Here is a 254,497-nt window from a genome sequence, read left to right as displayed (position 1 = left end):
CACCCAATAAAACTGATTCAGGACAGACCAAAAAAAAGTGCTTTACACAACAGATAATGAAGGTATGGAATTTGCTACAAGATGTGGCAATCGCTCCTAGCAGTGGGGGCTGGTGGCTCTGATGTCAATGGGGCAGTAAATCCGCTTCAGGTTTCAATCAGAAGACTTCGTGCCTTGGATAGCTCCGAGTTCTGACTGAAACCCAGAGCAGATTCACCACCCCACTGACATTGGAGCCTCCACTGGCCATTAGCTGAAGATTGCTTTTAAAGCAGCTAAGACAAACCCTCGGATCTTTACATGGCTCCTGGTCATGATGGGAATATGGAATCTCCAGGCTCAGAGTCAGAATGCCACTGAATTGCTGGGAAACCACAATGGGAGAGGGCTTTTGCTTTCAGGACCTGCTTCTGGGCTTCCAGAGGCAGCATCTGGTTGGCCACTGTGGGAAACATGCTATTGGATTATATGGACCTTTGGTATGATCCAGCAAGGCTAGTCTCATGTTCTAAGCCATCAGAGAATAGAAACAGCCGCAAGAGCAACAAAAAGTTAAGATTGAGCTTCCATGCAAAATGCTTTGCTATACAGCAGGGATGGGGAACGTGTGGCCCTCCAGATGCTGTTGGACTGCAACTGCCATCATTGCTGTCCATTAGCTATACTGATGGGGATTGTAGTCCACCATCTGGGAGGGCTATACTTCTCCCCCCCCCCACTGCCCCAAGCTATATAGAGTAGCATGGGAAATCATCATTGTGAAAAAGCTCGGAAGCTGGAAAGAGAAACTGGAGAAGGGATACCATGTCAATCTTTCAAAGGAATGAAGCAGAAAACTGTTCAAAGGGTTGGACGACAGGAAAAAGTGCTTCAGGGAAACTTGCAACAAGTGGAGTGTTCCAACTTGTTCCCTATTCCCTTTTATCAATTCAGGAAAGTAAAAGAATAAAGTGTTAAGAGCACGGCTGATCTTGCCATCTGTTTTAAGCTTTGTTTCCATTGCCAATTTACTCAAGAAGTGAGAAATGCACATCACCTTAATTAAGGTGATAATTATTTTTAATTTAGATTTTACTAACAAAAGCTTGCAATGCATTCTTTTTATTGAAAATGCAGTGTTCAACATTAATTTTCCTTATGCTTGCTCTACTCTCACTAAAATGAGCAAGTTTCCCTTAAGAGTGCACAGTATGTTCTTTTTCCAGTTCTAATTACAGATCATCCCATTAAGAGGACAAAAGAATTATTTCTCTTTGCACAGAAGGATTCCTCCTTGTGTAATATTAAAGCATGTACCATCTTCTGTTCATGTTACCCGGTAAAATGGAAGGATTGCACAAGAATATTGTAAGCTGTGGTCTACAGTTTGATTTGATGCCATGATGCTGAACATGAACAATGTCATGCTGACTTCGTAATGGGCTACACTTTCAGCATCTTTGCCACTGGACTAAAGATGATCCAAATTGGACCAACAAGTAATTGACACCCAACTCCTGGAGTTCTGTAAAAGCCAGGAAAATAACTGTGTGAAATACAAGTAGGAAAATCAAGTAAACTAAAGATTATTTGCTTGTTAAAGAACTTAAGGTAACTCGAGGAAGCACCATCTTCCAAACCTCTGAAATACTTTTATTGATGTCCAGATCCTCTAGAATCTTTTCTTCGCACATTCTTGTCCCAATGTGAATTAATATTTTGATCTGTTCAGTGAGCTGGAACCTCAAATCCATGTGCTGAACTGAGTAATTAGTGGCCCATGGCCTATGTGTAATGATTTTGCACAGCATGAAAACAGAGGTAGCAGTTTTGATGGTAGCAGAGGTTAGAGACAGATGAGAGCAAGCTTGGTGCAAGGATGTGGTACTTTACATTTTGATTTACCATACACATAGGGACACACAATGGGCTGCGTTGGGAATGTAGCAATATACTAGCTTTACTTGCATAATGCTCATCACAGTCCCCTATCATTACTGTGTAATAAAGAGAGAAGCCCCAGAATACACTTGAATACTTTAGACCACAGGAATAGACTTTGCTCTTTGATTCAATTTAACACACACACCCCTTCCACAAATGACATACGAGAACTGGGGGTCATCCCATGAAACTGACTGGAGGGACATTCAGAAGATAAAAGGAAGTACTTTGTCACACAGAGTTAAACTACGGAATTTGCTACCACAAGATGTAGTGATGGGCACCGATTTTTTGGTGGCTTTTAAAGGGGGTTAGACAAATTCATGGAGGATAAGACTACCAATGGCTATTGGCTACTAGTCCTGATGGCTAAATGCTTCCTCACCAGTTGCTGGAGAACATGAGCAGGAGGGTGCTATTGCATTCATGTCCTGCTTGTGAGTTTCCCACAGGCAGCTGGTTGGCTACCGTGTGAACAGAATGCTGGATTAGATGGACCCATGCTCTGATTGAGCATGGCTCTTCTGATATTCTTATAGTCCTTGAGAGTCTATTTATATTTAACCCCTCACAATGATAATAGCTCTATTAACACAAGATAATCCTTTTTTAAAACCAGGATTTCTGTCTTCGGTATATGTATCTAATACACAGGTCCTTTTTTTTAAACATACAAAACCAGTAAGCCGGCCAGAAGTTTAAATGCCTGAATAATATATCACATCTCTCAAGCACCACGGGAGGAGGTGATTTTGCTAACACACAAACCCCATCTCAATTCCTCCTTCAAATGACATCCACAAAAATGTGCCACCATTGTATTCAGAAAACATATCAGTTCTAAAAATGATTGAGCTTCAAGTTTTTAGGCAAACTTAACAAGAATATCCAGCATATCTGACATTGAGCTAAGGTGAGTCATGGAATAGCAATTAATCCCACAGTGATTTAAAAAGGAGTTTAATTTTTCTTTTTAAAAAGGTGGAGGGAAGGGAATATAGGAACAACTGCTCAACATTTCAGGGCAGGAAATCAACCATCTCAAGAGAAATCCTATTCCTACTACAAAAGGTCCCTTCTATCCTAACTTAACTCATATTTAAAATTGGCTTTTTGGATCATTTTCTCATCTTATTTTATTTAATATACCTCCTCTGTCTTCAGAATTTTAACTCACTGCATTGTAAATGGAAATGAGTTTAATTTTATTGGTTGGAGATAACTTGAATCAGGTTTCATCTGTTCTCAAAGAAAAAGAATTTACATATTAATACCATTCCAGTCTGACTCATGCAGATTAAGTTGTCATGAGTACTGAGACTACTGCTTTTCGAAGGCAGTTAACTGTAAGTCACAGAGAGCATGTTGAGCCACCCAAGAGGAGGATAAGGTGCCACTATTTTACTAAGGCTGCTTGTACAGCAGTACATTTCTGGCTTACAATAGTACAACTACTACTTTTGGGATCCAAGAGGTTGCACTGAATGACATACCTATAAATGATTTTCCACATATCATTGGGGAGGACAAAGGACCTATGCAGGAGCTTTTTCCTTACCACTGGACATCCTGCTCAGCATCACTCTGGTTTCAGATTTCTTGAAATATTAGCACATACTTTGCAAAGTCTATATGCTAGATCCAAAGGTACCCTTCTGCTCATGGAAGGATGGTTTTACACCTCACAGAACAGTACTGCACAATCAGAAATATTGTTCTGATTGTGCATCCTCTCACGCAAACAGAAGCAGGAAGACTGCTACAGAACCTACATACAGTACTCATCTTAAGCGTGTACAAGATACCTGTATCAGCTATTTTCCTTACGCTCAAGGTTCTTTGGGCCAAATTCTGCCTTTAAAAAATGAAAACTGAAACTTTCAGAGTGAACAGGGAATCCCTCATACTATCCATGAGTAGCATGAACATAAAATACACCCAACCCGATACTAGGCGACCTTGAAATATTTTTGTAAAATGAACTGAAGCAATGCTTTACAAAAAGCAGACTATGGGTCTTACAAAAACAAACTCTTATAGACTTCCGCTTCTTCAAGATAATTTGTTTCCATTAGGCTTAATGGAGATGTTATAGTATGGAACACAAATGTTCAGAAACATTCTAAAAATATGAAACATTGAGGCGCCAAAGATGCGGTGGAGCCTTGGCAAACCAATAAGGAATCCTTTTGGGAGAGGAAGTGGCTATTTGTTTCATAGAATAATTAAGAAGAAATTATTTAGCCTTTTCTATTGTGGGTACGAGCATACTGCAGCTTTTGGGTTGTCAGGAACAGCCCTAACAATATATTTGTCAGGTAGACTGAATAAGTGATGCTAGAGATGAACTAGCTAAGAAAAGCATAGAAGGCCCACTTCTGCTGTGGCAGATGCAGGTCAGAATGGTTCCATGAAGAATTCTAGTAAATACCATTTGGCATGCTAGAACCAATCACTTGCAGAATGCAGATTTTTCCCCATTTTCAGCTATGTGCTCTGTAAGCATTTAATTCATATGGTAACTCATTATGAATTAATAGTGCTGAAATAAATAACACCTAAAATTATATAGGAAACACAAGAAAACACTTCCTTGCATCTATTTTATGCAAGATCTACAAGATAACATTCACAGAAGTCATTAACCCTTTTGTCAAATACATCGAATATATAAACATCTCTAAAAATATTAACCAAGTCACAGGAAAAAATGGCCCAGAGAACCTCTGAAAGCAGCAGATATTGGTTTGGATCCAAAGAAGTGCCAGTGGCAGGTGATTTTCCCAGCCCTTCTGCCCCTACCCACCCCACCTCTCCCAATGGCATAAGGGTGGAAAGAACATTGCCAAAAATGGGGCAGAAGCATCTCCTGTGGGCAATCTGTAGTGCACTCTGGAAAGTTCTGCACACTTGAAATGATCCTAAGTCTCTTTGAAGAAAGAATGAAATGGAGGGAAAAAAGATTTACCAAAGGTAACCAAGACAAGACAAAGAATTCAGCTGATGCTAGTTAACAGATACAAGCAAATCAAGTGAATGCAAATTGAAAGAAGCATATGCCTCCCTAGCAACTTTCCCCATCTCATATGTATGAGAATCAGGCCCAGTTCAGATATTCACTCAGCTGACGCTGGGCTCACTGTGTAGAGGAACACATTGTGGAATGTGCCGTGAGTACTGCTTAGGAAGGCCTGCATGCACAAAAGCACCATATATGAGATTCTGACCCCTCATTACATCAGGTTTCGCATACAGGCATGGAGCACTTGCATGACATGTCAAGTTTGTACATGGCCAGGGCTAAGGTGGCTACCTACCTACGTCACCTGAAGTACCACCCAATTTTTGTGATTCCCCCTTTCCTTTTCAGAAACTCACACCACAGCCCTTCCTATTTAGGAGGGCCTCAGGAGAGGCTTTACAGACGATGTGGGAAAAGTCACCTTCACCCCCACCCCTTTGCTGGTGCTTCTCTGAATCCAAGCCATTAGCTGCTCTTCTAATTATAAGCAGGTCTGGGGCTGGACAGTGCCTGGTTACAAGAGCACCTGAAAGTTCCATGTGCATGTTTCGAGTCTCTTAAGGAAAGGATGGGATACAAAAGGAACAAGCAAAATCTAACTACAAGCATTTTTTATGCACACTGGCAAAACTTATAATGAATCTGAACAGTTTCTCTCGACACACAACTGGTCTATTTACACTCCAGCAAGCAAAATGAATTAAAGATGTAACAGCATACAGAAGAAGGTATTTTCTGCTTTTAAAGGCTGGGATCAAGGGTCTGAACATGTCCGAGTGACATTTTTTCTTTGATCAGTAGAGCCCTCACCCCCATCACAATCAGCTTTTGAAAGTTCTCTCAGTTTCAAAAGTAGTTTGCCACGTCACATAGGTGGGCTGCTGTTCGGGAGACACAAACCCAAAGCACCCTTAGACAGCATAGCTCTTTAGAACTCAAAGTATCCCAGACACTTACAGATGAATGCTGATAAACCTAGAAGTGAATTTTCAAAATGTAACTTGGAAACAACCTGTTCTGCAACCAAATATGGCTCATCTAGTTTAAAAGTTATATATATCCTCCTACAGAGTTGAACAATTTAAATTTGACAGCATTTGCGGAACCATAGCCTAAGCTATATGGCCATTTACGAGATGGAAGTCTGGAACAGAAGATTAAAACAGCTTGGCTTATTTACATTATGCTTTCATTTTAAAATCTTAAGATGAACTGAAACAGTCTAGATACTTCCTTTATCAAGATATGACGAGCCATCTACAATGCTATGAAATTAGCTTTTGGTAAAATTACTTGAGTGTTACTGTAGCTAAATACAAGTCAAACAAAAGGCATTTATGCATAGGAAACAGAAAATAAGCTAAAACTGACTCCATGCTGCCTTCTCTTAGATCACATTCTGCTATAAAACTACCACACCACAGCATGGACTAAAAATGGAAATTCAATTTCATGCTTGAAATTCCTAGACACAGTGTCTGGGAAAAGTTATTTTTTAAGAATCATCTTGTTACATTTCTTTATAAAAGAATATATTACAACATATTCATACATCTGGAAGAGGAAAAAAGATAGCCAAGATAGACAAACGCAAGGTAAGGACAAACTGGGATAAATCAAAGGCCATTTCCATTACACAGGCAATACACTTTTATTGTGTTTTTCCATCAATTGCAGCAAAAAAAATGTTGTTATAAACCAAATGAATAATAAAAGGAACTTAATTGTCAACAATTCTTCAAGAGTGATTATGTTCTAAGTTTCACCCGGGAGAGATGAAAACAAAAAACAAATATACAGTGGGATAAAGTCTCTTTCTATGACCAATTCAATGCCTCCCTAAAGCATTAAGGCTACTGAGGCAACCTACTGCAGGTTATGTATCATCTCCTCTTTGGCAATGAGGTGTGTAGTTTTGTTAACTAGAGCCATCAGTGAATTGAGCTTGTGAGACCAGTCATTGAGTAAGTTATTTGGGTCCTTGGGTCTCTGAAAGTTGATAATTCCTGCCAGCCTATCAACTTTTGCAAAGATGGTCTTATTCACCACTAAGTTGGACAAAAACTCCTCAGATTCCTGTAAAGTAAACAAATAACACTGAATTAGATAATTAAACTGAAAAAACTGCTTTGAGTAATAATACTTCAAAGACATCTAAACTCTGAAGATCAAACTTGCCTGTACAAAGTTGATTTATTTCCACTGAAATAAATTGGACTTAAGAATGGATTCAGAGATTTCAGCTTGGCTGGTTTGTTTATCAATTTGGTTGTTCTGTTTATCTGTCTGAGATAACGTCAGTTAGAATTTCTTAAAATTTGCGTTTCCCAAACTGAAACTATATTGGTGTTATCAAACACATTTGCTGAGCAATGTGTCAAGATAATCTTGTATGATGCAAGCCAAACTCATATCTGAAGACCAGCTATCTCTTTGCAACACAATTATGAAAACAGTTGCAGAACATGTAATCCCACATAACATCTTCTGTGACCATTATGAAAGGAATAAATATGCATAGCAGGTCAGGGCACTTCAGGGCAAACACAATAGAACCTTCCTACACTTTACTTCCCACATTTCTGGATGCATATGGGAACAAGGGCAGGAATAGGTCAGTGAGTAATAGAAACTAGGTATACATACAGTTCGATGAGGATTACAAAGAGTGCAAGCAGGAAATGTGGGGGCTTGGCCAGAAGTAGTATATGACAGATTGTAGAGGATAAAGCTCCCCAAGCTGAAAGAGTGTGTAATCTATTAAAAGGCTTCAACAATTCTGCTGCCCGTAGCAATCGTGATGAGTGGCAGCCTTCCACCCAACTTTGAAGCTGCAGAAACTGGCATGGATTGTCCCAGCACTTGTGTGGCAATCCCACCATCTTCCCAGGTCCACACTTGGGAAAAAGCTGGGTATTTGGCTGCTGCGTGGCCAAGAACTTTGGCCGCACAGGGCCAAAATGGCAACCTGCAGCAGAAATGACAGGGTGGAGGGCACTGGATGCTGCTGCTGCCTCAAGGTATTAGGGGCATCTTCAAGTAGCAGCACCCAGCTGGGCACCCTCCCAATTGCTCAGGGGTAGGGAACCTCTTTCAGTTCAAATCCCATTTCAAGGAAGTTCTTCGGAGCTGCATTACAGTGCCCAAGGGGAAAAGGGGTGGGGCCGACATACAGAAAATATCCACATTTTCTAGAATGAAGCTCTTACTGCCAGTAACTAAGCCTTAGGCATTTCAACCTTTTAGAATGGGAAAAAGAACTGTTCAAAGCTGGGAAACCACCAAGCAATTCCTGGTTGGGGGCCAGATTTGGCCCCTGGGTTTGAGGTCCCCCACCCCTGCTATAGCTCTTTTCTCAGGAAAGGCAGAGAGAGAGAGAGAGAGAGAGAGAGAGAGAGAGAGATGTTGCTGCTTAAAGATGCCCAGGTCACCTCCAAGCAGTAGTGCTCAAGCTGGCACACTCTCCTTATCCTTTGAGAAAGGCTGGCTAAGAGGGAGGGGGTTGCCCAGAATGGAGGGGGGTATTGAGCTGGCAACTAGAATTAGTTATTCTTAGCTCTTGAAGTTCCACTGGTAAAGGCTAAGAGACCATGGCTGCAACTAAGTGTTGACTTACTAAAATGGCTCCTGTTCAGCATAATTTTGGGGATTCTATATCTACACTATAGCAATTGCCTTGGAACACTGCCTATGTAAGTTTTCTTCCAGACTAACATTTACCCATAGGTAACTCATAGCACAATCCTAAGCATGCCTTAGTTACTATGCATGTCCACCCAGAAATAGGTCTCACTGAGTTCAAATGGTACTCCCAGGTAAGTATTTATAGGATTGTAGCCTCAACCAGATGTATTTGTTCACTGGCACAGCCAGTGGTGAAGGATGCTAAGAGTTGCAGTCCAACAGCATCTGGAGGGTGACACATTCACCCTGTTCTATATGAAAGTAAGTGCCCCAGACCCAAAGTGAGAGTTTGCAATTGCCACATTATTCACTGTGATTGGGCCACAAAGATTCAAAAAGTACTACTCTGATTCATAATTTTTCAACTATGCCATAGTTTTTCTCTAATCCAAAATCACTGAGCATCACTTACATCAACTGATAAATCCAGAAGTTGTGCCATTCTCTTCATGGTAATTCTGGTATAATATTTTGCCATTATTCTAATATTCTAAAATAAAAAATCAGAATGAAAGGTTATTGTTGAAAAGTAACTGAAATGACCTCCACACATAAGAATCCTGTAGTAGAATGAAACATGCTTAGATTCCAAAGGCCTATCTAGTGTAAACCAAGCAATTATTTCATTTTGGCATTCCAAGTAATGTACAAGACATTATGATAAACCTCCTAATACACAGGAAACAGCTCACTGGAAAGGACTATTACTAAAATGTTTTACAGAAGGTAACAATTCTGCTTGAATCCTCAGCAGCATAAAGCTTTAAAAACTATTTAAGTATTTATATGGAAAGCTAGAGGAGTGATTACGACAAATTAAAATAGGTCTTACACTTTGCATGTGTTAACTACATTCTGACTTCAACAAAAGGTCATGTCATGTATAATTAATAAAAATCCCAAGGAACAGCTTAATCTGGGAATACAAACCCTGTATCCTTCCTATTTATAAAACACAGTTTTATAAATAGGATGAAAATGGCTACTAATAGCACTACTCACAGTCCTAATTAATAGCTAGAAAGCAATTATACTTACATGCTCCACTACTCTGTTTTTTAAATCTTTCCATCTTTTTTCACCTTCCTCTGTATAACCAAATACATCTGTTGCAGGACTTTCTAGAGATCCTTCCCTCAATTCTTTTCCATATTCATCAACTAGAGTAGTCCAACGCATTAGTTCCATAGTGGTAAATAGTTTTAAAAGATCTCTGTTAAAAAACACACACGCAAAAGCCTCTGTGAATGGTTGGTCGACAAAGTTATTCTCGTGCACCATAAGACAGTGGGCCAGTTGGCAAGTAACAGAAAATTGTGGGCTAATTAACCCACAATTTGCTGTGTATGAGTGGGAGCACTCCCTATAGTATGTTCCTCACTTCTGCTTTCACAGCGTGTAATTGGTTCATTTGTAGATTGTGAGTGTGCCATGAGAACCCGGAGCACTGGGTTGTTTAGGGGCCAAACAACCCAGCAGTTAACCCATAGTTTGTTTTAAGGTTAACCCTTGAGTTGTTTAGCTCATAAACAATCCAGCGGTCCAGGTTTGCACGTCATGCTCACAACCTAAGAATAGGTCAGTCATAGGTGGTTTACAGAAAGCAGAAGTGCGGAGCATGCTAAAGGCAGCATGTGTGCTTCCGCTCATGCACAGTAAATCGTGGGCTAACCCACAATTTACCATTACACTTGAACTTGGTCAGTAAGTTTGCCTTTTAAGAACTCTGCTGGAAACATTTGCCTTTTAAGAACTCTGCCAGAAATATCAATGTATTAATGAAGCAGGTGCTTTTAGAAAATAGACACAAGAACTAATTCAGAGAAAGGAATGCATTGACACGGCCTCCGGTATATAGAACATAGGTACATTCACTACAGAACATACATCAAGGATGCTAATTCTGTTTGGTCTGATATAAATAAATTTACACAAAATGTTAAGAATTAAAGTCCCCACTTGCACATGCAAAGGACTGGGTACAAACTCAAGCATAATTGTACATACTGTAAAGAGTGGTAACTCAAACGTCTTTACCTTTACAAGGCCATTACATTTTGAACATTATATCAAGTTCTACAAGACGTGTTCCCTAGTACATTAGCACGCAAACAAATACTACTATGTTCTCATATCAAAAAAATTACATACTTATACTTAGGAATGTCTTCTAGTTTTTTATCACTGCTTATTCTATGCACCAGGTCAGACTGTTCATTGTCATACGGTGATAGGATAACGTAAAGAACAACACTCTTCAGTGCCTGTTTCAGAGAAAGATAGAAGAAACTTCAGTTTGAAGAGATACAGAATACACAAATGTAATAAATGAAAGAAAGCTGCAATTGCCATTTGTAAGAGAGGGCTGAGCTTATTAATCTACGTTCTTGTAATGAATTAAATCCGCCTTATCACAGAATCACAGAAACAGAGAACTTGAAGGGGTCAAATTGGTCATAAAATCCAACCTTGTGTCAGAAGCAGGAATCTTAATCAAATGACAGTATATCCTCTGCATACCGACATCCTTGATTATACAGAGTGAAATCCAACATCGCACGAGTGAACTTCCACTCATGCAATGGGACTTCACCCTCTTTTCCTCTCCCATACAGCCCCATGCACTCAGACACAAACCCAAAATCTGCTCCAATTCTTCAGAGCAGATTTTGAGGGCGCACAGAGGACTGCAGGATGGGCAATCATCCCCTTCTCCATTCTGCCAGCAGAAGCAGTTCCACTGATGGAAGGGGCTAACTGGATACAGCCCATAAATGGAAATAACCTTAAAGTTCCTCCAGTCAATCATTTGCCACCTAAACAAATCCAGCCTCATACTTATCTAACCTAAAGACCTTAACCCCTAAGCAAGCTTGATCCACACTCACTCTTTCAGCTAGAACATTGATCTTCTCTAACTCAAACAGCCTATAAACCATTTTGACCATATTTTGCACTAATTTCTTGTCCCTTTTGTTCTAAAGACAGCACTTTGTGAATCTGAAAACGTGAGGTGGTCTTATCTTCTCCAAGAAAACAAATCCATATTCTTCCAGTAATTCCTTGGATACCATGCTTTTGTTACTGCTCTTTGGATTTAAGTTTTATTATGTCTATTTTTAAGGGATACAACCAGAACAAATAACCCAGCAAAGACCACACTACTGTAGAGTAGGAGAGGACTTCTTGTGCTGGCTCCATATTTGCTCTCCTAATGAAACCTAAGCATGCTATTCTTGGCAATGCCATGACACTGCTAACTGCTATTCCATTTGTCTTCAAACCTCTCTTTCTCCTCTCTATTACTAGCTATGCACTCATTCCACAAGCAGTATATCTATCTTTGGTAGCTAATATGAGAAATCAGGAGTTTACATGCAACACTAGCAACTTTGAGAATTGGGACCAGCTCAGATACTTACTGGGCTGACAGTGCAATGTGTGGTGGTAGAGTGGAGGCACAGATAATAGAATATGATATGAGCAATCCACAGGGAGGCTTACATGCATGAAGGTATCATCTCAGAGATTCTGCCCCCTCACTACATGATGCAGACACGGATTCACCGCATGAATCAGGCATCACATAAAGGCATGGAACACCTGCATCATAGGTTAAGCGCTATCTGGAGTTGCATCACAAACCTGTGAAGTGTCTGAATACAGGGGTTAGACCTAGAGGTCCCCGAGTTGAGCTCCACTCATGGAACATTCCCACTGGAGGAAGGGGGAGACAAGCTTTTTGCTGATTCCTTCTTCCCCCATACCTTCTAAAAATTGACTCCCGAGGGTTGGGGGACCCTACTGAACAGTGTGGGAGGTGACTGCAGGGGGAAATCAACAAAAATCACCCCTTCCTCTGGCAGGAGTCTCCACTGTCTCTCAGTCCATTCCACAAACTAAAGGAGCATTTCCATTTGCAGAAAGGAAAGCCTGTAACCCAGCATTTTCACAGTAGAATCTACACCAATACAACTTTAGTTACAACTTATTCAGTAGAGAAGAATGTCATGGCTATGACTGATTGATTTTGGGTCTGTTCTCACACAAAAAAAGACTAAGCAATAAGAAGAACTGAAAGTAGAATGTGAACCAATTGCATGACAGACAGCCCATGGTTCAATTATAGAGTACATGCCTTGCATACAAAAAGGTCCCATGTTTAATCCCAGCATCTCCAGGTAGAGCTTGGAAAGGCCTCTGTCCAACACGCTAGAGAGGTGCTGTAAGACAGAGGACACTGGGCTAAATGAATGGTCTAACCTAGTATAAGGCAGATTCCTATGTATGTCCCATGTACAAACACAAATTGTATTACTGAAATCTTGACCAGAGTGGGGAAGTGACAGCACTTGACTATAGGTCTGTTCTCAAAAGAACAGCCAAAGGAAATATCTGTGTGTCCCACACCCCCAAAGGGTAAGCTAGATCTATTTTCATACGGTATCTGATTGTACAGACAATTATTTTCATAGGTTACAGTATATTTAGTTTTCTTTAGTTTTCTTACCTGTTGCCACTTTTCACCTTCAGCCTGAATGCAGGGTGTATCATAAATAGCTCTGTAGTGCTTACAGATGGAAAGGTAGGAACCTTCATGTTGATCCAGCTGAATCATTAAGTTGTAGTATTTCAGTTTTAATTTCTGAAAAGTCAAATAATGTCAGGTTAACACAGACATGTTAAACTCAATAGTTTTTCCAATACTACTGAGAAATCTATTTAAACCCATGTGCATAACATCTCATAAGCCAGCATAGCACAAATCTTCTACCACCAGACTTACCTCTGTGTTTTCTTCCTGGAAAAATTTGGTGTTTATTTTTTTGCTAATAATTTGGGTTCGAATGTAGTCCTTGACAGCCAGACAAAGCCTCATCTGTTCCAAGATGAACTCCACACGTTCCTTCTTTTCCATTGATCCATAAGTTTCTACCTAAAATTCAGAACATATTAGAACATTATAGACACTGATATGCAAAATTTAAGGGCACCACACACTAATCCGGGGTAGGCGACCTGGTGCCCTCGAGACGTTTTAGACTACAACTCACATCAACACCAGCAAATGGTTAGGGAGTATGGCAGTACACCACATGGAGGGCATCAGGTTGCCTACCTCTGCACTACATCTTTGTAACAAAAGCAATTTAGTAATTAAATCCAATTTTTATTCACTTAAGTAAAATAGGTTTGGTCTCTGAGCATACTAGAAAATTATAGTAGTTGTACTGCAAGTCCAAAAGGCTAACATATATGGTAAGATTCAGTATGAGAATAGAATCATAGAATAGTAGGGTTGGAAGGGGCCTACAAGACCATCAAGTCCAACCCCCTGCTCAATGCAGGAATCCAAGTCAGAGCATCCCTGACAGATGGTTGTCCAGCCTCATCTTGAATGCCTCCAGTGTGGGAGAGCCCACTACCTCCCTAGGTAATTGGTTCCATTGTCGTATTGCTCTGACAGTCAGGAAGTTTCTCCTGATGTTCAGCCGGAATCTGGCTTCCTGTAACTTGAGCCCATTATTCCATGCCCTACATTATGGGATGATCAAGAAGAGATCCTGACCTTCCTCTCTGTGACAACCTTTCAAGTACTTGAAGAGCGCTATCATATCTCTATGATTATCTGTTTAAATATAGCCATACAACTCAGCTACAGAAGCCTTATCAGTTCCAGTTCTTGCCAGAATTCAGTTTGGGGCAACTGCTCAGTAAAATTTTAGAGGGTGCCATGAGAACTGACAACAACTTCTGGCAAATAATGCATCACATCATGTAGGCAATATATTTAAATACTGTACTGTTAAATACTACATTTAAATACTATACTGTCACTATACTTTTGGTAACTGAAAGATAGCTACAAAAAGCTTATGGAGTGCATAGTTCTCTGATTTCTATCATTATGTCAAATAGTCAAAACAATTGTTAAAAATCTTTAAAAAGGGTCAAAGTGACAGTACTTGGTGAGCTGTTATTCAGTTCAAGCTAAGTGCTTCTGCTCTATTACCTGAAGTTCTTGAAGAATTGAGGCAGCTTCTTTTACGTCTCCATTCTGTTCTTTTATTGTTGCAAGGGTATTTGTCAACCGAGCCCTCTCAATTTCAACGTAGATCTAAAAATAAACAAAGGCTTTTAACTTCATGTAAAATATTTGGCCCACAAACATTATATTGACACTGAAATCATAAAACATGATCCTTCCCTGCATAGACACAGTGCTTGTGTGGAGAAATCCCCATAGGCAGGGGTAGGTAACCTTTCTGGGCCTGTGGACACAACTGGCAATTTGATAAAACTGTCCTGGGTACCACCACAAAACGGCTGTATTGGTGGCATGGCTAGCGACCTGCCCACAAGACTGAGTACAAGGCGTAGGTGGGATCTGAGCCCCAACACACTAACCTCCCTTCTCCCATGCCAGCCAACACGTTCCCCCCATCCCTTTTTCTCTCTCTCTCATGCTGGCTCACCATAGACATTCTCTCTCTCACACACATACACAAACACCATGCAGCCCTAGCTATTCATCCTCTATTTATTCTCCCTCGCACGCACCCCATATATCCATCACGCATGCATGCACATATGCCCCTCCTTTCTCCTTACTGCAAGGACATGAAAAACTGCACATGTAAAATAAACCACGGTTCTTTGAGAAGGTTCTAAACTATGCCATCAGCAAATTTAAAGTTTCTACAAATTAATGGTAGCGTATACGTGGGCAAAATTCTTGGAAGATACAGTGCACTGTTGTTGGTACTGCTTGCTATATAAGGATCCTGCTGAGAGATTCCTTATGGGACTGCTTAGAAACTTCTTTTGAAAGACAGACTCAGTCAGGATGATTTGCTGGCTGACATTGATAAATATGCTACTTATTGAACAGTTTGTATACACTGACAGCTGAGGAAATTAGGAGACAAGTGCGTTAAATATATTGCTGTAGTTCTGGTTTAACGTCTAATTTCTATTATACAGTTTGAATTGTATAATCCACATCTGGGTTTTATTTTTCAGTGTTATTTTTTTCTTTTTGCCATGACCTTTGGTTTCAGCATATTTGTCTGGATACCATTTAGTTGTTTGCTGTGCCACTGGCTACAACCAGTGTTTTTGGAAGCATCTCGTGATATGCGTAGATTTGGATACCACTGAAATAATTACCACTAAAAAGTTTACATACATTCCAGAATATGACTTCAATGATATTTCACAGCAAATATTAAATACAAGAACCTAACAACCATCCTCATATTGGAAATCTCTTAGGTGAAGGTATCACAATAGATATTCACAAGGATGACTTTTTGTTCCAGGTTTAGCCATAGCAGATGAGTGTAAAGGTGAAAATAGGTCCTCACAAGACATTGGTTATCCACTATCTTTAGAAACAGCCTTTTTCCTACATTACTTTAAACTGTTTCTTTTGTAAACATACTAGCCTGGGGAAAGCCCAATGTAATACATTCCCTAGGAACATTCAGGGTACAGTCTTGTATCTATGTCGGGCTGCCTTTGTAGTGTTTGAAAAATTCAACTGGTTCAAAATATGGAGGCCAGAATGTTAGCTGGAGCTTGTCTATATTGTTTCATCAGCATTAACTACAAATGTGTTTTCAGATCCAACTGCTGGTATTCACCTTTGAAGCCCTAAATAGTCTAGGACCAGGATATCCTAAGGACTGCCTCTTCCCATATGTACCTATTCTAATCCTCAGGTTCAGAGGCCTCGCTCTGTGTCTCCCTGCCTTCTAGATTATGGTGGATGGATATTCATGGTACCTCAGTTGAAGAAAACCCTCCAGAAAACCGCCAGTTCTTTGTGTGATAGAAAAAAGGATTAAACATATTTTTAAAAACAGAAAGTTTTTGGTTTCTGCTGTCATTTCTTTCTTACTCTCATTCTAAAAACCTATAGGGAAGCAATCCAAAAATCTTTTAAAATGTTATAGAGTGTACACAGTCAGAAACATCTGAAAGGTCGACCATTTGCGTATTAGGAAAAAATACATCAGGCAGCTCCCCTACACGTGTGATAAGAAAACAGCTAGGAAGGCTGGAAGCTTCCAGGCAAGCCCTAGTTTCATAGAGTATTTCCTTGCTCAAATTAGTCCACAAGCACAAGGACCTTTGTAAATAATGTGGATTTTGAGGTAACTATTCTTGACAAACATTTTGATCATGTAGGGACTCATCTTTACAGTCCAAATGATTTTCTTCTTCCTTTACCCTGCTTACCTGGTACAATTAACACAGTCAAACAGTTGTATAAACCTTCTATAAACGACACTCTGGCAAACTCAACAAATAAGTGAGTAAAATAGGAGTTGCTATTTCTGGGGACAGGAGGTGAGGGATGAGCCTGTGTGTGTGTTTTTCTTAGAATAGCCTTGCTTCAGTTACCCATGCTCTGACACCTCCCGTTTGGATTAGTGCAATGCATTGTAAGCGGAGTTACCTTTGAAAATAGTCCAGAAAATTGAGCTAGATGAGAAAAGGGCAGCAAGACTTAACAGAGTCTGGATGATTTGATCATATTATGTCACTGCTTTATCATGTTACTGGCTTCCAGTCCATTTCTAGCCTAACTCAAAAGTGCTGGTTGTGATCTTATAGCACTGAGTAGCTTGGGATGAAGTTATCTGAAGAACTGCCTCCTCCCACATGTACCTTGAAATCATGTTTATGGGCCCTTCTCTGGCTGCCCTCATCAAGGGAGATGCAATGCGTGGCTACTGGGCCACGCATCATACCTCTCAGTGGTGGCACCCTGGTTACACTCTCCAGAGAGGCACACCTTTCATTCTCCAGAGAGGCTTCATTGTGGTCTTTTCAGCACCAGAAGAAGATTTTATTTTCTGAGGCTTTTAAACTGTGAACTTTAGATTTCACTGAATTATAGATCTATTGCATACTTTTAGCTACACTATATTTCCCTATTTGACTCCCAGCTGCTCATTTTTATATGCTGAATTTATTAATGTTGTTATTGTTCTGTGATTATTATTTCATTTGTAATGTTTTACTGTTCATAAGCCACCCATAAAACACAGTTATTGGATGGTATATAAGTGCATCAAATAAATAAATACATCTTACTATTCTTGAAAAGGAAAAATCTCTTACCTTTCCTTCCGTGACCATGCGCAATGTGTCAATTAAACGCAATTTGATTGGTAGATCTGTGATCTCTTCAACATAAGTACAGCACTGCTGGACCATTTTAGCAACTGCCTAATATGAATGAGAAAAGCTGTAAACAAGTGTCAACATAGACTTGCATAAACAGAATACCTATTTATCCAAATGTTCAGATAATGCTGCCCTTTACAAAATTTCATTTCAAAATTAGTATCTATCAAAACACAAAATCTTTGCAAATAAATAAAAATGGAAATTTTTGAAATAAAAAGTCACTGCTAAATAATTTATTTGCTTCTATTCTCAGATATAAATCATACTAAACAGGCAGACCTTAAAGATGTAGCTTAGATACTTCTTCCTAGTTCTTCTCACTTTAACAGCTGTGTTTAAGGATGTTAAAGACATTTCTCCAGCAACGCAAAGTGCTATGTGAAAGGACAGAATTTGCCTGTCTGCTAGAGACATCAATTAGAATATTTCTGAGAGCAGCATGAATAATACATTTAAGATTGCTCTTTGCATAATATACTAGTACTGCATATGGTTTTGCTGATTCTTTTAAAATGCTGTGAACTTTCACTACTCCTACCAACTTGAAGAGCCTTCCCATAGATTACCATTTTGGCACCCTACAAGTGCAGCTCACAGGCACAGGATAGTACCTATAATGTATCTGATTTTTCTTCCCTTTTCAGCATAATTTCCCCTGCAAATACCAGAGCAACTTTCCCCTAAATTGTCTCCAGAACCTTAGGCTCTACAACAACGCTACACTGATCTGACCTGGAGTGGGTGCTGACTCGTGTAATGTGCTACATCAATAACATTAAATATACAGCTTCAAAGAGCTTTTATTACTTCTTACACTAGCAGAATGTATTATATATGTGTGTGTGTGTGTGTGTGTGTGTGTGTACACGCAGATCAAAAGCCCTTGACAAATAAATATCTAATCCCCACTTCAAAAACATTGATGAAGGGGACTGCATTACCTCCCGGAGGGAGCAATCCTATGGCCGCTAGTCAGTGGCTAGACGGCCATAGGATATCTGGTTTTCCCGGAACCAACCTTGGAACCTGTGCTCCGAAGTCAGTTCCTGGAGAACCGACCTTCCTTGCAGGCAGCACAGAACAGCCCCATGCTCAGAAGAGGAGTACAGAGCCGCCAAAACAGGGTGGTTGGGGGGGGGGGGCGCCCTTCCAGGCCAGGGAACGCAGAAATGCTGGTATGACACATCCTATGTGTTTTCCGGCAGCCTCCTCCCCCACTCCACCTTCCCATGGCTAGACAGCCAAAATTGGCTGTCTAGCCACAAATGCAGGGTAGGAGAAGTGCAGAGGGAATGATCCCCTCCATGCTTCTCCTGCCCTGCATTGGATCGGTGGTCGCCTCTGAGTTCGGAGGCGGCCGCCTATCCCCATAGGATTACGCCCTTAGGCAACCTATCACAGTTCCATTGTTCATAGAGCAATGAGGTTTTATTCTACTGAACTTTGAAATCTAACCCATCTAGTCCTACTTTATCCAGCACGACATAGGAAAAATCCTACATGTTGGCCTTTAAATAAAGAAAGAAAAACTTCCAAGTTCTTTCATATGTATTTTTTTCTCAAAACTTATCCCATTCCTTTTCTAGCATTCTAAATCCTCTCTTTGCTGCTTTCTTTCTCTCCTAATATTGTTTATGATAACTGTAACAGGGGAAGACATAGGAAAGGCCATATTCTAACTGTTGACAGCGAACTATCCAACATGTGAAAGCAAACCTGGATGGTGGCGAAAGGAATGTCATGTGTCTTCTGTACGCTATTATTTCATCATTTATTCATTACTTATAAAATGTATTCCGCCAAAAAGACACCCAAAGTGATGTACAATCAATAGAAATAAGTAATCATGCAACTAGAACAAATCTTTAAAATGCAAAAGGCACAGTGCACTTCGCAATTAGTTTTAAACTGTCTAAGAAAACTAAGAGGTCTTTAAGTGTCTGAACCTGAGCAATAGGATGGGGCTTGGAAAAATTGCTTACAGATCAGTGCAACAGGTTGGATTATCTCTTTTTCTCTTTCAGACACACATCTAGCTTTTATGATTTTCAACATGTTTGCCATGTTTGTAAACTGTTGTATTACTGTACAGCGCCCAGAGTGGCCGGGTGACTGGCCAGATGGGTGATCAAGGAATTTAATAAATAAGTAAATGTTAATTCAACAGTAACAATTTCCCCCTGCCGATGTCCTAAATATGTGGACAGAGCACACATAAACAGTTTTCACACTAATTGTGATCTATATCCCTGCAGGATCTATATCCCTGCAGCGTGGCCCCCAGCACAGAGCCACTATGTATAGTTGAGGTGCAGAACCCTGGCCTTTGGAATTACTCTAGTTCATCAAAGTCCCCAAACCAACCTACAGAGCCTCCTGTGGTTCCTCAAGGGTTCCCCAAAGCCCTGCCCCCTGGAGAAATGCCCCTTGTTACTTCTCATCTGAGATTGGAGATCACAGTGGGGTCACAAAGGACTCAGTCAGCACCAGGAAGAATCACAGAATCATAGAATAGTAGGGTTGGAAGGGGCCTACAAGACCATTGAGTCCAACCCCCTGCTCAATGCAGGAATCCAAGTCAGAGCATCTCTGACAGATGGCTGTCCAGCCTCGTCTTGAATGCCTCCAGTGTGGGAGAGCCTACCACCTCCCTAGGTAATTGGTTCCATTGTCGTTTTGCTCTAGAACACCTACTCTTCTCAGTGGAGTCACTTTGCATGGTGCCCAGCAGACCCACAGGGGTGCTGACCTTGCCCAAAGCCCTGGTCAAGCCCCTTTCTCTACGCTGGGGATGCTTGGAACTCCATGCCTCTCCCAGCACACAGAAAGGCTGGAACAGGCAGGTCGATAACATCAGTGGCTGTGCCATGCTCACTGATGTCATCCAGCCCACAGAGGTCCCAGGGAGGGGGGATTTTGCCTCCCACCAACACTGTTGTCCACTCCTCACCTCTAGTTACTGAGAACTAGACTGCTGGCTAAAAGACTAGCTCTCCAGTATTTTAGCTAGACTGGTAGCCAAAAGACTACCTCTTCAGTATTTGAAGTAATCTAGTACACCACCACAACTAGAGCAGTGGATAGAAAATATTTTAGACTAGAATATTAAGGAATGAACAGTGTAATAGGCAAAGACATTTTGAGGAGGTATGGTATTACTTCCTTAGACTATAATGAGTAGGTAGACAGCAGGGTGGATAAAAATCAGTGATCTTTAAAAAAAATGATTTTTTAAAACTTTGAATTGATTTTTAAAACAATTGATTTTTTTTAAAGAAACCATAAATCTATTTCTCTCTCATGTAAAGATAAGTGTTGCAATTAAACATCATCATAAATATGCTAAACCTACATTTACAGTCTCATAAAAATGGAGTTACCTAACTGATCAAACACGGGCATTCGCTTCAGTTTTTCATCTCATGAAAATGACTCTCTTCAGGACACTAGCTCTTGCTTCTTAGACGTTCTGGGCTTTCAGTTTCTCTGACTAAAAAAACATGCTAGATAGTATTGTATTGTTTTGTTCTGTGCTTATATGGTGGTGGAGTTGGGCCAAGCAAGACAGAGGAATTAGTTAAGAGAACAATAGACCAGGGTTGTCAAAAACAGATGCTTTTAAAGAATCCCCAAATGGGATTTTTCAAAATTAAATGTTTTCTGCCCAGCTACTATCAAACTTCACTTTGACCTATCATACATGGGCACTTTGTTTTTGTTTTTGTTTGCTATTTTGTTTTTTGTGAGGGCAAGACATAGTGAAGCAAAAAGGAAAACAGTGGAAAGAAAAAAAAGACAAAATTGCCCACTGTGCGTCTCCCTGTATTCCCATACTAAGATTGCAAACCTATACCCACTTACCTGGGACTAAGCCCCTCTGAACTCAATGGAACTTATTTCTGAATAGACATGTATAGGATTGTGCTGCTAACCCCACTGTCATGGGTGCTGGCCATAACAAAGGAATATTTTAAAAACATTCCCTCAGTAGGTAAAAAACGAAAGTGCGCAATATATATACACAGTGAAAAGAGATGCAAAATCTGCTTGTAAGAGTGACACAGTGTAAATAATATGAAAACGTTTAAATGGGAAACTTGATTTAAATCAACTTTTAAAAATTGATTTAAATCATTATTTAAATCATCTTGACCTAATCAATCCACCCAAGTAGACAGCCATTTTGCTCCCTCTTTTTGGACTTTCACACATTGTTAACTTATTTCAAATTCCTATACTTCACTATATTTTACATTAAATATACTATGATAGTCCATCTACGTACGTATTGATTGAAACCTTGTCAGTAAACCTTACAATAAATATATGGTGAGTATTATAAAAAGCAACCTCTAGCAAGCTGGAAATACACAGTTCAACTATGCGTTTAAAGACAGCAAGTAGGAAACAGATAGGCCATTTAATTGAACAGAATAAATCCATCTCCCCCTCAAAACTAGCAGTAATTTCCCCAAGGGCGGGTTGCAGGGGACTAAACAAAAGAAAGATTGAAATGCTCTTGGCATTTTGCCACAACCATTGAATGAATACACTAGTCAATTGCACATCTTCTAACAAAGATGTAATGTGTACTTTACAATTTCAGGACATCTTTATTAAGTTGTCAGGATGCACTTAATTAGATGCCTGAATCAAACATTTTTAACTCATTTCAAACATGTATGGGTTCCTTAAGGAGGAAAAAAGGCAGGATATAAATGTAATAAAAAAAAAAATATATATATATAACAGATTTCTGATCAACATGGAAACTCCCTTAACATCTATCTCCAAAATACATATGGTATAATTAAGCCATTTGGGAAACTTATTTCCAGATTTCACTCTGTAAATCCTTGTTTCACTCTATAAATCACATACGCTGTGTCACAATTAGCAAGATGCTCTACAGACTCCTGAGTTAAATCAGCTGAAACCCAACCACTTTGGCTTAATTGGGCTGTGGATCAGATTTGATAACTAAGTAAACAAATGGTAGTTAATGTTAAATGAACAAACTTCGAAAACACTTGCTATGCAAAACTAAAACAAGATGCATCAGTATAAGATTAAGAATTAAATATGCAGCAATGTGAAAGTGTCATTAGGGCTGATCTCTCCTGGACAAGATGGAAAAGAAACAAAATCTGCAGTTTTTTGGTTGACCACTATGAAGCCTAAGAAAATATACAAGCTCTGGGAAGCATTCTGAAGGTGGTTTGTTCACAAGAGCACATCATTTGGGGGATATTTGTAACAGCAAGCAGCATAAAACTGTAATAGAACCACACTTATTTTCAGATCACCTGTTCTGCAAAGTATGAGAGTTAGGTAGGTAGATTCACTGCTTAAAGAAGTCCTGGTGCATGCTGAGCTTCATCTGCTTAACTATCCCCACCCCCAGGCGTAGCATGTCATGTTACCTGAACCCAGGCAGCATGGCTTGTTGGAGGGGGAAACAACCCTTAAATAACCCAACAACAGCCCATGGGTTATTTGAGGGTTGCTTCCACCTCCAACAAGCCATGCTGCCTGGGTTCAGACGACATAATAAACCGCACCTCAACAGGTAATTAGGCAACTGGCGCCTAGCACATGCCAGCACGCACAACAGCTTAAACATGGTGATTGTGTGAACCAGCCCAATGTGTTCTTTCCACACATTCTTTTAAAATATTCCATCAACAAAACAATCATGATTTTAAAATATGAGCATGTAAATTCAGACCAATATAGGAATAACACAGAAGTGCATTTAAGGCGCAATCCTATGGGGATAGTTGTCTGCCTCCGAACTCGGAGGCAGCCAACTATTCAATGCAGGGCAGGCGGAGCACCGAGGAGGTCCTCTCTTCTGTGCTCCAGCCGCTCTGCATTTGTGGCTAAACAACCGATTTCAGCTGTCTAACCAGGCCGCATTGGAGCAGGGAGGTCAGATGGTGCATAGCAAGCATCGTAACAGCGCTACCACCGTCTCCTCCTCTCCCCACCCCCAGGAGCGCCCATTTTTCACCTGCTCCACGCTGTTCTTACGAGCGCAGCGCTGGAGATGAATTGCACTGCCTACAAAGCAGTGGCGGAAGGGGAGTCAGGTTTCTGGGAACTGAGCTCAGAGCCCTGGCTCCAAGCTCAGTTCCCACAAACTGAAAAATCCTATAACCATCTAGACAGTGTCTAGTGGCCATAGGATTGCACCCTTAATCATGCATTCAAGTGGAAATAAAATACAAAATAGTGCATCTCTTCAGGCTGTGATTCTGGACCGGAATCACAAATATGGTTGACAGGATGTCCATGGCAACCAGAAGTTTAACTCTAATGACCAGTAGGAAAAGCTTCTAGGCACAGGAGCAGCAATTTTTAAAGAAGTCACTGGCAAAATAGGCAGACATGATGATCCTTTTTAAAAAGGCAAGGCTGCATCTTGTGCTGGGAAGCAGAATCACCATCACAGATGGGAGCAGCTGCTGGAAAAACAAATACATACCACCTGCTACTCCTGCCTTGTAAAACCCATCACCAGGAGCAGGTACAAAAAGGACACATTTATTTGGCAGAAAGGGAAAGTGTCCTCTATTGGTAGCTATTAAAAATAATGATTGACTAAACTAAAGTCTAGAGAAAACTTGTGGACATTGTTTTATCTGCCATCGCCCCACTTACTGTAATCTCACCTGTTTTAATTGACTTCTCCTCTTTGACAGAAGGATAATATTTTCATTAAGAGCATCCCAGTCTTTAGCGTCGTAACACATTTTTACTACAGTAACCAAAATGCGAGATGTGGATACCATATCAGAAGCCTAAAAAAGAAAAACATATTTGTTAACAATAAACCTAAGCACAGAGATACTGCTTCTAGAATGTACAATGTTTCCAAACAGTTCCAGTGGACTAGCACTAATACCTCTCCACACACACACGCACACACACAATGAAAAACAATGAGTTCCTGGCCTGGTGACACAACTTAACGTCCACAGTAGGAGAGCAATCAGGGCTGCATAAAGCCAAAGCCATGGATGTACTCACTGTTCTGCTACCCACATCAAGTTAATTTACCTCACAGAATCAGTGGCAGTATACTACAGAACAAGAGTGATGCCTTGCTTTCCTTACTCCCCACTCTTTTTTCTTGCAGTTTTGACCTCCACAAGAGCACCACTATAACACTACTTGCACACAAGTCCGGTACACTGTGTTAACCTAGAAGAACTCTTCCACCATCTGTTTCTGCAATAATAAGCATTAGAACAAATGAGAATGTCCATCACTCATAAGTATACATTGAAAGCTTGGGGGAAAATCTACCAATTATCACTTTGACCTCTACAACAAAGCCATTAGCCGCAGTTACACCAGAATTATTAGAAGGAATTAGGGGGCAACTAATTCACGTTAAGTAATCTTGTGAAAACAACTTAGGGCTAAAGAGCCACAGGCTAAAATTACTTTTTTAAAAAAGGACTGTGTATTGTACTTACAGTTCGAGTCTGTTTTTCCAACGACAGCAAGGTTTCAATTGCTTCCTGAAGTCTTCCATCCTAAAATACAAGATGTACCGTTCAAAATGATGGGGAAAAAGTACTTTTAAAAACGACAGAGAACTGCCAACATGACACATCCAACATGACATTTAACAAAGCTGAGGTAATACATGTTATTTTTATTGTAGATCAGAAAACTATAAGACAGAGATCCTGGTTCAGATATCATGCTAAACAAACCATGGACAGAGTCCCTGTCTTGTTTAGCCGCACCCACTAACAGGAGGAGTCAAGCAGGAGCAACTGAACAGCATGTGCAAGCATGCTTGCTCAAGGTAAGCCAGAATTCAAAAAAAAATCTGGCTTACCTTGATGTGCAAACTGTGTCACTGAAAACAATATTGCAACATCCCTATTGCTTTCAGTTGGACTTAGTCATGACCCATGACTGACTATAGCTGGATTGGGGGCAACAGGTTTTAAGTATGTCTTTTTCTTCTAGGTACCTGGACTCGCAGAAGATATGAAGCAGAGCCTCATATCTCAAATTACTTAAGTTACAGTTGCACAGTATTCTTTTTCAAGTTGCCAGAAGCAAAGATAGAAGAAAGTAGGCATCCATTTTTAAAAGTGGAAGCCAAATGATATGTTCAGATATCAACCAGAGATGTTCAGAGGCCTATTTAGGTTTCCCTGCTTTAGAATTTTGGACAGTAGGGCTTTGGACTTTTGTAGTCCAAAGCCCTGCAGGAAGGTGGGTGGGACAATGGAGAAACACCTTCCATTTCACCTTAAACCATTTTCAGCCAACTTATCTTGCTGTGGGTGGTGTCACGTCACGTGACAGAGAAGCTTGAAGATCCGTATCTCCCCTGTCCCCTCCCCTCATCCAGCCCCCTTTCCTCCTTCCCCGCCCTCTTCCAAGGTCACAACATCATCATCAGAAAAGAAGTCGCTGGAGGGGGGAATCAGCATCGTTCTATAGTCTCTGGGAAATCCTCCCAGGGACCATAGGATTGCTCTCTTAGGGTGCAATCCTATGAATGTTTAGACAGAAAGAAGTCCTCAAACTCCCAGCATGCCCCAACCAGCCATGTAGGACTTTTTTCTGTCTCAACATACCTAAGATTGCACCCTAAGGGTGCAATCCTATGGCTGTTAGACAGCGTCTAGATGGCCATGGGATTTTTTGGTTTCTGGGAACCAAACTTGGAGCAGGCGCCCCAAGCTCAGTTCCCAGAAATCCGACTCCCCGCCCCCTCATAGGAGGTGTGATTTGTCCCTGGCTCAGCGCTTGGAAGAGCAGCACAGAGCTGCTGAAAAGGGGGCATTCGTGGGAGTGGAGAGGGGGCTGCAGAAGAGCCGGTATGACACTTCCTGTGTGCCGTCCAGCCTCCCCCCCCCCCCCCGCAGCACCCTGGTTAGCCAGCTGAAATTAGCTGTCTAGCTGCAAATGCAGGGTGGCTGGAATGCGGAAGAGAGGATCCCCTCTGCGCTCCACCCGCCCTGCATGAGATAGCTACCTCTGACTTCGGAGGCAGTCCACTATCCCCACAGGATTACGCCCTAAGTGTACCTGAATACTTTGGGTGTAGTTCCAAATACTTCACAGTAACATTCTTCCCACAGCATTTCAAACTATTTAGGGAATTTTACCCATTAATTTAAAGCACTCTGTGAGTATACCTCACTGTATAAAACGTGCAAATGTAATTCAAAGAGGGGGTACTTCCTAAAGTAAACCTTCCAGTAGTTCCACTGTGAGAGGCAGCAGCAAGAGGATCTGACTCAGCAGTTACCTCTCTTGCCAACATTGCTGACTGTCTTTGCTTGCTGTAAAAGGCAACCCAGATACCCTTACATCCAAGTTATGTAGGCTGATTTTGCCTCACAGTAAAAGGGGAAGAAACTGCTGTGAAAGGGCCTAGTCACTGCCTGTTTCCCTTTTCCCTGTGTTCAACAGAAGTACTGTATGGGATCTAAATTAGCTATCGCTCAGCTGATATGCTTAGAAGGGCCTATCCTAACTTGTAAAGCAGCCAAAGTATAAGGGCAACAATCAGATCCCTCATCACCACTTGGTCTGGATAGCCGAAAGGCAGCATGCCATCCTTTCCCACCTCAGAGGAGCAGCAGTCCAATGGAATCTTAAAACAGCAGTTGCCTCTTCCAGGCAGGGAGGTAAGTGCAAGGAGAAGTCTCCAGCTGCATTTACTACATACTTTGTTTGCTAGGAGGAGACAACAAATTACCTTGGAATCAGCAGCCAAGACAAGCAACAGTGAGGACTAGTCCCTGCAATCTCCTGCAAGTCCCAGCTGCTATGGCAGAAACAGGTCAGGTACAAATACCGTGACACTACGAGGAGTAAACTATAGATGTACCATCAGGATACAGGTTTCTGAATTCATTATTATCACTCTAGGAAATAAACTTAGACTATTGCCACTAGAGCCCAACTCTTATGAATTAGGAAATGAACAAAAAGATAAAGTGACTTCCCTAAATAAATCAAAGGTGTATCCACTCCTTCATTAGTATGTGCAGTTGCTATAATCAATATAATGACAGCACAGACATAACAAAATAAAAGAACCCTTCTAAACAGTAGAGTTCTGAACTTTCAAAACTCCTGATAATCAATTTTATAAATCACTGAGAAGAACAGAAGTTTAAAATAGCTACAACTGTTAAATGGTATACTTAGGATATACTTTGTATTGCTTACAGTGTCTCTCAATCAAAACATACACTTAATATAAGTTACTATGTGCTGCTTCATGGCGTTCTTATCATGGTTTAATGCAAGATAAAGGAATTCATAGTGCACTAGAACTGATTTATATTACACAAGAAATGCATACATCAATATTGTACATTTGAGCTCTATATCAATCGAATTTCAAAAACTGCGCTGTAATCCAGTAGATTTCATTGCTTATGCAGTGCAATCCTACACATGCTTATTCAGAAGTTTTACTGAGTTCAGTGGTACTGACTCCCAGATAAACATGCAAAGGAATTGCAGCCTTGGTCTCCGATTCATTATTTGATGAGTAATTCTTACCCCTGAGCATTCGAAAGTTCCCTCCCTCTTTTCGTTCTTCCACACCAGCACTCCACTGAACACTTCTCTTTGGGTGCAAGTGGCCGTCCAGACGATGCCAAAGTATTAAAAGAAAGGCAACGCCTTCATGCCACTACCATAACAAGTACAGCCACTTAACTTCAGATTTGGAGACATCATTTCTCTACGAAACAGTCCAGAAGGAAAAGGTTCGTCCCGATTCAGACCACAGGCCACTCTCAAAGGGAACATTTTCCTCGGCCGGCACCTATTTATCATACTCGCTACCGCTCCAGTAAAAGGGCCTTCGCCTTCCCCGTTCCTCCCGGCCCTGCCGCCTAATACGAGGAGGAAGCGGGCCCGGGCCATACAGCCCATCCGAGCAACTGGGTCACTTCCCTTCCCGCCCCAGAATAAGGCAACTTCCACGATACGGACGAGCCTTTAATTGCCCCCCACGCCTTCGTCCACCTCTCAAGATATACTGCCCAGTCCGCCCTGGGCTACCGCGCTGACCCTCCCCCGTGCCGCAACTGCACGCTGAGGGAAAGGCCGATGCGGCCTAAGCCGCGCCGCGCCATGACTCAGCCCCTCGGCCGGGCCCGGTGCCTCACCCGGGCCATCTGCTCGCACTCGGGCAAGCGCTGGTCTACCGTGGCGCTGTAATCCACTTCCATTTTCACGATGCGGCCATCGGCCCGCTCCGCACCACCGTCCGCCATGGCTGGGTCACGTCCAGCCGGGAGTCCCCCACACAGCTTCACAAGCCCTCAGTCAGTCAGTCACACACTGACTCACCGGAACCGGAACCCAATCGGCAGAATCACCTAGGCACCCGCACGGACGCCCATCCAGAGAGGACCCCTTCTCCTTCCTTCTCAAGGCAGGCAGCAGGCACTGCGGTAGGCTCCTAGAGCGTGCACGGCGGCTCTTTCTATGAGAGTAGCGGGGTCCTTCCTGAGGGACTGAGGCGGAAGCTGAGAACTGGGCGGGAAGCGGGCCTGGAGCTGCCTAGTACTGCGTGAGGCGGGGGAAAGCTGGTGGACGCGGAGTTACGTAGGACGTGAAGCTCTCCCTCATTAGGGCGGAAGGTGGCTGATGGAGAGGGGAGACAGAAAGAGGTTCAGCTTGGCTTGGGTTTGTATGAGGGAGGCTGGTTGGCATCCTGCTCTCTTCTGGACGGGCATACATGCCGCACCCAGGCCCTTAAAATAACGCCACGGAAGTTTTCCTCACACGTTAGAGCTCAGTGGTAGAGCTTTGCACGCAAAGGATCCGAGGTCCAAGCCTTGCTTAGTATCTGGGTAGGGCTGGGAATGACTAGTCTACATAAGCTGGCTGTTTGTACATGACAGCAGCAAACCGTGGGTTAATTAGCTCGTTTGCTAGGCATGTGCCGCAGCCTTTTTGAATATCTAGCCTCTACTTGGGGGGTTGCTATGCAGTGCTGAACCTAGATGCAGTGGGCCAGTTTGTATGACATGGCAGCCCGTGGGTTTAATGAATGGACTGTCGGTGATGGAGAGAGTGTGGGTGCCTGCAGCACACCCACCGCTTCTACTTTTGCTCAGCAACCCATGATTGGCTCATTTGTGAGTTGCTGAGCACGGTATCCGAACCTAGACTGTTGGTTTGTTTAGGGGCTAAGCAACCCGGCGGTTAACCCAACAACAAATCATGGGTTAATTTGTTGGGTTGTTTAGCCCCTAAACAACCCAGTGGTCCAGGTTTGGATGACACGCTAAGCAACCTACGAAGGAGCTGATTATGGGTTGCTGAGTAAAAGCGGAAGTGAAGGATTCACTGCAGCCAGCACGTCCACCCTCTCCCATTCATCCCCAACAGCCCGTGGGTTGTTTAACCCATGGGCTGTCATGTCATGTGAACCAGGTAAGAGTGGGTTAACCCACAGAGAACCTACAATTACTAGATAGTTTTCTGTGGATTTAATGTATGATTAACCTATAGTGGCTGGGTTTGGGCATCATGTAGCAATGTTTGATTGGGGGACTGAATATTAAAAATGGCTGCAGAATGTACCCAGCACATGCCATGGCAAATCATGGGTTTGCCATTACATGACAACCGCTGCTGCCAAGCAGCATAGATAGCTGAGCTAGGCCAGTAGTCTAACTCACTATAAAGGAGCTCACTAATCTGTGGCACAGGCAGTGGGAACTTCATGGTATGTGTGGACAGGGGAAGGAGGACCCATTGGCTGTGGCACAGAGTCAAGACTTGCACTGTGTTGTTGCCTCTTGATCCTGACTCAGTAAATGAGGTAAAAAAAAACCTAGAACACCAGAAGTTGCATTGTGTACTGTAGCAAACACTAGAGAGATTTCAAATGTACACGTACAGTACTTTTGTGCTTACTTCCCTCCTGTTGGATTGCAGGTGTGCAAGAAGCCATTTTAAATGATGATGTATCAAGTGTTTTAATATATGGCCATACAGGAAGACAGATTTGCTATTGCATTTCATTGTACAGTCAGGGACAAAAATATTGGAACAAGGATAACTGTTTTGGCAGTTGGCCTCCGTACACCACCACATTGAAGTTGAAAGGAAACACACCCAGATGGGAGCAAAGTCAGGACTTTCAGCTGTAATTCAAGGGGTTTGACAAAAGTGGGGCACTAACCATTCAGGAAGGACAGCCAGTGGCATACACACACACACACACCAATTGTTGGTGGCTCATAAGTAATGGAACAAACCAACATCATTTCAAACTTAAGGATCGCCTTTAATACCTGGATGAAAGTCCTTTGCAGTCAATGATTGCCTGAAGTCTGGAACCCATGGACATGACCAAATGCTGAGTTTCTTCCCTCGAGATGCTTTGCCAGGCCTTTACTGCAGCTGCCTTCAGCTGCTGCTTGTTTCTGGGTCTTTCTGCCTTCAGTCTTGTTTTCAGTAAGTGAAAAGCATGCTCTATTGGGTTGAGATCAGGTGAGTGACTTAGCCATTGAAGAACATCCCACTTCTTTGCTTGGAGAAACTCTTGGGGAGCTTTTGCTGTATGTTTTGGGTCATTATCCATCTGCAATATCAAGCGGCGCCCTATCAGTCTGGCAGCATTTGGCTGAATCTGAGCAGAAAGTATAGCCCTATACACTTCAGAATTCATCCCGCTGCGTTTATCAGCAATCAGGTCATCAATAAACACCAGTGTCCCGGTTTCATTGGCAGCCATACATGCCCATGCCATAACACTGCCTCCACCATGTTTGACAGATGATGTGGCATGCTTTGGATCATGAGCTGTTTCTTTCTTTCTCCATACTTTTCTCTTCCCATCATTCTGGTACAAGTTAATCTTGGTTTCATCAGTCCAAAGAATCTTATTCCAGAACTGGGCAGGCTTTTTTAGGTGTTTGCTGACAAAGGCTAATCTGGCCTTTCTGTTCTTGAGCGTTCCCAGTGGTTTGCACCTTGTTGTGAAGCCTCTGTATTTATATTCATAAAGCCGTCTCTTGACTGTAGATGTTGACAATGACATGCCTACCTCCGCAAGAGCGTTCTTGACTGGGCTAGATGTGAAAGTGTTCCTCTTCACCATGAGCAGAAGTCTGTAGTCATCCACTATAGTTGTCTTCCATGGTCTTCCAGGCCTTTGGCTGTTGCTGAGCTTGCCAATTAATCCCTTCTTTTTCAGGATGTTCCAAACTGTTGTACTGGCCACCCCCACTGTTTTTGCTATCTCTCTGATGGGTTTATTTTGTTTCCTCAGCTTAACGATGGCCTCCTTCACTCACATGGACATCACTTTGGACCTCATGTTGGGAGTTCCAGTGAACAGCTACCAAATGCAAATGTAACACTCAGAACCACCTCCAGGCCTTTTATCTGCTTGGTTATTCATGGGGTACCCAGGAAACAGGCCACACCTGGCCATGCAGCTGCTTGTCAGCCATTCATTCCATTACTTATGAGCCACTAAGGATGGGTGTGTGTGTATGCCACTGGCTGTCCTTCCTGAATGGTTAGTACCCCACTTTTGTCAAACCCCTTGAATTACAGCTGAAAGTCCTGACTTTGTTCCCATCTGGGTGTGTTTCCTTTCAACTTCAATGTGGTGGTGTACAGAGGCCAACTGCCAAAACAGTTATCCTTGTTCCAATATTTCTTGCCCTGACTGTAGATTGGAAAAGGACATAGTAGTGGGAAGAGCAGCCAGGCATGTAAGTAATACAGAAAGAAGGGCTACATGATAATCAGATTGTCGCCCCCCATCATGATAACACATTGGACAATAAAGTAAGGCTTTACAGGCAGGCATTGGGGTAGGCAAGTTGGGATGTGTCTTTCTGTGCTAGCAGGAGGGAGTGTTGTGACACTTGATGCAGAAAAAGCATACTTGTGATGCACTTTAAGTAGTTTTATCTGCGAATATTAAACTCTGGAAATGCACATGTAATTTTAGCGCCAGAATGGTGCTATATCATACTTGGAAGTTGACTTGTGGCACACTTGCCAAAAAGGGAAGGCTGCTGCTGCTTTAGAACATCTTGATTACATTTAGAACATATTTTAAAGGTTATATTATGCTGACTGGGCACACATGCAAACACATACCCTTACTATTTTTTCAGCTGTATCCTTGGCAGGCTTACTCAAAAGTAATGTGCACAGAGTTTTGTGGGATTTACTCCCAAGAAAGTGTGCATAGTTTTTCAGACTTGAACAGATTACATTTAACCCAACCACAGTAGGCAACGCATATAAGCTGAGCGGAATTTTCTTAGTTCAGTGCTTGTTTGTGAGAGCTTTCTCCTCCCCCCCCCCCCCAGTCAAGCCTTGTATTTAAGCACTAGCATGGTCATTGGAGGGGACAACAAATTGCATGCAAGCAAATGAACAGGCTGGCAAAGGAAGGGTAGGTGCTCTGTGTCTCTTCTGCCACCCCCTAGCAGGCTAGTAACTTTTGTAGGATTATTTACAAGGCTGTTGGCCCACATTTTTAGTTTTAAATAGGAGTGTTCTTTTAGTTACTAATGCATTAAACTAGCCCCTCCATCCTTGAAAGCAGGAAGGAAGTAAATTTACCACTGTTATTGTTGTAACTGTCCTGTGTAAACGGGGGCATGAAGTGAGTTAAGGGGAACTATAGTCTTATGAATGCTATCCAAGACAGTAAACCAAGTTCCTGTGGTTCACTTTTGTTTCATTTTCCTGCTTTAAAAAACACTGAAGTCCTTGGATACCTTTTCTTTTCCCCCCCAAAGTATTTTAGTTTTGTTTTTGTGGCTGTTCTACTTTGTTATCTTGTCTTTGGTATTGGGGAACTTACTAATTTTCTTAGCTCCAAGGTCTAGCTTGATAACAATACTATTTCACCATGTACTTCGAAGGTTTGTTCCCCATCATAGCATAAACCTGTATAACTTGTCCAGTAAAGTCGCTGGAAGGTTAATAGCCTGATCTGTGCAGAGATAAGCATGCTTTAGCCCATTAATTTCTGTATAGGATCAGGCTGTAAATATGCTCCACTCTTCATATGCCACAGTGGTTAAAAATAAACATGTTTAAAATAATCTTTTTTTATTTAAATCAGATTTTTTTTCTGTTTTTTTAAAATGTGGTTTAAAATGATGCCATGATGTAATAGAAGCATAGTGAAGTCTACACTCATATAATCTCTTAAAATATGATTAATTATCCTCATTACCACATCCATTCCCACAGCAGTCACCTGAAAAGTCTCCTCCAATGGTTGGGGAATTTTGCTGAACAGGGTGGGCTATGGTGTGGGAAGGGGCAAGGGGTGGTCCCCATAAATTGGATGGAGGCAATTTTCATGAATTGGACATCTGCTCTGCCTGATTTTTGGGTGGCCTTGCATCATTCCAGTTGGTGAACATATTACTGCATTCATTGTAACATTGCAGAAATAGTTAAACTTTTAATATGAATTACCAATTCTGTTTCTTTGTAATGTGTGCTGGAAGTGTGGGATGAGAAAGTTAGTTGCCGGGGCGGGGGTAATTCTGAATGAGAGAGAACTGGGGTTTCAAAGGAGTGTTTTTGTGTTCTGAGGCTCAGATTCCAGCAAGTTACTTTTCTTTTAGTTTCAGCAGTTTAACTTCCTGTGAAATGGGTGTTTTGTGACTGGCCACACCCCTACAGCAACCGTTTTGTGAATGGGCACCCCCCCCCAATAGCAGCCACTTTCTCAAAATTCTAAATGTGTCCACTAATCTTAAAAAGTTGTTGGAGATCCCTGTTTTAAACCCCAAGAATGAAAATTGAGAAAACAATAGAGGAGAATGATGTTTAAATAATTATAATATCATAGAATGATATTTAAATAATTACCAGAATGGTTAGTTTGCATGTATATGTGTATTACCGTTTGATGATAAAATAAAAATCAAAATTATTTGTCTTTTTTGTTTTAAACGAAGTTCAGCAGTTACATGTCTTGCATGTATATTTGAAAACCTGCTTTCATTTCCTTTTGCTACATAGTGGACTACAGGACAAAAAAAGAAGGACATGTAAAAGTAGGAGGTGGAAACAGTAGGGGATGTTAACATACTGCTTGCTGATTTTCATAGATGTTACAGAAAAGGAGTTCACGCAGTTGGGTTCAAGCTGTAATATGTAATAAAGAGATCATTCCCATTAAGGAAACAAATGCTGAATTAGACAAGTGTATGTATGTCCATTTGTGGTAATTTCTTCTAGTTTGAGTTGGGTCATGTGTTGTAATAACTTCTAATGTTTCCTTACATAGAGCAATTTTTATTATCACAGAAGGGAGCCATGATCTCATGGAAGCCCATTCCTTTGATGTTGCACTCCTAAAGTATTATTAAGCACACCCCAACTCTCTTAGTAGGGAAACGGTTTAAGGCTGCTGAGTTTGGTTTCCTTGGAATGAGATCACAGAAAGCTTATGAGCATTTTGTAATATGTGTGTTTATTTATTGAGCACAGGTGGAGGTGCAGCATTCACACAGATATTTTGGAGTTTTTTTCCCCCTCATCAGTCTTCTTGGGAAACAGCAAATATCCCCAAGATGCTACCAGGGCTCCCTCAAAAACCTCAGGCCACAGACCCTTTCTTTTCTCAGTCTGAACCAAAACTGCCGGTCTAACTCTTTACACACGTGCACACACACACCTTGGTTACATCATTTTCCTCCAGGGAAGGAGGAAGGTGGGGGAAGAAAGATAGGTCCCCTTCTCCAAAATGGCTTTCCCATTCCAGAACAGTCTCTGGCTATTTCCTAGCTATTCTGGGCCTCTATTAATAGTGACCATCAGCTAATCTCTTTAACAACAAAAAAGGCACTGGGCCTCTTTGCCAGAATCTAATAAGTCCAAGGTTCTAACCAAGATCGGAAACTCAGTCACAAAAAACTTGGAAACAAAAACCGCTGAGTTGGAAGGGAGTCAGAGAGGCCATCCAGACCAATCCCCAATCATGAACTGCTTTTAAGAGCCTGAGCCTATGCTGTGCTGCACAAAGCATAGGATTGAGCTTGGAGCCCCTGGTGCTGGCACAAGCATACCTATTCTTGTTTTGACTTCAGGAGGTATTGCTGCTTTGGCATAAGAGGGAACAGCACAAGATTCATTTAAGGGGATTTGTCATGGCTCTTCCACCCCATCCTGCGGCTGGTGGTGCAGACATGTTGCAGCACCTAATTCTGATGCAGTCTTGTCCTAACTAGCAACTAAGGAAGATGATTTCACCTTGTTTACACATGTGAGGGGTATGGATAAAATGTATATACCCTCCCTGCCTCATACGATGCTGTGGTATGTACTGCTGTATAAGCCTTTGTGTCACAATTTTTACAGGAGCAAATAGTATCAAGATGCCCATTTAGTAAAATTTAGCCTGGCATATTGTGACAGTATGACATAAAACAGTAATTAGAGAGAAGACATTTGTATTTGTGTCCCGAGAACCAAACATATAGCCACATTAAAAAGAAAAATCTAAAAATGTACGGTGAGCCATCAAATACATTCTAGTTCAAGCTATTTCCTTTGCAGTGGTCTGTACATATTGCTTTCTAAGATGTTTCAAGCCACATTTTTTCAGGAGTTGGAATGTAGCTCCTAAGCATGTTTGTTCAGAAGTCCCATTGGGTTCATTGGGTCTTACTCCTAGCAAAGCAGGCATAGGATTGCAGAGTAAAGCGTGGTTTGTATTTTCACTAGATGGCAGCGTTTGTCTCTGGACTAAAGGTTACAGATCCAACGGTTGCATATAGGTAATTTCTTTGAAATTTGTGAATTTTAACTTTAATATTTGCATCTTGTGAATAAAGTTTTGGTAATTGTGGTTTCAAATGTCTTCTTGGCCAGCCTTCCCCAACATGGTGCCCTCCAGATGTTTGGACTATAACTCCCATAAGGCCCAGCCAACATGGCCAATGGTCAGGGATGATGGTAGTTTTTGTGAACTGCCCAGAGAGCTTTGGCTATTGGGCGGTATAGAAATTAAATAAATAAATAAAATAGTTGTAGTTTGACATATCTGGAGGGCGCCCGACTGGGGACGACTGCTCTAGGTGCTATCTTCAAATATTCCTTTTGGAGGAAAAAAAAGACAACTGGGATTTTAACAAGAGCCCAAATCTCTGAAATAAACAGCACTTCCTTTTTCTGCGTGTATTGTTGCCCCTTTTGATGGACTTTCATTACAAAAGTGTGAAAGAAATGCAAATAACTTTGTCTCACAAAATTTGAAATGTTTCTATTGATATCCTTTTGAGATCTTGTTTATAGCTGGGGAAATACATAGCAAATGACATGAGGCAGCATTCAGAGGCAACTTGAGAACAAGAGCTATGCATGTTAACTGATGAGCTTTAAATATTAACATTCAAATAGAATTAAAAGATAACGTCCTTTATCAGCTGCAAATTGCTCACTGCACAAGTAGAAAAGGAATGTCAGCTAAAAAAAAATGTAGTAATGGTAATGGATTTTCACTTACATTTCTAATTGATATGGGAAGCTGCTTTACAAAGATGAAGGTTGTAAATGCTGACCAAAAGGGAAATGTGTGAGGTTGTTGTATCCTGTTCTTGTATGTGCTGTTCTTTTACATGTATACAGGACTTAAATGTTTCTTCTGAAGCATTTGTTCTTAACATTGCAATCATGGTCTGACATTCCATAATTACACTAATTCTTACTGTCTGATAAAAATGGCTTTAAAATGCTGTATTGGATCAGAACAAAAATCTAGTTCAGGATCCTGACCTAGACTGGCCTATATGAACTGCCTGTGAGGATGTATGAAGAAATGGGACTTTATGATGTGATCCATCTTGCATCACTTAATTCTAGTTTCTTTCATTGCTTTAGAGAAAACTGCCTTGTTTCAACATGTCAGTGGGACATTTATTTTCAAAAAACACCTTTATTTTGTTTTTCTCAAAATGAGTTACAATAAATAATGGGCTGGATTCAGAGGTACCCATCTGTATGCAGAAGTCATCTTCTGCTCATGGGAAGTCTGTCTTATACATTGTGCTAGAATGTTGTGTAAAAGTGGAAACAAATCCAAAGATGCTATTCTGCTTGTTCAAGAGTTTGCCCAAGACAAGTTTGCCCAACTGAAGGCACAAGAACAACTGTAGCATCTACCTGTTATAGCACTGCTTCAATTCTTATACAAGCTTTTGCAGGCCAGCGCTAGTGGCTATTTTCTTTATGGTCATGGGTCTTTGGATCCAACCCAATGCAAGACAAGATTTTATATAAATCTTGCCATCTATGTACATGACACTTCACAAAGAACAGGTTTGACAGGTTCTGTCTCAAAGGACTTACAGTCTAAAAATAGATGCATAGGAAAAAAACAGAACAAGGGGAATAGAGGCAGGCATAAATAGCAGAAGGATATGCAATTATATCAATTACACTTGAACTTAGTTACAATAGGGCAGCCTTCCCCAACCTGGTGTTCTCCAGATGTTTTGGACTACAAGTCCCAACATTCCTGATCATTAGCCATGCTGGCTGGGGCTGATGGAAGTTGAAATCTAGAACATCTGGAAGGTATCAGGTTGGGATAGGCTGCAATTGGGTATTGGGACTATGGTTTTTCCAAAGGCGTCCTAAGGTGAATTTGAAGAGGGACTGAAGGGAGGTTGTGACATAAACTGGGGGTCCCTATAAGACCTTGGCCCCCAGAGCAGTGGTCTCCAAAGTGGGGTGCGTGCAACACGATCTGTTGGGGCACATGCGCCCCCTGATGATTGAGCAGTCTCCGACTAGCTGCCATTGTGTGCAATGATGGCAGTGACAGAGTCAGCAGGATGGGACAGGAGCCAAGAAGGAAACTCCATGGCATTTCTTTCTTGGCTCCAGTCCTATCCTGCCATGGCCACCAAGAGCAATTGCACCAGTCTCTGCCAGACACAACAGAGGAAGGCACAGTTGCTTGTTTGGCCATGGCACAGGAGCAGCTGCCATCCTGCCAAAGGAGAGCAAATTTGCTGACCTTTTCTGTGATGACAAGTGGCTGTCAGTCTGCTACCTAGCAGATATTTTTGAAAAAATAAACACACAATCTGTCCCTTCAAGTTAAAGGTGACGTTTTAACAATGAGTGAGCAAGTAACTGCTTTTCGAAAGAAACTTATGCTGTGGAGGGAGCATTTTGAAAATGGATGTTTGGAAATGTTTCCATTGGCATGTGATTTTGTTGCCAAAAACAATGTAAGGGTGCCACCTATAAAAACTCAGATCTTCACGCTTAAAAAACTTGGAAACAGAATTTTCTAATCTGTTTAAAAATGTTCCAAATGAAGCATTTCAGTGGGTTTTGAATCATTTGTTAAAAACATAAAAATGCAACACCTTCTGATAAGTTTGCAAGAACAACTGATTGACATCAGGGGAAATGGAAGTTTACTAGCTGAATTTCAACAAAAGCCTTTGCATAATTGGTGGATGGGATTGAAAAATGAGTATCATGATTTAGTAAGCACAGCCAGTGATGCACTTCTTCCACTTGGATCTACGTATCTTTTGTGAGGAGTCTTTTTCAGCTATGGCAGCCATTAGAACCAAGTATCAAAATAAACTGAGCTTAGAACCACACCTTTGAATCGCTGTATCACAAAGTGTTAAACCAAGATTTTCAAAAATAATGAAGCATCTTCAATCACACTGCCCTCACTAAAAAATATTAATATTTTTAAGTGAGAGCAAAAAGCAGTTTATACCATTAATAAATAAAAGTAATTATTTTAAAAATATGGTTTATTTCATCTTTATCTCATCCTTCGTTATTTCTATTTTTTCTGTATGTTTTATAATGTACATAATATATTAGTACAGTGGTACATGTATATCTTTTATAAATAAAAATACATATTGGGGTGCTGCTCAAAAATTTACTGATAGGGGTGCCCAATCAAAAAAAGTTTGGAGACCACTCCCCTAGAGATCACTGAGGCCGGACTTTTCCTAAGACTCTCCAAAATACCAGCTGCTACCACCTACTGATTTATAGAGAGCAGTAGGACTCTCCTCTTTATATCCTTAATATGTGGGGTGAGATATGCCAGTCTCCTAATCCACCCAGAGCAGAGAAGAGGTATTTAAAAGTATAAAAATATATTTATTTAACAGGTCAATGTTCAGAACAAACGATCACTGATAATAATGATGATGGTTGGAAAAATCCCACACCGCAGCTCTCCTTTCAATAGCTTCTCTCCCTCTTCTGATTCACAAGCTGCCTCTGATTCTTGTTGTTCAGCCGTTAAGTCGTGTCCGACTCTTCGTGACCCCATGGACCATAGCACGCCAGGCCTTCCTGTCCTGCGCTCTCTCCCAGAGCGTGCTCAAGTTCATATTCATTGCATCGGTGATGCTATCTAGCCATCTCATCCTCTGCCGTCCCCTTCTCCTTTTGCCTTCAGTCTTTCCCAGCATCAGGGTCTTTTCCAGGGAGTTTTCTCTTCGCATTAGGTGGCCAAAATATTTGAGCTTCAGCTTCAGTATCTGTCCTTCCAATGAGCAGTCAGGGTTGATTTCCTTTAGGATTGACTGATTTGACTTCTTTGCAGTCCAGGGGACTCGTAAGAGTCTTCTCCAGCACCACAGTTCGAAAGTATTGATTCTTCAGCGCTCAGCCTTCCTTATAGTCCAGCTCTCACAGCCATACATTGCTACTGGGAAAACCATAGCTTTGATTAGATGGACCTTTGTTGGCAAGGTGATGTCTCTGCTTCTTACTATGCTGTCTAGGTTTGCCATAGGTTTTCTCCCAAGGAGCAAGCGTCTTTTAATTTCATGGCTACAGTCACCGTCTGCGGTGATCTTGGAGCCCAAGAAAGTAAAATCTGTCACTGCTTCCATTTCTTCCCCTTCTATATGCCCGGAAGTGATGGGGCCAGATGCCATGATCTTCGTTTTTTTAATGTTAGTTTCAAACCAGCTTTTGCACTCTCCTCTTAAGGAGCAATCCTATGGCCCCTAGGAATAGACTGGGAGGCCATAGGATAGTTTGGATTCCTGGGTCCAAAGTCAGAGGCAGCACTCTGACCATGGATCCAGGAATCCATGCTCCCCATCCCTACCCCTCACAGCCCATGCGGAGAGAACTGCTGGCTGTAAAGGTGGTGTGCCGGTGGGTGGGGAGGGGACTGGGGAAACTCGGATATGACATATCTGGAGGCCTCCCCAGCCTCCTTCCCTCCTGCTCTGACATGCCAAAATGCAGAGCAGGAAGAGCTCAGAGGCGAAGATTGCCTCTGCCGTTCCTCCCGCTCTGCATAGGATGCCTGTTCAGAGGCTTATGGGCATCACCATAGGATTGCGCCATTAACTAACTTACTATGGCCCCTAATTCTCTCATTCTCTCTCTATTGTAACTCCACGCCCGGCTTCCCTCGCCCCTCTGACTCCCTGTCCTCCTCCTAACTGACTTTCCCCAACTGCCACTATCTCCACCCGCGATTCCATTCTGGTCTCAGCTGTCCATCATTCTCTTCACTCAGTCTTCTGTTACAGAGGTGGGTACATGGGGGCATTCCAAGAGGCAGTTCCAAGCAATAAAGGGCATCAGGGAAGAAAGGGTGGAGTCCTTTCAGAAAGCAAGAGACCTCCCAAAAGTCGAGATTGGTGGAACTGGACAAGGGAACCTATTTATTTACTATTACACCTCTGTTCTGCCTTTTTTCCTCTTGTAAGGAATCCAAGGCAGCTTCCATGGCCCTCCTCCTCCATTTTGATCCACAGGACACCCTGTGAGGTAGGTTACGCTGTGAGTCAGTGACTAGGTGAAAGTCATCCAGTGAGCTTCAGGGCTGAGCGGGGAGTAGAACCTGAGCCTTCTGAGTCCCGGTCCCACACTCTTAACCGCTACACACCACAGCAGCTGTATTGGGATACTAGAGTGGAGAGATACGTAGGTTGGGGAGCAAAGCCACGGAGGGTTTTTAAGGTAGTTTTTTCTGGTGAGAATTGATACTTTAAAACTGTAGTTCTTTTGCTGGTGCTTCATACATACTTTTAAAAGAATTTCTTCTGTCCGTGACTCATTTGCTTTTGCACAAGTGCTTCCAGAGAGTCAGACTGCAGTACTGCCAATTTTCTGAAAGGTCAGGAATTACAAAGGCCATGAGAAACCCTTTCACTGTTACTAAATACTCTAGAACAAGCGCAGCAAATACGAAGCATGGAGCCTACTCCAAAGGCTCCACGAAGGGCCAATGTGTGGAATTACCAGGGAATGGGGCACTAGGCTATGAGGCTGGAGTTCTGCTGGCTGGTTGGAAGGGTGGGTCAAGTCAGGACAGTAATATTTGGTTGCTTAAACAGAAGTCAAAAAATGCCAAGCATGAAAGACTTGCTGTTGCTGCCATTGCAGGGTTTTCCTTTGCTTTTTTCTAATGTTTATGTTGATTTCTAAATATAGCCACTAAAGAAGGTTACCCAGAACCCTGGGGATGCATTTCATCGCTTAGCGGCTCTCGCCCTTCATTTCTCATATATTTCAGTTTCCCCCATCTGCTCCTAGTCGCATCTTTCCGAACGGCCTGATGGCTCTGCCACGAACAACGAAAAGCCCTGATCTCTTCAGATTTCGCTGCTGCTGCTGCTGCTGCTGTCATCACCGTAGCTGGCCCGGTTCACTTGCAGCTTGCTCTCTGGCCCCGGAGCAGAGACATGCTGCCTTGTTTAAAACGCTCGCGTCCTCTGCTCTGCCATTTCCCGATTGGCCGGATGGGGCCATCCTTCCTGCTGTGGCTGCTGATGTCACACCCTTTCTAAGGCTGCTGCTGCAGAGACGCCTCGGCACGGCCAGATACGACCCGTACGTACGCACGGCCGAGGCGGGGGAAACCCAGCCCCCGCGGACGGCCGGAGGTGGGAGGAAAAGCCGAGGCACGTCCTGTCTCTCCCTCACGGTGCAGTAATGCTGGACGCATAACGGCGGCTCTGGCACGGTGAGGCGGCGAGGACCTTGTTTACCAGCCTGGGAAGGAAACGTTGTCAACCCTTTGTCTTGGACAGAAGCATCTCATCGCCGCCGCTGCTGGTGACATCAACGCTGTGGACTTGCTTCAGCTATTCATTTATTTTTTGACTTGTTTTTTCCCCCCTATGGCTCTAAGAATGTCTTGATATAACTGCAAAGAAATTTTTCAGTTCTACAGCGTTTCCAGCGGACGCCTTTGAATTCACAATGACAGCATTTGATGTTTGAGAAGCCTCTGGGTGTGTGTGTGTGTGTGTGTGTGTGTGTATCCGTGTGTGAAAATCACATGATCTCAGTTTGAAGCAGAAAAACTAGAAGAGAGAAGAAATTGTGCTTTTCTTTTTGCTGGGTCAGCTTTCTTGATGGTGGCAGTGGCAAATTCTACATACCTTGTCAAGCACATATACCACAGGGCGCTGAAGGTTTCGGTGATTTTAATTTTTTTAAAAAAATTTTGATACAGTCAGGGTGCACTGTGATCACATTTCTCCTAAATTGCCGATTTGCATTAAATGTGTAGGAATATGCTCATGAAGGAGTACCGGATCTGTATGCCTTTGACAGTTGAAGAGGTAAGTCCAATGTCTAATAATGCTTACTGCTTTGTATTAACTATTTCTTTCCTGAATGTGACTAGAGGGAAGTTGATACATCACCCTTTTATTTTATGGTAATTTTTATTATAAAATGTATTTTTCTTACTCTAGGTTAGGGAATCATATTTCTATTGCAATAGAAAGAACTTGCATGTAAGCGAAAGTAAATATACTAATTGACTGTGTCATCAGAGTCTTGATTGGCTGCTAAGCTTTTCTAAGAACACATAAAGCAAACATAAACATGCAAGCATAAACACGCACATACACTTTTGACAGGGCTGATTTGGGCTGAAATTAATTCAGCAAGAATTTATACGATATAATAAAACAATAGGGGGGAAAGCATTTGGTGAAGGTAGGTTCTATTAAAAAAAAAAAAAAAGCGCCTTCCATGCTCCAAGTATAATATGTGTATTTTTAAAAAATTTCCCTTATGTGAACAAGTATTTGTAAGTGGGGTTGCTCTCTTTCAGTGAGATTTTCAATGTGGCCATTCTGTTCATATGTTTAAATATGTGTGTGCAACACTACGTATCTAAATTGAAGCACATATATTGAGAGAAAGTGGCAAACAAACAGGCAAGAGATGATCATACAGCATTAAGTATATTGATCATGATGTTTTTACGTGCAGAATACAAGTTCCAGTATCATGTCAGCAATGGTTTTAATCAACTAGTTATTTCATTGGAATAAAGTTGGGATATTTCACACATAGTGAACCTCTGCCTGTGGAGAAGCTGCCTGTTCTCTAACTCTTGGATCTGAAAACATTTTAAGTTATGGTTGTTGTTTCAATAGTGATCCAATCTCTATCATGAAAGTTTTTCTGCTTTATCTTTTGGAAATGCGCAAATGTATCCTGTTTCTTTTCTCTTTTCCGAAAATGCACCGTAGTCCACAAGGGGGAGCTTTGGACATATTTTCCCGCAGAGCTTTGTTCCTTCCTCTCTCTTCGCTCTGTTCTTGATGCAGAAATATACGGAATGGTGCTAGGAATACCACTACTAGATTGTGTGCTGCAGGTATCTCAGTAAAAAGGTTGAATATGTCACGGCACGCTGTACATTTTGGAAGCCTGCTGGACGGCAAAGGTGTGTAATGTGTGTCCTGCTGCACTGGAAGGAGTAAAATCTACTGATAGTGCCACATTTTCACACATTTCTGCGTAATTTGTGCAAAATAATGGAACAGAAATGCTGATGGAAGCCTTCCAACGCAATCTGTTTCACGTCTGTATTTACTTATTGGCTACCCACAGATCAGTGCATCTGGAGATATTGTGACTCTCTGGGTTGTGCAAATTCCTACTGTATGTCCTGAATGTTGTATATGTGCAGTTGGATGATGTGTTAATTTTGCCTTCAGCAGCTCCTCAGGCTTTTCAACCTCCCCTTCCTGCCAGCCAAACCAATATTGAAGTGCTTAAAAGAGCTTTGCAAATAATTCCATAGAATTGACTAGTCCACAAAACAACATTAGCTCATCTGGTAGTGCACATCAGACATTTGTGGAAAGTTGTTAGCTTTAAAGGACCACCTCTCCCCCGTGCCTCACACTCTCCATTTTAAAAAGTTTCTCTACAATGTTACCTGGAAGCAATATTTGCCTGCCATAGGCGACCAGACAAATGGCTGTTTGCGAGCCTGGTTTAAAATACACTTTATAGTTCAGTGGGAGTAAAAATCAAAACATCTGATTATATGCACAAATCTGGAAACCTCTGATACTTGATTACGTTTCTAAATTAAGTATCTTTTAATCTTTCGTTCATTTTATGTCATGTTGTTTACCACTCTGGAATCTGTTTAGATGTGAAGCGGTATGCAAATGTTGTAAATAATAATAAAAAAGGGTTGCTGTGGCCCCATCAAAGTGTGTTGAATACAAAACCGTTTGTTACAAAGAGGTTTCCAGTTGTACATTGGTACAGTATATTGCTATGTAGATGCACACTTACTTGAACACAGTGGGGCTTACTTCTAACCAGACATGTATAGGACTGTACACATCCTGTACATAATAGGATTGTAAATATATATTTCATTCTTACACAGTAGCTGCAACGAACTCACAACCTCAAACAATTACAATGAATTAATAACAGTTTGCTATCTTCAGTAATGTATAGGAGTGAATCTGTGAGTGAAAGCCTTTCTGGAAATTCAAAATTCTTCACACAGACAAAAAGTGGAAGGATCCAATTCCGCTTGTCATATACTATGACGAACAATTAAAAATAGAGGGACAGTCTTTTGTCTGCTGGAATATTTGCTGAGTTACAAGGTTCACATGGTAGGTTGTCTTCCAGTGTTAAGTCAACCCTGTGTTCTTGTACAAGTTGGAGCTTAAGTCCATTAGTGGAATGAGATGTGATACGTTTTCCCCAGAAACTGAGAGAATGTAAGATAAGCAAACAATAATACTAATTCTGTAATGTTAATACACTGGGATGTGGCCTCAGTGAGTTTCATTTTAAGGTTGCAATCCTGTCGTCACTTAACCGTTGTCCCATTGAACTCAGTGGGATTTACTTCCAAGTAAATGTGCATACTATTTGCCTGCATGTTATCTTTAGAAAACTCCTCCTGGAGTATTTAATTTAATGTTACCACTTACTTATACATGAATTGCAAAGCATTGGAAAATACTAATACTTTCACATCCAAAGAGGATGCCTCCCAGTGTGGGGAAAGATCAGTGATTTTATACATAGATATAGTTAGTTTAAATCTGTTTCTTTGAAGTTTGTTATATTATTTCTCAAAAATAACCTAGCTTAAAATTTCCAGAGAGGTAGCAGTGTTCATTGGCAGCAAAAGCAGCAAAGTGTCTCATGGCACCTTAAATACTAACAAGTTTATTCTTGCTTACATTTTTGTGGGCACTATTCACTTCATCAGATGCTTAAAATGATTTCTGAATGTAATACAATGAACTTTTAAAATTATTTCTTATTTTTATATTGTATTATGTATTTTAGTGTATACCAATTACAGATTTTATTATATGAAGTGATATATAAGTATTATAAATAAAAACAAACAAAAACATTTATGCCTACATTATAACTTAAAATGGAATCCTTGACCCTCTATCAAACACACTGGGGTAGTTTGGCTGTACCATGAAACCAAGTCTGTGCACAAGTCTGGCTGGCCTCTTGGGTATGGCCATTCCCACCTCACCTTTCCTTGCATTCCTTGAACATGGCGCTTCTTGCCTCCTTTCCTGATTTGAGGCAAGCCACCGTTTGCCATTTTGTCTGAACTGGCAAACTATGGTTTGTGCTTTCCCTACGAAACAGGACTGGGAACTTGGCAAGCACAAATTAGTTTTCCAGTTGGGACAAAGTGACAAGCTGGTTTGTCTCAAACCAAGAACGGAGGCATGGAAGCACTGCGTCTGAGGGGTGGGGAGGGGAGTGCACACATCCAAGGCTCAATCTAGGCTTGTGCCTATAACACCAAGACATGGTTTGGTGCTACATCTGAACCAGTGCATTGAGACAAAGTCTACTTTTCTGTGTAAAAGAATGAACCAAGGGCAGCACTTCATGGCTTTCAGGTCAATCTTTATAAATGTAATCCAAAGGGATTGCATCTATTATTGGGCAAATTATGAGTAGTTAGACTATGTCAACAAAAAAGCATGGACATTTTCTTTCTGGAGAAACATTATTCTGCACAGTAATTATCAGCCCATGCTTCTGCAAGGTTCATGGGTTACTCAGGCTGCAATGTTACACACACTTACTATGGGATAACCCCCACTGAACTCAATAGGCTTACTTCTGACTAAATATGCTTAAGATTCTGCTCAAGTACATGAGTGTATGTAGTGCCCTTCCATGCATATATAGCAAGAGTCAATTGCTTATCTAAGCAAATATTATCTCTGTAGTACAAAAGACCTGGGGGCTGGATGATGAGAAATTCTGGATTATGCCTTTGGTAATACAGAGACTACTCAGTTGCAAACAATTTTGAGATAGCAACCAATTAATACGCTTGTTGGTTTGTTCAGTAAATATATGATAGAAAGCTGGAACTGTGATTTATCCGTTTACCCTGATGCTTGCTTCTTGAGGGCTCTGAAATATTTTCCCCTTCTGGGACTGTCACCTAATCTTGGTAATGTTCTGCAATCTTTTTAAATGTTGTCATTTTGTACAGAAAGCAAGGGTTAATGTACAAGTACATTGTGTGATTATGATGTTAGCAACTAACTGTTGCTTTCCTTGGATTCATTGCTGTTCTGTTGCTTTCCTTTAGTTTAAAATATCTTTATGCGCATATGACCTTTAAACATTTATCATCAAAAGGGACTTTTTCCTTGAGCAGCTCATACATTTTTTTAAAGTCTCATGTGACTTGAGTCATATTGGGGTAAAATGTCAGAATCCCAGCTTCAGGCTACCATAGTGGTTTTGTGGTAAAATTTTCATTTAACATCCCTCCCCCCCCCCCAATTCTAGTGCATGAAGTCTAATACTGTTAAATTAGTTTCTTATAAATCAGGAAAAAAGTTTATTTGGTCTGTTTATAGTGTCTTACCAAAAATGTGTTCTGGGGCTATTCTGCCACTCATAGATGCCTGGATGTTGACATGGTAGCCTGTTTAATGCTGAAGTCTCTCCAGCGTGAGGTTGATTCCTTGTACAAAAAATGCAAGTATAATGGGTATTATGCCTCTCTAACTGTAGAAAAGAAGTGTTAATGTTTGTTTACAGTATAAATGTGCCTTATGGCATAATTTAGTATTGATTGTTATGGAATTTACTGAAACATCCAACCATATACTTGCCCTAAGTCTTGGTTCCTGCTATTTGCAGAAGTGCATAAAATGTAGGAAAATACATGTTGCTTATTTCCCCTATCTTCAAGTATAACGTTTTCTTAATTTCATGATTGTTAAACATTTCTATCCATCACTTCCCATTTAAAATAACCTTCAAGGCAGCTAATAGTATTGATAAAACAGTTCAGTATAAACAAAACAATACCAAAAAACCCATCCAAAATTAAGAAATACCATCAAACAGTTCAGCAAAAGATAAACACTATAACAATAGTGAGCAAAACATTCCATTAGCCAAGCTGAAAGCCCAGCAAATAGAATCATTACCAGCAGATGGATCATTGCAAGAGAAGGGACCATCTTGGCTTCTCAGGGCAATAAGTTCCAAATTCTGGGCACTGTGTCTCTATACCATTCCCTACTCAAAGTGTGCGACTAGAATCCTAAATAAGGAATAATGTTAAATACAGAATAGGTTTAACAGGGAGCATTGGTATCACTGCCAAGAAGACTGTGTGGGGGTATGAGCTCCTCAAATCCACTCATGGAATTGTACTTAATTAGCTACTGTCACCAACCACCCATCCTCCAGATGCCAGGATCTGGCACTGAAGGATCCAATATGTTGGCTTTTAAGCCTAAGGGCTCAATCCTATGCAGGTTTAGACAGAAACAAGTCCTACAACTCCCAGCATGGCTGGCTGGAGCATGCTGAGAGTTGTAGGACTTTTTTCTATCTAAATTAGCATAGGATCATGCCCTAATTTGCTTAAAGATTTCTTAAAGCTGTGCAGAGTAGGCTTATTCCAGGCTAGACAACAATATGGCAGGTCCTGTTCCCATGAAAAAACTCTGATTTAGAGGTGGAGGGGGGATGTGAGCTGATAAACTTGGAGAAATTCTGCAACATATTAAAGCGTTTCAGCAGGAAATTGCATCCAAGGACAGTCGAAGTCTCACACCAGGTTGGTGAAGCTGAGAAAATGGCCAAGATAAAGGTTGCTACCATCTAATGGAGAGCATCTGAAAAGAGGATGTATGAGCACTGGTACAAAACTGTTGAGATCTGTTTTCACAGGAATAAGCTGCGGTACTAGGTGTGGAGGATTCAAGACCATAAATGATTTCTACAGGGATGGCTGGTATTTGCATGCCAATCTGGTATTTTGCATGCCAGAGCGGCCAGCTCTAACTGCAGATAGAATGTGCACAGTTTGTCTTTTACCTTCTAAGTAACAAGGTACAGGCTCTTACTGCCACATTCCTTTGTCCCAAGACCAGAGACTCTATTTTGAAAAACAGAGTCCTTCGTACTTGAGGATCAGGAATCTGAGATTGTACTTTTTCAGACTGGCCAGTCAAAACTTTGCACTGAAGATCCTCTTCAAGCCCAATTACTGAAAGGTTTTGAGAAGCAGGATTGAAACACAGCAGGGGCTTCCACATTTGCATATTTGTTATTCAAAAGCATAAGTCGTAGCAAGGTTTTACTTTTAAAGGAGTATAGCTTCTCAAAGATCTTTTGGATAGATACTGCCAACTTGCAGGCTTTCTCCAGAATGAAAAGAGAAGGCTGGCACCTACCTGGTCTACTGTGAGAAGGACAATGTAGAAGGTAGGATTTATTTCAGCAGCACACCTTTCCCAGCAGTGCCGTACAGATCTTCTTCTAGGTGAGCATCTCCATTCTGGACTGAGTGACACTATAGAAACTGCTCCAGTATGTGTGTGTCTTAGGTCTCTTCACTGTATTATGGCTGTGAAAATATTACTGCATGCAATGCCTTTTTATTGACTGAAATTGTTTAGCCTTATTAGTTACTTGTTTGTTGGAAGTATCTCAGCGTAATCTCTTATTGATGGTGTTTTACTGTACTTGGTAGTATCTATAGCAAGATTCCCAGGGGGCGAGGAGAAGGATAGGAATTACATGAAGCCCTATCTTCCCATTCACTTCACTCATTCTGAGCTATTACTTAACTTTTCCCTTCCTGTCTAGTCAAGGCTGCTTGGGTCAACCCCCTTCCCCATCTGGACCTGCTCTAAGAACTGGACTCTATGCTTGCATGTGATTCATCCACTAGTTTGTTTGCAAGACCTGTTTCCACCCAGGTTTGGGAAGGGATATGGCCCTGCAAGCTATTTAGGAAAGCAGCACCCCTCTTTTTAATTCAGGGAGGTGATGTGAGTGGGTTTTCCAAAAGGCTTGGTACGTCTCTGGTCTGTTGTCGAGCTAGAAATATTTGTATGGCTTACATGTTATATATGTTGGTCTATATTCATGTTGTATATCTGGTATAATCAGTGTTATGGACAGCATTCTATATTTTCGTTAGGATGTTGCAACTGTGGTTTTTACATTTTTACTTAAAGTATAGCTAAAATAAGCACTTCCTTCTCCAGTTAAATCTAAGCAGATAATTCAGGTTTTGATCAAGAAATAGCTCTTTCTCCAGTAAATTCATAAATCTGACCCAGCCCAAAATTATTAAATTCACCTTGATTCTGGGAACAATTTTTAGCAGGGGGAAAATGAAAGAATATGATAATGATAATTATTTTAGCAGCTAACTGCAATTTTCAAGAGTACAACATTTTGCTGGATCTTAATGGGCATATATTTTAACCAAATGTTTATTCTAGGTACATGCTCCTAACCTGAATTTTGAACAGCTAACCTAACTTGAACAGCTTCCCTCTGATCATTTTTTGTGAAGATGAATTAAGCTTACCAAAGGAGTATAACATAATGCTTCACAACTCTGTTAATAGGACCTCTTGTAACTGTTAATTAGGAAATACATTGTAGCAATGCCAGACTATGTCTCAACTGAGTTTACTAGTCTCTAAGGGATTACTCAACAGAAATGTTTGTGAATATACTCTCCATTCTATTACCCAAGAGTCTTAGCATCATACTGACTTACTTTGGATCTCAAATTCATTAACATTGCGACTAAGGGAGCAATCCTGTGCCCGCTAGTTAGCGCCTAGACGGCCATAGGATACATTGGTTTCCAGGAACCGACCTCCCCGCCGCTGCCTCGCAGGCAGCTTGGAACGGCCCCATGCTCCGCACTCAGAAGAGGAGTGTGGAGCGGCAAAAACGGGGCGGGGAAGGCAGAGATTCCGGTACGACACATCCTATGTGTCATCCGGCAGCTGCTTCCACCACTCCACCTTCCTATGGCTAGACAGCTGAAATCAGATGTCTAGCCACAAATGCAGGGTGGCTGAAGCGCGGAGGGGATGTTCCCCTCCGCGCTCCTCCTGCCCTGCATTGGATAGGTGGTCGCCTCCGAGTTCAGATGTGGCCGCCTATCCCAATAGGATTGCGCCCTCCATGGCTTGAATCCAATGTCAGGCCTACTCAAAGTAGACCCATTGAAATGAATGGGACTTAAGTTTCAATGTATATATTCTAAGTAGGACTGACATTTCATTTAACCTGATATCTCTATCTTACCTATTACCTAGTCAGATAATACACGGATCTTATTAGCTGTAATGCCTCAGAACCCAGGAATAGAAACCAGCAATATTTTAATGGAAATTAAAGAAAATTCTGTGTCAAAATACTTCATTAGTGTTACATATTAATGAAAATATATATCTTTCTTTCAAAGAAAATTCCACACCAAGCATGTTGTGATAGATCCTTTGGGATGCATTCAAATCAGTGGTTAGAATTTAGTTTCTTGCTTAGGCATCTAAAATGAAAAAAGAACAGGAAACCTTGAAGTGATTTGCTATGAGTCATTAATAAACTAGTGCAAAAGCACAAACATACAAGATCTCAGAGTTTATAGAAAAATTACCAAACTCTGGAAACAGTTAGAATTTTGGAAACCTCTGAAGTCCCCAAAGATCTTCTTTATATCAAGCAATGCTGTTTTGCATTTGATCTCTAATAGGATTTTGCAAGTAAAGAAGCCTTAAATTTTACAGTTTCTATAAGTGCCATTCCAACAAACATACAAACACACATTTCCTATGACCCCTCTGGCATATTATTTAAGCATATAAGCAGCACAATCCAATGCATATTTACTCAGAAGTAAATCCCATTGTTCGGTGGGGTTTATTCCCAGTTAAGTGTAAATGTGATTGCAACCTTAGAGACCCTGAGCAATATCCACCAGTACCAAATACATTGTACTAGCAAAAACAAACACTAGTGCAACAGGGAGCTGGCACAGCTGGAAACTAGCCCCAGTTAGCACTTCCTGAATGGGACAAGTAAGTGGGCCTCCCTGCAGTGAGCTCCGCTGACTTGGCCCATTCCAGAAGTGCTAATTGGGGCTAGTTTCCAGCTGTGCTAGCAAGTGCTTGCTCCCTGTTGCAGTATCATTCGTTTCCACTCGCACCATGGCAGCACTGGATACTCCCAATGGTCCCTTCTTTCCTTGTCAGATGAATACGGGTGGTTGATGTGTGGAAGTTTTGTTCCACTTCTTACATGTGTGATTGAGTGCCACAAGACAGATGACTGTGGCTAGCTTTGTAATCTGTGGTTACTCCATCCCTGGCTACTGACTAGTTCTATTGCTGTGGAGTGAGGATCTATCCCTACATGCATTGCTACAGTATTTTGTGGCTACTACCTTGTTCTTTGTTTAGGGAAGTAGGTGGTTATCGGTTTGTTCATACTGATAATGGTTTGTTTCAAAGAAGTTAGTAAACATATCCCCCTCTCTTTAGAATGTTTCTCTTTCTCTTAGGGGACATTTTAGGCTTTTGAAAAAGAATATTGCATCACTTTTGTGCCTTGGAAGTTCTCTGTTCCTTTGCTGTTATGCCTTTGAGCCCATCTATCGTCTATTATTTTAGATAATCCATGTTTGTTTTGTGTTTATTTTTTACATTGTGATTGCACATTTAAAAAAAATTAAGATAAAAATCCTAATACAATGTTCATTTTGGAAATCAAGACCAATTGCATAAAAATATACTCCAGTCAGACTGCTCCTTAAAAGATTCCAGGTGTGAGGCACTGTAGCTTCGCAAATTCCTTCCTCAATTGATGTCACCTTTCATGGATTACTAATAGACGTAATCAATGTATTAAGTGACTAATATGGGGAAATCTTACAACTTCATAAACCCTCCAACCTTTACCATACATTAGAATCAGTGGTAGGAAACAAAACAGGTAACTGTGCTTTAATCGAAACAAAGGACCAAGGAAATCTGTGGTGCAAAACCTTACCACTTGGTGAATTGGTCATCTGTAATGGGTCAAAGGCTTAGTAGGTAAGCAGATCATGGAGGAAGAAATGGACGATATAATTAAAGGGCTCAGGAATAATACAACTCTTGGAGCTGACAGCATCACCACAACATTTTCTTTAAACAAAACTGAGATATGTTAATCTCACATCTAGTGACCATTTAAAATCCAGTTTTGAGGGGGGGAAACTCTGGGCTGAAATGTATATTATAGTGAAGTCCGATAAGGATCCTTTCTTACAATAATCATGCAGACCTTTTTCTTTCATTAACCAGGACTCAAAATTGTTATATCTATACTGGCTCAGGAATGTAATACAATTCTTCATCAGTAAATACACCTGACCTAACTGGATTTATACCTTGATAGGGATTATCTGATACTAAAGGAAGAGTTCTTGACATAATCCATGCGGCCAAAAGTGGTCCTGTATAGCTACAGAGAGGGCCTTTGACCATGTAGAATGGTTATATTCAAACTATCGTTTTAAAATTAATTTTGGGCCTAGAAAAACAAACTTTCTTGGCTCCCCCCCCCCATCAAACATATTAAGTTGTCTACTCTATCCTCTTAATGCTTCCATGTGCCCACGTGATCCTCTCCTCTCCAGGTTCTCATCTCCCCTGCCATTATTTCTCTCCATCACATTATCAGCCTATTTTATCTTCTAGCTTTTTCTCTTCAGCATTCAAAACTGCCACCATTTCCTCTGTTCTCAAAAAGCTATCCTTGAACGTATCCTCTGCCTCCTGCTACTGCCCAGTTTCCCATCTCCTCTTTACCTCCAAACTCCTGGAGCAAGTTGCTGTGCTGTCTTGAAGTTCTCTCCTTCAACTCTGCTTTTGACCCCCTCCAAACTTTTGACCCCACCAAACAGACCCCCTGCTGCACTCCACTGAAAACTACCCTATGAAAATTACTGATGTCCTCCTCACTGCCAGTTCCAAAGATTTCAACTCAGTCCTCCTCCTCCATGACCTTCCTGTTGCTTTTAACACAACCAATTACTGTCCCACTAGGGTCCCTTACATCCTAGTACTCTGTGATTCTGTACTCAGCTCCCCTGCTCCAATACCTGTCTAATCAGCCTTTCAGTGTTTCCATACGGTGAAGTTCTTCCAGTGCTTTCCCTCATTCTGCTGGGGTCCCTCAGGGTGCTATACTTGGCTATCTGCTTTTCTCTATATAAACATTTTCCCTTAGTAACTTCATCATATACTGTGTATTTCAGTACTGTTTGCCTCTCTGCCCCAGAACTTTCTCTGTCCAATCCTGCATTTCTAGGTGCCTCTCTTGATATTTCTGCTGGGTTGCTTCCTCATTGTGTCAAACCCAGCATGTGTAAGATGGGACTTCTCATCTTCCCCCCAAACTCTCCTTGCCTTCTTCACTGTGCTTAGCCAGTGGCACTGTTACCATCCACCCTGTTGTTTAGACCCAAAGTCTTTTCTATTTGACTCTTCTCTCTCCTTTGCCTGCTCCCCATATTCAGTTGATCACCAAATCATGTCACTCTTCCTTTTTATTTTTAAAAATGGTCCTTCTTATCTGTCTCCTCAGTGAAAATTTTGGTCCATGTCCTAGTCATCTCTCACCTTGACTATTGCAGTCTTCTCTCTGGTCTTCCATTGCCTCACTTCCATCCACTCACATCTACTATGCTGTCAAAATTACTCACCTCTTGTCACTCTGGCCTTCTGATGTTCCTCCTTAAATCTCTACACTGTCTTCCTGTCCACTACTGAATCCTGCACAAGCATCTCATCCTTGCTTTGAAACCCTCCATTGTCTTGTCCCTCCTTACCTCTCCACTCATATCCTGATACATCCCACCCCCTGTGACCTTTATCGAGGTTCACCAACCTCAGCCATTGGAAGGACTCTTGCTCCTTAAATGACTCCATCCTTTCTTCCGTGATGCCCCTTAATGCTTGACATTGCCTCCCAGAATGCCTCTGTGCAACCATCTCCCTTACTTCCTTCAAGCCCCTCCTCAAAACGTATCTTTTCCTGGAAGCCTTTGGAACAGGCCCCAAGTCCCAGTATCCTATCATGATATTGTGAATGCTGAAGTACATACAACTAAATAACTGCATATGCTTCCCCTCTTGACCACCACCTTCATTTCCATCCCATCCCTAAAAATGGCGTTTAGGGGTGCAATCCTATGCAGATAGGTGGCTGTCTCCGAACTCGGAGGCGACCGCCCGGCCAATGCAGGGCAGGAGAAGCACGGAGGGAATTGTTCCCTCCACGCTACTCCTACCCTGCATTTTCAGCTAGATAGCCAATATCAGCTGTCTAGCCATGGGAGGGCGGAGCGGGGGAGGAGACTGCCGGTACGACACTGGTGTTTCCACCTGCCCCGCCCCAGAATGCCCCGTTTTCACCACTCCGTGTTCCTCTTGCGTGTGTGGAGCAAAGGGCTGTTCCGCACTGCCTGCAAGGCAGCGTGGAATGGGGGGAAAGGAGTGCCGGCTCCAAGGTCGGTTCCCAGAAAACTGGATATCCTATGGCCGTCTAGCCACTGATTAGCAGCCACAGGAGTGCTCCCTAAGTCCATTAAAGTTAGGTATTACAGTTAGTTAGCCCTTCAGATTCTACTTTTGTTAATATCCAAAACTCTCCAGTGCTTCACTTGCATAGTGGATCTTGTCAAGGGTTCTTACTTTTTGTTATAGTGGTAGAGCTCCTTGCAAAAGCTCTAGAAATAATTACAGAATCAGTAATGCATCCCCAAACATATCAGTTTGCTAATATAGTACTGTACATAAACTAATCCTGGTTCTCCTCTTCCTGAAGTGATTTCTGATTTAGCTGTCTCTGAGTATGCCAGTTCACTTATTTTTTGAAATATATACACCGCATTTTTTCACCAGGCAAACTCAAGGCAGCTTACAAAACACAGTGATATTATAACATGAAAATCATAAAATTACAAAGAACATACAAAACAAAACCATGAAGATATAGTAAATCAAAAGTAATAACTGTTTTTGCTCTTGTTACATTGAATTTTTAAATAATTTATTTTTGTTATATATATCTACAAGATCAGCAAACAAATATAGTCTAAATCTAATCTGCGGATACAATGTAAATATAAATAAATATCAAAAAACAATTTTATTCAATAACCCCTAAATGTCTACTTAAAGCCACCTCCCATTCTATGAATCTCTAAAACATCTAAACCATTGATCACAAGTATTAAAGAAGTAATAACTGTTAATCCCTCAAAAGACGTTCAAAAGGGTCTGAAGTCTACCGTTCTCTTGGCTAATCACGCCTTTGAAAAATGTACTTATTTATCTCCTGACCTTGGTTCTTTAAATAATATTAGTTATTCCCTTTTTGTGTTAGTTTGGACAGAGAAAATGTTGTCTTATTTCCTCATATTTAATGAGAAATTACTTTTCCATAATGTTCTTATTGTTGTTTCAGGTACTGCTTATTATAACTCTCCCTACACAGTTGTGCACTTGTGCAAATGGTAGCATATACTTAATTACTCTATTTGAGCTTGTAAAAAATATGAGAAAAATGTTTTGCAAAGACTACATGGAGCATTATTACATGCCTGATTAATTAAAATATTTGATGGCATGGTATAATCCCACTATTCATTGCCAATGGATACAAATTGGATCAAACACATTAGGTCATACACCTTCGGATGTATTGTTTTGCATTTTAAAGAAAGAGCAGCCCAGGATGATTTGGGACTCAGGGAGGAAAATAACTAATATCTGGTTTCTTGCCAATAGCACACCTAGAATTATATTAAGCATGGCAACTGGCCAGGGTAAATAAAGCCACTAGAATGGCATAACCTACAAGAACCGGTACAACTAACACAACCTCATCAATAGGCCGTCAAATCCAGACTGCCTCATCCCTTAATTCAATTTGAAAATTCCTAGCAAATTCATTATATGTTGTCGAGTTGAAAATGACTTGAAATTGGTGGTGTTGAATCTTCCACCCTTGAGAGCTCCTTGACAAAAGGATGGATGGATCCTTGAGCTCTTGATGAGTGGGCAAAGAGAAAGTTGGGACAGTTGGAGGTAGTATTAACTTGTATATCCCACAATTACAAGGAGGATGCCTGTCCATTCTTCTGGGAGCTGATCAAGAAATTATTTCAGTCTTTTTGATCAGGTGAGTGAAGTGTGTCTCCCATATTATCTAGAAACAAGCTGTGCCCAGGGTATTGAAGTTGAAGAATACTATGTTGTATTCTTACTGGATGAACTGGTCACCACTCAAGTCACTGACTTCTAGATAGTGGTACCTAATTTGGGTCTTTCCAACACTGATTCTTCTATGCTTGCACAAATAAACAGATTTTTCATAGAAGTTTCCTGAGTTACTCTTCCTTAACACATTACCTGAAGATCTAAATCCCACTTTAAACAGATCCTGACAGCACAGGAACCCTGGTAAACTGGATAAGCATGTTGCTGGCATTTCCCTTCAGGTGGAAGTACATTGGTTTGGGGAGTGTGATGGAAGGAGGAAAAATGCATTTCTGAGGATTGCTCCTGATTTTCTTAATACAGATGAGAAAATTAGCAATAAAGTTCTGTGCAGCTCATGAGATTTAAATCTTTACTTCATGTTAGGGTTCCAACTTCCAGCCAACTAACTTGCTGTAGTGGTAAAAATATGAACTGAAAGCTAATTGTTCTGTAGTTTTTTTGCCCCTGTTTTGAGTGTATTTACTTTCTCCACCTCCAAGAATGCAAGAATACTTGCTTGAACAAAGAGATCTGATCTCTCTTGAGCGCTCATATCTGCTTACATCACAAGGCCTTCATGAGTGCATGACCTCAAAGTGACCTTGAAGTTTACAAGCTAGTAGCTATATAACAGTCCAAGAATGAAAGGCTACTACTATACATGCTCATACAAAGATACAGAAATAAAGCATAGCTGTTTTGTTTATTGAAAGGTAGTTAGAATAATAGTTTGGAAGCTGGAACGTTGCTGTGCTTTAATGTGGAAGGAGAACACCTGGCTTATTTCTTCTTTAGATCTCTTTATGCCCGTTTCACTCAAGTCATGTGCAGAAGTGGGACTGGGGACTGGGCAGATCTCTAGAACAGATGTGATAATCTGAACTGAACTTCCTGGTGGTGCTGTGTAGTACTCTGGAACAAACACTCAACAGATTTGTAATTAGAAGATTCTATGCTTACCACTGGGGGGTCCGGACTACAGGTTGAGATTGTTGACTCCTACAGCTGATTTTTGGCGGGTCAGGGGGGTGGGAGAATCCCAAGCATTGGATTCAAACACACATTTAAAGTAATCTGTACTTTGACCCTTTGATGACAAAACATGCCTTTAGCTGTCACTGTTAACTGAAGCAGGTAAGTAGTTCTGGATCCAATAATTTAAAATAACCATACAATCTAAATCTATGGAGACATATCTATCTTTTTTCATATTGAGATTATAGGAGACACAGCAGTAAACTTTACTTCGCAGCCAAAATATTAAAAGTACAATTACCAACAGTATAAATCCATGTCCCGCTTGAGAACTACAGTCAGGGCCAGAAATATTGGAACAAGGATAACTATTTTGTCAGTTGGCCTCTGTATACCACCACATTGAAGTTGAAAGGAAACACACCCAGATGGGAGCGAAGTCAGGACTTCCAGCTGTAATTCAAGGGGTTTGACAAAAGTGGGGCACTAACCATTCAAGAAGTACAGCCAGTGGCATACACACACCCCCATCGTTGGGGGCTCATAAGTAATGGAACGAATGGCTGAGAAGCAGCTGCATGGCCAGGTGTGGCCTGTTTCCTGGGTACGTCATGACCAATCAAGCAGATAAAAGGCCTGGAGGTGGTTCTGAGTGTTACATTTGCATTTGGTAGCTGTTCACTGGAACTCCCCACATGAGGTCCAAAGAGGTGTCCATGCGAGTGAAGGAGGCCATCATTAGGCTGAGAAAACAAAATAAACCCATCAGAGAGATAGCAAAAACATTGGAGTGGACAACACAACAGTTTGGAACATCCTGAAAAAGAAGGAATTATCTGGCAAGCTCAGCAACAACAAAAGGCCTGGAAGATCATGGAAGACAACTATAGTGGATGACCGCAGAATTCTGCTCATGGAGAAGAGGAACCCTTTCACAACATCTAGCCAGGTCAAGAACGCTCTTGAGGTAGGCATGTCATTGTCAACATCTACAGTCAAGAGATGGCTTTATGACTGTAAATGCAGAGGCTTCATAACAAGGTGCAAACCACTGGTAACGCTCAACAACAGACAGGCCAGATTAGCCTTTGCCAGCAAATACCTAAAAAAGCCTGCCCAGTTCTGGAATAAGATTCTTTGGACTGATGAGACCAAGATTAACTTGTACCAGAATGATGGGAAGAGAAAAGTATGGAGAAGGAAAGGAACAGCTCATGATTCAAAGCATACCACATCATCTGTCAAACATGGCGGAGGCAGTGTTATGGCATGGGCATGTATGGCTGCCAATGGAACTGGGTCACTGGTGTTTATTGATGACCTGACTGCTGATAAAAGCAGCAGGATGAATTCTGAAGTGTATAGGGCTATACTTTCTGCTCAGATTCAGCCGAATGCTGCCAAACTGATAGAATGCCTCTTCATATTACAGATGGATAATGATCCAAAACATACAGCAAAAACTACCCAAGAGTTTCTCAAGGCAAAGAAGTGGTATGTTCTTCAATGGCCAAGTCACTCACCTGATCTCAGCCCAATAGAGCATGCTTTTCACTTACTGAAGACAAGGCTGAAGGCAGAAAGACCCATAAACAAGCAGCAGCTGAAGGCAGCTGCAGTAAGGGCCAGGCAAAACATCTCGAGGGAGGAAACTCAGCATTTGGTCATGTCCATGGGTTCCAGACTTCAGGCAGTCATTGACTGCAAAGGATTTTCATCCAGGTATTAAAGGCGATCCTTAGGTTTGAAATGATGTTGGTTTGTTCCATTACTTATGAGCCACCAACGATGGGTGTGTGTGAATGCCACTGGCTGTACTTCTTGAATAGTTAGTGCCCCACTTTTGCCAAACCCCTTGAATTACAGCTGAAAGTCCTGACTTCGCTCCCATCTGGGTGTGTTTCCTTTCAACTTCAATGTGGTGGTGTACAGAAGCCAACTGCCAAAACAGTTATCCTTGTTCCAATATTTCTGGCCCTGACTGTAGATAAAATTTCAGGTATTTTTGCAAAGCAGAGTTATGTGGCTCTAATGAGCATTCTGTTTTGAATGTCTGTATCTGTTCTTAAGACTGACTTAAGGCTCTGTTATTGCATCTTCAGTGTAGAAGAAACTAAATCCACTGGTCTGGATTAGTTGAGCGATCCACCTGCGAAGTTGGTGGTAGAAGCTGACTTTCCCTATTCCCCCCCTCCCCCAAAATCTCCCCAAAATGTTCCTCAAAGGGTCAGGGAACTCTGTTAATGGGATGGGCTGTGGCGCAGGGGGCTGAGAAGGAAGGAAAATGAGTGGAAAATCAGGCAGAGGGACTATCTGTCCCACTCATAGAAGAAGCTTCTGCCCAGTTTTCTACAGTGTCCTTCCCCCTCACCACAGCCACCCCATTCAGCAGGGTCCCTAACCCTTGGGGAAGCATTTTGGGGGCTTCTGGGGACTGGAAAGTCAGCTTTTGATCCACTCCCTCCCACGTGGGAATCCCTGGATCTAACCCAGTGTTTTCTTAACTTTATAATCAGGAAGAATTCTTGCTAGTGGGATTATTCCCAGGAGTAAAGCTAATCTTGTACGTTGATAGCAAATGCACAACTTAATTTGTAGATATTTTTGTATTCCTGAACATATAAGAACCTGACTATAATAACAGATTGCCTCTCCCCTCCCATCTGTGCCACACTCTCCTTCTTACTTCACCACCCCTCTATTTTCTTCACACTGTCCCACTCAAACATTCCACATTTCAGTGATCCTGAAATTAGGCAAAATAACTTCTAGTGGAAGTGTTATGTCATAAGAACAGGTGTCCTATAGGTTAGCTAGTTTTAGGATCTCATAGACTATATCTTACTATTTATAACGTCTTCATCTAGGCACCTCTGTTTATGTTACCATGGCATTGCATGTCACACTTGGGGATAAAGGCAAATGAAAATAGATACACTGGCACCAAAATAACGGCATAACAGGTGGTTACATATTTATGAAGCTGTAATTTAGCTTCCATGCAAATGAATTTGTCTAATACCTTTTGGCCTTGGTTTTGTTTTAAGGTAGTTTTCCAGTACACGTTGATTATTTGATAATGATTGCTTTATACTTTAGCTTCAAGAAGACTGAAATAATTTTCAAGTAGTGCAGGAGAACTGAGTGAGAATGAATATAGCTGCTGGAGCTGGATTTAGTGAGCTCACTTGTGGAAGGAAGAGCACCACTAATTGACATTAGCTCATTCCAGAGACTGAAAACTTTTCCTGTTATTTTCTTTAAGGGGCCCCTACATGTAAATGGAATGAAATACTGAGCTGATGCATACCCCACCATTTAATAGGTTGCCAGAGAGGCTTACAAAAAGTTAAAATTACAATAAAATAAATTAAGACCTTAAATGCCAGTTCTCAGTTTAACAGTAAAAGATGATTTAAGAAATAATCTCTTCAACCAGGTCGGTTGAATTCCAATAGGTAATATAATCTATAGTCCCCTTAAACAACACAGATCATCAGACAAAAGGTTTATTACTTTTTAGCCTAAAACTCTAGAAGGATGGAACACAAAATCTAGAACAGACCAATCCTACCTGTGGCAGAGGGGGGTTTTGAGGTTGAAGGGTCCAAAAATCCAAAGCACTACTGCACTCATGCTGGCAAGGCAGAAGTGAGGGAGGAGTGGTGTTTTCTTTGCCCTGCCCAGCCATTTTGTTTTTTTTATGAATTCCCTCCCACTGGTTTCACTGGGAGGGCATTAATCTGTGCCAACTCCAGAATTAGTGTAGAGATATGCAGCTGTTTTGAGATCGTGTCTGGGCACTGGGAAGGCTGTGGACTCACAGCCTCTCCCAGCACACCCCCTGGCATGCCTCTTTTCTCCCTTCCGATATCAGAGTTCCAGCATCAGAGAAGAACTGGGTAAATTTTAAGGGTTCACTATATTGTGTTGGAGCTAAAGACTTCACCATCAGACTGTTCTTGTTTTACTTTAATCTTCCTATTCAGTTTTGTTGTTCTTCAATAAACAGCTTGTGAACTGGGCCTTAAAAAGTGAGTACGCTTATACTGGGAAAACATCCCAGTAATAGGATCAGTAAGTGTCCCTGTAACGTGTAAAGGGCAATGGAAAACTTTAAAGGCCTTAGCGGTAAAGGGGGAAAGGCCAAACTTGTTTGGTCAAACATGTCTGAAAGAACTCAGATTAGATTGGGATGAAATATATACATTCAATGTTTGGAAAATACTAGGCCTCCATTACATTTTATAGGCCTATCCTGCAGTATTCCAAGGGAGTTAGGTATGTTGAAGGGAATGAAGGCCAGGATTTATATCCAGGAAGGCAGCACTTTAAAGCTAGAGAAGTTCCATGTGTCCTCCAAGAGAAAACTGAAACTGAACTGGGGAGACTGGAACAAGAATGCATCGTCTCCCCTGTACAGTTTTCTGAATGCGCAACACCCATAGTATTTGTGGCTAAGCCTGATGGAACCATCTGCATCTGTGGGGACAATAAAATCACGATCAATCAAACCTCAGTGTTAAACAACTGAGGAGCTGCTAGCAGAGCTGGGAGGAGGCTGATATTCTAACAAGTTGGACACGTCCCAGACTTAACAACAGATGGGACTCCAGGAAGACTATGTGAAATTCGCCATCATACATACCCACAAGAAATTATTCCAATATAACAGATTGGCATAAAAAATATGGAGTTTTATCAGCACTTGGCATATTCCAATGGGCCATGGGAAACCTCTTTAATGAGATTTCAGTAGTCATGGTGGGGACTGATTATATCATCACAGGGAAAAGTGTTCAGGAACACATCTCAGCACACAAGACAGTACTTCAAAGACTGGAAGCAGAGTCATGCTTGAAATAGCAATAAAAAGCTTTTCTGGGAGGTCTGAACAACAGTACTTAGGCTGTAAGATTTCCCAAGAGGGAGTTCACTTTGTGACTGATAATGTCTCAGCTATTGAAAAGGTACCATCCTCACAAAGCACATCAGTAGTTCGGGCATGTCCAGGGATGCTGAATCAGTTCCTTCCAAATTTTTCAGCTTTATTAGCACCTTTGCACAGCCTCCTTAGAAAAGGAAACTTGTGACACTGGGGAGACAGGCAGGAAAAAGTGTTCCAAGAATCTAAAAGGCTACTCAAATCTTCAGAATTTTTGTTTCATTTTGATCCCAGCAAAGAATTAATACTGTCCTGTAATGCTTCATCCTATGGAGTAGGGGCTGTGTTGTCCTAAAAAATGAACACTGATGAAGAACGGCCTATTAGATGTCCGTCCAGGACACTCAATAAGGCAGAATAGGGCTGTTCTCTGCTGGAAAAAGAGTCAAGCTATCCTATTTGGCCTAAAGAAGTTTCATTATTATCTATAATGGAAACCTTTCACCACTGTAACTAACCACAAACCTTTAGTATGACTATTTAAGGTAAATAAAGCAATACCCATGATGGCAGCAGCCCAAGTGCAGTGCTGGGCACTGACCCTAGCAATTTATGAGCATAAGATCATTTACAATGTGGGCTGTCAGCACAGCAATGCTGACTCTCTCAGCAGACTATTGTTCCCAGACTGAGCCCCTCCCAAAGCACGCCCTGAGGAAATAGCCTAGTTGTAGGAACATCTGGAAGAGTCTTCCCAGATAAGAATGTGGGCTAGTCAGAATCCTATCTTGTCTAGGGTAATGCATCACATCTTACAGGGCTGACCAGAACAGAATTCTGGAGAAGAGCGTTGCCAATTTTGAACCAGCCGTACTGAACTGAGCATATAGGATGGTTGTATTTTGTTGGGCCACGTGAGTGGTGGTTCCATCCCAAGGACAACAGAAAGTTCTGATGGAATTACATGAAGTCCATTCTGGAATTTCCAGGATGAAAGCTTTAGCTTGTAGTTATGTACGGTGGCCACAGCTGGACAAAGATTTGGAAAGGGCTGTCAAGCATTATCCTCAGTGTCAAGTACATGGTCAACAGTCCCTCCGCCCCCAGCGCAGACATCCTGGCATCCATGGGAATGGCCAGGCCAGCCTTGGTTTCATCTGCATTTAGACTATGCTGGCCCCTATTTATGAAAAAAAGTTTTTGATCCTAATAGATGCTCATTCAAAATGGTTGGAAGTACACCCAATGAACGTCACAACCTCAGAGGCAAACGATGACCAACTTCTACCCATTTTTCCCATGCAAGGTCTCCCTATAGTATTGGTCACTGATAATGAACTAAACGTCACAAGTCTTGTATTTAAAGAGTTCCTAAGCAAAGATGGAATTAAACACTTACAAATAGTGTCCTACTACCCAGATTCAATTGGCCTTAAAGAGAGCAGTGAAGACCTTCAGAGGGGATAAGGAAAATGAACATGGAAAGTTTAGGTATCAAATTGGCTCAATTCCTTTTGAAATACAGAACCACACCCCAAACTACCACAGGCATGAATCCCACCCAATTCTTGAAGGGAAGCAGGATAAGAACTCATCTGGATTTACTGTGTCCCAAACTGAAGGAAGAAGTGGGGGGAAAACAGACCTTTTAAAATCACAACTATGATTTGCATGCCAAAGAGAGAGTCTTGGGGGTCAGGGATCTTGGGTGCATCAAAAATTTCCATACTCACCGACCTGACTGGAACCCAGGCAGGATCCAAGAACAAACAGGACCTTAATCTTTTAAAGTTGGGATCAGTGATAGTGGAGTAGTCAGCTGACATCAGGTTGACATCTGCCTGCAAACTGACACACCTGGGATACCACAGTGGCTGTCTTGAGAGGAGTGAGATTCTGCTGGAACTGTATCCCCATAAAGAGAATTCTGAACCCAGTAATGGGGGACCATTCCCACAACACTCTGAATCTGGAGATCAGAGGTGCTAGTGATGGCCAGAAGAGAAGCCTGTTGTTGAAGAGAAGCATTATCCAGTGAGAGAGAAAAAGAGCTTCTAGGTATTGGAAAGATTATGTTCGCCTTGTGAATTAAGAGGGCTGGAATGTAATAATGGGTACATTTTAAGGGTTAACTTTTAAGTCTTCCTTATATTGGGTTGGAGCTAAAGTTTCCATCCTCAGACTGTTCTTGTGTTTTACTTTCATTTTCCTACTGAGTTCAGTTTGCTTGCTCTTCAATAAACAGCATATGATTTGGGCCTATGAAAGTGATTAGACTCAGACTTTTTTTAAAATGAGAAACTTGGGGCATGGCCTGGAGGCAAACAAAATGGATACATAGTGGGGCTGCTCTGATCAGGCAGGCAAATTAACAACAGATTTAGAGCTAAAGTACAAATAAATTAAAAATAACCCAACATGGCACCAGAAAAAAGGATAAAACGGGTTCCAGCACTGAGCCAAGAACAAAGGTTTCTATACTATTTTCAGCAGCAGGACTCGATGAGTACTCCACAGTGCTGTGAGAGTGAAGATGGTGCCGACTTGGTGGTGACTCAGAGTATCTCTACACCAGCCTAAAATCCCGCATTTAAAAGGGGGCTTTCTGCTTCTGTTTTAAAGGCAGGATCATGACGGACTCCCTTTACACACAGTAGTGTAGTGGCAAATGCAGAAGTGCGGGGTCCCTTAGTGACAGCCACAGCCACGCCCCCTCACAGCCACACCCCTTCTAAGATTGTACAACCTTGTAAGATATGCAGCCTTCAACTGGGATCCAAAAACAGTGCAGCTGAGAGTAAGGCGGGGGTTATTCCATTGGATGTCTGAGGAAAAAATGCAAGAGGGTGAATCTTTTTCACCCACTCACTTGCTCACTCAAACACAAACATTTTAGGTTTTCAAAATATGCTACCCTATGGAAGCGTCCTCCTCTTAACTCAGCCCTCATAGACAGATCCCTTCTCATTTAAACAGCCCCCTTGCACACTCCCTTAGCGCCCCAACATTACCCATTACCCTTTCCTAAGCTCCATTATCTCTCTCCCATCCCGCAACAGAAACGTACACACACCCAGCTGGATTGAACACGCCACACACACACACACACACCTTCTTTCTCCTCTTCCCCCAACTGATTTTTTTTGTTTCCCTTCCCTCTACCAGGGTTTGCCCAGATACATGCCGACCTTGTACCAAAAAGTGTAGCTGACAGAGCAGGTTGCATTTGGAAATTCTGGTTACTGTATAAATCATTGTTCAATAATTAACAGTGTAATCCAGTGGGTCTTTATTTCAAATTAAATTAACAGAGATCTTGGGAAGGCAGCTAAGGCTGCAGTCCTATGCACACTTACCTGGGAGAAAGCCCAATTGGCAATTGAACCTAGTGGGACTGACTTCTGAGTACACATGCATAGGATTGTACAATAAATCCTAAAAACTGGCACAAACCAGGCACCCGCCTTGCCCCATAAGTAAATGATGGTGGTAGCGCCCCCCCCCCGCCTCCTGCTGCTGCCATGGCCAGCAGCAGCAGCCCTGAACAGGTGGCCAGTGTTGCAGGAGACAAGGGCAGTGCCAGGCGCGCAGGCATGGAGCAAGGATGGGCAGAGAAGCCAAGAGCTGAGGAGGAGAATGGTGGGGCGAGAGGAGGCTGCAGAGCTCCCTCATGCACCCTCTCTCACTCGCTCCCCTCATCTGGCCGGCTCTGTGTAGTAGACAAGAGGCAGCCGCCCACACTCCCTCTGCTCCCTCCTCCGTCCCTAGCAGATTGTGACCCGGCTGGGGCTGGCTTCAAAAAAAGTGCCTGAGCGAAGCCCTGGTGTGACCCGCCACCACTACACCACTATTTAGGGGAGCTTCCTTTGCCCTGCATTTCTCCCTTATCAGAGTCTCCATATGTTTCATTACACAGCCACTAGATGGCGCAGTGGTCTAGCTCCTTGTATTGTGGCTTTTCCTTTTTCAACTCAAGCTGCAATTTGATAGCTCATTATCTCCAATCTTTTAAAAAATGGAATAAAGGTCATTTAGTGTGGGAGATGCCTTGGAGGTTCACGACGTCATCCAAAGGGCTGCAAACTTCCATGAGTAACCAATCTCAATAGCAGGATAAAAGCTCCGTGTGAAGAAGCCCTTGGTTAAAAACTTCTAAAGGCACCAAAATCGTAGGGTCCTCTAACTTAGAAAAGGAAATAATTTCACAATTCAAACGATTGAGAGTGGATCTGGTAAACAGCTTTATGGACTGCGCTACTTCCAATAAACACCTAATCCCTCAGAATTGATAGGGAAACTGTCAGACATAGAAGGCACTGCTTTGCTGCAGTGGAGCTTAGTTTAAAACAGGGAAAACTAGAGCAAGTGTCTACAACTACCAGGAAGCTGCAGATTAAAATGGCAGACATTGAGAATAGACACCACCATCTGAACATTGGAATTAGAGGTATGGAAGAACAGGAGGAAGGCTCAGACATGATTGGTGATGTAGTAACCTGGATTTTTAAAAAAGAACTAGGAACTAAACTGTGAAACTAAATCATATTAATACAAATCCTTCCCCAAATTGCTGGAGAGTTTGTCAGGTCAAAGGTACTTTATTCCATATGCAGTGGGCTTGGAAACACGTGGAAGTATTTTGGACAGCCATTTTCAATTATATTTCTCAGATAACAAACAGTTCATGAGACCCCATTATTCGCTCTTCTCTCAGTTTTTAATGATGCATAAAAACAGCTGTTATATGAAGACCTAGTTTTACTATTATTAGCAGTGGCTAGAATGGTTATAGCATGATACTGGAAAATGAAAATAGGATACACTGTGAATGGATGGTTCCTGAAAATCTGGGAGGTAGCTCTTGCTGAAAAATTAACACAACTTCTGATCAGAGAAATAATCAAGCAGGATTCATTCTTAGAAACATTGTTCCCCTTCATTGTGTACATCAATGCACAGTCTACAGACAGCATCGACCAAGTGCACTGTCCTATTTTTGGAAGGGTGTAATAACTAGCAAGGCTAATAACTGAAAAGTGATGCTGTAATAGAGCTTAAAGTACAAACAAGTGTATGTTCAGGGACAGCTATCCAAAAATATGTATAGAAACTGTGATGAATAATGTAAAACAGGCTGCGTGTGTTGATGTTTTTGTTGTTATATCATTGTTACCTTGTATTTCTAAAGTAAAATACTTGTTTCTTTAAAAGAAAAAAGTGAGAAATGTTAACAAACTGACCTTGAAGGTTTCTAAGATCAAAGGGAAGGGGGTTCTAAGGTCAGATCTCCCCCTCTGAGGGCAGATCTCTTTTTCTGCCCTCAGAGGGTCCAACATATCCTGTGACTCCAGGGATCATAGGATCGCAGGGGAAATTAATGGTTTTAATTTTCATGCATGAGAGTTTCCAGAAAAATGGACTTGGGAAAGCTGCCAATAAAGGATATGAAATCTTTCATAACTAAAAGGCAAAAGACAGTAGGCATACATACAGTTCACAACATTCATTAACTTTGTGTATTAAGAGTTACCTTATAACTGTCAAAAGCTAAGTAATAAACGACTGACAAGCTAAGCAGCAAGAAAAGGCGGGGGGTAATGTTTAATTCTCAGTCTATATATGTAGTTTATTTTGCAGTCATTTTTAGTAAACCATTAGCAAGCATGACCCGAAAAATGCATTAGGCCTCACTTGTCCTATTGGTGCTGTGATTGTTATTAATGTGAGGGGATGCAAAAGAGAAGTCAAATGTACTGTCTAGCCAATAGAGGTAATATAGACCAATTTAAGTATGAACTGTTTTTAGCTTCATTTGTGAAATTACCCTTTGCTTAGGGAGCTCCATCTTAATCAAAAAGCTCAGATAAAAGTGCATAAAGAGACAGAAGGGGTTATGTTCTTAAGAAGACTGGAAGCTCTGGTGAAAACCTGGAAGTTCTGGTATAATAACCTTATATGGTTTTGATGTGTTTTTGTTGATTTGAGCCCAGAAGAGAAGCTAGCCATGAACTTCTGGGAAAAATAATACTTCGGTCTTGTTACACTTCCGTGTACAAAGTCCTGCTGAAAAGTGATTTCTGGCATACAGCTAGGAGGTAACACAAAGTTGCTTTCTTCTGTTAGTAGAACATTTTTATTGAGCGTATTGCCAGAAATATCCTTTCAGATAAAATATTTAATGTGCGCTGTTTTCTTCTGTGTAACCCTTCTTTGTTTATGGATGCCTTCAACATCATTTTGGTGGAAAGCCAGGATATAAATGTAATAAATAAATAAATAGTGTCAGGTGTATTTTTCCTTTAACAATTGGGAGTTTGTTCATACCTTTAAAATGCATGGTCATTAAAAAAAAAAAAAAGATGGTTTCTTTCTCTAGTCCTCATAATGGGCTGGATCATCTTGGCAAAGAATGCAACATATAGCCAAGGATACACTGTGCACAAACTCATGCCTATCGAATCTTATTCTGTATTGTATCTGCAATTTCCTTTTTTTCATACCGTCTAACTACAAATGCACCCATGTCTACTGCTGCGAATGTAATTCTACATTTGTGAATGCCATAGCGCCCATATCATAGGTGTATGTAACTGTCATGCCCCCACTGGAAGACTCTGAGGAGGAGGAAGAGTTAGAGGCCCTGCAGAGGACAATGGCCAGACCCTGCCAGGACCCATGCTGTTAGAGGAGCATGAGCCCATGGAGGTCCCATCCCCTCAGGAAGAGGGGGACTCTGCCTCAGAGGTGGAGGCTGACTGCCCCCCAAGTCCCAGGAATGCCGGCCCTGAAGGAGGCAGGCCCAACTCAGAGGCCCTTGGTGAAGTACTAGGCTGCAGCAGAGGTCTACTTGTGAGAAAAGGGGCTCATGAGTAAAGGGCTCTCCTTAAGAAGAGAACTCTCTGTAATTGAAGTGAATGACTGCAGCTGGGGCTTGGGTGGGGCTTTATCGGCTAAAAAGCCCAGTAGAAATCTACAAAAACTGCTGGAAACAATGTCTGTGTTTGACTCTGGCTCCAGCCTGATGTTGTTATTTGCTACTTCAGATCTGACTAGGACTGTTTGCAGACTCTAGATCGGCTTGCTCCTTTGTTGTACCTTCAGCTACTGACTCACTGGACCTCGGCCCAACCTGAACATCCAGCAGGGAAATAGGACAATAATGTTCCCAAGTTGTACACATGCTAACCCATTCTTTCCATGATCTGCTGCTCTTGTTTCTGGAATTAACTTTGGTTGCTTACCCTTGTGTATATATCACCTTGTCTATTTTTCCCCATATGAGATTTGTGTATGCAAGTGATGGGATATGAAATTGAAATCACAACAGTGGGGTGTGTTGTTTTCCTCTGGGACAGATTATTTGAGGAGGAAGCATCTAGGTTGAGTTCTGTTAACTACAAAAGGAGCCACATTGATCCCTCTCAGATAAGTGAGGGAGGCATAACTTCGAAGAGAAGACATGTAGATGAGAAGACATAAATAGCAAGTATTTATTGTGCAAAACAAGTGACTGGAATTCCTTTTACCTCATCATACATGCCTTATGCTACATTGTAATTATGGACATTTACCACTGAGCCATGTAATCTTTTGTCCAAGGCTGCCACAACATTTTTCTCCCTCAGCTCTGAATCTCATTCCTTCTCTCTTCCACTAAAATTATCCTGAGTTTCATGTCTCCGTTTTCTTTCTTTGTGTCTTATCTGATGTTTAGTCTTATAAAATACTTTGCCCTTGACAATTTAGTGAGTTCGCATTTGGCCTGTAGAATCTATTTCTGGCAATTCTGTGTCAAAAAGTAATTTAGATCTTGCTTTTAAAAATAGGTTATTGAGATACATAAATCAAGATTTAGGGAGCAATCCTATGGCTAGATGGCCATAGGATACATCGGTTTCTGGGAACTGACCTTGGAGCCTGTGCTCTGAGGTCGGTTCCCGGAAAACTGACCTTCCCCACCTCCCGTGCTGCCTCATAGGCAGCTCAGAATGGCCCCGCGCTCTGAAGAGGAGTGCAGAGCGGTGAAAACGGGGCGTTCTGGGGCAGGGAAGGCAGAAATGTTGCTATGACACATCCTATGTGTCGTCCAGCAGCCGCTTCCCCCACTCCGCCTTCCCACGGCTAGACAGCTGAAATTGGCTGTCTGGCCACAAATGCAGGGTGGCTGAAGTACGGAGGGGATGATCCCTTCTGCGCTTCTCCTGCCCTGCATTGGATAGGCGGTTGCCTCTGAGTTCAGAGGTGGGCCATCTATCTCCATAGGATTGTGCCCTTAATTATGTTTTGGTGAATTTCTTCTCTTACATGAAGTTGTGTGCTTGATGTTTTGTTGAGCTGATCTGGCGAAAACCGGTGTGAAAATCTTCAACAAATCTGCAATAGTGTGTGATTTTAGGATGTAATTCTACTCATTTGTGCATTTAAGGTTGCTCTAAGAACTGGGCAGACATCTTGGTGTAGCAAATTTGTGACTCTGAAGAATCATTACTAATCTTACAATTATGAATTAATAATGAAAAACAACAAAGTCTTATTGAAACAATTGATGCAATTTTATTAAAGATTCACCTCAAAGCTATTTTTAAAAATACCAGTTTGATGGGGAAAGATGAGTAACTGGCAATTCTTAGAAACAACTGTTGTGCCAAAAGACACTCTGCCTTGCAATAATAAACAGCTTATGACATAGTCTGTTCTACTGCTTGCTGCTGCCGAGGTATATATATCTGAATCCTACATGCATCTAATCAGGACACTGGATAATATTTTAGAAATGAGAAGGGAGAAATCATGTCCTTTTATCCTAGGCAGCATTTAAGAGATGAAATGGCTTGCCACTCATTCTGCATCTGTGCTTGGCGGTGAGGGCCAAATGGCCTATATTCTATACATTCACCAAAGAGCTGATACTATTTGAACTGCTGGGAGCCAAGGTATGATGAGTGTCCATGATGTGAAAGATTTCTGAGACATAAAACAGTTTCACAACATCCTTCACTTCCTAGGGCTTTTCTACACAAGGCATTTATCATGCACTTGTCATTCCCTAGTCATGATTATTTACAGTTCTTTTGGAGAAGTTTGGCTTCTGTGTCTGACCAGCACTTTCAGCGCAGGGGGGAGGGGGGGTTACAGCAAGGAAAATGCAGTATTTAACTGTGAAAGCGAAAGAGGATGCCTTTTCCACTTGTGTATTTGTGCTATTCTGCTGTACCACAGTGCCACCCAGAGGTTATGAAGTGGAAAAGCAGGAAAGGAAATGGTCTTTGTGTAGTGCTCAGATCTTAATTCTGTGATTAAACCGAAAGTAGATACAGCAGATTAACAGCCTTGTGTAGAAAAGTTCCTTGTTCAATAGAGCTGTGGCAATTGAGCTGTTTCTAGGAATAATTAGGTCATTATAGCTAAAAGCAGAGTGAAAGAAATGTTTGAGGAAGCTTTAAAAAACTGCATGTGGGCTATATTTCCTCCTTCTTTTCCCAGTGAAATGCCTTGGTGCACCTAATTTAATTCAACCCAAATAATCAGCCTAGATTTAGACCATGATTCTAAGGCATTTTGTGGGATTAAACCCTAAACAATGTGTAACTTAAAAGAAACATTCACACAAGTGCTAGTTATGTATTAGCAAGCTTCTCTTAGGTTCACAAGAGATATCGTGTGTACATGGAACCTGTTCCTGCACATCTGATACATTTCTGCTTCCAACCCTCTGCTATTTTACAAGAAATGGTATGAGAGAATTATACCATAGCTGCTTTGGTGTTCGTCCCCCTCCATGTAAATTATCTGCTTTTCCTCCTTAAAATATGCTGGTTCTATTAATATTTTTCCTTTGCTACTTCTGTTAGGACATCAAAATCACTGAAGTCATTTTCAAGAGCAAAATTGTTAAGGCGTAACAGTTCAAATGTCAGCATTTTCTTAAAGCTGGAACACTCAGAGTAACCATTTTAGCAAGTAAGGAAAATGGTAATTTGCTGAGACAAGAGAGGAATTTGGCATTCACTCCGATTGAATGAAGCAAAAGAACATTGTCAGTTTTGTATGCTCAATTCTACTGATACTATTGCTAGTTCCATATATCAATCTCTAGCTTCGTCTGTATTTTAGTTACTTGAGATTTGTGTCTCAGGTTTCAGAGTCTTTACTCTACTTGAACTCTTGCCTTGGGCAAATATTCATTCTTTTGATTACTCTTTCCCAGAAGCTGTAAGATCTAGAATGTTGACAGACCTTTGTTTGAAAATGTGTGTATAAACTTCCTCCTCACTTTTGTTCCAGGAACTCACTCACATGAGCCAATTGGAGAGGAGCAGTTTAGCTATCTGAAGTACCCTAAATTGGATACTTTCCTGTGACATCTGTTTTCAAAGATAGCTAATGGGGGTGTGGTGTGTATCTATTAGGATAACCTGGGTCACCAGACAGAACTGAGGGAGAGCGTCCTCCTTCTAGCAGCTTCCCATTAAACTTTTTATTTAAGTTATTCATTACTAAATTAAGTCTCATTAATTTCAGTTGTTTTACTCTTGTGATTAAGTCCGGAACCAACCCAGAGTTCTGACATGTTAAAAGTTACAAAAAGTAATGTTAAAGTTGCACTTGTGTCTGTTGTGTAAGCTGGTTCAGATGTAACAGGAAGACATAGTTTCCTCTATGTGCATGAGCTTGCACAGGCCTTGGGTAGCGCCCCCCCCCCCGCCTGCTTGGCCCTGAGGTGATCCATACACTTCAAGAAAGTGGGCCAAATAACCATGTAAGTATCCCCAATTATCATAGTAATTGTCTTATTACCAATACATCTGTAAGGAAACACTGTTTATTTCCATTTTGCTCATGGTAATGTGTGTGACTGCTACAAGTCATATAAGATCTGGAAATCTTTATAATGGAATGGCAGGGGGAAGAGAATAGTTTTGAATTATCGATTGGCACTGATAAATCTAATAACAAAGCCTTGGAGTTCAGTACTTTTATTTAAACATGGACAAATTATTTGGGACAAGAGATCCCAATAAAGGAATGGGAACGGGTATGGAGGAATATATCAAATACATTAATATCAGTTGATTTGAAAGAGAACTTTAAAAATTCAGTATCAGTGGTATTTGATTCTGCATATGTTACGTTAGATTAATATTACAGCTCCCGTGGCAGTGGGATCATGCAAATGTTTGCATATATTTTGGAACTGATCAGTGTTAAAACCCTTTTTGACCAATATTTTGAATGTGGTTAATGAAATCTCTGGTTGCTCAATACCACAAAACCCTAAATAGTAACCCAGTAGTTTTATTTTTTTTTCTTTAAGATTTGGTTAATTAATGATACTGACCTTGAAGTTGATGTAAACCTGCTCATGACAACTAAAATGTGTATAGCAACAAATTGGAAGAAAGCTGCTCCTCCTTCGATATTTGAATGGTGCAGTAGAATGTGGAATATTGCGATCCTATCAAAATTAAGTTATTACAGAAGGTCAAGGAATGGACAACAGACAAATTTATTGAAAAATGATTTTATTTTCAGTGTTCCAGAACAGCTAATATCAGGATAATATTCAACCATATATTTTCTTCTCCTTATTGTAGAATATTTCTTGTTCCTTCTCTCTCTCTCTCTCCCTCCCTCTCTCTCTCTCCCTCTGTGTGTGTGTGTGTGTGTGTGTATGTATGTATATAAAGAAAAAAGATAAAAGATCTGGGAATTCAGTGTAGGTGTCTCAAGTCCAACTCTTCCATTCTCTCCACAATTCTTTAATTATATACATAGCAATCTCTAATAATAGCACTAATGCTAGTACCAAACATATCTCCACACCAGCAGCTGGGTGACTATTTATCAGATGACTAGTGTAGAGTTGCACAGGCTTTATCTTCATGGCAGTAGGTCATAATCTATATGGTATTGGATTGACTTTGAAACAGCAAGATAGTTGTTGCTCTTTAGTCATCAACAAACTGTTGAGTCTAAGTTAAGCACTGGGCTTTTTAAGCACTGGTTCATGTATATTGGGCGGGGGGGAATCAGCACCTCCGAGATTTGTCAAGAAGAAGAGTAACGCAGAAAAGGTGAAACAAGTCTCCAACTTATTTCTAGTTAACTATATGAGAGTGCCAGACTAGATAAGATGGCGTTTTATTGGGTCAGTGTCAATACGGCAGTGAAAACTTTCAAGCCTCATTTTTATGCACAGTAGCATGCTTTGGCTATGGCCATGTGATGGCATTTGTAGTTCTTATGGAAGCAACCTGACAATACAACATGAGTGATTATCAGAGACAGCAAGGCAGGCACTGAGCATCGGATAAGTAATCTGTCAAGCAAGTGAGAGGGTTGACAGAGAAACTGATACAGCAGTTTAATATTAGCTTGGTCTTTACGAAGTCAGACTGAGGAGTGAGGCCAGACTGTGAGGCTTCATAGAACCAGGTGAACTCCCATTGGCCCCTTATGTCACCTGGTTTGTAGTACATTCTGACTATTTGCATTAATGGTTCCCAAGTACAGTAGATAAGAGTCCAGTGGCGCACTTACGAGCTATGAGAGTAGCACAGAGATTAAGGCACTTCTGTTTAACTACCAGTTTGAGACTTATGGTATCATGCAGACAGCTCCTTTCCATTTCCTGAAAATATTTCACCACGAAGTTGCCACAAAGAGGTTAAATCTCTCGATCCCCTAAATGACTGTGCCCTAGAACAGTTGGTCACGGAACCAAGCAGAGGGGTGGCGACCCTGGATTTAATTCTAGGTGGTGTCGCCAAGGTCCTAGTATGAGATGGAAATGTTGTTGAACCAATTGGAAACAGTGATCACAGTGCTATCAGATTTAATATATATATTTAAGTGGAAAATTGCCCAGGAAGTCCAACACAGTCACATTTGACTTCAAAAGAGGAAACTTCTCTAAAATGAGGGAACTGGTGAAACAGAAGCTAAAAGGGGGAGTCAAGAGGATTAAATCCCTTCAAAATGCTTGGAGATTACTCAAAACCACAATAATAGAAGCCCAGCTAAAATGTATACCACAGGTTAGGAAAAGTAGCTTCAAGTCCAAGAGGTCACCAGCATGATTACTGAGCAGTGTCAAGGGAGCTATTAGAGAAAAGAGAGCTTCCTTCAGAAAATGGAAGTCTTGCCCAAGTGAGGAACACAAAAGGGAGCACAAGCTTGCACAAAGACGATGCAAGCAGACAATAAGAGATGCAAAAAAGCATTTTGAAGAGCATATCACTAACAATATCAAGGCCAACAATAAAGAATTCTTTAAATATGTAAGAAACATAAAACCAGCTAGGTAGGCAGTTGGACCGTTAGATGACAACAGAGTTAAAGGAGTACTGAAGGAGGATGAGGAGATTGCAGAGAAGCTGAATGAATTCTTTTCATCGGTCTTCACTACAGAAGATATAGGACAGATACCTGTGCCTGAACTGATGTTTTCAGGAAGGGAGTTTGAGGAATTGAGGCAAATAATGGTGACAAAAGATGAAGTTCTCAACCTTATCGATAAATTGAAAGCAAATAAATCACTGGGCCCCGATGGTATCCATCCTAGAGTTCTCAAAGAACTCAAATATGAAGTTGCTGATCTTCTAACCAAAATATGCAACATGTCCCTACGATCAGCCTCTGTACCAGGGGACTGGAAGATGGCCAATGTAACACCAATTTTTAAAAAGGGATCCCGGGGGGATTCGTGAAATTACAGGCTGGGTAGCTTAATGTTTGTTCCGGGTAAGTTGGTTGAAAGCATCATGAAAGATAAATTAGTAAGCATATAGAAGGATAAGCCCTGCTGAAAAAGAATCAACACAGCTCCCACAAAGGTAAGTCCTGTCTCATGAAACTTTTAGAGTACTTTGAGAGTGTCAATAAACATGTAGACAGGGGTGATACAGTAGATGTTGTTTACTTGGACTTCTAAAAGGTTTTTGACAAAGTCCCTCACCAAAGACTCCTGAGCAAACTTGGCAGTCATGGAATAAGAGAAGAGGTCCTCTTATGGATCAGTAACTGGTTAAAGAACAGAAAGCAGAGAGTAGGAATAAATGGTTAATTCTCCCAATGGAGGGAAGTAAATAGTGGGGTCCCACAGGGATCTGTATTGGGACCAATGCTTTTCAACTTGTTCATAAATGATCTGGAATTGAGAGTGAGCAGTGAGGTGGCTAAGTTTGCTGATGACACCAAATTATTTAGGGTAGTTAAAACAAAAAGGAATTGCAAGGATATCCAAAAGGTTCTCTCTAAACTGGGAGAATGGGCATCCAGATGGCAAATGCGGTTCAATGTAAGCAAGTGCAAAGAGATGCACAATGGGGCAAAAAAATCACAACTTCAAATATAACCTGATGGGATCTGAGCTGGTGGTGACCAACCAAGAAAGAGATCTTGGGCTTGTGGTGGACAGCTTGATGAAAATGTCAACCTAGTGTGTGGCCTCTGTAAAAAAGGCAAACTCCATGTTAGGCATAATTAGAAATGGAATTGAGAATGAAACTGCCAACATTATACTGCCTCTATACAAATCCATGATGCGACCACACTTAGAATACTGTGTACAGTTCTGGTCACCATACCTTAAAAAAAAAAAGAGATATTGTAGAGCTGGAAAAGGTGCAGAGGACAACTAAAATGATCAAGGGGCTGGAGCATCTCCCCTATGAGGGAAGGTTACAAGAGCTGTGCTTGTTTAACTTGGGGAAAAAAGGAAGATAAGGGGAGACGTGATGGAGGTGTACATAATTACGTGTGTAGAAAGTGGATAGGGAGACATTTTTCTCCCTCTCAAAATATTAGAACCCGGGATCATCTCTTGAAGCTGATTGGTGGGAGATTCAGGACAGATAAAAGGAAGGACTTCTTTACACAGCGCATAGTTAATCTATGGAATTTGCTACTTTAAGATGTAGTGATGGCCACCAATTTGGATGGCTTTAAAATGGGGTTAGATAAATACCTACAGGAGAAAGCTATCAATGGTTACTAGTCCTGATGGCTATGTGCCACCTCCAGTACTAGAGGCAGTAAGCTTATGTACACCAGTTGCTGGGGAACATGGGCAGGAGGATGTTCTTGCAGTCGTGTCCTGCTTGTGGGTTCCTAGTCGACAGCTGGTTCACCACTGTGTGAACAGAATGCTGGACTTTGGTCTGATCCAGCATGCTTGTTTTTATGTTCACACCTATAAATTTAAATTTATTTTAATAATAATATAAATAATAAAATAAATTATTAATAAATGCTTTATTGGATTCACAAAGGTAAATTTACTTGAATATATTGTCAACCACAAAGCTCCCACAGTGGCCAGATGGACCTGATGCCGCAGGAAACACATTGATTCAAACACACTGATTGGTTCAAGTTGACTTGTACATCTCTGTACATATCTGTCAGCCAGAATTAGAATGACTCCAGGTTGGACATGTGCTGCAATCTGTTCAATCTGAGCAGTTCTACCAAAAGAATGGGGATGGCACTAATGACACTGCTAACTTTTCCTAAGCATGAGGCTTTTCTTTTAAAATAGCCACATATTTAACTGTAGATGCTGCATTTGGAGGGTCTCTTTTTTAGCAAATAAAAAGTACACATTTATATACTTTTCAAAAACTCAGTTCCACTTTTATAATGAGCCATTGGTAGCCCAGCTGCCTGATTTGTGTATGCAAATTGCTGTTTACCGTTCAGTTTAGCAGTACTCCATTGGCATGGCAACCATGCAAAGCAAGCTTAAGAGAAAGTCCTATCACGTCTAAGGCCCTCTTCACGCATAATGATTTTCACACATGGATAGCACTTCCCTCAGAAATAAATGTGCACAACGTTATGTGCATCACTTCATGTTGCGTGAGGTTCGTTCATATTCTCCCCTGCCTTTGCAATGGATATCATGGCCAGCCACAGCACATACGCTCTAGCGTGGGGCAGGGTTGGCGTGGGTGGGCCTGCACCTGCACTCTTCTCATATGATCATTAGTCACATAAGGTTGAATGCCTGAAGGGGCCTAAACTCACAGATTTATCAAATAGTCAACAGGAACACTGAATTTTTGGATTTCAATAGAAGTGCTCTCTGGTTTGCGCTTTTTGGTGACTGCTGCCAACAAATAATTAAAGTGAGGGAACTATATCTCTGCTTCATGCTGGATATGACCTATAAAGTCCCATACGGCTTGGAACTAGGCTACCAGAAAGTCCTTCTCCAATAACAGCCTGCCCAAGTTTTAAGAACTTCAGGAGAGGCTCTTCTCTCAGTACTGCCACCGTCAGTACATTTGTTGGGGATGTAAGAGACGGCCTTCTCGGTGGCTGCTCCCAGATTGTGGAACTCCCTCCCAAGGGAGGCTCAGTTGGTTCCCTCTTTGTTGTCCCTCCGCTGGAAGGCAAATACATTTTTCTTCAGGCAGGGCTTTGGCATGCAAGCTGGTTTGTTGTGGAGGGGTTTTTTTAATTGGTTGGTGCTGTTTATTTCTTGTATTGTTGTGTTCTTAATTAATTTGTTTTTATGCTATATTTTAATTGCGATGTTGTTAATCTGGATTTTATTGTTAGATGCCTTGAGCACCATCATTTTGGTGGAAAGGCAGGATTAAATAAATGTTTCAGCATCATATATTCAAATTCTCATAGACTGACAGGAAATTCACATGATAATTTTGCCATCAATTCTATAGCACTGCTACTGAATTCTGTAGCTTAATTTTAATTCTGTAGCACGGCTGTTCAATAGCAGTGAAGTGAGAGCTTATTCTTTTAATTCCATTTCAGTTTAATCTTCAGTATTTCTGATTTTAAAAACCCAATTGCTCCACATGTGCCTTCTTCTAAAATAACACTGGCACAACTTGCTTGCTTAATTGAGTTGTTCGGAATGTTCCAGAGGGTTCTGATGAATAATCTGTTGGAACTATTGCTTTAAATATGCTGTGGCATTTAACCTTTAAGGTTATTCTAATATATATAAGGGCACTTTCTCAAACATTCTTAAGAATGTTTTTTTTTTTTTTTTTTTTAAGCATCTGGTGTTAACATGGGTTTTTATTCTAGTCCCACCAGTTATTCTCGTCCCACCACCCAACTTACATTTCAGGTGATCTATAAAGATTAAGGGCTTGTGTACTTCATTGTTGTTCAGTGGTTGCTAATGCAAATAGATCCATGATGTCTTTCTAAGAATTTTTCATAGTCTTTTTAGAGTCATAGTCATATGCAGCTGATCAAATGGGCCAGCTTAGCGTCAAAATGATATATTGGCAAATGGCATGGACTTTTTCGAAGGAAAAATGTTTGAGGGCAAAACAGCTTTGGATGCTATTCAGAAGCAGTAGTAACAAACATGAGAGTGCCTTCTTCATCCACTTTTTGAATTTCTGGCACAGTAGCCAAAGTACCTGTTATGTATCCTGTGGGAGATACTGTGGGCTAGTTATTGTTTTTGAACCTTGGCAGCTCCTGTAGAGCTGGGAGCAGCAACAGTGGGTGGAGTTCCTGCTAAGCCCTTTCTTCTGTGTGCACTGAATAAATAACAGTTGTGTTTGAGGCCTGCTGATTCTTGCAGTCATTCCTACTACTTGTTCAACATTTTTTGGCAATGAAGGTGGGATTTGAGAGTTATACAGGCAGCAAGGACTGTGAATCCAATTATACAGCTAACTGGTAAGCAGTCAACTATATCCACTTAAGAACTTGAGCAACTCCTGTGGGGTTGGGTTTTTTTTAAAAAAGAGGATTAAAATCAACATGGCTGCTGTTGGACATGTCAAAGAGTTTGATGTCCGTCAACCTGCTTCCTGGGATTCTTATGCAGAATGGCTTTCATTCTGTCTTGAAGCAAACAAGATAGCCAATGCTGAACAAAAGTGAGCTGTGCTCTTGACTGTTTGTGGGCCACAGACATTTGCCATAATAAGATCCCTCGCTGCTCCTGCCTCACTCAAAACTAAGACATTTGATGAACTTTTAGGATTATTGAAGATACATTTCTTACCAAATCCTTCAGCTATTGTGCAGAGATTTAAATTTCACAAACGAATGCAGCAGCGTGGGGAGGGCATTGCCACTTATATCACAGAACTGTGTCGTCTTTCTCAACACTGCAACTTTGGGGATTTTCTAGAGGATATGTTGAGGGATCACCTTATCTGCGGGGTTTATGATAAACACTAGATAAGTGCTACAGCGACGCCTCCTGTCCAAGCCAAACTTGACATTTGCAATGGCTCAAGAAAAGGCATTAGCCAGCGAGACTGCATCACTGTATGTCACAGAACTCAAGAGAGATGCAGATGATGTAAATGCCATCCGGAGCAAGCAGGCTGAGAAGTCTAGGCAGCAAGGTGAACAGAACACAGGAAATGCACCCTCCATAAAATCTGCAGATAGGCCATGGCTTACCTATTCCTGCTCAGACTGTGGAGGACCACATCAGTGCTCTCTGTGCGGATTCAAGGATGCTGAGTGTAGGTTTTGCAAGAAGAAGGGCTCTCTTGAGAGAGGTTGCCGTTCAAAATCTGTCAGCACAAGGCCAAGGAGCTATAACAAAGTCACTCCACCTAGTGTCCCATGAAGTTGATTGTCCACAGGGTGATGAAACTCAACAGCTATATCACATTCAGAAGGTCTGTGACAAGGAACCTCATGATTCTGTGTTGTATGCAACAGTATTAATCAATGGCCGGAAGTGGAAAATGGAAGTGGATTCAGGGTCTGGGGTATCCATAATTAACAGAGACACCTTTAAGCACATATTTTCTGGGACCCTTGCTCCAAAGTTGTCAGGTCCATCATGCACTCTGCGTGATTACAATGCAAAGAAGGTCAATATCATTAGATGCTGCACTGTAGGTGTACAGTATGACTCCTTCCAAGGGAAGCTTCCACTTATAATTGTGGCGGGGCAGAGGGAAAACTCCTTGGGGAGAAACTGGTTCTCATGAATAGGGATTAGCATTCAAGGAATTCATGCCCTTACTACAGGTCGGCTTGCAGTAATTGTTAATAAATTTCCAAGGGTATTTTCTGAAGAACTGGGAAAATACAAGGGGAAGCCAATGTCATTCCATCTGGATCCATCCATTTGCACCAATCTGCATGAAAGCCAGGAATGTGTCTTTTGCATTGCGGGGAAAAACTGAAGAAGAGCTTGAGAATCTCATCAAACAAGGTGTGCTAGAACCAGTTACACAGACCCAGTGGGCTATGCCCATTGTGCCAGTATTAAAACCTGTTGAGAGGGTGAGACTATGTGGGGATTACAAGTGTACTGTGTATAAGGTACTTAAGCAGCATCCATACCCAGTGCTTGCTGTCAATCAATTCCTCGCTGTTCTTGGTGGAGGGAAGGTCTTTGCAAAACTTGATCTGGCCCAAGCATATCAACAGTTGGTCGTCGATGATCCTGCAGCAGATGCCCAAACAATCACTCATCGAGGGGCATTCCAGGTAAAATGTCCGCAATTCGAAATTTCTGTGTTCCAACAGTTCATGGAAACCCTACTTTCTGGAATTCCAGGTGTGGTACCATATTTTGACAATGGCCTGCTCATGGAATCAACAGAGGAAGAACTTGCTGAACGACTTCAAGAAATCCTACATCGTTTTGACACATCCGGCATTCAAGTAAAAAAGGAGAAATGTGAAATTGGAACCTCCAGCGTAACATTTTGGGGCTAACATATTGATGCTTCTGGCATTTACCCCACTGAAGACAAAATACATGCAATTCAGGATGCACTTGCTCCAAAATCAAAGGAGGAACTTCAAGCCTTTCTGGGATGTCTCAGTTTCTACCATGTGTTTCTTCCACAAAAGGCTACCATTGCTGAGCCACTGCATCACTTGCTGGGAAAAGGAGTTCCATGGAAATGGACCAGCCAGCATGAGAATACTTTCCAGAATGTCAAACGCTTGACAGGCTGTTAATCTGCTGTATCTACTTTGAGTTTCATCGCAGAATTGAGATCTGAGCACTACCTCAGGAGTGTTTTCTTTCCTGTTTTTCTGCTATGTAACCCCTAGGAGGCATTGTGATATAGTGGAACAGTGCAAATACTGTTCCAAATACAGAGAAAATCATGCTTTCACTTTCACAATTAAATGGCATATTTTCCCTGCTCTAAAAGAACTCCCCCAAAATGCTGGTTAGATACAGAAGCGAAACTGGAGGGTCATGACGTTGTCTAAAGTACCCGTAAGCAACCATGAGTAGGGAATGACAGGTACCTATGTAACAGGATGGCTGTCTCATTCATTTGTGATCTTGGGTTCTGTTAGCAGAGTTTTCTCAAATGGGTCTGCAGTCTTTGATGGGGCGACATCTCATTTCTCATTTCCTTTCCGTCATCTGCCCAGATGCACATGCTCTAGACTTGGAAGAACTCATTAACATGATTTAAGTACTAAATCACATAAAACCTAGTTTAAAACATGAGTTGGCTTCTCATTAATCACTTGATGTTCTAGCATGAGCATACAAATGATTATAATTGTCAGGAGGGAGCAAGCTTGACAAATAAAGAAGCATTCATTCTCTAACAACTGATGGCGGCACTGCAGTTGATCAGTCTTAAATTACAAGCGTTAAAAACTCTTTGGGCTATGAGATTTGCAACAGGCTGGTACAGTTGAATAATAGCAATATGTAACATTCTAGGGCATGAAGGAATTGGTTTTTAGTGGCAACCATCTGTTTTTATGTAAAGATGGCATACATGATTCTCTGACTCAAAAACATTAAAATATATATAATTTACAAGTATACAGCCCCATGTATAGGTTACTTTTAACCTATAGATGTACCTCTACATTATGCAAAATGTTATTGCTATGACTTATGGAGCATAAGCAGTGTGCTCTTTAGCAATCCATGACATTCTCTCTCATTAGAAAAGATCAAAATTCTTTAATTTCAAATTGGAGAATAGTGTGTAATATAGCAAAACAAATGGCTGTCATAAACATCAATGGAAAAATAATTAACACAGTTGGATACGCTGCTGACACCGTAGTAAATAATATATATAATATATCCGACTTGCAAAAATTACTAGATCAGATTAATAAAGTATGTAATGAGTATGGCTTTAAAATAAATATCAAGAAAACAAAATATATGGTGATAAGCAAAAAACTTTTTACTGCATTTAATATTATGATAAATAATATGCCAGTTGAGCAAGTCACAAAATACAAATATGTAGGAACTTTCTTCAATGAAAGAAATGAACAAACACAAGATAAACGCAGGAGTGGAAATGGCTAGAACAGCGTTTGTTAAAATGAAACAATTATTATATAATCGGGACCTACATCTTGCAGTAAGGATTCGGATGGTAAGATGCTACATATTCTCAATATTATTCTACGAGTGGAGGTTTGGACACTTAAAAAGAACAAATCGAGGAAGATCGAATCATTTGAAATGTGGATATACTGATGCATGCTAAAAATACCGTGGACTGATCAAGTAACACCTGAGAACATATTATACAGAGTAAACAAACAAACAGAATTGGTAAAAACCATCAAAAGAAGAAAGTTACATTACCTTGGTCATATTATCCGAGGCAGAAAGTATGCCATACACCAACTCATTACACGAGGGAAGATGGAAGGAAAAAGATCAGTAGGAAGAAGACAAACATTGTGGTTAAAGAATCTGAGGGAAGGGTTCAGCTGTACATCTATAAACTATTCAGAGCAGCAGCGTCAAAAACAAAAATAGCTGTAATGATAGCTAAACTCTGATAGGAGATGGCACCTGAAGAAGTGTCATATAGGTATCAAAAGTGCAAACTTTTGCCAATCTGCTATTTAGCAATGATAGCTAATGAGACTCTAGCCAAAATGTCAGTTGCACCGCAACATTGCATCTGCTCAACATAAGGCAGAATCATCCACGTTTTAGAGAAGTCTCAGAAGAATCTTTACAACCACCATTTTGTTTCTTGTAGGTCTAGGCTGTGATCCAGAGGGGACTATTATCATAAGTGTACATTCTATTTATTTATGTATTCATTACATTTATATACCGCCTTTTTCCCTTCTTAAGGAACCCGGGACAAACGTACATAATCCCCCGCCTCTCCATTTTATCCTCACAACAACAACCACGTGAGGTAGGTTGGGCTGAGAGTATGTGACTGGCCCAAAGTCACCCAGTGAGCGTCCATGGCCAAGCAGGGATTAGAACCCGGATCTCCCAGCTCCCAGTCCAGCACTCTAGCCACTACATCACAATGGCTCTCCAAAATTTGTTGTTCCTTTTCAAAAATCTTCAGTTGAAAATCCTAGAACAGGTTCAAGTAATTTTGCTTTGGTCATTCACAAGATTCACAACTGTGTGACTGCTCCACAAAATTTAGTCAGAGTTCTGTAAACTGTATATTCAGATAGACTAAGGGTACAGTGCTGTGCATGTTTAGACAGTCAAAAGTCCTGCAACTCCCAGCATTCTGGCTGGGGAATGCTGGAAGTTGTAGGACTTTTTTCTCTCTAAACACGCATAGCATTGCGCCCTAAGACTTTTGTTTTTCTTTACATTCATTGTCACTGTGATTTCAATAGCAATTTGTAAATTCTCTAGTTACTGGGAAAGCTGCTACTGACATGCACACAATTGTGTTTGTGCTTACTTAAATAATAGATGTTAACATAAACATTGTTCTTCATCTTGTGTATAATGACCAAGAGAGTGTAGCAACAACTCTGTAAAAGTTATGAACAGTACTGCTATTAAAATCCACAGAATGTTTACTAGTAACATTTCACATTTTGGAGCTAAATTAGCAGAACCAGCTGCATTTCATTGCAGACTGGGCCTGGCCAAAGAAGGAAGATATCCAGTGGCCTCCACTTCCAGCTGTGTTACAGAATTTCAGCTGTGAACTGGCACTGGCTACATTTATCCAAATGTGAACACATCACTAAACAGGAGCCTTGAGGGAGTAGCCAGAATACAGTATTTAACACGTTGCAATAGTACTAACAAAGTGCTAGGCGCAAGGCACTTACTACAGACAATTCCAAATTATAGTCTAGTGGATCATACAATCTAGCTCTGTCCATTTCAGGAAATCTCTTTATTTCAGTAGGCATTGGAGGGGGCGTGTGTGTAAGGCTAATAGTGTGACTCTTTTGTTTTCTGCTGCTGTGCTCTTTTATGTTCTTTATCGTTTATAGATATCAAGGTTTTTTATTTTAATGGTAAAAGCTGTATTTTATTTACCCTGATTGTTACTTATTATCTATTTTTATTTGTAAACTGCACAGAGGGCATAAATAGACCAGGATAGAAATGTGACAGGATAGAAATTAAAATATCCAATGTGACAGGATAGAAATTAAATAAAGAGATACAACCTTTCTTTGAAAGTCATGCATGGTTCCAGGTACTTTTCCCTACCAACTGATCCTGTACAAAGTGCCAGGCTTTGGGGACAGAAGGATGAGGAGGATTAGGCGGCTGTGCTGCCTCCAGTTTTGCTAGATTTGCATTGTAAGATACAATTGTGCACTTTGCACCCATTTAATTGTAGTTGCAATTTAACTCCAATAAATTCTGGACGATACAAATTATTTAGTTCCAATTCAATGCAGCTCCAGCCCAGGCCCTGTTAATAGGATGGAGAAGACCTTTACTGGAATACTTGTAAAAATTTAAAGACAATAGCATGTACTTTCCTTACATTGTTTAAAGCTAAGAAAAGCAAAGGTGCTGAAAACTGTTGATGCAGTAATAAATTTTAGCAGCCCGAAGAACTGTGCATGGTATGCTGACAAGCACTCCCCTATAACTTTGTTCTGCTCAGCTTGCCTAACTTTGTATCTACAATTGACATCCGTTAATTGTTACGAATGAATGTATGAAACTGAAAAATTTCCTCAGAAAAATAAACCACTGGAAAATGCCATGGAGAATTTTCTGCCCACATCATTGTGTGGGAGATTGGACAAGGGGGAGCGTGTCCCTGTTGGTTCTACCGGACCTTGTCATGTCCCCACTGGAAAAATCCTCTTCAAAGGAAGAGCTGGAGCTTCAAGACACAAACTGCATCGAGAAGCAGCCCGTGCCAGGAGACTGGGAGGGGCCTGGCCCTTGGGGGAGATGGCTGTGGGCCCATCTATGCAAGAGGAGTAGAGCTCTGCCTCTGAGCCTGAGTGACCACCTAGCCTCTGAGAGCAGCGACTTCTCAAGAGGTCAACTAAAAGAATCACTGGTTGCAGAGGAGGGCTCCTCATCAGTAAAGGGCTCATTGTGAGCAAGGCCCTCCTCATGAGGAAGATTTCTTCCAGAAGCTTCTGATTTGCAGCCAATCCTGGGTGGGTCTCTGAAAGCTTCAGTTCTCAGCAGGGAGGGCTGCTAGAACAATGTCTGTACTCCAGCTCTGGTCCCTGATCTCCTTGCCTCTGACTACTTAATCCTCCCTCCTATGGACCTCTTGTGGGTAGATCCTAGATTATCTAGTGACTTTCCTTGCCTGGTGCTGTACCTTTTGCTTGAACCTTGCTGGCCTAGACCCCAGATTGCTCTGTGACTTCACATTTGTACTCATCCTTGCTTGGTGCTGTGCTCTTGATGTGAATCCTGTTGGCTTCACCCCAGATTGCCTCTGACACTATGTACGGACCTTGTCCAGCCTTGACCATAAGCAGGACAGACTTTTCAGTGGCTTTCAATACCATCCACCATGGTATCCTCCAAGCCAAAATGGCACTCAGGAGCAGGGTTGAGTGGGCCTGCAGCAAAGTGCTGTCTGTGGGTCCTCCCCCACACCTAATGCTTTCCCTGGACCTCCTTTTAAAATAAAAGTAAAAACAGTGCCAAGAAGTTTCTGGCCACCATCTTGGATTTGTCACCCAATGTCCTCGATGTATCACTTAAAAGCTGTGTGTGTGTGTGTAAGATGGCCACCACCACCATCACTAAAGCATGGTGTCCTCCATATTTTTTTTGACAGTGGGCAATTCCCCCACACACACCTCCACAATGCTCTGGAATGACTTAACTTTCAGAGCATTGAGGGCAAATCCAAGAGGGTGTCCAGAAGCTGATCAGTATCAGACCCCCCAAAAGTATTTTCAGGTAATCCTCCCAGCCCCCTTTATTTTCAAAATTAGTTCCTGGGTAGGTGTCCTGAAAGAGGCCTGAGTATGCCTCATGATGCTACCAGTTCTGATCAGGGGCTAGGGCCGGCCCTACCATCAGGCAGAGTGAGGCAGTTGATTAGGCGGCGGATGTTGGGAAGCGGTAGCAAGGTCTTCGAGGAGAGAGCTGTGTGCCACACAACCTGCCCTATCCCCTCTAAGATGGCCTGCTGCCTTCAGGTGTGGTAGAGGAAGCTGCCTCATAGCTAGTGTTGAAGAAAGACTCAACTGCTAGTAAAGTCAGCTTTTGTATGTGGAACTGGAGGGACTGCCACCTTGTTCTTTGCATCAGACAGCAAAATGTCTTGGGCTATCCCTGTCAGGGGCACTGTTTTGCAGTGGAATTTACATCTCACCAGTGGTGCCACCACTGGCATTTTGGGCCTAAAGGCAGGAGAGACTGCATTACATCAAGTTTATGGTTAGCCCCACCCCCTTTTCTATTACCAAGCAGCCTGAAAAGATTGTCAGCTCGATCCTATGCAAAGTTAGGTGTGCTTAAGCCAATAGAAATGAATTGGCTTAGTCACACTTATCTCTGCATTGAGTACAACTTTGTGTGCCTGTCAATAAGACTGTGTGACTGAGTGCGACCCTTGATGGGTGACAAGACCCTGCCTGCAGTACTCAGCATGGGCCATGGTAAACAGAATCCCAATGCAAAAGGCCTTGGTCTGCCAGACTGAGCTATTCTGCATCTAGTTGTCATCACTCAGGGTTTCAAGGGAAAGTGCAAGTATAGTTGACTTGTCTGAGATTCTATTTATATCAAGCTATATACAGTCCAGTGGTTGGAAGAGGAAAAGGGGAAGCAGCTGCTTTGCATCCAACAAGATTTTGGCTTGCTTGGTCGGGAGATACTGGTTAGCAGCAAATGTACAATACAGTGGGCGTATTTTGAAATGGTCTAGGGGGTGGTTTTTGAAACGGTAATGGAAAGGAACTTAGAAAATTGCCTGCTTAAATCAAGAGCTCAGGGGAGGTCTGAAAACTATGCACATAAAAGGATGTATTATTGTCTCCATTATTTAATATGGTCCAAGACCATGCCTTGTGAGTCACTCCAAGTGGGTGGATTGCTAGATCCATCTTAAACTATGCTTCCTTCTGCCAAATAAAATATCAGTGGAGGTGATCTGATATGGTAACATCATGGCATCTACAAAAAAGATGTGGGAGGCAGAGGAATTACATTTTTAATTTTGTTGTTTTCTTTAAACCATCTGTTCCCATTTCTACTGGCGAAAGTGTTGTCTGTAAATCCACATTAGTTTGAAATACATCATGGGTTGGATCCAGGATCTGTCTTTCACAAAAGGAAGGGCCTCATTCACGGAAGGTCCCTCTGCCCAATTTTTGGGATCCCCCTCCCCCCACAGCGCAGCTCAACCCATTCCGCAGGGCCTCCTGACTCTTTGTGTAGCATTTTCAGGGGGCTGGAGGGGCTGCCATGGGAAGGAGCGGGTGGGGAAATCCACTTCTGTCAGTGCACTTGATCCAGCTTAAATCTGTACCCAATCGCATATATTTTAAATAGCTATTTAAGCCACGCGCTCTGTGTACTACTTCAGTGAATGACTAAAAGAAATTCATAGGGAACATGCGTTCCTTTGATTATCCACTCATTTCCCCATCCTGAGAGGGTTAATATACAACTAGAAGTTTAAGAACTCTGCAAAATTAGCCAGAGAGTTAATCAGAAGAGTGGCAAAGCAAAGCATGCAGAACATTCATCTTTCTTTTTAAAGAAAAGAAAAGCTGGCAGCAGCTTATATTAAGGCCTTGGCAGATAATTAATGTTTTAGATAAATACAATATGTTATTTACTATACCATACATCTCAAGAAAATAGTTATTTTCCCTAATCATCTTAACTTGGCAGCCACAGACAAAATTAGCCATGAGCAAGGGCACTTGCTTCCGCCCACTTCCCTGCGTTTGGGACATGTCATAAATTAATTGAAACAGATAATCTCTGCCAGCCTCTGCCACACAAGAGAGCAGAGAAATGACTCCACTACTAGAGCACTAACCTTAGGAATTGCATGGGTTGCTTCTGTTTCAAGTGGCAAGGCATAGCGTGGCAGTGATGTGCTGTAAATAAACAGCTATGTAACAACAACAAAACAGTATTCCTGTGTGTTTTAGAGTAGCACAGTCTGGTTTGTCAGCTGATTTATTAATATAAAAATTGCCTTGTTGCAATAAAAAAAATGCTAATGAACTGCCACTTTACATGTTCTTCACTGAACCTTTTGGATAGTCTAATTCTTTTGATGTGATACTGCCTTCCCCACATGATGGTACTTATGACGAGTTTGATCTTTGCTCCCTTCCTTAGCAATATATGGGTTGTATCTAGGGGTGTCAGAGAAATCCACGATGGATTCAAATGAGTTCAGATTCCTATGAATCTGACCTGCGGATTCTGCAGAGGACTGGCTTTTTCCAAGTCATCTGGATTCTACGGACTTGCAGATGGGTTTTTTTAAAAAAGTTTTTAGGAGGATTTGCACAAATGTGCATTAGTGCAAGTGCACATATGCGCTAAAAATCTGATTCTGTCAATGAGTGGATAACGGAACGAAACATGCCCGACAATCTGCGAAACGCAGACGGAACGGACTTAACAAACTCTGTACATCCACAGTTGTCTCCAACTGTGTCCGTCCACCAGAAGAATGGTGGGTCATATTTCCCTTCCCCCCTGCACCCATGCCCTATGCAGATCTTTTCCAGGGTTTCAGGTGACCCTCTAGAGCAGGGGTCCCCAACCCCCGGGCCAAGGACCGGTACTGAGCCGCAGCAGGGGTGTGGAAAACCCCCTTACTTTGGGTCCCCGGGGGGGGAGGCGATCCGGCCGCTGGGACACAAATAGCATCCACGTAGTGGGACACAAATGGCGTAGTGGGACGCAAATGGCGTCCGCGTAATCTGCCATTTGCATCCCTGTTCTTCAAGTAATAGGCCACGTTACTTGAAGAACAGGGATGCAAATGGTGTCCGCTACGCAGACACCATTTGCATCCCAGCAGCCGGAAGTCCGTTAGCAGCCAGAGCCGGCCAGCAGCTCCACAAACTCCCCACGGAGCAGGGCCAGCAAGGATTCTGGGGGGGGGGGAGGGACAGATTGCCTCCCCCCCTGCAGACCCACACCCCTGCTGCGGCCTGGTCCCATCCCCCCCCGGTCCGTGGAAAAATTGTCTTCCACAAGACCTGTCCCTGGCTTCATAAAGGTTGGGGACCGCTGCTCTAGAGAATTTGGGAGGGCAAAGGGTGTATGGGGGAGCAAAGGAAGGGGAAGTCCCACTGCATGTGTAGAAGTCCACTTGTACAATGTTGGATGCCATTGTATATTTTTAGCTATTCTGTGGTGCAACTCAGATGTAACAACCAAAGTTTATTAGCACAAGCATGAACTGTATGTCCACATACTCTCTCCTGGCCCATTCCCCACAAACCTGGCATGGAAATCATCACTTGCTTAAACCAGTTTCCTGTTATAGCCAAACAAGAAGACTGTGGTTTAATCCTTGCTTGCTAACCAGGATATCTCAAAGGATCCTGATTGCTACAGTGGGTTTTCTTGATTGAAATTATTTATCTACAGATCAATAATTTTACATTGTCACAAACAACAAATGTCAAAGAACTGTGCATGAACTATCACTGCATTATTCATTTTTATGAAAAGTAAGGTTTGTTCAACGCTATTTCAGGCAATATAGATGAGGATAACACAAACTTGTTGCTTGCTAACACACCTGTGTGGTTGATTTCTGCCCTTATTATGCCTAAATGAGAGCAAAAATAGATGAGATAACTATCATGTAGCTTCCCATGTGAATTGGGGACCTTATTTTTTGAACTTGCCATGTGATTCTACATAGCGCTACCAAATTGTGATTGTTGATCTTTTATTTATTTACATTACCTGTTTTAATTACTTATCTCTAGTGGTTCACTCTTTTTGTCTCCTGGTTCATGCAAGATAACCTCTGAATTTGTGCATGATCAGAACAGAGTCAGCTGCAGGATTAAGCCTTTATCGTATGTTGTTCCCATCTTCACTTCTACTGAGGTATTGACATTGTATATTTGCACTCGCAGGTTTGCACTGCGCTGGAGACTAAATTTGCACAATGGCAAAACTGAAACAATTATTTCCTCCTTTTTGACCAGCAGAGTTAGAAATCTAGCATTCATCACTATCTTTTTCTCCATCTCTTCCCTCACACCATTTTCCACAAACACATGTTTTGATTACCTTCTGTAATTAATTTGAGGTTTCTTGCTTGAGAATTCAGTTGGCTGGAGTTCTGATTTTCCATAAGTCAAGTGAAGGTAATAAATTTCCATCCACTCTAGTTCTTGCATTTATTAAAGGCTTGATGTATTTCCAACAGCCTGCAATATTAAGAGACATCGCTATAGTCTTGGCAAAACTGATGATTATTGTCTGACTTATTTGTCTTAACTTTTTCCTATGAAGTCTACTGAGTAGTGCGTTTGCTGAAGTAGCTTTTAGTTTACAGGTTTATGTTTTAATTAGTTCTTGTTTTCTCTTTATGCTTAACACAAGGCTTCTCAAATTTCAAAGTATTTTACAGTATTTGCATACTGAATAAGAAGTAGCTCCCTCAACGTTGCCAGCAAACATGCACTAGCAATCATTGTCATCTGTGAAGCTGCAAGCATAAAACTGGAGATCAGTCAGTATATTAAATATTTAAGAATCAGACACTTGGTCCGTTTCATTTTATCAGATAAGTTAGCAGCACATATTAAGTGACTAGGATATATTCTGATTGTTACTGAACATCCAAATATGTTTGATTTCATTGCTTTATTTGTAAACTTAGTCCTCCAGTGGAATTCGAGAGTAGTAAAAATACTTTTCATAATACTATCTCCTGGATTTATTAAAAATTCAAAGGTCAAGTTGGATGAATTTTAGTATGTGAGTAAATGGAAGACCAGGGCACTGATCCAAGAATGTATTTCTTAGAATGCGTGTGGCTTCTTGATTCTTGTGAGCTTACAATTTCCTATGTGGAATCTTCTTTGTAATCACATCAAATGTGCTGCTTCAGGAGGGCGGCAGCCATATTTATGATAGATTACATAAGGCCATATGGTATGTGTCATGCTGATTTAAAAATAGCCTGAAGCAAATCAGAGCTTGTGGATGACCACCTAATTGTCATTAGTCATGAAGCGCAGGAAAGTCATCCCTATCAAATATTAATAAATGCCTTTGTATCCATAGGTTCTAGAAACAGACTCATATTGGGCTTCTAAATGGGAGCTGTCTGTATTAGAAATATCTAAACAGTAGCTGTGGGTCCAAACTATCTACTTTACCTATTGAAATGGAATGCCAGGTGTCAGAATATTTTGTTTTCAAATGTATTGCTGGAGCCCCATTTCTATGTAATTGGAATCTCTGCATTCGTCAGTGGGATCGTCAGTTAAAATATCAACCATTCCAAGTATGGTTTTTATTTCAAGTCATGACTTGTTGTTTGTCTTTTGGAAGAGTCACATTTACTTATATTTGGCTTGAACAAGACAATTATGAGATCTAAAAAAGATGAGGTCAATAAAGCTCCTAAGCTATTAATAAGGAGATGTTGTGGTTCAGGTCAATAAGGCTGTAATACCTTTCAGCACTAAAACTTAACAGCAATTGGATTTCAGTGGGTACTCAGAGCTCTTAAGGGCACTAATGTGGGAAAGCTGTCTGCACAGAATGTTTCTTTCCACTTTAAGAAAATATATTGATGTGTCAAATTTAGCAAAGGGGTTAGCATATTTTCTCAGCTGTACATTTCCTAAATGGACTAAGAAGGAAGCATATTTTTCTAGCAACCCCTGTTAAAATACATTCAAAAACTTGAGCAACTGCTTTATAAATCTCTATATGACTTCAGATCATCTGTCTGAAGTTAAATAACACAAGTCTCAAAACAGATTCCTGTGGGGTTGCATTGCTTTTTCACTCCATAGTGGAAATTGTCAGTGTAATCCTACTGTCCTCATATTCCTGTTCTTTAATGAGTTAGTAATTCATAAGATGACCTGTGCTAACTTTACTTTGATGAAGGGCTTCATCAAAAGTTTTTTGAAAGTCCTAAGTAGGCATAGATCTACCAAACTATGCAATTAGTCCCGCATTCCCATGGGGGCTCTGGACTTGTGTTTCTCTAATATCAGTACCCCAGGACACAAACATATAATATGCTTTTGAAATAGGTGAGTTTCGAATCACCAAATGATATAGAGTGGGGGTCTGTCAATCAAAGGGGGAAAGTCAAAATCCAGCTGGGCACAACCAAGCCTAAAGTAGATTATATAATTCCAAACAACCAAATTATATAATTCCTTCCATATAATTCCTATCCACATGTTTCTTGATACATGCAAATAATTCTAAAAACTGGGTGATGCAGGATTTCCATCAACAAGGTTTGTTCTCCTGTGAGGGATGGCTAATTCCACCCAATTCCATTCTGTTTAGGGCAGCTGATACAATACAGGCATTTATTGGGTGCTCATCATTCCCTACTCACGGTTGTTTATGGATTCTTTAGATGATGTTGTGACCCTCCAGTTTTGCTTCTGCGCTAACCAGCACTTTCGACGAGTTTTTTTAGAGCGGGGAAAATGCAGCCTTTAATTGTGAAAGTGAAAGAAAGCGCGATTTCTTCTTCGGTAATTGCACTATTTCGCTATACCACAGTGTCGCCTGGAGGTTATGTAGCAGAAAAGCAGGAAAGGAAATGCTCTTCATATAGTGCTTGGATCTCAATTCTGCAATGAAACTGAAAGTAGATACAATGGATTAACAGCCTCATGTAGAAAAGCACATAGAATCCATAAATACTACGAAGAGAAAATTCCCTGGAAAAGACCCTGATGCTGGGAAAGATTGAAGGCAAATGGAGAAGGGGACAGCAGAGGATGAGATGGCTGGATAGCATCACCAATGCAATGAATATGAACTTGACCACACTCCAGGAGAGAGCGGAGGACAGGAAGGCCTGGCGTGCTATGGTCCATGGGGTCACGAAGAGTCGGACACGACTTAACGACTGAACAACAAATCCATAAATAGCATTCCTTCCAGTTTTAAAAAGTCCTAGGGATGTAGGGTAAACTGTGGATGTATTCACAGTCTGCACAGCTGTCCTCTATATTATTGTTGTTATTTATTACATTTCTATACCGCCCCATAGCCAAAGATCTCTGGGTGATTTACAAAGATTAATAACATTAAAAATACAATATGCAGACATTAAAAGCAATTTACATAAAAGAGACAAACAGACAATATACATAAAGACAACATATATCTAAAACAACTTCAAGCAATCAACCATAACCATAAGACAAATCCATATGTATGCATACACATCTATAGCTTTTCTTAGCATAAAATGTCAGGATGTTTTCATATTGATTATCTGCGGTCACTGATTGTACTGGAAAACAAGGATTCCTTTCAAGATTTTTAAAATGGCAACTGGCACTATTCAATTGAAACCTAATTAAATATGCTTTACAGCTTGAGCCCTCCATATCTTTCAGATTACTTCCTTTCCTTTTTCATGCTCTCTGAAGCCACACAGATAAAGAACATGCTCTTAGCACTCCGAACATCAGAAACAAACGACAAGGACATATGGACCATGTTCTCAGTGGTTGCTCCCTGCCTTTGAGATTCTGTTCCTCAAAAGAGATATATGATACATCACTCAGTATCTTTAGGAAGTAACATAAGACTCATTCAGGAATGCATTTGGCCAAGGATAAACTTTGGGAGAGGAAAATGCATTTCATATGTGGCTACCATAGTATTATTTTGATAATGTGCTATACAGTACACAATTAATGAATTCGTACCCTAATTGCTGTATCAAAATATAACTGTTTTTATATCTACTTTAGTAGCTGGCAACTGGCTGTGGGCCAAGGCTGGCCATAAGGTGTTGGAGGAGAAACCTGTGTGCCATGTGAACTGTTTGGTATCCCCCTAAGTTAGCCTGCTCCCTTCAGGTGCAGTGGAGGATGGTGTCCCATCATCAGTGTTGAAGACAGATTCATCTGCCAGTCCAGTTCCATTTTGTCCATGGAATGGGAGGGGACACCAACTTGTTCTTCACTGCAGGCCGCAAAACGTTTTGGGCTATCCCTGTTGCAGGCTGGCTCTGGTGCCCTGTAAGATGCCATCTGGCCAGGCCTGGCCCAATGTATCTTGCTGCCTGAAGTGAGGTGGCAGTGTCGCTGCCCACCCACTCAGCCAGCTGGCCCACTTGGCTGCTCCCACCTTGTGCCTCTGCTGCAGGGCTCCTGTGAGTTGATGGCTGGAGCACAAGGCGGGAATGGGCGCCCACGGTAAGAAGTGGTGGCTGGTGGTGTACCCAGCAGAGGCAGTTTGCCACTCTTCCCACTCCTCTACCTGATGCAGGCCCATCAGCCTGTGTAATGGTAGGGTCAGCCCTACAACTGGTACTCTAGTTGTCAACACCTGTCTCCTACTCCTCCAAGCTTCTTGTATATCCTGTCCTGTGAGATTTCAAGACAGAGAAGGAATCCTCCTGCTGGCATCTCCATCTTCTTTTTTCTCTTCTCCTCTCCTGTTCCATGGTGGCCTGTCCCCAAGCAGTTTTCTTTCCAGGGCGGTAAATGATGGTGTATTTCAAACGGTGGCTAGAGATAATTCACAAGGGATAAGCTAGAGTCTACCTAAGGCAAGGATAGGGAACATGTGGCACTCCAGAAGTTGGACTGCAACTCCTATAGGGCCCTAGCCAGCATAGCCAGTAGTGATGGCTGATGGGAGTTGCAGGCTAACAATATCTTGAGGGCCAGATATGCCCCATCCCTCATCTAAGGTAGCTGTGCCCTAGTCTTTATGGAGAATTCTGAAGAAGCTATACAAATAATGTAGTTCAAATTACTTGGCAAAAGTCCTTGGAGTAACTGGCAGACCGAATAGACCAAATTCAGATTTTTCTCTATTTGTGTGTTATAGTTATAAATGGATACAGCAATACTTTCTGATCTGTGCATTGCCCTGGGTTGTTTCGCCATCCTATAATTTGAATCCAGTAACATTTGTGGAAGCTGCCTATCAAGATAGCTTGTCTTTGGATTTCCACCCTATTGCTGCTGGCAAAAACTCGGGAAAATAAAGAGACAAGATACAAGTATTTGGTATCAGTTCGGGCCATATTTATTGAGAAATCTGCAAAGGGGAAACACCTGGACAGGCAAGTAATCTGTGCCAGCAACTAGCTAGGCAGTGTAATGGGCGAAACATTCAAAGCCTGATGTTGTTGCAGATCACCCCCACCCCAGCGCAATCACTTTGGGGAAAGGGAGGCCTTCCCCTGTCACCCTCTCCCATGCTTCAAAACACCAGGTGGGTGAGGTGAGTTGGCCTCACAGGTAACTCTTACCCCTGCTCTGTGGCTGCAAAACCCAGAGCAGGAGGCCTCAGGCATCACCTGTCACCAAAATAGCGCCTCAGAATGTTCACCATCCCTATTCTCAGCAGCATTGCCTGTCCCTAACAGCTTACCCGTAGAAAAAAATAAGATCAAATTAACCTAACCATCAGATAAACCAAATTCACCTAGTGGACACACCCTCTCCAATTACTGTGTGAAGCAGGCAAAAAGACACACAGACCCGGCCAATCAGACTGTGAGCCAAAAATTCCTACTCAGCTCCCAAAAGGGCAACCAGCAGAACCCACACTGCATACAGGGAGGGAGCCATGCTTTGAAGAGGCCGTAGGGAGGGTTTTGTTTTTTAGTATGAACTTTTCGGGAAGAGAAGTTTCTGATGCTGGCAATATTTTAGGTTGCAATTAGATTCAAGAGCTTTAAGAAAACCCAATCACTTTCACTGTAAATATATTCTAGGAGTGCTTATATTTTTCCAGTTTGGAATGTAACCTCAGGGATGTTTTTTTAAATCACATTTGTCTTTTAAAAAATGTACAATGTAGAAACTGATTATTCCTTTGACAAGATGTCTTGAGGTCTGCAGGGTTTTTCTAGAGGCAAATTACTCTCATGACATGACTCAGCTCAAAGACAACCATCCATAGTACTTAGTATCACTTAGAACTCATTAGAAAGCAGCATAAAATGAAAACAGTGGTAGGTAGGGTGGAGAGAGATTTTATATGGATATGGAGGATTTAATAACAGCATGTCTTTTTTAGAATCTACAATTAGTTTAAAGTTAGAGTTTCAGGAAATGCACTTCTGAATTCTGCATTTTTAGAAACAATCTTCTATACCAGCCTTCCCCAACCTGGTCTTCTCCAGATGTGCTGGGCTACAACCCCCACAATCCTCAGTGGCCATGCTGGCTGGGGATTATGGAAGCTGTGGTCAAACATCAAGAAAACACCAGGTTGGGGAATGCTGTCCCATACCATTACATAATATTAGCAGACATGTTTGCATAAGTAAAAGCATGTTATTCTGGATTTGGGGGGCTCCTTCTGTTTGTTCAAGTCTTTCTTTGGGGTCATTTTTTCTACTGCCATCACGCTTCCTGTAAAATGTATTCCAGCTGCACTGCACATTTTGTTCAATTCCTGCTGAATAGCAGTTCAGAATATGGAACAATCATGTTCTTGAGAGGCATAAATATTGCACAGGTGTGCATGACATTTCCTTTTGAGAGCAGGTGGATTTGAAAATGGGCATTTTCTTTCTTTGGCTCTAGCACTGAGCGTGCAGAGTTCCACCTCTTAATAAAGCCACACTTTGCTCACCATTGACCCTGGCTCTCCTCTTAGAGGCAGGATGGATTCTTGTTTGTGACATCACCCTGAGCTTCCACGGTGCTCTAAGTCCCGTCCATCCTATCTCCAAGCTGGGGCTCATCCCTGTCGTGCTGGGCCTCGGATATATTTGGAAAGCAGCAAGTCATTTTCTCAGGCTTGGTGCATTCCATCTTCACAAGGCCAACTCCATCTGTCAAACATTTTGATGAGTCAGAACCTATCCACTATAACCAAAACATTTTGAATGTATTTAAACTGAATTTTAATCAAGACAGAATGGAAATGTTGCCATTAGGCCAACTGAGAGGTGATGGGACAGTGGTTTTGCTGTTTTTAATGGGTTTGCAGCCTCTTATGGTTTGCAGCCTGCGGGTGTATTGCCATTCGATTCTCATGTGGCAGGAGTGATGAAAAGTGCCTTTTTATCAGCTTAGGCTAGTCAGCCAGCTGCAGCTGCTTCTCTCAGATAGAAGGCTTTGGCCTCAGTCATCTATATTGTGGACTACTCCCTTGTGGACAACTGCACTTTGTTGTACGTGGGGCTGCCTTCGAAAGATAGGGTTTGGAAGCTGCAGTTAGTACAGAATGTTGCAGCTTGTTTCTTTCTGGGGACAAATTGCAGGGAGCATATCACTGTTACCTTCTCCCTGCCACACTGGCTGCTTGTTTGATTACAGGCCCATTCGAAGTACTGGTCATTACCTTAAAAGCCCTAGAGGATTGTTCAGGGAGCACCTGCTCCTGTATGTATTCTCCCATTATGGAGGTGGGGATGTGGCCAGCCTTTCCCTGTTATGGTGCACAAACTATGGAATGCTCTCCCGGATGAGGTGCTGGGCTTCCTCATTGCTGATTTGTCATTGCCAGATGGAAACCTCACTCTTTCAGAAAGCTTTTTCGGTCAGCGGACTTGCTCTTTTTTTACATGGCTGCATTGTTTAAAATTATAGCATTTATACCAGGCTGTTTTCTTGCAGGGTTGTGATTTGCATGCTTTTATTTCTCTTCTATAAGCTGCTTCAGGAGCTATCTGTAAATCAGGGGTGGGCAACTGGTGGCCCTCCAGATGTTTTGGCCCACAACTATAAATACTTAAATCAATTTCTTGCAAGTCATCCATTAATTTAAATTAGGGCCCCACAAATGTGCTTGCCAGTGGCATGCATTTCTTTTTTGAAGATCCCCTTGCCATTCTCCAGGGATTGGGGAACAGGGCCTCTTGCTCACCTTGTAGTGACGTCAGAGATGCTTTAACAGCAGTAACATATCACGTCTTTCCAAGGCTCAGGGCCAGGTTAAGTGAACAGGAGAAGACCACTAGTTCACATCAGTCTCCCATTCTGCAGATGGTCTTAACCATGATTAAACATTATGTCTCCACAAACCTTAGCCATGACTAACACTACCAGATTCAGGTTTTGCACATCAGTTTCAGTTATAGAAGGAATCCTGGTTCATGTAACCCTTAACCATGGTTAAATCAAAGGGAAGGGTAGTCTCTTATTTGGTCTCCAATAGCAAACACTGACTCCCAGCGAACGCTTGGGCTTTGGGATGCTTAAGTAAATTGGCTTCTTGCCTTCTGGAGTAGCTCTGTCTTCTCTGCTCAGATGGACTTGTGTATGCAGATTCTAAGCTGGTCTCCAGCAGCAAACTAACCCCCAGGGACTTCCAATAAGCTCTTGGACACCTAAATAGACTGGCTGGTTGACAGCTAAATCTTCCCCACTCAGATATAAATAGATACAATCTTCTAGTTGGCCTCCAGCAATAAACAAGGACCCCAGTACCCAGGGGAAGAGCATGATTGATTAGCATGTTTGGGCCAAATTAAACACGATGTTAAGCACATGATTGGCCCCTGTTTTTTCCTTTACTAAATAGAACCCATAGGCCATAGCAGGAGCAAAGGATTAAATCCCCTCTTCAGCCACACAGGAGTGGGTGCTTACTAAACAGTAAGCAAAAACCAAGAACACAATGGCCAATCATGTCTAGTTTGGCCTTGTGGGAAAGGGGCTTCAAACGAGCTTTATGTCTCCATCGGGCCACTGTGCTGATTTGTAATCAGACCTAGTGATAGCTTGTGAATAACAGAGCCTTAAATATGAACATTTTTTTGTCCTATAAGTATTTTAGTAATGCTTATAACAACCAAGGCAGTCGGCTCTGTCTGAACCGTTATGATTTTCTTAGAAAGAAAATAAGCCTAAAGCGCAGATTCCCTCTTTACATAGTATAGTACTCCCCTACAGATAAAGGCATATTAATCAAATGAATTATGGTTATTTCCCTTTCGATGCAACCTGCCAAAATTCAGTACATTTCTTGATCCTCTGTCCATCAGTTACACAGTAAATGCTAGCATGAGAATTCTGTATTGATACTCAGATGAGCTCAAGAGATTGAAATATTGATGTCGGAACTCTGACTTTTTAATCAGTGGATTAAATGAATATACATTAATGAATATAATGTATATAGATAAAGTTATAACTCTCAGTAAATGTAAAAAAAACTGTTTAAGGACTGCACTAAACCATAAATCTACAACCCAGAAATGAAATTCGGTGTGAATGGCCATTTAATCATGTTTAGATTTCTTGCAAGATCCCTTATTATCTGAAACAATAGAAAGGCCTGAACCTTTCACAAATCAGTTGCTATTATTAATTATGGGTGTAACATTTAAACAAAATAAGTGGTTGGACTTAATGTGGCTTGGAGAAGTCACATGACCTTTTTGTCCCTTCTTCAACAAAGTAATAGCCCTTTCAGATGTAAAGTTCCCCTGCTTTAGTAAGATGGGAATAATTTACTTCCCTCCTCTTCCCATCACGCACCAGCTTTGGCACTATGATTTGTTCAATTCTTGGTTACTTCTGAAATGGGGGGCTATGATTTAATGTCAGTTTACTAACCAGGATCTTAAACCACAATTTGATCCTGGTTAGGAAATTGTCATTAATAAGCCAGAGTCCCCCGTTTAGCAGCGAAGCGAGCACTGGACAGGAGTGAAGGGGAGGAGCATATGGGCACAACACTTATTCCTAGCTTGTTAAGCTGTGCTGAACTAGTTCATAGTGTAATTTCTACTACAAATGCTTTGCTTTCAGTGCTAAAATACTGTATGTAAAAAAAAATCACGTATAAAGGGTTGTTGGGAAAAAGAGGCAGAAACATTATCCATTATTGTAGGGAAGACAGATTGCCCCACAAGATTCCATTGATTGTAGCAAACTTTAGAGAAATGTTTCAGATTGCATAGGAAATATATGGATGAACTGGAATCCTTAGAGTCCTATTCTACAGCTTTAAAATAATAATAATAATAATAATAATAATAATGCCAGCCTTCTGATAATTATGGATTATTATGGTCAATGACTGTAGTCATTGACCATGTAATGCATGTAAACTGAAGTTTACATGTAAACTGGTAGTGCATGTAAACTGAAGTGATTTCTACAGTGAATTGTTATCGCACTATCCAAATATTCTTTCAGAGTAATAGACAAAAATTAAAATTGATTAATAAGTCTAACCTAAATTTATTAATAACTCATCCTAAAGATGATGGAAGCTGTAGATGTAGAGTCCTTGGAATTACAGTCCAATTATATTTTGTGGCTGCTAACAGAAAGCCCCATTACTTTGCAGACTATCTGACTAATTATTAATATGTTCTGCACATTTCAAATACTCTCTGCACATTTAGGGAAAACATGATGCCACCAAAATAAATTTAGGTGTTGAGGAGTCGCATTAATTTTACCCGTTTAATTTTAAGTGATACAATGCCATTTGTTATATTTTAAATATATAACTGTTAAGAGAGCATTAGGAAATTTCTTTTAACAGACAAGGCATCAAAGACATTATGCCAGCTTTTTTTACACATAAACAGAGGGTTTTTCCCCATAAATCCCATCCAAGTTATATACAGCAGAACATTAAATAATAAGTACATCTAGCTTTTGATGGTGCTTTTGTCGCATTGGGTTTTGCGTTGTGCTGTAATAATGGCACTGTGTTATTACTTATGAATTATGGGTCCATAGCCATATACTACAGAGGAAAGGGACAGATAGATTAGCAGTATATAACTTCACAGAAACAGCCAAGCAGCTTTTGGCAAAATTACTTTTCAGTGGAGAGGAATGTGTTACTGTAGCTGCTCCACCTTGCAGGAGGAACTAAGCAGGAGCCATTAGGCAGCATGCACCAGCATGCTTACTTGTTACTGGTAAGCCAGAGTGCTCGGCAATTCTAGTTTACAGTTTTGTGTGAACACGACCAGTCTCTTCATTTGTGACTTTGCTTTTGAATTCAGCGAAACAGTGGTCTTCCCCCTTAAATATCACTTAAATAGTCTCCCAGTCACAATGGCTGCTCACAGATATGATAGAATACATAATATTCTCCTAATCATTCATTCCAAAGTAACCATCGTCACTGGGCCCAGTGCGCTTCTATGATTTCTCATAGGGATTTCCAATTACTTTTGTATATCATTGTCTCTGCATTTTATAACCCTTTAAATAAGTGATGCCAGAATCAATTTCTGTAACAGCAAAGTATTCTGTGTGATAGCTAATATCTTTTTGTCATGAATGTTATTTGTAAGTGACCTGTGAAAACCTAGAAGTACCCTTTTCCTCTGAAAACATTCCCCATTTACAGAATGATGCATACTAAAACTTTCCAGATGTTACCAAAATAGCAGTCGGCGCTTTTTCAAGGTCAGATTCACACTTGACAAAAAGAGAAGACATTCCCAAGATTTTCATGCATGCAGCCAGAGCCTGATCATATGACACACCAATGACTTCAGAAGGTGGCGATTTGTCATGACTGCATGAAATTAGTGTTCGAATGAGGGATGGTTTACGCAGTTCCTCTCCCTTAAAAAAAGGGTGGGGAAGAATCGTGTAAATTTGGCCTACACAAGATTGGATGCTGACATCAAGAGCCAAGTTCACACTATGGAGACAATCCTCACTGGGGGAAGGGAGGGCTCATGCTATCCTCCAATGCACAGATCCTTTCAGGACTACCCTTGTAACACTGTGAAAGAACTGCTGGATTCAGCCTGAATAAGTTGTGCTTCTGGGGAGAAACCAGGAAGTCGTTAAGGGCAACCCCCACTGCTTCTGGCCTGACGAGAGAGTGGCCACAGCCTGAGAGAGCTTTGTATAGGAGTCTTCGTTTAAATAAAACTTGGGACGTATGTTTGGAAGCAGAATCTGTGGAGTGTAGTCCTCCAAGGTTGAAACAACCCCTAGTTAAACGTATGAATTGCTTAGTACAGGGGTAGGGAATCTTCTTTCTGTCAAAGGCTACGTTCCCTCACGAGTAATCTGTCAGGGGCCATGTGCTAGTGGTGGGAAGGACCAAAGCCAGCAATTTGTGGTTCCAGAGCCAAACATGTGGAGCCATCCCTTTTTCTTTTTCTTTCTCCCTCCCTCTTTCTGACACCTCCTTCTCTCCCTCTTCCCTCCCAAGCAGGCTGCTGTGGGAGGGACAGATCAGAGAGGTCTGACATGATTGCTTGCAGAGGGCTTTTGAAATTAGACAAAAGGATCAGATTACATTCAATAGCCACATGTGCCCTTAGGACCTCAGGTAGCCCATGCCCGGTATATATCCTTTGCAAGAAGGATACAACAAAAATATTAGGCAATCTAATATTAAATTGGAAAGAATAATAATGGGCAACTTATTGGAGTTTAGAAGGGCTTTTTTAATAGTCCATAATTCTACTCAGATATTTTACGTTTTATGTAAAATTCATAAAGGGTTTTTTCCTGCAATACTCATGCCAGCAAATCTAATTAAATTTCTGTATCAGAGTCAGTGTCCCAATACAGGTTTTTCTTCCCAATATTTGTTCCAAGCATATGTACCATCAGTATTGGACAGTATGTGCAAGATTCCTCTCATTTTTATGGTGATGAAGATGTATATCTTTCTTTCAATAAAATGAAGGCATCTTGGAAATGCAAGGTGCCTTGCTTTATGTGATGTGGGATTAGCAGAGGGACAGCAAAAGTGAACCCTGAGAGCCCTCACAGTTGCGAAGAGACTTATCCTTTAAGGTTTAAGGATAAACACTCACCATCTATCATTCAGTGGTCTAAAGTCTTAATGCTCTTGCTGCATTGGAACATATCTTCTACGGTCATCCATTTCAAGTGGATGCTTGTTTAGATATATGGACTGCTTAAATTAATGTATATATTTGAAACAGAAGTGTCAAATCCCCCCCTTTTTCTTTCTTTTTCAATTCAGCATGATGTAAATGACTATTGTGTATGGATATGAATCATAGAATCATAGAATAGTAGGGTTGGAAGGGGCCTACAAGGCCATAAAACATAACGTATGTTTTATGTTATGCTCTTTGTTCCCTTCTTTTTCATGGCGTACCTCTCCCCCTTTTTGTTGTTGCTATTGTCCTACTTGCAATTAAAAACAACAACTTTGCAAATACGTAAAAACAGGTAATTACAAAGAACCTAATGATATGGTAAGATGCCAATAGCAGTTTAAATATAAGTAAGAGACTTTTGACAGGTTTGTCTTAATAACTTTTTGACTTACCTCCACAGAAAGCACCGAACACTGTTGGGTCTCTTTTGAGGAATGTTCACAAAAATGGGGCAAATGCTGGAAATGCCCTGTTTCTAGCTCTCCCTCTGCCCCCCAATGTTGTTTGAGAGGGGGAAAGCTATAAGAACCTGGAGGGAGGCCCACACAGCCTGTGGTAGCTTGAAAGGCTTCTTGGAGAAGGCTTTGGAGGTCAACTGGAAAAGATGGCAATATTTCACGCAGTAAAATTTTATTCTGTGTAGGTTGAGTTTTTATGGCTTGCAACCGAAGGCACTTGTGTGGGTGGATGGGATACCTTTGGATCCAAGGCTACGGGTAGTATCCAGCTGTGCCTGAGCACTAGCACTAATGTCATTGCAGTAGTATAAGCCAATGCTTGCATAATACAACCAGCAGTGGCTATGGCAATGGGAAATTGCTGCTTTTCTCCATTGTGCTAGCAAATGCTACGTACATTGCACACGTGTTGGTTTATACCAGGGCAATGCCATTAGTGCCAACATTACCCTATGCATTTTAATTTGATACTCTCTCCTAGCCTTTGCAAGCAAGGGGATGCAATTAATTTCTGTACATACTTACTATCACTGGCAAACTAGTAGCAATAATTACACCAAATTATCATGAAATAACTATCCTGCTAGTATAATATTAGCTCAGTTGATGCCATCCTTCTTATGCCTAGGTTCACCCTGGTGTTAATGCCCTAGGTTCACGTGTCGCTAGAGGCTCAAAGGGATAATTCAACAGAGCACATGAGAGAGAAACTCCACGGGTATAGGCTTTGACACAGAAGTATACAAGTTCTTCAAGCTCTTGAAAGAGTGTCGCATAACAGGATGAGAAAGCAGGGAATAACCTTGCACTCATAAGAACATAAGAAGAGCTGTGCTGGATCAGACCAAGGGTCCATTTGGTCCAGCATTCTGTTCACACAGTGGCCAACCAGCTGTTGACTAGGAACCCACAAGCAGGGCATGAGCACAACAGCACCCTCCCACCCATGTCCCCCAGCAACTGGTGTACATAGGCTCACTGCCTCTGGAGGCAGTGAACGGCTAGCTCTTCAAGGCCTAAAACCTGAGCCCAAACTGAAGCTAGCCTGCACTTTTTCCTGCTTTAAGCAGACTCTTGTTCTCCCTTTCTAAGCTTAGGGTTAGTTTAAAATATGCAGTTGAGGATCTTTTCAACTACTCACGGATCTTTGCTAATGCAAGGCCTGTAAGTTCTTGCTGGATCCCATCACCCACCGCCTTCCCAGCTCTCCTAAGTTTGTAAGGGGTTATCCCTCTGGGATTTAGCTGTTCCCTTGTTTTGGCTTCAGCTGCTATTTATCCATTTAAAATGATTACCTAAGGTACTTTAATAGATAAATAAGTAATTTCACTTACCTTCCCCTCGCACTGTTGCCTAACTCACTTGTTCGTTAATGCTTCATCACTGGGGCCAAGACACTTCATCACTGGGGCTCCTCACACTGGGAGAGCCGAAACTGCCAGATACACTCTCAACTAAAGTGATCAGGCCTTGCTGTTTAGGATAGTCATTTCAAACTAAATAATTAAGCCTTAGGAGAGGCATATTTTTCCTCATGGGGAAAAAACTCTGCAAAAGCCAGGAAACCACCTGGTGTTCTTGGAGAAGGGGGTGGGGGCATGGCCATCTGGCAGCTGGGAACCGCAGAGAGCCAGATTGGGACTCCAGGTGGGCTGGATTTGACCCACAGGCCCGAGGTTCCACGCCCTTGGGCTAGAGGCAGAAGACATGGTAACACACAGGAGGTCAGCTATCAGATAAGACAAAAACACTCTGTATTGCTACTTTCTCCCATTTCTCAGCTGTAAGGCTTTTAATAGGCTCTGGTATGCCATGATTGGCTTGTGGGGTCAGCTGACACTATTAAAGCAAGGGGTAGGGAGTTAGCTGATTTTCTTTAGCCTGGAACGGCTCTCTTGTTAGAAAGCTAGTTTGCCAGACTTTCTAAGGGTGTAGAGTGATGGTGGTGCAGAAGGTTTGTTACTGGAGACTTACTGACTGGAGCCCCTGATTTGAGGCACCTTACAATTGTCAAGGTCCAGGTAGTGAGAGAGAGAGAGAGAGAGAGAGAGAGAGATTCAAGGAATATATAAAATAGAAAGTGAGGAAGAGAGGACGAGCTCTACTTTATTTCACTTATGAGCAAGAAACACTGTGTATAGCATAAAGAAATCTCTTGATAGTATACAGTTGCAAAACCAGCAATTAATGAAGGAATCTCATTAACTCTAGAAGGTCAAGTCACAGAAATACACTGATCTGACAGTTTCTCTATTGTTGTAGACTTCTGCTGATTTTAGCACAACTATATCCTGTCTTTCAATTTCCTTTTTTGTTGAAGTGGACAAATTTTAAAAGCAAATTTAATTCTGGAAATAGAGTGATATTAAAGCAACAACTAAACTCATTGAAATGGCCCTGATCTCTTCATGAAGTGCAAGCTAAGTCTTTGTAATATGATTGTTTCCCACTAGTTCTTAGCCTTCATGGAATTTTCCCTGCCTTTACTCCTTGCAGATTTCAAGGTGTTACTGGTTTCAGAGATGAAAGACACTATATCAGCATCATATAGTTTGCTTAATTGACCTTGAAGTTGGTTATATATTATCATTTTGGACACATGCCAATATGTGGCAATGTATGTTGTATGCGCTTAAGTGCTGTTTAGATTGAGATATTGTATTTATTTTTAAAGTTACCCTGGGAAGTATGTGTCAGCTTGAAATATATGCATGTTGGGGGTTATTTTTACAATAATTTATTTTGTATTTTTTGCACCTTTAGATTATATTTGTTGTCTGTTACTTGAACAATTGACCTTTTTGCTATCCTTCATGTATACATCATTATGAAAATGTGAAAAGAGATAGTGTGATATTTAAGGGATTTGTCTGATACTTTGCATTGTAAAGCATCTTTCCCATCAGTGGTGCCTTAGAAATTATATGCAGTACTGGCGGCAGTTATGGCTGACTCTCTGGGACTTACTTACATACCAGAGTTTAACATCAGAATTCCAGAGGGACTAGAAAGACTAACGAAAACAACATACGTTATGTATCTCATTGCAACCCTCACCCCTTAAGGTTTCTAGTTTTTCAGATAATATATAATTAAATTTTACGTGCTGCTTCTGTAAGAGCAAGCCCTATTCAACATATAAATCTATGGTTATTCTGAAAGTTTAAATTTTCAGACTTATGAGAAGAACTTACTAATTGCAGGACACAGTTTGAAAGCACATGAATGCTGCAGAGTTGCTGAAATGTTAAAACCCACCCCACCCCCTTCTAAAATAAGTTTGTTTGAAGGATGCTGAAGAAAGAAGACACCTCTGAATGATCAACCAGCTTCCCCATTTAAAGCTGCCAATGCTTGCAAAGCCCCTTGCAATAAAATCTGTCCCTTTATTTTAAACTAATGAAAGAATCAAGTTTGTCCAGGAAAGATAGGTATCTGCCTCTCACCCCCTCCACTCATAACCAAAATCTAGGCTTACGGAAGCACAGCCTGGACCTGTTGCTGGCAGCCATGTGGGCTTCCATGGCACCAAATCAGGCCAAAGTAATCCTGCCTCAGTTGGGACTTCTAGGATTGGAAGCAATTACAGTGTTCCAGGCCCTCAGAGCTAGAAGTGCAGTACAGAGGGCATACTAATCCTCTCAATAGATCAATAATCTGAGCCTTTAAGGTAGAGAAATGGTAATTTTAAGATTGGTCTTAAATATATAGCATAGTTTTAAAACATGGCAGAATAAGTTGTGGCCATTTTTATAATTTGTACTTTACAAATCTTCCAGGGTCATTTATAGCAAAGCATTTATAATGACCTTCCAGAATATGATGGTGTGTTTTGCAGAGAAGTGTTCTAAATAGTGAGATCTGGGTTTCAGCTCACTTATTTGCAGCATTCTTTTGGGTTTCTGTAAAATTTTAATGTGTGAGTGCTTTGTGGGCTGAAACAAACCCAGAGAAATGTTCCGGTATTGCTAGCCAAAAGATCTAACTTCTGGCCCCTTGACTCTGGCTTTTGCATTGCTGTATCTACTTCTAATGGTACAACATCAACCAAAACCACTGGTGCACCTTAACAGAAATGCTTAAGGTTGTTCTATATCAGAACTGGACAAATAAACACTAATAAGCTTGCATAAATGAAATTATTTCTAAACAGAGTTAATATGATGAATGAGATAATAAAAACAACTTAAGATGTTCAGACATCTAGAGGGACAGGGACAGGAACTGCAGGCCCCTCATGTCTGCTTTTACTCATCCTTCTCCATTAGCAGCTGAAATAGAACATTCACATTTTTGCCTGCAGTGGGATGCACAAGTTGTCTTTGCTTTGGCAGTTTGCTCATCTTGCCACAGAGCAAGATGCAGAAGTTCATTTTCAGCTGTTTTGGAGAAGTTACAGCAAACAAGTGCCTCATCCTTCTTGTTCCCTTGGAACGTTGAATGCCCCGAGTCTCTAAATGGGGAGCTTCCTTACCATACAGGAAGCAGTATCACTCGGAAAAGGTATAATGTCATCTGGATTGTTTTTCACATCCACATTGCTTTTATCCCCACATGTTGACCGTGTAGCTTTTGTGCAGCTATTTCCAAAATATACTGTATGGTCAGAAGATACGGTGTGGCCAGGTGGTGCATGTGTAAGGTGTTCACCTTTGCTGGGGTGTGTGCATTGAGCATGTCTAGGATCCAAAAGGGTTGTCCTGAGTGAGAAGGAACATCAGCAACAACCATAGGTTGTTTACTAACAAACAGACTATAGGATTCTTAGAGTTGCTTACATGTTGGCTTAGAAATAACTTGTAAGATGTCTTAGTGAATGTTAAGGCAAGATAATGATGTTTGTTGTTGGTCTGTGTACTGCTTTCAGCACCAAGGGAAGCAATCATTTGTGTGACCCCACTTTTCTTACCAGAAACCCTGTGGGGTGGTGGAGACCACGGGACCTGGGTTCATACAGTAGTGTGTGGTGCCTCCAGGACCCCCTGGGAAGGAAAAGAAGTGAGCAACTTATAAAACAAGAACTAGGGTTTATTTAACAAGGAAGTAAAATAAACATTCAAATTAATAAATGACTAAAGTTAGTCTGTAAAACAATAAAATGGAAGGAAGATCGTCCAGTGATTATACAGACCACAAAGCTAGGTGATTTCTCAAAACCCGTCGAGCTGTGCAGTCCAGGACTCAGAGGTAGCTGTACTCGGCTTCAGTTACTGGCACTTGATTTTGGGACAGGTAACTGGCTGAAAAGCAGAATGCTGCTGGTGGTCTCTTTCATGTTTAGTCCCCCCTCAGCTTCCTCAGGACCTTTAAAAATTGCTTGCCGCTTTCTCTCCTCCTCCTCCTCGGAATCCCTCCTCTCAGGCCCCTCAGAAAATCGCCACAGGGGCTCTTCAGGCTCAAACAGGGTTGAGCTGCTGCATTCCACCAGAGGGCTACACTGCGCAGGGTTACATTTACATCTCTGACGTGGAGCCAGATATAAATGAGAGAAGATGGCTCACAGTTTGCAGGAGGGTATTCTTATGGTTAAAATATTCATGCAGTCTGGCAGGAAACCATTTTATCCTTTTGCTCTTAACTGACTCTCCAATGCCACTGAGCTGCGGATTATTAGAAACGCGAAGCCTGACTAGGATACTGTGACAGATGGATTTTAATCTGCCATTAATTTATATTTCTTACATAGCAGAACTAATGTTGAGAAAAATCAAATAATCAGAGCGTTGACTTCTTAAGCTCTTAGGTGAAGCTGGCATTGAGCTGTCTGCTAGGTTAAGTATGTTCCATCGAAGACATTAATGAGGAGAAGGTTAATTAACATTCCAAAAGAACTTCTTTCAGCCAGAACTAATCAGCAAGAGAAAAAGTTATTTCAGCAATGGGTTGAAAGTTACTGATTTGGATATGTCTTCAGACTTCATCATAAAAGATGTACAATAACTGCATATTGTAGTCAATTTATAAAGGAGAAAACAGACTAACTTGTTTTTTTAAGCCCTCAGTCTATGAATTGGAGTCAATAGCATTTCTTTGCTCCCAACAACCATGTATAGGCATTAGAACTCATTAGAATACTGCCTTATTCCCTTTGTATAATAACTTGAGTATGTATTTCAGATTTAGCTCAGTGTTTCTATTTATACCAAATAGGCTTCCACCCTCCATCTCTCTCTTCTCTTCTCTCTTCGCTCTCTCTCTCTCTCTCTAGGTAATGAAGCTGAAAAGGACACTGTCATCCTTGTTGAGGTACAGATTTATGATTAGTTAAAAATAGAGTTATAAAAAGACTAAAGCAATAAGAAATAAAATGAGGCAGATGCACCAAACTCATCTATCTTAGATACCACAGTGACTGATTTCATGATAAACACCTATCTCCCATATAAATCTTATTGTAAGCTTATTTTCCCCATAATGCTCAAATCATTATACTTCTCTTCTGCTTCAGGTTTCATTGGCCATTTGAAGCTGAAGAAATGAACTGTGTGTCATGAAGGAGAGGGTCCATGCCACTTCTGAGCCTAGCCCTTTTTGTAAGAATAAAATGATGTCAGATCAAGCAAGTGATAAATCTAATTAATACAAACAAAACCACTGGATAAATATGGAATCTATAGGAATTAGCAAAAGTAAAATTCAAGGCCTCCCCTTTACAATTTCCAAAGCGAAAGATCTGGAGGTGATTACTAATCCATTCTTGCATCTAAGAGAAAATGGCAACATACATTATCACCATATGTTTCCCCTCTTATATCATTCTTACTACTTCTGAGTTTTTATGAAAGACAAGTGGTCCTGATTTAGCACATGGAAACAGGGTAGGCTGTTTAAGTTAATGGGTTTATTTGTGGGAGTTACCCCAAAACGGGTCCACAATTGAGGGAACAACTAGAAGACGTAAAGGGAAACTGGGTTCATTTACACCAGGTACTCCATACCAACCCTATAGTCTGGGAACAGGCCACTGTCATTAATGGTTTTGAATAACTGATGCTGATATCTGAACCCCCAACCAAAGGCGTCATGTCCAACATGTACAGGATATTATGGAATCAATCGGATTGGAAAAAATATGGAAACGTGACCTACAAGAAAAAAGATTGAGGAAAATAAATGGAATGAGATATGGGTTAAAAAAAAAAATTCAGTGTCAGCAAAAATATGGGGAAATTCGTTGAAGGTGGTACTGAGATCGTATTTAACCCTGGTAACTTTAAGCCATATATATAAATGAACCTCACCAAACTGTTGGAGAGAGTGTAAAAAGTCAAGTACATGCCATTACATATGGTGGAAAAGTAAACAAATACATGGTTGTAGTAATATACCAGGGGAAGTGCACATGGATCCTAAATTCTCATTGCTAACAATGTTTCGTAGCCGTGGTGAACAACTATCTGACAAAGAAATGCTGACTTTTATGATGGTTGTGTCTTGTTAGCTAATAGCAAAGACCTGGAAGGAATTTAAAGAACTATCAATAGTCGTGTAGTATACTTGCCTTTGGAACACTATGCTAGTTGAAAAATTGAAGATAAGGGCACAAAGGCAACAAGAAGAATCTGACACCTTCCATACAATTTGGTATAAATTCATTGATTTTATTAATAATCAAGGTTCCCAGAGAAAACCACCAGCATCTCATGGACAGATATGGAAAGATACGTTTAGATAATTACAACTAACCCCTGATGAACTTTTGTGGATAAATATAAGGTAATTAATATATTGAACCTCCCTTGATTCCTGTTAACTGTAGTTCAATTTCTTAGGTAACGTTTGTGTTTTCCTAGTTGCAAAGTTGTGGTATTTGTTGTCCAGCCTAGGCCAGTGCTGTATCGCATAACTGGGAGGGCAGAGCTAGGTCAGGTCTAGACCACCCAGCTCACCCAACCACATTTCAGTAATACACTCCAGGTCAGCTGTCTCATCCACAATCATATCATAGATGAGTGAGGTCTTATTATGAACTGACCTGGCATTCACCAGCACCATGACCAGACCAGAGGGTACAGTAGACAATCCACCAGAAGCCTGCAGAATGAGGAACGGATTGGAATGGGGAATGGCTCATAGTCATCTAAAATCCCTGCCATTCTGATGGCATCTCCTTCCCATCATGCCACACCATTTCCTGCCCATAACAACTGTTACAGGGGCATCCTCCTTCTCCTCCTCTATTTCACCCTCCCCTCCACCCAGACACATCCTGGCTTGTGAGCACTTCCTTTCCCAGCAATCTGCCAAAGACAATAGGACAGAACAAAAACCAACAAACAAAATAGGAATAAGAATAAGAATAAGAAATGTTAAAGTACCATGGTGCAAACAGCAAGGTACTTGAAGGGAAGTTTATAAATATCCAAATAAATAAAATATCCAAATAAAATAGTCTGCCCATTTTTGACATTTTACAACACAAGCACCAAACCAAGAGCTCAGGAAGCAAATCTCTTGATGCACAGTGTTTTATTTATTTACAACATTTGTATACCTCTCCACATCTAAACAGATTCTGGAGCGGTGAACAAGCGATAAAGTAAACAAAGGATAAAAAGAATGGAACATGATATTAAAATTCTTTTAAAAAAACAGCGCGCAACACTTATTTATTTATTTATTTATTTATTTTTACAATACAATGGGAGAAACTTTGTAGCCGGTAGTAACAATATTTTTTTTTTAGCAGGACACAAGAACTAACCTTAGTTTTTAGAATAACTCTGCTGACATCTCTTTTGTTGTCCCGGAACAGGGAGAGCAAAGGAAAGGAATCTATCATGACAGTGAGGTTGCAGTGCAGAACATAGCTCTCCAACTCTTGCCTCGCTTAGGGTCCCACTTCCCTTGGACTAGAGGGGCCATTTCTTCATGTAGAATAAGAAAATGATTGGTCCCTGCTCTTCTTGTGGTGCATAAGCAATGTCACAGATGTTTTGCAAATGCATATTAAAAGAGCAACTCCATAAGGTGTTTGCCAGAAAATGTGGTTATGTGTCATAACTTTCAGAGAACTGCCCTGCTATCATAACTGAAGTATCAGCATAGCCAAAATTACTATGTAACATGTTCACAACAGCCTACAACTGGCACGAACTACACTTTACAACTAATCATGGTTAGAGCTTCCAAATATTTTGTTAAGCCGTGATATAGAATTACTTGTCTGCTCACCAAATCATGATGATGTAGAATTGATTGTCTGCTTTGATTTTCCATCTGCACAGCAAATCATTGTTATTTAGAACTGCTTGTTGGCTTTAAAAACAACCAAGAGTCTTGTCGCACCTTAAAGATGAACAGATTTATTGTGGCACAAGCTTTGATGGACTTTTTGTTCCTAAAACCTTATGCAACAATAAATCTGTTAGTTTTTAAGGTGCCATAGGACCTCTTTTTGATTAAGTTGCAAGACAAAGAGCGGAGCAATCCAAACAGGGTAGGGATCTACTGCCACATCATATTTCCTGCTGGCTTCTGTATAAGGTTCAGGAGGGGGACAGGTTTTTAAAAAAACCACTATGCTGCTCCACTCTGGTATAGCTGACAGGCACAAATTAGGCCCCTTCTGGAGAAATAGAGCAGCTTTGGATCCATCATATCTAAAGCCAGATCCTTCCTTCCTTGCCCATGGAATGTCCCATCTGGGGCCTAACTGCTAATGAAAGCTTACTGCCCAAGTGCAGCAGCAGCCTCTGCCATGGCAGAACCTCTCCCTTACCAGCAGTTCTCTTCTCTGCTGGCAAGCTCCAGCACATAATCATAACTCCCTCCAGCCACTTACATAGTGTCTGGGTTCACAAAACATGATAACCCACACTCAATGGTTGAGTGTGGGTTGTTGTTGAAATGTGGGTTATTGTTGAAATGTGGGTTATTGTGTTGTCTGAACCCAGCCATGATAACAAACCATAGTTTGTTAACCACAAATAATCCATGAAGAGAACCCATGGTTTATTGTTGGGTTGTGAACTGTGGGTTGTTTGTGATTAACAAACCATGGTTTGTTAACTGGGTTCGGATAACATGATAACCCACACTTCAACAACAACCCACAGCTCAACGACAACCCATACTCAACCCTTGAGTGTGGGTTATTGTGCTGTATGAACCCAATGTGTGTATGGGAGAGGATTAACAAATGCCTCTCTGGAATTGTTGTCTTGTTTTCCATTTGCTTTGCACTCCCATTTCTGTGGTGCAGGGTCCTCTGGAGCCAGACCAATGGCTACAACTATGGTTTGTCAATTCAGACATCATGCCAAACTACAGTAAGCACAAATCATAGCCTGCAAAGCTACTTCAAATGCTGCTTTTGGATTCTCGCTTGCTGATTGGTCACAAATTATGGTTTGTCATTTCAGTTATGTTGTCACAACATCACTACATTTTTTAGCTAACATCAGCTTCTGGAATTGACACCAGAGAAGGATGTAAATCACCACAAAATGGCGCCTCCCAAACCTATCCATACCAGGCGATCCAGAAGAATGCCTCGGTTGATGATACTGAACATCACTGTGAGGTCCAGTAGAATAACAGGGCCATACTCCCTCTGTCTAGTTTTCAGCATATATCGTCTACCATGGTGACCAAAGCTGTTTCATTCCCCAAACCAGACCTGAAACCAGATTGAAATTGGTCTAGGTCATCCATTTCATCCAAGAATCCCTGAAGATGAGATGCACTACATACTCAAGTATCTTGCCCCCAAATGCCAAATTTCAGACTGGCAATTTTAAATACAGTAATACTTTGGTTAGCTCTGTAGCAGTCCTAGTTATTGCTAGCTTTGTTCATATGCCCTCAACCAAAATGTATTTTTAAAAGCTTATTCAGCTGAAATCTCGCTCTTGAGGGTATATGATAGATAGCAATGGTTCACTTAGATGAAATTGTTTTCTTAGTCATTTACAATTAAAAGAGAGTAATTCTGGTTATGAATGAGATGGTAAGAAACCACCTAAGTTTGGTCTCCATCTACCATTGGAGCTCCTATGCTCTTGAAGCATTTGTTTATTAATGTACAGGTTTGGGTGGGTATGCTATAAGGTTTTAGTCCAGCTAGCACATGCTTATGAAAAATTAGTAGAATAATACCATCAAAAATTTTGAGTTGCACTTTTAAAGAGCAGTCTTCTCAGGGATGGCTGGGTAGTATGGACTTGTGGGTGAAGTGCCACTTCTCAAGGCCCTCTCAGCTGTAACTCATTGCTGTAAAATAAAAACACATTCACACTTTGCAGAAGTCTCATATGTGCTGGAAAGGATGCTGATTTTGGACTGTTCTGTTGAGTTGGTGATATGCAGCCCTTAATGCATTCTAATGTATGTGAGAAGCGCCTGATAATTTCACCCCTAGAGTCCTTTGGATTAGGATTCCTGCCCCATGGGACATGTCTATATTTTGAGAAATTGTTTCCAAAGCAATTTTTGGCAAAGATTAATATGGTGCAGTAAGTATCAGTGGAACTTCGTAGAGTAACGTAAGCAAAAAAGAGAAAGGCATTTACCTTGAGGTCTTTACATGCAAACGTCGTGGAAACATCAGAGACAAGGGAAAAGGGGAAAGGCAGTTGGTAATGAGGAGTAAGGGGTTAAACCATAAAGCCCACTTTTTCTCTTAGTGTTAGTGGGGAATTTGAATGGGTGGGGGGAGAGAAGATTGGAAGTGTAGTTTAAGCGTGCAAAATGGTATGAAAACTGTACTGCTAAGCTTCAGATGTTTGGGATGAACGAGTTTTTGTGTCTTTTTACCTTGTTTAAATACGAGGGGTTGTCTCGGTCATTTACATGAGAAAAGTATAGTGTGTAGTTCGCTTGTGGAAAGATGCAATATAAAGGTAAATAATACATAATACATAAATAGTGCACAGCCCAAAACAAAGTACATTTTAGTACTTCACAGCTTAAAATAATACTTAATAACAACAATGATTTTAGTCAGGATACTAGAAGTCTGCTAATAGTCTTTCAAAATGGAACCTTGGTTTCTGTCACTGTTAGTTCTTCTATGAAATACAATGTGGAAGATGGATAACTCCTAGAATAATATATATGTTTTGGCGTATTGTATTGATGTCAAATGAAACAAGACTCAGGATGGATGCTACAAAGTATTTTATCTCTGGAACATGGCTTGCTTGGCACCAAGTAGAATCAACTGTGAGAGGCATACAATGGACAATCTGAATTTAGCATCCTTGGAACCTTTATGGGGATGTGACTTCTAATTGTGTATTCTCTTTGTGTCACAGGGAAACACAAGGCTAGCAAATGTAACCTTTAAACAGCAGGCATGGAACAGCTGCATAAATTGTTAAATGTCACATAAAGCATTGTCAAAGCAAAGCACAGCCAGTTCTTTTCTTTAATCTGAATTTATTTATAACATAAAAATGAAGATAAAACAAGATTGTATTCCCAATTACAAGCAACAAGGGGAGGCAGAATCACTGGGTAATTCATCCATGTGCACTGGAAGCAGAATTCAGCTGTCTTCCACACACCACACATTGCCTGTGGGAAGGAGGGACTTCATTCATAGCCATCAGCAGAGAGAGAGAGAGAGAGCGCAGGAGAGTAGTTGCATGTTACTATGTCTTTGTCAGAACATATAGGTTGTAGATTCAGATAGCCTGCAGGAAGAGCTGTAAGAGCTTGGACATGCCCATTCCACATAAATCAACAATTTGGCATCTCAGAATTTCTCTGGTATCTGAACTGGATTGTGGCAGCAAGAGAGGAGAGAACCGTGTTGGTTACAGCATTATAAGTACACCAGGCTATTGCTTATGAGCCGGGATACTAGGACAGAATTTCCATCCTCCCTCCTTTCCCATTAATTCCCACACTGGACATTGCTGCAAGGGAGAGGGTGGAATGCGGGAGGGGTGGCAAACTCTGGTAAGTACAGCTTGGTGGTCTGGCAGGCCTACAATCTAGTAATACTTAGCCGCAGTCCTAATGAGTCCTGGTAGCAGCTAGGCATGACTTCAGCCAATTTTCTCTCGTGTTGTCCCACAGTGCACAGGGTATGGAGAAAGGCACTCTAGTTTGCACATACTGACAGAGCTCTTAAGGAGGTGGAGAAAGTGTGCAGTGAGGAAGCATAGCAGATGGTTTGTTTCCCACCTCCCATTTTTAATTGGGGAGAGGCCGTAGCTCAGCGGTAGAGCACCTGCTTTGCATGCAGAAGGTTCCAGGTCCCATCCCCAGCATTTCCAGGTCAGGCTAGGAAGGAATCCTGCCTGAAGCCCTGGAGGGTCATTGCTGCCAGTCAGTGTCGACAGTACTGGGCTAGATGGACCAATGGTCTCACTCAATATAAGGCAGCTTCCTGTGTGCCTGTGTTCCTAATTCTCTCTGCCTCACTTGTATAGGAAAGACACAGTATATTTATGGGTTACAGATCTTATTGTTATTGAGGAAGTGTCCTTATTACAGTCTTATAGACATTGTGTCGTTTGGTGCTGGCTTGTGAACACTGCTGGGGGTAGCCTACTCTGTCAATTGTGAGGCTGGTCCACGTGAAGGAGGTGATGCTTGTGGCTGGTAAGGGTGTGGAATAGTCCATTAGAAATTGCACAAGCCTCTCACTTAAAATGAGAGCAAGGTGTTGCCTGTTCCACAGTTGGGGACAATACTTCCTGCATGGGTAAAATTGGGGGAGATTTAAATAGGACAGGTTTATTTGCTTGTGGCCCATCCTATCATTCAATAAAGCTGTGAGTATTAATTTAGTATATCTTACCTTTCTTCTAAAGTTCAGAGGCAAGATATCCTTAAAAGAACAACCATTTTTGTTGTTCTAGGTTTCTATTATTTTCATCTGACTTCTACATTGATTAATACAGATCAGATGCATATATTGACATGTTGCCCTGGTTCAGACATAACTCTAAACCAAGGATGGAGAACCTATGGCCCTCCCAAAGTTGTTGAACTATAGCTCCCATCATTCCTGGCCATTAGCCATGCTGGGTAGGGCTGATAGGAGCTGGAGCCCAACAACATCTGGAGAATCACAGGTTCCCCACCCCTGCTCTAAACTACAGTTTGTTTTAGCCATGGTTTGTTGAACAAGCCAGGATCTGGTTTGCAGTCGTTCAGACAAACTTATTTGTTTAATTAATGTTTGTTAGTTGTCCCCCATCTCTTCTACAAATACCAAAGTTCTTTGTGGCATCTGAGGACTGGGAAGACATCACCAAATCATCTATTCTCTTACCAATGACTGGCTTCAGAAATTGAGTGGAACATGAACCTTCTCTTCCTTGGAGAACTTTGGCTTCTCTTGGCATATCTGGGGGCGGGGGAAGAGTCCCAGAGCTTCCTCACCCCCCCTCCTAGATACTCCCTACAAAGGCTTGCTGGCATCTTTATTAACCCTTTCCTCACAACCCTACCACACAAAAGTCCAATTCAGTCAAAAAGCAAAAAAAGAAGACCAGAAAGAAAGAAAGAAAGCAAGCCATTTGTTGGTTTCCCAGTGATAGCCAATGGGAAAGCAAGAAGCTGGATTTTTCCAAAAGTGTGGTTCTGATTCCCAAGTCTAATTAAGTGGTTTCCAAAGCAATCAGAGCCAAATTGGTATGCTTTCCAAATCACTAAAGCAAGTTCCAAACCAAATCTTGTGGCTGGTGCACACCCCTACTTAGAATATAAGGGGGGTGGATTGTTGCTGAAGCAGTGTTTAGTGGGAAACACTAAATGAGTGGGTGGTTGGGGAAGGCTTTTAGGTCAAACTGCACAATTTCAGGTGCTGAACTGTTGATATACTGTAGCTTGGTTAGAGCAAAGTGTGCTTTTAATATATGGCCATCATTAGATCTGGGTACCTGTGGTCCCCTTGCAAAGGCTGCTGTAGAGCTTGGCATCTGGGCAGCAGAGGGAGAACTTGTCAGCAAGGAGTTGTGAGGCAAATGGAGCCTGTACTTGAGCAAAGTGAGGAAGGTCTAGAGAAAGTGCCAGCGAGGTCGCTGCACGAGCATGTCCATTTTTGAGCTGCTCTTCCTTTGCTTCTCTGGAGGAAGGTGTATAAGATATTACACTTCCCCTGAGTTGTATCCAGCATGAGCACAAGGACATTCATGCAAAAGACTTGCCCACCTCTCCCCTTTGCAGCCCCCTGTGCCCCCTGAAAAACCACTCATAAGTGTTGGGGGACCTTCTGGAATAGCATGTGATGGGGCTTGGGCCAGTGCAGGGGGGGTGCTCAGAAGGAGGGGGGAATCATCCGAAATTGGGCAGAGGCACCTTGTGCAAACTCTCATGTGATTTAACAGAGATTAAGCCCTATTCATTTGACTTCCCTGGCAATATGAATGTGTGGACAGTGGGGGAAGGGGATTCTGGCTGCTGCCCCACATCTTGCCCCGCACATAGCATTTCAAAGTTCTAAGCAGGCTCCGAATGCATGACTGGAGACTCTGCAAAATGCTGAGTCTCACCCCGATTATAAGCTGTTCTACACAAGGCATTTATTATGCATGCATGAATCCTTACACACAGTTGTTTATGAGTTCTTTAGACGATGATGTGATCCTCCAGTTTTGCTTCTTTTTTTAAGTACACTTTCCTGGTGTTTTTTTTTTTTTTTTTAAGAGTGGAGAAGCTGGGGTATTATTTCTGAAAGCAAAAGAACTATTTGTGTATTTGTGCTATTCCGCTATAGCACAGCACCACCAAGAGGTTATGTAGCAGAAAAGCAGGAAAAGAAAAGCTCTTTGTGTAGAACTCAGATCTCAATTCTACAACAAATTTTTCTTTCTTGCATAATTATCATTCCCCTCAAAATCAGAGGATGCTTTTCTGACCTTGAATTGACATTGAGCAATTATGATTTGTTTCTTGCTCACAAATAAGTATTTTGTTGTTTGCTCAGGTAAGCGAGCTCCAGTAAACATGTTCTTAAGTATAATTATTTGAAATGGATTACCTGAAGCACAATTTGTAACAATAGATTTGCAGAAATTGCCTTGTTGAAAGCCAAAGCAAAGCAAAACGTACTCTTATCTTTTAGACTGTATAAAAAAAACTTTGTTCTTTTCAAAGCAGATGGTGTTTCTCTTTTCCTTTTAAGAGAAAGGAGCAAATATTATATTTAGTTCAAAGTGGGGGGGGCCTACAAATATTGCCACAGGCAGCCATAAATCTAATTCAGGTGACCAGCAGGGAATGCTTTTAGTATACTTTACCATAAACACAGGGAGAAAAGGAGTGCCTCTTCCAAACTGGTGCCAGGCTTTCAGGCTCAGTGTCATGGGTTGGTGGCAGGGCTGGCCCTACCATTAGGTAGAGTAAGGCAGTTGTCTCTGGTGACAGATGCTGAGGATGGGTAGCCAAGTGTTGGAGCAGAGAGCTATGGACTATGTGGCCTGCCTTGCACCCCCCCCCCCCAGTTAGCCTGATGCTTTCATGTGTGGTGGAAGTTGCTGTCCCATACCCAGTGTTAAAGAAAGATTCAACTACTTTCAGTCCAGTCAGCTTTTGTACATGAAATGGGAAGGGGTGCCATCTTGTCCTTTGCCACGGGCAGTAAAATGTCCTGGATGGCCCTGGTTGTGAGGCGGAGTTACGCTACACACATATGTACCACCCTTTGCTCCTCCTCCATAGAACTGCCATGCTGGGCAGCAGGAAGTGAGAGAGCCTAGCTTTATAGGCTACTAGAATTACAGATTGGCTACCAAGCCTGTCTAAAACCTTTAGATCCTTGATTCAAAGCAACTTTCTTCTTTTGAAACTATAGATCAGTTTTCCCCAATCTGATGCACTCCAGATATTTTGGATTACAACCCCAAGCATTCCTGGCCATTGGCCATACTGGCTGAGTTGAAATCCAAAGCATGTTTTTCCTTTCTCACTCTTTCTAATTGCAAACATCTGAAATATAGGCCCACTGTAAGCACTATGGATGGAATGGGATAGCATTTATATGTCTGTAACTGCCTTGTTGTGGCGAAGGGGCTTGCGTAACTCAGTGAAGCCATAAGCTATGCTGTACAGGGCCACCCAAGACCGACAGGTCATGGTGGAGAGTTCTGACAAAATGTGGTCCACTGGAGAAGGAAATGGCAACCCACTCCAGTATTCTTGCCAAGAAAACCCCATTGAACGTATCACAAGGCTAAAAGAGATGATGCCGGAAGATGAGCCCCTCAGGTCAGAAGGTGTCCAATATGCTACTGGGGAAGAGCAGAGGGAATTTCCAAGTAGCGCCAGAAAGAGTGAAGTGGCTGGGCCAAAGCCGAAAGGACACTCAGCTGTGGATGTGTCTGGTGATGAAAAAAAAGTCCGATGCTGTAAAGAACAATATTGTTTAGGAACCTGGAATGTCAGATCAATGAATCCAGGTAAGTTGGAGGTGGTCAAACATGAGATAGCAAGATTGGACATCGACATCTTGGGAATCAGCGAACTAAAATGGACAAGCATGGGCAAATATAATTCAGGTGACCATTATATCTACTACTGTGGGCAAGAATCCCTCAGAAGAAATGGAGTAGCACTCATAGTCAATACAAGGGTGGGAAAAGCAGTACTGGCGTACAATCTCAAAAACGTCAGAATGATCTCAGTACGAATCCAAGGCAAACCATTCAACATCACAGTAATTCAAGTCTATGCCCCAACCACTGAAGCCGAAGAAGCTGAGGTTGATAGGTTCTATGAAGACCTACAACACCTTCTAGAACTAACACCAAAAAAAGATGTCCTCTTCATTACAGGGGATTGGAATGCTAAAGTAGGAAGTCAAGAAATCACCGGGATAACAGGCAAGCATGGCCTTGGTGTACAAAATGAAGCAGGACAAAGGCTAATAGAGTTTTGCCAAGAGAACACGCTGATCATAGCAAACACTCTTTTCCAACATGCACAAGAGGCGACTCTACACATGGACATCACCAGATGGTCAATATCGAAACCAGACTGATTGTGTACTTTGCAGCCAAAGATGGAGAAGCTCTATACAGTCAGCAAAAACAAGACCTGGAGCTGACTGTGGCTCAGATCATGAGCTCCTTATTGCAAAATTTCGGATTAAATTGAAGAACGTAAGGAAAACCACTAAACCATTCAGGTATGACCTAAATCATATCCCTTATGAATATACAGTGGAGGTGACAAATAGATTTAAGGGATTAGACCTGATAGACAGAGTGCCTGAGGAACTATGGATGGAGTTCCGTAACATTGTTCAGGAGGCAGCAACTCAATCCATCCCAAAGAAAAAGAAATGCAAGAAAGCCAAGTGGCTGTCTGAGGAGGCTTTACAAGTAGCTGAGGAAAGAAGGGAAGGGAAAAGCAAGGGAGAAAGGGGAAGATATACCCAACTGAATGCAGATTTCCAGAGAATAGCAAGGAGAGACAAGAAGGCCTTCTTAAATGAACAATGCAAAGAAATGGAGGAAAACAATAGAATGGGAAAGACTAGAGATCTCTTCAAGAAAATTGGAGATCTCAAGGGAACATTTTGTGCAAAGACGGGCATGATAAAGGACAAAGAAGGCAGGGACCTCACAGAAGCAGATGAGATTAAGAAGAGGTGGCAAGAATACACAGAACTATACAGGAAAGATCTGAATGTCCCTGATAGCCATGATAGTGCGGTCACTTTACTTGAGCCAGACATCCTAGAGAATGAAGTCAAGTGGGCCTTAGGAAGCATTACTAACAACAACCTAGCAGACATGACAGTATTCCAGCTGAGCTATTTAAGATCCTAAAAGATGATGCTGTTAAAGTGCTGCACTCAATATGCCAACAAATTTGGAACACTCAACAGTGGCCACAAGACTGGAAAGGTCAGTTGACATTCCAATTCCAAAGAAGGGCAATGCCAAAGAGTGTTCAAACTACCGTACAATTGCACTCATTTCCTACAACCTAGGCTTCAGCAGTATGTGAACCAAGAACTATCGGAAGTACAAGCTGGGTTTCGAAGAGGCAGAGGAACTAGAGATCAAAACGCCAACATTTGCTGGATCATGGAGAAAGCAAGAGAATTCCAGAAAAACGTCTATTTCTGCTTCATTGATTATGCTAAAGCTTTTGATTGTGTGGATCACAACAAACTCTGGCAAATTCTTAAAGAGATGGGAGTACCAGACCACCTTACCTGTCTCCTGAGAAACCTGTACAAGGGTCAAGAAGCAACAGTAAGAACTGGACATGGAACAACCGATTGGTTCAAAATTGGGAAAGGAGTACGACAAGGCTGTATATTGTCGACCTGCTTATTTAATTTATATGCAGAGTACATCATGAGAAATGCCGGGTTGGATGAATCACAGGTTGGAATTAAGATTGCCGGGAGAATTATCAACAACCTCAGTTACACAGATGATACCACCCTAATGGCAGAAAGCGAAGAGGCTCTAAAGAGCCTCTTGTTGAGGGTGAAAGTGGAGAGTGCAAAAGCTGGTTTGAAACTCAACATTAAAAAAAACTAAGATCATGGCATCTGGCCCCATCACTTCCTGGCATATAGAAGGGGAAGAAATGGAAGCAGTGACAGATTTTATTTTCTTGGGCTCCAAGATCACCACAGACGGTGACTGTAGCCATGAAATTAAAAGACGCTTGCTCCTTGGGAGGAAAGCTATGGCTAACCCAGACAGCATAGTAAGAAGCAGGGACGTCACCTTGCTGACAAAGATTCGTATCATCAAAGCTATGGTTTTCCCAGTAGCAACGTATGGCTGTGAGAGCTGGAGTATAAGAAAGGCTGAGCGCCGAAGAATGGATGCTTTCAAACTGTGGTGCTGGAGAAGACTCTTACGAGTCTCCTGGACTGCAAGGAGGTCCAATCAGTCCATCCTAAAGGAAATCAACCCTGACTGCTCATTGGAAGGATAGATACTGAAGCTGAATCTCAAATATTTGGGCCACCTAATGCGAAGAGAAAACTCCCTGGAAAAGACCCTGGTGCTGGGAGAGATTGAAGGCGAAAGGAGAAGGGGATGGCAGAGGATGAGATGGCTAAATAGCATCACCGATGCGATGAATATGAACTTGAGCACACTCCGGGAGAGAGCAGAGCACAGGAAGACCTGACGTGCTATCGTCCATGGGGTCACGAACTATCGGACACGACTTAACGACTGAACAACAACAACGACATATAATACTCCACTTATATGCCTGAAGCATTTGGATAGACACTGATGCTGAATAAGGCCATTTTGGGCATTGCTGTTCTCCATGGAACCAGTGTGCCTTTGGAAATGGCTATATTTTCCATCTCTGCTTGGCATGTGCCTTTGTTGAACATTTTAATCTATAATGTTATAGCTGGGGCAACTTGATCCTTGGGACCGTCTACTGAGACTCTGTCAGAAATGCAAAGCTATAATCTTTCTCCCTTTCTTCACTTCTGTATTATTCAAAAGAATTCTGTGCTCACTCTGTATTCCGTAATATGCTAACCTACAGTATAGACGAATCAATGGTGAAATTGTCCTTGGCTTCCACAGAGGAGAGGCTGAGGCTCAGGATCAATCAGCTATTGTGCAGTTTTACTGAGAAAAACATCTCCACAGGTGAAAGGATACACAAGCTCTTAAGTGTTCTGCTATAACAAAGTTCCTGTTGTGAATACATTAATGGTATCCCGAAATCCTCTGTGCACTTGGTAGGCACAGTTTAAAAGAATAATACTACAGTTAGTTCACAAGGTTAATGCCATAGTATACCTATCAGTTTTTTATATAGTATTTTGGGGAACAAAGATCATGTTGTAACTCTTTGTTTGTGATTACAGTGGGACTGTTTGCACATTTCTGAAAGTACTGTGTCAATTTACAACTGAGATAATGATCTGGTTAGCACATACCTGGAGCAAATCATGGGTTAATTAATTAACCCACAGTTTGCCATGGTGCATGCTGGACACATTCTATGGCCTTTTTATTATTCTCTCTCTCTCTCTCTCTCTCTCACTCTCACACACACACAATCAGGGGTTGCTACATGAGATCCAAACCTGGATACTGTAGGTTAATCCTGGGTTAAGCAACAACCTAACTACTCATTGTAAGCTAACAGTAGGTTGCTTAACCCATGATTAACCTATAGTGTCTAGATTCAGACATCCCATAATAACCCCAGATTGGTCTGATTAGGGGTTAAATATTCAAAATGGCCATGTGCCATGGCAAATCGTGGGTTAATTGTGGGTTTGCCACTGTTATGTGCAAACCGAGTCATTATCTCAATTATAAATTGACACAGTACTTTCAGAAATGCGTGTCTCACAAATTAAGTTTGACATACACTTGATATCCAGCTTTTAGTATCTCTTACCTTTTTAAATTAGGGTTCATTTTTCCTCCAAAGAAGCTCAGAAACAGCTTTTTCATGTTGAAATATGCATCAAAAATACAGAGAGATTTGTCTTTTGCCATTTCATGTATTGTTATAAGAGTTATAGAAAGGGAATAAATTAAATCACAACATCAATTCAGTTGCACAAATATCTACTTTACGTTAATTTCAGGGATTTTGGCTACCGTTACACACCTAGAAAAACTCCACTTGAGATGTATTTATCTCCATTAAATTGAAATCAAAGTCCATTCTGGAAGTAATTACATACTGCTCTTCGGTAATCCTAATATTTATCTGAACAGTTTACGACTGATATTCTTTCATTTGTGCTGGGCTTTACATCACTGCAGAAGTAGTTCAGTTAGTTTCACACCATGGTGTCCCTGCCGTAACAATGCTGACTGTGAATTCACTAGGGATTCACAACAGGGGTGCACAACTTGGCTATTCCTGGTGCAGCCCACAAAGCTGGTGGGACCCCATCCATTTTCTCTCAAAGCCCAGCTGTTGCTGGGGAAGTTGCTGTTTTGGCTCTGCTATTAGGAGATGGAGGGCCAGGACAATGATTTTGCTGGGATCACTGTGGGATAGGACAGGTGAAAGCCTGTCTCTCCCCACCCCCCCACCCCCGGAACCCTGCTTCTAAGATTGCTGTTTTTCCACTGCTACTAAGTTGCGGGGAAACAGCAACCTTGATTGATGGCAGTCACTGAGGATGGGAGAGGTAAACCCATGTACAGATACAGTCAAAGGAATTTTCAAGCTCCTTCGAAGGAAAGGTTCCTCCTGTGCAAGCACCGAGTCATTGCTGACTCCTAGAGGAACGCCGCTTTCGCTGGTGTTTTCATGGCAGACTGTAGTGGGGTGGTTTGCCATTGCCTTCCCCAGTTGTGACTACCTTTCACCCAGCAAGCTGGGTACTCATTTTACCGACCTCAGAAGGATGGAAGGCTGAGTCGACCTGAGCCAGCTACCTGGGACCCAGCTTCTGCTGGGATCGAACTCAGGTCGTAGGGAGAGCTTCGGTTGCAATACTGCCGCCTACCACTCTGCGCCACACGAGGCTCGTCTTTCGAAGACACCTTCATAATACTTTAAGTATCTCATTCTTTGAAAAACAATATGTTTCGTGTAAATTGCAGTGCCTGCTTCTGGGACAAATAAATCCAGCACTTCTGAGGTTCTCCTATAATGAAGGACTATTTTTAAAATTCTCATATAGGCTAGTTCAGATATTTGTACACTGCTCTATGTAGAGTGGCCCCAAATGGACACAGCTGTCTATAGGAAGAATTGTCAGATCTAGCTAATCTACAGATACAGCTGAAATACTTAGAAGCAATTTGCATGCTCAGGGTGGCACATTTTATTGCCACTGCACTTGTGGGAATTGCTGTCAAGAGTTGGAGGCTGCATCTGTGTACAGATGCGGTGGGTCAGATGTTATGCCCTCCATATCCTTGGAGCCACACCCCATGCAGCAACTGAGAAAATGTCTGAACCAGGCCTATCATATTGTGACATTGTTGTTGTTCAGTCGTTCAGTTGTGTCCAACTCTTCGTGACCCCATGGACCATAGCACGCCAGGCCTTCCTGTCCTGCGCTCTCTCCCGGAGCGTGCTCAAGTTCATATTCATTGCATCCGTGATGCTATCTAGCCATCTCATCCTCTGCCGTCCCCTTCTCCTTTTGCCTTCAGTCTTTCCCAGCATCAGGGTCTTTTCCAGGGAGTTTTCTCTTCGTATTAGGTGGCCAAAATATTGGAGCTTCAGCTTCATTATCTGTCCTTCCAATGAGCACTCAGGGTTGATTTCCTTTAGGATGGACTGATTTGACCTCCTTGCAGTCCAGGGCACTCGTAAGAGTCTTCTCCAGCACCACAGTTCGAAAGCATCAATTCTTCGGCGCTCAGCCTTCCTTATAGTCCAGCTCTCACAGCCATACATTACTACTGGGAAAACCATAGCTTTGATTAGACGGACCTTTGTCGGCAAGGTGATGTCTCTGCTTCTTACTATGCTGTCTAGGTTGGCCATAGCTTTCCTCCCAAGGAGCAAGCGTCTTTTAATTTCATGGCTACAGTCACCGTCTGCGGTGATCTTGGAGCCCAAGAAAGTAAAATCTGTCACTGCTTCCATTTCTTCCCCTTCTATATGCCAGGAAGTGATGGGGCCAGATGCCATGATCTTAGTTTTTTTAATGTCGAGTTTCAAACCAGCTTTTGCACTCTCCTCTTTCACCCTCAACAAGAGGCTCTTGAGATCCTCTTCGCTTTCTGCCATTAGGGTGGTATCGTCTGCATATCGGAGGTTGTTGATAATTCTCCTGGCAATCTTAATTCCGATCTCTGATTCATCCAACCCGGCATTTCTCATGATGTACTCTGCATATAAGTTAAATAAGCAGGGTGACAATATGCAGCCTTGTCGTACTCCTTTCCCAATTTTGAACCAATCGGTTGTTCCATGTCTGGTTCTTACTGTTGCTTCTTGACCCTCGTACAGGTTTCTCAGGAGACAGGTAAGGTGGTCTGGTACTCCCATCACTTTAAGAATTTGCCACAGTTTGTTGTGATCCACACAATCAAAGGCTTTAGCGTAGTAAATGAAGCAGAAATAGACGTTTTTCTGAAATTCTCTTGCTTTCTCCATGATGCAGCGAATGTTGGCGATTTGATCTCTAGTTCCTCTGCCTCTTCTAAACCCAGCTTGTACTTCCAGTAGTTCTCGGTTCGCATACTGCTGAAGCCTAGCTTGTAGGATTTTGAGCATCACCTTGCTGGCATGTGAAATGAGCGCAATTGTGCGGTAGTTTGAACACTCTTTGGCATTGCCCTTCTTTGGAATTGGAATGTAAACTGACCTTTTCCAGTCTTGTGGCCACTGTTGAGTGTTCCAGATTTGTTGGCATATTGAATGCAGCACTTTAACAGCATCATCTTTTAGGATTTTAAATAGCTCGGCTGGAATACTGTCATCTCCGCTAGCTTTGTTGTTACTAATGCTTCCTAAGGCCCACTTGACTTCACTCTCTAGGATGTCCGGCTCAAGTTCAGTGACCGCACTATCATGGCTATCAGGGACATTCAGATCTTTCCTGTATAGTTCTTCTGTGTATTCTTTCCACCTTTTCTTAATCTCATCTGCTTCTGTTAGGTCCCTGCCTTCTTTGTCCTTGATCATGCCCGTCTTTGCACAAAACGTTCCCTTGAGATCTCCAATTTTCTTGAAGAGATCTCTAGTCTTTCCCATTCTGTTGTTTTCCTCGATTTCTTTGCATTGTTCATTTAAGAAGGCCTTCTTGTCTCTCCTTGCTATTCTCTGGAACTCTGCATTCAGTTGGGTATATCTTCCCCTTTCTCCCTTGCTTTTCGCTTCCCTTCTTTCGTGAGCTACTTGTAAAGCCTCATCAGACAGCCACTTGGCTTTCTTGCATTTCTTTTTCTTTGGGACGGATTTCGTTGCTGCCTCCTGAACAATGTTACGGACCTCCGTCCATAGTTCCTCAGGCACTCTGTCTATCAGGTCTAATCCCTGAAATCTATTCCTCACCTCCACTGTATATTCATCAGGGATATGATTTAGGTCATACCTGAACGGTTTAGTGGTTTTGCCGACGTTCTTCAATTTAAGCCGAAATTTTGCAAGAAGCAGCTCATGATCTGAGCCACAGTCAGCTCCAGGTCTTGTTTTTACCGACTGTATGGAGCTTCTCCATCTTTGGCTGCAAAGGACATAATCAATCTGATTTCGATATTGACCATCTGGTGACGTCCATGTGTAGAGTCGCCTCTTGTGCTGTTGGAAAAGAGTGTTTGCTATGATCAGCATGTTCTCTTGGCAAAACTCTATTAGCTTTTGTCCTGCTTCATTTTGTACACCAAGGCCATGCCTGCCTGTTATCCCGGTGATTTCTTGACTTCCTACTTTAGCATTCCAATCCCCTATGATGAAGAGGACATCTTTTTTTGGTGTTAGTTCTAGAAGGTGTTGTAGGTCTTCATAGAACCGATCAACCTCAGCTTCTTCGGCCTCAGTGGTTGGGGCATAGACTTGAATTACTGGATTAGACATTGGCTTGATGGTTATAAATACTTTTCAAAGCCCTATGTAAATAGGTTTCATAAACACATTTCAATTAGTGTTTACAATACTCATCAGTCCTCATGGTGGTTTGTTAGTAGTTTTCTTCACCAGTTACTTTAAATTATGTTGATTACTATGAGGATGTTTATGGGTTTTGACGATTTTGCAGGTCAAATCTTTTTGCTTCTCTTTTGCATTGCAGTACAGAATTGGACAGCTGTACATGATCAGTAAACATAGCCATGAACAGAGTGATCGTGGAGAAGGTGTGGAAGTGGTGCAGAATGAACCCTACGAAGATCCAAATTATGGGAACGGTCAACTAACAGAAAAACGGGTTTATCTGAACAGGTAAGTATTTCTGCAAGCATCCTGCCATTGCCTTGCCTTGCAATGCATATGCAGACTTTGGAAGCAAAACGTTCTTCTAGAGTTTGGCTGCTTAAAACGAAGGGGAAATGTAAGACCACTATCACTTAAATAGAATTCAGCTTTTTTTCAAATGCACAGAAAGAAATGTAGTATGGGAGTGGGGTAGTCGCTTTGGAAATGATATATTTGCCTACTCCGTTTCTTGTTGACAGTTTTTTAGTGTTTATGTTTAAAATATGTGTTATGGTTGACTTTCTATAATTTGTTGTTTGTCAAATTCAGCATCTGCATGTGAGGCACAAGTCAGCACCTCTTAATTATCCCATATAGATTAATTATTATAATAAAGAACGATGCCTGTGATAAATCAATTATAGTGTGATATAAATAAAGGCTAAGTGGGATTCAAGATGCACAGATGCCTTAGAATGCCTTTAAGATCATTATTATTCGTAAGCAGGTTTCCACAAATCCAGTTGCCGGGGAACTACCTCTGGTCTAGGCCAGGGCTGTAAAACCTCTTTCATCCTGAGCATTGAATTCCATTTCATAGAAGCTTTCGGGGTTTGTGTTCCACTGGTGGGTGGGGCCAGAAGTAAAAGGGATGGGGCTAAAAATGGACACAATAGAGGCTGGTTGCTCCAATTTCGGTGTGTCTGTGAATCCACTCCGGGTTTCAGTGAGAACCAGCCAGAACTCTAAAAGAGCTATCCAAGATGCTGAACCCTAACCCCAAAGTATGGCAATTAATGCTCTTAAGCTTTAAGGGTATTATTTGCAATGAACACCTAACATTTTGGATCTCTGTCTGAGATATACTACAAGGATGCAATATTAGTGTAATTCATTTAGTGTTTATATAGCTCTGCTCCCCTCACCCATTCCACAATTGTCTTCTTTCTCCCCGCTCCCATGTGGGTACCCAAAATGACTTACAAAAGTCATAAAAGAATGAAAAAACACTGTCTGACTAGTGACCCGACAGAGATATAAATCCTTCTCCTATGTTGGGAGTGGATCCAGGAGTACCGGTACCACTTCAGCAACAGTAAATGCTGGTCAGGCATTTATTAGGGATGCTTCGGATGTAGGATAATCTGCTTTTGGACTGGAGATTGGACAAATGATTCACTGCATCCCTTTCAGTTCTACGATTCCCTACACCTCAGGTGAATTTATTCCAGATAGCTGGATACTCAAGATTTTGAGTATCTCTGGCCAGCAGAGATTTTTTTTTTTAAATTAAGCAAACAATTCAGGATTCATAAGTGAATACTAACCTATCCATGTTTTTATATTATAGTCATACATACAAGAATATAAAAACATGGATAGGTTAGCATTCACTTATGAATCCTGAATTGTTTGCTTAATTTTTAAAAAATCTCTGCTGGCCAGAGATACAAACAAGCAACATCAGAAAGGTCTGTTGTTTAGAATATTTTGGACTGGAAATTTATACCAGACCAAAAAAAAACAATCAGAGGACTACATCTCTCATATTTTCAGTAGTTCACAGTAGATTAATGACAAATGTGTATCCCAGGAGCTAATTGTCACTGGATATAATTGTCACATATTTCAAAAGTGCTTGAAAAGTATATTTCTCATGCGTGCCCACAAAGTGAACCCAGAGAACACACTTAAACACTGTGAAATCCAATATATATGTTCCAGCTGGAGTAAGACTCCAGAATAGAAATGCCTTTGCAGTCAGCTTTTTCTTAATCTTCTTTGAGGAAAGAATGTTGGATGTTACCTCACTCTGGGAAGAAGAAATGGTCAGGTCAGAACATGGTACCTGCAGGCAGAATTTGATGAAAGCTGGAGTATCTCTCTCCCGCTCCCCCTTGCCATCCCTCCCTGCCCCATCTCTCTCCTTATTTTTTGCTCTTAGGTCACATTTAGCAAATAGGAGGGATGATTCCCTCTGGCCATTTCTCTGTCTCATTTACCGTGTTCATATTCAGAGCAACAAACCATTCTGATATCATGCTTGTCTTCGTTCTGCCCTTGGGCAAGTGCCAGCTCTTTAAGTACACGTGATGCCAAGGGCAAATCTGCTGGCAAAGTAACGTATCTTTGTTTCCTAATTTTTTGCATTTCTTTGGAGTGTGTAGTTTCCACTCTCTAAAAAAGCAAAATGTTGTCATATGTTCTAATATGAGAACTCTGTCCATAACTTAATATTTTCTCCATGCCAGCTGCCTGTTCATTATTTAATGAGCTGTTTCTAAGGCAATGTATTGTTAAGGGAAACTATTCCTTAAGAACATTTTTCTTTCAAGGCACCTCCTTTCAAGACCCTCTTGATTGAGCCTGATAATAACTTAAAAGAAGAAGCAGCTTCAGGAATGCATTAGCTATTTTTTAAAAACACCCAACATTAAATATAAACATTATATTGGCCAGAAATGACACATCTGGATGATTAACCATTATCGATGACTCATTAGACCATTGTGAGGGGAGGAAGGAGGTTGCCATAGCTCCCAGCAGAGTAGGCAGGGACAAATGGTTGCTCAGGCTGAACAACAATCTAGCTGCTACCCAGCAGGGTAGGCTGCCACCATCACTTATGTCCACCTCAGCCTGAGCCAGGGGATTCTCATACCTTATAGGACACTCCTAGGGCTTAACAAATAAGAGCTCAAACAGGCACCCTCTATTTCAAAGCCCTAGGCCTGAAACTTTAAACAGTAGCAATAACCAAGCAGAAGGCTTTGGATTTAGTACCAAGGCTTACTTGGAAGCAAGCATACACAACACTTGAGGTCGGTGTTAAGTTTATTTACAAAGAGAAAGGGCGAAAAGGGAATAAAAGGCATACCTGACCCAGAGTGTGTTTGGAAACAATGCTTCAAGGTACAAACAATAAAGCTTATCTAATCCTGCCTATACCCACCTAAGCATGGCTCTTCAAATTGGACAGGACCAAACAGACTTACATAGAGTCCAAAGTGAAGGCAGAAATGAAGACAAAGACCAAGGGCTGCTGTGACCCCCTTGATTTTATGTTCCCACCCCTGGCAACTCCAATGAGATACCTGTCAGCCAATCAGAGCTGGTTAAGGCAGTTTTCCCAGGCCTCAGGGCAGGGTAAGAGTTCCCACAGGAATGCAGCTGAGATCACTCGGTCCCCTTAACTGGGTCTTGGTCTGTTGTTGTTGTTCAGTCGTTCAGTCGTGTCCGACTCTTCGTGACCCCATGGACCATAGCACGCCAGGCCTTCCTGTCCTGCGCTCTCTCCCGGAGCGTGCTCAAGTTCATATTCATTGCATCTGTGATGCTATCTAGCCATCTCATCCTCTGCCGTCCCCTTCTCCTTTTCCCTTCAGTCTTTCCCAGCATCAGGGTCTTTTCCAGGGAGTTTTCTCTTCGCATTAGGTGGCCAAAATATTGGAGCTTCAGCTTCATTATCTGTCCTTCCAATGAGCACTCAGGGTTGATTTCCTTTAGGATGGACTGATTTGACCTCCTTGCAGTCCAGGGGACTCGTAAGAGTCTTCTCCAGCACCACAGTTCGAAAGCATCAATTCTTCGGCGCTCAGCCTTCCTTATAGTCCAGCTCTCACAGCCATACATTACTACTGGGAAAACCATAGCTTTGATTAGACGGACCTTTGTCGGCAAGGTGATGTCTCTGTTTCTTACTCTGCTGTCTAGGTTGGCCATAGCTTTCCTCCCAAGGAGCAAGCGTCTTTTAATTTCATGGCTACAGTCACCGTCTGCAGTGATCCTGGAGCCCAAGAAAGTAAAATCTGTCACTGCTTCCATTTCTTCCCCTTCTATATGCCAGGAAGTGATGGGGCCAGATGCCATGATCTTAGTTTTTTTTAACGTTGAGTTTCAAACCAGCTTTTGCACTCTCCTCTTTCACCCTCAACAAGAGGCTCTTGAGATCCTCTTTGCTTTCTGCCATTAGGGTGGTATCGTCTGCATATCGGAGGTTGTTGATAATTCTCCCAGCAATCTTAATTCCGACCTTGAGGCTAAAGGCCTCTCCCGCTAACACGCACGCAGGTGTGGTTCATCACTACATGCCACTTTAGTCTGGCAAAATGGAAACTCTCAGACTGCTGGGACACAGAATGAAAACGGAGTTTTTGACAACCTGCATTAGCAAACTCAAGCAGTTTGAAGCTATCTTCTACAGAAGCCGCTCACTGTTTGCCCTCCGTTCCATCCTTTCAAATGCCTATAGGAGTGTTGATTATATTTCAGTATCGAGTCCAGTTTCAGTTGCAGGCTGGTATTGAAAGCATTGTGCTAAATGCATTGTTCCCGTTAAATCAATGAAATTGCTTAGGGTGTGAGTTAGCACTAAATGTGCCTCATTGTGTTCTGCAGATGGAGCCTTTCTATTAATTTTACAACTAAAAAATTTACAGGTCTATTCGGTGTATCCAAAGAGAGAAGAGGGAAGCTTTCCCTGAGGTTACATTCTACCTTGCAGTAAACTCCACAACCTACCACACTTCATTATTTTTATGGCTCCAACTCAAATTGAATTCAAGTTTGTACCACTTTCTGAGAAACTTCATACAAGTCTTGGAATAAACTGTATTTATTTGTAAGCTGCAAGGCAATGTACTTCCAGCTGGATCATTGTTATTCACTTTGTTCGTAGGGCTAGCCAGAATGTCTAGATAAGTGGTTTGGAAACCTGTATCAGGTTCTTTAGAACCTGATACGACTTTCCTCAAATTAGTTATGATGAACACGTTTCTCTGAAAGACAGTGTGTTTACAACAACTGTTAGGGACATCTTTCCCCAACTTGGTGCCTTCCAGATGCGTTGGACTACAACTGCTATCATTCTCAGCCAGCATGATTAATAGGAAGTGTCAAAATTTCAGTTGTTGTATTTATAACCTGATCCCTGACTGGCTGGGACCCCAGTCCAGGAACAAGAAGAGGGACCTAATGTGAAAAAAATGGCACTGGAGGCAAATTCAAGCCAACAGGTGCAAAAACAGGTAAACACTGGGTAGTTTTCAGGGAATGTTTTGGCAGTCCCAAAAGTACCCCTTCCTCTTCTGTGCTGAAAACATCCACTGGGGAATATTCAATGCAGCCCTTATTACTTCCCCTGCAATATAGAGCCATAGCAAAGTGTTTCTAGGATGTGTTCTCAGTTCATTCAGAGCAACAGAGGCATCCAAGAGAGTGGCCAGCAGCCAGTATGAACCAATGTTTGCCCTACGGTCTATCTTCTGCAATGTGCATGCATTCTGGGACAAAGTACAAAGGTTCCTGTGCAGACAAGTTGATGAAGAACGTGTCCCTGAAGATAGAAAATTTGAAAACTTGTTCTAGGTAAAACACTTCCTTGACCCAAACCAATAATTATGGTTTGCACCAATGAAAACAGGCATGTGAAGTCTGTTGAGATGCAGCTCTCTGCCAAGGGGAAGGGCCCATGAGAGCCAGTGTGGTGTAGTGGTTAGAGTGTTGAACTGGGACCAAAGAGAGCTGGGTTCAAATCCCTGTTTATCCAAGTGACTGGCCCAAAGTCACCATCTCTTAGCCTAACCTATGTCACAGGGATGTTGTGAGAATAAATGGAAGAGCAGTGTGCACTGCCCTGAGCTACTTGGAGGAGGGGTAGAATTAAAATGTAATAAAAATTTAATAATGGCAGAGAATGGTGTAGTAAAAACATTTCCCATAATAAATAGCAGCCAGAGTTATGCTCGGAACACACAAACGAAAGTGGTCCAAAAATAAAACTTGAATATGGGTGTTGTCAAGGTTCCCCTTATAACCTGGACCTCCTGAGCAACTCCTTAAAGGAGCTCTTGCCTCCTTAAGAGTCCTACCTTCTTTCTTTTAAACTTTCCTTTCCCAATAATGTGGAGTTTAGGCTGTAGACATGGGGTGATTGGCACTCTAGACACAGGGTTTAACCACAACAGTTTACTGGTAAATTGAAGCAAGCAAATCACAACTTAAGGTATTTACACAATAGAGCTGAGTGATACAAAAGGCATTAAGAGAAAATAAGGGTGCAATCCTATGCGTGTTTAGACAGAAAAAAGTCCTACAACTCCCAGCATTCAAAAAAGTTAGTCCTACAACTCCCAGCTTACAACTCCCAGAGTTGTAGAACTTTTTTCTGTCTAAACATGCATAGGATTGCATCCTAAAATTTGCAAAACACAAGTTTCTTTGCCCTAGCTGGACTTGGACTACTCTAGGCTGGTTCTTCCTGCTCCCTCTGTTTTTACTGGCTCTCTCACTCTCTTTATATACCCTCCTCCCTCAGAACTGAAAGTACTGCTTCAAATCTGAAGAAATGAAACTTAACTAGGGGAATGAAAATGAAACTTAACCGGGAAAATGAAGCTGCTCCTCTCAGGGTTACCCTCTCTCCCAACAAAAAAACTCAGGTCTCTAAGCCTAACCTTTTTTCCCTTTAGGCCTCAAACCTTCACAGGTGTAAATAATTTACAAAATTAAAATAGTAAATTAATTTTTTTTCTATTTAATGTATTACTTATATAACTGTTATTTGTATTTAGACTTAAAACCGAGACATCAAAACCAGTGGAATTCCATGCAGTATGTAAAATATAGTTATGATTTAAACCCTGAGCAAAAGAGATTTAACAATGATTCTATGGGGCTTCATTCACCTTTCATTTCCACTGGTATAACCGTATTAAATAAATGTTTAACTAATATCATAAGTCGAAAATATCATGAATCAATAGCCATGCTTTCAGTCAAAATTCGATCAAACTCAAAAACAGTATTTTAAAGGGGATTACTATCAAATAATTATAAGATGCTAGTCTTTGGCAACAGCCAGATAATAAAAGGTCAAAATAACAGTGCTTGCAGTAAAAGTGCATTAATAAATAACTGTGCAGTAAGAAAAGTAAAGAGACAAAATTGTACAAAAAATCTTTTAATTATATTATCTAAAATGATCCCAATTTATTTAAACAGAATGTTTGTGGAAAATACCCAGGCCGTATCAAATAATAGTTTAGCAGATGGTCTCACATGTCACATGTAGCTTTAAATGCAGCAGCTAATTCTACATAGTGTGCAAGCAGCAGCAAAACAATACCGTTCCAAGCAAGGAGGCTGTTTACATCTTTTTCCATTGACATCCCCTGTGGATGAAGAAGTGCTTTGCACTTGGGGTATTCCCTTGATGTATAAGTAAAGGCCAGATGGCCAGGATGTGGGAGTGGGGAGAGTAAACTGAGATGTCAAGATAAACATTTAATGCTCCAGCAAAGTGCAGGGCATAAAAGATGAAGCTAACTGGGAGAGCCAGACTCAGAATTCTAAGCCCAGGAGAAAACATTAAGGTAAGTCTATATTTCCTCAGGAGACCTTCATAGACTTAGCACGTCTCTTGTGTAGCAATGTTGCCCAGCAGCTCTCCCAACTCCCACCCCAGCCTCTGTGTGTTGCAAACTCCACTTGGAGGATATGGACTGAAGCAGCCTTCCTCACTCCGAAGCCCTCCAGATGCATTAGACTACAATTCCCATCATGGCTGGGGACAATGGAATTTGTAGTTCAACACATCTGGAGGGCGCCAGGTTGGGATATGGTGGACTAAACGTTCCCCTGTTTGTGGAGACAATGGCTGCGTTTGCATATTACGTTAAATCATAGTTTAGCTCAATGTGAACAAGCCTGAGTGAGCCACAATAAGCTGCAGGCTCACCCTCTTCCCTTTCCTTCTGTGTGGCCTGGAAAAGAAGTTTGGAAGTTCTTGCTTCCACTTTTAGTTAATCACAGCTTGCCATGTCATCTGGACCCAGATGTGTGGTTATCATTAGCTGTGATTAGTTTGAACAAGCAAGCTTCAGAAACCGTAGTTTCAAGTTGGCTTGTTTCAAACATAGTTAATGTCAACCATGGTTTGTCAGTTCAGAAAAAATAACAAATCACAATTACGCAAGAGCAGAAGTAAAAGTTTCCAAACTTCTCTTCCCAGATGCATGGAAGGAGGAAAAGGGAGTGGGGGGAGTGCGAGCCTGAAGCTCATTCCAGCTCATTCATATTTCTCTAAACTATACTTAGTGGTGCTACTGCTTCTCCCACTACAAGAAGAAACCTCATCCCCATAATTGGAAGGAAAGCTGTTCAATTATAAATAGCAACATTGATTGACTGAAATATTTCAAACTCACCTTTTTGATTTAAAAAAATTCTCAAGGGTCTAAGAAAATATCAAAAAGATCCCCACTACATATAAAAGAAAAATTAAATAGAATAAACATAGAAGAACTATGTTTAAATAGAAGAACAGCTTAAAGACGATGGGCCCAGTTTAAGTAGTGGAAAAGTTAAATACACTCAAAAGCTATCTGGAATAAATTCACCCGAGGTGTAGGGAATCGTAGAACTGAAAGGGATGCAGTGAATCATTTGTCCAATCTCCAGTCCAAAAGCAGATTATCCTACATCCGAAGCATCCCTAACAAATGCCTGACCAGCATTTACTGTTGCTGAAGTGGTACTGGTACTCCTGGATCCACTCCCAACATAGGAGAAGGATTTATATCTCTGTCGGGTCACTAGTCAGACAGTGTTTTTTCATTCTTTTATGACTTTTGTTAGTCATTTTGGGTACCCACATGGGAGCGGGGAGAAAGAAGACAATTGTGGAATGGGTGAGGGGAGCACAGCTATATAAACACTAAATGAATTACACTAATATTGCATCCTTGTAGTATATCTCAGACAGAGATCCAAAATGTTAGGTATTCATTGCAAAGAATACCCTTAAAGCTTAAGAGCATTAATTGCAATGAAAATCCAACATTTTAGGTCCCTGGCTGAGATATACTACAAGGATGCAATATTACTGTAATTCATTTAGTGTTTATACAGCACCCAAAAGTTTACTAGGCATTGTATAAACACTGGTGTGGCTATTTAGGCTCATAAAAGAGAGATGGTGGCTGGGCGTCTAACATTTCTGAGCAAGTTGACCCTAAAAATCACTTCCACAGAACAGGCAATTGTTTTTCTCCTTCTCTGTATTCCCCTCATTATAATAAATGATTGATGCCTGAAAAATATATTTAATGGATTGGTAAAGACTAACTTGGCTACTAACCAGGAAAAAATAATCCCATCTTGTGATTGTTTAGACGTCTATGGATGACAAATATGAGAACGGTACTTACGAAAAGTGCCCTCTTTAGTGGAGTCAGTTGCAATCATTCTACTAATCTAAGCTAAACTCATCTTTCTTTATAAAACTATGTGATAGGAATATGAAATTGATTCTAAAATAGGAGCACTGTGGCAGCTGGAAATAGTAAAATATGTTATTATTTTACTTAACAAAGTTTTGTAAGTGGTCTTTATAAAGTTCTCCTTATCAGAGAAGAAAACGACTGCTTGGAACACTCCATTTTGCTCTATCAAAGATCTGCTTTCCTTTATCAGCTTTAGCTTCTGTGTAGGTGCTTTAATTTGGGAGATTTACATTAATCAAGGAGGTGGTCTGATACCATCAAGAAAACTAGCTTCTTGTACTTAACCCTTCTGCTATGTAACTATGACAGCAATCAAGGCCACTCCTCATGTGTGTCATAAGCTTCCGCTCAGAATCCTGTGAACCTAGAAAATGCTTATTGGGAAAAGCAGAAGGCAGAGCATCCCCTCTTCGCAATACAGCAGGATGCACCCTCAATGCAAAGGACTGGGTATCTGTCCTGTAGCAGGGTAAAGGGAAAGAGCATGTGGAGCCTGGGAAAGAGAAACAAACGGGGGTTACACAATTACGTGGGCATAACGCTAACTGTTATTTGGTACGTTAAGGTACCACTTACATCCTTCGACACTTTCAGTGACTCCCCTCCTCCCTGTTTAAATTTAAATCCAATTGAAGCAATCAATAATTGCTATCAGAAATGGGTGACGTTTGACAAAAAGGCAGCTGCTGTAAACACTAATTGGATGGTGTCAGTGGGGATATTGCTAAACATGCTGGGTACAATCTTGTCAACTGTAAGCACATTAAAGTCCCATTGATTTCAGTGGGAGAGATTTAAGCATGTGCTTAATTTTCTTACTGAGATCAATGGGACATAAAAGTGCTTAACTTTGGCTGGATTATGCTAGCTTAAAATGGCTAACTGAGTGTGGGGGGACATCCTTACATATCAGCATGGTATTCCATTCAGTGTGGGAAGGCATACTTTTGCACTAGAGGATAGGAAGGAAGAGGTAATGCAAAAAGAGCAGAGTATGCCTCCAACTGCTGCCACTTTGTGGCTCACAATAGCATACAAACCATGCAAAGCATGTTACAGTTACAACCCATACTGCTGTATAACCAATATGTGAATTCCTAAGCCCATGTTTGGCATTTTGCACAGAAATTTTCTCTTCCCTTAGACATATCGTGATGTGAAGTCACTGTATGTTCCAACTGGGTATTAATTCTTTAGGGGAAATTGAGCTTCCTTGTTATCCAAGATTTTGTTTCTCTTTGCAGCAAATTACCAAGCTGGGCAAGAGCTGTTGTCCCCAAAATATTTTATGTTACAGAAAAGGCATGGAATTACTATCCATACACCATTACAGGTAAGTGGGTCTTTTCTAGCAATGTCAGTTTTAACAGGATTCTATTATTTTATGTCACAAATTTATTTTGGCATAAGCTTTGGTGGACTAGAGTCCACTTCATCAAAAACGTGATGTGTTATCTTCTGTTGCAGGTGTTAATCACATAGTGGGGTGGGAAAATGTAAGCAGTGGGGTCAGAGGAAAATGAAATGCAAAAAGTACAGACAGTGACAACTCAGGGTTCAATCCTATGGCCCCTAGACAGCATGCTGTGGGGCCATAGGATATTTCGAATTCCTGGATCCAGCAGACCCAGGAATCCATGCTCCCTCCCCTGTTCCCTTGCAGCTGGCGTGGAAAGAACTACACCAGCTGCCTCACCGAGGCTGCAAAAGTGATTTCAGAGATGAAGTAAAGGGGGTGTTTCTTTGGGTGGGGAGGGTACTGGAGAGGTCAGCTTACTCAGTATTCCTAAGCCTCTCCAGCCTCTCTCCCTCCCGCCCACAGCACCCCAGCTAGATGGCCAAAAAAGCCTGTCTAGCTAAACTGCAGAATGGGAGATGGGGCAGAGGCAACAATTGCCTCTACCATGCCTCCCACTCTACATTGGATGCTCATAAGCCTCTGACTTCGGAGGCTTCTGAGCATCAAGGGCGAATCTCATAGGATTGCGCCCCTAGAGCTTGAATATATGCAAAATGAGCACAGTGACCCTTCACAAGACCAGTGATAGATGACAACTCAATCAACAATTCTGGGTTAATTAACATTTGTTATTTGGGACAGGAAACTATTGTTTCTATTCAGACCCCCCAAAATAGAATTGAACTTCTTGATTAATTGTAATTCAGCAGTTTCAAGTTGAAGCTTCCCGTTGAAATCCTTTTGTTCAAGGATGGCAACCATAAGATCAGTAGCAGAGTGTCCTGGTAGACTGAAATGGTATCCTACTGGTTTCTGAAGATTGCCATTGCTGTTATCTAATTTATGTCCATTGATTCTTCTCCATAAGGATTGGTCTGTTTATCCTATGTAGAATGCAAAAGGGCATTTCTGGCAGATTATAGCATATATCAAATTAGAATATGAGCAGGTGAATGAACCTTTGATGTTATGTCTGACATTATTAGATCCTGTAAGAGTGTTGCAAGTGTAGATATGGGAACACAGTTGGCATCTGGCTATGTTGCAGGCCCTCTGTATCTCTTGTTATGTGACCCATTGTTGCTGGTAAGTAGCTGTTTTCGGTTTGGGGCTGTCTGCAAGCGAGGACTAGTCTACCACCCAAAGCCTTTGAGAGGGAAGTCTCATTGTCCAGGATGGGCAGCAGATTCTTGATGAAACATTGGTGCAGTTTTTGCTGGGATCAACAGGTGATAACAAGTGATGTTCTGTCACTTTCTCTTATTCTTCGTGGTCTCTGTGCATCACACTTACGGGCTCTGCATCTGCGCTGAGTCCCATTTGGGAAGCTTCCATAGCTGAAGAACGTTTTGGTGGGAACCCTTCCCCCACCATCCACTGTGCATGTTCCAGTCCCACCCATTCCCTCAGTTCTCTTTCGACCGCCATAATGGATAGTCCTTTCAGAGCTTCCTCTCTGTTAGAAAGAGAATTGTGGAGGTTCTTTCTTTCTGTGTTATATTTCTTGCTCATCCTTTTTTTTTCTTCGTTGTCTCCCTCCAGTCTTGGAAAGCCCCCTCCTTCATGGCTCCAAGCGCCTCAAATCCCTTTATAGGGTGCAGAAGAAGGACACGGCATTCCTGTATTTACATCCATGCCCCAATTCCATTATCGTGGCATCGGTGCAAGGTCGATTGCAGAAATCTCATGCGTCACCTGTTGATAAAGAAGGGAGATGAATAGACCTCCTGGGTAGGAGGATGTACTCAACGGCTGCTTTGGGACTCTTAATGGCCAATTATCAGGCCATGATGGCCAGATATCAGTTATTTTTGTGGGAGAAGATCGATTCCCTCTGTGCCTACCTCCCAGAGGATCAAAAGGAACTTGCCAGGGCCTACCATTCCAAAGCTGTCAAACTACTGAGACAGCAGATTAATACCTCTAGGCATGGTGCGGATTGCAGTGCCAAATGGATGGTCAGTTCCATTGCCCTCAAGAGACATGCCTGGCTGAGATCTGCAGGGTTGACTCCTGAAGCTAGATCTCAAATAGAAGACGTGCCTTTCGATGGAGAAGGGCTCTTCAGTTCAAAGACAGATGAGCAAATGGACTCTGTCCAGAAAGCGAAGACAACCGCTCATAAGATGGGCTTGGGCCCTCTACCAGTGCAACAAAAGTACAAGGGTTGCAAGTGGTTTCGGCCCCAACCATACGTGACTAAACAGCAGTTTGACTGGTACCACTGCTACCAACCTACTCAACAGAAGAAACAGCCTGCAAAGTTTAGTCAGGACTACGGCAGGATCAACTCATCTTCAAAGCGCCAACTTTGACTCCCCAACGTTCATTGCTCCCACTTTTCCCAGGCCCCCTTTTTCGGATCCATTCTGACACGCTTCCTATTGACCTGGAAGAAAATAACATCAGACACCTGGGTGTTGGATATAATTGCTCTGGGTTATATGATATAGTTTCACACTTCCCCCCTGGGGGCGGTTTGCGTCACACCACCATTGCAGGCCCTCCTTCTGGAGATGTCCACCTTACTCCAAAAGGGAGCTATTCAGAGAGTCCTTCCATTCCAACTGGACAACGGTTTCTTCTCCCGGTACTTCACTGTACCGAAGCGGGATGGAGGCCTTCACCCCATCATGGATTTAAGGAACTTGAACAAGTTTATCAAGCCCAGAAGGTTCAGAATCATCACTTTGGCTACGATCCTCCCTCTTCTTTGAAAGAATGTCTGGTTTGCCGCCGTGGACCTGAAGGACGCCTACTTCCACATAGCAATTGTGGATGCCCACCATCGATACCTGTGCTTTGTCATTGGTACTGACATGTTCCAGTTTCAGGTCCTGCCATTTGGACTGGCGACCGCTCTGAGAGTTTTTACCAAGTGCATGACAGTCATGTGTGCGTACCTGAAGCTGCAAGGCATCAAGCTTTATCCTTATCTCAACGATTGGCTCCTGGTCTCAGATTCGAGGAGGGATCTTTGTCATGCCATCAGGATTGTTCTGAAACTTCTGGGTGCATTGGGCCTCTATGTCAACAGAGAAAAGTCAACCTTGGAACTGACTCAATGCCTCCAGTTTATAGGAGCATTATTGGATTTGACAGTTGTATGTGCTTACCTCCCTCGGAATCGGCAAAAGCAATTAATGGATCTCACAGAGACTGTCTTTGCTCGTTGCTCGGTCACCGCCCGCACCATCCAAATTCTATTGGGCCACATGGCCGCTACAGTCTTGGTTGTCCAGTGGGTGAGACTTTGGATGCGACCACTACAAAATTGACTGCTCCAAAATTTTGACTCCAGCTTAGATGCTCAGCGCCGTCACATTTTGATCCTGAACAGGGTGCTAACATCCCTCCTTTGGTGGATGCAGCCATACAACTTGGATCGGGGCATGCCTTTTGTCCAGCAGCCTCCTACATGAATCCTGACAATGGATGCCTTGTTTTCCGGATGGGGAGCCCACTGTGGTCCGTTGTGAACTCAGGGTTTATGGTCTGCAAAAGAAAAGACATGCCACATAAATCTTTTCGAGTTTCTTGCAACCTGGAAAGCAGTGCGTGCTTTTGAGCCTTACCTTCAAGGCAGACATGTGCAAGTCTTGACGGATAATAAATCAGTCTTCTGGCACATCCAGAAGCAGGGTGGGATGCACTCTTCACAACTTGTCAACTTGCGTTGGACATCTTTCAATGGACAATTCAGTGGGGCATTCTCTTGAGTGCTCTTCATATTGCTGGAAAGGACAGTGTCTTAGCAGACACTCTAAGCCAAAGGTGCCAGTCTCCTCAAGAGTGGCCGATGTCGGCTTGTATTCTGGATCTCTTCTTCCAGCATTGGGGCAATCCAACAACAGGCATGTTTGCAACTCCGGTAAATGCCGTATGCCCCCACTTCTGTACAAGAGCAGGGGTTGGTCGATCCTCTCTGGGCGATGTATTCCAGATTCAGTGGCGGGGAGAACTTTTCTACCTGTCTCTGCTGTGTCTGCTCCTCTTCAAGGTGCTGCAGAAGATAGTGCTCGACAGGACAGACAGCATTCTCATTGCTCCTTGGTGGCCAAGACAACCATGGTTCCTAACTTTACTTCATCTATCGAGAAGCTGATTCCTCCACCTTCTGCAGGAGCCAAACCTGATATCTCGGGACCAAGGCAGGATCCGTCCCCCGGATCTTGACACATTGAGGCTCACAGCTTGGAGGATCCAACAGTGATCACTCCTTCTCGGGTTCAACCTGGAGTTCAGGCAATCCTTGATGTGGCAAGGAAGCCTGCTGCCCATCATTTCTATGCTGCAAAGTGGTCGTCCTTTCAGTCCTTCGCTATACTTCGTGTTTTCGATCCTCCTCAGGCTTCTTTGGAGAATGTTCTCTTTTTTCTAAATAGTTTGTTTCAGAAAGTATTGAAACTCTCATCGTTACGAGTTTATCTAGCAGCTGTTTCTTGTTACAGAGGGCCAGTTCATGGTTTTTCCCTCTTTACTTACCCTACTACTAGCCAGTTCCTGCGGGGTCTAAAGAACTTGACCCCTCTAGTTTGAACTTTGGTTCCTCAATGGACTCTTCGGTGGTTTTACACACTCTCCTCTCGAAGCTCTTCAAACCTTTGGCCACAACAGACCTTTGCCTACTCTCGTGGAAAGTTGCCTTTTTGGTCACCAACACGTCCTCTAGATGTGTCAGTGAACTCTATGCCTTGAGGGTGGACCAGCCATACATGATTTTTCATAAGGACAAGGTTGACCTTAGGCCAGATATTAACTTCCTCCCAGAAATGGTCTCTGACTTCCACGTCAACCAGACCACATCACTACCGACCTTCCCAGACCCTTCTTCTGACCTGGAAAGGAAATTGCATGCTCTCGATGTCAGGAGGGCATTAGCTTTCTACAAATCTAGGACAGCATTGCTCCGTACCACACAATGACTTTTCGTTTGCTGCGGCGGTCCCAAGAGGGGTTCTTCTGTCTCCTCCCAAAGACTGGCTTCCTGGATTGTGCAAACCATTGGCTTGGGCTATGATTTGTCGGGATTGGAACGCCCTCATCACCTTGGAGCACATTCCACTGGAGCAGTAGCTACATCTATAGCTTTCACCCAAGGCTTACCACTGTCGGACTTGTGCAGGGCAGTGACATGGTCGAAACCGTCAATGTTTGTGAAGCGCTACAAACTCGACATTCAAGCATGTTCGGCCTGTACTTTTGGGTGAGCCATGCTATCATCAGTCTTGGCTTAAGACACGTACCCGCCTCCGGTAAGTTAGCTTGTTAATCACCCATATGTGTGATGCACAGAGACCACAAAGAAGAAATGCAGGTTGCTTATCTGTAACTGTAGTTCTTCGAGTGGTCAGCTGTGCATTCACAGAGCACTCCCACCATCCCTGCTTCGGTGTCAATGTTGCGTTCGATGTTGGTACCGACGCGCAATTGTTTCCCTCAGGTCTGAGGCCACATTGGTGGTCTCAAGGAACTGAGGGAACGGGCGGGAACCCACTGGGACATGCGCAGTGGACGGCGGAGGAAGGGTTCCCACCAAAACGTTCCTCAGTTTTGGAAGCTTCCTGAATGGGACTTGGCACAGGCACAGAGCCCATATATGTGAATGCACAGATGGCCACTCGAAGAACTACAGTTACAGGTAAGCAACCTGCATTTCTAGGTCTCTCCTGCAGTAGATTGTTCTGGGTAGCAGTCTGGCCTTGCTGATCTGCTTTATTTCATTGGATGGATATAGTAAGAAATGCCTGATGTCAATTCTTAAGTTGTGAGTCTCTGTCCAACAAGTCAGAACAGATGCAGTTATACCATAGGGCTTGTCTGTAGACAATGGTTTTTGTGTTGTGTTCTGGATGACATCTGGAAGTATGTAGATATATGTGGCACTCAATAGGTTTCTGATACAAAGTGGTGCCTATATGTTCATTATGTAAGTGCACAGTAGTGTCCAGAAAGTGCACTTGTTGCCTGGATTAGGCTAGACTCAGGTTGGTGGCGGGGTAAAAGTTGTTCAGGTCCTGGTGGAACTTCTCAAATGCCTCCTGCCTGTGAGCCCAGGTGATAAAAATGCCATAACTGTAACTAAGGTAAATAAATTTTTGGAGACAGGAGCTAAGAAAGTATTGTTCTAAATCAACCATGAAAACACTGGAATACCATGGAGCCATGCAGGTACCTGTAGTGGTGCATTTAATTTCCCTCTGATCTCACTGCCTGCAATTCTACCACTACCACCACTAACCATATGTAGCTGTATCTGCAACTAAGGATAACACTTCATGCATCAGGGTAACTTGGCTGCAACACAGCTACCCTGCTGGAAATTGTTGCTGTTTTCTCTGGTTCTCTTTTCCAAATTTTCTCTGTTTCTATTTTCCATAGCACTTCTAATGTAAGAGATTAAGAGATTAAAAAGCCTTCTAACCCACAGATTATATTGTTTTCATCTTGTCCTTCATCCTTTGCTCCATCCTTTGCCAACATCTGCTGTTAGATACTTATGGCCCAATCCTATAAACTGCTGCTCAGGCACATAAGATTGCAAAGTAGGATCCAACTGCTACAATTCACACTGCTGCCATTACTTATTTCCATTGTGGCTAACGTACACAGCTGTGCTGCACAAGGGGCTATTACATCATAGGGCAGCCGTCCCCAACCTGGTGCATTCCAAATGTTTTGGACGACAACTCCCAGCATTCCTGACCATCAGTCATGCTGGCTGGGGCTGATAGGGGTTAAAATCCAAAACACCTGGAGGGCACCAGATTGAGGAAGGCTGTCATAGGGTTTTACAAGGAGGAGATAGGACCTCCTTATCCAGCACTTTTGAGTGGGGTTTTAAAGTCCAGTTCAAAGCTGCCATGGCTCACAGTAAGGGCCTTAGCTCATATGAGGGTCACAGTTGGGCATAGATTAGAACAGGGGTGGACAGAAAGTAGATCTCCAGATGTTTTGGCTATTAGGCAGTATAGAAATTTAATAAATAAATATTTTGGTAATCAACTCCTAGAAGCCCCCTGCCAGCATGGCCTATGATCAGGGATGCTGGGAGTTGAACAAAACATCTGGACATCTATTTTATGCCCACCTCTGTGTTAGACTTTAGTGCAAATAATTGTTTATGGGATCACAACTAAATCTGATCTGTGGGACCCAAATGGAGGGGAGGAAACATGTTAGTAGACCCCACTCTTCTTGCAGGAAAAGAGTGGAGAGTTGAAACCCCTTCTCTCACCAACTGTTTTAGGTGTGGATTGCGCTTGTTCCCATCTCTCATGGCACTGGGACTATCCCTGAATCTACAGGGGGCAGGGGAATTGGGTTGACTGGGGGAAGTGAGTTGCAGTCAACACAAGGAGCTGTTGGGGAGACTCCGGAGAGGCTGCAACAAACTCTGGAGAGCTCTCAGTTCATAGAGTCTCCCAGGCTGCTCCCACTATCCGTTTCCCCTGAGTTGCCAGATGGGATGAGACTGGAGAAGCTATCATTGTATTATGAGAGCTTGCAGACTGCAGCACCAGATTCCTCAGGTTCACCATGGGAAGGTAGCACGCTGGTAGAGCACATGCTTTGCATGCAGATGGTCCCAGGTTTGATCCCCGGCATCTCCATTTAAAAAAGACTGGAGTGTAGCAAGTGCTATGGAAGACGTCTGCCTGAGAGCGGGACCTTGGAGGGCAGCTGCCAATCAGAAGAGACAATACTGGGCTAGAGAACCAAGAGTCAGGCCTGGTGCAAAGCAGCTTCCAGTGGTTTCTTCAGGCAGAATGACTTTGGGGAGGCTTTGGCTGTGTGCTGTCAGCGTTTGGGTCATGGAGCTATTCTCATGCCCAGTCCCCCCTCCTCCCCTCAACAGAGAGATTGACCCCTCTGCTTGCTGCCAAAGCCACTGCAGGAAATGAGGGGAGAATGAGGTTCAGAGAGGGCACATCCTCCCCCAACAATGGCTTTGGCATATTGTCTCTGAGGCAAGTCCAGTTCGCTTCCCACAAAGGAGGGTTGAGCCTTTCCTTTATCTCCACAATAAATGCTGGGTAGAAGGGGTAAATTGTGGGGACTGCTCAGGGCCCTGTCTCTGAGCTCAGTTCCCCCCTTCCAACAATAAATTTGTTGTGAGACAAAGGAAAGGGGTAAGAATAATGAGTCCTTTGCCTCTCAAACTTCTCTCCCTCCCACCCCCAATGCACACACAATTTCGTCATCTTTCCGCTTGTATTATCTATTTAGTATGTTGGCATAACCCTCTAACATCCCCTTGGAGGGGGGGAGAGGTGTAGGAATTCTAGAACACCAGCCTTGCAGGAAAATAAATGTATTGCCAAGAATTTAATTCACATGTAACTAAATTTATCAGACAAAAATATAATTGCAACAATTAAATGCAGATATGGAATGGTGATTTAAATCCTCTAAGGAGTATGTCTAACATTGTGTTCTCCTGTAAGGACAGTGTTTGACATAGATTCATTAGCATACTGATACTCTATCTGTTTAGGTCCAATCTGAACAATTATGTGTTTTGCTGAATTTGACCTCACTGGAGTCCTGCTTATATATGAAAGCAAAAAGTGGAGTATTCCTGCACTGAGAGATAGCTAGGATACATGTAAGATAAAATAAAAACAAGCTGCTTGCCCGACATCTATGGAACAGGCTTTTTAAAAGTGTGTGTATATATTTTCATTTTTTCATGTGTTCTACATCAAAATCCTAACATTTGTCCCCTCCCAGTCATAAAGCCCAAGCCATTTTCAGATGAGATGCAACCTTCTGACCTTAACTGCTCATGGGGAGGGGCAGAAGAGCAAGATTATGCAGGAATGTCTGGTGCTCCTGTTGTCCATTCCCTAGCTTCCATCTCCCACAAGCTATGAAACAATTAGACATACTGCCCGAGTACGCTATGCATGTTAGCACAATTATTAATGTATCTTTGCGTTTTAATTAAAGCACTATGAACAATAAAGTAATTATGCCATTATTTTTCCTTTTCTTCTCTTTCCATTGAACAAACTTGGATCAGAATACACGGTAAGTTTTGCTTATTACTCTTTGCCATGCTAATTAATTCTGAGAGAGGCTGTAATGAAGCTAAGCAACAGGTTGCAAAGTGTGTTCTTTCATGGTGATTCTAATGCTCAATAGAAGAGGGATCTTTCTTGTATATATTTGGGGAAGGATATTGCAGCTAATCTTAAGAGGATCTGATCAATTATTTAACTTAATATTATGATAATTTCAGACACTTGATATATTTTGTTATCCAGTAGCTGTAATAGAGAAGAAGCCTCTATAAAAATGTTAAAAAAAAAAAAAGGACAAGGCCTTTAAAGTGCTGGTGATTGCTGGTAGCCAAGAGACAGTTTTTATTTTATCTTTTATTAACTTATAAAATGGCCATCAATCAGTGTCTGGAAAACTCTGCCATCTCCAAACAGAATTAAACAAATTTGGGCTCAGTGCCCAGAAAGGAGGAGAAGAACTGGATTAAAGAATGTCATACATAAGAGACACCAATATAGTTACATGTGGTCTGTTCTGAACAGAATAACCTTCTACTCAACTTTCTTTAGGCTACAAAATTGGTAGAGATGTGGTTCTGTAACAAAGGCAGTTCTTTCTGTAGAGTAGTCTAACCAAGAACATTGTTTGATTAAGTCGAATGACGGTATGGTGGGCCTTCGTTGAATTAGTCATGTCTGAAGTGAGCTACAATGTGATCAAACTGAAGCTTAATCCAAGACAGACATGCTCTTGTTTAGTAGGCCTTCCATTTCAGCAATGGGGATACAACATCTGAGTGCAGTTGCACTCCCTGTGAAGAATCTGGTATAGGGCTTGGGAGTGCTCCTTGGCACAGCGTTGATCCTGGACATTCAGGAGGTGGCTGTGACCAGGACTGCTTTTGCCCCCTCGAGCCTGGTGCATTAGTTGTACCTATTTCTGAGAAAAGCAGATCTGGCCATGGTCCTACAGGACTTACTTACATCACAGTTGGATTACTGTAATATGCTTTACTTTGGTCTGATTTTGAAGAGTGTCAGGAATGCTGGTACAGAATGCAAGGCCTTTGAACAGAGCCAGTTACCAAGACCATGTGATTCCTTTGTAGTAATATCTTCACTGGCTCCCAGGCTAGTTCTGAGCCCAGTTCAAAGTGCTGATTATTACCTTTGAAGTCTTAAAAGGCTTAGGACCAGGATGCTTGAAGGACCACCTCTTACCATATGAATCTATCTGTTCCTAGAGATCACTGGAAGAGGACTGTTTTATGTCCCACCAATATCTGAGGCTCATTTGATAGGAATGTGGGATAGGTAGGGCCTTCATTGGGCTCCCCACCCCAGCTTTGGAATGCTCTGCCCCAGGAAATCTGTTTGACCCCTTCCCTAATGGCATTCCATTCCAGGCTAAAGACATTTTGTGTTCCAGCAGGCCTTTAGGCATATATTTTTGATACCTATTTTGCTCCCTTGCTTTGTTGGTATTATCTGCTGTTTTGTTTGTAGTTTCTTTTCTTCCTGTTTTTAGATTTTGTTCTATATTTGATGACTTTTGTCTTTTTTCCGATGGTTTATAAATTGGTTGTGAGCCTTGAATGCCTCATTGAGACAGAACAGCAGGATAAAAAATCTGAAGTATACAAATCAGGAAGTCCCCTGTTTGAATCTTGCCTCTGGCATGAACTTAGGTGACCATAGGCAAGCTACATGTTATTAGCCTCAGCCCCCCATTTGCAAAATGCTGATAGCAAAACTCACCAACGTTACTGGATTATCATAAGGACTTCTGAGATACTGTGTATGAAGTGCATTATACAAACATTAAGTATTGTAATTATAATTGATAACACAAATGTGGGTCTTGGAAAGTATTTGTGGAACCACTCACATGTAGTTCGCTTATTCCTGGCAGAATGGTCCAAGACCCACATTGGTCCAAGGGGGTGCTTCAGCAATTATTAATAATTTCTTCCTCTGTCCATGAGGATGTTCCCTGAATGGATCCACAAGATCTATTTTGTTCTTGCTGTTGTTCAAAGTGTATGTATAAGGCTACTGGGCAAGACCATGTGCAAATACAGTGTTGAATGTCAACAGTGAAGGAGTTGCCATTGGAGACTGTTTAAAGTTGGGGTATCCAACGTGGTGCCCATGGGCACCAAATGTATCCATGGACACCGCTCTTCGTGCTTACCAGGCTCCCTGCCCTTCTGATTTTTATTTCTTTAAATAAATTTAATTACTTTTTTAATGGAGAGGCTGGCATGCTGCAAAGTGAAGGGCTGCCCTCCAGTACTATCTGTATTTGGGTTTCAAAGAGTGGTTTTGTGTTTTAATGCTCAGACTTCACCTCTGCTTTGTACTTTGGATCTTGGGCAAGTTACTTTTCTTTTAGTCTTGCCTCTTGGCCTTCTGAGAAAGTCATGTGACTGGTCATGCCCACCATGGCAGCCATTTGGGTAAGCCCCCCACCCCACCACGGGAGTACCCACAACATTCTCTCAAAATTCCAAATGTGTCCACCGACCCAAAAAGATTGGGAACCCCTGGGTTAAAGGCTGCAGCTGATACAGAATGCAGGAGCTCATCTCATGAGAAGTGTTGGATGTTAGCAGCACATTGAGCAGGTTCTACCAGGGTCTTTGCCTTCTGATTGTTGCCGATAGATGATTCTACTTCCCTTAGGAACTGTGTTGCCAAGCAACCACTAAGGCCAACAGAGACCATACTTTTACCAGTACCATCGATGTACCATGGCTATAGTCATGTCATGTTCAAATGCCAAGTGTATATAAAGAGGTTATATATAGCTATTAAACTCTCTTTCTTTTGAGATTCACTAAAACCCAAGCCTGAAAATATCCTAGCGGTTGTGTAACTCCCTTACATTAGTTGACTGTACATTATTAGTTTTTATACATAAGAGGTTTTTAAATCTCAATCATGATTTTAAATCTAATCTTTACAGAATGCTATAAAATGCATTATAACCAGGGATGAGTCCAGTTCTCTGAATTCTTGTATTTCTTTCTAAAGGAAGGAAACGTTTTAAAATGGAGCCATGAAAAATCCTGGTTTGCCACACTTCCAGAGAAACTGATGGCAAAGCTAAGGTGTGGAATAGGTACCATGTTGAATCTGTTCAACTACACTTGAAAATTATTTGTTTGAATTAAGGCAGAGTTTTACTCTGAAATTAATAATTGGTAGTTTAGTGACTTGCCTTTGTAGGCAATTACTAAACGATGCATTAATATAGATGGGCAGACAACATAGAAAAATATATATCGGTTGACATAACAAAGAGCCGCGGTGGCTTAGTGGTTAAGATGCTGAACTGCAGACCGGAAGGTCGGCAGGACAGCAGTTCGAGACCCGAGTGCTGCATGACGGAGTGAGCTCTCGTCTTCAGTCCCAGCTCCTGCCAACCTAGCAGTTCGAAAGCAAGAAATTGCAAGTAGATAAATAGGTACCGCCTCGGCGGGAAAGGTAGCAGCGTTCTGTGCACCTCGGTGTTCAGTCATGCCGGCCACATGACCACGGAAGCGTCTTCGGACAGCGCTGGCTCTTCGGCTTAGAAACGGGGATGAGCACCGCACCCTAGAGTCAGACATGACTGGTTGGGGACACCTTTACTTTTGACATAACAAAGGTATTTTGGTTTGCAAGTAGAAGCTGCAAATGTTAATGAAAGTCTTCACTTCTAAAAAAATAGATTGTCTCTAAACTTATATTGAGGTTGCATTAATGAGAATGGAATTACATTGATTGACAGTGCTTTCTCAGACCATATCCACACAATTTGAGGTGTTAATCAATGTAGTTGTGCCATTCTGTTCAAGTGTTTTTATTAATGAAATTGTTTTGGAATTAGGTAGTGACAAGTTTGTTGTTGTTGTTCAGTCGTTAAGTTGTGTCCGACTCTTCGTGACCCCATGGACCATAGATGGACCCCATGGACCATCTCATCCTCTGCCGTCCCCTTCTCTCCTTTTACCTTCAATCTTTCCCAGCATCAGGGTCTTTTCTAGTGACTTTTCTCTTCGCATTAGGTGGCCAAAATATTCGAGCTTCAGCTTCAGTATCTGTCCTTCCAATGAGCACTCAGGGTTGATTTCCTTTAGGATGGACTGATTGGACCTCCTTGCAGTCCAGGGGACTTGTAAGAGTCTTCTCCAGCACCACAGTTCGAAAGCATCCATTCTTCAGCGCTCAGCCTTCCTTATAGTCCAGCTCTCACAGCCATACGTTGCTACTGGGAAAACCATAGCTTTGATGATACGGACCTTTGTCGGCAAGGTGATGTCTCTGCTTCTTACTATGCTGTCTAGGTTTGCCATAGCTTTCCTCCCAAGGAGCAAGCGTCTTTTAATTTCATGGCTACAGTCACCGTCTGCAGTGATCTTGGAGCCCAAGAAAATAAAATCTGTCACTGCTTCCATTTCTTCCCCTTCTATATGCCAGGAAGTGACAAGTTTACCCACCTGCTAAACAAGATAAACAACTTTCTGTTCTGCTTTATGCAAACAGCATGATTTTCAGGGCCAACTTTCCCATGAGACAGGGAACCTTAGGTGGTGGGTGGATCTAGAGGGGTTTCAGACTTCACTCCATCCATCCACCACAGAGAGGTTGCCCACGACCACCTGCCCACTGAGGCCAGCCAGGCCCAATGCCTCATTCTGAAGAAGGGCCCCTCAGAGTGAGGCACTGAGCAGGTGGTTGCTCCAGAGAGTCCCACCAGCAATTCTCCTGCTGTGGCAAATGCTGCAGCAGGAAAACGGCCAGCACAGCTCTCCAGAGGGCCAGGCTGATGCTTCTCTCTGAGGAGAGTCCTGCTTCAGGAAAGGCCTTATACTGAATCAGACTATAGGCCCATCTAGCTGACTATTGCCTACCACTCTGACTAGCAGCAGGGCTCCCAGGTCTTTGTCTAACCTTATGACTTGAGATCGCATATTTGGAAATGCCAGGGATTGAACTGGAGACCATGCAGAGGGTGTTTCCCTTGGCCCAAAGAGGTTTTTTTGAAGCTCTGATCCAGCTTTGATCCTTGTCAGTTTGGTCTTCCTATTCTTTGAAATGAGTGGAGCTTTGAGCACAGCGGTCTGCCCATTTGGCTCACCCCAGTACTGAGGACAGGCTACTCTGTTATCTTCTGTATTAACCATCTGCAACTGATTGGGTTTTGGCAGTAATCAGAATATATTTTATGCACAGTGACTTGCTTTCAATCATCATGAATAATGATTATGATGAAGAAGAAAGGTTTAAAAGAGTTAGGGTTAGGTAGTTTGGGGCTACTGTGTAGTTTGCAGGCGAGAAAAATTCCCTCTTGGCTTTGTTGTCAATGTAAGGTCAGTAACTTCAAATTTTTATTTACTTCTGTACTATATGATCAGACCTAAAATGTGATATTATTAAGTGTTTTTGGTAACAGCCACAAAAAATCATATTTTTAAAAATTGATTATGTAAAATACTGAGTAGACAGACAGTTGGTGAATTCTAATCAAAGGCTCAGAGCATCATGGGAAAATGCTTGTCTATTATATGTGCCTTTGATGGTGAATCCGCTGGAGAGAATGTATCAGGAATTCTGCGCTCAATCACGAAGCAGAGGCTTCCAAGCTTAGTCTAAAATAAATCTATTTACCTTTAAAGGGTTGAAAAGTTTGAGATATGTGCAATGAACAAATATCAAACACAACCTCTTCCTAGCAGTTCTGTCTCAGGAAATGGTGTATGCTTGCTTGCTCGATTTCCTGATGGCTAAAGCTGAGTCATTTTCCGTTCTACTGTTAAAGAAACTCAGCTGCTCCATTACCTTCCTTAGAAGCAACACTTTCTGATAAAACTAGGTTACTATGCCATATTAGACACTCCAAAACAATAGACTACGTAGGCTGCATTTTAATTAATGACTCAACATCCGTTGTAACTATTCTGCCAATATCAGTGGCAGTAACAAGGGCTAGAACCCTTGAATTCCCACCCAGAATCTTGCAAATTTAGATAAGGAAACCTGGGTGCCTTGGTAGATGATTCTTCCCCACTTGCATATTATGATACAGGCTAGTTAGCAAGAACTGGAGAAGCATGGTGAAAAGGAAAGGGCCAGGATGCATTGGGCAGCTTTACAAATCAAAGTAAAAGTTTGTTCACATATAATACCAAAGATATATCACATCAGGAATATCATCCCCACTGCGGCCCCAAAGTATTGTGCCCATTTTTGATTAGCAGAGCAGTGATGAGTTAACACCGGTGCAATAGCAAAGGTCCTGGGGAAAGTACGTGTTGTTTCTGCGATGTCAGCACCAACCTGCAGTGTCCGTCTGCATCGGCATATACTTGACCAAGTAGCGGTTTCTTAACTCCAGGCTTTCTTGGATGACTTGGATCCTTTCCAGTCAGGATTCAGGCCTGGGTTTAGTCTTAGAATAAAACAGCTTTGGTTGCCTTGGTAGACAGTCTATGCTGGGAACTGGATAGGTAGAATGTGTCCCTGTTGGTTTCTGCTGGACTTTTGATACCTTAACTTTGGTATAATGCTGGGGTGTCCTGTGGAGATGGGACTCGGCACCATTTTACAATGGCTCCATTCTTACCTGGTGGGTGGGGTCCCAGAAGGTGGTGCAATTTTGATCACCAGTAGAGCTTATCTTGGCTTGAAGATATTGCTCTGCTGGATGGGATTGCACCCCCATCAAGTCTGCAGTTTGGGGGTGCTCCTGGGCCCAGCCCTGCTCTTGGATTCCCAGGTGGTAGCAGTGGCCAAGGGTGCCTTTGCTTAGCTTTGGCTTGTACCCTGCTGCACCATTTCCGGGATCATGCAGATCTTGCCACTGTCACACGCACAGTGGTCACATCCTCATTTGACTACTGCAAGGCATGCTACGTGGGACTGCCCTTGAAGAGTGTTTGAAAACCCCAATTGGTGCAAAATGCAGTAGCCAGAGTAGTTTCTGGTGTTTGCTTCTCAAAATGTATTTCTGGGCTGATTATTACCTATGAAAGGCTTGCAGCCAGGTTATCTGAAGGACCTGCTCCTTCTTCATGAACCTGCCTGTATATATTTTTTTAAACTGACCCAGTTGTTTTATGCCCCTCTCATGGGATAGCCACTTATGAACTGCCAAAAAAGAGGAATTGCATCACCAAAAACAACAACAACAGAGGATACTAATTTGCATAAATGTGTATATGTTTGCTGATTGATATGTATGGATGCAAATGTAGACATTATTATGATAATTTAAATAGGAATATAGTACATCTCACCACAGTGTATAAAGCTGTGATCAGGTGACCTTGTGTGCCTGGCTGTTCGGCCTGCTGTCCAGGTGCAAAGTGTTGATGGGCAAGAGTTCTTAGGGTTCTTTATCTTTAAACCAGAATTGGTCTGGACAGCCCTTCAAACTGAGGACAGTCCTCTGTAAAAGAGGACACATGGCCACCCTATGTCTTCTCGCACTGCTCTTTTAATGAGTTAATTTGTATATTGTGTCTGCTTTTCTATCATAATTTTTATTGTGGTTTTTGTATTTTTAATCTGGAAGCTGCCTTGTGGCCCTTTGGGGGGCCGAAAAGCAGGATAGACATTTTCTTGAATGAATGATTGAATATGGAGCCCTGACAACATGCTTCAGGCAGCACTTCCCATAGCAGCAGCTGATGGCAGTCACTTTCTTTTGTAGATGGCATCAAGGGTTCAGCTCCTTCTAACAGTGACAACAGCATCAACACCTTCAGATAATTCCAGAAGAGTCTGAGTTAGCAGAAAGCTGGAATGGCTTTTCATTTATTTTAACCTAATTGCAATTAATGACCTTATTATTTGGATGGCACAATAAATCCTGCAGCTCTGAAGCTCAGCCGTAAAGATTCTACATAACTGAGACCAAATTATCTGTCACTGCTGGCAGGGCGAGGTTCTCAGTGGTTTTTGGGGCTGAAGGCAAAAGCAGAATAGGTGGGCAGAGAAGATGTATGTGTAGCCCAGAAAATAGCCCAAACCAGTGCCTCCAGTCCTATGGCTGAAGAGCACAACAGGGTAGGATATCTCAGAACCAACCAAAAGGCAGATAAGTGAGGCACAAGATAGCAGGGAAGCAAGCAGGGGGACAGCCTCAAAGCAGAGAGGGTAGCTGAGTGGTTTCCTTCACAGAGAAGTTGCCTAGATTGAGAGAATTCAGCAAGCTTTGCTGCTGTGTAACAGTCAGTGGTCAAGACTGGCTCTTCTGGATCACTTGACTCAGGATCAAATAGATTCTGGTTCATGGTGTTCACATCCTGGCTTGAATTTCCTACAGTGCCTCCTCTAACTAGCAAATGTGCTGGTGACACACGAGAGAACAGAAAGCAAGTAATTGCAGGGCAGAAGCCACTTCTAAAAGAATGGAACAAGGAGGAAGCCACCAATTAAAGTGTCAATGGTCCTGAAGAGCCTTAATAGTGCTTTGCCAGCCCACACTGGACGGGGAAGTGCTGCCTGCCATTGAGTGTTCAGACCAAATAATTTGCCGCAAATCAGATCTGAGAAAAGAGAGGCGGACAACGTAGAAAACCCTGTTTGGCAACAAATTTCTCTGCATTCTCCATAAAAACTGTGTGAATAAATTATGTCCATTCTGGAGAAAACAGCTAGTGCAGAAGCAGAGTTAGCTTTTCTTTTTTCTGTGAATGTATGGAAAAGAACCGGGTTTATTATTTGACCTAAAATAATTTCCAGTGATTCAGAATTAATGTTTCTAAAGGCCAGAGCAATGTGGGATATCTTCAGCATCTGTTTGGATTTTCTGTAAAAGGTTTCCATAGCACAGTGAAATGAGGTGAAGCATTATTTTGCTTGGTTCTTACTTAGATGAAAGAGTGGAGAAATATTGTTATCTGGCTTAATCTCCAATATTTTTATCCCAGAAGATTGTAATCTCTTCATCCACCTCAGATGCAATTGCTGTGGAAGATTACTATTGTAGCAGTCACCACAGGCTGACTGGAAAACACCACATGTTTTGTATCCTGTGTCTTTAATTCTTTGGCACTTGTCTTGGCTTACTTACATTATGCCACATTCTTCATGTTGCTTCATATTGCTATGGCAACACTAATCAATCATCACACTAAAAATAGCCCCTTTTTTTCTTTTTCTTTTTAAGAGGGCGTCTGTAGTGAATTAAAAATCTAACTGCGGCTATGAGTTTTCCATGGCTGCTTTTCTCTTCCACCTCCATCCAGGGAATATTGACAAAACTGTTTTGGTAATTAAACTAGTTCCCTGCTGCTTCAGTTCTCTTCCCTCCAGCATTACACAGCTGAAAACAGGGACACACGCTTGTTCTTGTTGCACTGTCCTTCACACGTCTAGGATCACTGCCTCTTCCCCACTGTACATTGCTGAAAGCGCCTCTCTCTGGGGTTCATCATGCAGAGCTTATATCCTGCTATTGAGATGGCTCTCTCTCGGAAGTTTGCGGGCTCTTTAGATGACGCCATTACCCTCCAGGGTGTCTCTCGCCATTTCCTCCAGCCTATCTCGTGTTTTCCCCAAATTCCAAAAAATGTGGTATTTTTTACAGCCCATGGAAAAGGAGCGCCATGACCTCCCTGTGAAATTCTCCAATAGCGGAAGAAACAGTTGTGTCCGCCTGCTGTGGGCGTTTGTTTTCAGTTGTTGAGGGCACAGTCAGGATGAGATTTGATAGGAGCAAGGGCAAGAATCGCCTGCTGATTGCGTCTCCTGCCTCTGCATTTCTCAGTTGGAGGGAGAAGAGGGTAAAATGCCTCCCTGCAATGAAGGGAGGCACATCTGATGCCCCACCCCACCAAGCTCAGAAGCAACATCCTCTGTTGCCTCAAAGCACCCTATTAAGTTCAGTGGGGCTTACTCCCAAGTAACTGTGCTGAGGGTTGGAGACTTACTGGGTGATCTTATGTCTACTCAGAAGTAAGCCCCATTGAATTCAGTGCGGCTTACTCCCACATAAGTGTGCCAAGGGTTGCAGACTTACAGCACAATCTTGCATTTTATGTCTACTCAGAAGTAAGTGAGAGGTTTCCTGGGGGCTGTGAGAAAACAGTACAGCAGAAGTGAAGCTATGAAAACAAGACTCCCCCGCCCTCCTTTGCACACATGCCAGGGAGGGAGGGAGGCACTCCCTCAGTTCATACCACTTGGCTGCCATGTAAAGGAGCCCTTCCTAATCCCTCAAAGAAAATGAAAGCAGGAAGCTCTGGAAAGGATGTGTTTTTTGCAGGGTTTTTGCTTAATGTAGAAACACCCTGTACCTGTTGTGGCTTATGAACTATGGGCAGTATCCCATTGTGCAAGTGTGCCAATGGGACTGACTGCTTGTACACTCCTATTTTAAGGAGTGGGTGCTTCTTAAAATAACTGGAAACTAACATTTCCACTCATTTTTGGAACAGGGCAGATCACCGGAGCTTGCAGAAGGGAGCTCCGCTGACCAGTCCCAATCTGGAAACTAGTGTTTCTGCTTATTTCCCCGTTTACTTTAGGAAGCACTAAAATAAACTGCTAAAGGGGCAGTCTCGCTGGCCTATCCGAATGAGTGGGAGTGCAGCAGTAGTATTGGATTCTGCCCAATGTGTGGATGGATAGGGATGGGGATAGGTGAGGTTGAAGGGAAGCAGGGCAGTGGCATTTTGTGTCCATGGATGGACTCACGTGCACTAGAGGCAAGATGCATCTGTCTCCCCACTCCAACTCAGAGATGTAACTTGAAACCCCGGGGGGCGGGGGCCTGAAATTCGAAGAACAGTTGAGCACTTTAATGCACACTTAGGCTTTTTTTTAAAGCATCCCAACATCTTCCCCAAAGGCAAAAATAAGGGGTGCTGCCATCCATTGAATTTTAGGAGCAGGGTCCAGATGGCAATGTCTACCATTTGTAACCTCTTGTGTTTTCCTTCCACCTCTTGAATCTTTTTTCTCACCAGAAAAAAATCAATTAAGGAGGAAAAGATCGAATAGCTACACAATGACTTTTGACTGGTAATGCTAGGAGCCCTCCATCTAGAAGAACCCAGGGACAACACAGAGCTTCATAGCCTAGTAGGGGTTTGAACCCAGGTCTCCCCAATCCTAGTTTAAGACTCTAACCACCATAGTACGCTGTCTTTTCGTGATAGTTCTCTGTGTATGGTATGAAGAGGGTGTTAGAGATGTCATTTTCTTCTTCTAATGCCAATGTTATAATGTATTTTTAAGGTTTTAATCTTTGTAAGCCACCCAGACAAGTTCAGCTATTGGGTGGTATAGAAATGTAATGAATGAATGAATGAGATAAATACACCAATCCACAGATCCTCCCATGCAGCAGCAGGACACTGAAAACAACTGTGCTGAAGAATCTCTGGATACTCACCTATGGAACAAATGGTTTTGAAGTTAAGGAAGCCACAAGTTAGAGCAAGGGTAGGCACTGTGGTGCCCTCCAGGTGTTTTGGATTACAACTCCCATAATCCCTGACCATTGGCCATACTGTCTGGGGCCATACTGTCTGGGGCTGATGTAAGCGGCCGTCAAAAACATCTGGAGAGCACCTATCTATCCTTGAGGCAGAGTAACCTCAGAAGTGAGGGAGTGGTGGACAAGTTCAAAACAACACTGCCTTAGAGGAATTCGTTAGCATTTAATGGATTTGCATCTAGCTTTTTTGATGATTTAAAAGACTGGAGTCTTACAATGAAAAGCTAGCTGTTTCCTGTACAGATTTCTTGCATAATGCAAACTTTTAAACTGCATTAAGAAGATTTTATGATCTCTGAGTATTGTTTTCTTTCCTTAGAGTAGCACCTAGCAACCCCAGAAATGTTGAAATAGGAAAGTAGAAGAATCTTTCCAATAAATTGCCAGATTTGTAGTGGAAGGAGCATCTGCTCAGGGAGGTCGGGCAAGAAAGAATGATGTCTTAAAATGCAGTATACTTACAAATATAGTTTCCTGCATTTGAACCCTGAATCTAATTTTAATTCTCATATAAGTAAATATGCCATCACGTAAGGAAAAAAGCATATTTTGTCTGTAATGAACAAACTAGCACTCTGGAAATGCATAAAGAGTTTCCTAGCTCTGCCAAAGCACAGTGTCAATTACTGAGTGCATGTGATGAATCTCAAAACAAATTCTGTGACTTGTATTGAAATCCAGATTCAGATGAGTCCTGTTGAGAGCTGATGAGGGTTAGTGCATAATGTATGTAAGGGATGCAGGGAACATAGCTGTAGCAAAGGGGCGGGGAGGATTGGCCATCAGTTAAAATGTTTAAAGTGTGGCAAAGGAGAGGAGGTGTTAAAAAGGCTTTTAAGAGCATGCCATATTTCATAGATGGTCCCTGAATCCTTCTATTCTTTAATCTGTTGCTGCCAGAAAGCTTACATCTTTTCAGACTTAGATTTGCAATCCTCACATTTGGATGAGTTTTACATCATTTTAATTAGTAAATCTTTCCATTTTTTAGATCAAGGATGGTTAGATTTATTTTTCATAATGATGATGATTGCAACAACACAACAGAAACCTAGTGGTTAGACAAGCTACATTTTTTTCAGTTCACTCCTTCATGGCAGTAAATGTGGTGAATGGTACACACATTTTGCTATCTTTAGAGTTCTGAAAATGTTAATCTTTGTTTGAGGCCCTTGGAGAAGAAAAGGGCCACACTAGGTGGGTTAGAAAGACATAGGGTTGGATCCAGAGCCTGCCTCCCACGGACAAAGGAACTCTTTTCATCTGCAGAAAGCTTCTGATCCTGTGGAACAGGGGTGCAGAACCTCAGCTCCAGGGGCAAAATCTGGCCCTCTGGGAGTCCCAACCCTCCAGGGTTCTCCAGAAAGCCATGCCCCTTTCCTTTCCCCTGGTCCCACCCGCTTTCCCCCGCCACCAATTGTCTGGTGGTTTCCTGGCTTTTGAGTAGCTTTTTCCCTATTCTAAAAGGCTTCAATGCCTCTCCTAAGGCTGAGTTACTGGCAGTAAGAACTTTAAGCTAAAATATGCTGATATTTTTTAGGGATGTATGGACTATGTAAAATCTGCTCCATCTGTGTTTCGCGGATTGTCAGGTGCCTTTTGTGCCGTCATCCGCTCAGAGACAGATGCAATTTTTTTCCATCATGCAGAAAAATACACAAATGATTATGTAAGAGGTTTCATAACAATTTACATAATTTACCTTAGTACGTAACATTCAGTGTATCATCCCCTATTCCATTCAACTTTTCTTCAGCAGAAACTTGTGTATTTTTCTACAAATAAATATGCGTACATTTCAGGAAAGTAAAAAATAAAATCCAAAAGTCCACAGATTACGCATGGCCTGAGGGGGTTGCTTTGCAGCAGGTTCTGCAGGTCAAATTCTTAGAAATCTGAGCTCATTGTAGTCCATCTCAAATTTCTCCAGCATGCCTAGTATTTTTGGCTTTGTGGCTCCACCCCTTTTGCCTTCAGCCCTGCCCACGACTGGAATGTGGCTCCCAAGAGCTTCTCTGAAAAGGAGTTTGGCCCCTGGGCTGAAAGAGGTTCTGCACCCTTGCTGTGGAGCATCTCCACTGATGGAACAGGGGAGGAGCTGATCTTCACTGATTTCCCCTTCCTGTTGCAGTGCCCCTGTGGCCCCTGAAAATTTGCTCAGGAGGTGTGTGGTTCCTTCTAGAACAGCACAGGAGGTGGTGTTGGGGGCTGCAGACTATGTGGTAATTGGTGAAAATTGCCTTCTCACCAGCGAGAATGTCCTGCGTAGAATTCTGCTCAGGGAGTGGTCCTGTTGGCAGAGGGAACCCTGGATCCAACCCATTATTATGGTTTTCTGGAACATAGGAAGCTGCCTTATACAAGGATGGACTGTTTGCCCATCTAACCCAGTACTGTCAACTACAAGCGGCAGCAGCTCTTAGACAAATGGTCCTTCCCATCAACTGCTATATGATCCTTTTTAAAAAGAAACTGGAAATGTGAGGGATTGAACCAGGAACCTTCTGAATGCAAAGCAGTTTTTCTGTCTCTGAGCTATGGTCCCTGCCCAGCAAGCTAGCATTTCAGCAAGTTTCCAGATCGCTACACACTGCGTTCTATTTGAAATGTTTACATTTAACTAATATATATGGGGAATATCCTTGTTTTATATTTTAAAGTGTGTTGAAATCTGCTTTGTGAGGATTTTTACTCTGAAAGCGGGCTAGAAATAATCACCATCATCATCACAGCTCATTCTAGTTTGTTGACCATAAAACAGGGTTAGATTAATCATTTATGGTAGGAACAGTGGCTTGGGATGCTTTGGAGTAGAGAAGTAGTGGCTAACAAAAAGGTTAAATATTCCCTTCCTCCTTATTTCCGCTACTTCTACTGTCGAAATCATCCTCCTGAAGTTTTCATCACACACGCTTGCATGTAAAGTATAATTTGACCCTTAATGCTGTCGTAGTCTTCCCATGAAATAAATCCTGTATGCTTCCATCCTAACATCCAGATGTGTGGACCTGTCCAGCAAAGGCTGAGAAGCAATGTCTGCTGTGAAATCATTCTCAGGGCTCAACAGCTCCAGGCAGGAATGTGATGTTGCTAGGACTTGTGGACTAACCCTACCCCTCCCACTCCCAACCTGCTCCAGCCTTCTGGATGTTTTGCATCTAAAAATGTAACACTGACACCCCAGAATATGAGATTGGTGTTTAGAAATGGGAACTGTTTTTCTGGCCTTCGTTATTCTGTTTCTTCCTACTTTTTTTGAAGCACTTGTTCTGAAAGGGCCAGTGCAAAAATACAGTTTCTCTTGATACACAAGATGGAGGCTGGTAAATTACTTCCGGTCATATAATAAAAGTAATAAAGCTGATAAAAAGTAATGGGCATATGAAATAGTAAAGTCATTAATAGTTGTAGTTGTTCTGATAAGTTTTTTTTTCTTTGCAGTGTTCATTTTTGCCTAAATTCTCCATTCACATAGAGACAAAATATGAGGACAACAAAGGAAGCAATGATAATGTAAGTATGATCTCTTCTTAAAGATTAAACGTTAGATATGTTTAAATGTTTCCATCACATACACAGCAAGCAAAAGGTTTTTCCCATGAATCCTGTGCAGGTTTTTTTTTATGTGACTTCATTCTAAAAAGAGTAGGCTTTATATTTTATATATAGTACAGATACAGGTTTTCTTCACTTAACCCAGTCCTAACATAACCCAGTCCTTTCTAGATTGAAGGTGCCCAGAATGGTACTCCACTATTGGTCACAGTGCTCACCACCACCATTAGTTGGCTGTTGATGTAAGTTATCCAAGGAAATGTAGACCTTTAGTTGAGATGTAATGTAAATAGGAGTGTTCAAGCTTATAGAAATCCTAAGTGTTCAGGAAAGTCATAGGATCTAAAAACGTTTTCGGAAAATCGTCCTGAAGGGAAAACAGCAAGGAGATTTGCGGCACCTTAAAGATTAAGAAATAAAAATATTTGTGGCATAAGCATCCCTAGGACAGAGACCACTTAAGCTGCAATGCTATACCCACTTCCATGGGAGTAAGCCCTATTGATTCGGCTTAAATTGAAGAACGTAGGGAAAACCACTAAACCATTCAGGTATGACCTAAATCATATCCCTTATGAATATACAGTGGAGGTGAGGAATAGATTTAAGGGATTAGATCTGATAGACAGAGTGCCTGAGGAACTATGGATGGAGGTCCATAAACATTGTTCAGGAGGCAGCAACGAAATCCATCCCAAAGAAAAAGAAATGCAAGAAAGCAAAGTGGCTGTCTGATGAGGCTTTACAAGTAGCTGAGGAAAGAAGGGAAGCGAAAAGCAAAGGAGAAAGGGGTAGATATATCCAACTGAATGCAGAGTTCCAGAGAATAGCAAGGAGAGACAAGAAGGCCTTCTTAAATGAACAATGCAAAGAAATGGAGGAAAACAATAGAATGTGAAAGACTAGAGATCTTTTCAAGAAAATCGGAGATCTCAAGGGAACATTTTGTGCAAAGACAGGCATGATAAAGGACAAAGAAGGCAGAGACCTAAAAGAAGCAGATGAGATTAAGAAGAGGTGGAAATAATACACAGAAGAACTATACAGGAAAGATCTGAATGTCCCTGATAGCCATGATAGTGCGGTCACTGAACTTGAGCCAGACATCCTAGAGAGTGAAGTCAAGTGGGCCTTAGGAAGCATTACTAACAACAAAGCTAGCGGAGATGACAGTATTCCAGCTGAGCTAATTAAAATCCTAAAAGATGATGCTGTTGAAGTGCTGCACTCAATATGCCAACAAATTTGGAACACTCAACAGTGGCCACAAGACTGGAAAAGGTCAGTTTACATTCCCATTCCAAAGAAGGGCAACGCCAAAGAGTGTTCAAACTACCGCACAATTGTGCTCATTTCACATGCCAGCAAGGTTATGCTCAAAATCCTACAAGCTAGGCTTCAGTAGTATGTGAACCGAGAACTACCGGAAGTACAAGCTGGGTTCCGAAGAGGCAGAGGAACTAGAGATCAAATCGCCAACATTCACTGGATCATGGAGAAAGCAAGAGAATTGCAGAAAAACGTCTATTTCTGCTTCGTTGACTACGCTAAAGCCTTTGACTGTGTGGATCACAACATACTGTGGCAAATTCTTAAAGAGGTGGGAGTACCAGACCACCTTACCTGTCTCCTGAGAAACCTTTACAAGGGTCAAGAAGCAACAGTAAGAACCAGACATGGAACAACCGAGTGGTTCAAAATTGGGAAAGGAGTACGACAAGGCTGCATATTGTCGCCCTGCTTATTTAACTTATATGCAGAGTACATCATGAGAAACGCCGGGTTGGATGAATCACAAGTCGGAATTAAGATTGCCAGGAGAATTATCAACAACCTCAGATACGCAGACGATACCACCCTAATGGCAGAAAGCGAAGAGGCTCTAAACAGCCTCTTGTTGAGGGTGAAAGTGGAGAGTGCAAAAGCTGGTTTGAAACTCGACATTAAAAAAACTAAGATCATGGCATCTGGCCCCATCACTTCCTGGCATATAGAAGGGGAAGAAATGGAAGCAGTGACAGATTTTACTTTCTTGGGCTCCAAGATCACCGCAGACGGTGACTGTAGCCATGAAATTAAAAGACGCTTGCTCCTTGGGAGGAAAGCTATGGCAAACCTAGACAGCATAGTAAGAAGCAGAGACATCACCTTGCCGACAAAGGTCCGCATAATCAAAGCTATGGTTTTCCCAGTAGTAATGTATGGCTGTGAGAGCTGGACTACAAGGAAGGCTGAGCGCTGAAGAATTGATGCTTTCGAACTGTGGTGCTGGAGAAGACTCTTACGAGTCCCCTGGACTGCAAGGAGTCCAATCAGTCAATCCTAAAGGAAATCAACCCTGACTGCTCATTGGAAGGACAGATACTGAAGCTGAACCTCATTTTGGCCACCAAATGTGAAGAGAAAAGTCACTGGAAAAGTCACTGATGCTGGGAAAGATTGAAGGCAAAAGGAGAAGGGGACGGCAGAGGATGAGATGGCTAGATAGCCTCACCGATGCAATGAATATGAACTTGAGCACACTCTGGGAGAGAGCGGAGGACAGGAAGGCCTGGCGTGCTATGATCCATGGGGTCACGAAGAGCTGGACACAACTTAATGACTGAACAAGCTCTATTGAACTCAATGGCATTTACATCTGAGTAGACATATACAGGATTGCACTGTTAGATACATGAAGTGGGTGGATGGGTAGATAGATAGATAGATAGAGAGAGAGAGAGAGAGAGAGATATCCCATTAATACAGAAACAAGAACGAAAGACAAAAATGTACAAAGTGAAACCAACAAACGAGATAGTAGTAAGTGTGTCATGTGGAGTGCAGTTGAAATAGAAGATAATTCCAGTGAAGTGAATGCAAAATATAATCGAATTGAATGTGACCCACTCCCAACTAGCAGCCACTGGCAATGCACTGGCATAGCGAGATGAATGCTGAAAATCAGGGGTGGGCAATTTTTGGTCCTCCAGGTGTTTTGGCCTACAACTCCCCGTGCCATTGCCTGTGCTGGCTAAGGCTGATGGGACTTGGAAGCCAAAGCATCTGGAGGTCACAAATTGCCCACCCCTGGTATAAATAAACAAGCTGATAAAGGCTTTCCTGTGGCATTTAATTGAAATATGCATGTGGAATGCATTTTAATTGTATGTACTGAATCTGTAGCTTTAAACTGTTATGTGTACGTGAACTGCCTGTCTCTAGATGAACATACACTTTCCTTAAATGGCCCATAATCTAGAATTGTGAAGTGGGAGAGGGGAAACATTTGTTTTATTTTTAGTCAATAACCAGTTTGTCAGCTTTAGCTGTTATGGTTCTGCTTTTTAAACTCGGATTATAACAGCTGTGTACCATGGCTGCCATTTAGCCTAATAAGATGGGTTTCTTGTCAACCCAACATTCTCTCATGAGCACTTGAGATGCCCCCGAGAGGAAAGAAGATAGTAGAAATACGATAGTGCGCTAGTTCTAAACACAGAAAAGTAGATATACACCTAAATAATTGTAACTAGAATTCAATCTAGAGTGCTTCCAGATGAGGCTTTTATTGCATAATCACCCTGCATCGTTCACATAATTTTATTGGATATGTGTGTGTGCGCGCGTGCACGCGCAAATGGTGATACTTCCCACTTGTAACCCTCCTGTGTTTTCTCCCCTACTTCTTCCATCTTTTTTCTTATCACAAAAAATCCCATTGAGGAGGAAAACATGGAATAGTTGCACAATGCCTTCTAATTGGTAGTGCTAGGAGCCCTCTTTCTGGAAGCACACCTAGTTTGTAACTAGATTTACAAACTTCCCACAGTTTTACATATTCTGTAGAGCCCCCCGCCTTTTTTTTTTTTTTTACAGAACTAGTATATTATATTCTGATATTTCTAACTGTGTCTAAGGACCAAAATACAAATCAAGGGTGACAGGGCTGATGCCGAATATATCAGGTTTTCCCCTGCCTATTTATAATGTCAGAAATGTATTTGGTGGAGTCTAGGGCTTAAATGAATCCTTATATCTGCAAGCGGAGCCTGGGGATTTCCAGAGTCCCTCCACCCACCCCATAAGCAAGGTTGCAGGGAATTTAAAGAAGCATTGCTCTGGCTTGAAACCTTGGACCATGGCTCTGTGGAATGGTTTCAGAGTATGTATTTGTCATCTTCTCTGGGGATCCCTCAGAGGAAAAGCTGTCTTGGATGGTCTGGGGCCCAACTCAAGTTCTGAGAAGCCAGAGCTCTCCTTTTGGGGTTCAGAACCTAGTGATAAATTGTCCTCTTCAGAGAGTTTTTTGGCAAATTCTACCACAGACTCCAAGTCTGGTGAAATTGGGAGCTGTGAGACCTGAAGAGGTAGTCCTGGCTTGCGGTTAGAGTTTGAGGAGTGGATAACAGAGGGATAGGTTTGGAGAATGTCATAACAGTAACCGTCTGATGGATGTTTAAGGAAACTGAAGCCATACATTTTTACAAACTATATAAATTTTATTTCTCACATTTATGCCCTCGATGAAGCTCAGGACTATGTTCATGGGGCTATCCCATTTTATTCATACAACAAGCCTGTGAGGTAGGTTAGGCTGAGGTATAACGACTTGCCCAAGGCTACTGCCCAGTGAGTTCCATGGCTGAATGAGGATTTGAACCGAAGTCCCCAACACTCAGCCTTTTAATTCTCACAGAAACAAGAACATGATGAATAGAATGGAATCATGAGTTTGCAAGCATTATCTACCTCTTCTGCATAGAACTTTGACAGCTTTCTGTAAGGAATGTTCGTTAATAATTATGCTTTCTGTAGTGTATCGCAAAGCAATTGGGGTAACAAACTTTGATTGATACATTAATAGAGCATTAGCTGATTGGTCAGTAGAGCTTATATTAATCAGGACATACTTTTTTGTTTTCTTTTAGGCTGTTTTTATGGTGCATTCTCTAAAGAGAATGAAAAGCCTCAGCTAAAGTGGTCTGGCTTGATATGAACTAGCCTTATATGTTCAGAGAATAACCATGTTGGTGTATTGTGGCAAAAACAACAAAGAGTCGTATGGCATCTTAAAGACTAGCAGATTTATTGTGGCACCTTACAGGCTGTTAATTGTGGCATAAGCTTTTGTGGACATCTAGCAGTAGGGGCTATTCCATGATGGAATTATTATGGCATATCATTATGCCATAATGAATGCTAGCCTGTAAGGTGTCACAAGACTCTTCACTGTTTTTAGTAATGTCAGATAAGTGATACAGTAGATTACTACATGATTACATTCTGCCATAAAGACTATCTCCTATAGAGAGGTTTGGCATTGTCATCAGTAAAGCTAAACAATATTCTTAAAAGCCATACTTTTTAGAAGCACTTGGCAAAAGCTATTTCCATCTTTAAATCTGCAGATTATACTCTTCTGCAGTTAGACAGAATTTAGATATGTAAGTTTCAAAATGCTGATCCATTAAAAGTTGCATATAAAAAAACCTTTATAGATAATGAAAATAATACATGTTAATGCACTCCTTGGCCTCATTAGAGGAGAGATTTTTTAAATTAGTATTTCAAAACTGACTGTTTATCAAGTGGAAATGGAGAGGCAATTTTCTAGCGTATATATCCTTGATGCAAATGAGTAATGACAATGGCATTTGACAAATTAATAGCTAGAGAATACTAACGCCAGCGGGATAATAGCAGATATATTTTGCCATTGCATATGAAGCTGCGCTAAACTGGAAAATTCACCTAAATTAGGAAATCTTTATGAATGTACGTTCTCAAAAAATGATACTATTGCATGAGTATGGCCTATGTTCAAATATATAGCTTCATCTATGTTTTTAAAAATGTTTTTTGAAGTTTTTAGTCATAGCAGAACAAAAAAACAAAAAAATCTTTGTCATTTCAGATTATATTCACAGTTCTGAGTATAAATGCAGCCAAGCTAGCAATGTTCTTACCAAGCACAACAGCAGAAAGATTTATAATCCTTTGCAGAGAGGAGAAAAGGTTTAGATAACGTTCCAAAGAAAACAAGTCAGTTATCCCAGAGTATCTTTTATAAGGTTGCTAACTGGGTAAATCAAGTCCTTGTGCTCGTTAACAAAGGAAATAAATGGATACCAATTTTCATAAAAATAGCCTTCTTTAACAAGTCCATTAGCCAACCGGCTTTGCTGTGTGACCTTCTTTGGAACTGATTTTAATGATTGTTTTTGCCACATTACGTTCCATGCCTATGAGGGAATGCTTTGTCTTAAGTCCTTTTTCCATGCATCGTTGAGCCCTTCACTTTGTTCAGTCGTTCAGTCGTGTCCGACTCTTCGTGACCCCATGGACCATAGCACGCCAGGCCTTCCTGTCCTGCGCACTCTCCCGGAGTGTGCTCAGATTCATTGCATCGGTGAGGCTATCTAGCCATCTCATCCTCTGCTGTCCCCTTCTCCTTTTGCCTTCAATCTTTCCCAGCATCAGGGTCTTTTCAAGAGAGTTTTCTCTTCGCATTAGGTAGCCAAAATATTTGAGCTTCAGCTTCAGTATCTGTCCTTCCAATGAGCACTCAGGGTTGATTTCCTTTAGGATTGACTGATTTGACCTCCTTGCAGTCCAGGGCACTCGTAAGAGTCTTCTCCAGCACCACAGTTCGAAAGCATCAATTCTTCGGCACTCGGCCTTCCTTATAGTCCCGCTCTCACAGCCATACATTACTACTGGGAAAACCATAGCTTTGATTAGATGGACCTTTGTTGGCAAGGTGATGTCTCTGCTTCTTACTATGCTGTCTAGATTTGCCATAGCTTTCCTCCCCAGGAGCAAGCGTCTTTTAATTTCATGGCTACAGTCACCGTCTGCAGTGATCTTGGAGCCCAAGAAAGTAAAATCTGTCACTGCTTCCATTTCTTCCCCTTCTATATGCCAGGAAGTGATAGGGCCAGATGCCATGATCTTAGTTTTTTTAATGTTGAGTTTCAAACCAGCTTTTGCACTCTCCTCTTTCACCCTCAACAAGAGGCTCTTTAGATCCTCTTCGCTTTCTGCCATTAGGGTGGTATCGTCTGCATATCGGAGGTTGTTGATAATTCTCCCAGCAATCTTAATTCTGACCTCTGATTCATCCAACCCGGCATTTCTCATGATGTACTCTGCATATAAGTTAAATAAGCAGGGTGACAATATGCAGCCTTGTCGTACTCCTTTCCCAATTTTGAACCACTTGGTTGTTCCATGTCCGGTTCTTACTGTTGCTTCTTGACCCTCGTACAGGTTTCTCAGGAGACAAGTAAGGTGGTCTGGTACTCCCATCACTTTAAGAATTTGCCACAGTTTGTTGTGATCCACACAATCAAAGGCTTTAGCGTAGTCAATGAAGCAGAAATAGACGTTTTTCTGGAATTCTCTTGCTTTCTCCATGACGCAGCGAATGTTGGCGATTTGATCTCTAGTTCCTCTGCCTCTTTGAAACCCAGCTTGTACTTCCGGGAGTTCTCGGTTCGCATACTGCTGAAGCCTAGCTTGTAGGATTTTGAGCATCACCTTGCTGGCATGTGAAATGAGCGCAATTGTGCTGTAGTTTGAACACTCTTTGGCGTTGCCCTTCTTTGGAATTGGAATGTAAACTGACCTTTTCCAGTCTTGCGGCCATTGCTGAGTGTTCCAAATTTGTTGGCATATTGAGTGCAGCACTTTAACAGCATCATCTTTTAGGACTTTAAATAGCTCAGCTGGAATACTGTCATCTCCGCTAGCTTTGTTGTTACTAATGCTTCCTAAGGCCCACTTGACTTCACTCTCTAGGATGTCCGGCTCAAGTTCAGTGACTGCACTATCATGGCTATCAAGGACATTACTATCATGGCCATCAAGGACATTAAGATCTTTCCTGTATAGTTCTTCTGTGTATTCTTTCCACCTCTTCTTAATCTCATCTGCTTCTGTGAGGTCCCTGCCTTCTTTGTCCTTTATCATGCCCGTCTTTGCACAAAACGTTCCCTTGAGATCTCCAGTTTTCTTGAAGAGATCTCTAGTCTTTCCCATTCTGTTGTTTTCCTTGATTTCCTTGCATTGTTCATTTAAGAAGGCCTTCTTGTCTCTCCTTGCTATTCTCTGGAACTCTGCATTCAGTTGGATATATCTTCCTCTTTCTCCCTTGCTTTTTGCTTCCCTTCTTTCCTCAGCTACTTGTAAAGCCTCATCAGACAGCCACTTGGCTTTCTTGCATTTCTTTTTCTTTGGGATGGATTTTGTTGCCGCCTCCTGAACAATGTTACGGACCTCCATCCATAGTTCCTCAGGCACTCTGTCTATCAGGTCTAATCCCTGAAATCTATTCCTCACCTCCACTGTATATTCATAAGGGATATGATTTAGGTCATACCTGAATGGTTTAGTGGTTTTCCCTACGTTCTTCAATTTAAGCCGAAATTTTGCAAGAAGCAGCTCATGATCTGAGCCACAGTCAGCTCCAGGTCTTGTTTTTACTGACTGTATGGAGCTTCTCCATCTTTGGCTGCAAAGGACATAATCAATCTGATTTCGATATTGACCATCTGGTGATGTCCATGTGTAGAGTCGTCTCTTGTGCTGTTGGAAAAGAGTGTTTGCTATGATCAGCGTGTTCTCTTGGCAAAACTCTATTAGCTTTTGTCCTGCTTCATTTTGTACACCAAGGCCATGCCTGCCTGTTATCCCGGTGATTTCTTGACTTCCTACTTTAGCATTCCAGTCCCCTATGATGAAGAGGACATCTTTTTTTGGTGTTAGTTCTAGAAGGTGTTGTAGGTCTTCATAGAACCGATCAACCTCAGCTTCTTCGGCATCAGTGGTTGGGGCATAGACTTGAATTACTGTGATGTTGAATGGTTTGCCTTGGATTCGTACTGAGATCATTCTATCATTTTTAAGATTGTACCCCAGTACTGCTTTTCCCACCCTTGTATTGACTATGAGTGCTACTCCACTTCTTCTAAGGGATTCTTGCCCACAATAGTAGATATGATGGTCACCTGAATTAAATTCGCCTATTCCTGTCCATTTTAGTTCGCTGATTCCCAAGATGTCGATGTTCAATCTTGCCATCTCATGTTTGACCACCTCCAGCTTGCCTTGATTCATTGATCTAACATTCCAGGTTCCTAAACAATATTGTTCTTTACAGCATCGGATTTTCTTTTCACCACCAGACACATCCACAGCTGAGTGTCCTTTCGGCTTTGGCCCAGCCACTTCACTCTTTCTGGCGCTACTTGGAAATTCCCTCTGCTCTTCCCCAGTAGTATATTGGACACCTTCCGACCTGAGGGTCTCATCTTCCGGCGTCTTATCTTTTAGCCTTGTGATACGTTCCATGGGGTTTTCTTGGCAAGAATACTGGAGTGGGTTGCCATTTCCTTCTCCAGTGGACCACATTTTGTCAGAACTCTCTGCCATGACCTGTCCGTCTTGGGTGGCCCTGCACGGCATAGCTTATGGCTTCACTGAGTTACGCAAGCCCCTTCACCACAACAAGGCAGTGATCCATGAAGGGGTGAGCCCTTCACTAGATTCCCCTCAAATCCAGCAGATGCCAACCCTTTTCCCTCGTTCGTACATGGTGTGGGTCAGATTGCTTGCTCTTCAATTATCAGGGTATTAATAAAATCAATTACCGAATGGATCTGAAACCAATTTCTCCATAGTTGTTGTTTTTTAATTGCTCTTTAATCTGTGATCCTGACAATCACTGGGTTCACATGACTTATTTAAGCCATGATGGAGTTGTGGGGCATGCTGGTGGCCGTTTTGAATATTCAGTCCCTGGTGGGGGGTTGCCATGGTTTGCCATGTTGTCCGAACCCAGGCAGCAGAAGTTGTCGGAAGGGGAAACAACCCTCAAATAACCCATGGTCCATTGTAGCGTTATTTGAAGGTTATTTCCCGCTCCAACGACTCTGCCACCCATGTTCAGACAACATGGCAAACCATGGTAACCCCCTGCTGGAGGCTGAATATTCAAAATGGCCGCAGGCATGCACAGCAACCCACCATGGCTTAAATAAGCTGCAGCAGGCTGTGTTGATCATGCGAACCAGCCCAATGGGTTGCCTTTAGTATAAAGATCAAATAACCTAAAAATACCAGAGGATGTCCATCTCCCAATGTGTGCCTCTTTAGGCAAATCAACAAATAGCAGGTGCAGCACAAAAGGAAATAGAGGGGAAATCCAGTCACTGGTGCTGGCTTACCTGCCCACCCTTTCCAGACATGCATCATTGCCCTCAGGAAAGGACACATTCCAGAGGGTGGCCGCAATACTGATCGGAGACAACCAGTATCCTGATCAAACCTAGTCACAGTTTCCATGGGAATCCAGTGCTGATTACCAATCTCAGGCATAAAATCATTTGTCTCAACTAAAATACAATACCTTCAGCTCTCACACTGGGGACTCTTCATCAACCTAATTTAGTGCTTTGATAAAGTAGAGATTTGCTAGGTTTTTTGCTGTCAGGATTCCTTTAGCCCCCACTTTATTTCAATGCTGAAAACAAACACAGAGGAGAGGCTTCAGTCTACAGCTTTTAATCCATTACTTCACAGGGACATACAGATGCAAATTCTCAGTGGCTCTCAAGTCTACAAAGGAATGCCTTCAGGGGAATTCAAAAGGAAGCTACAAAAGTTGCCTGCTGTTTGAAGAGGAAGGCGGTCTCACTAGCCTAACTTAAGGAGGGGGGAGGTCCCTCTCTCTCGTGAGGCCTCTGAGCGCAGCTTTTCTAGCAAGGCCAATCAGGTAGACCATCTGAGTTCTGCCCCTGCCTCCTCTGTCTTTGCTTTGTGCCTGCGTCTGGTGTCTATTAGATCAGACTCCCCAAACCTCTCCTCCTTCTGTTTGCTGTCTCTCACGGGGGAGGGGGTGAAGAGAGACCCTCATCCTCAGCCAGCTGGATATTTGTAACCGGAGAAGCCGGCCCAGTCATGTCTGGACTAGCCTGGGAAAACACCTCCCCCATGTCTGGCAGTTCTCCTTCAGAATCTGAGCTGCTATCCCACTCCCTGCGCTCAGAAACACCCCTGACATTTGCTTTGGTGAGTGAAGGCATTAATTAGTTAATTAATTTTGGGGAGTTAAAAAAATTGAGCTGAAACCATACTAGGATGGTTTGAAAATAACAGTTCAGCTTTGGAAAAATTAACATCTTGACAGCTGCTACCCTCCAGAAAGAAGGGAGGAAGGAAGGGAAGGCAGGAAGGCAGGAAGAAAGAGAAAGAAAGAAAGAAAGAAAAGTAAGGAAGGAAGGAAAGAAAGAAAGAAAAGAAAGAAAGAAAGAAAGAAAGACATTTTTGCCCATCGTTTGAGATCATGTTGGGCTGTTAAAAAAAAAAGTGTCCAAAACTGAGCTTTTGCAGCGAGGACATTTTTTAAAATATGGACCCCCTGTATATTTAATGTTCATTGTCAGCTGATTTCTCCATAATTCTATTGATGATTATATGCTCTGCTCATGTCAGGTGGAAGCAAAGGAAGTCAGATTTGTTAAAATTTCTGTATGTAGGCCTGCTACTTTCCCATAGCTCGGTATTAACAACATTTCTGTAGGGATCACCCTATTTGGGCTGAATATAAAGAAGGCTATGTTGCCTGCGAAGATGGAGAGCAAGGCCTGTTGCATGAGCAGAAGTCTGTTTGTGTGATGTTGAATTTAGTCTAATGGCTGGTTTGTCTCCATCAGTAGGCAATGGATTGTCCTATATGAAATAACTTGCTCCACAAAACAAGCCAAACTGCTGAAACCTTTCTTTTGGGAAAAATGTTTCACCTGCATAAATCTAAATTTTTCTATAATTAATTTTAAAATGAAATTTGCATAGGGTTGGCCAAGTTAGAAATGCCAGAAGGCCTGAGGTGTTGCAATGGAAATGCTGACACAAGGGGCTGTTGTCAGATGCTTTTGTATTAGGTTGAATAAAACACAATAGTTCTGGGTTAATGCCAGTCAACAAAGATTAGGATCAAGAGTTGGAGCGCGTTGGCCTCCTGCCATGTATTTCCTTACTTTTCATTTTTTGCAAAGAAGTTGTTGCAAAAACCCTTCATTACTTATTTGCATTACTCTCATCAAAATGCCCACAATATACAAACACACGCAGCATGTAAGCCAGTAGCGTATACAGAAGAACATCATAACCTCTAGTAACCTTACATTTTCATTTTTTAAACATGTGTAAAGATTGCCTTTCTGCCTTCAGTGTTCTCCTTCAGTGCTAGGTGTGGTTACTTGCCCAGCAGCAGAGCCCTTGTACATATCCATGGTTGCATTTTGATAGCAGGCAAAGGGCAGTTCTAACAGAAGACCACTGGCAGTTAAGTTAACCAGCCACAACGATGAGACCAATACTTGGGAATTTACAACCTATCCTGCGCATATTTACTCAGAAATAACTGAGATTACTTAGACATCTGCCTAATAGCTGTACTTAGGACTGCCAGAACCAAAAAGCCCCTTTCATAGAAATGTAAACTTTTAAACAGTATTAGTTTCTAAGGACTTTGGCTCAATATACAGTGTAAATTTCTCCTTAATGTTAATGCTTAAGCAGTGGGCCTGTTCAACTCACTGTGGGTTAATATACCTATGGGAGTTGTCGTGCTGAGGTGCCTGCCTGTGGGCGCCATTTTTGCATGTCGTACTGCAAAATGGCCAGCTTGATGTGACGTTGTATTGTTGTGGGCTTTGCTATTGATCATGTTCCCAATTGCCTACTTCCAAATGCTACAAACTTTTTTTCCCCATAGACATATGTGAAACAAAGTAGATAAATATCAGCGTATCTGCTGACAGGGTATAAGACAGTAACAGTATAGGTTGTGCCTGTTCCAGAAATGTGCGTTTTCACTCATTATGGTGCTTGTTCGCGTGGCTGGGCACGGATTTGGGCTAGCAGGGCTGGGCACATGCAGACCAGGGCCCAGCAGGGCTAGGCATGCATGCACGGCCCCTATTGGATACTGCCCTGCATTCTGTCTTCTGCTCTTCTCCAGCATGGCTGCAAAGAGGAATTAGGAAGGTTTTGCTTCCACTTTAGATTAGCTGCAGTTCGATGTGTTGTCCAAACCCAGAAAAATGGTAGTTAATCTTAAGTATGGTTAGTTTTCATATAGAAGGGGAAGAAATGGAAGCAGTGACAGATTTTATTTTCTTGGGCTCCAAGATCACCGCAGACGGTGCCTGTAGCCATGAAATTAAAAGACGCTTGCTCCTTGGGAGGAAAGCTATGGCAAACCCAGACAGCATAGTAAGCAGCAGAGACGTCACCTTGCCGACAAAGATTCGTATCATCAAAGCTATGGTTTTCCCAGTAGCAACATATGGCTGTGAGAGCGGGACTGTAAGGAAGGCTGAGCACCGAAGAATGGATGCTTTGGAACTGTGGTGCTGGAGAAGTCTCTTACGAGTGCCCTGGACTGCAAGGAGGTCAAATCAGTCCATCCTAAAGGAAATCAACCCTGAGTGCTCATTGGAAGGACAGATACTGAAGTTGAAGCTCAAATATTTTGGCCACCAAATGCAAAGAGAAAATTCCCTGGAAAAGATCCTGATGCTGGGAAAGATTGAAGGCAAAAGGAGAAGGGGACGGCAGAGGATGAGATGGCTAGATAGCATCACCGATGCAATGAATATAAACTTGAGCACACTCCGGGAGAGAGCGGAGGACAGGAAGGCCTGGCGTGCTATGGTTAGGGATGGATGAAAGGGACTTACCTTGTCCCGCAGCTTGCTTCGCGGTGGGGGGGAGGCGCTTCGGTTCTCCCCCCGAAGTTCAGGCGAGGGGGGGAGGCGCCCCGCCTTGCCCGGACGAAATTCAGGCCGGGGGGGAGACGCCCCATCCCTCGCCAGCGAAATTCAGGCCGGGGAGGAGCGCCCCGTCTCCCCAGCTGCGAAAAAAAAAGTTAAAACAAAAACACACCCGTGATAGGCTACGCAACGATTTGCGTAGCCTATCACGGCTAGATTTCCAAAGTCAGCCGTGATAGGCTATGTAAATCGTCACGTAGCCTATCACGGGTGACTTTGGAAGAAAAAAAAAGTGCGTACGCAAATGGCGGCGCCCCATGGGCGCCACCATTTGCGTTCCTTATTTTGGCACGTCTAGTCTACGTAAAGATTTACGTAGACTATGGCGAAAATAAGGGCAACGCAAATAGCGTTCCCTTATTTTCGCCGTAGTCTACGTAAATCTTTACGTAGACTACCCCTGTCCAAATAAGGAACGCAAATGGCGGCGCCCATGGGGCACCGCCATTTGCGTATGCGCTTTTTTTTTTCCCAAAGTCACCCGTGATAGGCTACATGACAATTTACGTAGCCTATCACGGCTGACTTTGGAAATCTAGCCATGATAGGCTACGTAAATCGTCACGTAGCCTATCACAGGTGTGTGTTGTTGTTTTTTTACTGTACTTTTTTATTTTGTAATGGTGGCGGCAGCAGCCGGTCAGGAGACCGGCCGCTGCCCCCGCCCCCGCCGAACCGCCGCCAGGACCCGCTGCCGAGAGGGACATTCGCCAAAGGTGAGTCCCATTCTGGGGGGGGCGGGGGGACGGCAGAGAATTTCCCCAACACTTTCGGGGGGCCGAATGCGTCGGCACTCAGCCTCCCGAAGATTCGTGGAGAAATTCTCCGCCATCCCTAGCTATGGTCCATGGGGTCACGAAGAGTCGGACTCGACTTAACGACTGAACAACAACATGGTTAGTTTTCACTAGCCAACCTCAAACCATAGTTCATGATGCTAGTTTACTTTAAGAAGCCATAGGTAAGATTGACCACAGTTTAGGGTTTGGATGACACACTAAACTGTGGTTGATCTAGAAATGAACTGGAAGCTTCAGAACTCCTTGCAGCCACTGCAGAGGAGGAGATAGAACAGAGAGCACAGGAGCCCAAGGCACACTGAGGATTATTCTTGTTATGCTAAGCCATGGTTTATCATTGTGTCCAAAATGAGCCAAATTAAGCCACATACACATATATTTCCTAAATTTGATTTGGATTTTTCTGTTCAAGTATGTAAAGAACATTTGGTTCAGTTTTAGTCTGATTGAAAAAAAAATTATAAATGGAAGATACAGTATGGCAATCCACTTTATATAGCTGTGTGCTCTTTAATTCATGAAGTGCTTTGCAGAGTAATATATCTCCCAGCTTGCATCTGTATAGCCTGTGCTAGCTAAAAGAAACCCAGAGAAAAGATGTTTCCAAGCATCTGTTGATGAATATAAACTGCTTTTAAGGTATGCCTTTTGAAGAAGCAGTACAGCAGTTCACAGGATTTTTGCTTTGAGAGAGGGTTCTTCCATTAGTGCCTTCAAAATATCTTTGCTTCAAGTATTGTGCGTATCGATGAGTAAGGTACTTTGAATCCATCTGTCAGGCTAGCATAGCACAAAGTGTAAAGGAGCATTCAACTTGCTTTATGTTATCAGAGTGTCAGGGTGGAAACTGAGCTGATAGAACCCCAGAGCAGTTCTGATTCTGAGGAGGATCAGCAATCCGTGGTAGAGGAGCCAGCTCATCTCTCACAGGCACAGCAGCTGGCAGAGATTCCTCCTGCCGGCATTCCTGAGATAGTGACCCTGGCAGTGAGCAAGTGTGGGAGGCGGGCTTGCTGGACACTCGACACAGACGCAGGGAGCGACGAGTGATGGAGGGCGCGGAAAGGAGGCGTAGTGTCCGTTTGGCGCGCAAGCAACGGCCGCGTCCCGTGGACCCAAGGGAAAGAGGGAGAAACTCTCCCTAGCCCCTAAGTTCAGGGTCTGCAAGTGATTCTCCTTGAAACGGGGATCAACTGCCTACTCGGAGCATAGGCCACTCTGCTGTTCATTGCTTAGTTGCTGGTGATTAGCATCTGAAAGAGTCATTAAGTTGTAAAAGGATTAAAGCCTTGAAAATAATCCTTTCGTCTGTGTCTTAAGTTGGCTATTGGAGTGTACTGAAAGAGGCCGCTAGGGCGCTCCTGACACAGAGGTATTCCAAAAAGGATTATCTTCCTTTAGAAGCACTGCTGTCTTTTTTTACTCATTTTGGCTAGAGGTATTTACAATTGATCTGACTTTTTTTTAGAACTGGTGCTAGTCTTTCTTGTAAGCAATGGTCTCATTCCACCCACAGAAACAAAAGAAGAAATCCAGGTGCATCCTGCTGGCCTTTGTTTGCCTTTTCCAAAGCTGTCCCAATTCCACCCTACCAGCATGCTCAAGAGAGTTTCAAAAGTAACTTATGCAGTGCCGGTGCAAGCTCTCCTGCCACCTGAGGCAGGAGAGCACACACATGCTGCTGTGTAGCCCGCCCTCCACCCAATTTGTGCCGCTGCATAATATCCTCACCCTCACACCCACTTCATTGCCACTAGAGCATAGCCCCCACCCCCATGCCCAGCGCTGCCACCTGCCCTCTGGCTCACTGTGAGGATCCTTTCAGTTCAAGCCAGAGGGTGGGCGGGCTCTCTGGATAGCTGCACTGACTGGAGAAATAGGCAGTCTCCTGGGACACCCATCCCACAATGCCTAGCACTGAGGAAGAACACCCTCAGAGCCAGGCATTTGGGCCTGGCCACTTTTCCAAAGAGCTGTGCCAGCTGCTTTTTCCAGCCAACATGACTTTCCAGGGAGCCCCCTTTCTGGTTCCCCAGGGGGTCCTCAGAGTGAAACAGAGGGTAGGTGGCAGCTCCAGAAAGCCGCACCAGCCACTCTCTCACTGCAGCAAACGCCATAGCGGGAGAATGGCTGGCGGGGCTCTCTGGAGCACCCACTGTAGTGCTCCCTTGCTAGAGTGAGGTGGCGGTGGGGGGGCCTTCCCTGCAGCAGTGGCAAGAGGAGTGTACAATTCACCAATCCTCCCACTCCACCGCCTGAGGTCAGCCCTGAATTTATAGAGTGGGTTGGTAGAAATATGAATAATCTGTGCCTTTTTTGCATGCAACAACCATCCATTCTGTCTGATAATACATCTACCCAGTTGTAGCAGATGAGCACTGTATAATTTGTAACTAAAGTGTGTGCTTGCATAGTGTAGAGATGATCGCATTGTATATGGGAGTAATGTGCAGCCTGGGATTGCTCAAATGAATGAAACATAACCTGGAGCTCTATTTTATAAAGCACAAAAGAGCTTTATGAGTTCTTAATAGAGTTGCCAACAATAATTCCTTAGCCCTAATAAATTAAATGCTATTCCCTTAGTTGGATTTATAGGGCATATTAAGACAATCAGTGTGATGTGCTAATGTATGTTGTTAGGTTCAAAGCCTAAGTGAAGGCCTGTTTTCAAGTGCTGGAGTCAGAAAAGACTATTGTTTGGTGATAGTTAAATACAGATTTTGGTTCAAAAGATTTTAAATAAATTATTTAGTTATTTTATAGTTCTCTAACTGCTGTCCTTGTAGGAGTGAGGTGTGTAGCTTTGTTATTTCCTCGCCAATTATATATCCCCTAGCTTATTGGCTTTTACAGATTTTGCTAAATACAAATAAAAAGGACTACAAGTATCTCTACACCAGCCTATAATCCCGCATTTAAAACGGAGCTTCCATTTTAAATGCAAGATCACAACGACTCCCATTACACGTGCTTCCTTTCCTCCCCCCTTATCTGAGTCTTCCATATGTTTCATTATACAGCCACTAGATGGCACTGTGGTCTAGCTCCTCTTATTGTAGGTTTTCCTCTTTTCACAAGGGAACTCAAATGGAACTCAAGTGTGGTAATTTGATAGCTCATTATCTCTGATCTTTTAAAACATGGAATAAAGGTAGTTTAGTGCGGGAGATACCCTGGAGGTTGACGATATCATCTAAAGGACCCGCAAACTTCTGTGAGTAACCACATCTCAATAGCAGGATAAAAGCTTTGTGTGAAGATGCCCTACATCTTGGAAGAGGTGTGTTAAGCATCTGTTAAAATTATAGACCTGCCATATTAGGCAAAGGCATCCAACTGCCTAGATCAGAGCCTTGTTTCTAGCATGGGACAGTACAGAATATGCACCAAAATATATAGAATACATGGCAATAGGGGGCAGTGATCTAGGAAGTTAAATGTTAAGAGCAAGCCAGTCCAAATGAAGGTAATACTTAGGTAACCTTTTTTGAGTTGTGGTAGTGAGTTAGTTTAAGTGAGAGAGAAACTCCGGCAGCAGCGTTTTGGAGAACACAAATCGATCATGGTTCATTTCCTTGGTATCGAGCAGTTTACCTCTTATTCCCCTTCAGGAAATCCAAGGTCTGCCTGAGCATGAATAGTTTGAAAGCCTGTAACTATTTTGGAGTTAGGAGTGAACTAATGTAGAGCATTACAAATAGGACAGTGCATTAGGCATAATTCATCTGAAGAGTTGTTTAAGAGGTTGCTTTTTGATAGTGTAGTACAATAAAACATTTACTAGTTTTCATTTAGAAAGATTACAAACAATAATCTACTTAAAATATGGTAAGCACACTTCAATGCTCCAGCATAGTAAATTTATGGATAGAGGCACTATTGCTTGGAGTCTTATAAAATAAGATATTATTGAGAATCTCCTGGTGTTTTCTTCTTTTCTCTCTTCCCTCACCCCTAATAGTTTCTATATTGATCCTTCTTTCTCCCTGGCCCCTTTTTTCTCATTTTCATCTTATTTGATTAACTGTGCCCCTGAACACATAAAAGGCTTGTTACAATCCAGAAGGGTTTTTTTTTTTAACGGGAGAAACTTTTGCAGAGGATTTGAAGATTAAAGAAAAAATGTGATCAGTTTACAATTATTACTGGTTGACAAGTATGAACTAAAATGAATTAAAACAAAGGCATTTCTGGAGCCAGAAACTGGATTAACCGAGAACTGGATCCAACCTTTGAAATTCAAGATTTCTATATAAGGGCCTTAGTGCAAATCAAAAAAGAGCTTGTATACAGCCATGGGCAGTTGGATGGTTATAGCAAAGCTTGTTTCCATGATTCAGTCCTTATTTTAGCATAGTAGATATAATAGAAAAGATGTCTGTAGTGAAATGGAATAAGCTGGCTGAAGTGTCTGATCATCAGACTGTTGTGGGAAGTTATGAATTCCAATAGTCTAGATGAGCGTTAGGTAGACTAGGCCACTTCATGGCAGAGCATTTCACAAATGGAATTAGCTGGATTAAGATTAGCTTCATTTGCAACATTTTTTCTAACGCCACAAAATATCATAAATAGATGATATTTTTCAATCACCTATTTATTGAAGCAGAGTTTTAGTTAATTATTATTCTATCATCATATATACTAATAGCAAACTTGGTCTCTCAGTGCTTGTCCTTAGGTAGCCAAAAAGGCACCATCCATACACAAGAGGGAAATATCAGCATGCTTGGAAAACTCCAAGTTTTTCAGAAGTATAAAAATACTTCAGGGGGGAAAAACCCTTTAGGGTGAGAATAAACCCCAAACCATCCAATGAGGACTGAGCATGCTCAGTGGGCACAGAATGCTGAGTGTCTGTTAGAGAGAACAACATGGAGGACCAGTGGAGGAGGATTGGAATGGAGCATTTTCAAAGAGGGCATGGCTGGCTGGAACCCTTAGCAGGAGCACTCCACACTACAACATTGTGTTGCAGTTCTTACTTGTATGTACCAACAGTGAACGTTCTCTGAGTGTTGATCCTCATGTAGCCAAAACGGCACCATCCAAGCAGAAGAGGGGGGATTTCAGCAGGTTTGCCTTTGTCATGCATTCAGCAGCAAGTCCAAACGCTTTTCAGCCTGAGTGAATCCATCATTTCTGTATTGCTGGCAAGCCAGTCACAGCCCTTTGTGCTGAATGCCATTTCTCTTTTATAGTTTGAAAGGAGTTACCACTTCAATGTGCCATCCATGCTTAAATTAAAAAGGCAGCAAACCGCTGTCAGGAAAAGGAAAAGAAGCATTCCCCATCGAAAACCTTGTTGGGTAGCTAATGCATGAAAAGGAGACAGAACTATGGTGGCTCAGTGCGTAAGGCTGGGAGTTGATAAAATGTAGCCCAAATTCATCCATTACGGCACAACCAGTACACACTTGCCTCCAAAGACAAAAGTGAGGGACATCAGAAGTGGAAATTCAGAAAGCATGGCACAGGACAAATTTGGGAGGTGTTTATTTTGCAGTTGTGCAAAATGTATTCCATATAGCAGGGATGGGCAACATCGGTGGGGGGCGGGTGTCTGGGAGCCACTTTCCCCTCTCCCGATTCCTGCCACTGCCCCGCAGCTGGGAACAAAGCCAGAATTTGGTGGCAAACCACTATGGAGCCTTTGAAAGGCCAAGTTTGGCTTGAAAACAAGCTAAATTTGGTCATCATAAGGCTCCAAACAGCCATGGGCAGGGGTGTTTTGCTGCTGGCATGCCACTGAATTTGGCAACGTAGTGGCAGCCGCAGAAGAGGATGGGGGGCACATGCGGGCCACGTGTTACCCACTCCTGCTATATAGACATTGAGGTAAAACTGTTATACATCACACTAGAAGTTAGAGTCAAACTGGTCACATTTGTTTATTATGCATTTACCTTCATAAGGTTGGATGCAGACTTCCCATGAGCAGAACTCCGCTCACAGGATGCCCTGCTGGAAGAAGGGAAGAGGCCATTTTTGCTAATTCCTCTTGCCCCTGCAGTCCCCCGTTCCTTCCAAAATGCTGTTCCAGAGGCTCAGGAGACCTTCCAGAACAGTGTGGGAGGTGGTGCTGGGGGCTCCAGGAGGAAGGGAGAATCAGCAAAAATCATCTCCTCCCAGCTTCCTCCAACAGGGAGCCTCTGCCAGTTCTCAGTTCCATTTGCCGAAGGGTAGGTCTGGATCTAACCCACAGTATTTATTTGGGCATCAGTTGATTTTTAATAATGTTGGGCAAAGATTTTGGACTTCTAAATATAATAAATAAGAAGCACTGAAGAAAGAAGTTTTATAAAATTTAAAATATGCTTTCCACACTTAGATGCTTTCAAGGGAAGCCTTTAGTCTGACTTGAAAATCCTTTTTTTTGTCATATGCATTTTACATTGCTGCATTATGCTCCTTCCAAAAAACCTCAAGCGTCTCTAATTTCTCTCTGATATCATAATATTTATTAGTCCTTTCTACAATCCCAGCATTGTTAGGAATACAGAATGTTCTTACCATTTGCTTCCTGCTCTTTGCCAAGATAGAGACACAGATTGTGAGCCTTATGGGGTTTATCCCCCATGAGCTTTAATCTCTGGTGTGTGGGTTTTTTTTTTTTTTTAATCTTTTAAATATCCCCATGATTGCAAAACAAATCAAATTATCCTCCCCTGAGAGTCTAAGACATTCCAGGGTATTTGCCTAGAAGAAGCACCAGAAGAATTAGGGCTAAAAAGAAACCAATTTTGTACACTAATGGCTCCTTATTCTGCACTTCTGATAAATCTACGTATTCATTTGTTTAAATATTTTTAGACTACCCTTCGTCAAAAAGGAATCAAAGACCAAAATGGTCATATTTCATAAAATATTACAAAAACATGGAAGTACAATCATAAAACAGTTTAAAAGGCTGTAAAATACAGGACAGGCTAATCCAGGGAAGGGGGACCCATTTTAGCAGGGGAGCAAAATTGCCCCCCATCAGGCCCTCTGCAGGCTGGATGATGTCAGTGGCCATAGCTACATTCCCTGATGTCACTGCCCTGCCCCCACCCATTTTGCCTTTCTCCATGGTGAGGGAGGCATGGAGAAAGGGACCGTTGAGTCCCTGGCTTTTCACTGGGCACGTCGTCCCCATGGGAGATGTGCACAGCATGCAGACTCAGCCAGCACTGTGAGAGCAGCTTCTCCACCCAGTGCCACCTGAGTCCCCTGCTGCCTGCATTCCCCTGAGACTGGAGATGACAGCGGGGATTCCTCCAGGGAGAATTCGGGGGGGGGGCTTGTGGGGCCCGCCCCATCCCCAGAGGTATCCAAGGAGGCTCAGCACCTAGATAGGGAACCTCCGGGGACCAGATTAGGCCTACAGGCTGGAGGTTTCCCTCCATGGACTAATCAATCTAAAAATATCTGGACAAACAAAGTCCAGAAAAAAAATTGTGGTTTTAATGTTCTATATATTTTAAATTGTTTTATTGTGTGTTGTTTGGTTTTAATTTTTGTGAACCGCCCAGAGAGCTTCGGCTATTGGGCGGTATAGAAATGAAATAAATAAATAAATAAAGTAGAGATGTAATAAATAAATAAATAAATAAAGACAGACAGACAGACAGATAGGACCAAAACCATCACTCTGAGGTCATCAGCAGAGGTCCTTCTCACCTGCCTGCCACCAAGTGCAGTTAAGCTAGTGAGTAGAAAGACCTTTTCAGTGGTGGCTCCACACCTCTGGAATCAGCTTCCATGAGGAGTTCGCCAGGTCCCTTTTTTTGCAGGACTTCAGGAAGTCTCTGAAGACCCACATGTTTTTGCTGGCCTTTCCATAGTCCATGGGCTGTGTTTTTTATTGGTGTTTTTTAATATTATTAAAAAATATTCATTTTTATAGAATATTTAATTTTATTATATTTGTTTTGCCCTGTTTTTGTATTGTTTTTACCCTGTATGCCGCCTTGAGAGAGTTCTACCCTTAAAGGTAGTCTAAAAATCATTTTAAATAACGATAAAAAAATCATATCACTGTGTCACCGACACCCAATCCAGGGAGTCAGTCCAGCAAACTATCATGGTTGATGGAATCAGAAACTGTTGAGAGATCAAGGAGAATCAACAGGGTTGCACTCCTCTTGTCTCTCTCCCAAAAGAGGGCATCCATCAGAGGGACCTAGGCCATTTCAGTGCCAAAACAGGCCTACTCCGAGATTGAAATGGGCCTAAATAATCTGTTTCATCCAGAAGTGCCTGGAGTTGAGCCACCACCACCATCTCCAAGACCAAAAGGGGATATTAGCAACTGGGCAATAGTTACCAAGATCTCCTGAGTCCAACCAAGGTTTCTTAATGTGTGGCTGGAGAATTGTCTCTCTCTGACCCTCCCTGTCAGCCACCCGTGGCTAGCTGTTAGGAGCCCAGATGGGCAAGGATCAAGAACATGTGGTTGGTCACACCTTTCTAAGCACTTTGTCTGCAAAGTGTCAACTGAAAATGATAACATACAAACAAGACAGTACTCTGGACACCTCCACAGGCACCGAATCTGAGTGTTAGGCTCAGGCTGGCTGTGAATGACTTTTATCCTCGAAGTGCCTTGCAAACCTATCACAGCAGGCCTCCGAAGGTGATTAAACTTAGTGGAATTAAGCCTCCATGTGGTACAAGAAAGAAATATGGATCAGTTAAGGTTCTGGCACCTACGGAAAGATTTAAGACCCAATTGAAGGTGACTGAGAGATGTGGGAAATACAAGGCTGGTGTAGCCTTGTGGCTGAGATATTGAGCTGTGAGCCAGAAAAACCCTTTGTTCAATTCTTACATCAGCCACAAATTCACTAGGAGGCCTTAGGCAAGCCACTTTCTCTCAGCCTCAGTTGCCCCCACCCCATCTGAAATATGGGAGTAATAGTGTTGCCATTCCTTACAAAATGGTTGTAGGGATTACACTACACTAGAGAGCCAGTGTAGTGTAGTGGTGAGAGTGATGGACTGGGAGCCAGGAGATCTGGATTCTAGTCCCCACTTGGCCATGAAAGCTCACTGGGTGACTTTGGGACAGTCACAGACTCTCAGCCCAACCTACCTCACAGGGTTATTGTTGTGAGGATACAACGGAGAGGAGGAGGAGAATGTAAGCTGCCTTGGGTTTCTTGCAAGAGGAAAAAATAATAAATTATATAAATGCAATAATAAATAAATAATAAAATGGTTGTAAGGTTTGTCATCAGTACATTGCCTACAATGATTATGTAAAATGCTTTGAATGCTCATAAATACCATTGGGCCTGTGTAAAGTAACATCCTCAGTCAGTGGAGAAGTGGAGCAGACAGTAAGTGTTAACTCCTCTCTTTCAGTTGAAGGTAGGGTGAAACTGAAAAAAATAGAAGATTTCATGTCCTTCTGGGAAAGGAACCCCCACTCCAGTCTTAGCTCTGTCTTCTGCAGGAGAGCACGGTTACTTGCCTGGTCCTAAACTCTACTCAGGAGTAGTGATTATTGACCTTCCTCTTTTCTCCTCCTCTCCCCGTGCTCTGGGCATTTGCTTGGGGACTGCAGGAACCTTAGTTCTTGCCTTCTGTGGGCAATTTGGACATCTTAAAACTGCGTGGAATGTCTACTTTCCGTTAGTTAATACCCCAGAATGGTTAGCTGATGGGAGCTAATGGTTAGGAGGTAGTTAGACAACTCTCCATTGTGTTGGAATAAGCTATCCATCTATGCTTGGGGAAAGGTGATACTAGTACCCCCTGGCCCCTGCTAAGGGGAGTGCATGTGTGTGTCTAAAATAGACTTTTGTAGTTCGGAACAGAGAGAGATGGAGAGATAGACAGACTGACATACAGAAAGAAAGAGAGATGAATTTGACTGAAGGACCTTTGTGGTACAGGGCCTCTCTCTGGGGATACGATGTGGAGAAGCAGATCTGCTGCCTTTTAGGAATGCCTCTTTGCTTCAACCTAGGCTTTACTTGTATATTTATAATTCAAGCAAATGCTGCAAAGACACCTTAATTCTGCAGTGGTGTCTCTTTCAAAGAAAGCCAACCCCAAGTAGCACTGGTCCTGGAACTTCTCATTACACAGGGAAGTATGGAGTTTGCAATAATATGATTTGAAAATATGGATTTTATTTATGCATGCAGGCATTGGAATGAGGTGTTAGAAGCAAGGCACCAGGGTAGTAGCCATGGGGGGTGGGGTGGGGGAGCTACAGTGGGCAGTTGCGCTCTGCCCAGTAGCTTATTGGTCCTCTCTGAGCTACTTTCTCTCTGAGCTTATAGGCTATACTGCTCCTATCACATTGTCAAATTACCTATTGCAAGCGTAAGAACTGGAAAACCTGCCAGTGACATGAAATGAAATGCCTTCAAGATTTTGCCCCCATATTCTGAAGTGACTGCTCGCAACTGCACAGTATGAATACACCAGCCTGTAACTAAGCGATACTACCAAAAACATACTCTGCTGCTTTTTGGAATCAGTATTTCTTTTCCTTAAGGTGAGTTGTTGCCAGTTCATAACATCCACAGAGTTTAGAATACGTACCCATCAGAACATTAATGTGTTTTTGTTTGAAACCTTCCAGATATTTGATAATGAAGCCAAAGATCTTGACAGAGAAGTCTGCTTTATTGATATTGCCTGTGATGAAATTCCTGAGCGCTATTACAAAGAATCAGAGGTGGGTAAAGGACTTTATGCACTTGATTGGGGTAGGTTTGCATTGTACAGGGAGCCCCTGAAGACATCAAAGCTGTTCTAGGGTCATCTTTTTATTTCTTACTACCAAGTGGCAAGGATAATTTTTTTCACACATCAAGTGGAGATGTGCGGTAGAATGGATTGTATAACTGAATTCTTATATTTACCTCCCTCTTCCTCATCTACCTGTATTTCCTTGACATTTGTCTTCTCCTTTTTTGGTCTCTTAAGTAATGTTTTTTGTTAATACAGATTTAAACTCAATAAGCCTTCAAACTCATTGGTTTTTAGGCATTACAGCAATGTTTATGCTAAGTAATAATCCTTAGTTCAGTTAGATAAACTAGAAAAGAGCTTTCTTACACACTTATCTAATTTCTCTTTCTCACAGTTTGGATTCTGTGTTTGCATGTAATCTTGGGGGTGTATTCCTGAAGCAGTTCACTAGAAGCATCTAGAAAGCCTTGCTGATCTGCCAGAGAGGGTTTTTAAAATTATGGTTTGGTACTTCAGAAGAGGTTATTAAAGAAGCCTCTAACTATAAATGTGTGAATACACAGGAACATTTACTAAGAATAGATGCTTCTTGGGGATTCTTCATTTTACATATTAGCTACATATAGAATACATAGTTTCTGTTAAGAATTTAAGAATCACATACATTATTCTGGATTATCATCTAATTTACTGGGAGTGCAAATTTTGCAATGTTGAGACCACAAATGGCATCCAGGCATTGTGCAACCACATGCCTAATTCCATATGCTTTCCAGTGACAATCTATACATGATTCACTGTGTATCCAAAGGCACTGTCCCATGTTTGAGCTCTCCAAGGCCAGTGTTTCAGATTTTGGGATGCAAGAGGAGGGATTTCAATAGTGCAGGCAAAGTTAATAGCAAGGTTAGAAAGCTTGCTCTAGACATATTCCAGATTAAATTGCAGAAAAGTAGTATTTTTAAAGAATAGGAGCTTTTCTGCATGAGACATTTATTGTGCACTCGTCATTCCCTACTCATGGTTGCTTATGGGTTCTTTATATGGTGTCGTCACCCTCCAGTTTCACTTCTGTTTTTAAACAGCACTTCCAATGAGTTTTTATAGAGCAGGGAAAATGGAGTGTTATTTAAAGAAAGCGAAAGAAAACACTATTTCCACTGGTGTATTTGCACTATTCCGTGATACCGCAGTGCCACGTAGAGGTTATGTACTGGAAAAGCAGGAAAGGAAATGCTCTTCATGTAGTGCTTGGATCTCAGTTCTGTGACAAAACGGAAAGTAGATACAGTGGCTTAACAGCCTCGTGTACAAAAGCTCTGTACGTTGTCACTATTTTCTTTTTAAGCCTTGTAACTGCTACTGCTTTGGGGATGCATTCCTAGGACATTAGTCTCCGATAGTAGCCACTTGGCTTATAGAACTACTGAACTGGCCAGGGATATAGGTAATCCACATGTGCTCTAAAAAATGGAGGGCTTGGGGATTGCACTCACTCTTAACTGGTGCCCCAGGCCCATCATCTTCACTGTCCACATCATGCATCTGAGGAAGGTGGACTTTTGCCTATAGGAACACATGCCACAAGACTCTGTTATTTGAACAATCTAATTTTGAGCAACACTTCTACAAGATGCGTTTATCTTGTAGAATTATGGCTCAGAATGAGAATTCCTGATAGCCCCCCTTGATGAGTAGCAATATGAAATTAGAAATTAATGTAGATATCAAAATAATAACAACAAATTGCTATTTTTAGACTGGGCCTGTAAAGAGATACTGTATGTTTCAACTGTTTTGAATTTGCTAGACATACACAAAATAAGAACATAAGAAGAGCCCTGCTGGATCAAACTAAAGGCCAATCTAGCCCAGCATTCTGTTCCCACAGTGGCCAATCAGATACCCCAGTGGAAAGCCCACAAACAGGACATGAGTACAGTAGCAGCCTCACACTCATTTCCCCCAGTAACTGGTATGCAGAGGCATGATGTGGAGAAAATGGATAGAGAGGCATTTTTCTCCCTCTCTCATAATACTAGAACCTGGCATCGTCCCACATTGGTGGGAGATTCCGAACAGATAAAAGGAAGGACTTCTTCACACAGCACATAGTTAAACTGTGGACCTCGCTACCACAAGATGTAGTGATGGCCACCAATTTGGATGGCTTTAAAAGGGGATTAGACAAATTCATGGAGGATAAAGCTATCAATGGCTACTAGACCTGATGGCTGTATGCTACCTCCAGTATCAGAGGCAGTATGCCTCTGTACACCAGTTGCTGGGGAGCATGGGTGGGAGGGTGCTGTTGCACTTGTGTTTTGCTTGTGGGCAGCTGGTTGGCCACTGTGTGAACAGAATGCTGGACTAGATGGACCTTAGTCTGATCCAGCATGGCTGTTATTTCCTTGTGAGCGTGTCTTTGCAGCCATAAGAAGGAGTAGAAACTTGCTTTTGGAAAGGTAAAGGCTGAGATTCTTAGGGAAGCATAATTATGCAGCCAGTACCATATTCTGCATTTGTTCTCTACTTGCACAAAATCACAGAGTTAAAATAGCCTTGCCTATGGACAAGGAGAAGCTATGGGCAAATAGCAGAACATAATCCCGGGAAAGGGAAGACATTAAGATATTATACCTTATTGCAGGAATGGAATCTACACAGTAATATATCAGATTGAGAACCAACCAATCCTCTTTTGAAAACAGAACCACAAAAGGTTTATTCTTCAGCTTCAGAAAAGGAAGCCAAATTCCGTGGCTCAGTGCTAGAAGACTGCTTTGCATCCAGAAAGTCCCTAGTTCAATCCCTGGCATCTCCAGGTAGGCCTGGAAAAGCTCCTGCCTAAAAATCTGGAGAACTGCTGCCAGTCAGTGTTGACAATACTAGGCTAGATGATCTCACTCAGTATAGGGCAGCTTCTTATGCTCCTACTAATAATAACCAGGTAGGTCATAGGAACTATTAACTGCAGGTCTAGGTACCTGTTTACATAGATCAACCTTTCCCAACCTCATGCCCTCCAGATGCGTTGGACTGCAGCTCTGATCAGGGCCTACACCAGAGTCTAGTGGGCCCTCAGCATAGTCCTGCCCATGGGCCCCTGCAGACGCTCCGTCCTCGACTAGTCTCTGCCCTTGCCCACCTGAGCCTCTGCATGCCTGTGCTTCCCCCACCCGCAGCCAGCCAAAGCCCCATGCCCACCAAAGCTGCCCGTCTGCTGTCACTGGCAACCAAAGCTGCCCACCCACCTGCCATCCAAAAGCTCCCCACCTGCCTGCACCCAGCTGAAGCACCCCCCCGCTTGCCTGCACCCCCTTCCAGAAGCAAGCCAAAGCCCTGCGCCCGCCAGACAGCCAAACCCTCGCGCCAGACAGCTAAAGCCCTGCGCCCCCCGAAGCTGCCTGCCCACTGTCACTGCCACCCAAAGCCCCCCACCCGCCCACCAGCCAAAGCCCCCACCCACTGTTGCTGTCCACCAAAGTCTGCCTCCTTCCCGCTGGTTTTTTGTTTTTTTACCTGGGGGGCAGCAGGGGGCACCTCTTCCTCTGGCCAGCCTTGCTGGCAAAGTGCTGGGGCACCGGGCTGAGGATGCAGGCTTTGTGCGCGATTTTAAAAGAAAAAAAGTGCTTACATTTTGAGCAACAGTGATCTGAACCAATCAGATGCTGCCTTTGGGGGGGATGCAGCCAATGAGGGCACAGGAGTGACATAAAGACCGCCCGGTGCTCTCATTGGTTGTGTCTCCCCCAAAGGCAGCATCTAATTGGTTCAGATTGCTGCTACTCAAAATGTAAGTACAATTTTTTTTCTTTTAAAATTGAGTGCTGGGGCCTGCAGGCTCAGCCAGGGGCTCCCCAGCTATTTGGTGTAGGAGGAGGAAGAGGAGGATGGCAGCAGCTGCAGCCAGCTCTGGGGTAGATGGACCCTCTAAGCCTCTGGGCGCTCGGCAGCTGCCCAACTGTGCTGACCGCTGATGCCGGGCCTGACTCCAATCATTCCCAGCCAGCATAGATGATCAGTGAAAATGCTTGATCGACGCAGGAAATTATTATTCATCTGTTACATAGCATACAACAATTCATTGCAGCATTTTGATGGTGACAGGATGTTTATTACATTTTGTTGGGAAACACATTTGTTGTGCGCTCGAGCCAGTATTAGACATCACCTTGGGAAATGACTCAGCCACTTATTATCTTAACTTTACCTGGTACTTTTCTTGTTCCATATGGCAGCTACAGGGAATATATATATAATTAAGCTGGTCCAGCTTTGTATAGCAGGTTTAAGTTGTATATTTTCTTTTCATCTTCAGTACAATAAGTAAGCAATAAATATGACATCTGAACATGTTCTTTATGTTTCCAATTATAAACTGTTAAATTCCATGATGGCAACTTAGATTTTGCAGCATACAAAATCAAATGTACTTTGACAAAAATAACAGTCAGGGACTATTTATTATAGCTCACAAAGTTAGATGATACATTGCATGCTATTAGACAAGAACTTAATTATTCCATCAGTAATATTTATTTCAGTACAGGGATGTGGTTTATGCCTAATTACGGACATCACTCTGAAGCTGACAAAATGCTAACTATTTTATGCGAAGACTCTATGCTAAAACACAAGTTCTTAGAAGATAGCCCATAGAAATAGGTACAGCAGTATAATGTCATGACATGATATTCGAACATGGTGCTAGAGGCTTAAGGCCACAATGTTGGCCCATCTAAGAGCTGTGGTCCAGAAAAAGAAAAGGAAATGTCTGTTCCCCCATCCCCCACAAAAACCGGAAGCCCAGAATGATCTTTCTGAGACATGAAAACTCCTGGCTTTATCTTCAAGCAAGTGCTTAAGTTTACAATGTCTTTTGGCCCCTGTCTTCTCCACAAATGCTTCTCTCAGGTTCTTCTTATCTCAGTCCACTGCTGACTTTGCCTGTCCTTTGGCTGCAGTGCCTCTTGGTTCGCCCTGCCTATTAGCTTCTAGGAGCTTTTCTCACTCAGTTTGCTTACTTTGTCAACACAGTCCCTCATGGCTCTCTCGAAGCGGGGAACTAACCTTAGTCCCATTCATTTAAATGGGTCTACCTTTACGTATGACTAAGTCTGGATCCAGCCCCATATATTTAAATCCAGGGCAATGGATGGATCAAAGTAGAAATGTTTACATATTCAGTGAGAAAATATGGAGTAGCTTACAATTCTCTTTACCCTTTTCTCTTACACACCAAGCCTCTAAATTAGCAATGCTTCTTTCACATAGTAAAAGCTTATGCAGCAGTTATGCATGCTTATAAGACATGTTTTAAAATGTTATGTCTAGCTCTATCTCACGAGCAGAGTGCTTTTAAAATGTTACTTTAAAACAAAGAGCCCTTTCCACCTCCCACTGTTGCCTAAGGTGAATCTGAGGGCCCTATATGATGTTGGCAGTGATGCTACGTAGATCAATAGAGTAAGTTTCAAAAAGCTTGTTTTGCCATCTTAATGGTCAAGTCTTTACTTGTAACATATGTCAAACATCCTCTGGTAGAATACTCCATGTAAAGAAATTAAATAAGTAGCCATATGCTAGTATAAAGGAAAACTTAATTTTCTTTCTGTACCCTGTGCAGATGGACAGTCTACAAAACATCTGCCCTCAGGTTTATAGGCAAGCCAAGATGATTAGCTGGCCCAGGTCCAGGAAAAAAGACTTCCTCTTCTGGACTGCGTATTTTTGAAATAGTATTATATACGATGCCAAGCTTCCTGAAATAAACTGAGTAAGAATAATAAGGAGAGAGGAGCAAGAGAATATTTCACTTTTTTCTGCGAAAATCTTTAGGGACGGTATATTTGGTTAGCCAAATACGTGCAGATCTTCTGTTCTTGAATCCTGGTATATGAATAAATCATAAAGCAGGATGTAAAAAAAAGCCTAGGTTGTATCAAAATCAGTGTGTGCCTTATCCAGTCTAGAGTCTAGGCAGCATCTAAGCATGCTTACCACATCCATGACAACAGATGCTTTCTCACTGCTAGTAAAAGGAAGAAATCATATCGTGAAATTATAACTCACAGGTGTAGTATCTCACTCTTAATTTTGCCTAAAATAACAGTATGTACTATAAACATGAATAAGATAGTCAGTGTAAGTGATCAAGATCAAACAGGCAGACAGAAGTTAATATATTATTATTATTTTATTTCTTAATCACCTTTGTTTTAAAAAGATCCAAGGTTACGTACAACAGAATTATTAAAACATACAAAATATAAAATAGCTAAAAACAATTTCCATTAAAAATTATCAAAACATAATGAAACCACTAAAACATCAGTATGGACCATAACCCAAACAACTGATGCGTAAAAAATCTGATGCATAAATAGTATTAACAAGAAATGTTGGGAAAAATGTCAGTGACCAGGAGCCAAAGAGCTGCTGCTGACCATTCTTCGCCAGGCCATATCGCAAAATGTTGTTGAAACTCCCTCCAGTTTCAAAAGCAGTTGGTGCACGCCTCTGTGTGAATGCTGTTAAAGAAAAATCAGCCTCTAAAGTCTCCTTGGGCTCTCAGAGCTATGTTCTTTATATGCCAGCTGCACTCTTCTATATTCCTTAATCTTCAGGCCAAATGTAAATTCACTTTTTAATAAGAGAGACGTTTTTAAATAAAAAAGCGTTTTGTGCTCTTTCCACATAATCACAAATGCCTTTTGAAGGCAAGGGGGCTCACTCATGCTTAGCTGTCGCATGGTGTCAGCCAGCATCTGTCTAGTTCAGAACATAATCGTTCCACTGGCACCATATTAAAGACTTTCTTTTAACCACTTGGTTTAGAATGCCCCTCCTCTCCGCTCTGTGCTTCTGTCAGATATAATTTATGAGGCAAACTCATTTTGACAATCATTTTGCTCGCAAATGGCACAAATTGCTCCATGTTTTCAGCACATTGCAATGCCAAGTGTAGAATGTTTTAAAAATAGCATTTGCAGTACTGGGTGGTAACAAGGCAGAAATACTGCTGCCTCTGTGTTTGATTTGCTGTTGAATCCAAAGCAAAACAAGAAGCTCAGTGTAATTATTGTCTTTGGGGGAGGGGGAAATTGTGCCAATTTTCAATTGTATTTCCAAAAAGGTATTTTTGAGTACACTAAAGAAGGTATTTTGGATTGACATGATTTTGAATCAAATGAGCCCTTATTTGGAAAACAGAAAAGTGCAAAAAAAAACCCTATCTGGTACTGTCATTGCAGTGTCATTGGTTACTGTCATTGGTTACAGTATAATAAGAAATACAGCTATGATCATCTCCCAAACTAACTCTCATTCAGTTTATGATTATATATCCTTTGAATTCTGAACCAATAGAAACACATTTCATTTTAAGAATACAAAGTGATTATAACAACTGTTATATTCAACAAATTATACGCTTCTTTTTATTGCCATCTAGAAAATGAATTTAGTACTTCACAGCTCTTGGGTGTTAAGGTCACAGTCTTGGAGTCTTGCAAGATTTAATGGTTTGGGCATTAATTTGAATTGCTCTGCTTGCACAGTATTGTGTGTAACTGGTGTACAAATTAACTTGAAAATGTACATCAGTATTGTCCATAATCTTACAATTACAGTTGTAATAGTAATTGTTGCTTATACCTCACCTTTTAGGATAACTCCTTACAAGGCATCTTATCCAATTCAAAACCAATAAGGGCGCAGTCCTATTGTTTTCGCCCTCGGTGCTTGTAAACCTCAGAACTCAGAGGCTTACAAGCATCTAGTGCAGAGCTGGAGGAGCGGCAGAGGCGATCGTCACCTCCTTGATCCTCCTGCTCTGCATTTTCTTTCAATGGCCTTTTTTGCTCAACTGGCCAGGGCACTTTGGAAGGGAAGGGAAAGAGGCTGTAGAGGCCTTGGGATAGCTCATATCCCAACCTCTCCACTCTCTTCTCCTCCCTGCCCACTGGAACTTTCTGCGTCGGTGGTTCTTTTCACTCCAGCTGGAGAAGGAGGGTGGGGAGAGTGGGGATTCCCTCCTCCAAGGTCAGAGCTCTGTCTCCAACCTCGGATCTGGGAATGCGAAGTATCCTGTGGTCCCCCAGGTGCAGTCTAGGGGCCATAGGATTGCTCTTTAAAATCGCCTTATTATCATTACAAACAATAACATAACAACTTAACATAAAACAGCAACACTCTCGGTGGCTTTCAATACCATCAACCATGGTATCCTTCTGGGGCAATTGTCTGAGCTGGGAGTGGGAGACACTGCACTGCAGTGGTTTTGCTCCTACTTGGATGGTCAGCTCCAGAAGGTGGTGCTTGGGGGATATTGCTCGGCCCCATGGATTCTCCAGTATGGGGTTCTGCAGGGGTCGGTTTTGTCCGCCATGTTATTCAACATCTGCATGAAACCGTTGAGCATGGTCATCCGGAGTTTTGGAGTGCGTTGTCATCAGTACACTGATGACACGCAGCTCTATTTCACCTTTTCATCTTCTTCAGGTGAGGCTATGGATGTGCTAAAGCGGTGCCTGGGTGCGACAATGGATTGGATGAGGGCTAATAAACTGAAGTTCAATCCAAACAAGACTGAGATGCTGTTGGTGGGTGGTTCTGCTGACTGGATGGAGTGTGTTCAACCTATTCTGGATAGGGTTGCACTCCCTCTGAAGGAGCAGGTTCATAGCCTGGGGGTCCTCCTGGAGCCATCTTTGTCACTTGAGGCTCAGGTGGCCTCAGTGGCATGGAGTGCCTTCTACCAGCTTCAGTTGGTGGCCCAGCTATGCCCTATCTGGACAGGGATAACCTGGCTTCAGTTGTCTATGCTCTGGTAACCTCCAAGTTAGATTACTGCAATGCACTCTACGTGGGGCTGCCTTTGAAGATGGTTCAGAAGCTGCAGCTTGGGCAAAATGCAGCAGCCAGGCTGATAACAGGGACCAGAAGGTCTGAATATATAAGACCAATTCTGGCCCCCTTGTACTGGCTGCCTATATGCTTCCAAGCTCAATTAAAAGTGCTGGTTTTGACCTAAAAAGCCCTACACAGCTCGGGACCACAGTACCTGATAGAATGCCTCTCCCAGCATGAACCAACCCACACACACTGCAACTAAGGCCCTGCTCCAGGAACCTCCTCCGAGGGAGGCATGGAGGGCAGCAACAAGAGAGAGGGCCTTCTTGGTGGTGGCTCCCCGTTCATGGAATAATCTTCCTGATGAAGCCTGCCTGATGCCAACATTGTCATCTTTTCGGCACCAGGTTAAAACTGCCCTCTTCTCTCAGGCATTTGGCAGCGTATAATGAGTCTCCTGATTGTCTCTGGCTGATGGTTTTTGTTTTAGATATTTGTTCTTGTTGTGAGTGTTATTTGTTCTATGTTGTTATATGAATATATATATGGGCCGCGGTGGCTTAGTGGTTAAGACGCTGAACTGCAGACTGGAAGGTCGGCAGGTCAGCAGTTCGAGACCCGAGTGCTGCGTGATGGAGTGAGCTCCCGTCTTCAGTCCCAGCTTCTGCCAACCTAGCAGTTCGAAAGCAAGAAATTGCAAGTAGATAAATAGGTACCGCCTCGGCGGGAAAGGTAACAGCGTTCCGTGCACCTCGGTGTTCAGTCATGCCGGCCACATGACCACGGAAGCGTCTTCGGACAGCGCTGGCTCTTCGGCTTAGAAACGGGGATGAGCACCGCACCCTAGAGTCGGACACGACTGGTTGGGGACACCTTTACCTTTTTTATATATATATATAATGTATTTTAATGGTTTTTAATTTTGTGAATTGCCCAGGGAGCTTTGGCTATGGGGTGATATAGAAATATAATGAATGAATGATACTAAGAAGTCATCTTAAAAATTATGCCAGCACATCCAGATTAAAACATAGAAGTCCCTCCTACATCTACGTGTTTTAAAAAATGTACTTAAACGCATAGAGGAGCTTGCCGGATTTCTCCCAGGAGAGCTACAGCCTGGGTGCCACTACAGAAAAGGCCCTGTTTCATCTATAAGGGCAGTCTAAACAGCTTCTAGATCAATTATTTTATGATTTAGAACTGTCTTATGCTCCTGCTGGTGGAAAGGTAATATCTAAGTGAATTAAATAACTAAATAATTAAAAATAGGTCCTACTGCTATTATGGAAACCCATAGGAAAGTGACCAAACTTCCATACCCAATGGTACGGTACTTTAGAAGGCAGTGCTGTAGAAGTATCTTTACCCACCAATGGGTCTCCCTCCTCTCTTCAGTATATTTGTACAGTTTTCCAGCTATCAGTACTGATACTAATAAATGGGATAGAAAAGTAACACAAATTGAGAGAGCTTTTCTATCCCATGTATCTTCTGTAATAATAAAAGAGGATATGTGTCTGCCTGTCTATTGATGCCATAGCTCCAAAACCATGAAACCCAGACAGCTGAAACCTGGCATGCATACTAAGGGGTACCTAGGGGTGTGCACCATAGGGTTATTTGGTTTTTAAAATGCATTAATTACTTTTAATTAATTTAAATGTGTGTATGCATTTTGAGCCTGCAGTACCATCTCCACTCACTAGATGGCAGATGTCCCTAACCAGCCCATAGCTTTGCAGAGCAGACAATTTGAAGCCAGAGGGGAGTACTCTGAGGGACAGTTATATGGTGGCTCCCTCCCCACTGCTGTGAGGCATCTCTCCCCCCCCCCCAGGGAGGGGAATGGAGTGAGTAGACCCTTCCCTCAGACAGCTATAGGAGTACACTATATCAGGGGCTGTGCCTAGGCATGTCTGCAGCTCTGGCTTCACTCAGATGGGTATACATCAATATATACATCTCTGACAGTTGAGTAACATTGCTTGAAGGCTTTGCTGTATCAAACTAAGGGCTATTCCAACCTGCGTGAAGCCGGGTCTGTTCACTAGTTAATAATGCTTCTGTGTTAACTTGCACGGGCTTTCCAGCACAGATTTTTCCCCCCACTATGGAGTTTTTTTTAAACTAGAGATGTTGTTTTTCTTTTGTAGGATCCTAAATACTTCAAATCAGAGAAGACTGGGAGAGGCCTATTAAAAGAAGGGTGGAGAGAGACTCAAGAGCCCATTATGTGTTCCTACAAACTGGTGTCTGTGAAGTTTGAAGTATGGGGACTTCAAACTCGAGTAGAGCAGTTTGTTCACAAGGTGAGTAAAGGACGGTGTCCCTAGCTCTTTTACCATCTTATCCTGTACATGAACAGAGACAGCAATGTGCATGTCAGGACATTCATGTGTGGATCTGGTTTCAGTGTTTCCAGTTACATACTCTGACCATATATTTAGCCTCGAATTTAATGTGCAAACTATCACAGAATTTGAAGCAGCATTTGCATGTCACCAATTTTATAATGCATTGAAACCAATGCAGGAAGAGTCCCAAGCCACCTATGAAGGAGAATTGATAAAAAAAAGTAATGCTAACCATTACAGGATAGGAAATAATTTGTGAATTTACTCTAAAGATTGCGCTCCCCTATCACAACGAGGACAATTTCCATGTTCCATAATGATTGCACTCCTGTGTTCAGTTAAGAGCATGGCACAAGGCACAATTACAAACAATTCCAACAAGAAGAAAAGGTGGAAGACAACAGAAGAAGCCAATGTGGCTTCACAAGAAGCTTAGAGATGACCTGAAAACAATAAGGACACACATAGGAAGTGGAAAGAAGGCCAAGAAACAAAGGAAGAGTACAGGCAGCTAGCACAGAATTGCAGGGATGGCGTCAGGAAGGCTAAAGCTGAGAACGAGCTGAGGTTAGCGAGGGATGCTAAAAGCAACAAAAAGGCTTTCTTCAGCTACATGCATAGTAAAAGACAGAGGAAAGAAATGGTGGTTCAGCTATTCAATAAGGATGGCAAAACAATAACAGATGACAAAGAAAAGGCAGAGGTGCTCAATTCCTACTTTGGCTCAGTCTTCTCCCAAAAGTGGGTCTATGACCCCCCTGGCAAAGGTGAAGTACAGGCTGAAGGGGCAGGATTGCAGCTTGAGATCGATAGATGTTCCTTGACCATATGCCTAATTACTTGGAATGAGTTCAAATCTCCAGGGCCAGATGAACTGCATCCTAGAGTAATAAAGGAACTGGCAGAAGAACTCTCAGAACCACTGTCTATTCTCTTTGAGAAATCATGGAGGACGAGGGAAGTGCCAGATGACTGGAGGAGGGCTAATGTGGTCCCTGTCTTCAGAAAGGGTAAAAAGGAGGAACCTGGGAACTACAGACCAGTCAGTCTGACATCAATCCCTAGGAAAATTCTGGAGCACATGATAAAGCAATCCATCTGTAAGCACCTTGAAAACAATGCAGTGATTACTCGAAGCCAACATGGATTTGTCAAGAACAAATCCTGCCAGACAAATCTGATCTCATATTTTGATCAAGTAACCTCCCTTGTGGACCGTGGGAATGCTGTAGACATCATATACCTCGACTTCAGCAAAGCTTTCGACAAAGTGCCCCATGATATCCTGATGAGCAAACTAGCTCAAAGTGGGCTAGATGAAACAACGATCCGGTGAATCCACAGTTGGCTACAGAATCGGACTCAAAGAGTGCTTATCAATGGGATCTTCTCAAACTGGGGAGAGAGAACGAGTGGGGTACCACAGGGTTCAGTCCTGGGCCCAGTGCTCTTCAACATTTTTATTAATGACTTGGAGGGGGAGGTGCAGGGAATGCTGATCAAATTTGCAGATGACACAAAATTGGGTGGGATAGGTAATACCTTGGAAGACAGAAACAAAATTCAAAGTGATCTTGATAGACTGGAGCGCTGGGCAGAAAACAAGAGAATGACATTTAATAGGGATAAATGCCAAGTTCTGCACCTAGGAAAAAGAAACCAAATGCAGAGTTACAAGATGGGGGATATGTGGCTCAACAACACTACAAGCCAGAAGGATCTTGGAATTGTTGTAGATCACAAGCTGAATATGAGCCAACAATGTGATGTAGCTGCAAAAAAGGCAATTGCTCTTTTGGGCTGCATTAATAGAAGCATAGCTTCCACATCCCAGGAAGTACTAGTTCCCCTCTACTCAGCACTGGTTAGGCCTCATCTGGAGTACTGTGTCCAGTTCTGGGCACTACATTTTAAGAAGGATGCAGACAAACTGGAGAGGGTTCAGAGGAGGGCAACAAAGATGAACAGGGGACTGGAAACAAAGCCCTATGAAAACAGACTGAAAGAACTGGGCATGCTTAGCCTTGAGAAGAGAAGACTGAAGGGAGATACGATAGCACTCTTCAAGTACTTGAAAGGTTGTCACAGAGAGGAAGGCCGGCATCTCTTCTCGATCATCCCAGAGTGCAGGACACTGAATAATGGGCTCAAGTTACAGGAAGCCAGATTCCAGCTGAACATCAGGAAAAACTTCCTGACTGTTAGAGCAATACGACAATTAGGGGTGGACGAAAGTCCCTTACCTGTCCTCGAAGGACGTTCACGGTGGGAGGGAGGCGCTTCGTTGCTCCCCCCGCGAAGTTCAGGCTGGGGGGGGGAGGCTTCCCGCCTTGCCCGGCCGCGAATGCGAAAGTTAAAAAAAAAAAAACAACGCCCCCTGATAGGCTACGTGACGATTGACGTAGCCTATCACGGCTGACTTTGCAAATCTAGCCGTGATAGGCTACGTTAATCGTCACGTAGCCTATCAGGGGGCGTTTTTTTTTTTTTATTATTGCAATGGTGGCGGCGGCGGCGGCAGCCGGTCAAAAGACCGGCTGCCGCTCCGGTCCCGCTCGAACACCCGCCGAACCGCTGGCCGGACCCGCCGCCGGGAGGGACATTCGGCGAAGGTAAGTCCCGTCCCGGGGGGGGCGCGGGGTGCGGGGGGGTGCGGAGGATTTCTCCCCGAAACTTGTTCGGGGGGCCGAACATGTTGGCGCTCGGCCCCCTGAAGTTTCGGGGAGAAATTCTCCGCCATCCCTAACGACAATGGAACCAATTACCTGGGGAGGTAGTGGGCTCTCCCACACTGGAGGCATTCAAGACAAGGCTGGACAGCCATCTGTGAGGGATGCTCTGACTTGGATTCTTGCATTGAGCAGGGGGTTGGACTGGATGGCCTTGTAGGCCCTTGCCAACCCTACTATTCTATGGTTCCAGGTAAGCCCCAATTGTCTCAATGAGAGATTTGTGCATATCTTTTGGCACAGATGACTGCACATAACATCAGAATCTATATATGAGAATCCTTGTATAAATCTACATATGTATAGTTTCTGGGGTGGGGGGATGCCAGGCAGAAGCCAAAAGGAAATAAGGAAGGGAAAAGAAAACTAATAACTGGAAGACAACCATAAGCTTAGGGGAATTGAGTGGAGTGGGGTGAAATGTTAGAAAGGGCTGGAAAGTATTCATTTTAAACTCAGGACAAGAGTGCGTGGGTTTATTGTATGGCTTAGTCATCCAAGATTCACAGAGATACTGCTTAGCCATATGCAGGTGAATGAAATGGGGGCAAGGGAGCGAAATCATAATTTAGGAAGGATGGGGAATGTCATACTTCAAAAGCACCTATATTTCACGTTTCGCCTACTCGTTCTTTTACCCAGAGGGACACTTGAGTAACCAGTCATACACAAATCATTCTTCTTCTTGGAGTAAATCAGAACTGTCTCCTACCTCCTAAGGCAGAGGTCCCGAACATGGCACCCCTGGGTGCCATGGCACCCATTGGGACCTCCAGTGGTACCCACGAAGCTCTCCGCTCCCTGCCCCCTTAAAATAATTGCTTTAAGAAAAACCTTGGAAAATGTTAAGGCAGTCTTCTTTCTCTCCTTTTCTAGCCTATGGCCTTTCTCTTTCTCTTTCTCTCCCCTCTACCCCTTTGCCTTGCTGTTTCCCCCTCCCTCTCAGCCTCTAGCCTTGCTCTTTCTCCACCCCTTTGCCTTGCTGTTTTCCCCTCCCTCCCAGCCTCTAGCCTCATTATTTCTTCCCCCCACCCCTCTTTAGCTCACTTTTTACTAGCCTGGCCCCCACGGCAGCCATTATGTGATTAGCCACATCCTTGGAAGTCATTTTGTGGTGGTGCTCACAAGAGTTTATCAAATCCCAAATGTGCCCACAGGTCCAAAAAGGTTGGAGACCACTGTCCTGAGGGCATCTTGATTTACAATCAGCTGATGGCACTATAATGCTGTGGACAGATCTCATCTTACTGGATATATAACCAGCAAGGTGTAATGGAGGGAGCGTCAGGCTTGGATCAGGGAGACTTGGCCATTAAATTTACTGAGTGGCCTTGGGCAAGTCATTATCTCTCAGCGGGTTGTAGTGAGAATAAATTCGCCATGTACATCCTGTGATTATGTATTTATTTATGTGCTTATTGATATATTGTATTTGAAAACCACCCAGTAACTGTTGTTCTCTGGGAAGTATACTAATACAAAATAAAAAAAAAACAATAAGTAAAACAGCACAGGATAACAGCAAAGTAAAAAGAACAGAGAATAAATAACAGTGCAAAGATCTACAAGCACTAAAATGATTTCTGAAATGCCTGGGGAAACAAAAAACTCTTCACTTGGTGCCAAAAAGACCACAATGTGGGTGCCAGGCAAGAGGCATTCCACAGGCGCCACCACTGAAAATTTCCATGGGGAAGAGCAGTATACAAATGTAACTGTCAATATTCTTTTCTTTTTTTTTTTTTGCAATGTTAACATTACTATTACAAAGCAGGAATGGTGCCTTTGAATACCGAATGCTTGGGAACAGGAGCAGGAGAGGGCTATTGCCTTCCTATAGTGCTTGTGGGCTTCCCAGAGACATCTGGTGGGCCACTGCAGGAGACAGGATTCCGGAGGCTAAATAGGCCTTCTTTGATCTGATCCGGCAACCAGAGCTTTCAAGTCTAGTAGGCAAAAAGAAGCCGAAGAATTATTTACATGCTTCTTAACACTCTTAAAGAACTCTAAAAGATTAGTGAGGCAGGACCTCCCTTTGCCATGTTGATTCTTTTCCAGGAAATTTGTCCCTGAAGTCAAATGTGATTGTGTTGGAGTTCCTTGGCAATTGTTCACTTGAATTTGATAGCACTCTGGTCACTCTTTCCAATTGGTTTAACAACGCTTATGTCTCACACCAGGTCTTCGGAGCCACTTAGGATTAAGCCCAGGGGCCGCCTCCCCTGGTCAGTTCCATGGCTCTTGTAGGCAGGGCACAGTCATTTAGGGTATCTACAAATTTTACCTCTTTGTTGTGACTAGAATACGCATTTACCCAGTCTATGTGAAGGTAATTGAAACGACCCATTACAACAACACTTTCTCCTCTGGATGTCTTCCAAAGGTCTCTATCTCAAGATCACCCTAACCATTTTGATCAGTGGGCCAATAATACATCCCCAGTACTACATTACTTTGGGGGTCTGGTAGTGCCACTCATAGCAATTCTGTGAAGGAGTCTGTGCCTCAGTTGAGATTTCTGTTTTGTTTCTATGCTGGTGGTTCTTTACCTTTAATCCCCACCACCACCAAGTACACAACATTATCCGTGAATGCCCCCAAGCCACAAGTTAAAAAATTAAAAAGGACATAAAAACAGCATTCTAGACAAGACAGGGTTATTCTGATATTCGCTCAGGGGCAAAGAGGAGGGCATGGCATGAAATAAGACTGGGTGAGTAGCCTTGTAATTTCTCTTAGATGGTAGAACGGACAAATGGCAGACATGGGAAAAGGTAGAATCTATGCTGTGGCGGTTTCTGGAAGCTCATACAAACAGAAGTTCTCAAAAAGTGTCAGTTTTTATTTGAGCCTGATGCAGAATTTTTTGAGAACCTGATTCTCCCTCGCCTTTGTTACTATTACAATGCCTTCGGTAGTTTTCCTTCTGGAAGCCCATCACAATCCATAGTCTCATTGGAAATGGAAGTCTTACTTTTTGTTGGATTTTGCCTCCAAAGGCGAGAGGGCATTTCTGTTAGATTCCTCTTTGCTCTATGCTATTTTTGTTAAGGCCTGGGGGATTTTATGATCAGGGCAGGTTGCACTGTGCACAACAGTTCTCTGCTGGCATTCAGAGGTCATTGCAAGAGAAGAGAAGGGGCTGCCTCAAATCTCAAGTGCCCCCTGAAGTTCTAAATTCCCCCCAGGTTGTGTAGATCATCCCTTGGGGAGCTGTATGGCTCCAATTCAGAATTACTGCTCTATGCCCTCCTTGACGTACAGAGCAACACCTCCTCCAGTATGCCCTTCCCTGTCCTTCCTACAGAGTTTATATACAGGGTTGACAATATCCCACGGGTTCTTTCCATTCCACCAAGTTTCCTTTATGCCCACTAGATTTATGTTCTCCTTTAGAACCAAGCACTCCATCTCCTCTGTTTGGGCTCTGAGGCTTCTAGCATTAGCATAGAAACAGGGCGTCTTGCTGCAAATGTGTCTGGCATGTGCATTTTCCCCTATGCCCCTTTGATTGGCTATCATATCTTATGGTATTTCATGAGTGGCCAGCTTCTGGGGGTGCTGGGGCCCATTTGCCACTCCCGGAACCCACCATGGCCTGCACCACCTCACCACAGGCTGCACCCCCTCTCCTGCACCATCGTTTACTGCACAGTCGTACTCTTGGAAGCCCCAGGGGAGCACGAATTTATATTAAATTATATAGGCGCGTGGTCCCTGTGCACCTTGCTTTAAAGTGAAAAGGGGGGGGTGCCACTGCCATGCAGCTAGAATTTGGTGGCAATTCAGTGGTGGCAACTTGAGGGCTCTGGGAGCCTTGATAAAGGCCTAAGAGATACATGTTGCCTACCCATGTTGCACGCTCATTATCTAGTTCTGCCCTGTTCCCATTTGGATGTACAGAAACGTTTTCACCCTCATCCCCTAAGGATGATTTGTTCCAAACCTGATGCTTCTCGGTTCCTGTCAGCTTTTCTCCAGGAGTCAGTTTAAAAGTGACTCTGCAGCCTTTTGATATTGTGCCAGAAATCTCATTCCATTTCAGTTCAAGTGGACCCTATCCCTTCTGTACTAGCCTGGCTTGTAACAAAACTTTCCCCCTAACAAGTCTGAATCCGTACTCCTTACACTGCTATCTCATCCATTGAGACCCCTTGGCTCTGCCCATCCAGCTGGCCCTATGCGTGGATTTCATTTCAGAGAAAGCTACCTTGGTGGTCCTGTATTTCAGCTTCCTAGCTAGCAAGCTTTGCTTCCAGATTGTACCATGACATGTCTCAATGTGACTGGTGCCGACGTGCACCATGACCACCAACTCCTTCCCAGCACTATCTACGAGCCTATCTAAACAGAAACGTACACAAGAACGTAACCATTCTGCATTCTTCTTGTCTATATCTTTCTATATGAGAGAGAAGGGGGGTGGGTGGGAGAGAAACCCTTGCGCTATGTATTGACTTGTGGGTCTGCTTGTAATTTACATGCTCAACATTCTGCATGTTTTTGCTTATCTTCAGCTCAGAGTCTGAAACAGGCAAAGAGGAACAAAATGGGAAAGGGAGTGCTGCAGACTATAGGATGAGGAACTGAATCTATCAGAGTAATATCAGAATGTTGCTCATTTTCATTGCATGCATGTTTTCTTTTGCTGATGCTTGGCATCCCAGTGCATGCTCAAAGGGTCCAGATAATAAATCTACAATTGTGATGAATAGTTCTTCAGTGTTTCAAAGACCTTGGAATTCATTCCCTGTGAGCTATGCCTGAATTCTTTATAAGGTTTCTGATATACTTCGTGGACAGGGTATTCTGCTGCAAGTCCTGTGTAGGCTAGATGTAGCACACTTTAGAAAAAGAAGAGCTAACACAGAAATAACTCCACAGCAAGAATTAAGTAGCTTTTCTTTCAACAGAAATATGTACCTTTAAAACAAACAAACACAGAGCTTTTACTACAACTCTGACTAGTAGCCAACTGATTTTGCTAAAATTTAATCCTCTCAGAGAAGTCAAACAAACTTTGACACGGGATCCAAGCATACTGGCTCCAATGCATTTTGGCCCAGATTTTCTTTGGGACCTTCTTCAGAGGTTATAAAACACACAACCCTTGTGTGAATCATGCAGCAAAAAGTGGCATGGTGCCATGTGTCCAATTCCATTCCACCCACTTCCATGCAATGTTTCCATCAGCAGCCATTCCAGCAGGCTGTACAGAGGGGGAATCGGGGCCATTCCACCAGCTCACCTCCATGAAGGCTCCCCCTCCCTCAGCTGTCACCATCAGCAGCCATTCCATACTGTGGGAGAGGGGAGAGCGAGCTGCTCTGAAAGACTTAATTTTTTCCCCACTCCCTTCCCTATTCCATTTTCCTTGTATGTCATGCCTTTTTTAGATTGTAGGTCTTCAGGCACGGACTGTCTTATTTTACTGATTATATAAAGTCAGGGCCAGAAATATTGGAACAAGAATAACTGTTTTGGCAGTTGGCCTCCGTACACCACCACATTGAAGTTGAAAGGAAACACACCCAGATGGGAGCAAAGTCAGGACTTTCAGCTGTAATTCAAGGGGTTTGACAAAAGTGGGGCACTAACCATCCAGGAAGGACAGCCAGTGGCATACACACACACACACACACCCCAATCGTTGGTGGCTCATAAGTAATGGAACAAACCAACATCATTTCAAACTTAAGGATCGCCTTTAATACCTGAATGAAAATCCTTTGCAGTCAATGATTGCCTGAAGTCTGGAACCCATGGACATGACCAAATGCTGAGTTTCTTCCCTCGAGATGCTTTGCCAGGCCTTTACTGCAGCTGCCTTCAGCTGCTGCTTGTTTGTGGGTCTTTCTGCCTTCAGTCTTGTCTTCAGTAAGTGAAAAGCATGCTCTAATGGGTTGCGATCAGGTGACTGACTTGGCTATTGAGGAACATCCCACTTCTTTGCCTTCAGAAACTCTTGGGTAGCTTTTGCTGTATGTTTTGGGTCATTATCCATCTGCAGTATGAAGCAGCATCCTATCAGTTTGGCAGCATTCGGCTGAATGTGAGCAGAAAGTATAGCCCTATACACTTCAGAATTCATCCTGCTGCTTTTATCAGCAGTCAGGTCATCAATAAACACCAGTGACCCAGTTCCATTGGCAGCCATGCATGCCCATGCCATAACACTGCCTCCACCATGTTTGACAGATGATGTGGTATGCTTTGGATCATGAGCTGTTCCTTTCCTTCTCCATACTTTTCTCTTCCCATCATTCTGGTACAAGTTAATCTTGGTTTCATCAGTCCAAAGAATCTTATTCCAGAACTGGGCAGGCTTTTTAAGGTGTTTGCTGGCAAAGGCTAATCTGGCCTTTCGGTTCTTGAGCATTACCGGTGGTTTGCACCTTGTTATGCAGCCTCTGTATTTACCTTCATAAAGCCATCTCTTGACTGTAGATGTTGACAATGACATGCCTACCTTCTCAAGAATGTTCTTGACCTGGCTAGAAGTTGTGAAAGGGTTCCTCTTCACCATGAACAGAATTCTGCGGTCATCCACTTTAGTTGTCTTCCATGATCTTCCAGGCCTTTTGCTGTTGCTGAGCTTGCCAGTTAATTCCTTCTTTTTCAGGATGTTCCAAACTGTTGTGTTGGCCACTCCCAATGTTTTTGCTATCTCTCTGATGGGTTTATGTTGTTTCCTCAGCCTAATGATAGCCTCCTTCACTCGCATGGACACCTGTTTGGACCTCATGTGGGGAGTTCCAGTGAGCAGCTACCAAATGCAAATGTAACACTCAGAACCACCTCCAGGCCTTTTATCTGCTTGACTGGTTATGGGGCACCCAGGAAACAGGCCACACCTGGCCATGCAGCTGCTTGTCAGCCATTCGTTCCATTACTTATGAGCCACCAATGGTGGGTGGGTGTGTATGCCACTGGCTGTCCTTCCTGAATGGTTAATGCCCCACTTTTGTCACACTCCTTGAATTACAGCTGGAAGTCCTGACTTCGCTCCCATCTGGGTGTGTTTCCTTTCAACTTCAATGTGGTGGTGTACAGAGGCCAACTGCCAAAACAGTTGTCCTTGTTCCGATATTTCTGGCCCTGACTGTAGAAGCCACTCCAGAAACCTTTTCGGCTGAGGAGTGCAATAAAAATACTTTAAAAAAATTTTTTTTTTTCAACCTAGCAATATAGAAACAATATGCACTTTCAAACTGCATGGGAGTTCAGCTTGCTTTGCAGGTTGTTTCTCCCTGGGATTATAGTCAACCAGTACATGAGAACTAAGAAAGCAGGCTGGCACAGATTATTAGGAAAAGTTTATTAGGAAGATTAATAGGAAAACTTTGGTTCTAGCCACAACCACATCTTTGGTGTTCATTTATGAATTCAAGACATCAAGTTCCATGTATGCTCAGAGAAAGGATGGTTTTGTAGCCTTCCTGTGTCAGTAATCAAGGTAGTAAGTTGCCTTCCAGACTTCATTATTACATTTAAGTATCCTTTAGTGGCTGTTTTCTGCCCTTGCTCCCAGGAGCTCAAGGCAGTGTAACATGGATCTCCTCCTGCCCATTTTATCCTCTCTGTGAGGTAGGAGAGGCTGAGAGATAGTGACTGGCCCAGGGTTATCCAGTGAGCGTGATGCTTGAGTGGAAATTTTAACCAGAATCTTCCTGATTCCTGCTCTGACTTCCTAATCCAGGGGAGGCCAACTTACCTGATGGAGCACCTCTCCTGGTATGAACCTACCCGTATACTACGCTCGTCATCTGAGGCCTTCCTCCAAGGGAGGCTCAGAAGGTGGCAACAAAGGAGAGGGCCTTCTTGGTGGTGGCCCCCTAATTATGGAACTGTCTCCCCAGTGAGGACCACTTGGCATCAACACTCTCATCTTTTTGGCACCAGGTTAAAACCTTCCTCTACTCTCAGGCATTTGGCAGCATATGATTTTTAAGTGGTCCTGAGATTTCTTACTGTTGACTGTTACAGTTGCGTGCATGTGTGTGTCTGTGTCTATATGTTGTATGCAAATGGTAAGTTTTGGCTATTTGGTGGTATAGAAATGTAATAAATAAATTGAAATGAAATTAATTTGTGGTCATCCAGATGTTTGACCTGCACTTCCCATCAGCCCTAGCCAACATAGCCAATAGTGAGGGCCGATGGGAATTATAGGCCAAAACACCTAGACAGCCATAAGTTGCCCACCCCTATTCTAACCATTACACCATGTATACCCTATGCTAGTCTGTAATCATTTTATACTTCAACCATCCTTCGATTTGATTCTTAATCTCTTGAATATAATTTTTGAAGGGCATTGGCCTTTCATATGTGGAATGAACATATTCAATTTTAAAATGAAAGCCAGGTGAATATTGGTAGCCCAACTACTGATAATCTATGTATTTGTCGCTCCTGTTCCTGTATTTGTAGTCATTATCAGTCTTTGTTGCTGATGTTGTTTTTAAATTGAACTATTTCTGTGTGCACTTTTCCACAGATGAATGTACAAATTTAGCAATGGGGTTTCTGTTGTTTTCTTTGGGAGATAGAGAGACGTTACTTTTTGAAATGTGCCATTCCCACTATAAATTGCTGTGGGGACTTGCCATTCAGAACACTGATGACGTTAGCTGTAGTGCAGACATACAAATTGTAGGCCATTGCTCCTGGTGTTTTTGTTTTGTTTTCTCAGACAAGTCTTTAACCTGGTTCTGATTTACAGGTGGTCAAAGATATATTGCTGATTGGTCACCGACAGGCTTTTGCATGGGTGGATGAGTGGTATGGTAAGTCATATTTTTAAAAATAAATGCACATTCTGGCCACAAGAAATATTTAAGGCCATATTCATTATATGCCACACTTATTTGTGTTCCAGTAGCCTTGGTTAAGACAGCCATCACAGAGAGCAATCCTTCTTTCCTTAGTTTCCTTCAAAATATACAGCTTCCTCATCATGTATCATTCATAGCCAAAGCTGTAGAGGGATCGGGGTAGGCTGGTGATGCATTTTTAAAGAAAATGGTTCTAATCCAACCACTCCAATGGACTTTTTTGTAGCTGAGGAAGACTTGCATACATCATGCAGCACCAGTTACAATCCTGCCGCTGTGCTAACACTCTCACATTAGTGTGCACACATCTTAGTATCTGAAGCTCTTAGACCCCCCGCCCCCATTTCCGCTCATGTTATTTTAAATTAGGGCTAGTTTAGATATAACATAGGACCATGGTTTTGGGATTGATAGCTAGCCAAGGGATTGTGGGATTTAACCAGGATCAGTGGACATTTAGGGGCACTTTTAACTAGAGGTAGCTAAGCTGAACCAGGTTAGAAGGAGACCAGCACAAATTTGTACATGAACAGGATGGGAGGGATTGGCAATCCAACCTTGTGGCTTCCTCTGAATCACCAAACCATAGTTGGTTTGTGGCTTCCTCTGAATCACCAAACCATAGTTCTATGGTATGTCTGCGCTGACCTATAATGTTAACTTCAGGATAGTTTGAAGGCATTCATAGATAAGCAAAAAGAGAAAAGCCAGCATTATGAGAACATGTATTTAAAAACCCACTCATTTAACAGATACAATTTAAATCCCACTGGTTCTAATGCAGCAGCACATAATCATCCTAAACATCAGTATCATTAACGTTTCTTTATTGTGCAATAAATATGCAGGTTTTCATTTTAAAGAGTCAGTAAAAAATGTCCATTATAACAAATATTGATGGATCAATCACCTTTCCCTAAATGCTTAATTGTAGCTTAGAAATAATGGGACAGTGAAAGGAGAGTCAGATGGGATTGTGCAGCCAGGAAGGTATGTTCCTTTAAATGTTCTGTGACCAATTACAACTTATTCAAATGTGTAGGTATAGTTCAGTCATATGATAGGACTATTCTTTATCAGTTCCAGAATGCCTGAGTTGGCTCTAAGAGAATCTGTCACACCCTTCTAGAAAGGTTAACTAGACAGTAAATGAATCCTGCCAGTGGAAGCATTGCTCTACCATTGTGCAGGGTTAGGGACTTATGAAAAATGAGACTTGATTGTTTTCTGCCCAATTGGCATCAGAGTCACAGAAAGTGCAATACGACAGGGGTGGATGATGTATGTGGAGCATACAGTGGTATAAGCAGAAGGATTTGAACATCCAGCATTTTCCAAGCAAGCACCCAATGCTACACCCTCTCAGGTCCCGCAGATGCCACTGAACCTCTTAACATTCCTGCTTCTGGGAAATTAGAAAAGAATAGAATAGAATGTATTGATCCAGTCAACAGATTTCACAATAAAACTTAGAACTTGTGGGAGACAGAACTTGCAGAGCGCGCTGAACACTGGATCTGTCCTGTGATATATTACTTCAGCATCCCTTCTTGAAAGCACTAGGATTGAAAGCCCTTGGTAAAAACATTCAGTGATTTTTGCTTTGCTCACAGTTCTCAAGGCCATATTGCAACCTGAGATCAGAAGCATCTCATACCCACAGTCATAATCTCTCAGGGCTTCACCACACCAGGCTTTTTATTCTGCAGTTTACCAGGGGTTCTGCCTCCAGTTTCTATGCAGGATTAAACATCAGCTCCTTACACATGCTGCAAGTTCCCTGCAGCCTCCGGGTGGAGTGGAGAGGGAGACAGCAAGCCATGAATCAGTGGGTCTCACTCTCTGCTGTTTACATGGGGGTCGCCATCTTCTTCCTGCCCCACCAGCTCTGCACTTGCTTTGAGGGTCTGCTAGCCTGGCCAAGAAAACTCTCCTCCCAGCCCAGGTCAACAGGCAGACACACTGGAGGATGGGTAGGGGGAAAAAACGGGGGCGTTGTGATTTTCCTGCTCCAACCCAATGGCTTCTTCTTCCCAGGCTGTGGTTATAGCAGAACACAGTTACACGCAGCCATGAAAGTGGATTTACATTTAAATAGTGCATTATCTCTGATCTTTTAAAAAGTGGGATAAAGTTCAAAAACTGCTGGATGTGCCCTGGAGGTTGATGACATGGTGAAAGGGACCTGCAAACTTCCGTGAGTGACCCACCACAAGTGCATGATAAAAGCCTCATGTGAAGGAGCCCTCAGAATGGGGAATAGGGGAAGAGATCACCAAGACTAAGGCATCTACACAGACGTACAATATGAGCAGTACCATGCGAAGGAACTGCTATGCAGTATTAAGAGAGCAGGGTTGGTGCAGTCACCCCACCCCCCCTGCAGATCTGCATTGTAAGGGGCTATTGTGTACACGTTCCAAGAGCTCTGCCGCTGTGCAGAGATGATAGGTTTCTACTGGCATTTCATACAGCAATATAGAGCTGTTGCTGCCCATGGGACATACATTCAATTTTGTAGTTTTATGTAGTGCTTCATGCTGTAGCCTGGCAGGCAGAACCAGGGCCCCCCAAAGAGTAATCAGAGCTGCTTCAATAGATGTGAACAATGGCATTCCGCTGCTGTAGGCATCTGTTGGATAGTGCTCATGGGAGTGTGTGTATGTGTTTGTCTGTCTGTCTCTCTCTCACACAGAGAGAGAGAGAGAGAGTTTTCAGTACCCAGAGCAGTTTTGGAACAGTTTTCAAGGATTAAATAAATAAATCATAATTTAACACATGAAAGGATGAGTATTTATCCTTTATCCATAAAGGATAAATACTTATTTATCCATAGGAGGCAAGCACTCCTATGGTCTTTTAAGATTATACATTTTGTGTCCCGTCCAATATAGTGTGAGCTGACTTCGACTTGCACAGCAGGACTTCCCATCCTCTGCACTTCTCTCTGCAAAACCTGTGTCTGGGTTGCTGTGCCTGGATAATGGCAAATAATTTGAATAACTGGGATGTTTCAATACTAGGGACTTAGATATTTTGTTGCAGAAGTCACAAAAGGGAACGCTTTCTTTCAAAATTGTAATGATTAAATGGCCATCTTCCTTCAATATTTGTTATACATTTAAAGCTAGATATTCAATAAGGTATATATCAGTTGATGGTATCAAGTGAATTCAGTGGACAAATGTAAAATGCCAGGATTTAGCTTAAAATGTGGATTTTGTTGACCCGAGTGCTTTATCCCCACTATTGCACACTAATCCCCAATTCTAAACATGTTTTCTCAGAAGTATTTCCATTATTTCAATGAATTTTACTTCCAGGTAGATATGTGTAGGATTGAAGTCTAATATGCAATTAGCTTTGCCACAAGACAACATACATTCAAGTGTTGCTAATGAAGAGCATGTACTTTGCTTGGCAAAAGTGCTTCTGACCATGCAGTTTCCATTGCTTCTAAGCTTCTTTGATCAATGCTTTAATGCTCCTTAATTCCAAGTGGGGGAAAAGTACACTAATATTAAAATATGGTAATCGGTGACTCACGTCAGTGGTGATGGAAAATATTGTGAGGCTTCATACTACATTGTAGTAAGGTGCTGATGTGCTAAATCTTCACCATACGTCAGCAGAATATACTGGAATGTATAAGAGTACTTCCCTCCATATAAGATAATAGGTAGCGCCTGCACAGTGGAATTCCATGGGTTAAATCCAATATTAGTTCTACTTGGAGCAAACCCATTGAAATGAATGGTTCTTCTCTAAGTAGAAATATAATTGGTTTTAACCCTGTGTGCGCATGTTCCTGCAGAGCTTGGGAACATGCCCAAAGTTCACACATGCAGTGTGCTGGAACTGGATTGCATCTGGTTTTATTGGATAGCTCAAGGGGTGCTTCCCGACAGAGGGTTCCTAGCATGAATCATTAGAAGACATTGTGAAGCTATTCCATCTTTTCTTCCTTGATGGCTTTTCCATGATAAGGAAAAGGATGGAAGAAGCAGTGGGAAAATACAGGCGGGTTATGAGGGGAAGACATAATTATCTGGAGCCCCTATAAAATTGCATGACTGAGGCAGGTTGGTGGTGTGATAAAAGCCTCATCTGGAAGCACCCTAAAATAAAAACAGATATACCCAGCTGTAACTGGACTTATGTTTCAAAGAGTTTGAAGCTTGAAATCTGTCGGTTACTCACTAGTATTTCACTGTTACTCCATAGATGGTTTGATTTACATAATCTCTAAAATCTGAGCTGTGTATTATTAAAATAATGAAGGTGTATTGTTATTATAAAGTATAATGTGTCATTCAGCATAATACTATAGAATTCTGTTGGAAAATTCTTGACAAGGTAAGTAAACTTTTGAGATGTTCCTTAATCCTTCCTCTCTTTTCCAGGAAATCTTCTAAATTAATTTTAGAAGATGTTTGTCTCTAGCAAAGCCTGCAGCCCTGCACCTTCTTGCCTAGTTCACGTCACAAAAATATCCCAGCTTCCAAGCATCCCTGTGCTATGGTTTCCTTCAACTTAGCCTTCTTATACCTTCCTTGGCTGGTTTAACTTAATTCTCTTTAACAGTAATTCCTCATAGCTAGTTGGCTTCTCGCTTTTTGGCTTTTGCTAGAAAGATGTTTTTTCCCTAGGCTCTTCCCTTTTATTAAAATCTAGATTGAATTAATAGAAAACCCCAACTTCTTGAACTTTTTCAGATATGTCAATGGAAGATGTTCGAGAATATGAGAAAAATATGCATGAAAAAACCAACATTAAAGTTTGCAATCAACATTCATCTCCTGTGGATGAAATAGAGAGCCATGCCAAAGGAAGTGTATGTAGCTGTCTTTAAAAAATATTGCCCATCGTCTCCTAGGGCAAACAATGGCCAAAAATATTGGGCTGTAGGTCAGATTCTGCATAACAATGATTCCTTTGGGAACAGGCTTCATCACTGCAAAGCATCATCCTGAATTCCTTTTGCGTGCCATTTTCTCAGTGGAGATGTGGAAGGGCCAACACAAGCATTTGAATGTGTGCAGCCACATATAATTTGAGTGGTGAGACCACAGTAGAATCATGCATTTTGTTCAAATATACAGACTTCTCTGAAAGGGAGGGGAAATCCCATTCTTTCTGTTCTGAGCCTGCTGCGGACAGTGCTGATTGGGTGATGCCCCATGATGCCAGAAGGCCACATCCTCTTCAAAGCAGTTTTCATATTTTTTTAAAAGTCTGGGTTCTGTGTGTATTTTAAATAAGGCAAGGAAGAAATGCTCAGTTGCACTTTTAATGCACTTTTAAAGAAATGCACTTTTAATGCACTTTTTTTAAAAGAAATGCACTTTTAAAAAGGCAGCCATGACAACTGGATCAATATTTGATTTGCTGATTACATCTGCCCCTTGTATTCTGAATGCAAAATGAAACCAGGCTGGCCCACTGGTAATGATGTGTTGCGACTCTTGTTTTTGGTTTTTTGGTATGTCTGTATACACCTTTAGGGCGCAATGCTATGCATGTTGGACAGAAAAAAGTCCTACAACACCATGGTTGGCTGGGGAATGCTGGGAGTTGCAAGAGTTTTTTTTCTGTAAAAACATGCATAGAACTGCTCCCTAGATATATTGACCAATATCTCCCATGGGAAATAAAAATGTCAGATTACAGTTACTTGGATGCACCAGGTGGCAATTTTACATCCCAGCTCTCTCTGCCAATTGGCACAGATGTCAAGGGCTCCTTGGAGGGCTCTCAGTCTAATCCCGTAGCCAAGTCCAGACACAGACAAAGGGATTCTTTTCAAAGCTTTATTCTTCTTTTACAACTTAACAGCTCTACAGGTAGCAACTAGATCTGAGCAGCAGCATCCCTATGCCCTAAGTTAGAACAGTTGGTCCCCGTTTGAAGGGCAATTACTGGCAGACCCCTGAATATAAGGACTAGGGAGAATCCCTCCCCTTTTCCCTTGGATCTTCTGGGCGCAACCATTCTTTGAGCGCGAACCATTTGGCGCTGCTCTCTGCGTCTGCACTGCGCATCCCCCCCAGTCTGCTATCTGTGCTGAGTCACTCCCTGGACTGCTTTCTAAACTAGGAATGTGGCTGGGAAGAATCTCCGTCAGCTGTTGGTCCTGGGAAAACAGGAGCGCGCTCCTCTCCCGAAGGAGCGACTGCTCTTCCTCAGCATCAGAACTACTCTGGGATTCTATGGGCTCAGTGTCCACCCTGACATCAGAGTTCTACAGGAGCTGTGCTAGTACCATCCTTTTTACCAATGTCTATGGTCTATTTATATCAGAATCGGGCAGTGCACACCCTGACCCAGTAATTTTCTCCAGGAATAGACTGCACATTCTTTTGTGCCTATGGATAGCCTGTTATTATTTGGCACCTTTGTGCACAAGAGATCCATGTGGCCAGATCTCTGGAATGGTGCACAGACCTTTGGCTTGGTTGCTTCAGTGCCATAGGAATGTCTCAACAGCAAACAGAAGAGAGCAGAGCAGGTGCAATGAGCTCAAGGGAGTAAAAGCTTTGCTGTTAGGAACAGGCCATGAATGCTCTACTTCATAAATGGTTGAACTGACATCAGTGGCAATTCATGATCAGGGGACTGGAAACTTAAGTCCTACGAGGAAAGATGGAAGGAACTGGATATGTTTTGCTTTGAGAAGAGAAGACTAAGGGGGGATATGATAGCACTATTCAAGTACTTACAGGGTTGTCACTCAGAAGAGGGCTGCAACCTGTGTTCTACCACAACCTGTGTTATACCGCAACCTGTGTTCTACCATCCAAGACTGTAGGAATAACAGGCTTAAGTTACAGGAGGACAGATTTCGCTTGAACATCAGGAAAGATGTCCTAACCATCAGAGCAGTCAGACAATGGAACCGACTGCCTAGGGAGGTAGTGTGCTCTCCATTGGTGGAGGTATTCAAGCAGAGACTGGACAGTCTTCTGTCAGGGAGTCTTTAAACTGGAATCCAGCACTGAGCAGGGGGTTGGACTTGATGGCCTAAATAGCCCCTTCCAACTTTTATGATTCTATGTGAAAGATGAAGTATGTTCACACACAGCCCAGTGTAGCTAGCTACCCAGCTCCACTTTTAACTGTTAGAACAATGGATTTCCATTCCCACACTACTGTGCTGCATTGTATGTACCCAAAACTCTTCTACCTTTTGCCATCATGTGGTTTGGCATCACTTCAGCCATTAATGTCATGTTATTGGGAAGCTTCATGGATCACTGCCTTGTTGTGACGAAGGGGCTTGCATAACTCAGTGAAGCCATAAGCTATGCCGTGCAGGGCCACCCAAGACGGACAGGTCATGGCGGAGAGTTCTGACAAAATGTGGTCCACTGGAGAAGGAAATGGCAACCCACTCCAGTATTCTTGCCAAGAAAACCCCATGGAACGTATCACAAGGCTAAAAGATATGATGCCGGAAGATGAGCCCCTCAGGTCGGAAGGTCTCCAATATACTACTGGGGAAGAGCAGAGGGAATTTCCAAGTAGCGCCAAAAAGAGTGAAGCGGCTGGGCCAAAGCCAAAAGGACCCTCAGCTGTGGATGTGTCTGGTGGTGAAAAGAAAGTCCGATGTGTCAGGAGCGACCTGGCGGCCTCTTTCAGTAGACTCCAATAGCCAACTCAAGACACAGACGGAAGGTTTCTTTTCAAGGCTTTTACAACTTAATGACTCTTTCAGATGCTAATCACCAGCGACTAAGCAAGGAATAGCAGAGTGGCCTATGCGCCGAGTAGGCAGTTGATCCCTGTTTGAAGGAGAGTCACTTGAAGACCCTGAACGTATGGGCTAGGGAGAGATCCTCCCTCTTTCCCTTGGATCCACGGGAGGCGGCCGTTGCTTGCGCGCCAAACGGGCGCTACGCCCCCTTTCTGCGCCCTCCATTGCTCATCGCTCTTTGCATCTGCGTCGAGTGTCCAGGAAGCCCCCCTCCCGCCCTTGCTCACTGCCAGGGTCACTATCTATCTCAGGAATGCTGGCAGGAGGAATCTCTGCCAGCTGCTGTGCCTGTGAGGGATGAGCTGGCTCCTCTCCCACGGATTGCTGATCCTCCTCAGAATCAGAACTGCTCTGGGGTTCTATCGGCTCAGTTTCCACCCTGACATCATCCCCGCTCCCATGAGGCCCCCCCTCATGCTCTTCCCCGGGGCCCCGGGTTTGTGGGGGTACAGCTGGTGGAAACGCCTCAGCAGCAACAGAGCATGCACATTTTCCACGGGTTCCCAGGTTTGCTCATCTGGCCTGTACCCCTTCCAGTCCACTAGATATTGCAGGCAGCCATGAGAAAGGCGGGAGTCCAGAATCTCCGCGACCTCAAACTCATCCTCCCCCTCCACCAGCACTGGCGGTGGGGGGGAACCGACCGAGAGATGAGGGTCGCCAGAAACCAGGGGGGACAGCAAGGACTGATGAAAAACAGGATGGATCTTCATGGAGGGGGGGAGAGCCAGGCGAAAAGCAACAGGGTTAACCTGGGCCATAATCTGGAAAGGCCCCATGCGGTGAGACACGAGCTTCCTTGCGGGTGAGTGAGAGGGGAGGTATTGGGTGGACAACCAAAACCAGTCCCCCAGTTGCAGAGACGGACCCGGCTGGTGACGCCGGTCTGCAGAGGCCTTGTAGGCTGTCTTGGCTTGCTCGAGGGAGTCCCTTAAGAGGTGGTGTACTGCTCGCAACTCCTCTAAAAAGTCATGATCTGCTGGCACCAAAGAGGGAGCTAAGGTGGACAGGAAAGCCTTGGGGTGGTAACTAGAATTGGCAAAAAATTGAGTTCGGTGGGTGGAAGCATGGCAGGCATTGTTATAAGCAAATTCTGCGACAGGCAGCAAGGAAAACTAGTCATCTTGCTGGTACTTGACGTAACAGCGCAAATATTGCTCCAGAATTGCTTTGGTGCGCTCAGTCTGACCGTCTGTCTGTGGATGGTGGGCGGAGGAAAGACGGAGCGTCACATGGAGAAGCCCAAGTAGCTTCCTCCAGAAATGGGCAGTGAATTGGGCCCCCCTATCCGAAATGAGACCCTCGGGCCATCCGTGGAGCTGGAAAACATGCACCAAAAACAGCTCTGCTGTCTCCCTGGCTGTGGGCAACCCAGAGCAGGGGATGAAATGGGCCATCTTAGAAAACAAATCCACCACCACCAGAATGGTGGTCTTACCATGTGAGGGAGGCAAGTCAGTGATGAAGTAAAGGGAGAGCAGTTTCCAAGGTCCTGAGGGGGTAGGCAGGGGGTGAAGCAGCCTGTGGGCTTGCCTGAGGGGGCCTTTGCCCGCTGGCAGGTTGGCCAGGAGGCGACATAGGTCTTGACGTCCCAACACACACGAGGCCACCAAAAATCCCGCATCACTCCATGCAGGGTCTTGGCGAAGCCAAAATGCCCAGCGGTGGGGGAGTTGTGGCACTGATGGAGGACCTTCTCGCAGAGGGGTCTAGAAGGCACATAGACCCGACTGGAATGGTAAATCAGGCCACCTCACAAAGAGAAGGGGGTAGAGTGGTGGGGGGCAGAGGCTAGCCCCAATTCCTCCACTTTTGTGCAGACAAAAGCATCCTGAGCCTGTGCAAAGTGAAGGAGCTCCTCCCAAGAGTGAGGCACCGCAGCTGCCACCAGGCTCTGGGGGGGAAGAATCAGAGGGGAGGGGATTTCCCTCACCCCCTGGCTGGAGGTCTGGCTTACGAGAAAGAGCATCTGCTTGTAGGTTGTCGGAGGCCTTCACATGGCAAATCTTAAGGTGGAACCAGGAAAAAAAAGTGACCACCTAATCTGCCTCTGGTTTAAGGCATGGGCTGTCTGAAGATGTTCCAGGTTGCGATGGTTGGCTCTAACTTCAACTGGGTGCTATGCCCCCTCCAGCAGATGACGCCAGGTCTCCAAAGCGGACTTCATGGCCAACAGTTCCTTGTTCCAGATGGTATAATTCCTCTCAGACATGTTCAGCTTCCTGGAGTGGTAGGCGCAGGGTTGCAACCCGCCGCCCACCCAATCTGGCTGAAAAAGCACCGCCCCCACCGCAAAGTCAGAGGCATCAGTTTGCACCACAAAAGGCTTCCTCGGGTCGGGATGTAACAGGATCGGCTCAGAACTAAAAAGCTTCTTAAGTTCCTCGAAAGCCTGTTGGGCAGATGCCATCCAATGAAAAGGAGATTTCCTGCCCTTAAGGAGGTCCGTGAGAGGAGATGTCAGCCGAGCAAAGCTGGGCAGGAACTTTCTGTAGAAATTAGCAAACCCCAGAAAACATTGCAAGTCCTTCTTGGTGGATGGAGCCTGCCAGGAGAGGACAGCCTGGACCTTTGCAGGATCCATCCTGATACCATCAGCTGAGATAATGTAGCCAAGATAGTCCAAAGAGGTTAGGTCAAATGCACATTTCTCCAGCTTGGCATAAAGATGGTGCTCACGGAGGTGCTGGAGGACGGCAGAGACATGGTGCTGATGGGCATGGGGGTCCTCAGAAAATATAAGTAAATCATCGAGATACACAATGACGAAAGTGTCCAAATAGTCCCGGAAGATGGCGTTCATAAAACGCGAAAACATGGGGGGGCGCAGGTGAGCCCAAACGGCATCACTAGGTATTCATACGCTCCGTACCGAGTGCCGAAACAGGTCTTCCACTCATCTCCCTCCCAGATGCGAATCAGATTGTAGGCGCCACGCAGGTCCAACTTTGTGAAAAACCTGGCTGCCCCAGGCGCTCCAGCATCTCAGGGACCAGGGGGAGGGAGTACTTGTCAGGGATCGAGACCGAATTGAGCGCTCTATAGTCATGCACCGGGCGGAGTTCTCCAGATTTCTTGGCCACAAAGATGGTAGGGGTGCAAGCGGGGGAGGAGGAAGGGCGAATGAAGCCACGTTTGAGGTTTGTGTCCAAAAACTCTCACAGAGCTCGAAGTTCCAGCTCCGACATCGAATGCAGTCATCCAGCAGGGATGGTCGCCCCCGGAATGAGGTTAATGGCACAGTCAAATGGGCGGTGGAGGGGGAGCTGGTCGGCCTCCTTCTTGTCGAAAACATCCCGAAAAGCTGCATACTTCTCTGGGAGGATCACTGTTGCTGAAAAACTGCCAGAAGCAGACAAGGAAGGGGAGGAAAGGGTTAAGGTCTGGACTGGGACTGGCGCCTTGATCGGGAGGCAATGCTCCCGGCAGTAGGGAGACGCAAACTCCACTTGCTGAAGCTCCCAAGAAATCTGAGGATTATGCTTAGAGAGCCGGGAAACACCCAGCACGATTGGGTATTGGGGAACCTTGGCCAAGTGAAACTGAATCTGCTCAACGTGGGACTGGGCGCGCAGAGTGAGCGGAGCTGTAATCCGGGTCACCGTGCCCGAAGAAAGAGGATGCCCATCGATGGTCTCCACTGCCAAGGGGGCAGGAAGAGGCAGGGTAGGAATCTTGTGGAAGAGGGCGAAGGTTTCATCCATGAAACTGGTCGTAGCCCCCGAGTCCACTAAAGCCAGGGCCTCCACCCCACCCCACTGGGAGGAGCAGAGGTGAACATGCAATAGCAGATGGGAAGGTGGGGGGGTTGCAGAAGGCACCCAGGTGTGGAACCGACCCCCACACTGGAGGCCCCCAACAGGCTTGGGGGGCGGCCTAGTCGGGCATGGGGGCAAGGAGGAGGAGGGGGAGAAAGGAGAGGAGGGGGAGGCAGAGGAGGTGCGGGTCTAGTGCGGCAGATTTTGGCGAAATGTCCCAGCTTTCCACAACGAAAGCATCAGCGCTCAGTGCACCGCCGATCTAGTTCCTCTGGCGGCAGTGGGGCTCGGGTAACTCCCAGCTGCATCGGGGTCTCCTCCACCCCCACTGAAGGGGTGGGGGAGGGGCAGGAAACGTGGGGGAATGGGAGGAGGGAAATCTCTGCCCCCGGCGCCCCGCCGGGTCTGCTGACGGCCCTCCAGCTGACTGTCTATCTGGAGGCAGGTCTGGATGAGGTCCTCCAAAGTAGGCGGGCTAGGCGTGCGCGCCAACTCGTCCAAGATCTCATCATTCAAACCGTCCAAAAACTGAGCCACCAGCGCAGCATCGTTCCACTGTAAATCCTGCCTCAGCAAGCGAACAGTTGTCGCATAGCTGGAAACTGAGTCCTTGCCCTGCCTGAGGCGGCGAATCTCCTGAGAAGCCATCTGTGTGTGCAGGGGGTCACCGAAAAATCTGGCCATTGCTGTCATGAAACCTTGATAGTCCCCGAGCAGGGGGTCATTAGCGAGAAGAAGTCCCAAAGCCCATTTAGCTGCCACGCCTGAAAGTAGGTTAATGATGAAGCCCACACGAACCTGTTCCGTCAGGAAATCCTCAGGTTGAAGGCGCATGTACAGCTCCATTTGGGCCTGGAAAATCTGAAAAGGTGCTTTCTCTCCAGAAAACTTCTCTGGCAAAGCCACTGGGCACTTGCGGCAGGGGGGAATCGGAGGTGGTGGGGGTTGAACCGCAGCTTGTAGATTCTGTACGGCAGTCGTCAGTTGAGCCACTTGATCACGGAGAATCTGGTTCTCTTGCGCCAGAGCTTGCACTGCCGGGTCCCTGGCACCTTCCATTCGGCAGTAGGCGAAGAGAGAGAGAGAAAAGAAAAAAAGAAAAAAAAGAGGAATGGGGATCAAGCTGTCAGGAGTGCCCTGGCGGCCTCTTTCAGTAAACTCCAATAGCCAACTCAAGACACAGACGGAAGGTTTCTTTTCAAGGCTTTAATCCTTTTACAACTTAATGACTCTTTCAGATGCTAATCACCAGCGACTAAGCAAGGAACAGCAGAGTGGCCTATGTGCTGAGTAGGCAGCTGATACCCGTTTGAAGGAGAGTCACTTGAAGACCCTGAACTTATGGGCTAGGGAGAGATCCTCCCTCTTTCCCTTGGATCCACGGGAGGCAGCCGTTGCTTGCATGCCAAACGGGCGCTACGCCCCCTTTCTGCGCCCTCCATCGCTCATCGCTCTTTGCGTCTGCGTCGAGTGTCCAGCAAGCCCCCCTCCCACACTTGCTCACTGCCAGGGTCACTATCTATGTCAGGAATGCCAGCAGGAGGAACCTCTGCCAGCTGCTGTGCCTGTGAGGGATGAGCTGGCTCCTCTCCCACGGCTTGCTGATCCTCCTCAGAATCAGAACTGCTCTGGGGTTCTGTCGGCTCAGTTTCCATCCTGACATGATGCTGTAAAGAACAATATTGTTTAGGAACCTGGAATGTAAGATCAATGAATCAAGGTAAGCTGGAGGTGGTCAAACATGAGATGGCAAGATTGAACATCGACATCTTGGGAATCAGCGAACTAAAATGGACAAGCACAGGCAAATTTAATTCAGGTGACCATTATATCTACTACTGTGGGCAAGAATCCCTTAGAAGAAATGGAGTAGCACTCATAGTCAATAAAAGGGTAGGAAAAGCAGTACTGGGGTACAATCTCAAAAACGACAGAATGATCTCATTACGAATCCAAGGCAAACCATTCAACATCACAGTAATTCAAGTCTATGCCCCAACTACTGAAGTCGAAGAAGCTGAGGTTGATCGGTTCTATGAAGACCTACAACACCTTCTAGAACTAACACCAAAAAAAGATGTCCTCTTCATCATAGGGGATTGGAATGCTAAAGTAGGAAGTCAAGAAATCACCGGGATAACAGGCAAGCATGGCCTTGGTGTACAAAATGAAGCAGGACAAAGGCTAAGAGAGTTTTGCCTAGGGATGGGGGAGAATTTCTCCCCGAAACTTCGGGGGGCCGAGTGCCAACGCATTCAGTCCTCCGAAGGTTCGGGGAGAAATTCTCCATCCCCCCACCCCACCCCCCGGGATGGGACTTAGCTTTTACGAATGTCGCTCCCGGCGGCGGGTCCCAGCGGCGGTTCGGCAGGTCTTTGTCAAGGGCGGGGGCAAACAGCGTTGCCCTTATTTTCGCCGTAGTCTACGTAAATCTTTACATAGACTACAGGGACCAAATCAGGAACGCGAATGGCGGCTCCCTATGGGGGCCACCATTAGCGTACGCGCTTTTTTTTTTTTCCCAAAGTCACCCGTGATAGGCTACATGACGATTAACGTAGCCTATCACGGCTGACTTTGCAGATCTAGCCGTGATAGGCTATGTAGATCGTTACGTAGCCTATCATGGGGCTTTTTTTTTTTTTTACTTTTCTTTTGAAGTTCGCGGCCGGGGAGACGGGGCGCTTCTCCCCGGCTTGAATTTCGGCCGGGCGAGGTGGGAAGCCTCCCCCCCGGCCTGAATTTCGGCCGGGCTAGGCGGGAAGACACCCCCCCACACATGAACTTCGGGGGGAGAAGCGAAGTGCCTCCCCCCCACCGCGAAAAAAGCTGCGGGACAAGGTAAGTCCCTTTCGTACATCCCTAGTTTTGCCAAGAGAACACGCTGATCATAGCAAACACTCTTTTCCAACAGCACAAGAGGCGACTCTACACAGTCTCCTGGAGCTGACTGTGGCTCAGATCATGAGCTGCTTCTTGCAAAATTTCAGCTTAAATTGAAGAACGTAGGGAAAACCACCAAACCATTCAGGTATGACCTAAGTCATATCCCTTATGAATATACAGTGAAAGTGAGGAATAGATTTAAGGGGTTAGACCTGATAGACAGAGTGCCTGAGGAACTATGGACAGAGGTCCATAACATTGTTCAGGAGGCAGCAACTCAATCCATCCCAAAGAAAAAGAAATGCAAGAAAGCCAAGTGGCTCTCTGATGAGGCTTTACAAGTAGCTGAGGAAAGAAGAGAAGTGAAAAGGAAGGGAGAAAGGGGAAGATGTATCCAACTGAATGCAGAGTTCCAGAAAATAGCAAGGAGAGACAAGAAGACCTTCTTAAATGAACAATGCAAAGAAGTCGAGGAAAACAATAGAATGGGAAAGACTATAGATCCTTTCAAGAAAATCGGAGATATCAGGGGAACGTTTTGTGCAAAGACAGGCATGATAAAGGACAAAGAAGGCAGGGACCTAACAGAAGCAGATGAGATTAAGAAGAGGTGGAAAGAATACACAGACGAACTATACAGGAAAGATCTGAATGTCCCTGATAGTCATGATAGTGCGGTCACTGAACTTGAGCCAGAAATCCTAGAGAGTGAAGTCAAGTGGGCCTTAGGAAGCATTACTAACAACAAAGCTAGCAGACATGACAGTATTCCAGCTGAGCTATTTAAGATCCTAAAAGATGATGCTGTTAAAGTGCTGCACTCAATATGCCAACACATTTGGAAACACTCAACAGTGGCCACAAAACTGGAAAAGGTCAATTTACATTCGAATTCCAAAGAAGGGCAACGCCAAAGAGTGTTCAAAGTACCGTACAATTGCGCTCATTTCACATGCCAGCAAGATGATGCTCAAAATCCTACAAGCTAGGCTTCAGCAGCATGTGAACCGAGAACTACCAGAAGTACAAGCGGGGTTTCGAAGAGGCAGAGGAACTAGAGATCAAATTGCCAACCTTCGTTGGATCATGGAGAAAGCAAGAGAATTCCAGAAAAACGTCTATTTCTGCTTCATTGACTACACTAAAGCCTTTGATTGTGTGGATCACAACAAACTGTGGCAAATTCTTAAAGAGGTGGGAGTACCAGACCACCTTACCTGTCTCCTGAGAAACCTGTACGAGGGTCAAGAAGCAACAGTAAGAACCAGACATGGAACAACTGATTGGTTCAAAATTGGGAAAGGAGTACAACAAGGCTGCATATTGTCACCCTGCTTATTTAACTTATATGCAGAGTACATCATGAGAAATGCCAGGTTGGATGAATGACAGGTCGGAATCAAGATTGCCGGGAGAATTACCAACAACCTCAGATACACAGATGATACCACCCTAATGGCAGAAAGCGAAGAGGATCTAAAGAGCCTCTTGTTGAGGGTGAAAGTGGAGAGTGCAAAAGCTGGTTTGAAACTCAACATTAAAAAAACTAAGATCATGGCATCTGGCCCCATCACTTCCTGGCATATAGAAGGGGAAGAAATGGAAGCAGTGACAGATTTGATTTTCTTGGGCTCCAAGATCACTGCAGACGGTGACTGTAGCCATGAAATTAAAAGACACTTGCTCCTTGGGAGGCTATGGCACACCTAGACAGTAAAGTAATAAGCAGAGACATCACCTTGCCGACAAAGGTTCGTATAATCAAAGCTATGGTTTTCCCAGTAGTAATGTATCGCTGTGAGAGCTGGACTATAAGGAAGGCTGAGCGCCGAAGAATGGATGCTTTCGAACTGTGGTGCTGGAGAAGTCTCTTACGAGTGCCCTGGACTGCAAGGAGGTCAAATCAGTCCATCCTAAAGGAAATCAACCCTGACTGCTCATTGGAAGGACAGATACTGAAGCTCAAATATTTTGGCCACCTAATGCGAAGACAAAACTCACTGGAAAAGACCCTGATGCCGGGAAAGATTGAAGGCAAAAGGAGAAGGGGACGGCAGAGGATGAGATGGCTAGATAGCATCACCGATGCAATGAATATGAACTTGAGCACACTCTGGGAGAGAGCAGAGGACAGGAAGGCCTGGCGTGCTATGGTCCATGCGGTCATGAAGAGTCGGACACAACTTAACGACTGAACAACAACAACAACATTGGGAAGCTACTGGCAGTGCTGTCTCCAGGTCTTTGAGGGCCCTTGGACAAGATGCCTTCAATGGCCCCCCTCCCTCAGTGAGTCTACTTTCATCAACAGCTGCTATTGCTCCTCATCCTCTTTCTCATCATGGCTACCACTTGCTTGCTTGACAGGCAGAGAGCCAGCGAGCAAGCAGGCCGCGGCATCTGCTCTTCCTCATCACCACCACCATTGTCTGGGCCAGAGTGAGAGGGTGGTGAACAAGCAAGTTGCAATGGCAAAGAGGAGGAGCAACTCTAGGGGCTCTTGTCAGTGGGCTTCTGCTGGGGTGTGGGCCCTGGGCAGATGCCCAACCATGCCTACCCTTAACACCAGCCCTGGCTACTGGAAGCCTCATAATATTAATATGACGCCAGTCGTGTCTTCAAATCTTTTCCAGTACCTCTTCTGAAGTAATTAGAAGGCTTTCTAATTAGAGTTTTGATAGGTTCTGAGCCATTTGAGTGTAACTGGTGGATATTTTCAAGCAGCTGTTAACAATTTGTTTGGTATTTCTGTTCAGCATCTATATCTCTACATCGCTTGAGCTCCTCTTACTTTCCTTTATGTGAGTCCATACTCACAGAAGAAAAGCTGAAACTGAAACCAAGCTGTGTTTTGCCTTTGGTAAACAAACCCTTTCCTGGCATTCAAAACACTAACCTGGATTTGATATGGGGCGTGCAAATCTCAAATGTCCTTTTGCTGAACCCATCTTGAATTTTGAATTGGTAACGGGAAATAACCAAGAAGAATTGTGCTTCGGAATTTTCTTGGGCCGAGGGGGAGAGACTTTGTTTATAGTAACGTAACTCTGCCCTCCAGTGGAATTGTGCAGTAGTGTCTAACTGATGTTTTATTATATTTCTGAATGAAAATCCAAGGCTTCACTCTTAAAGGTAGTGAATATTATTTGGCCTGGTTGCATTTGGGTTCTGTAACAGCCATTACTTAACAGTGCAATTCCTTCAGGTTTATTATGCTCACCAGCTGAATTTTAAGACATTCCTGACTGTTGTCAGTATGTTGGAAAAAACAACATTGGATTTTTTTCAACTATTGATTCTTCTTACTTGAAGTGGGTATCAATCTCTGACCTGGTTCACACATAACAAGAAACCACCATGGGTGACATTCTCTGTGGGACTTGTTGTTGCGGCAGCCACCATCATTTTGAATATTTGGGGCATGACAGGGTCACACCGTAGCTTCTCATTATGTGTGAACCCAGTGAGGATGGTTGTTGGGGTGGTTGACAAGCCACCCGCAACCCCACAACACTCCATGGATTCTGGGTAAGTTGTCAACCACCCCAAAAACCCATCCTCGCCAGATTCACACATATCAAGAAGCTATGGCACGCCCCTACCATGCCCCTAATATTCACAATGGCGGCCGCTGTGACAACAAGCCCTGCGGGAAATTCACCCATGTTACAAGCAAACTGGACCAGAGTGTAATCTTTGAGCTCACTTTGGAGCACATTTTGGCTTCTCGTTACATGCGAACTGGGCCGGAATGTAATCTTTGAACTCATTTTGGTGTAAGGAGTGCGACCAAATGGGCTTTGCGTTTCCTTTCAGTGCTTTACTTATGCTGATTTAAGTGTTTAATGATTCATGAATGAACAACTCCAACAGAGATGTGAAAAATTTCTGAAGTGCTATGGTTTCATTCATAATAATCTCAGCATCTTTCTGGTGGTGGTTGGTCTCATAATTTTCTGTATGAACATGCTATATGCTGGTCCCTAAGAGAAATGTACTTATACGCCTCTTAAGAATAACCCTTTCTGAAAATTATATATGTGAGAGGTAAGAATAATTATAATCATAATAGTTGCTGCTGCTGCTGCTGAGGTTTGATAAACTTATGTCCAGGCTGCTGGTGGTGGTGGGGCAGGGGGGCTCACAATCACATGATGAAATGCTCTCAGGAAAAAAGAATCCTACACACAATAAAATAGCATGTCGGGTTTTAGCTAGTCTAAAATCCTTCTCTATGACATCTAATTTTTTTTAGTATACATTGGGTTTTAAAAAAAAAATGAAAGGACATTCGATCATGTGAACCTCCACCTCCAGTCTGAAGTGGCACGGTGCCTGCACAGTGGAACAATAAATGAAGTGGTATAATTCTACTTCTTTTGAAACCAGCAGCAGCTTTACAACTGACTTTAATTGGAATTAGATCTATTTGGTAAAGATTTAAGTATTTAAAAGTGTGTTCTATTTGTCTTAAAAGACATGGTGCTGGATGAAGATTTAGTCATACTTATAGACCCATGAAAATCAATCAAAACTTAAGTCCCATTGATTTCAGTGGGGCTACTCTAAGTATGACTAAATCTGCATCCAACCCCCAATGTTCTTTGAAAGGAATTTAACAGATGCACTATGTCATGCAAATAAATGTGGGGGTGCTTCAGTAATGAAGCTTGCCTCATAATACAGGAAACTACTCTGAGTTATACAACATTCTGATCCTAAAAAATTATATTGGAATATTTGTGTGCAGCTCCATCATAACATATCTATAAGGGAGCTCACATCAGTTGTTTTATAAACCCTATCTTAACACCTATTTGCTGAAGCAAAGAGCTTTAGAATCTGTCCACTAGATTAAGGGAACTGTAGTAGAAGTAAAGAAATAATTAATGGTTTGCCTGTGTTGGATTATAATTCAAGGCCTGATGCAGCTTCCATTTTTATGCACGTTTTATCCTTTTGAGTGAGGACAAACCAGGATATAAACATTGATAGAAGAAACCCAAAATGGACCGAAACAGATGTCTTAATTTTGGTGCCAACATGAGAAATGACTTACTTTTAAGTCCCAGATGTTCAATATACTTTGGGTGGTCAGCAACCCTAAGTATGAGATGAATGGTGATGTCTGAAATATGGCCCTTGAAATTTCAGTGGCCAGTTCTGATAATGATGGCCAAAGTTCCCTTAACTTTGGAGTTCTAAGACATACATATTCATACTAGGACGGGAATCCATCTTTAGGACTAGCACCTGAACAAAAATTGCAATTGAAATAAACTTGTGCAAAGTTCTAACATTAATCCATCTTTCTTTTCTTCTCACTGAAGACATGACTATGGATGAAGTCCGAGAGTTTGAACGAGCAACTCAGGAAGCTACCAACAAGAAAATTGGGATCTTCCCTCCTGCAATATCAATCTCTAATGTCTCCCTCCCTTCTTCAATCCGCGGTGCTCCTTCTAGTGCTCCATCTACACCTCTATCCACAGATGCACCTGAATTCTTAGCAGTTCCCAAAGACCGGCCGCGGAAAAAATCTGCCCCAGAAACTCTTACGCTGCCAGATCCAGACAAAAAAGCTCTCTAATCCCAGCATGTTTTCGTATGACAAGCCATGACTGACAGAATAGCATTTGCAATGCTCATGGTTGTTGTTTTATTTAAACAAATTTTTATTGGTCTGGAAGTATGCCTCCCACACAACCACACACACACCCTACTCAGGCTTGTCCCTTAAACTAGTTATCTAAATGCATGCAAGAACATAGTTCATGTGCTCTGATTCCCAAACTAAAGCTCTAAGCCATATGACAGATGTTGCTATCATCACAAAATGAAATCGCTTGCAAAATCACTCTCTTCGTAGCATCTGTAATAAACAAAAGATATTCTCATATATAGAATAACAGCATTTATGACTGAAGATGTTATAGGAAATTTATCAAGCTGGTAAGGACATCTTGAGAGAATGAGATCCTATTTAGAGACAGGTTCAAATGACAACATTTCTCATTTCAAACCATTATATCTCAATTTCCAAAATCCTTTTTACTCTCAGGCCAAGTGCACCTTAAAGTAAACCTTTGAACTGCTATTCGCTGATCAACACTTGAATACCAATAGTAATTATTCAGATTCCTGTTTTACTGAATACAACTCAGGATTTTGGGGTATAGCTAATGCACACTTTAAGCTTTTCAGAATTAAAGAACCAGTGTGCTATAGCTCTGGCTGTAAGTCATTATACTTATTTTGAGACCCTTGAACTATTTGTATCTTCCACAAAATTTGTAACTCCTTTTTATTGTGTGCTGTTGTATAGCTTTTCTGTGTTGGTATTTGAGAGTCTTTTTGCAGGGAGAAAAATGGAAATACAAGCAATGAAATAGCCTACAACGCCTAAATGAAATGAGGATATCCAAACCTGAGGCTGACATTATTAATTCATAACTCAATGATTGATTCAGCCCCTCAGAATTCCTATGAAACCTGCTAAAAGACCTGATCCAAAATCCCCTTAAAGCTCAAAGGAAAAATTCAATCCATTTTTCACAAGATTGTGAGCAGGCATTAAGCTATTCTAGGCTATAAAGTTTCCCCTTCTGCTAATGATAGAGAAGAAAGCTCAGCAACTGATTTAATGTTTTGCAGAAAGATGGCTGTGTTAGTCTGTTGCAGCAAAAACAACACAGAGTCTTGTGGCAGTTTAAAGACTAGCACATCGTATTATATGTTAATTATGATAAAATGTGGTAGACTTTAAGATGCCACAGGACTCTCTGTTCATTTGAAAGATCTCTTCAATAGGCACAAGAGAATGTGCCTATGTAGAGTAGGGGTTGTGGAATCATGGCAGACCCAGCGACAAATCAAGTTTTCTGAGGGGTGTTGCCTGACATCTTGTTATCAACCCACTTCTCCCTCCTCAGCTTGTGAGAGAAATAGACATCAATACTGGGGAAAAAATAGCAGCAGCACGGAGGCAAACAGGAAAGGCAATCTCTTAAGCCTGCTCATTTCCCTTCCTCTATCTTGTATATCACATGTGACAGTGGGCCTCTTCAGATCTAGGCAAAAACAACGGATTATTTTAACTGGTAGTGCCTGGTTTGTTTTATTCTGGCACCAGAGGCAGGAGAACAATGGGAAAAAATAACAGAACACAGTAGTATAGATTCATTATGTGTTTTAAAATCTCTCCCAAAATGGGCACTGAGAAGCAAAAACCCTGTAGGAAGTTCTCCCCTTGGCTTACAGTACTGTCAGTGAGTTGGGAAACATACCACTTGTTCAGCTGTCTGAGTTAACAGTTATGAGCAGCCTGGAGTAAGGGGAACAATCAATATATGCCCCAAAACTGGATGTCTAGGTCAGAGACCATCTCCCATGCTGGGGATAAGGGGAAATCCCATGACAAGACAATAATACAGTGGGAGGCCGAGTCCTGAATAAAATTCTGAAAAGAGGTCTGAAGAGCTATACATCTTCAGCAAAACTGATGGTGGGGTATATAAGCCTTTGTCCTGTTCAACGGTATAAGAAGCCCAGTTTCAGCTCTCAGTATATGGACCAGCAGGAGATAATTGGCCAGTTCAAACGATCACCTTAAATGACGGTGGGTTGCAGTGTATGCTGGGAGCCATTTTGAATATTCAAATCCTGACATGGGGATGCCATCGTTTGTCATGTCATCCAAACCCAGGCAGCAGGGGTTGTTTGAGAGTTAAACAAGCCTCAAATAGCCAATGGTCTATTTGAACTACATCATAAAGCATGGCGATTCCCCACTAGGGGTTGAATATTCAAAATGGCCACTGGTACGCACTGCAACCCACCGTGACACATTTAAGTCATGATGTGCTGCGGTGATCGTGCAAACCTAATCAGTGACTGTGACTGCAGATTACTAAATTCAAAGGAGAAAAGGAGACCTTGTGTTGCGCCCTGGGTACTCATAAGCCCCCAAACTCGGAGGCTTATGAGTATCCTATGCAGAGAGGGAGGCATCTTGTGATGGGTGATTTTAGGGGAGGCTTCAGGGATAGGGAGAGAAGGAGGTTGGGGCAGCCATAGGAAAGATCATAGGACTGCTGCCCCGGTCTCCTCCCCTCCCCTGGGAATGCCCCTTCTCCCCATCACTGTGCTCCATTTTATGAGTGTGGAGAAGCAGCCATCGTGGTTCTCTCCACGCCGGCTACGATGGGGAGGGGGCAGGTAGTATGGTTTCCTGCCTCTGAGCTCGGAGCCAGAAAACAGAAAAATCCTATGTCCCACAGATGCTGTCTAGGGGACATAGGATTGCTCCCTTAGCTACCTACATTTAACAAATTGATAGAGAAGTCTCCATCTAGGCTTTGTTTTACAGAGCGGAACAGCACTACGAAAGTAACGTAGAGATCTTCTAAGCCTGGGCTTCCAGAAGCAAAACAGCCTGCTGTCCTCTTCCTGAGCTGTTACTTTCATGCTAAATATTCTTTCCAACAGGGAAGGTAGAATTTAAGAGTGTTCTTTTGGCTATGGTGAACAAGGAGAATTACAGTATCTATTGCACCCTGTCATATAGTTGGGAAAGAGATAAGAACTCACTGGCCTGTTACCCTTCCATCAGCCTTCAATTTCATGAATTACAGTTGTTTCCCCATGTTACAATTTAAAAAAACAACCAGGAGACCTTTCCTGACATAACTGTCCTACCATCATCCAATTGTTGAGGGTGTAACTGAGGACAAAACTGTGTATAATCCTTAACCATTTCCTTTCGCTAATGTTCTTAGTAACTAGCCCTTTCCGAGCTATATCAGGTCTTGCTGAGTGGTGAATGTGTCATGAACTTGTAGTGAAATTATACCCTTGTACTCAGAGGCATATAGAAATATACATACAGACCTCAGGGTGTTAAAACTGTCTTTGAGTAATGGAAAATAAGTTGGTGGATACATTCCTAGCAAGCATGGTAGCATGATTCAAATCCCCCACCAACTTTCAAGTGGTTTTTGTTTGTATAGTTAGATACAAAGGTGAATATTTAGAGGGGTAGTTTTCATCATGGAAGGTTGGGGTGTGATGGGAAAGTAGAATGCACTATGTAGATTTGAAAGCTTCAGAAACTCAGTAGTTCTAATTCAGTACTTCATACACCCACCACTTAACTTCATGCCTTTTCTCAGTTATTGTTCATGTTCTCATTTTCCCCAATACTCTGATGTTCTGTGTAATATCTTTTTTCTTATTATTGCAAGCTGTTTTGTTTTATTTTGCTTTTGTTGTGTAAACCCTACCCTGAATCAGCATGTGGCTATAGTTAACAGACATGTGTACTACTACCAATTTAATTGTGACAATTTCTCTAGGCATAGAAATATATGTTGCTCTCCTCCTTTAGAATGTTTGGACAAATCAATGACAAGACATTAAACAGCTGTATTGTGTTGGTTTATTTTTAACTTGTCTCACTTCCTACCATATTATATCTACTTTGGCTTGGGAATAAGATCAGGCATTTGTGTAAATGAATAAACATATCTTAAGAAGATGCTAGTTAAAAGACTGCGTAATGCAAACCAGAAACAGAGGAAGACAATAGCATTGCGATGGAAAACTAATGGACTTTTCTACGATACCTCCTCCACTTAATGCTCTAGCTATAAGCATTTGTTCAACTAGATGTGCTATCAAAATTTGGTGCTTAATGAATAGACACAAAAAGTTTGATTCTACTGCATGTCTAAGTGATAGCTAGCACAATCCATATCTGCCTCCTGCACTCTTATCTTTATACTGGTGGGCTAACAGAAATAAAAATGTTACATTTGGGGGGGAACAGACATGACAATATATCCTATGCTTTTCAGGGACTGCACTAGAGTCCTCTGTCATAATCTGTTTCCCCCCAATGCTTTTGCCATTAGGTTATCAAATTTTTAACAAATTTTTATTTTCTTCTTTGTCATGCTATGACATCTGTGTTAAAATATTTCCAGCACAGGAATAAGTAAATTAAATTCCTAGCATATTTTTGTTGCACTAATATGTCTTTTATACAAAAAAAAAGTTTGGCTGGGTTTCACTGCTGATTTGTCTGAATTAATTTGTACAAAATCTGCTGTATATTTTTAGGGGTGTTTGTGCGGAACAGACAGATATGTGGATGTTTGTATTATTTGTTTTGTGGAACAAAGTGGCACTCTCTTTAAAGTATGGTGCAGCAAAGCAAAACTGAAGTATTATTACATTACAGTTGCGTAGTTCCTTTGCCCCTTTTTTCCATTAGCAAGTTGTATATGTTGAAGCACTGCTAGGGGAGATACATTAAGAGGTGCATGTTCTGAAGCCAAAAATAACCTTTCCTACCCATAAGGTAGATTCTTGAAATTGTCATCTTTAAACTCCCAATCTTGACATCATACTCGGACAAAGTATTAATTGAAGTAAGAAAATCTTATTTAAAGCTGTACCTTGAGAGTCTCAGTAATGGATCTCAGCATTTCCTATAAGAAACACTGCTGTGCATGCATCAATTACATTTGCAGGATAATGTGTGGATGATATACAGCTGTCTTTAAAAATCCATGTACACATATCAGGAAACTTTCATTGGACCCAAGGGTGTTTAAAGACTATGTTATCAACATGTGTTTGCTACGGGAAATACCATTATACACATACAAATTGTGTTTGTCAAATAACATGTCAAGTCGTTCTAAGATAAAGTTGAGTCCTGTTGCTCTTCACACCTGAGTAGACATAACTCCTGCTATTTTATACCATTGACTTCATGCTTCCATATTAAATCTACATAATCTTCCAGGCTGTGGCCCTCAGACAGTTTATTCCAGGATAAGACTACTGGTGCTCCTCCGAACGAGACGGCTTTGGAAATTTCATATTCAGTCTCCCTTATTCAGATTTCTATTTAGTAGATGATGTTTCATCATTTAAAAGCTTTGCTAATGTGAGAACGGAAAACAAATGTTTTGTTTTAATTTGAACAGTAATGAGAGCTACACTCATGTAATAACACTTTGGCTTTGATCAAAAGGTGCTCCTGTACAAGCAGAAGGTTTTCACTGATTCCCCCTTCCCACTACAGCCCTCCATAGCATATCCCCTATTCTTCTCCAGGTCCCCAGGATGATATGGGAGCTGAAGTGGTAAGGAGGGATAGGAAGGCCCCATTGGGGAAACAATTGCTTTCATGCAGGTTTGGATCCAGGCTATTGTGGTTTGCTGCACTGAAACTTTAAAACAAATCAAAGGTATTCACTTAAATACATCAGATGAATTCATATTAGCTAATAAATGCATTAGGGGTGGACACATGAACTTGTCAATAGGAACTTGCCAACTGTCATTATTCAGAGTTAATTTAGATATCTTGTTTCATAAAGGCTTGAAGCTGAACTACTCTTCATTGTTTTTCCCCCTTGTGTGGACAGCATGGTCTTTGAATTACAGTCGTCTCTGATTTTTGAATGTTACTTATAGAAATGAGTTTTTATTTCATTTCTGTGCCAATCCTTGTGACTTTGAATGTTGTGTATAATATTAGTGTTTTTGCTGTTAGGGTTAGTGTTATGTTGGTTAGATGAGCTAGTTCCATGAAAGAAGGACCAAGTGCCACAGTTTAAACAATACAAGGCTAAGTCTCATAGTTACCATGCACACCACTTAATTGTTGCTTTTTCAGTTATTTATTATTGTTTTTAAAAAAGCCTTTTCTTACATTCTGTTGTAAATAAACTACAGATCAATCTTTCCAAGGCTATTTGTTTTCTTTCTTTGAATTCATGCAACAAGACCCAGATCTATCTACATAGATGAATTTTCTCTCTTCAAATCTGGTCTATCAAAGCCTGAACTATGTGAGGTAATACCAGTTTAACAACATTATAGAACATCCAAGGGCGATGATCTGGGAAACACAAATGAGAGGGGGCTATTGTACTCAGGTCCCACTTGTGGGTTTCTCACAAGCAGCTGGTTCTGTGTGAACAGAATGCTGGACTAGATGGACCCTTGGCATGGCTCTCATGTTCAATGAACATTTTCACTAATATTTGGGCACCACCCAGTGATGGCTAAGATGTTGCTATGGGTTATAGCATTACCATACCCCTCTGATTGCAAATAGCTGACAGTTTAATTTGAAATTGAGCACTAAGGTGATACTCTGCTGGTTCTCAGTGCAAGGCCTGAGAAACCTGAAGGCTTCCTACAATGTTTTATCTGTATTATCAATGGATTCTGAGGAATTCTCTGAGATGGAGACATCAGCTTAGTTCTGTAGGCATTGAAGGGTGAGTCACAATCAAAGACCCTGTGTGGGGTTGTTTCCATTGACTGCACTCCATTTGGTCATTTGTAAAGAAACTCAGATGTGTGAGAATGTTTCAATTTAAGTTCTAAAACAGCTGAATATATTATGAAGCTGCCTTATACAGAGTCAGACCATTGATTTATCTAGTGCAGTATTGTCTACTACTCTGACTGGAGATGGCTCTCCAGAGTCTCAGGCAGATGATCTTTTCCATCACATGCTACTTGATCTTTTTTTTAACTGGAGATGCCAGTGATTGAACTTGGGACCTACTGCATGCAAAGCATGTGCTCTGTCATTGACCTCCAATGTTTTTCCATGGAAATCCTTTCATCTGGTTGATCATTTACAGCTTCTCCCCTCTGGTTGCTTTTTTGTATAAAATACATTGTTTGCGTAGAGAACCTGAGTGGTCTGTGCCACCCTGTCAAAAAAAGTAACTAAACAGACACTCTATTATCATTTCTACTCTTCTAATAGTAGTAATATTTCTATGATGATTTTTGAGCAGAGATTCACAATTATTGAAACCATGATACATTAAAATCAAAACAATCTCAATTTTTAAAAGTCACTAACAATAACAGTAGCGGTCACCAGCATTAATAGAACAATCCAGGGGGAAACCATTTGTCAAGAATGGGTTAATAGAGTAGCAGCCATGAAGGCTGCTGGGGTAATCACGTACTAAGCAGCCACCTGGAGGTTGATTGTTTTTAGCTGTTTCTCAGCCCCGTAGCGCAAGGCCAGGGTTTGCTCTGACTAATTGGGAAAATGATAACAGCCAGGCCTGGTGGGAAGATGCAACCTCTTTGTAGGGTGGAGTGGGATGTACTGAGCCTGGGTTGGGATTGGGTGTTCAAATCTGCCCTGGGTTGCTAGGGCCGGGCAATAAAAGGAGGGCTAAGGAAGGGGCGGGTGTCTCTTCTTGGCCCTGATGGTACTAGGGTATGCTGCTGGTCAATGGCTGTCCTGGGAGGCCCATACTTTGGTAGGTATAGGGTAGACTAGCTAGCTTTATTGTTTTGCTCTTGGGAGTGTGTGCTCTGGTGTTTGGCGTTTTTGGTTTTGCTTAGAGTTCTGTACCTTGCTTGTAATTTCCTGTACAACCTACCACCTCTCCCTATTCCTTCCTCTTTGTTCCTTACCCCTAATAAACTTTTACCCAACTTTCCAGTTGGTGTGGTGTGTCCTGAATAACTTCAGTGCTAAATATAGTGCCTATTGGCCTGGAAGGGAGCTACTGGGTTAATTTGGGGAAAACTTGTAGCCAAGTTTGGCCTGGTCTACGTTGCAGGGTTGTTGGGGTGAAACCAGCAATCCTTCACACCATTCATAATAAAAAGACCATAAATACAAGGTCATATTTACAAGGTAAGCAGGGAAAGGTCCAGACAGACCTGAGGAAGTTCCAAAGCCTAGGTGCCACTACTAAGAAGCCCTGTCCTGAGTGCTAATCTCAGAAAGTGGTGGGACATGGAGGAGAGCTACCTCTGAAGAGCTCAACAGATAGACAGAATTTTGTGGGGGTAAACAATCCTTGAGATTCCCTGGGTCCAAACTATGTAGGGCTTTAAAGATGGTGACTAGCTCTTTGAATTGGGCTCAGAAACTAATCAAGCATCAAATACAGATTGAATAACTTCAGAATGATGTTTTGAGGAACAGGTTCCTGCTGAGAACACCCTGACAGCAGCATTCTGTGGAGTTGTAGATTCCAAACACTCCTCACAGACAACCCCATGTAAAGCATATTCCAGTAGTTTAACTTGGATATACAGGGTCAATATAGCTGTGAAGAGCAGTCTGGATACTGCAGTCTGACGATCCAGGAGCAATGCTAAGTTCAGATCCTTCAGAGAGAGTGCTACTTCATCCAGAACAGGTTGAACACATTCCTGGATTGGCTTTCAAAAGCACCTCTATTTTAACTTGGGACCAAATCCTATGTCAGGGTGGAAACTGAGCCCATAGAACCCCTGAGCAGTTCTGATTCTGAGGAGGATCAGCAAGCCATGGGAGAGGAGCCCGCTCATCCCTCACAGGCACAGCAGCTGGCAGAGATTCCTCCTGCCAGCATTCCTGAGATAGTGACCCTGGCAGCGAGAGACTGCGGGAGAGGGGCTTGCTGGACGCTCGGCGCAGACTCAGAGAGGGTGCGGAAAGGAGGCGTAGCGCCCGTTTGGCGCTCAAGGAACGGTCGCTTCCCGTGGACCCAAGGGAAAGAGGGAGGAACTCTCCCTAGCCCATAAGTTCAGGGTCTGCAAGTGATTGTCCTTCAAACGGGGACCAACTGCCTATCCGGAGCACAGGCTACTCTACTGTTCATTGTTTAGTCGCTGGTGATTAGCATCTGAAAGAGTCATTAAGTAGTAAAAGGATTAAAGCCTTGAAAAGAATCCTTTCGTCTGTGTCTTGAGTTGGCTATTGGAGTAGACTGAAAGAGGCCGCTAGGGCGCTCCTGACATCCTAGATATGACAAGGCATTTATTCACATCTGCCCCATTCAAGTATACAGAGGGGGTGAGGAGTATTATTACATGAAAAGGAACTCATAATGAAGTTGAACTCTTCCCCTGTCCTTTGCCTTATCTCCTAATGCTCCATTCCTTAACATTCTTTTCTCCTAGCCAGGCTCCAATACCAGAAGTAAAATGACAGAACATGGGCAGGTAAGATGCCAAGATTTGTAAATTGTTTTAACTTATTTTTCAAGGGAAAATAATTTAATGCAAAAATAAATACATAAAAATAAGTAGTATTGAAGATGTTTCATGTTGCCTACAAAACAGATAGTTTTTGAGATTTGTAGATTTCTTCGATGCCCCCCCCCGCCACCCAAGTATGTTGTTGTTGTTGTTGTTCAGTCGTTCAGTCGTGTCCGACTCTTCGTGACCCCATGGACCATAGCACGCCAGGCCTTCCTGTCCTGCGCTCTCTCCCGGAGTGTGCTCAAGTTCATATTCATTGCATCGGTGATGCTATCTAGCCATCTCATCCTCTGCCGTCCCCTTCTCCTTTTGCCTTCAGTCTTTCCCAGCATCAGGGTCTTTTCCAGGGAGTTTTCTCTTCGCATTAGGTGGCCAAAGTATTGGAGCTTCAGCTTCATTATCTGTCCTTCCAATGAGCACTCAGGGTTGATTTCCTTTAGGATGGACTGATTTGACCTCCTTGCAGTCCAGGGGACTCGTAAGAGTCTTCTCCAGCTCCACAGTTCGAAAGCATCGATTCTTCGGCGCTCAGCCTTCCTTATAGTCCAGCTCTCACAGCCATACATTACTACTGGGAAAACCATAGCTTTGATTAGACGGACCTTTGTCGGCAAGGTGATGTCTCTGCTTCTTACTATGCTGTCTAGGTTGGCCATAGCTTTCCTCCCAAGGAGCAAGCGTCTTTTAATTTCATGGCTACAGTCACCGTCTGCGGTGATCTTGGAGCCCAAGAAAGTAAAATCTGTCACTGCTTCCATTTCTTCCCCTTCTATATGCCAGGAAGTGATGGGGCCAGATGCCAGACGTTCAAACAAAATTAAGAGTTGCTTGGAAGTTTATAAAGCAAGTTATACTCACAAAGTTGGGAAATATTGCTGCGACATATTGCCATTAAGGCAGCACTCTTCTGAAAGGAAACATGTTAAATATGTGGCCTGCAAACTAGTTAAAGGCAGAGTACTTCCATAAGATACAACAAGCTTAATCCCAAGTATTCTAGATAAATTGATCACGACTCAAATACATACTGAGGAAGATCCACTGTGTCAACGCCACGTGGTTTCACAAGCATATGTACATATGTGTTAAATTGTGAATCTGTTTCTACAAACTACTGACTAGCTTTAAGATCTAAGTGCAGTTCAGTCACTAAGAGCGCAATCCTATGCACGTTTAGATAGAAAAAGTTCTACAAATTCCCATGGCTGGCTGGGGAATGCTGGGAGTTGAAGAGCTTTTAAAATATTGTAGAACATATTAAAATATAGACATCTGACCAAAGCACAGACAAAAGGATGGAATTTGTGCTGCAGTATACTGTGATAGCACAATATCAGCATTCTCTTTTCTCTTTGGCACTGTAATATGGAGAACTTTAAAAAGTGGCAAACAGCCACGTAGACCACACTTCTGTGTAGGAAAAGATGTGCAGCCTGCATGTTGCACGATAAGCTGGTGAGGTGTATTCGTTAGAGGTGTTGGACTGGGACTTCAGAGATCTGGGCTCTAGCCCTCACTTGGCCATGAAGCTCACTGGGTGACTTTGGACTAGGCACTGACTTTTAGCCTAACCTACTCCACAGGTTGTTGTGCGGATAAAATGAAGTGGACGAAGACCGTGCAAGCTGCATTGCATTACTTGCAAGAGGAAAAAAGGTGGGATATAAATGTAATCATAAAATAAATAGATTTTAAAATTGCACATGTATCTGTTGCGCTATGTATGTATGTGCTGGCAAGCTCCGATTAGCTTCAGTTTCCCAACATATATAAAAATACCACATCTACAATGTATATCTCTGATCAGCCTATCTTTTCCTACAAGTAAGTGCTGTGTTTGTACCAAATTCATCGTGTCTGAAGCAGCCCCAGTCTTAGGCCAATAAAATATCTTGCAGCAATCGCCACAGGGTTACACAATATTCAGCCAAACTGTCCATTATATTAATTTGAAAGAGTACACTCCATATCTAAAAAGAGTCCCTACTAAAGTAAAACTTGTGTACTTGCAAATAATGACTACAATAATAATAATTGAGGATAATACTAACAAAACAACAACAACACAGTTTTAAAGAAACTCCCCCTACAGCCAGTTTTATCTGGTAAAGAAGCAATGTGTTTAATTTAAAATATTGCTGGGGGGGGGGGGAAGTGTGCTTCATTTCTGAAGCCTTTTAACAGATGCAGTAGAACTCATCTACATTTAAATGAAACCTCTTTGGCATGACCAACCATCGATATGACTGTTTGAAGAGCTGTGGGAAAAGCCACATTAATGTACATAGGGATATACACAATGGATGCCATCACCAAAGAAAATTCTAAGTCTGCAGTCTTACACATACCTACTTTGAAATATGTAGGGGCAGCCCCACCGGAGGGAAAAGTGAAACACTCTGAATGACTGGCTTTGAACACAACTGACAGGCAAAAAACCCTGTTTGTTTTGCATTATTTCTATATAAAAATAGTATCCCCAACTCATAATGTGCGTGTGGTTAAAGTGTAAATAGTTGCCTTACCAAATTAACAGTTTCTGAAATGATTTTCCCCACCCCCCAATTGACCCTTGGATTCTACATAAGGCTTCATATCTTAGTTATATTTAAAAATTTCTATGCAGCCTTTCCATCATTACCAGCGCTCAAGGCACTGTACGACAATGACAATGTCTATAATCATAGCTATAAATAACAATAGTCCCTAAAATAACATTATTAAAATAATAGATTAAAAAAACTTAGTGTTTAAACTTGCAGTTTAAAATGTCAGCCACCAATCTATTCTGAGCATAATTTAAGCCAGGGTTTAGCCCTAAACATGTTAACAGTTCCATGACTCAGCATGAAATATATGACATAATAAAGAAAAACATGCCTTTAAACATGTACCAGTGTTGCTTTCTCTTGCTGTTAAGGAACCATAAACATACTGCATGCTGTGTCTAGTATAAGAAGACACCTAGCCTAGAGGGCATTTGTCAGGGTGGAAACTGAGCCCATAGAGCCCCAGAGCAGTTCTGATTCTGAGGAAGAACAGCAATCCATGGGAGAGGAGCTCACTCATCTCTCACAAGCACAGCAGCCGGCAGAGATTCCTCCTGCCAGCATTCCTGAGAGAGATAGTGACCCTGGCAGTGAGAGAGCGCAGGAGGGGGCTTGCTGGACGCTTGGCGCAGACGCAGGGAGCGGCGACAGATGGAGGGCGCTGAAAGGAGGCGTTCCACTCGTTTGGTGCTCAAGCAACGGTCGCGTCCTGAGGACCCAAGTGAAAGAGGGAGGATCTCTCCCTAGCCCATAAGTTCAGAGTCTTCCCGCGCTTCTCCTTCAAACGGGGACCAACTACCTTACCTGGAGCTTAGGCTACTCTGCTATCTACCCCAGTGCAATTCCTTGCTTAGTCGGTAGTGATTAGTATCTGTAAGAGTCATTAAGTAATAAAGGAATAAAGCCTTGGAAAGAATCCTCGTGGTCTGTGTCTTGAGTTGGCTATTGGAGAGGACTGTAAGAGGCAGCTAAGGTGCTCCTGACAGTATTCTTCCTAATCCTTCCAGGAAAGCTAGAGTCCAGAAATTTGTCATTTTACACATGAGGCAATGAAAGTAACTACATTAAAGCTAAAATCCACAATTGGGAGTTTGGATTTGTTTTCCCCCATGGACCAGCATGTGCCTACCTTGCTTAAATCCTATGCACACTTCCTTGGGATTAAACCTATACAGTGGAATTCCTGAGTAAACACACACATAATAGGGCATGTAAAGCTGCAGTTTTCAAATGGTTCTGCTACAACCATTCCTGTCCATTCAACTGAGCCTTAAAAAGGCCCGATACTGCTCTTTTAGGGACTGGCTGTAAATCCATGCAGGTTGGCACTTTAATCCCCCATGCTCTTCCAAACTGATTTGAAGATTAGAATCAACATGAAAGTCCTGTGGTAACATAGTGGCTAAAAGACTGCCTAGTGCCTACAAATCAGGAAGTCCTCCGTTTGAATCTCAGCTTTGCCCCGAACTCATGGATGGCTTTAGGAAAGCCACAGTATCTCAGCCTCAGTCTCCCATCTGCAAGATAATAACACTGACAACACTGCCGATAACAATAGCTGTTGGAAGGATTACAAAATAATATTTGTGAAGCATTTTGATCAATCAAACTGGGCTATGCAGGTCAAATATTAGTTCCTTCAAACAGCAAACTCAGGTGGCATTGGGCTGATAAGAATGTAGCCACAACAAGACCGTTGAGAAGCAAGAGGAAAATACTGACATGCCTGGGGAGAACCCCAAGGTTTGCAGAAGTACAAATTCAAAGCAAAACAGCCCAATGAAGACTGAGCATGCTCAGTGGCCACAACATGTAGAGGGAAATGACAGTGGGAAAAGAAAAACAGAACAAGGACGGGGAACAGTGAAATATCCTACTCAGAGAGAAAGGCTGGCTGGAACCTTGAAGGGGAACATTCATCTTAGGAGGGAGGATTCACTGCAACATTTTGTTACAGGTCCCCTAACAGCGAACACAGGTAGTGGAGTGCCTATCAGTTTGGATGCAAAACGGGGGGGAGGGGGTATCCAGAAATCAAGCAGAGTTTGTGAGTCTGTCAATTAAGTCTATGATTGAGAGCAGTTTGAGCCATGGAATGGTATCAGTTGGGGCAATGGGAGAAGGAAAATTGAGGATAGAGGAAGAGAGAAAATTGATCTGCTGAGGCCCCGACAGCATATAGTAATTAAGGTTATGGGGTTGCCTTTCCCATCTCCAGAACTGTGTGTACCTTGTCCCCAGGTATATAGCTATAATATAACTCGGGTTTGACAGCGCTCTATTGCACAGCAGGGGAAGTGTGTCCTTTATCCCTTCCCCACTTTTAAAATTCACCCTCTTCCTGAGAGGCTTGAACAGCACGAAGAGACTCCTTTCCGGGCTATTTGGAGCTTTGAACCAGAGCTCTTAGGGGTGGAGATACACGGCAGTATTTTGTTACAGGTTCCATTTGTTATTACTGTTATTATGATTTCAAGGCTCTGGCCATACAGGCAGTTTTCCCGGTAGGGTCCCTTATGGAAGGGCCGGGCAGCCACTTGGATGATGTCAAGGGGCAGCAGGCTCCTGCAAATGCCAGCCAAATCGGGCACCTCCTTCCCGTGCTGCTCACATCCCTAATGGACTGTGAGCAGCACAGCAAGGGACTTCGCTGGGGCTTGCAGGACCAGCTCCTGCAAGCCCTGGCCAAGTCATGAGACAGAATCCCCATGTTATTGCTGATCAGAAATAACAAAGGGATCCCCTTCGTGCTGCTCGCTCTCTGATTGGAAGGGTGCATTGGGTGCAGGGAAATCTTATTAGCTCCAGTAAGATTGTAGACAACATAGGGATTCCTCTCACAGGGATTCCTCTCCCCTGCCTCCTCCCCAAAGGTGCCCAACCCTCTGCAGGCCAGATTGCACACTTCTGTGGACTGGATTAGGCCCCTGGGCCAGAGGTTGCCATCCCCTGCCTTAAGGGCTGTGTGGTGCACCATTTACATTACTCAGGGCAGGGGGCAGTTGCACAAAATCATGCGCCCTCATTAAAGAACAAGCTTTTGTGCAGGTATTCTGGATGGGAGTGCTTTGTGTCTGTTTTTCTAGCCATAGTCCCTGCTTTCCTTCTTGAGTGTTTTCATTCACTTTCTTTAACAGTGTATAAGCATTATTACACCGGTGCCCCATTCCCTATACCATGCTTATTTGGGCATGTATCAACGAGCCTGCCATGTGACAGAAAATTATTTGGTCATGAATTCCGCCCTTCAAAAAAAAAAAAACTGGCTTAATAGGGCTAAAGGATCCTGCAGAACAGCTTTTGGGGAGTGTGAGGAGCTATAGACAAAGGGGAATTGCGAATAGTATTTTCTACACATGCAGCAGGATCTTAGGATCCAAGCCATTCTTTAGCAGAAACTAAACCTGGACGCCAGCTATTTCATGATAGCCTCTCACCCTCTTTTCCATTTTTTGTCAAACCAATTTACTTGACTTTTTATATTCTCAGCTATGCATATTCAATGATTATAAAGAAAAAAAAACCCAAGTCTACAATTCCAGAAATAGGAAGAAGTACATCTTTATGGGAAGTACACCAAAATTTGTTCTGCAGTGGGAGAGACAAAACTGAAGTAAAATGTGACAAGCATGCTGGCCTGGTAACAGAAACAACAATCTATCCATCTCACAGCGGGTGCTATGAGTTAACACAGCAAGTAGATCCAAAATTTTAAATTTTACATAATTTCAAAGTAAATTAAATTTTCAAAGGCTTCAAAACTGCGAGAAAGGATAGTTAAAAGTTGGAAAACTGCAGAACTTCTAACACTGAAGTCTTGGTTCATGGAGCTTTGGCAAATAGCCATGGCAGAAAAATTGACATACCAACTGAAATTAGCTAAAGGGAAAATATCTGATTGTTATAACACATAGCATGATTTTATTGTATATACATATCAGGGACATACACAGCAATATTTGTCAAAGCCTTTCCTATGTTTATGGATAAGAGACTAAAAGCAACGTGTTGTTATGAAGAACTCTAATGAGAACCTATAAGAAACTAATAGATTCCATCTAGATTTTTTTCAGTAAACTAAACGGAAGGCGGGGATGTTAAATGTACTACCCTCTATCAATAGCTTTAAATTTAAAGTATTTTTGTTTCCATTTTTATCTGGTAAACTAATAAAATTTATTCTAAAAAATTGGGAAAAACAAGTAAGAGTTTTGTTTCACCTTAAAAATTAACAAATGTGTTATGGTATAAACTTTCATGGAGTTGAGTCCAAATGCTCCAATTATTTAATGTGGCCCCTTGTTCAGGAAAATGTATTTCATACAAATTAATCTGGGGGCAAACTTTTATTTACATGCTATGGGCATGTTTCTTCCACATAGGGCAACATTCATGGAGACATATGTAATTTTATGGGGTTTTGTTGTTATAAGCCACTTTGAGCCTGGCAGTGTGGTTTATTGATTAGTATAGGATTAGGGCTAGAGAACCAAAAAATCTCCATGCAGCCTGAAGAGCCGTGGATGACTTGGGGACAGTTACTCCCTCATTTAGTCTAGCCTAGCTTACCTCCCAGGGTTGTTGTGGCATGAAAATAACTATGAAAGTCACCATGAGCTCTTTGGAGGAAAAAAGGGATAAAAAATATTATAATAAATCAGTTTGGGTCTATGCTGAAGGGGCTTCCCTCGACTCCAGCTTCTTCCATACTTGGAAGTGTGCCTGCCTGACGTGTAATTTCTGACCCTTGTGCTCCTCATTCTCAGACAGGAGAAGGCGGCTCCATTTTTCCTCAACACCATGAGAAATAAGGCCTGAAAACGCCATATTCTGGGGCCTGAACTCCGAATACCCTGACTCTCCTTTCCCGTAGCGTGAGACTAATTAAAAACAGCTTCGTAGCCACAAGGAATTTAGGGAGCAATCCTATGTATGTTTAGAAAGATGAAAAGGCCTACAACTCCCAGCATGCCCCAGCAATGCTAGCTGGGGCATGCTGGGAGTTGTATGCCTTTCCTCTGTCTAAATATATATAGGATTGCAACCTTAGTCACCCCATTCATGGATCACTGCCTTCTTGTGGCGAAGGGGCTTGCGTAACTCAGTGAAGCCATAAGCTATGCCGTGCAGGGCCACCCAAGACAGACAGGTCATGGTGGAGAGTCCTGACAAAATGTGGTCCACTGGAGAAGAAAATGGCAACCCATTCCAGTATTCCTGCCAAGAAAACCCCATGGAATGTATCACAAGGCTAAAAGATATGACACCGGAAGATGAGCCCCTCAGGTCAGAAGGTGTCCAATATACTACTGGGGAAGAGCAGAGGGAATTTCCAAGTAGCGCCAGAAAGAGTGAAGCGGCTGGGCCAAAGCCGAAAGGACACTCAGCTGTGGATGTGTCTGGTGGTGAAAAGAAAGTCCGATGCTGTAAAGGACAATATTGTTTAGGAACCTGGAATGTAAGGTCAATGAATCAAGGTAACCTGGAGGTGGTCAAACATGAGATGGCAAGATTGAACATTGACATCTTGGGAATCAGCGAACTAAAATGGACAAGCATGGGCAAATTTAATTCAGGTGACCATCATATCTACTACTGTGGGCAAGAATCCCTTAGAAGAAATGGAGTAGCACTCATAGTCAAGAAAAGGGTGGAAAAAGCAGTACTGGGGTACAATCTCAAAAACGATAGAATGATCTCATTACGAATCCAAGGAAATCAATAGAATGGGAAAGACTAGAGATCTCTTCAAGAAAATTGGAGATATCAAGGGAACGTTTTGTGCAAAGACGGGCATGGTGAAGGACAAAGAAGGCAGGGACCTAACAGAAGCAGATGAGATTAAGAAGAGGTGGAAAGAATACACAGACGAACTATACAGGAAAGATCTGAATGTCCTTGATAGCCATGATAGTGTGGTCACTGAAATTGAGCTGGACATCCTAGAGAGTGAAGTCAAGTGGGCCTTAGGAAGCATTACTAACAACAAAGCTAGCAGACATGACAGTATTCCAGCTGAGCTACTTAAAATCCTAAAAGACGATGCTGTTAAAGTGCTGCACGCAATATGCCAACAAATTTGGAACACTCAACAGTGGCCACAAGACTGGAAAAGGTCAGTTTACATTCCAATTCCAAAGAAGGGCAACGCCAAAGAGTGTTCAAAGTACCGCACAATTGCGCTCATTTCACATGCCAGCAAGGTGATGCTCAAAATCCTACAAGCTAGGCTTCAGCAGTATGTGAACCGAGAACTACCAGAAGTACAAGCGGGGTTTTGAAGAGGCAGAGGAACTAGAGATCAAATCGCCAACATTCGCTGGATCATGGAGAAAGCAAGAGAATTCCAGAAAAACGTCTATTTCTGCTTCATTGACTACGCTAAAGCCTTTGATTGTGTGGATCACAACAAACTGTGGGAAATTCTTAAAGAGATGGGAGTACCAGACCACCTTACCTGTCTCCTGAGAAACCTGTACAAGGGTCAAGAAGCAACAGTAAGAACCAGACATGGAACAACCGATTGGTTCAAAATTGGGAAAAGAGTATGACAAGGCCGCATATTGTCGCCCTGCTTATTTAATTTATATGCAGAGTACATCATGAGAAATGCCGGGTTGGATGAATCACAGGTCGGAATTAAGATTGCTGGGAGAATTATCAACAACCTCAGAGACGCAGATGATACCACCCTAATGGCAAAAAGCGAAGAGGCTCTAAAGAGCCTCTTGTTGAGGGTGAAAGCGGAGAGCGCAAAAGCTGGTTTGAAACTCAACATTAAAAAAACTAAGATCATGGCATCTGGCCCCATCACTTCCTGGCAGATGGAAGGGGAATAAATGGAAGCAGTGATAGATTTTATTTTCTTGCGCTCCAATATCACCACAGACGGTGACTGTAGCCATGAAATTAAAAGACGCTTGCTCCTTGGGAGGAAAGCTATGGCAAACCTAGAGAGCATAGTAAGAAGCAGAGACATCACCTTGCCGACAAAGGTTCGTATCATCAAAGCTATGGGTTTCCCAGTAGTAATGTATGGCTGTGAGAGCTGGACTATAAGGAAGGCTGAGCGCTGAAGAATGGATGCTTGCGAACTGTGGTGCTGGAGAAGACTCTTATGAGTCCCCTGGACTGCAAGGAGGTCAAATCAGTCCATCCTAAAGGAAATCAACCCTGAGTGCTCCTTGGAAGGACAGATACTGAAGCTGAAGCTCAAATATTTTGGCCACTTAATGCGAAGAGAAAACTCTCTGGAAAAGACCCTGATGCTGGGAAAGACTGAAGGCAAAAGGAGAAGGGGACGGCAGAGGAGGAGATGGCTAGATAGCATCACGGATGCAATGAATATGAACTTGAGCACGCTCCGGGAGAGAGCACAGGACAGGAAGGCCTGGCGTGCTACGGTCCATGGGGTCACGAAGAGTCGGGCACGACTGAACGACTGAACAACAATCCTTAGTCACTTCCTCCTCTTCATAGTAGCAGCAGCGGCGCCAACCCGGTCAGGATTATATAACCTTCATCACCTCCGGGAGGCTCACTAACCTAATCCACTCCTGCGTCACCTTTCTTTGCGCATAGGTGGCGCTGCAGTATTTCCGGCTGCGGAAGATAACCGCCTGCGTGCCGCTTCCTTTCCTATTTTAGGACGCAATCCTATGCATGTT

General features: G+C 42.6%; 2 protein-coding genes across 5 annotated transcripts; one reads left to right on the top strand and one right to left on the bottom strand.

Moving 5' to 3' along the window:
- Positions 1 to 6,577: 6,577 nt before the first annotated feature.
- On the bottom strand, positions 6,578 to 29,346 carry PSMD12 (proteasome 26S subunit, non-ATPase 12). Of its 4 annotated transcripts, XM_084837466.1 has the most exons (12): positions 28,999 to 29,180; positions 27,438 to 27,547; positions 25,315 to 25,374; positions 24,505 to 24,633; positions 17,762 to 17,869; positions 14,643 to 14,747; positions 13,416 to 13,565; positions 13,140 to 13,274; positions 10,781 to 10,893; positions 9,668 to 9,842; positions 9,042 to 9,119; positions 6,578 to 7,021 (listed from the first exon to the last, which is right to left on the bottom strand). In XM_084837466.1, exons 4-12 carry the CDS (start codon positions 24,622 to 24,624, stop codon positions 6,812 to 6,814), a joined length of 1,194 nt encoding a protein of 397 aa, XP_084693592.1. In that variant the 5' UTR covers positions 24,625 to 24,633; positions 25,315 to 25,374; positions 27,438 to 27,547; positions 28,999 to 29,180; the 3' UTR covers positions 6,578 to 6,811. The 4 variants fall into 4 exon arrangements, with proteins under 4 accessions (XP_084693592.1, XP_084693593.1, XP_084693591.1 ...); XM_084837467.1 differs by lacking the exons at positions 27,438 to 27,547; positions 28,999 to 29,180 and adding an exon at positions 29,183 to 29,346; XM_084837465.1 differs by lacking the exon at positions 27,438 to 27,547.
- Positions 29,347 to 42,634: 13,288 nt separating this feature from the next.
- On the top strand, positions 42,635 to 241,008 carry PITPNC1 (phosphatidylinositol transfer protein cytoplasmic 1). Its single transcript, XM_084837463.1, has 9 exons — positions 42,635 to 43,425; positions 131,842 to 131,990; positions 142,492 to 142,580; positions 151,732 to 151,739; positions 166,647 to 166,718; positions 191,963 to 192,058; positions 203,088 to 203,243; positions 214,743 to 214,806; positions 234,582 to 241,008. Exons 1-9 carry the CDS (start codon positions 43,366 to 43,368, stop codon positions 234,839 to 234,841), a joined length of 954 nt encoding a protein of 317 aa, XP_084693589.1. The 5' UTR covers positions 42,635 to 43,365; the 3' UTR covers positions 234,842 to 241,008.
- The last annotated feature ends 13,489 nt before the right edge of the window (positions 241,009 to 254,497 follow it).

Source organism: Heloderma suspectum, chromosome 2 (assembly GCF_057233095.1).
Source record: "Heloderma suspectum isolate Gila_16-S chromosome 2, 16-S_ref, whole genome shotgun sequence".
Taxonomy (NCBI): domain Eukaryota; kingdom Metazoa; phylum Chordata; class Lepidosauria; order Squamata; family Helodermatidae; genus Heloderma; species Heloderma suspectum.
The sequence above is the reverse complement of the archived record's forward strand: the minus strand, read 5'-3'. Positions and strand labels throughout refer to the sequence as shown.

Excerpts from the sequence above, each read along its gene's own strand:
- PSMD12 (XM_084837465.1), bottom strand. The coding sequence starts at position 29,106 with ATGGCGGACGGTGGTGCGGAGCGGGCCGATGGCCGCATCGTGAAAATG. Across the intron at positions 14,748-17,761 it reads GCATGGTCACGGAAGGAAAG|ATCTACGTTGAAATTGAGAG; the intron begins GTAAGAGATTTT and ends GTTTATTTTTAG. Across the intron at positions 13,566-14,642 it reads CAATTCTTCAAGAACTTCAG|GTAGAAACTTATGGATCAAT; the intron begins GTAATAGAGCAG and ends TCTGAATTTTAG.
- PITPNC1 (XM_084837463.1), top strand. The coding sequence starts at position 43,366 with ATGTGTAGGAATATGCTCATGAAGGAGTACCGGATCTGTATGCCTTTG. Across the intron at positions 203,244-214,742 it reads TAGAGCAGTTTGTTCACAAG|GTGGTCAAAGATATATTGCT; the intron begins GTGAGTAAAGGA and ends TCTGATTTACAG. Across the intron at positions 214,807-234,581 it reads ATGGGTGGATGAGTGGTATG|ACATGACTATGGATGAAGTC; the intron begins GTAAGTCATATT and ends TTCTCACTGAAG.